Raw genomic sequence first — 243,080 nt, 5'->3', positions numbered from 1 at the left:
TTTACTCGGCACTTTTAGTATTTTTTGTATTCCGCAGTTTCACCTGAAAGCACCCTACGAACTCTTTTTGGAAGATTCCAAGAATTTACACGGCAGTATTGGTATTTTTTGTATTTCGCAGTTTCACCTGAAAATACCCAAAATACTCTTATCGGATATTATTATATTATTCGTTCAAAATGAATGCTAACATTTTTCTTAAGAATTTTATAGCTGTTATATGCTCTTTACCAATTTAAAAGGTTCCGCCAATCTTCTGCTTAAAGTTCCGGTCCGTCTCATGAGCGGCAGGTTCCAAATGCGGGATCCCTCCGGGAGAAATTTTTTTTACACGGGCAAGCTGTAAAACAAAAAGTTAATTATTTACAAAAATTTAACTATTTTAATTTTTTACATTGATGAAAAAATTTTTGTCATTGTTTTAAATACAAAATATTATTTCTGATAGCTACGAACTATCTGAATATGCATTTAATTAAAAAAGTATAGCCTAAACTTTTTGAATAGATGCATTAATTGAGCTGAAAACGGTTTTTATTTTTTTTAACGATGGAGTACCTTTTTTAAAAATCTGAAAAAATTATGTGTTATAGGGGAGTACATAAGGCTTTAAAAAAAAATAGTTTCATAATTGTTCCAAAATTGTATTATAGTTAGAAAAAACAATTTAGAAAAAAACAATTTTTTTTTCAAGGATCTTATGAAGCTATAAAACTGTTAATTATTTTTTTTGAAAGCTATTATGAACTCCCAAAACATACTAAATTTTTAGACCAATCGGTCAAGCTAATCCTGAGAAAAAAAAAATTTTTTATTTTTTACATAATATTTATTTTCTTGGAAACGGATTTAGGTAGACATCTGAAACTTTAAGGATCTTAGTATTTTATTAGTGCCTATATATCCTCTAAGTATCGTTCAAATATCTTTCCGGGGCCGATTTACCATACTTATACCCCTATGGCCTTATTTATTATTAATTTTGGTGTAATTTTTAGTTGATAAATTCCACCACACCTAAACCAGATTCCTTTTGTGCATTTGCTCACTTTACAGATTGTCTAGTCGTATAAGCTTGTGGTTTGAATTTTGAAAAATCATAGTTATGATACTTGGCAACACCGCAGTATTAAATACATTGTAGCAGAACACCACGGCACGACGAACAAAAGGTGTTGAGACCGCGCAACGAACGGAGCGTTAAGTATAACTTTCCTTAGATTGTTATAGCAAATGAAGGTAAAATCCTGTCTCGCGCTCGACACATGGGTTATATACCTAGTAGTCTTCAGCTGACAAGTGATTACAAGTTCAATGACTAATGAGTGTGAACTCTGATCAACAATTTAATCCCAATTTACTATAGATCTAGCTAAGCTGAACTTTATTTTGTACAACAATGATGTTACATAAGCACAGGGAATGATTATCGGTAGAAATAAAATATTCATAACTCGATTTCGCTAACAAACACTAAATAAATCTTAATTAATGAATTCGTTTGAGTAGATTCGTTTATTTTCGAGTTAACAAACTACTACATAATATGATGTACTGAAAGTATATACAAAAGTTACAAGATTATTTAAAAATAAGCGAATGAGTAAGAAGGTTAAATAAGGTTCCTATTAATCATAGTAGATTATTATCGAGATTTAACTACCAAGTTTTTTTAAAGCAGACCATGATATGGAGTAAGTAGAATTATTCCTATTTAAAATGGAATTTAACTACAGCTATTTTATTGAAAATCTCAAAGATGGACACGTCGAAATAAATTACAACAATTCATTGTTTTAGACAAAATAAATAAACATGGACTGCAGCTCCTATTTTATGCAATCGTCTTCACAGGGCTGATATGATGTGATCGCTTTAATCCCAAGTAGTAGCCCAAAATTTATGTAGTTGTTCTGTCTTTTTAAAATGGTGGTTGTTCAACGATTAACCATTAACATGCAACAAATTCCTTGGATTTTGTAAATGAGGTGGAGGTGGTGGTGGCCGTCCTTGACAATTCGTATTACAACTATCTTGGCTTTCTCCATCTGTCAATCATAACAAAATAATTGTCATTAAAAACTTCTGTCTTCTTTCGTCACGAAGTGGTTTATAATGAATCTTATTTCATTGCATTCTATATTTCAGTTCGAATTTAACCATCTGTTAAAATCAAATATAACACGCATGCGCTATATTGCTTATATTATTATTTATTATATATTTGTATACAGTACTGTGAAATTTTTTTGATTTTTTAATTTTATCCATTAGTGTATTGTTGCACGTTCATAGAGATACACGAATTGGTGCCCAACCGGTTTCTAACCCAGCCTGAGACGGGCTGAAGATACTATTTGTATTTTTCGTAGATTGTTAGAGTAAGGTACCCGCGGGTAATAATTATTGTCGGATAATAAGGCCTAAGTGACAGGAATGATATTTAAAATAATCGCCTCCGCTATAGGCTACTCTAGTCGAAGGGTCTTGTATAGAGATGTTACGACAAGTCTATAGAGTCCCGATACCACGTTCCCTGTCTTCTATATTTCATCATCTGTCATATGCTATCGTGCGGCAGAAGAAATAAAAAAAAAACAATCTAGTCTTCTGACTCTTAAAAAAGATGCTGATAGTTTTAAGTGCTGTTGAGCAAAGCAATCTAGTCTTTTGTCTTTAAAAACGTATTGTTGCTAAATTTGAGTGATGATTTATCTCTAACACCAATTTTATTAAGTATAGTTTAACTATTACGGTTTGTTTAATCCGTAGGCCTTATTACCCTATCGTAGTAAAATAAAGCCTATTCATATGTTTTTTGTAATAGTTTAATTTTTTGTTTGTTTATGGTAAAAATTACCACTACTTCATTATATTTTATGGCTACTGTATTGAAATAAAGATTAATATGATACATTTTGATAATTAAATGCAATATTTTCGATTCTATTCAAAATCTCCCTTAGCCTTATTACCCACCGGTACCTTATTATTTTATCCGTTTGTTCAGGGCCAATACGATATACTACATACTATCGCACTCTGCCGCAGTAAACTTGTGCTATAAAAATTCGTAAGAATCTATCATATAAACATATAAAAGGTTCAAAATTACATGATTGATTTGTTGTGTTAAGATAAAAAGGGTTTAGCTTGATCGATTAAAAGATTTTCAAATTCGTGGAGTATTTGAGAAATAGCGGCAATTTGAAATTTATGTCTTTCCCAAAAATTCCGCTTCCGTCAAAAGAACGTCAAAGCTGATTAAATAAGCTACATTTCCCGTTTTCTACTTTGTGTTCGAAAATTTATCGAATTTGGGATAAAAAATTTGAAGTTGCATGATTGTTTTCCGTGTAATAACTAAAATTCCATTATTCTATCTGTAACATTTTCTAACGTTAATAGACATAAGAAATGTAAAAAGAAAATTGATTTCTATTTCAATGTTATCGCGAAATTTTAAAATAAATTAATAATTATAAATTGACTTTTATTTTGAATTCTGAATGGCCTTCTTGAAGATATAACGCTATCCGGTATCAGTCTATGTAATAATTTAAACTTTAGCACTACTCATATTATTTGTTGTATTCTGACGAATTTAACAACTACCTTCGATATTAGTACCGTGTCCGTTGATTCTGACTGGTGAATCCGTAGCTAATTGGGATGCTGTCACATTCCTCGCTTGTAAAATTCCATTTTGGGACGCAGATGGCTGAAATATAATTATAGGAATTTAGAACTTGAAGATCTCAGTAAATCCAGTTTCAATTCAGGAGGTTCAGTTTTCTAAAAAAGTACGAATTCTTCCGTTTAGTTACTGTACTAAGTATATTTTTGTAAATAAATATGGCTGATGAAAACTATGAAACTGTGTCTGTGAAAAAGTCTCATTTGTGCTCGTAGATTCAAGTTTTAAAGTCTTGAGGGGCCAGTCGACGTTACGTGCTAAATGGAAAGATCCGGAGTTATCCGTAACAGGACAAAAGATACGGGCCACTCTTCATAGAAAGACATGGATAGTGCCATACTCATTCATCTTCACTTATCCTCATTTATCCTCATATGAGTCTGGACTTGAAAAATAAATATTATTCAGAACTTATTTTTGGGGTTGTTTCTACTAGAGGACTTTGTAACAAACAAAAAACGTTTGTATTGAATGCCCATGGCCTGGGGCCACACCGGCTGATGCTGCTCTGTTTTTAACTTCCCGCTAAGAAAATTGAAAATTTTCCTAAATTAGGGAAGTTATTGGTTTCGGTCTGATTTGCAAAAACCGAATTTCTATCCGATTTTGACGTTTTGAGGTTCTAGGAAGCTATCCTGACTAATTTCACGATGATGTCCGAGTGCATGGATGTGTGTAGGTACGTATGTACGTATGTATGTATGTAAATATTCATAACTCTTGAACGGATGAACCGATTTTGATCTTTGAGGTGTCATTTGACGCGGCTTGTTAAGATCTTGAAGCTATAAAAATTTGAGCTCAATCGGAAGGGTGCGTTCGGAGGATAGGCCGATTTTTTAGTTTGAATTCACGTGGCAACTTTAAATTAAATACAATCACCGATTACTGATTACCCCAACGGTGAGACCGTTGGTACTAGGGGACAACTCTACATTCTATCACTGACTCGATTATTACAGATTTGACATACTCAATTTTAGGTTGTTATTAAACAAATTTACTAGACTTGGTTAATGTACAACGAGTGGAGTAGACAAACGGAACTTGGATCCCATGATCAATAATATAATTATTTAGTGAATTGTGAGACGTAGAGTAAGGATTTCGCAAGAAGCCCTCAGCATTTTTCCACACCTTTTAACTGATTGCTGGTGAGGGGCCTAAGTCGTCAAGTCTGTCTAGGTAACTTTGTCTGGGTGCTTGTTCAACTTTATGTAACCTATTTTCGTGAAAGGAGTCGTTTACGTGACCTCGTCAAAACTGACGCTTATAATGTCTCGAACACTGACCCATAGGCCTTCTCGTAGTCTCGGTATACCAGGAGGGCGAATACATGCGTTCATAAGAAAAGTGTGAAAACTAAGAGGCTCCCTAAAATAGCAGGACTCATTTGAGCAGTCTAACCCGGGTAAAAAAAGTAACATAGACTGATCACAAAAATTAAGGGATAGAAAAAAAAGTCTAAATTTTTGGGCGATTTTCAACATGCTGTAACTCAGTGAAAAATGATCGTAGAAAAAAAAATAAGAAACGCAAATTGTAGCTTCAAGTTTTTAGTTTTCAGATCTGGACTTCAAATTTTTTTATCATGCACGGTTCCGGAGTAATCCTAAGTAAGCCGACGAAAAAAAGTTTTCAAAATTTTTGCTCGTCTTCCAACAAATCTATGGGCTTCAATAAATTTTTTTGGATAATCTGACCTTATGACTCTTTTAGGAAATTTTATGCCCTCTGAATTGCTGACCTCAATAAGTCTCTACAACGATTTGGCGCCGAGTTATCATTCATCAAAGCAAAAAAGTCCAATTTGGCTTTGATAATCAGTAACTCGAATCGTATTGGTCGTACAGAGAACAAAAATAAGGTTTTGAAAACTGCAGAACATTCTCTATAAGACAAAATTAGTGACTTTTGATGGAAACATTTTTTTGGAAGCGATAATGTTTATTAAAAAACAGGCGAAGATTCGCATATTGATTTTCAAAATTATTTTTTTTGTTCATATTTTTAAAAAAAATTTTTTTTTTTTTTCATATTTTTATTCCAAAATTGTTTTTTGGAAGACGAGCAAAAGTTTTGAAAATTTTTTTTTGTCGGTTTACTTAGGATTACTCCGGAACCGTGCATGATGAAGAAATTTGAAGTCCACACCTGAAAACTAGAAACTTGAGGCTACAATTAGCTTTTTCTATTTTTTTTCTACGACCATTTTTTACCGAGTTACAGCATGTTGAAAATCACCCAAAAATTTAGAATTTTTTTTCTATCCCTTAATTTTTGTGACCAGTGATTACATGTAATCATATGTGAAAAATGGACCAATGTAATTATATATAATTATATGCAATTACATATAATTATATATAATTACATGTAATCGGATGTAATTATATGTGAAAATTTGCCGGAATTTATCCAGTACAGGGTAATAAAAAAATTACATATAACATACATAATTATTCATGAAAAATGACTCCATATAATTAAATAAAACTATATATATAAATATATATTGCTTGACAATGTATTGTGTCACTTGTATACTTTCAAACATATAGTGGAGTTCTGAGCACTTTGCTCGTAAGATGTTATAGTTAAATAATAAGTTTGTATACCTCGATTAAAAGTTGTTTTAGTCGCTGTAATTGCGCTTCCAATTGACGATTATGGTCTTCAAGTATTCGCATACGTGTTTCTAATCTGCCTTTATGCTGTCTGAGTAATTTTGCTTCTGCAATCATGTCAGAGTCTGATTTTCGGATACTTTCAGATTTTTCAAGACTCAGCTCAAAATTTTCTTTCGATCGTAAATTTTCATATTCTGCTTGAAGTACGGAATTTTCATCTTCAAGTTCACGAATCATAGCTTCGAGTTCAATCTTTTGTTCAATATCGATAGCAGCTATAACTTGAATGGGACTTCTTGGAATATTTATAGCACTATCATTGAGACTTTGACAATAATGAGCGATAAGTTGGTGTTCATCGTCACTTTCGGGAGTAGAATTTTTCGTATTCCGAGCTAATTCAACTTCAGCAAGTCTTGAAGCAAACATTTCTAAACGCGAATGCATATCATGGCTTAATGTACCATGTTGAGGAGACGGAAAAGGGCTTTCTAAAGCATCACCTTCAAGAACGGTCTGGACTGGTAAATATCCAACTCTGGGATGTTTCTGGAAATATCTCTTTGATTTAAATTTATTACGTAAAGCTCTTGTGAAATCCCGAACATCTTCTCCTGATGTGGTCTGCAAAAATAAATTTAAAAAATTGTATTTTACGAAATTCTACTAAGTAGTTCTAACTTTGGCAGATTATTAATATTTACGGTAGTGCAATATTCTTGCATTGGGTGTGACAGTTTATGATTTTTGGCTTTAAATCCAGAAAAAAAACATTTTTGACACATGTCGAAGTTGAAACATTTCAAACAACGGTATCTGAAAACATTGACATTGTAACGAATGTGAGACTGATTTTTAAACATTTGAATCCCAGCCGCGCCGAGAGCTTCACTCAAGCCAAGACAAGACAAGATTGTATCAGTCTTTCCCGAGTTTGTTCTGAATTTTTCTTAAATTAATTTTAAATAGTACAAACAATTATATTTCATTGGTTTGTATTTGATAATAATTGGGATAATTTTTAAAAATGCCTTGAATTTGTTATTAAAGTCTTTATTCTTTTTTCAAACAAACGAGCTTCCATAGTATTTTCAAAATACTATTTTAATTTCATACAATAAAAAAGTAAACTATTTCGAAATAGTTAATAGACCCAAATTAACTGTCGAATTATAGTCATAGGTAGACACAAAATCTTGATAAAACTATATCACATATATTTATTGTATTGTATTAGTTCTTGTAAAGACATTGCAAGATTTTTTTTATGATCATGGTCTAGCTTTCAATATTGCAATCTATAGTATTGTCTTGGCCTCGTCTTGATAAGTCAAAACGAGATCAAGTCAAGATCAATAGAATCTCGATCTTGAGTAAAGCCCTAGCCGCACTCATTCAAACTCTAGAAAGAGGCCGAATGAACTGCAAAGTTCTAGGATATACAAGCTGTCGTGTTTGAAGAAAGATTCATCTAAAGGCAAGTGGTAAACATTTTTGATATCTTCCCTCTCAATTTAATCGAATAATACACACAACAAGGGCACTAGTTTTTTCGAAGACATTTGGGTTCTTAATTTTCGAAAAAGATCCACATTATACAATAAGTATGGAAAGAGTGAACGTGAATACTTTAGTAAGGGTGGAATATTAAAACTTACGGAAAGTTAAAAAAAACTAATATTGCAATTCAGGCTGAATTTCAGTCAAGCCTATGAGTTATAGAACAATCTAAACTTAATCGATGGACATATGTTTTTACCTGAATCCTATTATCGGATACTCTCTGCAGATATTGCACTTTGCTTGGTGTTTCGCATTTTCTGCTGCTGCTAATCGATGTAGCACTGGTAACCAAACCATACTTTGTGGCTCTTGCTGAAGCCAACATAAAAAGTGTGCTACTTGAATTTCACTTCTTTGCATTCCAGATTTTTCAAAACAACTTCGAACGCTTGGTTCAATATTGGACCCACCGAAAGCTGCAACTTCTCCAAGTTGACGTGGTACTTGAATACAGTCATGTAATAAAAGGCCTAACTTCCGCTGATTTACTAGTTTGTTCGGATCCGCAATCAAACGAAATAGATCTGTGGGTAAAGAATAATTATTTTGCAATCATGTATATCGTTTAATGATATGGCAAAGTTGATTCGGCAAAGTTCGAAGCTAAATCGATTATTATCAGATTTTTGTCGGAGTTTCTTATTTTATCCCATTCATACAAGATTAAAAGAATTAAGCGTTAGCTACCGAGACGGAAGACGCGTTCTTGTACTTCTTTAATTCTATCTATTTCTTGTTGTTTACTTTGTTACGTTGTTTTTGTTGAATACAATATTTTTTAATGTAATTATTCGGTTTAGCGGCTGAGGCAGCCGTTCGGCACGCGCGTGGCTCGGGCGATCACCAAAGTCAAGTAGCATCGAGCACGATTACTACTTGGCTGGGTGGCCGGTTAGCCACGCGCCGGGTTCGAACGGAGGTCTCTGACCGTTAGGCGCGGGATGAAGATCCAGTGATCGGTAAAATAGAAAATTGATCGATCACTGGAGCTTCACTAAAACCGAAACTGTACCGGCTAGGTTTTCTCTGTGGTTTTCCTACGCCTCTGCAACTCCATCACACACGGGAGGTAGTAGGGCATCACCGTAATGATGCAGTCCAAGATGAGCACAAGTCGGGCCACAGCCGCAAATTAAAGAGAGTAAGAGCTTAGAATGTATATAAAGGAAAAAATGAGCTTAGGGCGTTAGAAGGTAAACATTGTAAAAAACTGCAGAAGATGTACAATTAAAGCACTCTAATAATGTAATTAGTCAGTTTTATTAGGTCAATTGTATTTAATAGACTCTCAACCGCTAAATTAGTGACGCCAACGTAATCTATTTCTAAGAGAAGCGACGAACACGTTTCTTTCACAGTTAATAAAAAATTCCATGAAATCTCGCATCGTTTTGCTGTAAATATTTTGTCTTGTTGCCAATTACTCGCCAAAATCACGATTTTAATTCACATTTATCGCAGTGAAATTGTTTTGAGCTAATTAGTGTGGTGAGTTCGTTATCATTATGCAGTTTTCGTTTTTTATCACCACTGGTACATTGCTAAGCATCTTATGGACATTATGCTGCATCACTGTTAATTCGAGAGAGCATTGATGCAAATCTAGTTGTGATAAAAGTGTTGGCGAGATGTAATCAAATATTTTAATTGTTTTTTTTTTTGCAGTGTCGCGTTAAATTTTCCGGTATCTACGTCATCGGAAATAGTTTTGAGGATTAAACCAAAGAGCCAGCCGAATGCTCCTGAGTAGTGAGTCATCGCTGGATTCGTAGAAAAATTAAAATGGGATAATTGTGTGTGCAGGTGATATTCATATTTGAAAAATTATTTCTAAATTTTATATTTCATCATGTATGCCTCCACCGCAGAGAAAATCGCTGATTTTAGCAAACAGATTGCACTACTGATTGTCGAGTGTATCGAAATGCTTACTCAGGAGCAACGTTCGAATAAACGGTCCAGAGCATATCGACATTCACGACCTCAAAAAGTAAAAAAAATCGATACTTTGCTGGTACTATTTCAGATTTGGTAAAGGTGCGCGTTCATGCGCACTCGGTTGTAAATAGCAGGGAAATTCCAATGAGAATCATACGTGGTGGAGAGGAAACACTTAGTGGTGCATCACATTGATACGACACTTGGTCCATCCGTTTCCAAAAATAGCTCAAGGCTAATTCCGTAAAATGATCGAGCAAGGTATTTGTCAGCCATCACAGAGTGCCTGGTCTTCGCTATTACACCTAGTTGAAAAGAAAGGCGATGTATGGAGACCATGCGGTATATACCGACCGTTAAATGACCGCACTCCTATTGATGAATACGTACTGCGATATATTGACGATTTTGCCGCGTATCTACATGGAAAACGAGTTTTTCCCATCGTCGATTTTTCTAAAGCTTTCCTTCAACTTCTAGTCGCTTCAGAAAATGTCGATAAAACGGCCATTATCACTCTATTTGGCTTATTTGAGTTTTTATACATAACTTTTGGAACCTAAAACATTTTGGAAATGCATATCAAACATGGTGTTACAAAAGCTGATAAAAAATGCTTTGTTTAGTTGATATAGAATTGTCTGCCTAAGGTAGTTTTTTAAATGGGATAAAATAGAATTAATGAGATATTTTGATAGTTTCGTTCTTAGATTTCTATTTCTAACTATTCCTAGAATTGAATTGATAAATTTGTCTTAACGATGGGCTTTAAAGAACGCTATTAACGATTTTTCAATTTGTCCGGAAGCTTTCTGACAGCAGTAAATAGGGTAAGAGCACCAGTACCCAGCCCCAAACCAGTAGCCAGCCACTTGATGTTAAATTATATCTATATATATTTTGAACCAATGTTAAAGTATATGACCGACTGGCTACTGGTTAGGGGCTGGGTACTGGTACTCTTACCCTACCTATGTATGAATATTTATTTTTTCATGATATTTTTCTGAAATAGAAATTTTCACAATAAACTTACATCGGTATTTTTCTTCTAAATTTCCATGACATAACAGGACTAAACCAACTTTGAATGATAACACTCGGATGTGACCTGTTCTTTGACTATCATACACATTTAATAGCCAATTCACAGCTAAATCTATACAAAGAGATATAGAAATTTGGACTGTGCTAGTAGTGGCAATGAATGAGTATAGTGATGTTAGAATGGTAACCATTTCTGGTATATCAATTAATTTATCATTTTGAGCGCGTAGTCCATGAGAGTCAAAATTATCCAAGGCAGAGGTCATACTTAAGACATCAACTGTAACAAAAAATACTAGAATTTAATGAAGTATTTGACAACAGTTTTCAATTATAGTTGGGCTGTGAAAGAGTGTGAAATTTTTTTTCGATTAATATTCAAATCAAAACGATCTGTCATTGATATGGCATCATGTCAATGGTGCTTTTCATGCACCTTCAATTATTTACGAAACATGACCTTGGTCTTAGTTCTAAAAAAATAAGAGACTTCAATACTTATTTATTACTCCTTAAACTTTTTCAGATTGTTTGGAGCTTCGAATATATGAATTAATAGCAAAAAATAACACACTGGCCACAATGTTTGAAGATTATGGAAATTATCTTCACTTCTCATTGGGTATTCAAATCAAAATCACTAGACAAAAAATAACCGTGAGTTTACTTTAATAAATCAACGTGAAAGTTGAAGTTTGTACTTCTCTCACGAAAACTATCCCAGGTAGTCGCTCCCGATTTTGCAAGGAAATATGTAATTCTACGTAGAATCTTAAGAAACAAGCATTGTTGTTGTTTCTGCGGAACAATATGTAGGGAATGAAACAGGCCCTCAAAGTTGATTATCTTAAAAAGAGTAGTTTTAATGTTCCTGTATGTAAAAACATGTTTTTCGCAAATGATGCATATTAATTTACAGAACAAATGATCAAATCGGCATATGAGTACACATTCATAAGTTAGAATTGATTAATATTGTAACAAAAGTGGAACTGAGTTTAAAAACATTTGAACAGCTAGAAAACAAATGCCCACTTCTTATTTGATTGAGACGTGACCAAAGTCAGTCAGTCAGATATTGACAACTAAATAGCGCTTATCTTGTGTCTCAATAAACTATCTTTCCTTGCTTTTTTTTACCGCTGTAAATTGTGGTGATGTTATTTCTTATTCAAGTGTGACGTTATTGTAATATAAGTGATTAATAATTATAAGATATTAAGATAACAATTTGATGTCAGAAATGTGTTTAACCTACATGTGTGTGATGTAAATATACATACAGAAAAAAAAAACAAATAATGATGCGATGGACAAGGTAAACGATCGTCAATGATAATTCAGATATCATCGAAGATACAAGGAATAATAAATTGAAGACAGAGTTTAACAATAAATTGGATGATTTCCGAAAAAATATTACATGTCATTTGCAAAAGAAGTACAATGAAGACGACAAAAAATTCGACTGTCTGGAATTCAAATTTTCAAGAGTGGTGAGATCCCTCGGACGAATAGCGGATAAATTCGAGAACACATCTCAGAACAAATCCGGTAATGTAGCCCTTAATGATAACTTTCGTAATAACAACGAAGTAATTTCTGCTTCTACTAATGAAATTCCATCTTGGACTATTATTGTGGAAGCTCAGCTTCATGTTGATGCAACAATCAATAAAAATTAAAAAATTTAATCAAACCGGATAATAAATAAAAGTCAGCCGAGAATTATTGCAACATCCGACTTATTTTTTGGTTCGGGACCGATCGACTCGGTTAAGCCACACATATTTGACGCTCCAGACTCTGCTGATAGATACATTAAACGTTTTAAAATAATTTTAAATCACAACGGTTCGACCAATCAATATAAAGCATCATATCTAGGAGCTTCTTGCGATAATTAACGCTTTATATTGTGTCCTACAGCTTATATAATTTTAAAACTGATTGATCAATTCGTTTTTGATAAGCTTGGAAAAAACTAAAAAAGACTGCAGGATAGCCCTTCAACCTCATCCTATTTTCGAGCTCGAAGAGCTAGAAAGCGTGATTGTGAATATACTTCTGAGCTCTTTGGGGTCCAAAACATTCTTTAATGCATCAGGTTTTTTGAGCACTATGAGCTCGGAAAAAATCATTTTCCTTATGCACAAAATCCAATTTTCAAAGGACTCTTTCGAATGCCGCAAGAATCATCGATATTGGTTGATTTATCAAAAAGATATGAGAGGTTGATATCACACAGACGCACAGGCGCAAGCCCACACGTACACTCAGGCATCCCTATTGAAATAGTAAAAATAGCTCCCGAGGGCATCATAACGTCTACATCTGATGAAAACTCGATTTCCACAAAACAGGGTAAAAATGACAACATCCCAAATGTTCCAAGAAAATTTTTACTTGACCCAAAAAATTTTTTGTATTATAAAATGAAAACGAAAGTTTTCTTGGGGTGAACAAAAATTTTCTTAGAACAAGAAAAAAATTTCTGAGGCGAGAAAAAAATTCTTGAGCCAAGAAAAATTTTTGTCATCAATTCATAATGCAAAATATTTCTTGCACCAAGTAATTTTTTTTCTGTGTAGCATCTTATATATTGTTTAGATGGTTCGGAATATCTTTTTTTTTCATGAACCTGAAGGTCCCAACGTTGGATGCCAACGGATTTTCAAATTCCTTAAAAGCGGAAAAAATATTCCTGACAACAAAAAAAGGTGCTAGATGTTGTAAAAATTGAAAAAAACTCTCTCTGTATACTGGAAGCCAAATCCCACCCGCACAAATCAAGGCTTCAAATTTCGAAATCGGAATAAAATACTCGTACGTTTTTGTTCACTGCGAATAAATTATGAAGTGTTTGTGACACATGTAGAAGCTCAAAAGAAATCCCCGTCACCCTCCGTGCTCCGGAACCCAGTCAATCCACCCTTATAAGACAATGTTGAAATTTTAAAATTCGAGAACACTATCCTGACTAGAAAGTACTGTGGGATCGCCCAGAGTATACATGTGGACCTCATTGAGTTCCAATAAGGCATGCCCAATAGGGAAATCCATATGAGGACCCAATAAAAACCCAATTGGGCAATCCAAATCAAAAAGAAATTAAATTATTGTAAGTTTTATTCTATTGGGGCTTGTAGGGGATCTTAGTGGGAAAACCCACCATGAAAATGAAAAATAATAGCCATTTTTCCCCATGGGGTTCTGTGTGGGACCTAAGTGGGAAAACCCAATGTGAAAATAAAAAAATTATTACCGCTTTTCCTCATTGGGTTCTGTTTGGGATCAAAGTGGTAAAGCCCAGCGTGAAAATATAAAAATAATTATCATTTTTCTTCATTGGGTTCTGTGTGGGATCAAATCAGGAAAGGCCAACGTGAAAATAAAAAATAATAGTCTTCTTTCCCATTGGGTTCTGTGTGGGATCTAAGTGGGAAAATCCAACGTGAAAATAAAAAAACTATTGTCATTTTTCCCCATTGGGTTTTGTGTGGGATCAAAGTGGGAAAGCCCGACTTAAAAAAAATTTAACAGTCAGTTTTTCCTCATTGGGTTTCATGTGGGACTAGAAAGGGAAAACCCAATATGAAAAAAAAATCATTGTGTTCACCTTATTTACGATTTTACAAGAAAATTGATTGCAAAAAATATCTGGATAGAATGATTCATAATTTCAGTGAAATTAGAAGTAGTATAATCAATTTCGTATGTAAGTATACGTTTACTTGATTTCAAGTGTAGCTGCTTCAATTTTTTTCTGGACTCTTCAAATATCATAAAAAAAAAGATTCACCGTATTTGAGTCCCCGAAAACTTAATATTTCTATTAAGTACCCCGTTTTGCCCCCTGCCCCTGTGTTTATACAAAGAGTACGTCGATTATTGCATCACGGTTTTTTCAATATCGTCATCAGTTATTTTATGGTGTCGTAATAAGCATACTATTTACACTAACGCGATCACATACGTGGGTCATCACAGTGGATAGCATCGAAGACTTTGAATCAAAAAGATGCAGGTTCGAACCTAGCAGTCACTGGGATTTTTTCATTAACTAAATTCATGTAAACTTCCTCTAAGTAAAGTTCCTAATACATTAAATCATGTTTCGGATCAAATTAAAATACTCTTTCCCAATTTAATATTTTTTTTTAAATAGGGATGCGCTAGTAGAATCTCTTGGGGATTTCCCTATTTGGGCATAGCTGGGACTGCCCAATAAGGGCCCAATAGGTCTTTGCGTTACATCCCTATGTGCGGTCCCTATAGGGCAACCCCATAAGGACCCAATAGGTCTCGCATAAAAATTTCTAGTCGGGTACTCGTAAGATTTTGTTCACCGCCAAAAAATTATGAAGGGTCTATTACACTCATATGAATTCAGAAAAAAATCCCCGTCACCCTCCGTGCTTCGGAACCCAGTCAATCCACCCTCACAAGTCAATGTTAAAATTTAAAATTCTTAGAACACTACTCGTAAGATTTTGTTCACCGTCAAAAAAGCACGGAGGGTGACGGGGATTTTTTTCTAAGTTAATATGAGTATCATAGACACTTCATAATTTGTTGTTGGTGAACAAAATCTTACTAGTAGTGTTCTCGGATTTTTAAATTTCAAGATCGACTTGAGTAGGTGGATTGACCGGGTTCCGGAGCAAGGAGGGTAACGGGGAATTTTTTTTGAGCTTCTACATGTCTCACAAACACTTCATAATTTACTCGCAGTGAACAAAAGCGTAGGAGTATTTTTTTCCGATTTTGAAATTTGAAACCTTGATTTGTGCGGGTGGGATTTGGCTTCCGGTATACAGAGAGAGTTTTTTTCAATTTTTACAACATTTGGCACCTTTTTTTATTGTCAGGAATATTTTTTTCCGCTTTTAAGGAATTTGAAAATTCGTTGTCAAACAACGTTGAGACCTTCAGGTTGATTTTTTTTTCTCCTGATTACTCAGTTAGCATTCGTCAAAAATATATAGAAGCTCTCGAAATAAATTAACACATTTAGAAGGTGTTTCAAAATAAAAAATTATTGATGCTACAACCCAATTATTGAAAATGCAAGACAGTGTATTTCTACTCACGACATAATTTCTTTTGGACCGTTCGAAGCTTCATAGCAGTTCTGTAAGCTGAAAAGCGTATAACATTCAAATCAGCTAATGATGACATTAATTCGATCATTGCAGGATGATCCCAATGAGTAGTTTCTGAGTGATGGCTAAAACATTGAGAAGGAAAAGAACATAAGAACATAAAATATTGCAAATAAATATAATTGTTTTAAACGCATTATACTATACTTTATATAATAAGGCACTTTAGATGGCGTAAGAGCTCGTTCCCAAGGTTGTTCTACGCTAGTGGTAAGAAACTCCTGGTTATTCGGAGAATCTTTCTCCATATCAAGTACATTAGGTATCTTATATTGACCGTCAACTGCTAACTTGAGTAATTTCCATCTGAAATATAAGAAATTATAATGACTTAATAACGTTTTGGAAAAAAAATTTCATTTAATATTTTTGTAAACCCTGGTCATTCAGAATTTTGAATACTGAGATAGAAGATTTTTAACTACACGGTAAGAAATATTTTGCGGATATCATTATGCCAGTATGGGCATGAACGCCATACTGTACGGTATCAAAGATTTTTATAGGTTATCGAATTGTATGCATAGATGATTCAACCACTGCGAAAATAGTAACATTGGCAATAGTTGTCGCGGACGCCACAATGTCAGTATGGCCGTCAGGCCTATACTGCATTGCCGTAACCACATTTTTTCTGGCCGATAAACCTAGTCTAACGACATCTATATAGTTTTGGTGGTAATGCGATAGTATGCATTGAATGACGCGCAAGAAATTATGGCGGAAAAACCTATTAGCATTGTGCCCTCAGCATTGCAGTGTGGGATTCAGGGCCATGATGTTTCGCCATGCTTGCTATGCATACGTGTAAGCAATACAATAGCTTTAGTACTATAAAGTATAGTGAAAAACGCTATACTTCTGGGACTCGTTACAATACTGTCTTGGATTATTTCACATACTATTTCAGTATCTGTGAAACCATACCAGCATGGTGGTGAACGCCATGCATTTCTCACCGTGTACATATCAAATCTAGAAAATCAAGTTCACTTGTGGGATTGTGTAACGGACGTGCAAGCAATAGTTCTAATCAAAGAAGTTAAGATGTGCCATTAGCCTCTCTAAATTTATATACTAATTCGCACTGATTATAATAAAAATGTTTAATTTTTTCTATTGAGTGACGAGGGATTGATACATACTAATCTTTACTCAATTTATGAACCGTGGAAAGTGCAGATAGAGTTCTTACGTGTAAAATATTTTTATTTAATTTCATAATTAGAAAATCATTCACACCACACGGTGGAGTCAAAATTTTTTACAGTGTCATGTCAACTTGAAAACGGATACAAACAACTTCAGCGATCAGTTATAAATTTTATATTTATTCTTTCATTGGTGATATCTTGAGAACGAATCATCCGATTGAGACGTTTTTGATAGCAATCGAAATATTTTATCATGTGAACTTCTGCAACGAATCTTGATTGTTTAAATATTAACAGAATAATTCGCATTATTTTATAATCGTATTTCTTTACCTTCCCGACTAGAATTTTTCATAAGGACCTGACGAGGTCCTTATCAGGTTAACCTTATTTCAAATAAGGTCCCGATCAGGGTATCCTGATATGGATGTAACGCTTAAGATCCATGAGGTCCTTATCGGAATTGCCTTATCAGGATATCCTCGTCAAATCCTTATAAGAATAACCTTATTAGTAATTATTTTTTTACAAATGTTAGATTGCAAAAAAAAATAAGAGAATTTTAATTCGAGCGAGAATATTATCTATTGTATTGAGAGCATTAATTAAAGGAAGTAAACATGTTTTTTATTGATGAAAAAATCCCGATGACTGCTGGGCTTGAACCAGCGTCCTTCCGATCTAAAGTCCTCGATGCTATCCACTGATTTTGAAAGTGTAAATATAATATTCATTACGATGTCAAAGAGTAACTGATGAAGAAGTAAAAAATCTGTGTTGCGATGATTGACGTGATTTTTATATAATATTCTTTTGTACTTTGTTTAATTTTTAGCCTCTAAAAAAAATATTGAAAGGGATGGGATAACTTTTTGTTTGAATAAGGATATCCTGATGAAGTCCTGACAAGGAACTCGTCAGGTTGACCCGATGGCAAATAACTTTTCTTTCAATAAGGATATCCTGATGAGGTCCTGATAAGGAACTTGTCGGGTTTGCCCTAATATGGCAAACCTTATATTAACCTGACAAGGTCCTTACGGTACTTCAGGCAAATCAGGAAGAAATTCTAGTTGGGTTATGGATAATCGGCGAGTAAACGTATTAATACATATGCTTGTTATCATACTTTGTTCCCAATCTTGTACGTACGATACGCCTGGAACCCGATCAATTCGTATCGTGAGTTGTTCGATCATAGTTTGTTTTGTAAGGCTCATTTTTGCACAAGTTGATGTTAAAGGCGGTCATCAAAATTATGAACGATAGAGGATTTTCATGTCTGATTAGAATTTAATGACAATTATGTTTCATGTATTAAATAGTATTCAATCGACAGCAAAATGAAGTTAGGGGAGTACATATTTTGAGATCTTTCAATAATGGACCACCCTGGTTAAAAAAGAGAATTAAAGAGGATTAAAAATTAATTGAAGCGGAACTATCTTCCGCTCACTTACTCTCTCCCGCCAGATTGTCGGTCGGCGATCGTCTCACGTTCACTCTTACATTTTTTTCCCGTTGCCTATTTTTCTTTTAATTACTTTTTTTTTCCAAAAATTTCTCCATAAAAAAAAATAAAATTTCACGTATAAAATTATTATTTCTTTTCTTTCCCAAAAGAAAATTTTAAGAAATAAATAATTACTAATCATTATTATTTCGTTTTTTTAAAGTTTAAAAGAAAAATAATTTTTATTGTTATGGTTACAATTCTCTCGAATTCTCAGTGAGAACAGGAATTGAATATTATTTTAGAATTGAAAAGAACTAGTTAGAAATAAATTTTTCCGAATCTTCTTTTATTCTCTTGAATCCTCCGCGAGAACAGAAATTTAATCTTATTTTAGAGTTAAAAAGAATTAGATAGAATTAAACTTCTTCGAATCCTCTTTTATTCTCTTGAATCCTCCGTAAGAACAGAGATTACAATATTATTTTAGAATAAAAAAGAATTAGTTAGAATTAAACTTTTTCAAATCCTCTTTTATTCTCTTGAATCCTCCGCGAGAACAGAAATTTAATATTATTTTAGAATCCCAAGCGAATTTATTTATACCGAAAATTCAAGTGCCATTTGGGTTCATTTCCGGTGTAGTAGAAAATGATAAATATTTCGGTATGTTTTAAGAATTATACCCAATTCATACCCAGATTATACTCAAATCGTCTCATGATTTGGGTATGTTTTTGAATTTTTTATACTTAAATGATACTAAAAAAATATCTATTTCAAGCACGATTTATAATCAAATTATACCGAAATCAGAGAGGTTGAGGACAATATCTTTCTATATAAAGCTTTACCTGGTAAAAAAGAAAAATTTTTCTTTGAAGTAAATAAATTTATTGAGTACATAGAAAATTATAAAAATACTATTTCAATTGAGTGTTTAGTATTATAATGCTTTTTAGTAGTAAATACTTATTTACTTTTTTTTTTTTTTACCAAAATAAAAAAAAAATTTCACTGTTATAGGAAATGTTTCTGTTTGTGTTTGATAGTGTTCAGTCACGAGCTTAGGCAATTTGAAAAGCTTCGTGCATTTCCGCTACGATCGGGAGTAGCCGAACTCGCTACTGACTTGAGTGTCAGTATAGTGCCGGGTCACTCGCTATTTGGGCCCGACACATACAATTTCTTGCTCATGACCGTGCCACGGCGGCATGAGAACCCGCTACCAGCCAGCCAATCAGAGAAATTGGCGGCTAACTATTTCCTGTTGGCGCGCTTTTAAGCCAATGGGAAAATTCGTTACTGCAGCCATGCTGCCACGTCACCACCGAGCAGCCACGAAGGAAGAAGACGCCGTCTCAATATCCAATCTACATCGTGCAGTCTTACTAACCACCACGCGTTTTTAACCGCTTTACTTGTCGCATTCGCTATCGCTTATCTATCTTGTCGCATTCGCTATAAAGTATTTTCTTACAGTTTAAGTGTAAATAAGTGTAAATAAATCTATAATTTATATTTGATAAATCTTGAGTAATTTTTAATTGTTTTAAACCTTCACGCCATAACCAGATCCATTTTAGTTATCCTCTCATTTTACATTTTGGTCCTTCGAGCCGGATTTGGTGTGGTTTTTAACAATTAAAAATTATTAAAATTAAAACATCTAAAAAAAATTGTGAGAAAAAAGTGCGTGATAAAGTTTGTTTTGTGCAGTGAAAATCGCTAAGTGTCGTGGGCATTGCTGAGCACTGCTAGAGTGCTGCCCGTGGCGATCAAAATTACACGACGGTGTAATAAAGACTCTTAGATTTTTCGATCGAAAACTTAGCGTCGGTTTTACTGTGTCGCGTCCATTTTGTGCCCAACGCTGAAACAAGATGGCCGCCGAAGCCCAAGTCGCTCTTCAAATGAACCGCATCGACACGATGCGCAATATGTCCAACCGCTTGACCGACGCCGTACTCACTACCCAAGGTGTACCCGCTATTGACGCTGAACTCGCTTTTCTCAATGATCTCTAGACTCGCTTCAACAATACCAACGAAAGGATGTACGAGGACATCCCAGAGATACTAGAGAATGAATACCATACAGGTAACGCGTTTGGTACCGCTAGTTTAGTGTACACCGAACTCCTGGTGAGACTCAACGCAGCTAAACCCACTCCAGTTCCTGCTCCAGAACCTCAAGCCATCAACCACAACCAAACTGCGTATTTTGGAGGCGCACACAAGGCGAACTTGCCTCAAATAAAATTGCCGACGTTCCAGGGCTCATATGACGAGTGGGACTCGTTCAAGGACTTGTTCACCTCTCTGGTCATCCACGAAGATTCGCTTACCGGCTCACAGAAGATGCATTACCTGAAAACCCAGGTCAAAGGTGAGGCCACGTCGTTAATCGCTAACATACAAGTCACGGATGACGCGTTCCAATCTGCTTGGGAACTATTGAACACTCGCTACACCAACCCACGCAGATTACTCGACATGCATGTCGATGAATTACTGTACAGACAACCGCTAACTGGCCACTCCGCTGCCGAACTTGACGCTTTGTTACTCGCTAATAAGAAGTCACTGGGCGCTATCGCTGCCTTGGGAGTACCAATCAGCGACTCAGACCCATTCTTGATTCGCTTAACGGTACACTGTCTACCTGAAGACCTACGAGTGGAGTGGATGGCCTCGCTGGGACTCTCGAATGAATTCCCTACCTACCAGCAGCTGCACGACATGCTGAAGGCCAAGGTACGTGCTTGGGAAAATTCTGGCGTTGGTGCAAGAGCACCCTCAGCTCAATCAAAGGCAGTTACTGACCGACCACAACCACCGAAGACATTTTCGAGATCAGCCGCTACCAACAAGGCTGGTAGTGCCACTAGTAAATCCGCTTCCCCCTCCAATGCATCTACTTCGAGAGGAGGCGCCAGCTATACCGCTTTCACTCCGAAAGAGAAGACGAGTGAACCAGGACTGTGTCCTATTTGCAAGCAAAAACACTTTGTGTTGTTTTGCCCAAGCTACCAACAGGCGACGCCACAAAACCGGAAGATGATGGTCTATCACTACCGGCTATGCTACAATTGCTTGGGACGCCACCGCTTCGCTGACTGCAAGACTAAGGACAGATGTCAACACTGTCAGAAGCCACATCACACGTCCACGCACATTGATGAGGAGACTTCCGCTAAATCGGTACAGGAACCTACCGTACCGACTCAAGGTAACAAATAGTTCCAATTTTGGTAACTTTTGTTTTGAATTCGCTAACCTAGTCTGCTTTCAGCTCATTCGCTCAATGTATTACTCGCTACCGCGCTTATTAAGTTGAATTCGCTAACAGGATGTACATGCACTGCTCGTGTACTGATTGATCAAGGATCGGAGTTATCCTTTGTGACGCATTCGCTAATTAAGAAATTGGATATACCGCTAAACAAGGCAGCTGTACCATTACGAGGGATTGGTAATGTGTCAGCTGGACATTCACTTGGATCATGCCAGGTGTCGCTGCATTCGCTACATAGTTCCGCTTCTATCACTATCCAAGCCCATGTGCTTGCTCTATTGACGGTGAACTTGCCGCCATTCACGCTAACTAACAAGAAATGGCCGCACATAAACGGTCTACAACTCGCTGATCCAGACTTCTTAACATCTCGACCTATTGACATCATTCTGGGTGCAGCACCAGCTGCACACATAATCAACGCTAAAATAAGGAAGGGTAATAACAATGACTCAATCGCTCAGTCAACGACGCTTGGCTGGATCATCTATGGATCTGTGGACACCGCTACATCAAAATTGACAGTTTATGGTCATCATGTTACCGTTGATGATCAATTACAAGACTTACTGAGCAAGTTTTGTTATCAAGAAGAACCACAGACAGAATTCGCTATACACTACAATGAAGATGAAGAAAAGTGTGAACAACACTTTGTCAATACACACTACAGACAGACTGATGGTCGATATGTCGTTCGCTTGCCGCTTAAATCTTCTCCAAGTCAACTGGGTGACTCGCTTCGAGCTGCACAATACGCTTTACTACGTCTTCGCAAACGTCTGGATAATGATCCAATCTACAAGAAGTTATACTACGACTTCTTGAAAGAATATGAAGACTTGGGACACATGAGACGCGTAAAATTAAAGGATTTACCACCAAACAGCTACATGTTGCCTCATCATGGGGTTCTTAAAGAACAGAGCACCACCACCAAGCTCAGGGTGGTATTCAATGGGTCATGGAAAACAACATCAGGTGTATCAATCAACGAGATACTTCATGTGGGTCCCAAGATCCAAGTTGACATCAGTGATGTAAGATCATCATCTACAGTGCATACTCTGGTTTGACGAGGATGATATCCCAACAGTATTTGCACTCGCTACGGTTACTTATGGAACCACATCAGCTCCATATCTCGCTGGAAGAGCACTTTTACAACTCGCTGAAGATGAAGGAAATAAATTTCCAAAGGCTGTTGAACCGCTGACAAACACCCGCTACGTTGATGACATCTATGGAGGCGCAGATGAACTCGCTGAGGCAATTCAAGTTGCTCTCGATACAAAAAATATGTGTGCCGCAGGATGCTTCCCGCTTGCAAAATGGGCAAGTAATTCAACAGGATTATTGTCTCAAGTCGCTCCAGTGGAAACTCAAGAAGATACACCACGAGAACTTGGGGATACTACAGTAAAAGTGCTCGGGTTAACCTGGAATTCTATTCAAGATAAATTCCAATTCGGTTATTCGCTACCAGAAGCATCTCCAACTACTAAACGCACAATTTTATCTGAAATTGCTCGCTCGTTCGACCCGCTTGGGTTTTTGGCACCTATCATCGTAAGAGCCAAGATGTTCATGCAGAAGCTATGGCTGCAGAACTTCGATTGGGATGCTACGCTATCACCGTTGCTTCTTCAAGAGTGGAATTTGTTTCGAGATGAACTACATCAGATCTCGAAGATTCAGATACCTCGCTGGAATCATGTAAGAACTGGTGTATCGATTGAATTACATGGATTCTCTGACGCTTCTCAACTCGCTATGGCTGCTGTCGTCTACTTAAAGGTTACTGACGCTACAGGAAGCTCCAATATTTCGCTAGTGTGTGCCAAAACACAAGTTGCACCACTGAAACCAATTTCAATACCAAGAATGGAGCTCAACGCCGCTGTCTTACTCGCTCAACTGGTACTCTACATTAAGAATGTCTTGAAACTTGAAAATGTACCAATTTTCTTGTGGACAGACTCCGCTGTATCCTTAACGTGGATACGAAACAACCCTGCTAGATGGAAAGTCTACATTCGCAACAGAGTTACCAAGATTCAAGAATCGCTACCAAGTGTCAACTGGGATTTTGTTCCAGGGAAACTCAACCCAGCTGACTGCGCTTCGAGAGGTTTAACAGCAGCTAAACTGGAACAGCATTTGCTATGGTGGACGGGACCTAAGTGGCTCAGTCAATCAAAAGAAAACTGGCCATCTTTTGACATCCCTACTCAGACGGTATCACATCTTGAAGAACGTCCAGGTCTGGTTTTTACCATCTTCAAGGCAGATTCACACCCGCTACACACGCTATTGGACAAATTCTCTAAGTTGTCACCACTACTTCGCACGCTTGGAATCTGCCTACGTGCCATCGCTCAATTTAAAAAAGTGCCACAGTCCACACTGGCCACACTCTCTACACCACTCTCTACAGTTGACCTGGAACTCGCTAAGACTTTGCTGATCAAGTATACGCAAAGTCAGTACTATTCGCAAGAGCTGAAACTACTGAAAGATGGTAATTCTCTATAACGAAATCATCATCTCGCTAAATTGATTCCCTACGATGACTACAATGGAGTACTCAGAGTCGGCGGTCGCTTGAAGAATTCGCTACTGGATGATGATCAGAAAAATCCAGCTATTTTACCAAGATCATCACGCTTAAGTACGCTACTCATAGAACATTCGCATCAAAAAACATTCCATGGGGGAGCTCAATTGACTCTCGCTAATCTACGGAGATCTGTCTGGATAGAAGGTGGGCGTGTTCCAGTCAGGTCTCACATTCTTCGCTGCGTCGTGTGCACGAGACATAGAGGTGTTCGTGCACAACAACTAATGGGACAATTGCCATCCGCTCGTGTAAGACCATCGAAAGCATTCTTACACACGGGAATAGACTACGCTGGGCCAGTGACACTAAAGACTTTTCAAGGTCGAGGTGCGAAAACCTATAAGGGTTGGATCGCTGTCTTCGTATGTCTCGCTACCTCCGCTATACACATTGAAATTGTCACCGATTATTCTACTGACGCTTTCGTCGCAGCATTCAGAAGATTTACTAGTAGGAGAGGCGCCTGCAGTACCCTATACTCGGACTGTGGTACAAATTTTGTAGGAGCAGACGCCACGCTAAAGAGAGAATTCGCAGCAGGATCAAGACAGCTACGGGAACTTCAGTATCTACTCGCTACAGATGGAACAGACTGGAAGTTCAACCCGCCAAGTGCTCCCCATTTTGGTGGCAAGTCGGAAGCAGCCGTCAAGTCAATCAAGTTCCATCTTATTCGAACTATTGGTGAATCGCTATTGACTTACGACTAACTCGCTACAGTTTTAACGCAGATTGAGGCTGTATTAAACTCAAGACCGATCGCTCCGCTATCCGAAGATCCTGCAGACTTAACCGCTTTGACTCCTGGACACTTTCTCATCGGTGAACCTCTAATCGCTGTACCAGGACCGTCGCTACTGGAAAACAATACCGCTACGTTGTCACACTGGCAACAATTACAACAAATGTTCCAGATATTTTGGACTAGATGGTCGTCTGAGTATTTACAACGACACCAATCAATCTCTAAGTGGCATCATCCATCTAATATCATCAAAGTGGGCTCATTAGTCCTGCTGACTGATGAGAGGTTCCCACCATCAAAATGGCCACTCGCTAGAGTACTCGCATTACATCCAGGACGAGATGGGTTGACTCGAGTAGTCACCCTGAAGACCGCAACAACTGAACTTGTTCGACCAATCGCAAAATTGTGTGTGCAATCAGTTCACTCTCCAGACGACAATCCTGTCGACACCGTCGCCAGCGCTGGGGAGAATGTTCAGTCACGAGCTTAGGCAATTTGAAAAGCTTCGTGCATTTCCGCTACGATCGGGAGTAGCTGAACTCGCTACTGACTTGAGTGTCAGTATAGTGCCAGGTCACTCGCTATTTGAACTTACGCGCGAGATCTTGGCCAATGAGAAAATTCCATCATTTAAATAAATTAGTTCTAACTATGAATAAAAGAGTTGCGACATGAAACACACTCATTGGCTCAAGATCTCTACAAGCTACGTGGATTTTCGCTATTGGCTGAAATTTCGTCAGCGTCGTCTATTAATTTTCTTATTGGTCTACCGCTCTGACGTCACAAAGAAACCGTTGTGGGCTTTCATTTTACGACGTTTTCTCATTATATTCACAACGTGCTCTTCTACAGTTCACCTCGTGCTTAAAACCGCTTATTGATTCAAGTTTTCTTTTGTGCTAATTAAATAGTAAAGCGCTCAGCTAATTACTCTCAATATTTAGTCAGTGAATTAAGGCTGCTATTTATTGGGAATAAATAAATCGTTTATTCACGCGTTATTAAAATTAAAGTAATTACGTGAATTTAACCGCTATCAACCACGTGTTGCTTTTATACGTGCGTATTACGTTGCATTCGCTCTCGCGTGTTAATTAAGTTGAATTCGCTCATAATAATTATTTCTCACAATAATTTGCTGTATAAAGTGTAAATAAATAGTTAATTTATTTTTCCTAAAAAGTGTTTAATTTTTAATTGTTAAAACTACCATCACCTACACCAGATCCATTAAGTTTATCCTCTCATTTTACAGATAGACATACAATTATCATCAATTTATTATTTATGTGATTCTATTGCGATAATAGTTTAGATAGTTAACATAAATATAATGCATAAAAAAATCAAACCATAAATAGACCTGTGACAGCGCTATGAGTACTTCACGAGACTCTCAAGTAAGAAGTCACAAGTTCGGAACCTCAGTCAATTATCGCTTTTTTTTCTTTTTTTTTTTTTTGAATTATTTATTAAAAAAACAAATAAATAAATTATTCAACTAATATACTTAAACACATTAAACATATCGATATCTAAGAAATTTTTTTTTTATCTCAGTATAGCTTCGGTATAAATTGTTTAAAAAATTAAAGGATTAAAAAAAAATTCCAAATTTTTGGGCGATTTTCAACAGGCCCTAACTTTGAGAGAAATGGTCGTACAAGAAATAAAAAAAAAGGAAATTGTAGCTCCAAGTATCTACTTTTTGGATTAGAACTTCAAAATTTTTTAGCTTCAGCGGTTTTAGAGTAATCTTAGAAAAACCAGCGACAAAAAAATTTTCAAATTTTTTTAATTTTTGTTTTTTGGTCTTCGGGCGTGGAAAAAATTTTTTTTGCTTAACCACTATGAGGATCGGATACCTTCATTATTCAGCTTTAATTTCGTTTTTTATGGACCTTGATACGTTCACTTATCGCCGAGATATTAGTCTCCAAATGGAAAAGGATCCTTTTGTCTTTGATTATCGATATCTCAGAAACCACTGATCGCACAGAAAGTTCATGGTGGGTTTTAAAAACTTGAATAAAATCTCTTCAACGATTGGCCATTGCTCTTTCGAAAAAAAAATTTTTTCCTTACGTCACATGAATTTAAAAATGCAAAAAAAAAAGGGCATTTTGTGGTTTTTCGGAAAATCAAGCGCTGAAACGAAAATATTGTGGAAATCGATAATGTTAACTGTGCATTTTACAGTTCAATATGTCCACAAAAACCCTACAAAGAGCCAGATCAATCCAACCAGCCGTTTTTTTGTTTCACTCGATCAAATTTAAAAAAAAATTAAAGGATCACGTTTTTTGCTCTGAAAAGCTCATAATCTTTGACAAGTTGAAAAAAACAAACTTTTCGGAGCTTTGTCCACAATTTTATTGCAAACAGTGCTTTAATTTCCAAAAAAAGCAGCGGCGGAAACGTGTTAAGAAGAAAAAAGTTTTTTTCAAAAAAAAATTTTCAAAAAAAAAAATTTTTTTTTTAAATAACTAGAAAATTTAAAAACCCAATCATTTTTAACACGTTTCCGCCGTTGGGTCCCGTGATTTTACTGATCTCTCGGTCATTAAATTCGAAAAAAAATTTTTTTTTTGAAAATTTTGTTTTGAAACAAAACTTTTTTCTTTTTTGGGAATTAAAGCACTGTTTGCAATAAAATTGTGGACTAAGCTTCGAAAAATTTGTTTTTTTCATCTTGTCAATGATTATGAGCTTTTCAGAGCAAAAAACGTGATCCTTTAATTTTTTTTTAAATTTGATTCGATTTTTTTTTTAATTTGTTTCGAGTGAAACAAAAAAACGGCTGGTTGGATTGATCTGGCTCTTTGTAGGGTTTTTGTGGACATATTGAACTGTAAAATGCACAGTTAACATTATCGATTTCCACAATATTTTCGTTTCAGCGCTTGATTTTCCGAAAAACCACAAAAAGCCCTTTTTTTTTGTTGCATTTTTAAATTCATGTGACGATAGGAAAAAATTTTTTTTTCGAAAAAGCAATGACTAATCGTTGAAGGGAATTTATTCAAGTTTTTTAAACCCACCATTAATTTTCTGTGCGATCATTGGTTTCTGAGATATCGATAATCAAAGACAAAAGGATCCTTTTCCATTTGGAGACTGATATCTCGGCGAAAAAGGAACGTATCAAGGTCCATAAAAAACTAAATTAAAGCTGAATAATGAAGGTATCCGATCCTCATAGTGGTTAAGCAAAAAAAATTTTTTCAACGCCCGAAGACTAAAAAACAAAAATTAAAAAAATTTGAAAATTTTTTTGTCGCTGGTTTTTCTAAGATTACTCTAAAACCGCTGAAGCTAAAAAATATTGAAGTTCTAATCAAAAAAGTAGATACTTGGAGCTACAATTTCCTTTTTTTTTTTTTGTACGAACATTTCTCTCGAAGTTAGGGCCTGTTGAAAATCGCCCAAAAATGTGGAATTTTTTTTTGATCCTTTAATTTTTTCCATTAGCGTATTAATTTTGATTATGGTCTCAATACAATAAGTGTCCTACACATGTGCAAAACTTAAGGTGTTTTGCAAACCTGTCTAGCTGAACTCAGTGCCTCAGGACGAGGATAAGCCCCGTTTTGGACCACACAGTATTAAAATTAGGAGAGAATAAGTCTTATACCTAAACTTGTCAGGAAGGTTGCGATAAATTAGTTTAATATATCAAATTTAAATATAGAAACAGTGACATTTATTGAAACGAAGCCGCTTTACAGATAATTTGATGAAAGATGAACAATAACCAAAATGAATGATGAAATTGACTCGACTACTTTTATTAACAACAATTTGACTCGACTAATTTAACAAACTGACTCGACTACTTTTATAAATAACGACTCCTCAATTAGTAAAATATTATCTAACAAATAAATAGTTAACCCGACAATAAAACAAACGAGTTCACTTACTCCGACAATCTCCAACCTTAACCAGTCCTTCGTTACACCGATCCTTTTCCTCCAAGACCAAAACCATACCCAATCCTCCCTTCCAAGTCCACCAAACCATTCCAATCCTATCCCATCCACCAGGTCCAATCCACAATAAATATTATATAATTAACCAATTTAGATAAACGTAATTAAACTTAATAAAAGGAATAAGCTTCCACGAGCCGTGGGCTTATATGGTCTTGGCCCATTTTGATGATGACTAGCAGCACGTGTAGTAGTAGTAGTAGTAGATAGAAATTTGTGGAAACCAAGATGTTAGTGGTAATCGCAGTAAGGCACGTCCGTCCACGGCGGTTGCTGCGAGCTAAGAGACCGATAGCTCGTCGTCTCTGGCCCCCGTACCTCTCCACTCAGGTTGGCCAACCCCTAAAACCAAATGTCGGGACTCGACCATAGCGACCCCGGCGCATCAGTGACTGTATTTTCGACAGTTGTTGAAGAAGGAGGGCAGATCTTTTAGCGCGAGTCAAAATTTAATTTAAAATGTAATGTGGAAGGATTCCACCCCGTTACAAATTAGTTATAATTAAACTTTTTCGAATCCTCTTTTATTCTTTTGAATTCTCAACGAGAACAGAAATTGCGATATTATTTTAGAATTAAAAAGGATAAGTTGGGATTAAAAATATTTAATCCTTTTTTATTCGTTTTAATCCTAAAATGATAATAATTTTTTCGCTAGATGAAGGAGAATTAAAAAGGATTCGTTTTATGTTCGATCTCAATTATCCGGAGAATTAAGAGTATTGAAGAGTATTAAGTAGTATTAAATATGTTTGCTTTTTTAATCCTTCTTAATTCACTTTTTTAACCAGGGCATCCTTCTAATCATCAATGTCGTTCGAAAAACTATGTCTTGTACAAAATTTAGATTTTAGAAATGGAAAGTAATAAAATACTAGAAACTTACAAACCTTTTATTCAAATCTTCAAGTTTCAACAAAAAATTTCGAGACGAAATTATATTCGTTGAAGAAAACAAACTTGCATAGTTGTTAACATCTCCTATTTTCTTTTCAATAAAACTTATTTTATTTTTAACTTTTTGCAGGTCTTCAGATATTTCACTCGAACCTTCTGCAGTAGTGGGATATTGTAAGTATTGTCGTATAACTTCTGCAGCAGCCAGTTCAGCTGCAAGATCTTCTAGCGTTTTTTGAAAGTCGTCCATTTTCTGAAACAGTTTTATTACATTCAGCAGATATTTTTTGAAACAGGACACCGATTAAGATGTTAGCTTCAGCATTTACCATAGATAGTATTTTAATGCCTGTAGCCGTTACAACTATTATAACCAAGCCCTTTCCATGTATTTAATCTTACATTCGAAAGACTTGATTAAGATTCACCACCCTATCGGGAGGTATTGTTTTTTTCATTGTCACTAAAATTATTTACCCGATTTCCAGAACCGAATGTCTGACTAACAATCGTGAGATATGGGCTTACAAAGCTTGTCATAGACCCCGCGTAATAAAAACTTTTTAAGGAAACGGCTGTTAATTTTTACATATAATTGTACTACTGTTTGTCTTTATTCATAATTTAATTTTTGTATACTATTTCTTCATTAATTAGGGCTTGAACCACACTAATTAATACTAGTCATAAATTTTTAATATCATTATTCACACGTTTACTTCCTACTGAAAAATTTTTTCACTCACACGACCAACCCCTAGACTTACCCTAAAATGATATCTGCCAGTCTTTAAGGTAATCTCACACACAATCAACTCATACAACTCAGGTGCAAGGCGTTCCGCAATCAATGTTCGAAATAGGAACTATAATGTACAAATTACATATTATTTTCAACTCTCCGAAACAGCTACCTCCAACCTCCATCTCTTTAGCAACCCTGATTGACCCACACAACGTTAATGAATCCGCTGTGCAGGATTGTCCGAAGGTAGCTTTAGGTTCATTCTCCAGGATTGCTACTGCTGAGTTTGCAGCATTTGCGATTTTAGCATCTGAGTGATTTGCTGGAGTCGGAGATTTGAACCGAACTCAAGTGGAATAAAACTCAATAAATTCCGTAAAGAGAACTCAGTGTTAAGAACTAATTTCCATTTTGTGAGCTGAGTGCTGTGAGCCTATACAGTTAATCACAAATAAACATTTATGATTGAGGAAAACCTGTATGTTAGATTATGTCTCATATTAAGTACCGTCTCCTTCTTTCTGGACTAAACCTTCATTCTTGTCAGGGGTCACAGGAAGCCGTTCACGAAAGATCCAGTCGACACATCACGAAGGTCAACTTCTAAAGTAAGCAGTTAAACATTAAAGGTAGATAACGTTACCAATTCCTTTAACATATAAAATTAAAATTCTGCATCGAATATATGGAGAGGCCCCTAAGAGGAAAATCGTTCGAGTTCTCATTATAAAAATAAAACCTAGAGCGGACCCTCTTGGAAAATCACCCTGTTTGTATAGTGTCTCTCACTTAGGGGCTACGCGACCGTGAATAATAATTCTTTATTTATTAATTGATTAAATCCAGACATAACACTCTGCATTAAGTTTTAAAAAATAAGAATCAATGCTCAATAAAACAAAATAATACTATTTTTCTCTTTGTTTAGGCTGTTGATGAAGATACGATCTTAAATAACGCTGCAGATTTTCGAAATGTTGATAATTCGGATACTGAAAGTGTGGCCTCTTCTACTGCATCTGTATCAATCTTTAAACATAGACTTCTTGCGTAACAAATATAAAAGCATTTAAAGGTAAGATATGAAATTGAAATCTTTGAATTCTTTAATCTGATGTTAAGATGCATACTTGACAGACAATTATGATTTTCTTTTATTTTTAGATAATGACGTAAGTGTGGTGAAATAAATAAAGTAATAGTCTTCATGATAGCAAAAGACAGCTCGCCTCTAAATACTCTGAAAAAATCAGGATAAAATTATTTAATGGAAGTGGTGATACCACTATATAAAGTTCTAGCTAGAAAAATATTTACGCATTTAACTGACGATAAATATGACATCATTTCAACACAATTCGAACAAAAAAGTAGAGTGCGCATAACCTTTACGCGCAGTTAAAGTAAAACTTCTTCGACATTGTGACTGATGACGAAGAAGTTAAAAATAAATAAGTCATGTTAGGATTTCAAAAAGTATATATTGACAATATAACAACAGTTATATATGAATTCATTAATAATAAGCATTATGCATAATAAATACTTTAATTTAATTATCATTATACTTTAAATATGAAATGATAGGGCTACACGGAAAAAAATTAATCGTGAATGCAACATGATGCAGTCTTGGTAAATAAACATGATGAAATCATGTCGCATTCACATGATTTATCATGTTTCGGCTACATGATAGTCATGTTGTGGTCCCTCGCGGTCCTGCAACCACCGTGGATTCACGGTAAAACCACCACATCGTGGACCCACCGTGGAACCACTGTGGATCCACCGTGGTTTCGTGACATTTTACCACAGTTGATCCACAGTGGATCCACAGTGGATCCACGGTGAATCCACAGCGAATCAACGACAAAACCACGGTGGATCAACGGTGAATCCACGACAAAACCACGGTGGATCCACAGTGGATCCACAGTAGACCCATTGTGGATCCACCGTGGTTTTACCGTGGTTTGACGCGAGATCTTGATATGAATTTTTCAGTTGAAATAGTGATAAATGAAGACGTTTCTAAAAATCTAACTCAAGTAAAAAAAATTTTCCGTAGTTTTACCGGATGAAAACGTAAAATGAATTTTTGTACGCGTGTAATTCAAATGGAAAAATAGAAATTCATTGAATCTCATAAAGAACTGAGATATAAAGCTGTGCTTTGAAGGGAATTTTTTTTTGTCTAAAAGCAGTTTTTTCTTTGGACCACTCTAGTATGTATAAATAATAGTGATACTTTACATAATTTTCTTATCGACTTAATTAACCTAAAATATGATGCAGCAATCATAAGACTTTTTTTTGTCCAACTTTCTGTAAATAATAATTAACGTTACCTCGTTGATTTTCAACAACCTCACGAATAAAATTATCTATAACATTGTTTTGGAGTGATAACTTTTACGTAATTTTATTGATCAATTCCTGAAAACTAACTAGTAATTTTATTCAAACACGATATCAAATGTTGCAAAGCATGTAATAATTAGCTGATTTGCTCAAAAAATTCTGCGGACGAAGTCTTTCGAAATTCAAAAAATTTTTATCCCAATTTTCTTTTTAATTATGTATTTGTTAATTAACAGAATTTGTAAAAATGAAAGTAAACAATAAAACCTCGAAAATTCTTAAACCGGAAGTCACAAATTTTTTTCTTCTTTTGGACTTGTTCGTTGAAGGCTTTAGAACAGATCCTCGTTGGAAAAATTGAAGATTTTCTATTTTTCATTTTTTTACAATGAAAAATGCAGAAAAATAAAAAACATAAATAAAGCAGAAAAAAAATTTTTTTCTCATGATCCCGAGTGATTCGGTTTTTTATTACAAAAAGCCATACGAAAATAAATTTAAAAATTTTTTTACCATAATTGTTTAAAATATTTTTAAAAGCAAATGCGTTATTTATAAGATAGTTGAAAATTTTTTTTTGGAAGTATAATTAATAATCAAAATAATGATTTTTAAGATAAAAATCATTTCTTAAAAAAATTTTTTTGTTGCTTAAAATTGCATTTGTTAGTTAACAATTTTTTTTTGCAAATCAATATGAATATTAAGGAACCGTTTTTTTTTTTAAATCATAATTTTCATTGCCCTTTATAAATGTAAAGAGTAATTTTTTTATTTCAATTTTTTATTTGTTTTTTAAATAAACAATTTGTTAAAAACAAATGAAATTTCGCCCTATATTTTTTTTTAAATACTATAAAAATATATAAAAACGGTCATGTGACGTTTTTTAAGAAAAAAAAATTTTTTATATTTTTTGTATAATTTATAAAATTCTCATGCTTCGAACTTGCAGTTTTCTTCCGTGTTTCTCATTCTAATAATTATTATAACTTATAAACTTTCGAAGATACGACCATGACCGTTCGAGTCTTTATTGTTTATCATAAAACAAAAAATAAATTAAGCTATAATTTTAAACTCTTGATCAATTATTTATTTCGTTTTAAGTAAATGTTTATAAAAAAATTTTGAGAAATTTTTTTTTTTGCTTTTAAATTGGAACTTCGTTGAAACTATGAAAGATAAGATTAAAGTACTCAAAGTCAATTTTGTTCTCCATTAAGCAATAAACAATTTCAGTTTTGTTTCAATGCTTCAGCTCAATTTTTTTCTGAACAATGAGAGAAATTATTCGGAAAAAAGAGATATTCTTGTGTTTGAAGAGTTAGTATCTTAATAACTAAAAGTTACTAAAAGTTAATAATCATATAAAAGTCAATAAATAATTGAGCTGAAACATTAAAAAAATTTTTCTCAAAATCTTTTTATAAACATTCACTTAAAACTAAATAAATAAATGATCAAGAGTTTAAAATTATAGCTTAATTTATTTATTGTTTCATGATAAACAATGAAGACTTGAAGGGTCATGGTCGTATCTTCGATAGTTTATAAGTTATAATAATTATTAGAATGAGAAACACGGAATGCGTTACTCGCTGAATGTTAGCAGAGAGATAATAATCCATTTTTGATAGTAATACAGGGGTATCTTGTATTACACTATGACATTAATGTTTTCTTGAACTATTTTTGTCAAAGTACAAAAAATAAATTTTGAAGTGAGACCAAAATATACATACGCGCTATCGCGCTAAGGCATGTGAAAATCGGTCTTCGGTCACTTACTATCAACCCAGCAAAGATGAATCTAGCTTATAGTAAATTTAATTTTTTAAGACTTATAGCTTTACATCGTAATTCAATTGTAGTTTCACTCTCGAATTTTTCATTTTTTTTATTTGATAGTTGGTAAAATCTATTTTTAGTTGGTGCTTATGTATTAAACGGTATAACTATACCATAAAAGTACGTTGAAAACGTACTGCAAACACGACAAAAAAAACCATAAAACCACTATGAATCCACGATGGATCCACGGTGAAACCATCGTGGTTTTACCGTGGATCCACCGTGGATTTATAGTGGTTTCACCGTGGAACCACGGTGGATAAATGTCACAAAACCACGGTGGATCCACGATGGATCCACGGTGAAACCACGGTGGATCCACGGTGGATTTATTGTGGTTTCAAGACCGCGAGGGGTAACATGAGAAAATCATGTTGCATTCACATGATTTGTCATGTTTCGGCTACATGAAAATCATGTTGCTGCCACATGATTTTCTCATGTAGCCTTAATAGTATAAAATTATGATTTTCTCATGTTACCACAACATGACTATCATGTAGCCGAAACATGACAAATCATGTGAATGCAACATGATTTTCTCATGTTACCGCAACATGACTATCATGTAACCGAAACATGTCAAATCATGTGAATGCAACATGATTTCATCATGTTTATTTACCAAGACTGCATCATGTTGCATTCACGATTAATTTTTTTCCGTGTATGGTAACTGAAATGAGTAACATAAACTCTACTTTGCAAATTTTCTAAATTTCTTGAGAATACCTGATTAAAAGAAATGATTTAAAACTATTAGAAACGATTAAAAACCTTTTGAAACGATTCAATTTTAGTACTTAATAGATTGTAATATGAGGAAAATTCGACATCAACCCGTGGTTCAGTATTATTTAAAACTTATTTGAAAAAAATGACACCTATGATAAAAGATGATCGAGCAATCGACCCGAAGCATAGATTGAGGAGAGATCCGGCAGAGACGTGGTATAGAATGGCCGTGTTTTATAGTTTGAACTATCCGACAGTTAAATTAACTGACATTAAATTAATTCCGACTGAACAATAAATCGCCTGCTGTGAACAAGTGAACATTCCGATAAAACGTACATCGTATTTGTGCCGGAAAAATAAAATAAGAGTTTTATTTTATTTCATGAACAGACATTTGTGTTGAGTATGAACTAACTCTGTCCTTCGATCAAGTGTTATTATTTTTTTTTGACAAATCTTGTTTATATCGAGTCAAGCCAACAGCGGCGATTCATATGTTGTTTATAACCGATAATTATTTGTGATACCGATCAATTGATTTTCTGTGTTCAATATACGACAGTTTATTTTCTTTTAAATCTGATCAATTATTTAATCGTAATCTTAAGTGCTTGACCTTTACCCGATCCGCCACCCTGAGCCGACATTCTCGACATTTGTTTATTGGTGGTTATTAAATCGCCTGGTGTCCAACAGAAGAATTCGACAAGGTTGCTAAATTGTACGTATGTAAGGTTATCACTCCATTCAAAAGGAGTGAATTTAGCAAAAATTGTTAAGAGAAAATTTTTGTGGAGCATTCTATTTCCTACGAGAAATGTCCCGGGAAAAAATGATTTTGCCTAATCATATATGATTATATATGTTCATATATATGATCATATATGATTATATATAATCATATATGAAGTTATATATAATCATGCATGATTATATATGGGGTCATATATAATTATATATGACCCCATACATAATTAGATCTGATCATACGTGACTGATATAAACCTATATGTAGTTATATATGTCTATGATTAAATCTGATCAGATTTCATTGATATGAAACCTATAAATATTTAAATATATATATATATATATATATATTTAAATATATATATATATATATATATATTTATATATATATATATATATATATATATTTATATATATATATATATATATATATATATATATATATATATATATATATATATATATATATATATATATATATATATATATATATTAAATAATATGACAATTTTTTAATATCAATGTTATTAAATTTTTATTATGTCAACTATCAATCAAACTTAAATCCCCAATACTTAAAAAATGTTCAAAGGTTTCGGCAGTAATTTAATAGTATAAAGTATCAATTTGATTATTTGAGTTAAGTAATGCTATAAACGTTTCTTAATTGTAAGTGTATAACAGACTAGAGGATCAGACTACAAACCATCGATAACCAAAGTTAAGCAGCATCGGCGTGGGACATTAATTGGATGGGTGACCTCGTAGTAAAATAATTGTCGATGGTTAATAATTTTTTTTTTTTTTTTTTATTTAATTTTAACCGACATTGATATTGATGAAGACAATAAATCCTAATTAAACTACTTAATTAATAATTTACAGATATTCTAAATGAGATTCTAAAAATGACTATATTCGTTCATGCATGATTATATATAATCATATATGATCATGTATAAACAGATCAAGTTATGTATGATCAGACCTGGCCAATTTTTGGATCTGATCATATATAGACAATTATGCATGATCATATATGATTAGGCAAAATCATTTTTTCCCGGGGTATTCGAGTCAATTTCATTTATCTCGATTTCTTGAGAGTTATGAGACAAAAACCCGCTCATTAAAAGGAAATCAGAAATTCCGATGATACACCTCTTAATATTAATATTACGGGCTCAAACTCGCCGATAATTATTTTTCGTCATCATGATTAATATTTGCACAGTATCGTTAAAAAAAAAAAAGTTTTTGTTTTTTTTTTGGCCCAGTCTATTGTATATATTGTAACCTAAATATTCAAGAACGGTTATCGGATAATTTTGTCCGATCATTTCTCTGAAATAAAAGCCTTAAACGCCAAATAAAGACACAGACCCGATGCTTTACTCTATGAACTAGCAAAGTGTACTTCAATTTTTTGATAACTTCCATTTGTTTACGAGAAAAACTTGGACAAAGTTCCCATTTACTGTACAAGTGCAACAATAATAGTACTGTTCATCAACTTGAGTGCGAATAGAGAAACAAATGAAAACGCGTCTTAAACTCGAGCCTGAATAAGATATCCGAACTAAATAAATTCAGGGACATAAAACAAAATCTGACTGCGAAAATTGGCAATTTTCTTAGCGGGAAGGTGCGATTTCACTATTGTCGAGTTTAAAAATGTATTGACAATAGTATTTTTGAGCTCAAGAGTTTGAAAATAAAGGAAAATTTCAGGGCTGGCCTACAGAGTCAGGCGGTTTTCTGATTTTTTTTTTTATAATCTCTGATTCTTACGTACTTTGATGTTTTCTATGTTGGTTGAAGAGAAACATGCTGAAATTTGAAGTCAAAATATCAATATTTGAAGGTCACTCAATATCTTTGCAATTTCACGAAAGATGTTTTAGTTGATCTTGTAACAGGGAAAATTTGAATTTCCCGCGTTCAGATTACCACGATTAGCTATTATGCGCGCCGTCGATAAAAACTATAACTACTCCACGGTTATCCGGGGTAGAGCGCGACTTGTCGTCAGGAGTGGTAATTGTAGGGGCTTGTCCGTCAATCCCCCCCCCCCCCCTAGTTGCAAGTAGGAGTTTCCAGATTTCCGGAAGTTGCCGAATTTTATCCAGTGGGTACACAGTGATAAGTGTTGATGAGAAAAATCGAGAGCAAAAGACAACCGGACAGACCTCCGAAGGATTGAGACGCTGCACTAACTCAGGTAATTTATTAATTTAGACTTGGATTCTAATTGTGGAACCAAGCGATTATAATATTTATTTATTATCGATACCAGGCCATTAGCCGGTATCCTTTATAACATCTAATTAATTATACTGGAAAAGCAGGTGAAGGAGAGTACGAGTAAATTTGGTATTTTGAGAGACGAGAATAAAGGAGAGTCAAGACCGAGACAAAGGAACCTGACAAGACGAGACAAAGGAACCCAACAACACGAAACGGAGACAAGCTACAGAAAACTACGCATCTGAAATTAATAGGGTTACCAACTCAAAATTTTTTTAAATCCGGAGACTGTTCCGCCCAGAGAACTCTGTGACAAATATGTAGATGTAAAAAAAAAAAAAAAAGGTTATTTATTTTGGATGGCTAAAATAACAAATCAGAGTAATTAGGATTATTAAATAAATTATTTTAAATTTATAAATAAATAATTTAAACGTGTAACAAATTAATAATTTTGAAGTTAAAAGTTTTTTCTTCAATTGTTTGATATCATATATCAATAGTTAAAGAATGTTATTATTATTAGTCAATATTGTTGTCAATTTGTGATAACATTAAAATTTAGTTAGTTTTTTTTAATAAAATCATACTTAGAGCTTTTTTGAGTTGCTTCTAGCAACGATTGCTGTTCAGGTTTACATATAAAGTCAAAAAATTCATCACAGTTCATACTAATATTAATTTTTACACATAGCTCAGCTTTAACCATGTCAACACTCAAGTTATTACGTTCGTCAGTCCATAAATTGTTCATCAACGAAAATATTCTTTCTACAAATGCATTACTAATAGGTATTGATAAAACTTTACTAACAATTTTAAATAATTCAGTAATTTCGGTGCACTGAAATAATTCTACCCATTTTTTATCTATAGATTTATCACTATTATTAACTTTTTCACGGACTAGATTCACAGCGCTGACTTCGTCATATAAACTATCTTCATTTTCATTAATTAATAGTTTTTGAGACAATTCTAGGACTTTGTCATAGATTAAATCTTGTTTTAAATCTAAAATACTAAAATATCGATACGGACTACCTTCATAATCATAATATTTATCTAGATAATCTATAGTTCTTTGGTAAACTTTATCAGCTTCCGCAACGAATTTTTTTCGTTGAGAATCAGTTAAATATTTTAAAGCTTGTTTTACTTTTGCACCATAGAAACCATCATTTAATCGAGTCTGTAATTTATTCTTCAAGTTTTTCATTGTATTTTGAAAATCTATACTAGTCAAACTTTTAGTTTCGAGTATTAGAATTGACTGGTTTAAAATATTCATATAGTGATGTACGAAATATATATAATAAATTGTTAGAAGCATCACTTGCGATTGAAAAGTACAAAGGATCTTGTTCAAGAGGCTTAATATCATTTATCACCATCTCAATTGACTTTGGAGATAACACGTTTTTAACGATAGCTTCAGCCTTAGTTCTACCACAACGAATCTCTTTGCTAACCATTGAATCATTAAACATTTTTGAACTCAGTTTAATTCCACAATCAGTACTTAAATAGCTGTGGTGATGTTGGAGACCATGATAAACAGAAGCAACTTCAATTTGAGCCTTCTTGTTATCAATTGCTGTTGATTTTACTGGAGCAAATTGAGTTATTAAACAATTTTTTTGTCGTTCAGATGTATTTTTTTTGTGCATTGTAGAATTCATATGCTTAGTAAAAGCAGTTTCACCATCCCATTTGATAGTAAATTGAGATGAACAGTAAACGCACTTGACTGTTTTTTCATCAATTTTTCTCATCCAATCCGCATACAAATTATTTTTTTTCCATCTTTCGTTGAAAGATGATTCGTACTTAACTTTTTTTGGTCTTGGCTGTTCTGCCATTTTTTAAAATTGCACTTTTGTATTCAATAAATAATTTTAATGATAATTTGTATTTTTTGTTAAAATTATAAAATCTCTGATAAGACAAAACTATTATTTAGCAGCTACCTGAAAAAATACATGATATATGAGAATACATATTAAGGTTATAAAATGTCATTAATTTAAAAACCCGAAGTAAATCAGGTGATAATAGGTAATGAAAATCTATGATATCAATACTTACATTTAAATAATACTGATCATAAGTGATGCCTTAAAACTAATAATCACATAATAATTAATTAAATATTCTACATTTTAAAAGTGCGAATTTACGTACGTCAACATCAACATTATTTACTTGTCACAAGTACGTACGCGCAAGCGTGAGAATTCAAAATGCGAAACTTGATTAGCGCGACTAACGCGCTCTATATTCTCGGTAAATTATTAATATAGTTCCGTACATTTTGTTGCGACAGAAAAACAAAACTGTATTTTTTTCATAAAAGTAAAAAAATCCGGAGATTATTTTTGTAAACTGGAGTCCGGAGAATACATTATTTTTCTGGAGTTTCCGGACTAAAACTGGAGAGTTGGTAACCCTAGAAATTAACATCAAGTATTAATTAAATTAATTGTTCTAGGCCCAAGCCAGAATATTAATTTAATTCTATAAAAATACTTAGTCGTTCGTCGGGTAATCCGCGTCTAGGCCCGTAATAAATTAATTAGTTATAATTGTGTTAAAATTAATTTAAGCCAGACGTTGTCTAACCGGATCCAGGCCCTTTAGCCGGATCCAGGGCGTCGTTCATGATTCCAGGCCATTGCCGAAATTATTACGTCGTAGGAAATTCTAGGCCTATTGTGTGACAACACAAGCCAGAAATTTCGTGGTCGAGTCCGCGTTAAAAATAATTGTTTAATTTAAATAAATAAATAATATTAAATAAATTAATTAAACAAAATTAATAGAAATAAATAATTTAAATAAATAAGATAAACTAAACAGACGCGAGAAGTCGGAGAGAAAATTTAATTAATTAATAAACAAAATTATCAAATAAAATTTATTAATAAATAAAATTGTTAAATAAAATTAATTAATAATTTATCACAATAAAATTAATAACAATACAAGAGAAATAAGAGTCGGAAATCCAAAGTAGTCAGTAACGCATACTTTGGAGGATCGGGTAAACGCGGTATTGAGATCTCTGATGAAAATTTATTGTTGATACGGGTAATTACTAAATGAAGGAAATTGATAAAAGTAAAAGTGATTAAGTCAATTAAAAATAAATTAGTTAATTAATTTTCTTAATCTAAAATTAATTAATTTATTGAAAAAGGCGTGGCGGGAAAGTCGATGGTCGGACGCCATTTTAAAATCATTTAAAATCAGTGTGTGTGGAAATAAGTCCAGGGGGCTAGTGTGAGTGTGCGCGTGTATAGATCCAGGGGATCGATTTTTAATAATTATTATTGTTAATTAAGGTTGGTCAGGTACGACGATTTTATATTGTTTTAAACAAATGCCAAAGGTAGTTGGCCAGTAGTAGTAATAAAGTCGTGTGCGTGTGTGTGTGACGCCAAAGGTTGTTGGCTTAGTTAAGGTCGCGGAAATCGTCAAAGGTAGTTGACGAGAATAAGGTTTTAAAGACGTCAAAGGTAGTTGACGGTAGTAATAAGGTTTATAAATGTTATAAGGTCATAAGGTTATAAGGTATATGGTTATAAGGTTTATAAGGTTATAAGTTGTAAGGGTTATATGGTTATAAGGTCATAAAGGTTATAAGGTTAAAAGGTTTAAAATAAAAGGTTTGTCAAAGGTAATTGACGTAAATAAATAAAGGTTAAAAGGTTAAATAAAAAGTGTATAGAAATTATTATAAATTATCCTTCCTCTCCTCTCTCTTACAATTAATTAATTTACAACGACCCTGATGATCTAAGATCCGGCTCTGGGAGGCTGTTATCACTTCCAGTGGCGCCCTCGATAAAAGACGACCAGAGTAGCAGCATAGCCCTGTTATAATCTACTCCTTAGTAAAATTTGGCAATTAATAATAATAACAATTTTTGAACAAGTTAGGGTAGACGACACAACATTTTAAAGTTTCAAACAATTTGAAAATTTAAATAGCTTGATTCGATTGGATCTAAATAATTCGTAAGTTCAAACTATTCGCATACTCCTAATGCATAGTTATGTGCAATCATATTTGATAGTGCACTATCTGTTTCTATACTACTATCTTACAAATCATATATGCCCGTTAGGGTGGCCCTTAGCAGAAATGTTTTCGAATTTCTTTGTTCCCAGGGGCTCAAATGCTTCCAAATTGATAAAAAAAAATCCGGGCATTGGTCAGCCCTGTGGGCCAGCCAAAACTTCCCGCTGTTTTCGAGCTCAAAAAGCTCGAAAACATTAGTATGAAAACATTCTCGAGCTCTTCGAGCTCGAAAATGCTTTTACATGCAATTGTTTTTTTATAAGCCTTTTAAGCTCTAACAAGTTACGTTTTATGTTGAAGTTTGAAAATTTACGAATCGAAAATCATTAATTAACATGCGTTTTTAAAATTTTTAGTTCTGATTATGTTCAATAAAATAAATAAATCGAGGTAGAAATCAATATCAGTAATAAAAATAAAGATTTAAGTGAGTTTTGACTCAGATCATAGCAATAATATATAAAATATCCATGAAAAACTGTGTTTTTAAAATTTTTAACTTCCCGCTGAGAAAATCGACGATTTTCGAAAAATTGGGAAGTTATTGTTTTCACCCCAATTTTCGAAAGTTGAGTTTTCATCAGATGTCGACGTTGTGAGGTCCTAGGAAGATATTCTGACTATTTTCAGAATGATGTCCGAGTGTATGTATGTATGTATGTATGTGTGTGTGTGTGTGTGTAAACTCTTTGTAACATTTTAACTAATGAATCGATTTGGATGGTTGAGGTGGCAATCGAAAGAGCTTGTTGGCCCGCAACTTTCCTGAAAATTTCAGATCATTTGATTAAGTAGACTCGAAGATATTGACGAATTAATAAAAAAAAAAAATTTTTTTTTTTGATTTTTTAGTGATTTCTAAGAAACGACTTGAACGATTGATTTCAAAATCTATTCAGCTCTAGAACTTTGTAAGCCGCGTCGAATGCCACCTTAACCATCTCAATCGGTCAATTTGTTCGAGAGATATCGATGGCGAAAGAAATGGTAAAAAACGGTTTTTTTCGATTATCTTTGAAGTGATTCATCCGATCAATTTCAAAATTTAATCAGCTCTAGAATTCAAGAAAACGCGCCGATTGCCACCTCAAACGTCAAAATCGGTTGATTAGTTCAAAAGATATAGGCGCTGAAAAGTTAAAAAAATAAAATAAAATGTTATTTTTTCCGAATAAATCAAAATATAATGTGCTAAAATGTGTCTGAAATCATATCAACTCTTTCTCTTTATAGTCTCTTTCGATTATCAGATAATGTCATATAACTTGTTCCTTAGTTTTAAAGATATCGTCAGCAAAAAATTGAAAAAACCCAGTCGTTAATGTTTTTCTCGGATATTCTATCTATTATTGCTCTGACCTAAGTCAAAACTTATTCAAATCACGATTTTGATCACTGACAGTGATTTCTGCCTCAATACATTTATTTCAGAGAACATAATCGATAATAAAAATTTAAAAGCCGCTTCTTCATTAATGATTTTCGATTCTTAACATTTCAAACTCTAGCATAAAACGTAACTTGTTAGAGCTTAAAAGGCTCATAATAAAATGATTGCATGTAACAGCATTTTCGAGCTCAAAGCGCTCGAAAATATATTCACAGTGATGTTTTCAAGCTCATTGAGCTCGAGAACAGCGGGAAGTTTTGGGGCTGGCCCGCAGGGCCAACCGACGCCCAGATTGTTTTGTTGATAATATGATTCAAACTAAAGAACGAGTTAGATGAAATTATATGGGGATCGAAACAGACCATAAAGATGATGAGTTGGTATGATTTTGGACATATTTTAGTACATTATATTATGACATCCGGAAAAAATAACATAAAATGTTATTTTTTTAACATTTTGACGCCGATGTCTTTCGAACTAATTAACCAATTCTAACGTTTGATGTTGCAATCGACGCGTTTTGTTGAAGTCTAGAGCTGAATGAAATTTGAAATCGATTGGTTCAGTCGTTTCAAAGATATTCGCAAAAAGCTGTTTTTCATCATTTCTTTCTCCCGTGATAACTCTCGAACAAATTATCCGATTGAGATGGCTAAGGCGGCAATCGACGCGTTTTATCAAGTTCTAGAGCTGATTAGATTTTGGAGTTGATCATATAAGTCGTTTCTGAGAAATCAATAAAAAACTAAAAAAAAAAAATTTTTTTTTCGTAATTCGCCAATATTTTCGAGTCTACTTGATCAAATAATCGAAAATTATCAGAAAAGTTAATGGCCAATAAGCTATTTCGATTGCCGCCTTAACTATCCAAATCACACACACACACATACACACATACACACACACACACACACACACACACACACACACACACACACACACACACACACACACAGAGGAGAAATCGTCGATTTCCTTAGCGGGAAGTTAAAAATTCCTTGACAATATGAGCTCTTAATATTAACTCTAAGATAGTCCGCATTCCAACCAAAGTTTCTTATGGAAATAACATGAGAAAGTTTCGTTTGTTCTTTAGAATTTTATAACTCGGGAGCTCGAATAACTTTTGAACCAATAGACTTAGCGAAAAATCATAAGAGCCCTTTTTTGTAGAGCGTTAAATTCTCAAAAAAAATTTTTATTAGTTATTATTGTAGAATTAGCTGTTCCCGAGTTATAAAATTCTAGAGAACGAAAGAAATTACTCTCATGTTAATTCCATAAGAAACTTTAGTTGGAATGCGGACTATCTTAGAGTTAATATTAAGAGCTCATATTTTCAGGGAATTTTTTTATCAATTTGGAAGCATTTGAGTCCCTAGGAGCAAAGAAATTCGAAACTATCCCGTCTAAGGGCCCCCTAATGCCCATCTACGGCTATATCAGTGCATATATATTCATATATAGGCATCCAAGTTGTTTAAATAAATTTGAGCTGACAATCACGATTACTTATATACAGGATCTTATCGTGCAAAACATAGAAATTTTTCTGTCATTGCTAATAGCAGATTTTCAATTATATATTGCTTTTTTCGAAAGTAGACACATTCTTTCAATCTTACGTAGCACAACTTCGTAGTCACTGTCGGTTGCGGTTGCAACAGTCACTTAATGGTTGAGGCAGCATTAAGCTCTGCTTATAGAGATTTATAACTGCTTAGATTTTTGAATCAATCCATCATGTATACTAAAAACTATCCATAAAGGAAAATTTTTCAGAGTTTTATTTTGAATAGTTTGAAATGTACTATACCAACAATCATCAATCTTCCACAGCACCTAGGAATTAATAGGCCGTGCCGAATGCCACCTCTAAAATCGCTATCCTTTTATTCGTTTGAAAGCAATAGAATATTTACATACGTACATATACACATGCATACACTTGGACATCCTTTCGAAAATAGTCTGGATCGCTTCTACATGATTAATAATAATAATGAAAATAATGATAATAATTATAATTATAGAGGAAGGGGGGCAAAGTAGTGTACAAATTATTATTATTATTATTATTATTATTATTATTATTATTATTATTATTATTATTATTATTATTATTATTATTATTATTATTATTATTATTATTATTATTATTATTATTATTATTATTATTATTATTATTATTATTATTATTATTATTATTATTATTATTATTATTATTATAATGATAATAATTACAATAATGATGTCACCTTGATGAAAATATTATATTTAGCGCGAATAAGAATTTATCTGTTAGTCATATTATCAAAAAGTCACCCTTACTTCTGATACTTACATATACAGACATAATTCTAGAAGATTTAACCATAAGTTCTTGCTACCGGTTTTCAAAATTCCTTTTTAGTACAGCTTGTGTTTTTGATGTCAGCCATAATTTTCATATATTCCAAACTTATAATCATACTTGAAAGTTATTCTAATCAACTTCAATTTTAAACGAAAAAAAATTTATTTGTATTCGGACGATTAGTAATATTTTTTCTACGTTGACGGCCGGTACGATACTGTACTACTGGAAAGGAAAGCAGTTTCCATATCGATTTCAAGAAGGATTTTAGACTGTACTCAGAGTGGCAAATAAGCTAAGCTTACGCCAATGTCCCAATGGTCCAAACACATTTTCGAAACTATAAACAATTAACAAAATATGGGGTGTATGACTAACAATAATGCTTAAATCTAAACTCAAACTTAACGCAAATGTGTCATATAGAAATGTGGTAACACATTTAACCATTAAATTATATTGTAGATACTCATATAATTGAGCATCAGTTCATAGTGGCGCGATATTAGTTAAGAGAAAAGTTTTACGACGACTGAATATTAAAGAATACCGACTGCCGTAAGCATATTACTCGTCGATATGATAGATTTGAGTGAATAATAGAAAACTCGTGGAACTCTAAACACTACAACAGTTCAACCAAGGGATAGAATTTTATCAGAATGTGTAAACTGATATGAATAAACTGAATAATCAGAAACTATTCTCAAATATTTTTGTTGTAATGAACGGAAATAATCATGAAAGTTTTTTTCATATCTCGCACGAAAAAATATATATCAGCAAAATATTATACTTCCGGCTTATATCTTTAGTATTGTCGTATGCTATTTTGCCGGCATATATTACCAGATATATATTTTTCCGTGTGGATTGAAGACATGTCATATAGAATACGAAGTAAATTTATTCAATTAATACTTCTAACACGTATGTTTAAATATGGACCTTTAAATTATATATGAGAAATTTTTCCTGACAGAGATAAATGGACAAGTTTAAATAAATAATGAAACCCTCGATATGAATGTACTCATTAGTTTTCAGTGTTAAAATACAACGAATGTGTATAAAAATTTCTTTTTATGAAAATAGAATTTTGTTAAAGAATTGATATTGAAAGAAGTCATAACTACCATTGTATAGGGTCATTTCATATCATATCGACCGATAGTTGGTCAAACGTCTTCTTTCTAAAAGGAAAGTTTTACCAACGGAATAAAATTTTAAAAATTTTTATCAAAAATTATGTAAAACTCAAAATTTTATCATTTTTCAAATTTTCCAAGTTTATTTTTCAAATATCTCGAAAACTATTAGAGTTACAAGAATCGGCCTGGTTCATTTTTAAGAGAATACTTAAGGCTACAAGAAAAAAACATATTAGAAAAAACAGTTTTGAAAAATCGAAAGAATTACACAATTTTGAAATGTTCAAAACTGAATAATTCAAAAACTAATTTTTTTTTGGCTTCAATTTTTTTATGTAGACTACCTCTATCTATTTTTCAATGACCCTGAAATTTTCAGAGAGTTGTTTTATTTTCTGAAGATATGACTTTTGAAATTAGAATTTTTATTTTTTTTTTTTATTCGCAACCTCTTAATGAAATAATTAGTCCAAGTTCAATTTGTGGAATTCTTCGAAATGATATGAACAATTAAAAAATTAAACGTTACTGCAAGAAAATAAAGCTGTTTATCAGTCTATGAGTTGTATGACACTGTTGTAAAAATCCTTTTCTAACGTTTAATCAAACACGCATGCACATACACATACATAGTCAGATGGACAGCTTCTCGAAAACGGTCGAGAAAGATGCTCTTGACTTTAAAACGTGGACATCTGTTACACATCCGGATTTTAAAAATCAGACTGAAACCCATCATTTCATATAGTTTCCAAGTGTCAATATTACTATTCGGAAGTTCAAAATTGATTGACTATAATAACGAGCAGTTCTTACTGATTAGTATTCAATATGTGAAAGGTCAGATAGATAGCTCATTATCTTATTATATTAATAAATTAGAATGAATAACATCATAATTGACCCTATATCGATTTGTGTATTAGAGTTGTAAGAAAATAAATGTAAGAATTCACTTTATAACGTTCAGCTTAGTTACGAGATTAAATGTGCATTGAATGAGGTTTATTAATCGATCCGAAATAAGTGCTTTCTTCTTTATGTGTAGAAGACTCTACATAAAATTATAAATTATGATATTCATAAATTCATTAAGTGTGGAAGTTCTTATTTGAAGTTTTAAATAAAGTGAATACACTGATACTATGAATACATCTAGAGTTTTCTCAATTTACTTACTCTGGTGGAATATTTATTACTCCTCAATATGTGAAGGTCAAGAAATAACGTAAGATTATATTTGTTATTCGTTAATCAAGTAAATTACATACTTGAATATTCTCCTGATATGAATCACATAATTTTTTACATTGTTAGCCATCAAGATATAAAAGAAGCCATGTTGAAACTTTCCCTCCTAATGCGGGAAAATACAGACAAATTAGAGCGACACGAGGTTCGAGAACGTCACTTAGGCGACCAAATGAAAAAAGCTATTGGAGTGTTATCTAAAAAAATGAATGCTGTCGAAGAGATACAAATCCAGATCATCGATTCAGATAAAAGGATTACAGAGCTCGAACAATTATATTCTCAGGTTAGCTCTTTAAGTACTACCCTCGCAGATTTGAATCACGGTGGAAACACCGTGGAAGTGTAAACACTGTTGATCCACCGTGGTTACACGGTGGGTTTGTTCCATTTTACCACCGTGTATACACAGCGTATCCACTGTGATTACGCGGTGTATCCACCGTGATTCCACGGTGGCTTTGTGCCATTTCACCACCGTGGTCCAACGGTGTATCCACGGTGTAATCATAGTGTAAACCGTGTATACACGGTGATAAAGCCACCGTGAAATCACGGTGGATACACTGCGTAATCACAGTGGTATTATGGAACAAACCCACCGTGTTTCCACCGTGATTCTAAACCACCCGGGTGTCAGGTATTCAGGTTTAAAGGGAAGTTTGTACAATTACTTCTACCCTCGCAGATTTGAATCACGGTGGAAACATCGTGGAAGTGTAAACACCGTGGATCCACAGTGGTTACACGGTGGGTTTGTTCTATTTCACCACCGGATATACACAGTGTATCCACTGTGATTACGAGGTGTATCCACCGTGATTCCACGGTGGCTTGACCACTGTGTATACACGGTGTTTCCACTGTGATTCCACGGTGTATCCACCGTGATTCCACGGTTGCTTCGTGCTATTTCACCACCGTGGTTCTACGCTGTATTCACCGTGGAATCACGGTGGTAAATCCACCGTGGAATCACGGTGGATATACCGCGTAATCACAGTGGAAAAATAGAACAAACCCACCGTGTTTCCACCGTGAAAAAAATCTGCGAGGGTAAGTGAGTAACAATATTTTTCTCATTGTACTATAATGAGAAAGTATCATTACTTACGCAGGATTAAACAGCGTTGGAATACATTTTTTTATTTTTTTTTATTTTATTGAATTTCAAATAAATGACTTACATCACGACCAAGTAAACCGAACTAATTTAAGAGATAACGGACACCCTCATGGGCATATATGAACTATATATAGGTATATATGATCCCCGAATGACTTTATCAAATAAATTTTATTGTCTACACATACCCATAAATGGTCATATATCACCATATACGAGCATATATAGTCCATTTACGGTTTTGAATAAAAAGAATTCATGTTTATATAAGACTATAATATATTATGGCCATATATTAGCTATATATGGAATAACTTAATAAATATATATGTTCATTTATGGTCACTTATAGAATCGCTGGAAAACTATATCTGCCCATAAAGGCTATATATGTTTTGGTCAAGTCATATATGGCCATATATAATTTCTGAGACGAGAAAAAGTAAATGGTGTACTCTGATATATGACTATATATGGGTATACATGGCCGTATATAATCATATAATACCATATATAGTAGGGTGGCGCAAAAAAAACGACTATTTTTTTTTTCGATCTCGCATGAAAATTTGTTATTTTACGATGTTTTGAGAAGCCTCTCCAAAAATCAGCTCGATAAAAAATTTTCAAGAGGTCGCTCACAAATTTTGAAAATATCAAAAATAATCGAAATTCGGATTTTTATTTCTAAATTTTTTTCTTTCTCGTGGCAGCAATAGTTTATGTTTGTGAAATCATGACTACGCTGAGAATTTCAGCTCAAAATTTAAATATTTAAACCTCGCTCAAGAATTTTGAATGTTTCCGAGTGCTGTCTTTCGGACGTTGTTGAGCGACCCGCAAATATTAATAATAAAGCTTTTCGATTTATTCACCATCAATTTGCATGACAATGAATAAAAATATAACCCGAGAAATAGAAATAATAAGTTTTTTACATACTTTTTTATTTTTTAATTTAATTTGTAGGTTTTTTCACTTATTCAAAACTTACCAAATTTTATTGTTTAAAACTGTCCTGTACATTTTTGGTTATGCAAAAGTTATATTTAAGTGAAATGACAATAATTGAGTTATAACAAAATAAAAAAACTAATTCAAACTATTAGCTACACATTATCAGTTAATATTCAAAATTCTTGAGCGCCGTTTAAATATTTAAATTTTGGGCTGAAATTTTCAGCATAGTCACGATTTTACAAGTACAAACTATTGCTACCACGAGAAAGAAAAAAATTTAGAAATAACAATCCGAATTTCATTAATAAATATCAGGTTGATCAGACCAAAAACGCAATGTTGACAATTATTTCACACTTTATTGCAACGTTTCGTCGAAAATCCCGACTTCCTCAGGCAATCTACAAAACATACATCAAATAAATACATTAATACATTTTGTAGATTGCCTAAGGAAGTCGGGATTTCCGACGAAACGTTGCAATAAAGTGTGAAATAATTGTCAACATTGCGTTTTTGGTCTGATCAACCTGATATTTATTAATTAATTAACAAGCATGGACCCGAATTCAATAATAATAGATCATCCGAATTTCCATCATTTTTGATATTTTCAAAATTCGTGAGCGACCTCTTGAAAATTTTTTATCGAGCTGATTTTTGGAGAGGCTTCTTAAAACATCGTAAATTAACAAATTTTCATGCGAGATCGAAAAAAAAAAATAGTCGGTTTTTTTGCGACACCCTAATATATAGCCATTTGGAAACTTTACATGGCCGTATATGATCATCTATGATACAAATATATTAAGGTGATCCAAAAAATAACAGATTTTTTTTCTCTCGAAGACAGGTTCAAAAGTTTTGGTTAGATAAAAAAAGACGCCTGTGAAAATTAGAGCTCTTAATATTAACATTAAGAGGTTCCTCATCGCCCTTTTCTATTTTCCATAAGAATAACACGGAATCAATTTTTTTTACGTCTTCTGATTTTTATAAGTAGCTAACGATACGTCATAAGAATAATTGGCAGGCATATTTTTGTAGGTAATTGAATGTTCTACAAAACAAGTTTCTTATCATTTTTCGATAAATCTATTTGTTCAAAAGTTATTTAAGGTTGAAATCAAATTCATATTGAATTTTGAGATCTTTTTACTTTTACGGCGAAACTATCCGACCTATGACAAAATATTATGGGACCTTTTTTGTAGACAATCTTATTCCCTGGAAGTTATTTTCAATAAAATTTTGTCGAATTCCGCATTGTTTTCTAGTTATTTTTATTTTAATGTCACGCTCTTAAAATCGATCAGAAGCCTATTTTTTTATGAGCATGACATTAAAATGAAAATAACTAGAAAACAATGCCGAATTCAAAAAAACTTTGTTAAAAATAACTTCTAGGGAATAAAATTGTCTACAGAAAAGGTCCCTAGATATTTTGTAATAAGGTCTGATATTTTCGCAGGAAAAAGTAAAAAGATCTCAAAATTTAATATGAATTTGACTTCAACCTTAAATAACTTTCGAACAAATAGATTTATCGAAAAATGATAAGAAACTTGTTTTGTAGAGTATTCAATTACCTACAAAAATATGCCTGCCAATTATTCCTATGATGCATCGATAGCTACTTATAAAAATCAGAAAACGTAAAAAAAATTTTTTCCATGTTATTCTTATGGAAAATAGAAAAGTGCGATGAGGAACCTCTTAATGTTAATATTAAGAGCTCTAATTTTCACAGGCATCTTTTTTTATCTAAACATCCACAAAATTTAAAAGATTTAACTGACGATAATTTCAACTGCCAGTATATTTTGTAACCACAAAATAAATAAAAAATCACTACAAATATCGTATGTCTCATTTTTTTTTTTAAATTATTTTGCAGATTTCAAATGTTCCAAAACAGGTTTCTACTATCGATAGTTCATCGGGATTTCTAACAGTTCATTTTAAAAAATGGCAAGATGATGTGGAGAAAAAACTTTTCGACCACAATATGCTAGTCGAGAAACAAACTCAAATGATAGATAAATTGATGAATATGGTTGACGATATACCGACTACTATACAAAATATTCTTAAGTAAAAAAATTTTTTATCTATAATACATTAATTTAATTTTCATGATACCAGCATCGAAACTTAACGTTGCAGTGACGCTACAGGCAGTCAAAACAAGCTAATTTTAAGCCGATGCTGCAAACAACTGCTAGCGAATTCGTAATTCACAAATACTTTCATACAGTGAGGAGAAACATGCGCGTTTCTTCCCTTAGGAAAAAAACCCAATTGTTTCTTCCCGGTGTCAGTTATATTTAATGTTCATTTGCAGCCCTATTACTCTCATTTGTTTACATGTCACTTCTGTTTACTCATTGCATTTTTTAAGTTCCCGCTGAGAAAATCGACCATTTTCAAAAAATTCAGTTATTGGTTTCACCCCGATTTTCAAAAACCGGGTTTTCATCATATGTCAACATTTGAAGGTGCTAGGATGCTATTCTGACATTTTCAGAGTGATGTCTGTATGTATGTATGTATATATATATATGTGTGTGTGTGTGTGTGTGTGTGTGTGTGTGTGTGTGTGTGTGTGTGTGTGTAAACCTGTCATATCTTTTTGATGAATGAACCGATTTAGATGGTTCTTGCGGCATTCGAAAGATATCTTCTGAACTTAGATTTTCAAAAAAATTTTAGACCATTTAGTCAAATAAACTCTGAGATATTTAAGAAATACGGAAAAAAAAACTTTTTTTTTCGTTTTTTTTGATATTATGAAAACTATTAGATCGATCAATTCTAAAATCTAATCAGCTCTAGAACTCGATAAAAGCTTTTGATTGCCACCAAGAACGTCTCAATCAGATAATCCGTTCAAAAGAAATCGTCTACGAAAGAAACAGTAAAAAACGGTTTTTTGCAATTATCGTCGAAACGACTAAACCAATCATTCCCAAAATTTTATCAGCTCTAGATCTCAATAAAACGCGCCGATTACCACCTCAACCGTCTTAATCGGATAATCCGTTCGAGAGATATCGTCGACGAAAGAATGAAAAAAAATCGTTTTTTTCGTTTTTCGTGAATATTTCGGACACTATCGAATCGATCAATTAAAAAATCTCATCAGCTCTAGAACTCGATGAAAGCTTTCGATTGCCACCTCAACTGTCTCAATCGGTTAATTCGTTCCCGGGATATCGTGGGATAACGAATTGGTAAAAAACGGTTTATTCGAAAACAATGGAATACAAACGTATTTTCGAGCTCGAAGAACTCGAAAATGTATTCACAACAACGTTTACGAGCTCAAGGAGCTTGAAAACAGCTGGAAGTTTGGGGGCTGGCCTGCAGGGCCAACCGATGCCTAGATTTTTTTATAACAGTTTCAATTAACCAAATAAAAATACTAAAGAATGAGTGAAAATAATATTTTTGTCCTATTTACTATTTAATAAGTGACAGTAAATCACAGATTTCTCATTCTCTAACAGTTTTTCGCATCATCGGCTTGAAATTAACTTGTTTCTTACTGGCTGCTGACACTGAATCTTAAAGTTCCGATGCAGGTAATCATGAAAAATCTAGAGTGACTCAGGATAAAACACGATTTTAGACCGCGGGTTATGTCAGCCCTCACCTGTGGCTTCGGCAGCCAACCTCACTGAAATCGTTTTGTTTCATCTCTTGTCACACAATATACTATTATAATAAATTCCATAATGCCAAAAAATATTTACTTATTGTGAGATACTGAAATTTGTCAGTAATAATTTACAAATTTTTAATTATTTTTTTGTTATCGAAGTCCAAGTTGGTCCTCATTGAGGTGTCGATAAGCCCTCATCGCTGCCCTGTTATGACAAAACGACGTATCTCGAGATACGCTGTTTTGTCGTAACAAAGCTAAAAAGGTTTATTTAGTACCCGGTGAATACATGACCTTATTTTGACGTCATACGTAGGTCATAGCAATGTCACGGCATCTGATGTAAATTTGATGTCGATTTTAATATGATGTAAAGCTTGTGACATTATATTGATGTAAGCATGACTCTTGTATGACGTCATAGTTATGACTTATGTATTACGTACGTTTGACATAAAATCTACATCACATGGTTACGTAGTAATAAAGTCATTATCGTATATCATAATGACGTAATTTTAAAATCATAAATTCATGTCAGTAGCAAAGTCACGGTTATACGTAATATGGATGTCACTCTTAAATCATATCTTTACATCAGTGACAGGTCAGTATTTTACGCTATGCTGATGTAATTTCCGAGTCATAGTTTTTTATCATCTATTTATTGAAATAAAACTATCGTAGAATGAATTTTCAAATATGTGTAAATGTGTGAAAATAACAACTAAACGTCGAACATTTTTGGGGTCAAAGTAATCGATAAACTCGATAATAGATTATTCAGACGTTTTAGATTAAAAAATTAGCGTGAGCATAAAAAAATTAACTTTATTTTCAACTTCCCGCTAAGAAAATCGACGATTTTCGAACAATTGGGAAGTTATTGTTTTCATCCCGATTCGCGAAAATCGAAATTTCATCAGATGTCGAAGTTTTGAGGTCCTAGGAAGCTATTCTGACTATTTTCAGAATGATGTCCAAGTGTCTGTATGTATGTATGTATGTGTGTGTGTGTATGTGTGTATGTATGTGTGTGACCGGTCGATAACTTTTTAATTAATGAACCGATTTGGATGGTTGAGGCGGCAATCGAAAGAGCTTGTTGGCCATCAACTTTTATAAAAATTTCAGATCATTTGATCAAGTAGACTCGATAATATTGGCGAATTACAAAAAAAAAAATTTTTTTTTTTTAGTTTTTTATTGATTTCTCAGAAACGACTTATACGATCAACTCCAAAATCTGATCAGCTCTAGAACTTGATAAAACGCGTCGATTGCCGCCTTAGCTATCTCAATCGGATAATTCGTTCGAGAGTTATCGCGGGCAAAAGAAATAGTAAAAAACGGTTTTTTGCGAATATCTTCGAAACGACTGAACCAAACAATTTCAAAATTCTATCAGCTCTAGAACTCAATAAAATACGCCGATTGCCGCCTCAACTATCAAAATCGGTCAATTCGTTCCTGAGATATCGTGGGAGAAAGAAATGCTAATTTCGGTTTTTTTTTAAAACAATAGGATACAAAAATATTTTCGAGCTCGAAGAGCTCGAAAATGTATCCACAACAATGTTTTCAAGCTCGAGAAGCTTGAAAACAGCGGGAAGTTTTGGAGCTGGCCCGCAGGGTCAACCGATAGACAGATTTTTTTAAATGATATATATCGAAAATATCATTTAGGATGACAAAGAAAATGTAACGACAGTCTGAATTCTTTTGTTATTATGATTCAAAAGTTTAAGTATCACAATTTTTCAATTGATTAAATTTCATACGATTTTGTGGAATTATTTAATGTTTCGCAAAATTTTATATAAGATTTTTAAAATTTCACATCACAACAAAAAACTAAAAAAATTTAATGAAACTGAGACAAATCGCCTTTTTGCCAAGCAAAAAGGCGATTTGTCTCAACTCGCGCGAACAGTGACTTTGCAGTAGTTCAAACGGGCAACGAAAAATCTTTATTGATTTTTCTCACTGCTTTACGGTAGAATTTCATAAATTTTCCAGTAATAACTTTTATAAAATTCTTACCAGTATCAAAAAAAAAAAAATCTGTCTATCGGTTGACCCTGCGGGCCAGCCCCAAAACTTGCCGCAGTTTTCGAGCTCCTTGAACTCGAAAACATTGTTCCCGGGTCGAAAAATTTGATCTGATTTTAGTCTAACTGGACTGTATTTGGACTACTTGGTCTGTTATTGAACTTCGATGAAAATTTTAATCTGTTTTTGATCTACCCGGACTGAAAAATTTGACCTGATTTTAGTCTGATTGGACTATTTGATCTGATTTTGATCTTTTATGAAAATTTCAAGCTTCTTTCGACCTGCTACTTTAAAAAACAAACGCGTTACGAGCAGACTAAATTAGATTAATTCGTGAACTATAAAAAATTTTAGTTCTGAAAATTTACAAGGACAAAACTAGATTAAATCATGGACTTATAAAATTTTTATTTATGGGCAATATTTATGAAAAAATATTACGTTGCAGGATTGATTATGTTTTATTTACTATCTATTCACTATCTTTTGTTTAAAAATGTCGGCAGTTAATGAAAATTTGACAGCTTAATTTTTTAGTTGTCTTCATTGAATATTTATATCATTGAATAAAAGTGATAAAACAACTCTTAAAATGTCAAAAATTTTCTCTTATCCACTAGATAAAATTGAAAATATTTTGGCATAAGAAAACATCAAAATTTTTGTGCTACGGAGAAAAATGTTGGCTCGAAATCTACCAATTTTTATTATGCTGTCGACCAAACTTGAAACAGAAAGTGAAGTATCCAAAAAATTACTATACTCTTATAAAAAATTATTATGCTGCATCAAAATTATTATAATGTATGGAAGTAATTGATATTGAAGCTCATCGATACGTTTCTCGCGCGTAATAAGTAATGTGATACAGTATAATCATTTTTTGTAAGAGCACGATAATTTTTTGGATGCTTTACTCCCTGTTTCAAGTTTAGTCGCCAGCATTGTAAAAATTGGTAGGTTTCGAGCTAACATTTTCTCTGTTTGACATCTTATTATGGAAGCGCATTAGCATGTTTTAAATACCAAGAAAATTAAAATAAATTAATAAATCTAGATTATTATTATTATTATTATTATTATTATTATTTTATTTTATTGAATTTAATTTACGACCAGACTTTTTAATTCTTTTGTTTGAAAGGAATACGGCTTTACTGATCTGCTTAATTGACATATATTTATTGAAAACCTTACTGTCGTAAAAGTAGTTACATGTGGATTAATATTATTTAATGTTTTATAAATACGGTTTCGCCCCGAATATACTTGCTGTTATAATATTAACATCTTTGACTAAAAGAGTCCTTACAATACAAGTATAGTATTACAGTGCGCATTAAATAATATTAATCCACATGTAACTACTTTTACGACAGTAAGGTTTTCAATAAATATATGTCAATTAAGCAGATCAGTAAAGCCGTATTCCTTTCAAACAAAAGAATTATTGTTATTATTATTATTATTATTATTTATATTTATAAAAAGTCCTGTATTTGTCCTTAAAAACAATTGAACACAGACTAAATATTATAGAAAATAACGTCTGTTTTTGTCCTTAGAAACAATTGAACACAGACCAATAATTATAATAAAAAAGTCTGTTTTTAGTCTAAATGCGATTTAAAACAGACTAAATATCATACGAAAATAAGTCTGATATTAGCCTGGATAAGGAATAGTACGGGCAAAAACAGATTAAATTCTTATATAAAATAAATACGATTTATAAACTTGAATTAAAGGAAAAATATTTGAATTTATCATTTATTTTAAAACAGATCTAATTTTTTGACCGGGATCGCGAATACATTTTCGAGCTCGAAAATACTTTTGTATCCCATTGTTTTAAAAAAAAACCGTTATTAGCATTTCTTTCTTCCACGATATCTCACGGGCGAATTGACCGATTTTGATGTTTGAGGCGGAAATCGACGTGTTTTATTGAGTTCTAGAGCTGATTAGATTTTGAAGTCGATCGTTCAAGTCGTATCTGAAAAATCAATAAAAAACTAAAAAAAAACAATTTGTTTTTCGTAATTCGCCAATATTTTCGAGTATACTTGATCAAATGATCTGAAATTTTCAGAAAAGTTGATGGCCAACAAGCTCTTTCGATTACCGCCTTAACCATCCAAATCGGTTCATTAGTTAAAAAGTTATAGACCGGTCACACACACACACACACTCACACACATACACACACACACACACACACACACACACACACACACACACACACACACACACACACACGAATACATACATACATACAGACACTCGGACATCATTCTGAAAATAGTCAGAATAGCTTCCTAGGACCTCAAAACGTCGACACCTGATGAAATTTCGATTTTCGCATATCGGGGTGAAAACAATAACTTCCCAATTTTTCGAAAATCGTCGATTTTCTTAGCGGGAAGTTAAAAAATAGATTCCCATTCCCCTACAATTATCATATCATAATATGTCATAATCATCATCTAATTTCACCATATAATTAATCTCCAAATTTTTTCCTATTATAAATTATTTATTCTATTTCTAAAATAATATAAACTAAAATTTGTCATTGTAATCTTGTGTGCCAGTTTCGTTCCCATAAACATTTTGTGCATTTCGACCTTGAGCGTATATTAGCCATACGCGTCGTGATCCAAGACACTAGAGTTTATTTTTTTTCCGGCTACGATCTTGTGCTTCGCACAAAACAACCTAAAGTAAATATTAAAATAAATACCTAAAATTTAAAAATAAAATCTTTGTTCGTACAGTAAATAATTTCTTTGTGACACAAAAGATTATCTACGTTTTCGATTTAAAATAAAATATCTTTTGCTCGACAAAATAAAATAAATATTTAAACAAACTACAAATAAAATCTTTGCGGTAATAAATTAAAATTTATTACTCATCAAGAATTCTGATTACCAAAATAAATTATTAATTTGCTACATTTAATAAATAAATAATCTTTACAGGTTTGAATAAAACTCTCGGATTAAAGAAAAGTATCAATTATACAATGTTGATAAATTATTGCTGCAAAGAGTTTATTTTTGATTAATAAAGAAAAATTTTCGGTCAAATTATGCTGTTACCAAGGACGCCGACTGTACAACCACCCCCCTCGGTCAGTTCAGCTAACAACCCCACTGATCTCTTACACTTCCCCACTATATCGGGCGCGGCAATCGCAAGTACGAGTGCAATAGACGATCTCGTTGGGCTTATGCAGGAAGACGACGTACATATCAGCACTACATTTACTCAAAACCGAGCTGTAAATAACCATAATAATGTCACTACCACCAGCGCGGGCGGTAATGTTCATGTTAACCCTCACAACGTTAGTGGGGTTGTACCCATCTCGGAATCTCAAAATACGACTTCCGTTGCCGTATTGCAAAACGTAGTTTCGGGACTACGGACAGAAATTGAAGCTCTGCAAGCCGAACGTCAACATTTGCTTCGGATATCGAGTACGGTCTTGCGACCCTCAGGTACACAATTACCACCCTCAAATATTCAGCCAAATGTATCAAGCATGTAGATGCCGAGGGAATTATTTCCCGCTGCCACTGTGACGTCACAAGCACCAAACACTCTCCCCACCAGCTACGTCAATTCATACCCACATGCATTTATCCCGGCAACGTAAGCGAGCGGGCAGCATCCCGCCATGTCTAGCTTACCTGCGCGTGAACCGTACGCGCACTCGATGGTCACACCACCAATTCATACGTTACCGCCACATATGAATTTTTAGCCGTCGCTCCCATACACATACACACAAGCACACAGCAGTAATAATGTACCAGCATATGCGAACATCAACGCACAAGCCCTATTGCCGTCCACATACCCATAAACACAGCCATCAGCGTGGTATAACACGTACACAATGTCAGCGGGAAATTCAAACACGAGCGGTTCAAATTCTATGCGACTATACGATCTCAGTCGTCTTGTCAAATCTTGGGGTGTCTCGTTTCCTTCTCGTGATCGATCTTCCCCTATCGATGCAAGGAAATATTTAAAATTAATTGAGCAGCGGATGGTTAGTAATGAAATTTCGTTCGAAAACTTCCACGCAGTCGTAACCAACACTTTCAACGGCGACGTCCTGGAATGGTACTATTACAACGAGCATTTATTTCACAGCTGGGCAGCGTTCCGAGAATAATTTAAAATTTGGCAAGTTCAACAAACAGATGAACCGGTACTGCAGGGGATTTACTCGGCCAAACAAAGCAACGACGAGACAAGAGTTGCATTTATTAATCGGATGCAAAGTGAATTTGCAAAATTAGAAGACCCGTTACCGCAAACAAAGCAAATTCGAATTATAACTTCGAGATTTAACCCCCATTTTTTACAAAAATTTTCGGATACGACCATAATGACGTACGCGAAATTGTACACATGGATCAGTGCTTGGCACTCAACGGCTGATACATTGAACTCTCACTTTAAAATTCATAAAGAAAATAACAGTAGAATTAAAACGCGTACTCAAGTAAATTCTATCAAAGATTCAGAAATAGACCAACTAAACAGTATGGAAACTGCACAGTCATCTATTTCACCCCCCGGTAATAATAATTTTTCAAATAATGATTCCAATAGAAATAATTTTAATAGAAACAATAATTTTAATAGAAATAATAATTTTAATAAAAATAGAAATTTCAATAAAAATAGAAATTTCAATAAAAATAGAAATTTCAATAATTTTAAAAACATGCGAAACCCGGTACAATCTGATCCACATTTCAAAAATCCAAATTCCGAGTCTTCTATTTTACTAAGCAACTTTGAGTCTATGATGAAAACTATTCTAGAAAAATTAGATCAAACTACTGTTAATACGTCACCGGGAAAAGTCAGTCCACCCCCAATATCACCAAATATTACACCAAAAGCTCCTGTCTGCGGTCGTTGTGGGAGAATTGGTCATGTTTCTGAAGTTTGTTGTGGGCCCGTAACCGATGAGTTATGTATTAAAGCGGGATTGCCTCTCCGTCTCCAAAAAACGCGTAAGCGCCCTGGTAGACATTAATCACGTTACCAGGGCTTCTGAGTCAACAGATAAACTGAATAAGCCAACTGAAATTAATAACGACACACTTGAGCCGTCTAAATTAAATCCCGACGCGCCTGAATTTATGATCAGCAACGGAAAATTCTTTTTAAATTATCCTATATCCCGGGAAAAAATCAGCATGCATGATCATGCCTGAGCAGGCTCAAATCTCATGCATGATCAGGCCTGAATTTTGGCCAGACATGAACAGGTATGATTTTGCCTGAGCAGTCATGATCATGCATGATTCTGCCTGAGAAGTCATGATCGTGCCCAGTCATGCATGATCAGACCTGGATTTAGGCCAGGCATGATCATGCATGACCATACATTATCATGCATGACCATACATTATCATGCATGACCATTAGGGTGGGCCGAAAATACGCTTTTTTTAAATTTTCATTATTAATACCAAAAATATTTTTCTTTGTACAAAAAAAAAATTTTTCGGAAAACAAAAAAAATTTTAGGTCGATATCTAAGGCTCGCCAAATCCCGCTAAAGTTAGAAGTTGTTTAAAAATTTTTTTCCAACTTATTTTGATCGGAAATTTAATTCTCTACATAAAAGTTCCTATAATAAAATATCGTAAAGTTGATAGTTACTGAGATAATTGCAATTTTGTTCTAAAAAATATAATTTTTCAAGATATTATCACTTTTTCAGGGTAAAATATGAATTTTATCACATAAATTTCATTGAAAATCAAATTTCTTACAAAATTGGCGTTCTGGTAAAAACTTGAAATTTATAGTTATTCAGAAACTGGCAATTTTATGTTTAGATAGTCACATTTTTCGTTATTTGGTGGTTTTCACCAAGAATTGCTATTTTCTTTGTATCTATCAAATTTGAATAAATTTTCATTAGGTCTGTTTTGTAAAAAATTAAATTTCCTACGAAATTTTTATGATAAAATTAATTTTTTACCCTGAAAAAGTAATAATATCTTGAAAAATTTCATTTTTTAGAGCAAAATTGCAATTATCTGAGTAACTATCAACTTTACGTGATTTTATTATAGGACCTTTTTTGTAGAGAATTAAATTTCCGATCAAAATGGGTTGGAAAAAAAATTTTAAACAACTTCTAACTTTAGCGGGATTTGGCGAGCCTAAGATATCGACCTAAAATTTTTTTTGGTTTCCGAAAAATTTTTTTTTTGTACGAGGAATAATATTTTTGGTATTAATAACGAAAATTTAAAAAAAGCGGATTTTCGGCCCACCCTAATGACCATACATTATCATGCATGATCATACATTATCATGCATGATCTTCCCTGAGCAGGCATATGATTTTATAATCTGTGATTCCTCTCGAGCACGTTTGGTCGTATTTAAATATTGGCTGCTTATGAAAAATACGATCAGGCATTCCCATACATGAGCACGCGTTATTATGCATGCACATGCATTCCCATAGCTTATTTATTTGAAAGATGTTGCTGTAAGTATTAGAAACTAAGGTATATAATTAATCGTACTATACAAATGATAGAGAGTAATTTATCAATTTTCATTGGTTCTTTTATTTTGAACTATCATTAAAAACTGTTTTTAACATATTATTCACTTAATGCATTAAACAATTAATATTTATGAATACAAATTGTTTTTTTATTTATTTAACTATTAATATGTTTAGTTTTCCACTATAATTAAATGATGTATTACCGTACGATAGACGGTGTGGCTCAATAAGTTATAGATCAAATTGAATGGAATATAGTATAGTGCCGGATAGCTCAACTGGTAGAGCACTCGGCGTGATACCGAATTGGTCTGGGTTCGATTCCCAGTTCGGGCTATCTATATTTTTCTCAATTTATCTATAAATTGTCTTATTGAGAGGTTTGCATGTTTAGGTTTCCACTACATTTAAATGGGTTTCCACTATATATAAAAAACTCGAGATACAATGATTTCTAACGTAAGTCATGAGCAAGCCTGATCTAGAATGAATCATGCATGATCATGCTTGATCACAAATGAGTTATACATGATCAAGTATGAACCATGTATGGTCATGCATGACAGAGCATGCTCAATCATGACCTTTCCTGATAAATAATACCTCTGTAGACAATTATTCATAACGTAAGTTATGAGCAAGTCTAATCTAGAATGAGCCATGCATGATCATGCTTGATCACCAATGAGTCATGTCTGGCCATGAATGAGTTATGCATGATCAAGTATGAACCATGCATGGTCATGCATAATAGAGCATGCTCAAGCATGACCTTTCCTGATGGATAATATCTCTGGATACAATTATTTCAAACTTAATGCATGCGCAAGCTTGATCTAGAATGAGTCATGCATGATCATGCTTGATCATGAATGAGTCATGCCTGGCCATGAATGAGTCATGCAGGATCAAGCCTGAATTATGCATGAATCATGCACGATCAGGCACAAATCATGCATGAATCCTGCATGATCATACATGATCATGCATGGTGATTTTTTCCCGGGATCGCTTCGGATGCTCCAAAATTGGTCGGTAACGTTTCGGAAAATCCCAACATTGATTTAATTGATTTCACAACTCCTCTCGACCAAATTACTGACAAACTGGCAGATGCAGAGTCCAATTGGGAGACGAGTTCTGAAGCGTCACAGCAAATTCGAAATGTCAAAACACCAAAAATTAAAAATCCGATAAAAACTCTAAAATCTAAAATTAAAAAATCCATAAATCCGTCGCGTAATTCTAAAAATGAAACTAATAAAAATCAACTTAAATCATTACTTAAAATTGCATTACTAGACTGTGAAATCGACGAATGGCAACGACAAACTGTCACAAAGTTTGAGACTGACTCAGAGACAGACGATACCCCTCTCTGTGATCTAAGGGAAGATATTAGTCCTTTATATGACTCAGAGATTGATGAGTATCGCTCTGATTCCAGTGAAGAAATTGCCCATGCCCCAAAAATTATGATACAAATGGATGCAGACAATACCCAAAGTACATTACTACCGATGCTCAGTAATGATAATAAAGCCGGTCATATGACGTCCTCAGCAAGCCTCAAAGCACCGTCAACAGTCAGCCGCATGATCGCTAAAATTTCCATTGGCAAATACGAACTTGAAGCGTTACTGGACAGTGGGAGTGAGCGCAGCTATATTTCTGAGATTGCTTATGAACAAATCAAAGAAAATCAGCTGCAAGATCTCACGCCTGATCCCACTAGCACTCATGGGGTAACGATGGCTAACTCCAAGTTCACGCAAACACGCGGTGGAGCGCCATTTAAACTAAAACTTGACGGTCACGATATCATTACTTGGTTGAGTGTCTTATCTGAATTATCTACTCCAGTTATTCTTGGTCTTGATTTCCGGCAGCTAGCAGATATTCAAGTAAATTCCAAGGAGAATACTTTGAAATTAAATACCAGTAATGTTTTTCATTCATTTTTCTCTCGGTCTGGATTTACTAATCTCGCAACATTGAACGCATTATCTTCAGCTGAACGTGATGATCTTGAGAAATTTTCAACAACTGAATTTGGGAAAGACAAACAAGTTCAGTTGGGTCTAACACACGTGGTTCAACATCGTATCGAACTAATAGATGACACGCCAGTGCGTACCAAACCTTATCGTAGAAGTCCTCCAGTAATGAAAGCGATGCATGACAGAGTAGACGAGCTACTCGCGAAGGGTTATATTCAGCCTTCGAATTGTGCTTGGGCAAGTTCACCGGTAATGGTACCGAAAAAAAACAATACTTGGCGCATGTGCATCGATTACCGGCCACTTAATAAAGTCACGAAAAAATCCGTTTATCCGTTACCGATTATGCACCGCATCTTATCAAGTCTTCAAGGTGCTAAAGTAATTTCGGTACTTGACGTCAGTGACGCTTTCCATCATGTCTTGGTAGAGCCAAATAGCCGTCAATATACAGCATTTTGCGTAGATGGACGAGGTTTATTTGAATGGATGCCATTTGGTCTTACAAATGCCCCCAGCACTTATCAAGAAGTCTCGGATACGGTACCACGAGATATTGTTGAGTCGTTAAAAACACAATTTTCTCACATTGAAGCTGAAAATAAAATTTTTGCTTATTTCGACGACTGGATAATTACACCGGCACACAAAAAAAATTAAGTAGAATGTGCATTTGACCGGACCTACCTACGGGTACGTATTTTGGTCTGCTGAATCCGAATTCGAGGTCAGTTTGACCCCTACACCCTCGAAATTTCGAAAAAACTTCAAAAAACCGTAAAAATGATGAAAATTGGCAGTTTTAATGATAAAAAAATGTTTTGAAACTAAACTAAGCGTGATTTTTATGTAATTCGATCCGCTGAATATGAATCAAAACTTTATTGAGACCACGAGCCATTTTAAATGTTAAAAAATCACACAAAACTCTCAAAAATTCCGAAAAAATATAGTTTTCATGATAAAAAAACTTCTTCTGGTCCAATTCAGATAAAATTTTATATCTTTTGATGTCTTTAATTCGCATTTTAATTTTTTTAGTCTATTCACCCTCTAAAGCTGGAAAAATTCGAAAAAATTGTAAAAATTACCATCCATAACAGAAAAAAAATTGATTGAACATGATTTAATGCCTAAAATAAATACTCTATAACGTAGATATATCAAATAACTTGAAATCTGTGAAAAACACAAGACATAAAAAGATAGAAAGAAATGATTTTTACGAATCCTAAACTTTCCTTCGTTTGTATCGCACTCTTATATCCTTAAATGATCTTCGTAGTGGATTCCTCTTTCGTTTACGATTTTCTTCGGGTACTTCTCTTTTTAACATCCAACAAAAATCTGCCATCATGTTAACACTCCAATTTTCTTGGTATCTACTCTCTATTTCACTGATGTCTTGGTGAAAACGTTCTCCCTGTTCTTCAGTATAGTCTCTACAATTAGTAATTCTTCATAAATTTGTTTGATCTTATCAGATAACGATCTTCGATTCCTTTCCAAATTGAATTCTCCACAAATGTAACAAAATGAATCAGGACTTTTATTACACAGATGAGAATTACTCCTTGTAATAGTATACTCTCCAGTAGCCAAGTTTCCCACTTCTGAAGAGCTGCAGTCGCTTGATGACGACGCCTGCAAGCCTGCTTTCTCACCCTGACCAGACGCCGATACTGGGGCTTCGACTCCGTGCACGGTAAAGTACTTATCACTTGTACCTGCCATGACGGCACACACCCCGTTAACCCAGGGACTCTGCCAGATGGTTCTGTTGCCCACAGTCACCACGTGGAGGTGCCCTGGTAACAGGCACAAGCAATTAAGTCTTCAAAAGTCAAAAACGACAGTAAAAAAACCAAAAAAATTACTTTTTTCGGAATTTTGGAAGGTTTGTGTGATTTTTTTACATTAAAAACGGCTCGTGGTCTCAATAAAGTTTCGATTCATATTCAGCGGATCGAAATACATGAAAATCACGCTTAGTTTAGTTCCAAAAAATTTTTTTTATCATTAAAACTGCCGATTTTCATCATTTTTACAGTTTCTCGAAGTTTTCTCGAAATTTCGAGGGTGTAGGGGTCAAACTGACCTCGAATTCGGATTCAGCGGACCAAAATACGTACCCGTAGGTAGGTCCGGTCAAATGCACATTCTACTTAATTTTTTTTGTGTGCCAGTGTTATCAGTGATGACTTAAAAGAACACAAAATTCTTCTTTAAGCTGTCTTTGAAAGCTTCCGCAAGGCTGGAATAAAGATGAATGAAGAAAAAAGTCATTTTGGATGCTCTGAAGTTCATTTTCTAGGCTTCATGATCAATGAAAAGGGTTTGAAACCCGATCCAGCTCGATTGGAACCGATTGCAGACTATAAGCGACCTACCAACCGTGAGGAACAGAGAAGATTTAATGGATTAGTTAACTGGTACCATAAACATCTTAAAAATGTTGCACAAGATTAAGGTCCTTTGAACAAGTTGACGAGTATTCGAGTTCCGTGGGCATGGACAGATGTCGAAGAAAAAGCTTTTGTGAAACCGAAAGAAGCTCTGTTAAAAGCTGCAACACTGTCACTACCACGTCCAAACTTGCCTTATCGTTTATATACTGATGCCAGCAACACCGGGTTAGGATCTGTTTTAACTCAGTACGATCCAAAACTCGATCGGGAAAATTTGATTATCTGTTTAAGTCGACCGTTGAACACAGCAGAAATGAATTACACGACAACAGAGAAAGAATATCTTGCTGTCGTGTGGTCCTTACGGAAATTACGCAGTTACATCGAGAGTTTACCAGTCACGGTTTATACCGATCATTCCGCATTGAAATGGCTTCACTCGCTAAAAGATCCGGCAGGTAGATTAGCCAGATGGGCTATTAACATTTCTGTTTACGATATTGAAGTTGTCCACTATCGGGGTACACAAAATTAAGCTCCAGATGCACTTTCACGTCGATATGAAGAACCAAAGACCACTGATTTACTTGTTTCAGATTCCAATCCTTCATTGCTGTGCGTAATTGCGCAAAATTCCGTTTGGTATGATAAAAAAGTCCACGTTGTTCAATAATACCCTGATAATTGTCGCGAGTGGAAATACGAGAATGATAAATTGTATTTCTATCGCCCATTAGCTATCAAGGAAATATTGGGTGAATTAAATCCTTGGAAAATCGTTTTAACTGAGCCAGAAATCCGTCCAGCTATCGAGAAAGCCCACTGCAAAGCCCAATCAGGCCATCTCGGGATCGATAAAACTTACCAACGGAGACGGCATAATTTTTACTGGCCAGGAATATTTAAAGATGTTGCATCTGTAGTATTGGAAAATAGGAGTAAGAGACAAGTTTGATGTTTACAGTATATTTAAGTTTATTGAAATTCCAAAAACACAAAACGTTATAATGGTTCACAAAAATGAAAAGGTTCTAGGCACGTCTTAGCCAATTGCTGGTTAAAAACCTTCTGCCTGACCCAGGTTAACTCTCATTCATCCTTTCATCCTGCACTCTTGCACTCTGTACCTACGCCCCCACTCTCTGTCTTGACAATCCCAAGACGCATATCTTAGGTCTAACACACTTTCTCTCTCACACGCACATTTTATTTCTCTAAACGTAACGTAAAGTTCTTACATCCTAAATATCAAAACTCATAACATATTATCTTAAAAGGAAACTTAGACTTAAACAGGAACCTTCAGAAAAACGAGCATACTCTTTTTTTTTTATACTACACATCTTACGTCTCAGCTTGTGAGACTTGTATAACGACTAAAAGTGACCAGACAAAACCGCAAGGATATATCGGAACGAGACCACCAACCCAACCTTGGTCCATTATCTCGATTGACACCATCGGCCCATATACTCTTTCAACTATGGGGAATCAATATGCTCTCGTTATTGAAGATTTGTACACTCGCTATCTCGAAATTTTTCCCTTGAAACAACAATCGGGTAAAATTATAAAACATCACCTGACGGCTGTCTTTAATCATTGGGGTCCTCCTTGTCAAATTGTTTTAGATAATGGCAAAGAATTTCTAAACAAAGACATAATTAATTTAATCAGTCAATTTAATATAAAATTCACACCAACCCCTATCGGTCGCCCTTGCGCAAATCCCGTTGAACGCTGCAATCGTACGATTAAACCCATGATTGTCGCGTTCACTAGTAAAAATCAATAAGACTGGGATGAACATCTCGATGATTTAAAATTCGCGTATAATACCTCGGTACACACTGCTTTAGGTGTGTCACCATTCTATTTGAATCACGGACGTGACGCACGACTGATTAACGATACCGATCCCCTTGAAAATCTAGACGTATCTGACGTTACCGTTTGGCAAGCCCGAATGGACCGTGCGATTGAATTAAGACATTTTGTTGAGCAAAATATGTTGAAAGCTCGGGACCGCACGCGTAAACAATATAAACAAAAATTTTCTGATACCCCAATAGACTTAAAAATCGGTGATGAAGTTTACTACTTAAATAAAAAATTGAGTAAAAAAGTGGATGGTTACGGTGCTAAATTAGCACCAAAATATTCGGGACCCGCCATTGTCTCTAAAATTTTAAGTCCTCTAGTAGTTCATGTACAAGATGATGCCGGTAACGAGATTGGCACATATTATTACAATGACTTAAAAATTCCTAGACGGTCTCGAAGACGTCACTGATTACTTTCGATATATTTCAGATCACTCATCATGAAAGTCAAGTCATTTGGAGATTCAGGATCAAATACTGAAGTCTCAGTTTATGAGTCTGAGAGTGAAGTGTCTGGCCTTGAAGTACCATCAACTCATTCAGCCACACCATCATCTGATTCATTACCACACTCACTAAACATTACATCAGAATTACCATCTACTGCTGAAACAACCTCATCGATTTCGTCACCGGCTGCACCGGTCATTACAACAACAGTCGCACCATCACTAGCGTGGTCAACTGGATCAGCATCATTCGCTGGGTCTCGAACTTCGTTGCCGCCATGGCAAACTACGACTGGTCTGGAGTTCAATCGGCCATCGTCAGTATTATACGCACCAAGGCCTGTTACAACACCTACGTCAGTGATAGTCGAAACACTGACCAAATTCATGAAAGATGAATTTAGCAAACTCCATACCCGCATTGATCGTGCTACAAGCCAGCGTTTTACGGCCACGTCAACATCATTTGGGGTATCAAGGCTCAATACTCAGTGGATGGAGCGCATTGATGAGAAACTTGAAGACCTCCAGATAATCATACAAACCAACACCGAGCAGGTTGCAGACCTACAGACACAGCTGGAATCATTAAAACCACCTCCAACTGTTCCCGAATCAAGTTCGATTGCTCACCTCATGGCCCAACTTCAACAGTTATCGGAGCAAGTCCAGCAAAGTCAGCAGATAATCTCTGAACTTAAGCTGCCAAGTCCGGAAGTATTCATGCAGAAGCTTCAAACCGTCACCGTACAAACACCACCAATCATCAAAGAAATCAGCTGTCAGACAACACAGACACAGGCTACAACTTCTACTACAGCCCAAGTGGAGTATGATATTGATACTACTTCAAATAATAAATCAGTTTTACCTCTACTGGCTCAACAATCGTCAGCGTATGGTCAAAATCCTGGACTTAAAATCCTTGAGGGCGCTTATCAACGTCCATCACCAGAAAATGCCCGATTTCCACCATCATCGCTGCTTGCCCGGAGAATGGCGCGTCAGGAGTTGACCGAGAAGGAAGTGACGACATTGCGAGCTTCAAGTGCTATTCCTAAGGACATCAGGACCAAAATCCAAATGGTAACGTTCGCCAATTCGTTACCGTATTCCCAGACGACTGCAGCTCCAAAGTTCAGGTCCCACTGCAACCAAAAGAGGACTACCAACAATTTTTGTCTAGCATAAAAACTGTACCATCGCCAAATCCTACCGCAGCGGCTCAAGATACATCACAACAAGTCGTAATCCACAACGGTCTTCACTTTATAGATTTTAACACCTTCTGCGAAGCCATTGAAAAAATCTGCGTCACCGTCAAGCCTCGTGTATGCCACACCAAGCTCAGAGAGTCATGGACACAAACGGTAACGACGCAAGCTCAATCGCTATATATCACGAACGCGTGTCAAAATTGTTGGCAACGGGATCATAAAATTGCTGAATGCCAGTTACCATGGCGGCCTGACATGTGTCATGTCTGCTATCAAGACCAAGTAACAACGGCAACGTGTTTCCGTCCCCATGATAAACAGTACAAAGACTATATTCGGGGACACTGTCAAGGTTGCGGCATCCCAAGCCAATTGTTCGATCCATACTACAACGCTTGTAATCGAAGATATCCGGGGTATAAGGACTGGATCTCAGCGAAATACAGCCAAGAGGAAGTAGAACAGTTTCACCGGAGTCACCTGCGAGCAACTGAAAAATTTGAATAAAATTACTTACTTTACGTTACCGATTTAGATGTAAATCTAAATGAAATTACACACATTAAATCACATCCATCTCATTAATTCATTTAATTATTGCCAATTGTAATAACTTTCATTTACAGCTTCGAGTCCTGTGGCAGTTGGCAGATAAATTACAAAAAAAAAAATTTTTTTTACAGCCTAGAGGCTGCTGGAAATTAAATATTTCAAATGATATTTTTTGTATTTAGCATTAAGTCAAAATATTTTACAAATTATTTTTTTTTTTGTTCATAAGTTAGGAATAATTATTGATCCAGGTCGAGGTCCGAGGATTGAGGTGGGCCTGAAATTGAGTGGCTGGACTCAGAAATTTGATCACAGTACTCCCAGCGGCTTGCGATCGATCTGAAAATTTCATATTGGCAATCTACTTGCACAACTGGCGATTGACCTGCACTTTTAAAATAACTGGCATATAACTTGCATTACTGGTGCTAGACCAGTAATTTTCTTTACTTTCTATCTGGCAGTATTCCTGCAATTAAAGAATTTTTTTTCAATGCTGGCCAGTCACTTGCAATCCCCGGGCGATTTATTCGCACTGTTGTAAATAATTTGATGTAAATATTTTTTCTATTATTATTTTGTATTATTATTACAGTCGGACAACCCAGACGGAAGTCCAAAAGGGTAACCTTGGCTTGGTAGGAGGGATTGAGACAATGTGAATTGTCTTCATCGTCCTCAGCCTTGCGGTTCCCGTTTTTATCCGTCTCATTGCCGTCTGATATTGTATGTTATAGTGCTGTGGTCACATGACGAATTATCACGTCGACGCATGTCTGTCAGGAGGAAGTGGGGACAGTCCCGAAGCTGGTCCTACGCCCAAAATTATTGGCACTCACTTCGATCCTGGATCAATTAGCGTTCAGACGTCTTTATTATAGTTATTTAGTATCGATTATTAATCAGGCAATTGTACTTGCAATATTTACATATTTTATATTCTGTAAACCTTATTTTCCTTCCTGGCAATTAACTTGCTAAGTAATACTTTTATTGTTTATTAGTTAGTAATTATAATTAAATTTAAGTATATTGAAAACTTTATACGTTACCGGCGACATACTCGCGGTAATAATATTAGAATTAAGAAATAAAGTCAGTGTATTAATTGGCGTTATTACACGTGGCCACTGATTGAATACCCAGCGATCAAACTAGGACCATAATTGTACTTTGCGAAAACTTCACTGTAAGTAAATGAACTTTCGTTACGATTGGCAATAAACTTGCGTAATTCTAGAAAATTAATCCTTTACATTATACATTGCCTTCTGTTCAATCCTTATTCTAAAAAACTGGTAAGACTACCGAATAGTTTGATTTAATGATTATAATTTGAGTTACAAATAGTAACTCGACCATTGATAAGTTCAATCTATAATTTTATAATAAGCCGTGAGGTAAGTCGATAAGCTTTTTATACGTTGCCGAGTTTGAATAAGTGCGGGTTCTTACTTTGCAAGGACCCAAGCTCATTGCTCTGACTTCTAACTAAAAATTTCGTAGAGGCCAGCCTAAGCCAGGGTTCAACCCGCGAATCCTGGTGGCTGCTGGTTAGAATCGCCAAGCAAAAAGGCGATTTGTCTCAACTTGGCTCAGTTGACAGCTCAAACTGTAAGGTAAATAAACACTAACGTCTCATATTATGACGCGTGTAGCTAGTAGACACTTATTATCTGATACAATTAATAATAAATAAAAGAAATTTGGAAATTAATTATTTTGTGAAATTAGATGCTGGTGATGAATCATAAAATGAAATGAAATTATGAGTGTAGAAAAGTATATTTTTTCTAATACTGGTAAGAAATTTTTTAAAATTATTACTGGAAATTTTTATAAAATTTTTACTGTAAAGCCGTGAGAAAAGTTAATAAAATTTTTCGTTGCCCGTTTGGATTACTGCAGTCCCTGTTCGAGCGCCAGTTAGAGACAAATCGCCTTTTTGCTTGGCGATTCTAACCAGCAGCCACTAGGATTCGCGGATTGAACCCTGGCTTAGGCTGGCCTCTACGAAATTTTTAGTTATAAGACAGAGCAATGGGCTTGGGTCCTTGCAAAGTAAGAACCCGCACTTATTCAAACTCGGCAACGTATAAAAAGCTTATCAACTTACCTCACGGCTTATTATAAAATTATAGATTAAACTTATCAATGGTCAAGTTACTATTTGTAACTCAATTTATAATTATTAAATTAAACTATATTCGGTAGTCTTACCAGTTTTTTTAAATTTTGTAAAAATCCATCACAAAAACTTATGAACTCTGTCTTTTCCGGCATTTCACTTGAAATACATCAATTGAGCACGAGATTTGAATTCTCGTGATGTGGACCAGTGAGCAACGTTCAGGACTACCAGCCAAGAGGAGCCGTGTTTGAACCCAGCAGATGCCCAGGATTTTTTTATCATTCAACGTTATTTAATCTTGTTTCAGAATTCACAACGCGTTCGCGCGGTAATAATCAAATCAAAAATTCAGTAATTCATTTTTTTTTTTTTTTTTTTTTTCAAAAATATTTTTTCCGAACCGGTAATTTTTACATCACCCATATGTCATATTGGCGTCATAGAATGTCAAACTGACATCACATTTACGTCATGTATACGTCATTAGTTTTACATCATAATCTTACGTAAAAAAACGTGAAATAATGAGTCACACCTGACTCATTCGTGACTTATATCTTACGTAAATGATGACTTAGCGTAACGTTACTCTGACGTCAAATTTACGTCAATGTGTTTACTGGGTATCACTTAATAATAGGGTATCATCCAAATTTTAATAATTTAATTAATTATGCCAATAATATTGATCAAATGTGCGTATAAAAGAAATGAAAAAAAAACGTATCTTTTTTGCATTGGAAATTTCATTCTTTTGTGATGGTCGAGATTATTTTTAACATATATTGTGTGTCGATTTGACAGTTACATATAAAAACTGTTACTTTTGTATAAAATACTATTTTTGTGTCTTAAAAAATCAAACGATTGCGACAGTTAAAGCAAGATAAATACTATGTGTTAAATTGACACACAAAAGTGTTAAAAATTCAACACTCAGAATTTTAACACACGCTTTTTTACACTTTGACAATTCGTTTTTTACTGTGCATAAACAGGTGACCCGTGTTTTGTTAAAGGGGCCCAGAAATTAAAGTAACGAGAAATTTCTGTCCGTGTAGCATAATCAGTTGAACTCACAACAGTTGAATATTTAAAGCATTCAGATTTTTAATAAAAAAATTCAAATGTTCTGAAATAATATTTGCATCCAAATTAATAAACTGAATTCGTATGCTATTACAGGATAAATGTGGAAGAACAATCTCGCTTCGTGGACCAAGAACTATTGAAGCTCAATAAAACTCAAGCTCTTATTTTGGCAATGGCTGATGATATATTGAATACAAAAAAGATGGTTGAATATAGTGTTCATCAAATTTTACTTGGAGTTGAAAATTCGATGAAAAGTGAAAGCCTCATATTTAACAATGCTCTTGATACAAATTTTAATTTTCTCGCAACGAATTTAAGCAATAGTCAAAACAATATGGAAAATAATTTGACAGATACAATTGAACGAGAAATGTCTCAGGTAAAACAAGCTTTTCTGTAATCTTTTATTATTACTATTTCTGAATTCTAACAATATTCGAAATAATTTCTAATTTTTTTACGAAGATGTGCGAAATTTCTCATAATAATTATACTTTATACAACTACAAAAAGTAAAGCAAAACTAGGGCTGCACTTGAGCCGAGACAAGACAAGATTGGAACGATCTTGTCTCGCTCTTGACACTTTCCTTCTCGTCTTGATCTCGAACTCAAAATGTAAGTCTCTTATTGATCTCGGAAATGAGTCAATTCGTTATATCGTCTTGTCATGTCTAGTCAAAACCTTGTCTTGGTCTTGAATTACTCTAAATTTTTCTTAAATTAATTTGAAATAGTTTACACAATTATATTCCATCGATTTGTATTTTATCCCTCGCGGTTTTGGAAATACCGAAATAATACCGGAATTATACGGTATAAATACTGCAAAAATATGGTATTACTCAAGTTATTTTGGCCAGTTTTTTTGCCGCATTACTACCAAAAATTTACGAAATAAATTCAGAATATTTACGGTAATAAAACAGAAAAAATACGGTATTTTAACCGCATGAAAACCATAATTATTTAGCATATTTATCGTATATTTTCGGCATTTTTGCAGCATCAAACCGTTCTACCCGAAAATAAAATTATATAAAATTTAATTTAGTTATATACAATTTTATATAATTATATATAACATTATGAAGTTATATATACAATAACTGTCATGAAAAAAAAAAAAAAAAAAAACTCGTCAACTCGTGGGCTCGATCCGGAGTCCTAACGATTCAAAGTCTGATCTGTTAACCATTTTGCCAAATCGCTTACTTAAAGGCTGATACTAATTGTATTTATATAGATACAAACTTAAGAAAATTGAAAACCTCAATTTTCCCGGATTTTTATTTTCACTCACATTCTTTTGTTTGAATAAGGAATGTGTGAACTAATAGAATAAAATAAAAAATTTTACAGTTTGCACATTTTCGATGATTTTAAATGCAGAAGCAAACAAAAAATAAAACCAAATTTTTTACAATTTTCCATTATATCAGGATAAATCTGGCAAAATCGCAGGATATCTACGGTATTGTTACCAAAAAATATACGATTTTATTATTATAAAATTATCGTATTATTACGGTTTTTATATAGCATTTTTTCGGTAAAAGTTCAGCATTTTTATAGTTTTTTTACAGCATTTTTTTGATAAAATTTCAGCATTTTTATAGTTTTTTTACAGCATATTTTTGGTAAAAGTTCGGCATTTTTATAGTTATACTACTGTAGTAATCTGGTAACTCTACAGTATAAGTACAGTAAATATATGGCATAACTACAGAAAAAAAAACTGGCCAATATAACCATATTACTACCAAATTATTACGGTAAATTTACGGCATGTGCATAAATTCCGAAAATTTACGGTATTTTTACAGCATTTGCAAAACCGCGAGGGATAATTGGGATAATTTTTAAAAATGTCTTGTATTTGTTATTAAATTTTTTCTAAATACAGATTATTTTTTTTATTATATTTTCTAACTATATTTTTTATAACTTTTACTCGCCCCAAGAAAATTTTGACTTTCCCTAAAAAATTTTTTGCATAATGAATTGAAAACGAAAATTTTCTTGGGGCGAGAAAAAATTTTCTTAAGCCAAGAAAATTTTTTTTTGGTAGAAAACGATTTTCTACACTTATTCTAAGGGCAATTATCTTGATCGAGTTCAAAGATGAGCTGAATCGGTCGATTAGTTTAAAAATTATGACTGTCAGGAATTCTTATGATTTATCGAAAAAATCAGTTTTTTACCATAAAAGTTCATATAGCTTTAAACTATCTTTTTTTTCTTAATACATTTTTTTTTTAGGTATGGCGACAGCTGAACTTGATGTATCAACAAATGAATTCAAATGGAAATATTCTGCACCAACTTCATAATCAGACTGATTTTTTTGCGAATGGAACTACGGTCACGATAAACGGAATGAATTACAAAGTAAGTTTTTTGAAAATGACAAAAAACACGTTCATTTTGAATATATTTCTTGCAGATCTCAGAAATTTCGAAAAAAATCACTGAAATTGATGGAAATTTAAACTATCTCCTCGGGCGCCTCTCAATAACTACGCAGGAGTTCAAGAAAATTAAAACTGAGTTAGGATTTGCATTAGATGACATTAACCAATACTTCAAAAAAATTTCGAAAAATGATACAGATCCCATTTAACAAAGACAAAAAAATTCTTAGATTTCCATAACTAAGGTTATATCTACAACATAAATGAATCAAGATAATAATTGAAATTCGGTTGTATATTGTTTAATAAAGCTTTAAATACAAAGCCGACTATTCAAAATATAGAAGGAATTATGTTTTAAGTTGCATAAAATAAGAACTGAATTGCGAATGAATAAAACTATGAATCACCCCATTGTTAAATATTCAATCTCTCAAGTTGATAGTGCTGTAGGATCTCAATATACATTACATACACGGATGAACATTCGATGCAAGTAGGCATTAAACTGGCTATGTCCAGAAACTGGGTGAGATAATAATCAACCTCTTCAAGTTTCCTAAAAATCCAGGTATTGACCGGTCCAATGAGCCTAAAAGTCCACCACCCCGTAAGAGCAGAGGCCCAGCGCTCTTGCCACCGTACTAGAGTCTCTTCGCATTCTGGAGTCCTTGTGTCTGTCAAAGTTCTTCGTCAGCCCACCGAGCATCCTAGATGCGTCTCAAACCCTAGGTCGATTGAAATCACACCTACGATGCCAACATGGCTGCCTCGGATACCGTTCGATAAGCACTAGCTTTCCTCAGCAGACTTCTCCGTTGTACTGATGCAAGTAGCTTACGATTTTTCTCTACTCTGAGTGTCTCTCCCGAGATCTCTACTCCGTAGAGCATGATCAAGTTCGCAACACTCATCATCTAAGCTGCAAATATACAATAACAATATGATCACTTAAAATGCAACATAAACTAAAAAATATGGGCAACGGTTGACCCTGCGGGCCAGCCCCATAACTTTCCGCTGTTTTCGAGCTCCTTGAGATCGAAAATACTCTTGCATGCAATTGTTTTGTGTTATAAGCTTTCCAAGTTCAAAAAAATTACGTTTTATGTTAAAGATTGAAAATTTAAGAATCAAAAATAATGAATGAACAAGCTTTTTTTAATTTTTATTCCCAATGATGTTCAATAAAAATAATATCCATGATGTATATGTCCTTGTCTTGTTAATACTATAATACTAAGAATTATACACGGAGAGAAATTAATTATTGTATCTACTATACAAAAATTGTAATTTTAACTATCTAAAATGGTAAAAACATTTTTCAGTGGTTATAATGATCGGTATTATAATTGAAAATAATAACAGTTACAATTGATGATGGTAACGGTTACCATTCAAAGTTGTAAAAATTCTTAACTAAGAATGTGTGCATGTGTACGTGCGTGGGTATATGTCTGCGCGTGTGTGTACATGTGGTCACGCCGGTGTGTGCGCACCCGTGTGCTTGTGTGTGTGTGCATGTTCGCGGGCGAGTGTGCGCATTTGTGCGCGCGTGTGTGTAAGTGTGCGCATGTGTGCTTGTGTGCGGGAAAGTGTGCGCATGGATGTGCGTGTGTGGGGGTAAGTGTGCGCATGTGTGCGGGTGAGTGTGTGAACCCGTATTCATGTACATGTGTGCGTGCATGTGCACGTGCGTAGATATATGTATACATGTGTGTGTGTGTGTGTGTGTGTGTGTGTGTGTGTGTGTGTGTGTGTGTGTGAAATTAATCACTTCCCCAGTTAAACAAATTACACATAGACAAGCGTCAGACTATAACGTTTATATTCTGATTTTTTATTGGCTTAGATGGTCATCATTATTTTGGCTGATAGTAACCATTGCCATCAGGTTATTAAGAATTACGATTTTTCATAATAGTAGTAATTATTTAAGATAATAACAGTTATAATTTCGGGTTATCATAAATAATTGTAAACTTTACCATATAGATGGTAGACACTACCATTCAGATTGTTTATTTAATAATTTAAATGATATTATCAATCATATAATTCAGTTTAAAAATTGTACTGTAACTTGATCCCTGTGGAAAAGCTCTCATAAATTCTGATAAGATATTGAATATTTTTTATGAGAATCTATGAGCTTCGAAAATATCTATGAGATTTAAAAAAATTCTCATATGAATTTTTATGAGAATCTATGAGTCAAAGCTTTTGATGTGTTCCTATCATGATTTCCGTACTAGATTTTTAAAAGAATGAGTAAGATTTTTTAATTTATGAGATTTTGTGACTCGAATTCCGCCAACGATTATGAGATTGAATAAGTACTTTCACTTCTATAAGATTGTTACAGTTTATTCTAATCTATTTTCAATAAGAATTGATCAGGCGAATTCCGATGTTATAATACTTACAAAATCTCAATAAGATTATTTTTTTATATGAAATTTCCAGAATTTATAAGTTTTAGTAAGAGTTATCCTAGGAGATAATATCTTATTGAATATCATAAAATATTTGTCATATTTTATGAGAAAATATTTAACATGTATTTCTTCGAAAATTTATGAGACTGAATCAGGAATCACATGGACAAATGCAGACCTTTTTCTCATAAAAATTTTATGAGAATTAGTAAGAAAATCTATAATCGAATTAACTTGTAAAAACTTAAAAGATTTAATTTTAATTTAAAAGCTATGTGATTTATGAGTTTTTGTAAGTTTTAGTTAGAAGGCTATTACTTATAAAATATTATGGAGTACTTATGAGATTTTATAAATAATTTCCATTCACATAAAATATTAATTTTATCAGATTCATTCAAAAATAATTGCTTAACTTCATTTTTTTTTTATAAGAATTTACACCAAAAATACTAATATTATCACTATTTCTTGTACTTTAAATATTTTAACTGTTCGGAGATGAGTGAAAATATAAGTTTCTATGTGATTTTTTACAAACCCAGTAATTTATCTTGCCCCATTTTTTTTTTTTTTTGGTGCATTATTTTTTTGTAGCGATATTGCATTTTTTTGGTTAAACAGAATAAAATTTCTCGGAACAAGTACTATTCTTTTCACGCAAGTTTTTTTGTATTCTCCGAACAAAATAACAAAAGTTGCTTAAGCCAAGAGAAAAAATTTCTCGGGAGAAAAGATCGATATGGAGAAGGGGAAAGTCACCGGTGCTAGGTAGCAGCAGCGGGAGTAGTTCGGTGCTCGCCACGAGATCGCGCCTACGATTTGTAGTGTCCCTGGTAAGACATTTATTTCAGAAGTGTTATATTCCAAATTTCAATACGATTTTATTCGAGTACTCCTGCGTCATTTAACAGACCAACAAGTACCTGTTTGGGTTGTACTATAGTATATCCCATAATACATCATGACTTTAATATTTAATATTAATGTTTACTTGAGTAATTTTTGATGAATAAATAAACGGATTCAATTTCATAGATTTTTCGTGAATAGATTGCTAAATATTTTCCGCGTAAATACTTATACAAATATTCTTGAGTATACATAATAGAAACTTTTTGAATTCATGCTAAAAAATTCAATCATTTAGCATATAAACTATATGGAAAATAACTGTACTCACATTAATTAATCAGTATCAAATCTTGTATGATTACTTCAGAAATCGTCTCATACAATCTTATTCATTTCCAAAATCTACTCAATTGTAAACTTTACATTTTTCGAAAACTTATAAATACTTATACTCACAATATTACAGCTTCTGTTTCTTATAGATTCTGATAATTTATATGAGAATTTTAAGAAAAAAATTTTTTGGATGCACCATCTATGAGAAAATAATTGTATCAGAATTTTTGAGATTTTTCGTGGACAAATACTGATCGTTTTCTCATAGTCAATTTTTTTTATGAGATTTTATAAGACCTTTTCCACAGGGATGGTAACTTTTACCATACAATTTTCTCCGTGTAGTAATAAAAATAATGTATTCAGACAGAAATCAATGTAAGTGATTAAAATTATTTGAATGAGTTTTGACTCAGGTGAGAGTTAAGTGAGAGGTTAATAGATAAAATATCCAAGAAAAATATTACAAACGGCGTTTTTTCAATTTTTTTGTTGATAATATTATTTCAACTAAAGAATATTACATTATGTGGTGATTGAAAATGACCATGAAGACGAAAAGTTGGTATGATTTTAAAGTTATTTTAGTACATTATATTATGATGTATCCGGAAAAAATAACATAAAATGTTATTTGTTAAGCTTTTCGATGCCGATATCTTTTCCCTGATTCAACAAAACGATTTGTGACGGTTAAAACTGTTTTAATCGTTTTGAATCATCATGAATCGTCAATTGATGATTAAAGAGGATTAAAAACGATTAAACTTTTAATAGTTTTTAATCGTCACAAATCGTTTTTTTGAATCAGGGTTGAACTAACCAACCGATTTCGACGTTCAATATAGCAATCGACGCGTTTTATTGAATTCTACAGCTGACTAGAATTCGGAATTGATCGGATTACACTGTAAAAAATCCGGAGTGAATTCGGAGTGAAATTAAATCCGAATTCACTCCGCATTCACTCCGCCACTCGGAGTTCCGGAGTTTTGAAAAAATCACTCCGCATGCGGAGTGAATTGGGAGTTTTTTTTTAGCGGAGTGATCTCGGAGTGACGCGGATTCTATTTCACTCCCAATTCACTCCGGTCCGGAGTTTTAATACTTAAATAAATTGATACTAATTTATATTAAACTGCTAAACAATGTGTGCGTGTGTGCAAATTTGTGCGTATGTGTGTTCGATTGTGTGCTTGTATGCAAATGTGTGCGTGCGTGTGTGTGCGAGTGCGCGTGTGTGCCTAAATATATATGTGCGTATGTGTGTGCATATCAGCTGATCAATTATGTAATACGCGAATTTTTACTTCGATTTTATTGAGTGGAGTTATATTTTATTAATAATATTTTCAAAAGTTCGCTCCGGAGTGAATTTCACTCCGGAGGGATTAAATTAATAAAAAATTATCTACTCCGCGAAAACTCCCCTGCGGAGTGAATTTCATTCCGAGGGGAGTGAATAATTAAAAATTCATTCACTCCGCATTCACTCCGCATTCACTCCGCATTCACTCCACATTCACTCCGGATTTAATCCGCGAATTTTTTACAGTGTAGTAAATTCAAAGATAATAAAAAACAAAAACATTTTTCACTATTTCTTTCTCCAACGTTATCTCTCGAACGTATGAACCGATTGAGATGATTGAGGTGGCAATTGACAGGTCTTATCAAACTTTAGAGTTGATTGAAATTTGTAATTGATCGACAGTCTTTTCTAAGATATTTGACAATAACTGTTTTTTACCATTTGTTTTTTCAATGATATTTCTTAAAGTAATGAATTGATTCTGGTGTTCGAGGTGACAATCAGCGTGTTTCATTGAGTTCTGGAGCTGATTGAATTTTGGAAGTATTTGATTTAGTAGATTCAAAGATATTCGTAAGAAACTGTATTTCAGTATTTTTTTCTTCAACGATATCTCTCGAACAAATAAGCCGATTGAGATGGTTCACGCTCATAATAAAAATAGTCTTCTGATCGATTTTAAGAGCTTGACATTAGAATAAAAATAACTAGAAAACAATGCGATCTTCGAAAAAACTTTATTAGAAATAACTTCTAGGGAATAAAATCGTCTACAAAAAAGGTCCAATAATATTTTGTAATAGGTCTGATAGTTTCGCCGAAAAAGTAAGAAAATCTCAAAATTTAATATGAATTCGACTTCAACCTTAAATAACTTTTGAACAAATAGATTCCTCAAAAAATGATAAGAATCTTTTTTTGTAGAACATTTAATTCCCTACAATAATTAGCCTGTCAATTATTTCTATGACGCATCGTTAGCTACTTATAAAAATCAGAAGACGTAAAAAAAATTGATTCCGTGTTATTCTTATGGAAAATAGAAAAGTGCGATGAGAAACCTTTTAATATTAATATTAAGAGCTCTAATTTTCACAGGCGTCTTTTTTTATCTAAATGAAACTTTTGAACCTGTTTACGAGAAAAAAAAAAAATTTGTCATTTTTTGGATCACCCTAATAAACACACATATATACATACATACATACAGACACTCGGACATAATTTTGAAAATAGAATAGTTTCTTAGTATTTTAAAACGTCGAAATCTGATGGTAACTTGATTTTCGAAAATCGGGATGAAAATACTAACATCCTTAATTTTTCGAAAATCTATTACGACTTTCTTAGCGGGAAGTTAAAACAATATTATTATTATTATTATAATTATAATTATAATTATAATTATTATTATTATTATTATTATTATTATTATTATTATTATTATTATTATATACACCGATTACGATATACACCAATTATAGATATGTTAAATGCACTTGGATGGATGTCCATTAAGCAACGTATGGTGTATAATACCTGTATACTCATTTATAAAATGATAAATAACTTGTCACCTTCCTACTTATGTGATCGCATAAAATTAAACAATGAGAGGACTCAATATTATACCCGAAATAGTACGCTGATTGATATTAAGAACACCAAAACGCACACTGCGGAAAAATCAATTACATATATCGGCTATAATTGGTATAATAAACTAACAGCTGAAGTAAAGAATCAGAGTTCTTTGGCCAGTTTTAAAAGAGAACTGAGTAAATATATTAAACGAGAGATCGATATCTGACTGTAAAAACTTTTGTCATTTTGTTGTTATTGTTATTGTTATGTTTTTTTAGATAACTAAACTTTGAATTTGTAAATGAATAGCAAATTGCTAAATAAACTATATATTATTATTATTATTATTATTATTATTATTATTATTATTATTATTATTATTATTATTATTATTATTATTATTATTATTATTATTATTATTATTATTATTATTATTATTATTATTATTATTATTATTATTATTATTATTATTATTATTATTATTATTATCATTATTATTATTATTATTATTATTATTATTATTATTATTATTATTATTATTATTATCATTATTATTATTATTATTATTATTATTATTATTATTATTATTATTATTATTATTATTATTATTATTATTATTATTATTATTATTATTATTATTATTATTATTATTATTATTATTATTATTATTATTATTATTATTATTATTGTTAATAATAATAATAATATTATTATTATTATAGTAACTTTTAATTATCAAGTGGGAGTGTGATAGGGAAAATCCGGAACAATCCCACTATGCGGAATCAGTCGTAGCCTTTCTCTTTGATTTATAAAACATGTGAAAACTGTTCTCTCATGACATTCTCTGTATGTTCCTGTTTCATTCGATCGTCATGCGGGTTTATATTTTCTTCGGTAAGTAACTAATACTACTTATGGCTCTATTAATCTACAGTTTGCATTTTTTATGAGATTTATTATAAAGTTACTTAACCATCGCGGGATTTTTTAACGGGTGTTTTTTAATTTTGTTTGCACTTTCCAATAGTTGACATGAATTTTTTTGTCACCGTTTTATTTCTGATAAAACTTCTTATACTCATTTTTGTGCCGTTCACTGCATGGCATATCGTACTGTACATCAGGCTTTGTCTCTGAAATAGTAGAATCTTTCATTCGCGTTCGAACAGATGATCCATTTTTTTGTCTGTTTTTATAATCGATTTTACAATTCTCGATAAATTAAACACGATAAAATTTATTCCTGGAAGTATTCGAAGAACTTTCATTTTCAAGTGTACAATCCACCATTCTCTTAATTTTTGATCCTTCATTCACATTAAGACTTAAACGATTTATTCACATTTTCACTAATTACATAAAAGTTCTGAGATATTATTTTTTTTTACTGTTTGCCCATACGAAATGTTTAAAACGAAATTCAATTTTTATCTTATATTGTAGAAGAGATTAACTCAGTTTCAATTTTTTTAATACAATATGGCAGCTTAATATCTATCGCAATTTCTCTGTTGTTTGCTGTTTCAATTTTACATTTTTGATTGCATTTGAAATGTACATTCGTTATGAACAAAAAAAGTACTTTATGGCGATTGCATACATTTTTTTTTCGGATTCAGTTATTTACTTTTGCGTTGCAAAAAAAAATTATTATTCTACAAAAATCACTTGTGTAGTTATATTGACTTCGTGGATTCTTATTAATCATGACCGTCCCAGACGAATGAAAAATATTATGATTTCAGATTAATAACCCAAAATCTAATATCGTTTTCAGTTGAAACTGAGTTATTGAAAAAATTAGAACAGACAAACTGTTTTTCCCAATAGCATAATATGACATCAGTATCGTGATTTGAGTAAAAATCGTTATTTATGCTTAGATCTGAATAATTGGAACTAGATCGTAAATTTCAATTTGTGATAAATTCTATATTTAGTGTTTTGAAAATCTGATGATGTTATTTTATGCAAAATTAAAGAGCTTTATTGAATAAATTTTTTTTTCATGTAAGCTACTTTTTCAATTAAATGAAAAAAGACCAATTTTTTTTCTGTACATAAAATTTTTTTTACGGCCTTGATAACGTCTTTTGGATTTTGATGACATGAGAAATTCTGGAAGGTGATAGGTCATATACAAAACCTAGTTGTGGCGAAAAAATAAGATGTTTATAATATTTATGTCTATTAATATCAAAAGTCGCATCATCTATCAGTAATGATAATTATATATTCATCCAATAATTAAAAACTTCTTTAATTATTGTATTTTATCTGATCGTATCGAGAAGAAATATTACTTTCATAAACTGGTGTACTCGCAAATGATAATAACCCTGATGTTCTCCAAATTTTTGGTACATCCTGTAAGTAAATTTTCAGCAGTTAATCCCTTCAAAATAATTATTAATGTCACAGTAAGAGAGTTACAATTGTCAAATTTTCTAGAAATTCATTTATATCAGTGAATATCTTTTAACTTTAATAATTAATTATGCATTAACCTAAAATTTCGTTAAAGTCACTCTGTGTGCAATAAAAATATGTCTCACATTCGTCTATCTCATGGTGCTTTTTTTCCAAACATTTTTTATTTTCTTAGTCTATATGAAATTTTTATTGTAGATGACGAAAAAAAAAAATTCCCTGAAAATTTGAGCCTTTAATTTTAATTTTAAGTGCTCATGATTTATTTTTGAAGTTTTATTATTTAAAAAGCATGGAAACGATATCACATTCTTTCGAAAAAATTTCTACTCAGGCAGTTGTTAAGCAATCAACTCATTTTCGGGCTCTTTTTGAAGTCCTCTTTAGAATTATTCTAAGTAACAGTAGAGATGCATTTTCATGAGAGTGAATAAATTTTTGTCATAAAGACTAAAGAAAGAGCTACATAAAAATTGATTAAGCTTGATTAATATAATACCAACAAAAAAAAAGGAAGTAAGTACGAAAGTTTGACTTGTGACGAAAATTAAATTAAAAGTGAATAATTCTATAATCCTTCAAAAAAGAAAAATTAAAAAAATAAACAATGACGTTGAAAAAATTGAATTGATTTAGATATTTCTTGTAGGGTATTTAACACACTACAAAATTTTTATGAATATTTTTTCTGGAAAGTTAATATTTTGCATAATAATAGTCAACAATTATGATTTTTTAGTAAAAATAAACATTTTTGAAGTTAGAAATTTCATAACTTTTGAATAGATATCAAATAAATAAGAATATAAGTATCACTTATAGTCTTTTTTCACATTATTATATGAAATATAATAATTATATTTAGTAGATAACAAATAAATTAGAATATTACCGTCAATAATGGTCTTTTTCCACATTATTATCTCAGTAAGTGAAATTTTTACTGGTAACATTTACAAAATTGATTGATTTTTTGACTTGACTTAACTGAAAATAAAAAAAAAAACTCATTTGGTAGAGTTCAAGAATTCACATTTTTTTAAAAACAAAAAACACAGTTGATAGATTTCAAAGATTCTTGACGAATTTAAAGAATTCAAAATTTGTCATTTTTCAAAATTTTTTTTTTCATAGCTCCAAGCATACCCTTCAAAACAAGCTATGGATCATTATTGTAAATATCATAGTTTTCAAGATATTTGAAGATTAAAGTTGAAAAACTGGAAAAATCGCGAAATTTTGAATTTTGCCTAACTTTTGGAGAAAAATTTTCAAATTTTTTTTCCTTCAGCAGAATTGCGTTATATGGTCATAGAAAACTTCTGACCAAAATTCGATCAAATCGAAAGGGTTCGATTTCAACTATTGGTCGATTTGACATAGAATGACCTACATGTAGACATTTATGCCGACATTTATCAAGAAATATATGCAGACATATGTGCACATATATGCAGACATATGTGCACATATGTATATGCAGACATACATGAAAACATATGGGTCAACGTATATACGAATCTATATATTAATATATTAACAAATTCAATGTCGATATATATGTAAATATATATTTTAAAAATTTTTAATAATATTCTACTATACGTATATTCATATAAGAATTGAAGAATGTGTAGAAATGCTTAACGAATATATACTTGTCTGATGAGAAGCATATATAAAAATTTCACAAATTCCGCTGGGTACTGGATGGCGTGACTTAATTGATAGAAATAACTTGAACGGTACTCGGTACAAAGTCTGGTCCCTCAACTGCAAAGTACTCGCGTGAGAACAAATTGGTCTGGGTTCGATTCCAAGATTGGGCGAACCAAAATATTCTTCTTTAATTATCAATAAACCCTACACTAAGTAATCCTTTCCTGCTTATTCCCAAACCCTTTTCTATACCAATTTCCATAAGCAAAAACAAAAAAAATTCCGATTCCTACCAACTAAAAAATTATTTTTGAAAATAATTATTGTCTGTATATGTTCATGCGTGCATATATGCATTCCTATAAGTATGTATACATGCAATCACATATGTGCGCATATATGTGCACGTATATGTTGGCATATATGTCTTCATATATGAAGACATATATGTACACACCTATGTGAGCATATATATGTAGGATAGAGCGGAGCTAGTTGATCATTGGGGCAAGTTGTGCAATCGAAATATCTCGAAAACAATGCAACTTACAACAAGAGTTTAAATGGTGAAAAGCAAGGGTTACGGGAGGAGAAGACATTGCATGATTATCAATTGCCATCCGGTGCTCAGACTAATTAATAGAAAGCTTTGTTTCTTTTTTTTTTGCGTCAAAAAAAAAGGCAGGTCTTCAGAATTTTTCTCCTATACTCGTATGAAAATACTTTTTCGTGATCACGTAAGTATTTAAAAATAATTTAATTATTGCTCTTTCGATTATATATAGTGATTTATTTTTAACTCTTATCATCTTTTGATAATTGAACTTTTACTTTGTTGCCTCATTTGGGGCTAGTTGAGCAAGGCGCGCTCAATGCAATTGTAATAGGGACAAAAATGGTTTAATAATTTGGGATTGTTAATCATCTAGCAATATTTTTGATCTCATAATAAGTCACTACTTTAATTTGATATTTATTTACTTAATAATTATTAATAAGTATATAATTTTAAATACAAAAAGTGTTATAATAATCCAAAGATTGGGAAGTTTTAATTTTGTTTGATTTTATTTTAAATATGAGAGTTATAATAATAATATAAGTATGTAATAATGATAATAAATGAATATTTGCTTGTTAATCACAATTTTATGTTGTATACATATGATTTTATACAGTCATTTCGTTCATTTTAGCCGTTGCACAACTAGCCCCATACTATGCTCAACTAGCCCCATTAGTGAGCGCTCGCGAATTTCTGGTAATAACTTGTAAATTTACACTCGAGTCGTTTTTGTGTCGCTAGAACTTTTAAAGAAGACTAAATTACGAACCTAACAGCACATGAATTGATTAAATCCGATGCATCGTCTTAAAGTTATGGGTCAAACGAAAAACTGATCAACTAGCCCCGCCCTACCCTATTTATATGTATGCATTAGGGTGTCCGTTATTACCCAAATTAGATCGTTTTACTTGGCCATGATATAAATCATTTCTTTGTGATCGAAAAATAACAATAAAAAATAAGAAAGCTCATTCGAATGCCGTTTAACCCTGCCTAAGTAATGATACTTTCCCATTTTAGTACAATGAGAAAAATTTTATTACTCTCTTAAAAACAAGTGTACAACAGTAACTAATACATAATTTTGTATCAAATTTACCGCTCTTAAAAAAAGGTCTCTTATGTTTTTTTCATGAATCCAACCATTTAAGAAATATTTAAGATCAAACTGATTTGTTTAAAAAAATTGGCGTTTTTGTTTGAGATTTTATTATTCTCTAACACATTGATAATGAATTAAGTGATAGCACTTAATTCTATGATTTTTCTTGTAGGAAATTTATCGCTCTTCAAAAAAGATTTCTTAAACTTTTTCGTAAATCCAACCATTTAAGTGATATCAAAGCTCAAAGTTGATACATGCTGAAAAAAAAATGGTAATACTTGCCATCTTAACGAAGTAACTATTCCCGTCCTTACATTTTTATGATTCTCATGTAGATAGTAACCATTCTTATCCGTGATGATTATCATTACTATCTTAGAAGGCAAAATCAAAAATTTTTCAGACAAGAAATATTACTATCTAGATGGTAACTATTACTATCGGCATTAGTAAATATTACTATACGAGAAACGAATAGTTAACATAAAAGCATGATAATGATTATCACATACAGATGGTAATCATTCCCTATTGTAAGATGGTAATAATTAGCATTATCTTTTCAGCCTGTATATTTGAAAAATAATGTTTTTTGATTAAAATTTTTTAACTCGTCAGATAACAGATACAGACTTAGATTCCTAACAATTATCGGGCAGAAATTTATCGCTCTACAAAAAAGGTCTCTCAGATTTTTTTGATAAACTCAACTGTTTGAGAGATATTTGCTCTCAAAATATAAGGAATTTTCTATATTTTATGATATCACAGCAAAATTTTGAGTTGGTTTGTGAATGTTTTCTTTCAATTTAGAGCTTAAATATCTCTTGAACGGTTGAGTTGATCAAAAAAATCTAAGGAACCTTTTTTGTAGAGCGGTAAATTTTCGACAACAAACTGTTGGAAGCCTAAGTATATGTCTGTTTTCTGAAGAGTTACAGAATTTTAATCGAAAAACATTATTTTTCAAATATATCAACTTTGAGCTTCGATATCCCTTAAATGGTTAGATTTACGAAAAATGTGTAAGAAACCTGTTTTGAAAAGCGATAAATTTCCTACATATAAAATCATAGCACTCAATTCTATGTCAATGTGTTAGACAATAATAACATCTCAAACAAAAACGCAAATTTTTTTAAACAAATCAAACTTTCGCTGAGAAAATCAAATAATAGGAATTACTATCTACACGAAGAGAAATTTATGGTAACGATTACAATAAATTATGGGAATGGTTCCCATAATGTATGGTAACCGGTTTTATTGAAATGAAATTACCATGATATTATGGTAACTATTACCATAATATATGGGAACCATTACCATACTATTATAGTAGCGATTACAATAATATTATGGGGACGATGACCATAATATTATGGTAATCATTACCATAGTTATTTCACATGCGATATGGGAACTGTTACCATAATTATGGGCCTATATCCCATAATTCCAAGTAATCATTACCATAACGGTATGGGATGATATTTCATAAACATACTAGGAACGGTTACCATAAATACTATAGTTTTATACATTTATAGTTTAACACCCACAAAACCTGTGAAAAAAGGGCGCAGTTGTATTTAAAGCGTTTATAGCGTCAATTATTTAATTTTATATAATTTAAAAAAAAATACCACACATTGATAAACGATTATTTTTGGAAGAAACGTAACTTTGTTAAAACCCTGGTGGGAATTTTTCGGACTTTTGTCTGAAAAACTTAGTTTTAGAGTTCTAAAGACTTTTTTTGGACAAAAGTCCGAAAAATTTTCATCAGGGAAATCTTTATTTTTAAAACATAGTAGTTAAATTATAAAAGTTGATAACAAAATTTCATGAATTTTTAAGAAACAATTTTTGAAATATGAGATATGTAATTCTTATTTTTATAATAATTGATTTATTATCATGAAAATTATTATCTTTATAACAAAAAATCCACGGAAAAATTATTTATATTTGAAATGCTATGGTATCATAGTAATGCTGGACCAGGTTGGGTATCTCTCGGAGATTAAAATTAACATTTGCAAAAATTACTATGGCTATAGTAAAATCGACAATGATACTGTAACCGTTGAAAATTTTGCTATGGTCATAGTAATTTCTGCATATGTTTATTTCTATTTCCGTCAAGTGGCTAACATGGGACGGCTTTACTATGACATTAGAGCATTTCAAACAAGAATAATTTTTCCGTGAATAAACTAATAATAAATATTAATTATTAAGCTAATGTTGGTCTATTTTCATTTTTACAGTTAATGTATAATTGATTGAGTATATTAAAAAATTCATGAATTCTCATACAATGGTCCGGAAATCCAACGCGAAACATGAATTCGGCAATATATCCAAACATATGATAGTCATTTCTACCGAATCTTGGAATGATTGATCGTGCTGTCCGCCATGTTCGCTCAATATTTTGAGTATGAGCGCCAGTATCAGGGTCGACAAAATTGTAGGAGTGGTTCACAGTTAAATGACGATATCCTAATAATAAGTTAATTGTAAATTAATTATTACGAGACAAAATTTTGAACAGTTGAAAATATACAAACGAATGTATATGAAAATATTCAACAATTATACCTTCATCTTTTAAGCAATCGTATGATTTCCAGCAATCAGATATTATTGTTGTTCCTTTTCTTATTTTTCTTTTGATGATTGCTAAAAGAGTTTCAGATGATCGATTAGGTACCGGCTCAGTAAAAAACTCTTTTGTTTCTCGGTCAATTCCGCCAAAAAGCCAGGTTCCATCGATTATTCGACCACGATTATATTTTCTTCGACCAAATTTGGCTTCATCGATTTCAACAATTTTGTTTCGACCACCAATTTTGGCCGAAGAATTTATTGTCGCCCAGAGCCTCGAGACCTTCCCGAATATACGAGCACGAATCAACTACTGTAGTTGAGGACATTTCAAATTCTCGCATTAAAAATTCTTGATGCGGAGGATTATTTAGTAAGAACATAGCTATAAACAAACAGCTACGTTCTAACGATAAATTTGAATATTTGAACCATGAATTTTTCCTAATAGATTGGTTAAAGTTGCATTTCACATGACTTACATGTCGGTTTTTTACAATTTTCCTGCGTTTTTGACATCTCCACAATAACCTTGTAGAGTCCGAAGTACAATTTTCATTGCAGGTTGAACAATGCACGTCAGAATTAATGCAATTGTGGGCAGTTAAAAATTCAACCGTAGATTCAAAATTATTGAACATTATTACAGCATCCATGAGGTTATAAGAACACCCTGATTAAACAAAATGATTAAAAATGATTTCACACGTTAAATGTCCATAAGAGACAGGATTAGAAATGATTTGAAGGATTAAAAAGTATTTAAAATGATTAAAAAACAAATCATTTTAAATACTTTTTAATCATTTGTTTTAATCAGGGCAATTACGACAACTCATTTTAAAAAGATAATTCTTTAATTCAACATATAAAATATTTAAAAATTAATTCCAGTGAATTTTTGTCACAAATATATTGATGAAAGTTTTATGATATAAATAAATCAAATATATGAAAATATATAATTTATCATATTTTGAAAATACAACTAGCGCCACTCAGTATTCATTAATTATTAAGTTCGATTAATAATGAAAATAACTTTATTTGTTGAAGGTAAAGTAGAATACTTCAGTAATTTTCGAAATAAATTTAATAACTATTTTGTGGGTCTTGAACTATAAAATGTATAAAACTATATACTTGAAATTGAACTGTGCCCTTTTTTCACAAATTTTGTGGGTGTTAAACTATAAATGTATAACACCGTACGCTTGAAATAGAACTGCGACTTTTTTTTTTAATTGTTAACAAATATGTACTTTTGCAATTTGTAAAATTAATTTACCAACAGAAAACCAAATTCTCACAAATGAATAAATGTATCTTCAAATGCGCCAAAAAGTAGAATGATTTAAAAAAAAAAAAAAAAAAAAAAAAAAGTTGAAAAATATGCATTTTTCGATTTTTATGGCCGAAAATAGTAAATTATGAAATATTTAAAATTTGTGAAATATTCAAAAAATCATAGAAAATAGAAAAATTAACATTTTAATAATTTTTTTTTTCAAATTGTTTGTTTTTGAATGGATTTTACAAAAAAAAATACAGGACAGCTAAAAAAAATTTTTTTTACAAAATTTTCAACAAAAACATCAAAAATGTGTATTTTGGCACGTTATAAATTGAATTTGCTAATAGCCCTGGTTAAAAAAGAGAATTAAAGAGGATTAAAAATGAATCGAATCCTTTTTAATTCTCTTCAGAGAATTAAATAGAATTAAGGAGAATTCATATTTAGAAATTTTTAATACTTTTAAATTCTCTTTAGAGAATTAAATAGAATTAAGGAGAATTCATATTTTGAAATTTTTAGTACTTTTAAATTCTCTTTAGAGAATTAAGGAGAATTCATATTTTGAAATTTTCAATACTTTTAAATTCTCTTCAGAGAATTAAATAGAATTAAGGAGAATTCATATTTTGAAATTTTTAGTACTTTTAAATTCTCTTTAGAGAATTAAATAGAATTAAGGAGAATTCATATTTTGAAATTTTCAATACTTTTAAATTCTCTTTAGAGAATTAAATAGAATTAAGGAGAATTCATATTTTGAAATTTTCAATACTTTTAAATTCTCTTCAGAGAATCAAATAGAATTAAGGAGAATTCATATTTTGAAATTTTTAGTACTTTTAAATTCTCTTTAGAGAATTAAATAGAATTAAGGAGAATTCATATTTTGAAATTTTCAATACTTTTAAATTCTTTTCAGAGAATTAAATAGAATTAAGAAGAATTCATATTTTGAAATTTTTAGTACTTTTAAATTCTCTTTAGAGAATTAAATAGAATTAAGGAGAATTCATATTTTGAAATTTTCAATACTTTTAAATTCTCTTCAGAGAATTAAATAGAATTAAGGAGAATTCATATTTTGAAATTTTTAGTACTTTTAAATTCTCTTTAGAGAATTAAATAGAATTAAGGAGAATTCATATTTTGAAATTTTTAGTACTTTTAAATTCTCTTTAGAGAATTAAATAGGATTAAGGAGAATTCATATTCTGAAATTTTTAATACTTTTTAATTCTCTTCAGAGAATTAAATAGAATTAAGGAGAATTCATATTCTGAAATTTTTAATACTTTTTAATTCTCTTCAGAGAATCAAATAGAATTGAGGAGAATTCATATTTTGTAATTTTTAATACTTTTTAATTCTCTTCATATTAATCGAAAAGAATAAAGAACTATTCTCAAGAAAAATATAGAGAGCCCGAACTGGGATGGATATCCCGAATTGTCCATGGGGAAGACCACTGGTTATACCAAAAATAATATATTATCTATACCAGATATATATATATATATATATATATATATATATATATATATATATATATAGGACGTGGTGCAGGGTGTACTGCGCCACTACCAGTAGGTACTTCCCACTCTGCTACGCAAAGTTCACTTGGTAGCAGTAGAGTGAAGACTGACGATTAACGTCCGCTGCATTTGCTTTTAACACTTCTACTATAAGTGTCCATATCCAAGAAGCTCGCACGCTCTAGCGGTGAGCGCGGAACTAACTTTCGCTCACTTACTCTCTCCCGCCAGATTGTCGGTCGGCGAGCGTCTCACGATCACTCTTACATTTTTTTCCCGTTGCCTTTTTCTCTTTTAATTACTTTTTTTTTCCACAAATTTCTCCATAAAAAAAAATAAAATTTCACGTATAAAATTATTATTTCTTTTCTTTCCCAGAATAAAATTTTAATATATAAATAATTACTAATCATTATTATTTTGTTTTTTCAAAGTTTACGGCCATTCTCAGACAGTGCCCCCCACTTCTTAAAAATTTTAAATGACTTTCAACTGTTATAAGCGTATCAAATTTTTAGCAATTAATTAAAAAAAAATTGAAGCATTAATTGAAAAAAGGACAACGTAGTTGTAATTTCGCCGATATATAGATATAAAAAAAAAATTATTTACACTTGATCAATTCGAAGTTAAACAAAATTCGTTGAATAAATTTTCGTGAAATCGTCCTGTCAATTTTATAATTAGAATTTTTTAATTTTGTTGGGTAAGTAATTTTTTGTAAATTCTATATCGCAACGAAATTACGACTACGTTGTCCTTTTTTCAATTAAAATTTTGATTTTTTTTTAATTGATTAATAAAATTTTAATACGGTTATGATAGTTGAAAGTCATTGCATATTTTTAAAAAGTGGGGGGCACTGTCTGAGAATGCCCTTAAAAGAAAAATAATTTTTTTTGTTATGGTTACAATTCTCTCGAATTCTCAGCGAGAACAGGAATTGCAACATGACTTTGAAATTATAAAAAAAATAAGATGGAATATAACTTTTTCGAATCCTGGTTTATTCTCTCGAATTCTCGGGAAAAACAGAAATTGCCACATGACTTTAAAATTAAAAAAAATTAGATGGAATATAACTTTTTCGGATCCTGTTTTACTCTCTCGAATTCATAGGAAGAACAGAAATTGCAACATTATTTTAGAATTAAAAAGAATTAGTTAGAATTAAATTTTTCCGAATCCTCTTTTATTCTCTTGAATCCTCTGCGAGAACAGAAATTCAAAGTTATTTTAGAATTAAGAAGGATTAGTTAGAATTAAACTTTTTCCAATCCTCTTTTATTCTCTTGAATCCTCCACGGGAACAGAAATTAAAAATTATTGAAGAATTAAAAAGAATAAGTTAGGATTAAACTATTTTGAATCCTCTTTTATTCTCTTGAATCCTCCGCGAGAACAGAAATTCAAAGTTATTTTAGAATTAAGAAGAATTAGTTAGGATTAAACTTTTTTGAATACTCTTTTATTCTCTTGATTCCTCCTCAGGAACAAAAATTTAATATTAATTTAGAATTAAAAAGGATTAGTTAGAATTAAACTTTTTCCAATTCTCTTTTATTCTCTTGAATCCTCCGCGAGAACAGAAATTGAAAGTTATTTTAGAATTAAAAAGAATTAGTTAGGATTAAACTATTTTGAATCCTCTTTTATTCTCTTGAATCTTCCTCGGAAACAGAAATTTAGTATTAATTTAGAATTAAAAAGGATTAGTTAGAATTAAACTTTTTCCAATCCTCTTTTATTCTCTTGAATCCTCCACGGAAGCAGAAATCAGGAGACACGGTAGTGTCTCGCGCCAAGTACACGTTTAAACACACATGTATATGTGTGAAGTGTCATGGCGCGAGCCTGCCGTGTCTCTATACCGTAGACCGAACGGTATTTAGCTCCAATTTTTAAAAACTTTTTTAAAAAACAATATTTTTAGAAAATTCCTTTTTCAGTCGAAAGATGATTGATTGTTCGTCATAAAATTATGAAACTTTACCCATTTTAGTAATGAGAACTAATTTAAATAATGAAATTAGGCCAGCATATACTATAGCACCCCCATTTTTAATAATTTTACAATTTTTTTCATGCGAAAAGGGCACTGCCAGAGAATAAAAACTTATAAGAAATGCCATGATTCAGTAAATGATATATATTTTTCTATAGCAATAATTAATTTTTTCGCCACCAGTGGAGCTCCAGTCTATATTTTTTACTATAGTTTGATATGAAATTTACCCGCATAGTCACCTCCACTGCAAATTAACTCCTCTAATAGCCACTTTAGCTTGAAATTGACTGTAACTTGACATCATTGAAATTACCTGCCCGAATTTGCCAATAATTTAACAGTAAAAGTTGAAAAGAAAAATTTGCGGTTAATTTTTGCTCGATTTAGAGGTAATTTTTTATAGAAAATAATTGTTGGTAACGTTCGTTCTTTGCATTTCAGATGATAAGCAAATTATACATAAAATGTCTATACAACTTGCTGTACAATATGACGTAAATTTACTACCCGAATTAGAATGCAAATTCACTTCCAAAGCTGACTAGAAAAAATTTTTCGTCAATTTTGAGGCAAAGTTTTACATCAATTTATTGTTAATTTGACTCAAAAATTGTTAAGATTTTTTTTTCCCTCAAATTGTAGACATATTCATGTATAAATTTGCTTTCCTTCTGAAATGATAAGAACGAACATTAGCGACTTTTTTTTTCTAGTAAAAAATTACCTCTAAATTTAGCAAAAATTAACCGCAAATTTTTCTTTCCAACTTTTTACTGTTAAATTGTCGATGAATTCAGGCAGCAAATTTCAGGCAATTTCAAGCTAAAGTGGCTCGGTGAAAATGTGCCACGGCTTGTCTAGGGAAACGTACATATTTCCCCTAGACAAGCCGTGGCACATTTTTGCCGAACTGCTAAAGTGGCTATTAGGGTTAAGCTTATTGAAAGTTTAACTTGAAATTAACGGTAAGTTTACATCAAGTTTGCATCAACCCTACCCTGATAGCCACACATTACTCAGTAAGGTCTACAGAGCAACACTTTCGGCTAACTCAACGAGAAAGTTTCTGGCAAACCTTAGCTGGATATAATACTTTCCATTGAGTTGGCTTCAAAATACGGCAGTGGCTTCGATGTAATTTGACAGAAAAACTTGTCGTCAACTTGAAATGAAACTTTCAATTAACTTAGCGTCAATGTCTGACAGTAATACTTGTAGTCAAAGTGAATTCAACTTAACAGACTATTTACTGTCAATTTGAAGATAACCTACTTGCTCTCCAACACTTTCCTTTAAGTTACCTATAGAATACGGCAATAGCTTGTAGTTAACTTACGGTTAGGGTGGCTATCAGGGTAATAGCACAATTTGCCTTAGCAAAAGTTTACTTACAAAAGTTTCCTTAAATTTTTCTCCAAATCCTAATCGCTACTTTAGCTTGAAATTGACTGTAACTTGACATCATTAAAATTACCTGCCCGAATTTGCCAATAATTTGACAGTAAAAGTTGAAAAGAAAAATTTGCGGTTAATTTTTGCTCGATTTAGAGGTAATTTTTTATAGAAAATAATTGTTGGTAACGTTCGTTCTTTGCATTTCAGATGATAAGCAAATTATACATAAAATGTCTATACAACTTGCAGTACAATTTGACGTAAATTTACTACCCGAATTAGAATGCAAATTCACTTCAAAAGCTGACTAAACAAAATTTTTCAGGCAGTTTTACATCAATTTATTGTTAATTTGACTTATAAAGTATTTTTTCACCCCCAAATTGTAGACATTTTTATGTATAAATTTGCTTACCTTCTGAAATAGTAAGAATGAACATTACCGACTTTTTTTTTCTAGTAAAAATTTACCTCTAAATTGAGCAAAAATTAACCGCAAATTTGTTTTTCCAACTTTTGCTGTCAAATTGTCTGCAAATTTGGGCAGCAAATTTCAGGCAATTTCAATGTCGAGGTACTTCAATTTCAAGCTAAAGTGGCTATTAGGGTGTGCTATTAGGGTCAGTAAGATTTAGTATAGAAATATACCCTATAAAAAGTGTGCTATTGCACAGTTTGCTTTAGCAACAGTTTACTTTACAAAAGTTTTCTTGAATTTTTCGTCAAATTTTCGTCAACTTTAGACTTTTCCATTTTTTACGTCAATTTGTGAGCAACTTGCTATTGAATTTGATGTAAATTTACTACCCGAACTAAAATGCAAATTCACTTCAAAAGTTAACTAGAAAAAAGTTGTCAATTTTCAGGCAAATTTTGTCAATTTATTGGTAATTTGACTGGAAAAATTGATAAGGATTTTTTTACCATGAAATTGTAGACAATTTCATGAATAAATTTGCTCACCTTCTCAAATGGTAAGAATGAACATTAACGACTTTTTTTTTCGTAAAAAGTTATCCCTGATAGCCAGAGTTTCTAATCAGAAAGTTGGTGTACCTGAGTTGCAACCAACTTGACGACAAGTTGTTGACAACTTTCAGCTCGTGTAACTGTTGACTACATGTTGGCTACAAGTTACTCAAAAACTTGGCGACAATCTACTGCCGCAACCTGTCACCAAGTTTCTGAGCAACTTGTAGACAAGTTGTCGGCAACAGTTACACAAGCTGAGAGTTGTCGACAAGTTCCTCGGAAAGTTGCCGACAACTTATGGAAATGCTAACTTTTGCGGCCAATCTGGCGACAGGTTGCGGCAGTAGGTCGTCGACAAGTTGCGGCCAACTTGGCTATCAGGGTACCTTTAAATTGAAGAAAAATTAACCGCAAATTTATATTTTCAACTTTTGCTGTCAAATTGTCGACAAATTTGGGCAGCGAATTTCAGGAAATTTGACAATTAAAATTACTAAAGTTTGCTGTCCGAATTTGCCGACAATAAAACAGCAAAACTAGAATAAAAGTTTTCTTGAATTTTTCGTCAAATATCTGTCAATTTCAGGCATTTTCGTTACTGACGACAGCTTGTATACAAGCTATTTATGTTTTTCAAGTTAACTAATTGATTGACAGATGGAGGCACTTGAGGCCACTGAGGACGTAACCACTTCCTTGAATTTTTTGTGAAATATCCGTCAACTTGAGGCTTTTCCATTTTTGACAACAATTACCCTGATAGCCACACCTTACTCAGTAAGTTCTGCAGTGAAACATTTTCGGCTACCTTAACGAAAAAGTTTCTGGCAAGCTTGGCTGGATAATGCTTTCTTTTTTAAGTTGGCTTCAGAATACGGCAGTAGCTTGAAATTAACTTGCGGTTCAGGTGGCTTTCAGGGTTAAAATGAAACTTTTAATCAACTTAACGTCATTGCCTGACAGTAACCCTAATAGCCACTTTAGCTTGAAATTGACTGTAATTTGACATTGAAATTGCCTGAAATTTTTTGTCCGAATTTGCCGACGATTTGACAGCAAAAGTTGGAAAGAAAAATTTGCGGTTAATTTTTCCTCAATTTAGAGGTAAATTTTGACTACACAAAAAAGTCGGTAATGTTCATTCATACCACTTCAGACGGTAAGCAAATTTATACATAAAATTGTCTACAATTTTACGGTAAAAAATTACTTTACAATTTTTTAAGTCAAATTAACAATAAATTGATGCAAAAATTTGCCTGAAAATTGACGAAAAATTTTTTTCTAGTCACCTTTTGAAGTGAATTTGCATTCTAATTCGGGTAGTAAATTTACCTCAAATTGTATAGCAAGTTGTGTATAAATTGTCGTCAAAAACGGAAAAGTCCGAAAGTGACGGAAATTTGACGAAAAATTCAACGAAACTTTTGTACAGTAAGCTTTTGCTCAAGCAAACTGTGCTATTAGGGAAAAAGTCCGACGTTGACGTATATATTTGACGTTAACTTTAAAGGGAACTGTCGTTAAACAACTGCAGCTCCTTGTTTTATAAAAATTGATTAATCAAATTATGATATTTAGCAGTACAAAATTACTATAGTTGTTAACAAACAATTTTATTGTTTCTACAAAATAATACTATAAACAATATAGGCTCACGTGTCTTAAATTATAACTCGATTTCTAATAGTGTAGATTAAAATCATTCTCAATCAATACGACAAAAAAAAGACAAATCCTACCAAAAACAGATTCTCTGTATAAAATCGCGCCAAGTACACGTTTAAAATTTTTTACAATTAAGACAAGATTCTTTTTACAAAAAAATGAATCAAATCGAAAAAATACCAAGTACCTAATATAATTCGAAATCATGGAAAACATTTTCATAGAATTGAACAAAAAATTGAAAAAAAAAAATTTCAATGTACTTGGTGTGCCTATAAACTGGAAAAAAAGAATATCATTCAATTTTATTGGAAAATAATTTATATGCGAAATCAATTCTAAAAATTTTGCTTGAATAAATTTAGTAACGCACACCAAGTACATTGAAATTTTTTTTTTTCAATTTTTTGTTCAATTCTATGAAAATGTTTTCCATGATTTCGAATTATATTAGGTACTTGGTATTTTTTCGATTTGATTCATTTTTTTGTAAAAAGAATCTTGTCTTAATTGTAAAAAATTTTAAACGTGTACTTGGCGCGATTTTATACAGAGAATCTGTTTTTGGTAGGATACTATATTACAATCAAAAATGATACTTGTCATTCTGTCGAATAACAGAGAAATGCTCATGCATAAAAATAAATTTTCTCGGAATAACTACTATTTTTTTAACGCGAGAATTTTTGTATGCTTCAACAAAAAAAAAAAAAAAAAAAAATTGTTTAAGCTAAAAGAAAAATTTATTGGGAGAAAAGATATATATTATCTTGATTGATTTTCACTTTAATAAATAATTCTGAATTGATTGGCAACAAAAAATTTTTACACGCCCTTTTGGTATAAAAAAATATTTTTTTTTCACTTTTTTAATCAATCTTCACATTTTTAACGATTCGGAATTGATAATGAAAAAAATGTTTGATATGCTTCTTTGGCTCAGCAGAACCAATAAGGCGTATATTTTGCAATACGCACTTTTGGCATTAAGATCGCAATATATAGCCAGGGAAACTAAATATTAATGGCATTCATAACTATATTCTCCTTTGAATTTTTTTTTACATTTGTTTATTAGTCAGCAGAAATATTCTATAATTATTAAATTAACTGGGAATCGATTGTTTAGAGAACTAAGATGAAATAGTACGGTTGATACTTTTGTCAGTAGTAAAAGGAACTAAATAAATGCAGTTCTATGAGACGACAACTATACTCTTATAGTTGAGTCAACTATTAAAATTATTTCTACCAACTATCACACAGTCACTAAGCTAACATAGTTACTGTATCTATTTTATGTTAATCGAGCCAATGATAAAGGTAATATTGTGTTCACTACTAAGCCTTGATTTAAAAAGATTGAAGTTTTGTAGCGACCATAATACGGCAAAAATAGTTTCTTAAGTTTAGTTAATGTAACTATTTTTTCGTGCTGATTCACACTAGTATATAGTTCCAGTAACGATAAAAATTGGTTAGGGAGACTATATTTTTATATCTGTCGCTGAATAGTTCAGGTTACTAAGCACTTTTCTCTCAGTGTACCGGAAGAACGTTCTGTTAAAGATATAAGGGTTGGAACCTTTTGCTTTAAAAAATTTTTAGAGTAGCCCAGCTAATTAGAAAGTATTCGACATCATTCTAGAACATTCCAGAAAATTCCAAAAAATTTAGAATGGAAAATAGAAAATTACCACACTATATAACTCCAATGATTGTTCTGGATTGTTCCACAACGATCTGGGTTGGTCCGGGATATTCCCGAACGTTCTGGGCTATTCCCGAAGATTCCATCCATGAAAAAGGTATCATTTTTTACCTAAAGGCTTTGCTACTGAAGGTGTAAGGGTTTAAAGTTCCACCCACTAGAAATTTCTAGAATAGTCCTGAATATTTGTAAGTATTCAAGAGCATTTTACAATGTACCAGAACATCTCAAACCGTTATTGAATGCTTGCGAATAGTCTGGAACGTTTTGAAATATTCTGGAACATTCCAAATCATTGTGGAACATTCCAGAATGATGAAGGGAGTTAGATAGTGTGGTAGCCCTCTATGTCCCATCCATGAAGAAGGTTCTCTTTGTTGCCTGAGGATTGTGCTTTTTAAGATCCAAGGACTGGAAGTTTCACCTCTAGAAATTTCCAGAACAGTTCAGATCTTTTAAGAGTATTCGAAAGCTTTCCACATTCCGGAACATCCTAAACATTTTGGAATGTTGCAGAATGCTGAGAAATAGTCATTGTGAATATTCCAGGACACTCTCGAATGTTGAGGAATGTTCTGGAACATTGCGAACTATTCGAAATCGTTTTTGTCTGGGTGAGACTACCCATTGGTAAGCATGTATAAAGTACGATCCGTCATGGGTTTAAATGTCAGTTCCTTGAAATAAGTGAAAGAAAACAACACTTGGAAACCCGACCCCCTTCGATTTGACTGGAATTTTTTTCTCATTCTACCTTTTTTCATGAGTGTATTATATTTGCCACCCCATATGATTCCATTCTTCGTTTAACTGCAACGACAGAATTATTAAATGAACTGACATAATCTCTAAATAGATCAAAATACTCTTATGGAATAACAAATTAAAACTGTATAAAATGGTTCATTCGATCTGCTGCATATGCATCTAATACATCAGAATAATAACAATTGATAGGAACAACTAGTCTTTATTCAATCCATCATGTGTGAATTTCGTTTTGAATAAGTCAAGATTAACTGTTATAATTGCAATGCAAGTCTCAATAGCATACATTTTCTAGTTCAAGCGGGTTAAAACTCCAAGAATGCTTCAGAAAACTTATAAATATCAATATTTCAGAAATCAATTTTCCAGAAATACACTGAAATACCTTCTTTTTCAAAGTTAACATTAAATTAAATTAAAAATAAATAATTCTTAAATGAAAAGTTCAAAATAGATGTGATATGATGTATGATGTAATCGTTGTTTTCTTGATTTAATCTTGATATTATTCATCAGGTTTGATATGTGCAATTATTGGAGAAGAGCTAAAGGAATCTCCACTTAAAGGAAAAATAGACGATATTCAAGATGTCCTGCTACTTGAGCTTGGACTTGACGGACCAAGTCATAACATTCGTAAAATTCGACAGTCAGAGGTAAAAGAAAACTACGACTAATTTTGCATGTCTTCAATGAACAATAAACCAATGAATTATCGAAAATCATTATTTTCTAAATGAATTTTACTTTTTCGCAATAGTATAATTAAATCACTTGAATTTTTGCGTATAATCATAAATTTAGTAGTCTTTAATAATGCTAGTATCCAAGAGACGCTATGTCCGAATCCGATAAATTGTAGGAAACGATCATTAATAAAAGAGTTGGGCCTGGTTAGTTAGGCACCAAGAAACCTATGCGAAACAAAGATTTTGGTTAATTATTATAGAACCAGATTGATAATTCCGTTTAAAACCAATAAATTTCAATTGAAATTAATTTAGTCTATTGGAAAACATTTGAATCGAAAACATATATTGCGTAAATTCTGATTAGGGGTATGCGAATCTTGTTCGAATCGAATCGAGTCGAATATCGAATAGTTCGAGAGATTCGAATAGTTTGAAGGATTCGAATAGTTCGAAAGATTCGAATAGTTTCGAAACTTTACCGAGTCTTCAGTAAATAGGAGAGACTGGGGCACGAAGGCTCCCCTCAGAAACTAGGTAAAAATTTTATTTTTATTTTCCGTCAAGTTATGACCTCTATAACGTTTTTATCATATTTGAGACCAATATGTGATATGTGGGGTAAAATGGACCACTCAAAAAAAATTGTAACGAAAAAATTGTTGTGTTTTATTTTCCGTCAAGTTAATTTTTTTTAAGTGGTCCATTTTACCCCACATATCACATATTGGCCTCAAATATGATAAAAACATTATAGAGGTTATAATGATAACTTGACGGAAAATAAAAAAAAATTTTTACCTAATTTTTGAGGGGGCCCTTCGTGCCCCAGGCTCTCATATTTACCGAAGATTCGGTAAAGCTTCGAAACTATTCGAATCTTTCGAACTATTCGAATTATTCGAACCTCTCGAACTATTCGAACCTCTCGAACTATTCGAACATTTCGAATCTTCGAGGTGAATCGAATCGAACAATTCGATTCACCTCGAATAATCCGAAGTTTCGAGTATTCGTACACCCCTAATTCTGATTGAAACCGATTAACTTCAATTAAAATCTTGAAATTGGAATCAATCAGGATTAATCGGAATGTTCGCAATATTACTTTTCGATTGAAACTTTTCAATCGAGAAATTTAATTTCGACTTTTTTATTCATGCTAAAGAAATTATTAGTTTAATAGTTTATTGTTAATTGTTACGTTCTAGCTTTAGTTACATTTAAATGAAATTTTTATAAAGTTTTTTTTTTTGAAGTCTTGAATCATTTATCCGTCTCAGTAGGCGAATAAACGGTTCAACACTTCTTGAAATAATTAATACATCAATAAATCGTTACTTTGTTGGTGAGATTATTTTTTTACCGCCAACAATGTGACGGAAATCTTTTGCGATAAGAAAATTGCCGTGACTCAGGGATAGTCTAAACAGATGACGATGCATGAATCCCGAGCCACGACAATTCTTTCATAGGGAACTTGAGATGCAACGCTAACATTTGATGAATGTATATAATCAAAGAGCGACAGAATCAAGGCAGTCAACAACAAGATATAGTAGACCCAAGAACTCTATACAAACCTTCTGGCTTGATCCAGTCACTTGGACTTTAAGGCAAAGTATAAATCCGTAGTTTATTAAAAATACGCACACTCCATTAAAAGTTTGGTCACTGCTACCGGCAGCCTAATACTCTTACCTCTTCTGGGCGCTAATACCGGCAGCCCAAACATTTCCTCTCCGAATCTTAAATTCATGTCGAGGAGCCGAAGGTCAGGCAAGAAGGTTCAGCTATGCCGCGTATTACGGATGATAGCCAAAGACCTCGGATGATGTCATCACGAACCTTCCGATATGAGGGTTGTTACCGAGGAAGTCCTCCTCGATCCGGTGACGTTGGTCGTTCAAAATCTGGTTAACGAATTACCAAATTCGAGTATCGCGTTAAGACAAGTTTGTGAGCCGTCGAAATCGTGTGTTGTTGAGCCGTCAGGCTCTGGTGGTGTGAACCAACAATTGGAATCGCTTGCCCTTGCGGAAAAACCGGGCCTTCAAAGCTCATCCTGGTCAGAGGAGGCATCAAGGGGAAAACCCGACCTTTTGAACTGGCATCAGTGAAGGTTGGCAGCTGGTTTCTGTGCACGTTCCACCCGTCCATCTACCAAGTGAGAGCATCCCGTTCCACGACCCTCGCTACGGGTACTACTCTGAGGCCTATTTCAAAGCCACCGGCAGGGACGCGTACGCACCAGCGGAGGCAAAGAAGTTACTCAAGAAAGAGATTATTTGGGCCGAATTATGGTTCATTATCTCCATCACGGTAGCTCATTAAAATTTACTCATCAAAACAATAGAAAGTCAACAGCTGACGCACCTGGTATTTATCGACACCCTAACGACGTTAGCCTGGCAATTTAAAAATATTCTGTCTTATAAATGGAGAGGCCCGAATGTAGCAAAATATTTTTTGTTTTACAAAATTTTAGGAAATCCGATAAAGTTTCAGGAAATCGTACAAAGTTTTGTGATATTTGATAAAATTTTACGTCATATAATTTAGAGAATCATATCAATCTTTGTAAAATATCATGAAAATTAATTTCATTTCATAGAATTTGGTAAAATTCTACTTTTCGGATGAAAATTGGTTCAATCAAAAGATCTAATATAAATTCGAATTTTCGAAAATCGGACCGAAACCAATAACTTCCCGAATTTTTAAAAATTACTAATTTTTTCAGCGGGAAGTTAAAAATTAATTTAAACGAGAGTTTAAATTATAAAAAAAAAATAGTTTTATGTGTCATCGGCCACGAAATAGACAAGTTTAGTCTGTCAATTGAAATTGCAGTATTTGTGCGTTTGTAATCTACAATGAAATATTTATTGTGTCACGACTCCAATTTGTCCGACTCGCACCAGTACGTGGAAACAAGTCTTGAGGTCTCTGGAACAGAAAAGAAAACGCTTTTCATGATGCAAGGTTTTAGCTGGTACCAAGTCATTAAGGGGTTATATCCACTTGCGAGGCAGAAAAAACGCGTTTTTTTGTGAATTTTTTTCCAAGAGGCATTTTATTTTATACATTAATGGAAAAAATGTACTTAAACAGAATTTAATGTACTTTAACAATCAGCGGTTTATTTAAAAAAATATTGGATCCCCTAGCTCCTGTATATGATCTGCGGAGAGACCTCCAAAAAAAGGTGCTTGGCGGTAAGCAAGATATCTCTGGTCCAAATTATCTGAAAACCAAAAACCAAAAATATTTAGTTTTGTAATAAATAAATACAGGTAATAATCGAAGGTCTAGTCAAAATTTTGATTTTTGACAAAATGGCGGCTGTTCAAAAAAAAAAATTCAATTTTTCATGAAAATTTTTCACTTCGAAGTGGCTTAAAAAATCGAAATTATTGTCCAAAATCTTATTCCTTCGATCATTACCTGAAAAATATATCTGAGTAAGTCGTGTAAAAATTTCAAACCGATCGGTTTAGCGGTTTCGGAGAAATTTTGCTCACCGACTCTGAAAACACGGTTTTGAGATAAACGCGTTTAAAGTTTCGGGAACGATTTACACTAAATTAAAATTTTTTTTTTTCAACTTACATCGTGTCATCTATTCCAGCATCATAAGAGGAACCCTCTGCTTCGTCGTTTGCCTCCAAAATGTTTAATTGTTGTTGTCTACGAGCCATTCTCCCCTCGCGCGTCGACCCTTGCGCTATTGCGTCCGAAATTGAGATGCGCTCTGCGTCGTCTTTACTCGCGTAGGAATGAGCATTGGGTCCAAGTGATAATCCCATAGCACTCATATAACATTTACTTGAATTAACTAAACTTTACACACTGAGAAATACACAAACTGAGCACAAACACAACTCGTCTACGTGGAAATCACTTTTAACTGATGAATTCACATATTTTTAATTTAAAATTCCTCAACATAGGTTTCAGGTATAAACTAGACCTTTTGTATTATTATTTTAGGGTCCCAAACACAATATAAGTTGAGAACAAAAGTATAGCGGCTACGAGAAATAGCTGCTACTCCGGCTCGCGCTCTGCCTACTTTCGAACGCTCGGAGACGTCCTTACTAATACGCTCATATCTCCGAAACTAATTGTCGGATCGATTTGAAATTTTCAGAGAATATTCTTGAATATATGTACATTCAAAAAATGACAAAAAAAAATTCGATTTTTTGAAAATCACAAGTGGATATAACCCCTTAAAATATGCTTTGAAATCACGCAAAATACTATCAGCATTTGCGTGTTTATTTGACAGAACAAGTAGTTCACCTGGGAGATGAATCGGCTCACCGCATACAAGCTCGGCTGAGCTAGCCTGGATGTCCTCTTTCCATGCTGCTCGTAAACCAAGTAAGACAACGGGTAGCGTCTCATACCGTGTCATTGTGTCGCAACAGTGCGGCTTTGAGTTGCCTCCGTAGGCGTTCCACCAGTCCATAGAACTGAAGATGATACGGTGTCGTTAATCGATGTGTTAATAGATGTGTAATGCCGAATAATTTGTTCAGAGATTAGAACAACGTTGATCTGAATAGGCTTTCTTGATCGAACGTTATTCTGCTTGGTACACCGTATCTTGAGATCCATTCTCTAAACATTGCGAGTGCGACAGTACCTGAGTCTCCGTTTTTAAGTGCCACGGCTTTTGAAAACCAAGTAAATCTGGTGACGATCGTCAGGCACTTGTCGTAGCCGCAAGATTCCGGTAAGGAGACTAGATATCGATATGGATATGCTCAAAACGTTGCGTTGGTAATTCAAAACGAGCCAGAGGTGATGAAACTTGACGATGAATTTAGTTTCACTGACAATTTATGCAAGCTCTGGCCCATTCTCGACAATCTTTCTAGATTGATGGCCAAACGTAGCATTTGCTTACCAGTTTCTAAGATGCTCTGGTACCAAATGTGCCGGAGAGTGCAGCGCGTCGAAAACTTTCTTTCGGAGTTGACCAGGAACGTATGAACGTGGTTCACCTGATGAAATAACACAATAAGCTGCAGCCGGATGGTCGTTGAAGACAATTCGTTGCCGCTGTAGTGACGTTGTTGCGTTGTTAAGAATATCTTGAAGCTCAGGATCGTTCTTTTAAGCATTTACCAGCTCGTAGCAGTAATCTGCGTCGAAATGGATTTAACGCGCGACAGCGTGTCTGCAACGATATTCTCGTGTCAAGTAATGTGTCTAAAATCACTCGTGAATCGGCCAATAAAATCCAGGCGACGAAAATGCCTCGATGATGCAGCAATGGCTATTGGATGCGTCCGAAAAAAAGGGCACAAGTTGCATCGTCGTTTGGATGCGCAAGCATTGCAGTATTGGATAATGCCTGCTTTGCGTTGTCATAAGCCTATTGAAGTTCTGGTGTCTCAACAATCAGCGTTGATCCTTTGACTTTTGGCCTTTCGAACAACTTATTTAGCGGTACAAGGATTTCCGCAGCATTTTAGATAAATTTTCTGTCGAAAATTATGGTACCTAGAAAACAACATAGTACAGAGATCGTACTAGGAAATTTTAAATTAATAATTGCGTCTACCCTGTCGGGCAACGGCTTGATACCTTTTCCACTGATGTGGTCTTGTAAGCGCTGAAGTAAAATTTTTGGGTGCTCGAGATGTTGCTCCTCGTTCTCTGAAGCTACTAGCACGTCGACGATGTATGGAAAGATGAACGGTAGGTCTCGAGTGGCCTTATCGATGAAACTTTGGAAAGTTTGCGCGGCGTTTCGAAGTCCAAACGTCATGTATGGGAAGTCGAACAAGCCAAAAGGTATGATGATGGCTGTCTTCTCGATGTCTTTTTCGACGACGGAAATTTGGTTTAAGGCTCTAACCAAATCTAAGACTGAAAATACCTTGTAACGATGCAGCGTTGCGGTAAAATCGTCAAGCCGTCTAACCGGGTAGTTATTGTGTATCGTGCGCGCATAGAGTGGTCGATAGTCGCCAATCTCCAGATATCTTGGGTACAAGATGGAGTGGAGATGCCCAAGGACTGGTCGATGGACGTGCGATACCCAGTTGAACCATCTTGCGAAATTCTTCTTGTGCGATTTTTAATTTATTTGGCGCAAGACGTCGCATTATATTTTTATCTATATTTTTCTCAATTTATCTATAAATTGTCTTATTGAGAGGTTTGCATGTTTAGGTTTCCACTATATTTAAATGGTGATTTAGACGTCGCGCTTTGCACGATACTGGAGGTCCAGATGTCGTCTTCATATGATGCACTGTTGAATGCTTCTTGACTGAAGTGATTCTTTTAGGTCGAATCATTGCCAGGTAGTTTGATAACAGTTTTTGGTAAAGTGTACCACCTTCGATAAATTTGATGCATTTTGCATCCGAGCGTACTGAATCCACTCATGTTTGGAGACCAGTGAAGCCGTCACCTAGTTCTTTCAGCTCGATTAACAAGTTAAAATGTCTTAGGAAATCGGCACCAATGATTAGCTCCGTAACGTCAGCGATGATAAATCTCCAAGTGAACTCTCGAGATAAACCGAGACTTAACGACAGTGTGGTACACCCATATGTTTCAATCAGCGAGACGTTTGCTGCATGAAGTTAGTATCCTACTAGTGTAGGCTTGTATTTCATCTACCTGTATGGATAAACAGAGAAATCTGATCCGGTTAGATCGACGATGAGTAGGCGGTTCGAAGATGCAAGAGAGTCGCTTTTCGCCGTAGTAACTCACATTCACGTTTCCTGCAAACTTGCAGCCTGGCGTACATTCATACGTAGTTTTACTAAACTTGGTGCGGTCATAACAGACACCTATTTTATCAAGTTAACGTACCTTTGATTTTCTTCGAGAGCGCTCATTTTGTCCTCGTGCTGGAGATCCTCCACGGCTCTGGTTGAAAGATTTCGCCAGTACTGCTACGTGTCAAAATAATTTGTTGACTTGTTTCTGTAGTGCCATCATCTCCTGTGACGGTGATGATGAGATAGTAGCGGCAGCGTGAGTCACTGCAAACATCTCCTGTAGCTTACCGACAGTTTTGGCTAACTCGTTAATCGTAGCTATTGATGGAGAGATAGCTAGAAGTTCTTGGGTCTTCTTGGGAAAGTTTGCAAGCCAACTTGCCTTTAGGACCGTGTCATCAATGGTCGGCGCAAGTGATTTAAGATGGCGGAGGAACTGTGATAGTTTTGAATGGTCATTGATCGTCCATTGATTATTAAAGATGATTAAAAAAGATCAAATTTTTAATCGGTTTTAGTATTCATGTAGCACCGAAACTGTAATATCATTTTACGATTAAAGACGATTCATGACGATTAAAAATTGTAAATTGTCATGAATCGTTTTTAATCCTCATTCGAGACCAGAAATGGCACTATTATTTTACGATTAAAGACGATTTATGACGATATGGAATTTTAATCGTCATTAATCGTTTTTAATTGTAAAATAATAAATCGTCTCTTGACGATTAAAGACAATTAAATGTAAAAAACCATGACGATTATGACTGTTAAAGACGATTAAATTTTTAACCGTTTTTAATCGTCACAAATCGTATTTTCTAATCAGAGATATTTCATCAATATTAACATTTGCTTCGAACTAAGATGGTTGACATGATTTTTTATGTATTGAATTATCACAACCAGATTGAGAAATATCTGAAGAAATCAATATTTTTCATGTTAATTCATCAAATTATAGTATTTATGAAAAATTAGCAATATTAATTTATTTAAACAAATTTTTAAGTTAATAATAAATGTAAACAGCTATTCGATTTTTATTGTGTAGAAACTATCATGTAGTTATTTCGTAGAAGAGCAGATGTTACAGCTATTGTATCGAGTTATTCAGGTAAAATATGTAATAACAATGGTATAAAATAATGCAGTCTTCGTTGTATCATGAGTAAATCAATGTAATGAACATTTTTCGTTAATTGAAAACTATATATGTATTAGAATATTATTATTTAGTTGATTAAATTCATTAAATAGCTTTTTTGCAACTTATGGTAAGAAAGTACGTCTCTGATTGGTTAAAAATGACACTACAAAGAATAATTATCGCGAAGAATGTCCACATTGTTCGTGAAAAATATGACAAACGTACGCTTTTACATATATATATATATATAGATATACTATTTATTAGTCATTAAACGATCCATCAAAAATTACAATCAACAGCCGTTTCGAGTTAGGACAACAGAAAGTCCCAAACTATAGATAATTATTTTACTGTATTTAATTATAATGTACAATTCACTATATAAACTTTAACTCGAAACTCTAGCTATTTTTTTCTGAATATCAATATTTTGAAAACAATTAAAATAATGTTAAATTATTATAAAAATCAATTAAATCATGTTTGATTGTTACTACACTTATCCAAAAAATTAAAGGAACAAGAAAATTTTATAAATTTTTTAGTGATTTTTGGAAGGCTGTATTTTCGTGAAAAATGATCGTATCGAAAAAATAAAAAAAGCAAATTGAAGCTTGAAATCTCTAGTTTGAAGATCTTTCAGCAAAATATTTTTTTGAGCCACGGTTTTTGCGGAATCAGAAGAAATAGGTCGAGACAAAATTTTTCTAAATTGTTTGGTTTCGTTTTTTAGGTCTACGGGGCCGGGAAAAATTTTTTCAAAAAAACGAATTCATAGCTTGTTTAGGAAATTTATTCAGCTACAATTTTCTTTTTTTTCGTTTCTCTGTACGACAATTTGCTGCTGAGATATCAGCCTTCAAATGAAAAAGGATCCTTTTGTCTTTGATTATTGATATCTCAGCAAGAAATGGTCACACAGTAATTTAAAGGGCAGTTTAATAAACTTGAATAAATCCCCTACAAGCTCTATTTTTGATTTAAAAAAAAAAAAAATTTTTTTTCATCCTTGATATCCATTTGAAAAACCTTTAAAAAATGGCCATTTTCTGGTTTTTTAGTCAACTCATCGCTACTCTGCAAATATTGATAAAAAAAATAATGTTGCCAGGTAATTTTACAGCTTAATGTACCCCCAAAAACCCTGGAAATTTTCAGATTGATCCATTGAACCGTTTGTCCGGTCCGATTGCTCAAAGTTTTACAAAACAATTAAAGGAACAAGTTTTGTTCCTTAATCTGTGTAATCGTTATCAAAATGAAAAAATCATTTTTTTTTTATTTTCTTTCATTTTTGCGTTAGTTATTCAGTAAATGTAAGGTAAAGAGGAAAAAGAAAAAATTTTCCAAAAAACGAGACCAAACAAGAATTTTTTCCAATTTTTTTTTTTTTATGTTTTATTCGAGGGGTTATTTTTTTTTCGTTTTTCGGAAAAAAATTTTTTTTTTTTCTTTACCTTACATTTACTAAATAACTAACGCAAAAATAAAAGAAAATAAAAAAAAAATGATTTTTTCATTTTGATAACGATTACACAGATTAAGGAACAAAACTTGTTCCTTTAATTGTTTTGTAAAACTTTGAGCAATCGGACCGGACAAACGGTTCAATGGATCAATCTGAAAATTTCCAGGGTTTTTGGGGGTACATTAAGCTGTAAAATTACCTGGCAACATTATTTTTTTTATCAATATTTGCAGAGTAGCGATGAGTTGACTAAAAAACCAGAAAATGGCCATTTTTTAAAGGTTTTTCAAATGGATATCAAGGATGAAAAAAAATTTTTTTTTTTTTTAAATCAAAAATAGAGCTTGTAGGGGATTTATTCAAGTTTATTAAACTGCCCTTTAAATTACTGTGTGACCATTTCTTGCTGAGATATCAATAATCAAAGACAAAAGGATCCTTTTTCATTTGAAGGCTGATATCTCAGCAGCAAATTGTCGCACAGAGAAACGAAAAAAAAGAAAATTGTAGCTGAATAAATTTCCTAAACAAGCTATGAATTCGTTTTTTTGAAAAAATTTTTCCCGGCCCCGTAGACCTAAAAAAAGAAACCAAAAAATTTAGAAAAATTTTGTCTCGACCTATTTCTTCTGATTCCGCAAAAACCGTGGCTCAAAAAAATATTTTGCTGAAAGATCTTTAAACTAGAGATTTCAAGCTTCAATTTGCTTTTTTTATTTTTTCGATACGATAATTTTTCACGAAAATACAGCCTTCCAAAAAATCACTAAAAAATTTATAAAATTTTCTTGTTCCTTTAATTTTTTGGATAAGTGTATTATTATTTAACAATCTTTTGCATCAGAAATAATACAGAAATTAATTTTATATTAATAAGATTTAATATTACTTCAGGTTAATTAATAGATTAAATTTAATGTAGTGTCCTTTTTTCCCAATCAGAGACATTCTTATAACAGGGCTATGCTGTTACTCTGGTCGTCCTTACCAAGGGTGCCACTGGAAGTAATAACGGTCTCTCAAAGCCGGATCTTAGATCATCAGGGTCGGTGTAGTTTTTGTTTAATTGTAAGAGAAGGAAGAGGAAGGATAAATAAATTATTATAACTTTAATTTAACACTTTAAACCTTTTATTCTAACCTATAACTTTATACCTTATAAACCTTTTATTTTATAAACCTTATAAGGCTTTTATATTTTATAGACTTTATAACCTTTATTTATAAACCTGGTAACTTTTATTTATAAACCTTGTAACCTTTATTTATAAATCTTGTAACCTTTATTTATAAACCTTATAACCTTTTAAACCTTATATTTCATAAACTTTATTATTTTAAAACCTGCATTATTTTATATAAACCTTTATTTTATAACCTGCATTATTTTATATAAACCTTTATTTTATAACCTGCATTATTTTTTATAAACCTTTATTTTATTAACCTGCATTTTAAAATATTGTCAATTACCTTTGCCTAAATTATTTAACAACTAAACCTATTACCTTTAGTAACTTCACACACACACAAACACAGACGTCTTAATAAAACTACTTTTATTTGGCCAACTATCTTTGGCATTTTTTTTAATACTACTTTAAAATCGCCTTGCCTTCGCAAGACCTTATTTACTAAATTTCAAAATCATTGATCATCCTGATCTATTACATACACTCTCTCACTCGAGTCCCCTGGACTATTTTACACACACACTGAATTTAAAATGGCGTCCTGCTGCCAACAACTATTTTCCCGCCACAATTTTATTAATAATTAAATTATTTAATTAAAGTTTATTTAGAGAGATCATTATGAATTAATTAATTATTTAATATTATTGACTTTCCTCATCTATTATTATTCCTTTATATACACTTTTAATTTTTACTCTGTTCCATTAATTCAACGCCTCCGTCATCAACTTCCCCAATTCTACTCACTCAATAAAATCAGTAAATTTCTCTTTTCAGATACTTCTTTTCAAAATAATTAATTAAATTCTATTTTATTTTAATATTCAATTCTTAAATTTAATTTATTTTAATTAATTATCAACCGGTGACCTTGATCGCGGAACTTTTATCAATTACTAACGAGACAATTTTATTTAGAGTTATTTTATTAATTAATTAATATTATGTCGACTCGATTTATGACTAGATTAACGACAAATTCCGGTGCGTGGGTTACACGATCCACCTGGAATTTTCTAGAATATTTCCGGCAACCTGCCTGGAAATATTTTCTACGCAATGGCTCCGGTGACCTGCCTGGAGTTAATTAATTAATTTAATTAATTACGGACGATTGATTTAACGCGACGATACCGAACGTACGACTAGGACTTACTAAATTTTTCCGGCTTTCTGCCTGGAATAAAATTTAAATAAATAGTATTTATTAAATACAACAATTACTTTTTCCTCCGATCTGTCCTCGTTGGTGTGTTCGTCCTGGTTTTGTCCTGGTTTTGTATCCGTAATCGTCCTAGTCTCGTTCTGTATTATTCTGTCTCGTTCGAGCCCTTGTCTTTTTACCAACCCCCGTACTCTCCTTCAACCTGCTATTCAGACGCAAACAGTAACGTTTTCAAAAGGTACCAGCTACCTGCCTGGTATCTTGTAACAATTGAATTTTAATTATCGCTTGGTTCCACAATTATTAAAACCAAGTCACAATTTAATAAATTTACCTGATATAATTTTCGGCGTCTGAGTGTCGGCGTCTCTTTAGGTGTTGACTTTACTTTCCTTATGAACGTCTGTTCAGTCCGGGCGTTCCGGTCACAAGTATCGTTTTTCGTTCCATCTTCCGTTTATAATTATTTAATCCCGATCGACTTCGGACTTCGGGCACTCCTACTCAATTCTAATTGGGACTGACAAACGAGCCTCCAATTTTCACTTCCTGGTCGACTAGTCGCATCCTACCCCGGATAACCCTGGGTGGTTTTGCAACATTGTCGGCAGTGTGCATTAGGGTGATCTAAAAAATAACAAGTTTTTTATTTTTTCTTGGAAACAGGTTCAAAAGTTTCATTCATATAAAAGAAGACGCCTGTGAAAATTAGAGTTCTTAATATTAACATTAAGAGGTTCCTCATTGTACTTTTCTATTTTGCATAAGAATAACACGGAAAAAATTTTTTTCCGTCTTCTGATTATTATAAGTAGCTAACGATGCATCATAGAAATAATTGGCAGACATATTTTTGTAGGTAATTGAGTGCTCTACGAAAAAAGTTTCTTATCATTTTTTGATAAATCTATTTGTTCAATAGTTATTTGAGGTTGAAGTCGAATTCATATTAAATTTTGAGATCTTTTTACTTTTCCGGCGAAACTATCAGACGTATTACAAAATATCATGGGACCTTTTTCGTAGATAATTTTATTTCCTAGAAGTAATTTCTAATAAAGTTTCTCGAATCTCGCATTGTTTTCTAGTTATTTTCATTTTAATGTCAAGCTCTTAAACTCGATCACAAGACTTTTTTTTTATAGGCATGACATAAAAATGAAAATAACTAGAAAACAATGCGGCATTCAAAAAAACTTTATTGGAAACAACTTCTAGGGAATAAAATTGTCTACAAAAAAGTTTCTATGATATTTTGTAATAGGTCTGATAGTTTCGCCGGAAAATTAAAAAGATCTCAAAATTTAATATGAATTCGACTTCAATCTCAAATGACTTTTGAACAAATAGATTTATCAAATAATGATAGGAAACTTTTTTTGTAGAGCATTCAATTACCTACAAAAATATGCCTGTTAATCATTCCTATGAAGGATTGTTAGCTACTTATAAAAATCAGAAGACGTAAAAAAAATTTTTTCTATGTTATTCTTATGGAAAATAGAAAAGTGCGATGAGGAACCTTTTAATGTTATTATTAAGAGTTCTAATTTTCACAGGCATCTTTTTTTATCAAAATGAAACTTTTGAACCAGTTTCCGAGAGAAAAAAAATCGGTCTATCGGTTAACCCTGCGGGCTAGCCCCAAAACTTCCCGCTGTTTTTGAGCTCGTTGAGCTTGAAACTATTATGGTGAATACGTTTTCGAGCTCTTCGAGCTCGAAAATACTTTGATATGCCATTGTTTTCTAAAAAAACATTTTTTACCATTTCTTTCTCCCACGATATCTCGCGAACGAATAAACCGATTTTGATGGTTGAGGCGGCAATCGAAGCGTTTTATTAAGTTCTAGAGCTGATTAGATTTTGAAATCGAATGATTCAATTTTTTTGTAGATATCCGAAAAAAAACGTTTTTCACTATTTTTTTAATCAACGGTATCTCGTAAACGAATGGGCCGATTAAAACGATTGAGGCAGCAATCGATGTGTTTTATCAAGTCCTAAAGCTGATCAAATTTTAAAATTGATTTATCCTGCCGTTTTTGAGAAATTTCAATAAAACTAAAAAAAAAAAATTTTTTCATTTCTATCGTCAACGGTTTCTCTTGAACGAATGAACCGATTTTGATGGTTGAGGTGGCATTCGATGCAGCTTATAATGTTTTAGACCTGATTAGATTTTGGAATCGATCCATCGAGCAAACTAAAAGTTATCCAAATAAAACATTTTTGAAAAAATTTTATTTTTGAAATATCTCTGAACGCACCCTACCGATTAAGTTCAAATTTTTACGGCTTCAAGATATTAACAAGCCGCGTCGAATGACACCTCAAAGATCAACATCGGTTTATCCGTTCAAGAGTTATGAACATTTACATACATACATACGTACGTACGTACCTACACACATACATACACTCGGACATCATCGTGAAATTAGTCAGGATAGCTTCCTAGAACCTCAAAACGTCAAAATCTGATAGAAATTCGGTTTTTGCAAATCGGACCGAAACCAATATTTTCCCAAATTCTCGAAAATTTTCAATTTTCTTAGCGGGAAGTTAAAAATTTGTTATTTTTTGGATCACCCTAGTGTGCATAATAGATTTTATTTAAGTTTAAATTGAACGCGGTAAATCAAATTTACCCCGTTACATTATTTCTTACCATTCGATGCGAAAACTATTGTAACGGATTAAGTAGGAAGGGCCTTCGACACTCGTGTGTTGGCAACACTCGCCTAACGACTCGTGAACCAATCACACTCGTTGACGAATACACCTTCCACTCAATGCGTTAATATACTAATTTAATCTATTAAATAATTTATTTCATTAAAAATACATTTATAGTTATAATATAATCAACATACGTATATTGAAATTATTAAATGTAATTAATACCATGCCTGATGAAGAAGATGGCACAGCAGATATTCTAGAAGTGGGCTCATAATATTCTTTCATTATAATTCATAATATTTTTTAATACTCGATAAAACTTAATAATTACGCAACACTTGTACTCAATGAAATACTTTATACGCAAATTTAAAACATCGGGTTACGTTACACTTCGCCCACCAGTCACCCCTTTCATCTCCTTCAGATCCTCTCGTGCGCCAGCCGACTTTTCTGGTGCGGCATTTCCTGGTGCGCTCAGTATGCTAGGTTGTGGAGAGAGGGTCACGATTCTAACAATGTGAAAAGAAACCGATCAATTACATTAAAACTAAAATGAAATAAAGAAAAGAAACTAATCAAAATATCGTGAAAGTGACGCGGGATCAACGCTAAGGGCTCGAAAGGCCCGCGGTTTAGTACTCTCAGTCCGTCAGACGAATAAATACCTGAGTATGACATCGGGAACCTCTCGATGACGCCCGACTAGAAATTATAGTGTGGAATGCCGAAGAATTAGTGAGGGGCAAGTTTGGCTTGCCTAACTTAGGCAAGCCTAATATGCGCCTTATTACATCCGTGTTAGGCAGAGCGAAGATCGGTTTGCCAAATATGAATGGAATTCGGGATATCTACGGCAAGCCGAACTTCGGTAAACCTTCGGCTACCGTTACTTCCTGCAAGTTAGGCGTTCCAAAGATTTCTAGAAGTTGGCTTGCCAAGCTTAAGGGGAACTAGGGTCATATATGGCAAACCGAACTTCAGTAAATCTTCGGTTACCGTCACTTCCTGCGAGTTAGACGTTCCGAAGGTTTCTAGAAGTTGGCTTGCCAAGCTTAAGGGGAACTAGGGTCATATATGACAAACCGAACTTCGGTAAACCTTCGGCTACCGTTACTTCCTGCAAGTTAGGCGTTCCAAAGATTTCTAGAAGTTGGCTTGCCAAGCTTAAGGGGAACTAGGGTCATATATGGCAAACCGAACTTCAGTAAATCTTCGGTTACCGTTACTTCCTGCGAGTTAGACGTTCCGAAAGTTTCTAGAAGTTGGCTTGCCAAGCTTAAGGGGAACTAGGGACATCTATGGCAGGCCGAACTTCGGTAAACCTTCAGTAAACCTTCGGTTACCGTTACTTCCTGCGACCCAGGTGAAAATATTTGGCCGAAAAAAAGGCCGAAACAGCTTAACTTGGCCGTTAAACTTACTACAAGAATATTTATTGAGCATAAAAATCCGTTGATTTGTTTGTGAGTTGAAAAATTCTAAAAAAACAAAATTTTTTTTCCTGTGTTATTTAAATGAAAAATAGAAAAATGGAGCTTGAAGTGGTACTATAATTTTTATTTTTAGTCATACTTTCAATTTTTGGACAACGTAACAAAAAAAAAATTTTTTTTTTTTTAAATACTCTAAGGATTATACGTGGCCATATATAGAGCCTATATACTTTTTAAACGATTTTATACATAACTATATAACCAAAATTACACATATCACAATTATTTACATACAGGATTTCATAGTGCACGAAAAAAAAAGAAATTTTTTTGTTATTACTAATAATAGATTTTCAATTATATTTTGCTCTTTCAAAGTGATGTATCCTTTCAATCTCATATAGCACAAGTAAACGTAGTAGTCGCTGTCGGTAGCGTAGCCTAGTTGTTAAAGCGTTGGTCTTTCGTGCGTATGGTCCCGGGTTCGAATCCCACTAAATCGTGTGCGGTCGGTTAATATTTACAGCGTTTTTTCCCTAAATTAAAAATTTCTACTCGGTTAGAAATTAAATTGATCACAAATCTGATTGATTCCCGCATCATTAAAAAAAAAAAAAAATACAGAAATTGAAGTCTTTTTTTTTAATTTTGCCAAGCTTTGGCTTCCAAACTGCCACCGAATTCGGAAGCTAAGCTTGGGACACTTTAGGCTTAGGACCCTTGCAGCAAGTGTGGCTTCCAAACTGCCTTCGAATTTGGAGGCCAAGTAACGCTGAGTCTCGCAACTGCGTTACATCCCAAACATCGGCCTCGTTTGGATGCCTCACTTGTCCCAAGTTTGACATTCGGCATGCCTTATTTGGAGCAAACTACCGCCTCACTACAATTTCTAGTCGGGCAACGAGTCACGAAAACTTAACACACGTTAAGATAAATAATAAAATAAAATAAATAATGCGGTAATTCGGGACGACAAAAATCACGAGAATCGGCTCTCAGAGCACAATAGTTATAGCCACAGGTTTCAAAACGACATCAGGCAAGGAGCCGGTCGAGGCCCACCTTGGTGGCTCTCCGACTTGCAACCCCTCGCTTCAAAACTCCAAATTCTACTCTTTAGTCTACTCGTACCTATGACAGAGTGATTAGCTTGCCAAGTCTGGTCGCTCCTAAGTATTATAGACGAATATTAGGGCGCCACTAGAAGATGGACTCGGCCTTCCAGAACCGGATGTTAATTGGATTTTATTTAGAGACTCAGGGTCGTTGTAAATTTTATATTTGTGAGAGAGGAGAAGAATAGTGAACAGGCTGAAATAAATTTATTTAAAACTTTACTTTTAATTTTAATAATTTTAAGCACCTTGCTTATTATTTATTTAACCCTTTTATAACAATTAATTACCTTATAACAAACTATATCCTTATTACAAACTAATATTTCCTTATGACAAACTAATTCCGTCTCCCGGACGTTTTCTTATGACAAACTAATATTTTTCTTATGACAAACTAAATTATACCTCGTCCTCTAGACGGAATCTTATGACAAACTAATACGTCCCCTGGACGTTTTTCACACTCCCACACACACTCTTGTTAAAAAACCGTCCCCTGGACGTTAAACCTTAATACCAATTAATAAATTGTTCCCTGGACGTTAACTAAAATTATTATATATCATCCCCTGGATGTATAACTAAAATTTACTTTAAAATCATCCCCTGGATGTATAATTATTACTTAACTGTCCACCGGACTAAATCACAGATTTCCCTTAACATTAAATTTACTTTACTCGACTTTACTTTACTCAGCAATTTTCTCAGTCAATTTTTCCAACTCGAATTTTATCCCAATACTCAATATAGAGTTTCTCATCCTATAATTTACTGTCTTTTTAATCAATTAATTTATTTTTGTTTTTAATGTAATTTATAAATTAATTAATTTTTGCCACTTTATAATTTTCACTAATTATTTTCTCTGATTAAATTTTCATAATTAATTTGCCACAATTTTTATTCATTTATAATTTTCAATTTCTAAATTTTCCACTGACACTTTTCACAATTAAATTTATTTCACTTTCAAAATAATCCGTTTTTAACTTTACTCACAATTTAATTTACCCAAACTCTAGTATCTTTTATTTAGTTTTTAGATATTTTATTTAACTTAAAATTAATTTAGTAATCACGTAATGACTAGAATTTGATTTCGGGTTGACTAGAATTTTCGGCCGGTGAATTAGCGTCACGCGGTTTCTGATTTTTATTGACGTTTTCGAGTAAATTGATTGAATTTATGAATTATAGTATTAATGCGGCTGACGGAATAAATTCCAGCCTGTATTAACCTTAAGATAAATTAATTCATAACGGCTGAAGAGCCTGGAATAAATTTATAAATTAGTAATTTTAATTACCGGATTATTTATACGACAACTTTGTTTTATTCCGGCTGTAGAGCCTTGAATAATTACTATAGAGTTCGAACACTTAATGGTGACAAAACAAGACGTGATGGAACTTTCGAGAACACGAGATTGAACGGCTGGAGAGCCTGAACTATCCGTTTCTTTACGCGAGATCAACGGAAATATATTAAGTAATATATTATAATTAATTAGCCAGATTAATAAAATTAAGCAGAGGTCTTAATTAATTATAATTTACCTCCAATTATAATTTCAGCAATCCTTGGAACTTTTAGTGATGATCTGCTCCAGGCTGCGACTAATCTCTCGATGCTAGTGGTGTTTTTTTCCAGGTTTCCGTTGTCCGGCTTTCGTCCTCGTATTTCTACTTTCGCCACAATTTTATTAATTTCTTAGCAATGTGATAGATAACCTGTCAATGATCAGTACGTATAAGTAATTCTGTATATATAATTGATTAAGAGAATGGCCTCTAAGTGCCAGGTAACAATTAATAATTAACAAGTTAATCGCCTCGTTCCACGTAAAGCGGACGCAGACTTTTATATTTACCTTTAATTTATTCGGTCTGATCCCTTTGGGTGTCCGACGAACTCTCTTGATTTTTGGCACGGCACTTCCTTATAACTCTTCGATTCACCCCCGGAAAACTCATCCCTACTAAATTAATTAGCCAAAGAGAGGGGCGGATGTTCGGGTCTCACTGATTAGTGACACCCGGTGACATGTCGAATCACTCAATTTAATAAACCGGGTTATAATTAGGACCCGTTATCGACCGTGGACAAATCCAAGTTTAGATCTTAATAAATAGTCATTGGAATCTATTTCACCCTGTTACATACCCGAGCAACTTTAAACTCGACTAACTTACTCGACGTTATTCGCACAACTGATTCGCTTCAATCTCCCACTCTATTCACTCGCACGCTCTACTCCTCTTCAGTCACTCTCATATTCTCGCTTCTCCACCCATTCTTCTCCCACCCATTCTTCTCTCACCACATACAAGCCGTGGACTCCCAGACCTTCGCGGAATGTCACTCTCCGTAGTATCCGAAGTTAGCAAATTCTTGACTTCCTCGAGCATCGCAACGAGGCCTGCCATCCCCAGATAAACATAAGCGTACCCCAGCTAACTCCGAGTACCAATCCGAAGGGGCGGTGACATCTCAGTCACTCCTCCGCGATCATCACGTCAATTCCGAGGGCTAAGCCTGGGCTTAGTCGTCATAACTGGTTGGAAGGCACGTTATCTTGGCCACTATCCGTGACTCAGCTAGACCTTCCTCGTTAAATCCACGCTCCACCACAGACTCTCCAAAAACATACCACGTACCGTACACGCACTCCTCCGCACTCTTAACTTACCACACTCTCAACTCTCCCTCCTCGACACACGTACTTATTCTATCTCTCTCTAACACGAAGGCTTACTCTTCCTCTACTCTCAACTCCACCTCTTCGGCAATGTAACGTCACACGGTATAATAACACTATCATATTTAAACTTATTTTTATCCTGAATAATCAATACTTCTTCACATTTCGTTAGAGTTTTTTTTTTTAAATTAATCACTTTTTACAGAGTCTTTTAAACAAATCACACAATCTAATTTATCGGCACTCCTTGAGAATAATAAAATCAAGCAAATAATCTCACGTGGCTCACAAATACGCTTTATTCTTACGACTGAGATTCTAATTCTACTTTGAAATTACTACGGAGATCCCGCATGGACACTGTAGGTCACGTGGCGTCACGAGAGCCAATCGCGCTGTAGTTGCCTTGAGTGAGAGGAACAGCCGACATACGCTCTCTCGCGTGCCTTAAGCATAGTGCTATTCACACGCACTTACGTGATACTTTTACGACGATCTGGCAGCTCAAAAATTCTATCAAAGTGATCTGGCTTTTTTAGGATTATTTATCTTTAATTACCTATATTACTCTCACAAAATTTCAGAGTACCTCAAAATCATTTTTTGAATTCATTTAAAAAACCATTTTTCAATAGTCTGGTTAACATTTAGACCCGACTAATTAAACTGACTTTTTGATACTTCAATTGTTGAAATATCTCACTTGAAGATATAAAAAAATAAAAATGCTTCAAAAACATTTTTTGAGTAAGGAAATTTCCCTTTCGAAAAATTTCAAGGGTTGTTAGTGGGCCACTACCCTCCAGCCAGACCTCGACTTTCTTTTTTAGGGGTCTTTCAGGGGCACTCACAAAATATTGCTAAGTGCCTCAAGAACCTACCCAAAATTGTTCACCCGTTCTCCTACTATCAGAGCATCTCCCCGGACTCAGTAGCAATTAATTAATTAATGTAACGAGAGTGAAGTCCACCTCCGTTTGATGGGGGACATTTTCCTCCCCCTTTGGGCATACACGCGCTGCGAGGCATCCCTATCTTCTGACCCAGACGACACTCTTAGTCGAAAAATATAATCAAGTGACGACTAAGGTGGACATTAACCGGAGGTATAATCAAAAATCCTCATTGCGCGTAGTATCTAACCACAGCCATCACGAGTCGTATCTCTCTTAGGCTAAACACTACTTACATCTCAGAAAATAAAGAGACTCTGGTTGCAGTAGGCTTGGAATGGTCCCCCGTGGTACCAGACTCCCAGCTCTGGTCAACATGGTTGCATAGGATTAGTGGTGGGGTGCAACTTCTTCCCATACCTTATGTAAAGGGCTCCCCACAAGCAATTATCCGCTTGTTCATCTCCTGATAGATTTACTAATTTCCTGAGCTGAGACATACTCCCCTCTTCAGAGCAACTCGGGGAGACTCGCTAGCAGTAGCCATTGGAACGTATTCTCAACGTTTAGTATCGCTTGAGACCACTGACGTAGGCTCATCCGTATTCTGTTAGGTTGGTAGTCACCGGTCATTACGGCTCTGTGGGGGTGGGAATAACGACGTGTACAGTGTGGCAAAGGAGGATTTTGGTAGTCATACGCACGGCGTGAAGATGCATATGTGTCGTGCTGAAGTATATGGCCCGAAGCGTCACGCGGAACATCCGAACGACCGCCTGGGCGCTGATTCTACCCATGGTTTATATTCCCACTCTCGTCGTCGAAGAGTGAGTTAAAACTATCTATGCTAGAAAAAAACCGGGTTGTTATTATTATTGTTGTTGTAACTATAGCTCTTGTTATTAAAAATGTGTCCACCATTGCGACCGCCACAACTGCGTTTCACTCGCATCCTTTTATGTTGACTTTTGAGAAGACAGGAAACTTCGGATTTTGTTCAATATTTCATTAAATATAGATTGTTGCGGTTTTCTAGTTCTTGTTGTTTCTGGTAAGAACAATCGTTTGGCTTGAGAAGTTCTAAAATATTGGTTCCTTCCATTACTCTGTAACCAATGTTTGATTAATTAGAAATAGTGAATTTAATGAACCCCTTATTTTAACTTTTAGTTTTTTTATTAAATAGAAATAATTATCCTAATTTTGTAAAAACCCTCTTCATAAAATAGGATCAATGAGGATTAAAAAAGATTAAATCATTAAAATCTATTAACGATCTTTAATTCTCATAGTACTTTTTATTTTCAACATTCAATAACCTTCAATCTTAAAATGAGTACATACCATTTTCTGATTATAACTGATTCATGAGTATTAAATATACTTGATTCTGTTTAGTACCCAAGTAACACATGCTCGAGCAAGATTCTAGCCCCAGTGCCTGAAGCAAAACCCCTAGTCACTAGTGTCTTTTTCTACGTATGGGTCTTGCGCAAGATCATGTAGCAAGAAATCGTCATGAAGACTTGTGCATGACTTGTTCAAGGCATTGTACACTAGAACTATAAAGATTAGACCGGTTCAAAAAAATCGACTATTTTTTTTTTTCAAAACCCGCAGTAAAATATCTTCCTAGTCATGAAAAAAGAAGCCTGTGAAAACGAGAGCTCTTAATATCAATTTTGAAAGGTCGCTTATCGTAAATCTTCTATTTTACGTTTAAATAACATGGGAAAAAAAAATTTTTTATTTCTTTATTTTTCTAGCTCGGCATTCGCACGTCATATAAATAAGTCCATAGCATATTCTTGTAGAGAATTTAACGCTCTACAAAAAAGGTCTCTTATCATTTTTTGATAAATCCATCCATTCGGAAGTTATCGGAGCTGGAAGTCAAATCTATAATAAATTTCCAGATCTTTTTACTTTTCCAGCGAAACTATCAGACTTATCAAAAAATGTCATAAGATCTTTTTTATAGACAATTTTATTACCTACAAATTATTCCCAATAAAGATCATTTAAATTCCGCATTGTTTTCTAGTTATTTTCATTTTAATCTTAAGTTCTCAGAATAGAGTAGAAGACTATTATTTTTACGAGCTTGGCATTAAAATGAAAATAACTAGAAAACATTGCGGTATTTCAAAGAACTTCATTAGGAATTATTTGTAGGTAATAAAATTGTCTATAAAAAAGATCCAATGACACTTTTTGATAAGCCTGATAGTTTTGCTGGAAAAGTAAAAAGATCTGGAAATTTATTATAGATTTGACTACCAGCTCCGATAACTTTCGAATGGATGGATTTATCAAAAAATGATAAGAGAACTTTTTTGTAGAGCGTTCAATTCTCTACAAGACTATGCTATGGACTTATTTATATGACGTGCAAATGCCGAGCTAGAAAAATAAAAAAATAAAAAATTTTTTTTCCCATGTTATTTAAATGTAAAATAGAAATTTACGATGAGCGACCTTTCAAAATTGATATTCAGAGCTCCCGTTTCGACAGGCTGCTTTTTTCATGACTAGGAAGATATTTCACTGCGGGTTTTGAAAAAAAAAAAATAGTCGATTTTTTTGAACCGGTCTAATGAAGATATCTTAGATACGGTGCAATTGAAAAGTTTTTGGCGCATTTCTTGCACCAGTAACTTACGATAGGTACTTACGCATGGCTTGCTCAAGATCTGCTCGAGGCTCAAGGTCAATTTTTAGCCTTGAACAGATCTTGAGCAAGCCACGAGCAATTATTTTCAACTATAGTCTTCCTCCAGAATTAAGTTATAATCTGGCTCGAATTTCTTGTATAAGGTTTGTACTATACTTGCTATTGAAATCTAGCCACAAATATCTGCAGCAAGACACATAGGTAGGAAAAGGCACTGACGTCTATCGAACTTGAGACCAGGCTTGCTCAAGCCTTAAACAAGATTGTTATATGGGTACTTATTAATCTCAAATCATAAGGTAATATGATAATTTATTATCAGGCATAAGATTTCGAAATAATCGAAATTTCGAATCGTTTCAAATACTCAGTAATCAACAATTTCTGATTCATGAATAGTCAAAACGATAAAAATATTTTTAATCCTCATTAATCGTATTTTGAATTCAGGGAATGTTAACGTACGCTATATTTCAAAGTGCATTATAAACATATGGTAAAAATTAAAAATCATTGTATTTTTTTTTTGCTTATAGCAATCTCATGACTATGATACATATACGGGACTTTATGCAAATATACAAGCTCCACAGCGAAGTGCATCCATAAACAACAAGCCAGAATATAGTGAATATTATACAAGCGGCAATGAAGAACTGGAACGCCCCATCAATCAATATCGACAACAGAAATTTTCATACGATGAACCAAACTCTCAAACCGAATATTCAAATCTACCTAAAATAAATATTCAAAATCAATTACCTGCCCACATCTCCGCAAGTATGTTGCCTATTTCGAGAAATCAAGCATACGCACTAGTCTATAATGATCCAAATTTAGAAAAAACTTTAAAATCATATTTTCCTATATCTCCAAATGATAAACAAAATACAGGTAATATTTTATCATCCAAAAAATTGGACCGAACCGATTATTCAAGCGCAAGATATTCCGGAATCCAAAATTCACCAACTGAATCATATCAAGACACTTCAGAGTACGGCCAATACCACGTTGAATTAACAGCACCAAAAAATGTGCACCATTCTCCTCAACATCTGTTACAGAATCTACCAAATCATCAACCAGTGCCATTTGTGAAGACTCCTCCTACTCCATACATACCACAATCACAATATGTGAAATCTAATTCTAGGCCTAGCAAAATTCAATCAGAACAAAATTTGGTATCTGTTGCTCAAGCTCAAGCTCAAGCAGAAGCTCAAGCTTTAGCATTCCAAAAATTTTCTCATTCCGCTCACTTGGAGCATCAACGAGCTGCACTTAATCAGATTCGTCTCGGAATAGAGCGACATGAACAGCAAACTGCTCTCGATCAAATCAATCATGGTGATGTTAGTGATGCTGGTAGAGAACACATTGAAAAAAACTCCAAATTTTTAGATCCTCAGTCTGTTCAGAAAGCACAACTAATAAATCACTTATCGGAAAAAGTCGCAGAGAATCGAAAGAACCAAGAAGCTACGGAATATAAAGCACATTCTGATGCAATTATTGCTCTTCAAAAACAACAGGCGGCACATCTTAAGGCTCAAGAAGATGCTCACATTTTCGCTCTTAACTTTGAAAGAAATCAAGTAAATGCACAAGCGAGAGCACAAGAACTCGCTAATGCTCAAGCAGTAATCTTATACAAGGCTCATCGTGCAGCTCACGTCAAAGCCCAGAATGAAGCAACGCATGTGGCTCGTGCGCAAGCTGAAGCAAGATACCGAGACCCAGAGCATACTCCTGTTATTCAATATCTATTACCCGAAAGAAAGTCTTATCCTGAATTGCGCAGTAGTTTGACTCAACCAATATCCCATAAAAATTGAACTTCTACGATATAACCAGATGAAATCTAGAGTTCATCGAATAAACATAGAGTCGATTTTAAAACCGAGTTGATTTCTATATGCGAATTAATTGCAATAATTTTCTCATTAATACTGTTTTTTGTGTTTAATGAAAAAAATTTGCATCTACTAAATTATGAATGGTTATGAATTTTAAAAGTTTATTATTTTTTGAATTTGCAAAAAAGTTTACGGATTTAGGACATTGATATGAACAAAAAAATACATCAAATTTCCTTGATGACATGTTTATAAAAAAGAAAAAAACGCATTACTTCTTTGGTAATTTTGGGATTAACATAATAATTTGATCATGATGAATGAGAACAAAATTACCAATAAATATTGAGTTTCGAACGTTATGATTATTCATTTGCTTAATTTCAAAGTATAGAATCTTAAAGGTTACAAATTATCAAAATCTTAGCAATTTATTTACGATAGTTATGAACATGTCAATTTAGCTCAATAGAATCTTTAAAACTTCTAATTATTTGCATAAATTTTAGGGTTGCAATAATATTTCAATAAAATTTAGAAAAACAACTTAAATTTAAAAAGGTTAACGAAAAAGAAATTTATCAATCTCGGAAATGATTAACAGATTGGTAAGGAGGCAAAAGAAAACAGAATAATTCGTAACATCGAAAAATATACTTTTCTTAAAACTAGATGAATCTATGTTTATTATAAAAGTTTTGAATCAGAGTAATAAATGAGAATTTACAATAGATTATCATACGACGAGAAAATTCAGCAGATTTATTCACGATAGCTTCTCAAATTTGACTAAATTTCAGATGCAATATTACGTTACTTCGTGTTATAAACTGTTGGAAATAAAAAGCAAGAATCAGTGAAGCACTTGAACGAACAATATCCATCGTTGTATACGGAATTTATAATCCAGCGAAAAAGTAGATGTCAGAAAATAAAAATAGGAGGAAAACTTCAAATAGAACTGGTTAAAGAGTACGTTTCTACTTTTGGAGTAACTTTATGTCTTGTATTCATCTGTATATAAATATATACACACAGTTCTGTATATATTATATACATATGAAAAACTGGTTCAACTATAATTCTCAAATTAAAATCTTGTAGTATAAGTAGAACGAAGATTTAAATAAAACTACGAACTCATAGTTTTAATTTCAAGCATATGTTAACCCGAGTCGAAATTATAAATGTAGCTGAGTCTCGAAAGCCTCAAATCTGTTGATGTTGTACTTGCCGCTGGATATCATATATTATTTAAGTCCTCAATATTCTGATAATCGAGTATGGGAGAGTAGATCACAATTTTAAAATAATATTAAAGTCCTCAATGCTCTAAAAAAAGCTTATGAAGAAGTAAATCATCATTTTGAAATGATGTTTCAACACTTCAAAGCCTACTATACATTTAATTTGTAACGTCAAATTAGCTCAATTCTTTATCATACGATTATCATTACAATAATAGCTGTGTTTAAAGTAGATAAAGATATTTCAAGCTGAACGTGAGCGTTCTATTAGTAGTACGGCAGCGGTCATGCTTCATGTTCGTTAGACCTTGGTTTCGAATATTAGTGTGAGCAGAATATTTTCAGTAGTATTTTTTAAATTCTTCAGTAGTTTCTGCTCTCCAGTCCATCACTCGTATTTATTGTTTACATAAAACAATAAGTTAATGGTAAGATACTAATAAGTCAAAGATGCTGATTATTTGTTTTCATAAAAAAACATATTTTACTAAAAAACTATTTGTGAAATTTAAAAATATCAATTTCTTTTCGATCATGGCAACTATTTTTAGTTAGTAGCCTCCTTTTCCTTTCTTTCTCTTCACCTATCGTACACGACCTACTGAGAATCTTTTTTACTTTGAAAATGCAGGCTCTTGAAGCTGATTTGATAATTTTAAAATCATCATCACAATCTAAAATGATAATTTCACCCCTTACTCTCATGTCAGATTTGAAGGCATAAATTTAATTTTTAATTTTGACGAGGGAAAACACTTGTTGATCACTTCGTTCCTATTATAGAAAAAAATGTTTCTAGCATTCTTTATATACGACAATTTGAATAAATGTATGAATTTACAAAACTTATATTGTTATTATTTATTATGATTTGAATAAATTGCTGACTTTGCGAAAAAAAAAACCGTGAATCTCCTCATATAGCAGTTTTTTTCAAAGCTTGCACAAGCTTGCTCTCAAGTTCAATAGTTGCTAGCCTCATCATTCACCTATGGGTCTTGTTCCTGATATTTGGAGGAGATTTGAATTGCAAGTCTTATGCTAGCCTTACACAAGAATTTTGGTGAAGTGATTATTCAATTCCAGGGGAAAATCGGTGCCAGAAGCGTTTTGAATCTACCTTGCGCATGGCTTACTCAAGATCTGCTCAAATTAAATCTGGTGGGGGAAGGAATAGTATGGAAAGCATCACGCGTCTTGAGCAGATCTTGAACAAGCCATCCGCAAGTAACTGCTGCAAGCTTCTTGGGTAAGAAATGCGTCAGAAACTTTTGCCTACACCATGTTAGAAATATCTTCTATATTCTTGTCTACAATATCATGAGCAAATCATGCACAATTTTTAAGTCAGCTCTTTGCTACATAATCTTGCGCAAGGCACATACGTAGAAGGAGACGTTAGTAATTATGGGCCTTGCAGAAGGCTCTTATACAAAACCACTTACTTGAGTACCTGTTACTTAGGTCAAAGCATAAGTGAATTTTTTAAAATCAGTACGATGTATTTGAATACGATAAAATTAACAAAAATTCAATAAATTATATTCTATGAAGTAACATAGTATAACTGTGAATTAATGAATATCCACAAAAGTTGGGAGAAGTTTTATCACATATCTATCAATAACTGCCTTCAAAGGAATCGATTGTAGTCCTGATCATAAACGCAATTTCTTTCTTATTGCTGAATCAAAATTAAAAATCTATTACCGCTATTAGTTGCAGCAACGATGTTTTTTCACAGTCTAGTAAAAAGTAATGAAGCGTGAAAAATCACCTAGATAAAGTTAAAATAATCTATCGAAGGAATTTTTGGATAATCATTGAAAAAAAGATTTGGAAAACGGTTGACCCGGGCCTGTGGACTAATCTCGACTTTCTGCTGTTTTCGAGCTCCTTGCTCAATAAAATTATTGTGAATATATTTGCTCCTTGAACTCCTTGAGCTTACAAAACCCAAATACTTAAAAAAAGTGTTACTTTGAATTTTAGTACCCTACTATTTCTAAGAAAACGTACAGACATGGACAGAACTTAATGTAAGTAATCCCAATAAAGAATGAAAGGAGTTTTAAGGGATCATTCTGGTTTAGGCGGTCAAAAACAGCTATTTTCATTAATTTTTTTAGAAAGGAATTGTTGTAAATAATTATAACTAGTGTATTAAGGTTGACTTTTTTTTTTAGGAAGAAGATTGAGGGAAAAATGCGTCACCGCACCGTAGAAAACAATATTCATATGAAAAACATAAGCTGCTCTCCATATGCCTATTGTTCTCCGTGTGCCAGGCTCCTCCCCCAAGGATGTATTTACTTAAATGATGTTTTAAGCAAATAACTGTATCCTTGGGGGCCCTACCGGCTAAAAACCTCAATCCCTCCCTTCTTCAGACCTAGCACTGCGGGACCGCGTTAGAATTACTTCGCAGTGCTCGTCTTCCTCTTCTTGTCGCCGTCGCTGTTTATCTTCTTCAATTCTACACAATCTCTTCTTTTATCTTCTCCGTTATCAGCTTTCGGGCGTATGTTGTCATTGTGTTGAAATTGTCTGCCGTCGCCAACATCCAAGGTATCACCAGGTCAGCGGCATTTGGCACTTCCTTCTCCTCCTGAAAGCGCAGCCGTATTTCAGACCAACGCTGACAGAAAAAGAAAGTGTGCTCGGCAGAGTCGACAACTTGCGGACAGTATTGGCAGTAAGGATCGGTTCGTATCCCCATGCAATACAAGTACTCATTAAACTGGCCGTGACCGGACAGAAATTGGGAAAGGTAGTAATCCACCTCTCCTTCTTTCCGTGAAATCCAGTCACGGACTCGTTTAATGAGCCTGAATGTCCAACGTCCCGTTTCCGCAGATTCCTATCGCTCTTGCCAGAGTCTCAGGGTTTCCTCGCGTTCTCGAGCCTTAACTCTTTCCAACGGTTCTTCCCCAGCCCGACGGGCATCCCAGATGCGTCTCCTCTCGAACCCTAAAAGGTCGATTGGAATCACACCCGCGATGACCATCACGGCTGCTTCCGAAACCGTTCGGTAAGCGCAAGCTATCCTCAGTGCGCCTCTCCGTTAAACAGATGCCAGTCGTCGACAATAGCATTCTACTTTAAGTGACTCACACCAGATTTCTGCTCCGTAAAGCATTATCGAGTTTGAGACACTTATGAGAGCCCGTCTACGGCTGCTCCTCGGTCCTCCGACGTTCGGCATCAACCGAGAAAGGTTTGCTACCAACGTTGCCGCTTTATTAGCCGCACCGACAGTATTAAGGTTGACTAATCCACTCTTAAAGTACATAGAAAAATTCATTTTTTTATTTTTTCACTCTTCCAATACCTTGAAAGGGCGGGTGAAGTTAACTCTGTTAAAAAAATGTAGTTCGCTGGCGGCGGTGATATTTTGATAATGGCTCATCTAAATAGACTGTAATCATTCAGTGGTCGTGTAGCTTTCGTCTAAGCTACAGATATTGATATTTACCAATAAATAAAAAAATGACGAACATTTGAAAAAAAATTCAAAAAACGCGGTTTTTTTCGCTGTTTTGGGGCCACAAAATTGTTCAAATCAAAATTTAAATTTGACCGTAGTTCATAGGAAAGCTACACGTCTACTGAATGTAAATAATTTTTATTTTTCCATTTTAGATGAGCCATTATTAAAATATCACCGCCGCCAGCGAACTACTTTTTTTCACGGAATTACCTTCACCCGCCATTTTAAGGTATTAGAAGAGTGAAAAAATGAAAAAAAAAATTTTTTTCTGTGTACTTTAAGAGTGTATTAGTCAACCCAAATAAACTTTTTATCAATATTGATGACAATTCCTTTCTAAAAAAATTAATGAAAATAGCCTTTTTTTGACCGCTTAAACCGGGAGGATTTCTGAAGTTAGATCAGAACCCTATAATGTAAAAATCCGAAAAAAATCAGAGAACCGTTTACGATAAATCATGAAGTAATAAAAATAGTTTAAGAAGGTGAGTATTTAATATAATTTTAAAAGCATCAAGTTTATTGCAAGGTATCTAGAAAAAAAAGGTATGTTGTGATGTTACATTCAGATGTGTAACCCCAAATTCATTAAAAATATGACTATACTTTCGAAAACGAAGCCCTTTATTTTAACTTGTAACTTTCACACAATCTTTATTTTTGTGGATATGAAAGTTACCCGAGCGAATTTATTAGCGACGGAGCCGGAAAAGCCACCATTTGATGTTTACACCCCGCACACACACAACACGTGCTCGAATAGATCACCAGCGAGACCACCAGCAAGACCTTCAGCAAGACCACCAGCAAGACCTTCAGCAAGACCATCAGCAAGACCCCCAGCAAGATCACCAGCAAGACCTTCAGCAAGACCACCAGCAAGACCATCAGCCAGATGTTCAGCAAGATCACCAGCAAAATTCTAAGAAAGATCACCAGCAAGACCATTAGCGAGATAGTCAGATAGCTAATCGCCGAGAAAGATCACTTGGAAGATGTTTAACAAGACAATCCGCGAGATCTTTACAAATATGTTTTGTATGACGTACAATGAGCGCTTAGCAAAGTCTTGAGCGAGACAGAGCAAGTGAAATAAAAGATTTTAAAATAATGTGTATATCTATATATTTGTCTATTTGAAATTGCTTTTATTCTGGTAAAACATAATTCAATTAGTTTTCAAATTTCTTTTTTTAATCTGGGTTGCTCATCATATAATTAAAAATCTGTAATTTTTGTTTTGTCGAATTTCCAAAAGCTTTATTTTTAATAAAATGTTGAGGGGCAAGGTTTATAGTGCTAGTATGTTCCAGAAATTACCAGAATGTATTAGCTATACTAATGACCATTGCCAATCTATGTATAGTGGTTAGTTCTTACCAGTACACCATCCTAAACGGATGTGTATCTTGTATCTATATACTTTGTAATATACCTGTAATACACTTAACGTAATAACCACGAATACTAATATCTTATTTGTTAATAACCTGCCCGTCCTTATCATCAGGTTATGGGCCCAGATAACGCGGGTATCCCATTGTAAAGATCAAAGCGGTTATTAATTAAATAAAGTGATTAATTAGAAGCACGTGAAAAACGCGCGGGAAGCATCAAGAAGTTTCGATAGCGTGCAGTGGCGTGGAGTTCGTCATTGTAAGACACTAGGCGTAAGAGCTCGAACAATTTCGGCGGGAAAACCGTTGTGTGCTGTGACTAGCGTAAAAGTTGATAGTGTCGATTGGTGGTTGTTAAGTAGTCAGTAAAAAATGGCTTTTTCAATTAAAATAGATCCCCTTACCAGAGAGAATTACCGGTCGTGGAAAACACAGATGAAGGGTATTCTAATAAGTCATGAAACGTGGGAATATGTTGTTGGTGAAAAAACCAAACCCAGATCAGGAACAGAAGACATCGCAGCGTGGGTCAAAAAGGACAGAAAGGCGATGGCGGATCTTTTGATAGCACTGGGGACAGACGAGGCAGCAGCGTACGATGACTTGGAGACGTCAAAGGAAATCTAGGATAAGATTAAGGCGACGTACGAATCTGAGGGACCGGCGCGAAAAGCGTACCTTCTGAAAAAGTTGACTTTGTCGAAGATGACAGAGGGAGATGATGTGAGGAAACACATCACCGAATTTACAGAGACAGTGAAAAGACTGCGAGAGGTCAAGCTGGAGATAGCCAATGAGATGTTGGTGATCTTGTTGTTAAACAGCTTACCAGAGAGTTACACAGTGTTCAAGACATCGATAGAAACACAGAAGGAGTTACCATCACTGGATGAACTCAGGGTAAAAATTCTGGAATACCAGGAGGGACATGCAGAACAACATGTCGAGCCAGCACAAGGAGCAATGTATTCGAGGCAAAACCAGAGGAGACAACGTGGTCAAAATGGCGGAAAGCCAAAGGCGTCGAGTTCTCGGGACGAGAATTTTCGGCGGGAAGTCGAATGTTTCAAGTGTCATAAGAGAGGGCACATCGCAAAGAACTGCCCAGAAAGAAACAGAAGAGAATACAGTAGTGCGAGAAATGTAAATGAGTCATCGTTAAGTACCAGTGAACAAGCTATGTACAGTAGTAGTGGTAACGCGTGTTGGTGTATAGACAGTGGTGCGACCAGTCATTTGTGTAATAGTAGAAATAAGTTTAGTGAGTTTAAACCTAAACATGCAGAGTTGAGCCTGGCAACGGATAAAAACACTAAAATATTGGGAACGGGAAACGTTTCGGTGAAAGTGTCGACGGGTAAAAGACAAGTGGATATCGGGTTTAAGAACGTATCATACGTACCAGATTTGAGAACAAATCTATTCTCGGTGGCACGGGCCACAGATTTCGGACATACAGTGACCTTCAGGAAAACTGAAGCGGTAGTGATAACTAAAAATAATGATGTGATCATGCGCGCGCAGAGACGCGGGAACCTGTACTTTATCAAAGACATCAAAGAGAGTGTTAACAGTGCTGTAACTAGTGAAAAACTAGGGATAGATAAGTGGCATGAAAAGTTGGGGCATGTAAATGAGCGAGACCTGAAGCTCATGGCCAAAAATAAATTGGTGTATGGCTTGGAAATAAGCGAAAGTGAAAAGTTATCAGAGTGCGAGGTGTGTATACAAGAAAAACAGACCAGATTACCTTTTCCCAAGACCAGCGAACAAAGAACTCAGAAGTTATTGGAAATAGTGCATTCAGATGTATGCGGACCAATGCGACATACATCTAACTCAGGGAAGAGATATTTCTTCACCTTCATTGATGACAAGTCAAGATGGTGTCAGATATACTTAATGAAAAATAAATCTGAAGTCCTGGAGAAGTTCAAAGAATACAAGAACGAGGTGGAAAACCAGACCGGGGAGAGGATAAAGGCGTTACGATCAGACAACGGAACGGAATATTGTAACGGGGAATTCAACGAATATCTACGGAAAAATGGAATTCGGAGAAGATTGACTGCACCTCACACGCCCCAACAGAACGGCATTGCGGAGAGAAAAAACAGAACACTGATAGAGATGGTACGATGTATGATGCGGCAGGCAGGGGCACCCCCTTACTTGTGGGCCGAGGCGTTAAGCAACGCAAACTATACCAGAAATAGATGTCCGACCAGTGCGTTAAACGGAGGAATACCGTATTGTGTGTGGTGGGGAAAACCCCTCACAGTGAAACACATGCAAGTGTTTGGAACAAAGGCTTTCGTCTTGGATAAGACGCAAAAGCGCGGGAAACTAGACTCCAGATCAGTACCAGGGGTATTTATAGGATATGCATTTGCCTCGAAGGCATATCGTGTCTATTTTCCGAAAGATAGATCAGTGAAAACTACACGGGATGTGAAGTTTGTCGATCAGATTGGTTTTAAGGGCGAATATAAGGAAATATTTGAAAACGAGAGAAACATTGAGGTAATAGAGGAGCAATGCGAAGAGCAGTGTGATGAGCAGTGTGAAGAACTCGAGATGCCGAGCGAAGAGCCGAAGAAGCCCGAACCAGAAACGAAACAAGAGAGACCCCAGAGAAAGAGAGGGGCAACAAAGTCTTGGGAAGGCGTAGAGTTACCCAACAAGAGAGGTCGGGGACGACCGATGTACATTCGGACAGGATCGGTAGGAAGACCGAAGAAAGTATACGTCACAGTACCAGACGAACAGAGTGGGGATGACCACGAAGCTGCTACCGAAGGAGAGAATGAAGGAATTGAAGATAATGCGATGGAAGAAGATGTTTTCGCATATCTGACAGTGACAGAAAATCCGACTACATGGAAACAAGCGAGCAAGACAGAAAATGCGGACTCGTGGAAGATAGCATTAGAAGAAGAGATGCTAGCTCAAATAAAGAACAAGACATGGGAAATCGAAAAGAGACCCAGAAACAGAAAAGTAATCGGAAGTCGCTACGTATTTTGCACTAAATCTGATGGCAAAAGAAAAGTCAGATTAGTAGCAAAAGGGTGTTCTCAGAGGCCAGGAGAAGATTTCACCGAGACATTTTCACCAGTAGTGAGGTCAACGTCAGTGAGGATCATGGCAGCGATAGCAGCGGAATACAATTTAAAAATTCACCAGATGGACATAGTTACCGCGTATTTAAACGGTGAATTGCGCGAAAGTGTATACATGAGATTATCGAAAAGATAAGTGCGGGTGAGCCCATCGGTTTAGGTGGAAAGATAATACGCGACGGGAAAATAATAGAAACCGTAAAGCGCTGGAGAGAGGGCTTGAAAGCGGGGAGTGACAGTGTATGTGCTCTGAAAAAGTCGTTGTATGGGTTGCGCCAAGCCGGGGTTGAGTGGCATCGAAAATTAGTAGATAGAATTAATGTATTAGGTTTTAATGCAGTGCCACAAGACAAATGTCTGTTTGTGAACCGGAAAGGTGACAGTATGATATATATAGCAATATACGTATATGATATCTTATTAGCTAGTGACGACGAGGCCTGGATAGGTGAAATAAAGAAAGCGTTGTCAAAATCATTCGAGACTAAAGATCTCGGACTAGTTAAAAGTTGTATAGGTATCGAGTTTGAGCGGGACGAAAAGTCACGTGTGTTCTTGAGACAGAGACAGTATACCAGGGCCGTACTTAAACGTTTTAGGATGGATGAGTGTAAACCGACAGACACACCCATTGAGGCTAAAAGTAATTTAGTAAAACCAGAACGTGCGAGTGAATCAGAAATGAATAAATATCCGTACCAGAGTTTAATCGGAGCGTTGTTGTATCTCGCGATAACTACTAGGCCAGACATAATGTACGCGGTGAATTATTTAAGTCAATTCAATACCAATTACAATGTCGAGCATTGGAAAGCCGCGAAAAGGATTTTGAGGTATTTGAAGGGTACGATAGATTACGGGTTGAGATTTGAGCAAACCGGGCTAGCTCTATTTGCCGTTGTAGATGCTAACTGGGGAGGGGACTCAACGGATCGTAAGTCGTATACGGGGTATGGATTCATTCTGGCGGGATCTGTAATTAGTTGGGAAGCGCGTAAACAAAAGACGGTGGCGCTCTCAAGTACAGAGGCAGAGTATATGGCGGTAGCGGAGGCTACTAAAGAGGCCCTATACTTGAAAGGCCTGTTAGTAAGTTTAGGTATACAGGAAGAATCAGAGACTGTCACGATACTGAATGATAATCAGAGCGCAATCAGTATGATCAAGAACGATGTATATCACCAGCGTACCAAACATATAGATGTAAGGCATCATTTTGTAAGGAATGAGTATGCGTGCGGTGTGATAGACGTAAAATATCTGTGTACAGAAAGAATGCCAGCAGATATGTTTACAAAAGGTTTGAGCGGCATTAAACACAGAAAATGTGTGAGCAATATAGGTATTGTAAATTAGTGTGTGTGAGCTTGGATTAGTATGCATGCACTATATACCTTGAGAGAGGGTGTTGAGGGGCAAGGTTCATAGTGCTAGTATGTTCCAGAAATTACCAGAATGTATTAGCTATACTAATGACCATTGCCAATCTATGTATAATGGTTAGTTCTTACCAGTACACCACCCTAAACGGATGTGTATCTAGTATCTATATACTTTGTAATATACCTGTGATATACTTAACGTAATAACCACGCATACTAATATCTTATTTGTTAATAACCTGCCCGTCCTTATCATCATAAAAGCATTATTTTCCATTAATAATTCTTTCTATAAAAAGAGAAAAGATAAAACAAAATATACGAATATATTCTATGTATGTTGTAATTGTATGTTTTGTTTCTCTTCTGTGACAAATCGAACATTTTAAATTAAATAAATAGTGTATAACTTGAAGTTTACTGTTGCGACGTTGCCAAACTTATTTATTATTCTTTTTAATTTGTTTTAAATCTCAAAGCATGTCTTTGATTGGTCAATTTAGATTTTAAATAACTCAAAAACTATTGAGAATTTTGAAAAATGGCTAAGGAACTTTATGCTTAGAATCGTCTCCTCTATTCACATTTTCCCGCTGTGAAGGTAATTCTGAATCACCCTATGTACTGGGCATTTATTCCGTCGAAGTTCTGCAACTATGGTAGATGATGCAGGAACGAATATTACAACTTTAAAACGCTTAGGGGACTGGAAATGAACAACAGTTGCCGAGGGTTACATTGAGGAATCTGTGAAAAACAAAGCTAAAATTGGAAGCATTATCGATAGTGATGCTCAATCGAGACCGAGACCGAGAATTGAGAAGTCTTGGTATTGGTATTGAATTAATTCAATTACATTTTTAGTAACTTTTGTTTTATTCGAAAAATGACAATCAAAGTATTTTTTTGATATTGATTTGTTACAAGAAGTATTGGTATTGGTCTTGGTATCGGTCTTGGTATTGACTGAAATTCTTGAGATAATTAAAGTATAACATTTTCATATTATTTCTTGATAGACACGAAAAAATAGAACTGCACGATGAATAAAAATTATAGACATACAAAACATTCCCCATGTATCAACATGTATTATAAATCTAGGAAGAATATATAGGAAAAAGAATTTAACATGTGAAAAAATATATGAGCTATTATATAAATTATATATTAATGTATAGGTGATATACTTAGAATATATAGAAAAAAATGTCAATGAAAAAAGACGATGTTTTGCATACAAATCATAGATAACACTATAATAAGTCTGGACTTATATACTAAGTGCTCCAACTGTCAATAGAGTAACAGATGGACAGAACTCCGCTTTCCCTTGTGGAAAATAATCTAAGGCTTGTAAAAAATAGAATTCTAGGTATTCTGATGGTGTAGCTGGGAGTACCAAGTGCTCCAACTGTCAAAAGAGTAAAAGATGGACAGAACTCTGCTTACCCTCGTAGAAAATAATCTAAGGCTTGTAAAAAATAGAATTCTAGGTATTCTGGTGGTCTAGCTTGGAGTACCAAGTGCTCCAACTGTCAAAAGAGTAAAAGATGGACAGAACTCTGCTTCCTTTAGTAGAAAATAATCTTAGGGTAGTAAAAAATAGAATTCAAGGTATTCTGATTGTCCATGTTGGTAATTAAAACTTTTACTGCTGTAATTCAAATATTGTACGCATCATTCATCAATTGTTGATATAAATCGAATTTATTTAACGAAAATTATTAAACTACTACACAGATATAATGCAGCATATTACAATTAAGCTGCCCATGAGTAAAATTAAAAAAAGTAATCGTTATCCGTTAGAAAAAGACCCTACGTCTTATGCCGACTTTCTCTCTCTAGCAATTCCCAAAGATATCCGAAGTCCAATTTTTTCTAAGTCCCGTAGCAAGAAATTTTTTTAAGTCCTTATGTTGAAAATTATAAAGGAAAAATTTCAAAAAATCGACAAAAATTCGTATATACCATTCGATTCAGAATTTCGCGAGATGAATTTCTGTCGTATCAAAAAAAAATATATATCTTTTTTTTAATTGTTGATAAACTTCAAAAATTTTCAAAACGGGTTTTTTTTATGAAAAAAAAATTTTTTTCAATTGTCATTACCCGTAATTGTTTGGGTAATGGTTCAAACAAAATTATCCATTAGGTCATTTTATTTATTTTTCATTTTTTCTATTTTTTATTATGACAGAGTGATTAGCTTGCAAAGTCTGGTCGCACCTAAGTATTATGGTCGAATATTAGGGCGCCACTGGAAGATGGACTCGGCCTTCCAGAACCGGATTATAATGTAATTTTATTGTATGCTCAGGGTCGTTCGTAAATTTTATAATTTTGTGAGAGAGGAGAGGAATGATGAACAGGCTGAAATAAATTTATTTAAAACTTTACTTTCAATTTCTTATTAATTAAGCACCTTGCTTATTATTTATTTCCTTTTTGATCACAACTATAACCTTATGACAAACTAAATGCGTCCCCTGGACGTTTCCACACTCTCACACACACGTATTTTAAGCGTCTTCCGGACGTAACACACACACACTCTCTCTTCAAAAAACCGTCCACCGGACGTTAAACCTTTAACCTTAATACACCTTGATAAAAAACCGTCCACCGGACGTTAAACCTTATTTTCCTTAAATTCTACTAATTTTAAAAAACCGTCCACAGGACGTTAACCCGCATTTCCTTAATTCTAGTGTCCACCGGACATATCTTAAACCTAACTTATATTTTGTCCACAGGACCTGAATCACAGACACATTTTCTTTCAATTAACATTACTTTATTCTACTTAAAACTCTGTTTTCCTTTTGTACCTTCAATATCATTACAATCTTTTTCACCCAAAATTTCATGACTCTAATTCAACTAAAATTCCAATATAAAATTTCCCACATTAACTCATTCTGATTACAATTTATCACTTCCTTAATCTACAATTAACTCACTGATTTTACACCTATTAATTGATTAATTTATTGTTCAAATTAAGTATTAATTAATTAATTTTTTCTTATAATTTTCCACTAATAATTTTACCAGTATTTTTATACATTAATTTACTTCACAATAAAATAATCCGTTTCTTTCCATTTTACTCAATAACAATATATCACAACTCTAGCGTCCTTTTTACGACTTCATTTTATTTAGATATTTTAATTAATTAACTTAAAATTAATTTGTAATTAAATCACGACTAGAATTACGTTATGAATTGACTAGAATTTCGGCCATTGAGTTGGCGTTACTCGGTCTTGAATTTTACTGACGGATTCGAGTAAATTGAAGTTTATTTATGAATTAATTCAGCCACTGGAATAAATTCCGGCCTCGATTAATTTATTGACGTTATCGAATAATTTATTTAATTGATTATTTACGCGGGAAAATTATTTTATTCCAGCCAAAGGCCTCGGATAAAATAAATTCAGAGTTATAGACACAATATAGCGAATGAGAGCGGCGCGACACTTTTGAAAAGACGAGGCGCGTGGTTGTAATGTCCAACGGCCTACAACTTCCAATTTATATACGCGAGAACCACGGAACGATATTAATTACATTAATTATAATTAATTCTGCCATTGGAATATAAATTCCGGCCTTAATTAATTATAATTTTACCTTGATGAATTTTACAGCAGCAACCAGATGAAACTTGTAGCTGATGTCCGGCTATTCCTCCAACTGTCGTCCAAATTTCCTTACAGGTAAATCGGCTCTTCTGGTTCTCGATTGTCCGGTTGTTCTTGCTCCAGATTATTAAGGTCCTCGTCTTGCCTCGTATAAAATGGTGTAGATGATGTGTCCAATCACTCTAGTTGTTCACTAAGTCTCACTTAGACTCTCTTTGGATGACCAACGAACTCTCTCGATTTTTGGCACGGCACTCCCTTATAACTCTTCGATTCACCCCCGGAAAACTCATCCCTACTAAATTAATTAGCAAAAGTGAGGGGCGGATGTTCGGGTCTCACTGATTAGCGACACCCGGTGACATGTCGAATCACTCAATTTAATAAACCGAATTATAATTAGGGCCCGTTATCGACCGTGGACAAATCCAATTTTAGAAATAATTAAATAGTTATTGGGATCTATTTTACCCTGTTACATTATTTAACAAAAAGTGATTTTTACTTTTTTTAAATTTAAAATTCGAAAAAATTTTTTTGGAAGTTACCAAATTTTTTTATGGTTGATATATGATTTACTAAGAGAATAAAAAAAAATTGTAAAAATTGACGCGCTTTTTCGTTTTTCGCGCTTTAATAATTTTTATCTCAGCAACTATTTGTCGTAGAGGCTTCGTCCAAAATTTAGTTTGTTCGTTATTAAATCCCAAAAACAATGATACTAGTTTGTCTCGATAACTTCTCAATACTTTCAGAGATATTTCATTTTACATCTAATTTTTTTATAAAAAAAAAAAAATCCACCAGCAAATTTATGGTAACTTTTTTCCTAATATTTTTTCTAGTATTTTAAAAAAAAAAATTTTCAAAATCGATCTTTACCCGCCGAAAAAAAAGATCTTTGACCATTTTTTCGTGCGCATCGACTGGACTATAAGCCAAACGCATACAAGTGAAATTTTCCTTTTTAATATTTTATTTATATTAAGTAATTTATGTCTTTAAGGTTGGGCCGTGGTCAATTGATAAACATAATTTTATTTTTCTAATAACGTCAGAGACAAAAGTTAAAATTAAATAAGTTTATCAAAAAGAACATATTATAAACTATTGAAGAAGCTAAAAATAATTTGATTTTAAAATTTCTCTAAAAACTTCTCAAAAAATTTATAAGAAAATAAAATTCTGAAAGTGAATAAAAAAAGAAATCAACTCATTATTAATAAATTTTTAGAAGTTTTAGAAGTTGGTAACAAAATTTTCTGTAGTTATCCAATACTAACGTGTCGGGTCTGATCGTATTAAAACGGATTGAAAAACGGAGATTTCAAAAACTTCATTGAATCGTGTTAAAGCGGATAGGATGTTGAATCCGACTCAATCCGATCTCGTTTGCTGGGATATGCCTGGGATCTAAAATCAAAGCAGAGCAATAGATCCAGTTGGTTCTGGTATAGAGCTTCAACATTTTGTTTTTTGCGGCTTCGAATCCTAAATACCAGTTGCTAATTTGCATTATTCTGATCAATTTTGTCATCAAGCTGTTTAGAGATCATTTCGATTTTATCCAGTAGGAGATTAAATGAAACAATAACTAACGGAAACGTTGTATATTTGTCACCTCCCAGTTTTTCTGATAAATTTTTAAAATTTATTAAAAATTCATACAATTTTTCTAGAATGAACCATTCTCGAGTGCGAATTTTGTATTGACTTAATTCTGGTGTTATACTGCACAACATTATGATTCCACCTTTCAGTTTCAAAGCGGTTCCGATCATGTCGTGGGTGGAATTCCATCTAGTTGGACAGTCTACCCAGTGAACACACCAACATAACAGTGATATCACGTCTAGAGAATATGTAACGTAACAAATTCAACATAAACTTTACATTCTGATGATATAAATTGGAATGTAAATGGTACGTCAAATTTGTGACATTAAGTAAATGTGACATTAAGATTACATGCATGTCACTGACCGAGTGATATTACATTAGTGACCTAAATGTGACGTTATATTTATATCACATACTAACGTTAGCTTTACATTCTAGATATTACCTCAAAATCACGTAGCAAAATCGACTTATAAGTGACATAATCTTGGTGATTATATTTTATCGTCACGTTTACATCACAATGTAATGTTTCGGATATGTTCATACTGTTACAGCACTCTAACATAAAAAATAGTTATATTTATTTTACATCGAAACATCTCATCCTATTTATGCAAAAAATTTTAATTTAAAATAATGTACGAATTTGACGACATTGCAATAGGAAGGCTTATGCGTAAAAATTATGTATTTGCTATAGTTAATAATTTTACATTTAATTTATGTAAAAAATAATATTTGTTATTGAAACGTGCTGAGGTTCATGTCGAATCGGTGAAGTATATTTTGAACCATAGTCTGAAGTTCAAATCGTTGCATTATTTGACAACGAAGAGTAGAACGTTTTGGAAATGTAATATTTGGATTGATCAGTTTAAAATAATCTTGCGTATCTTGATCATCAAAGAATGAAAACGGAAGGTACTTTTTACAGATCCAATCAACTGTAGCAGAGACAAAATTTTTACGTCCATCAGTTCCCTATAATAATGAAAAAAATATATATGGTTATGTTTACGTATATGTATACCTATACATTCGAGTGCATCAAAAAAACCAAATAACTCCTTTTTCTCATGATTGAAGCATAAATTTCAGCGAATAGTACGAAAACCTACATCTAAAAAAAAACTTAGGCACTCTATGTTGACTATGAAATTTAAATAGTTGGTTAGTTAAATTTAAAACAAATCACATGACCCAAACGGTCTACTCAATTTTTTGTGTTAAATTCAAAAATTATACTAGTGTCAAACAATAATACAGGTTTAAAACTTGTTGAGATCAGATAACACATTATGTTTTAGTTAAATTTACACTTGATGGTGTTAAATAATTGACACAAAATATTAAACCATTGAATTATTATACACAAGAACACAAAATTTTCAACTGTGTACAAATGCCAACATTTGGTCAATTGATAGACGAATTATATGAATTGAAGATAGTTACCATATTTAACGCTGATGATTCTTCGGAAAAAAAATCTTTGCATTTACTAGAATGTACAGATAAAAGATGTTTACGGAGTTCGGACGTGTTACAATGCTTCATTTTTAAATGTTTTTTTTTGTTATTCAATTTTTGACACAATTTAGATATACCAATAGCATCATTACTGACATAAATTATTTCAAAAAATTCAGTAAATTTACTTTTCGATTCTTTCTTCTTTTTTGGTTTATTTTTTTCAGTATTAATATCATCTCCACTATCAAACTCCATTTCATCTTCATCAGTAAGCATTTCCGGTCTAATCCCTTTTTATCGGTCGTATAATGCCAAGAGTACGTTGTTTATCGATATTAAATGAATGCAGTAATTACAAATGATAAATATGTCAGTTTTAGGTAAACACGAATATTTTTAACAAACGATAATCGACTTTTATAAATGAATAACAAAAAAATAAATGAAGATAGATACATTTATCCAAAAAATTAAAGGAACAAGAAAATTTTATAAATTTTTTAGTGATTTTTGGAAGTCTGTATTTTCGTAAAAATTGATCGTATCGAAAAAATAAAAAAAGCAAATTGAAGCTTGAAATCTCTAGTTCAAAGATCTTCCAGAAAAATAATTTTTCGAGCCACGGTTTTTGCGAAATCATAAGAAATAGGTCAAGACAAAATTTTTCTAAATTTTTTGGTTTTGTTTTTGAGGTCTACAGAGTTGTGGCAAGTACAAAGATAGAATTGCTCGCGTTTTTGAACTTCAAGACATAGAGACTTGGTCATGGGGGGATATATTAACCCCCCTTGGTGTCTGTTATTCAATAATGTCTATGCAATGACAGATTCTCGGATAATTCGAGAATGTTTCCCCCCAAGATCAAGTATCTATGTCTTAAAGTTGAGAAACAAGACCAATTCTATCTTTGTACTTGGCGCGACCCGCCTCGGAGTCTGTTATTCAATAAAGTCTATGCAATGGCGGATTCTCGGATTAGTCGAGAATATTTCGTCCCAAGATCAAGTTTCTATGTCTTAAAGTTGAGAAACGAGACCAATTCTATATTTGTACTTGGCGCGACCCCCCTCGGAGTCTGTTTTAAAAAAAAGTCTATGCAATGGCGGATGCTCAGATTAGTCGAGAATTTTTTCCGCTAGGAGCAAGTTTCTATGTCTTAAAGTTGAAAAACGCGAGCATTTCTATCTTTGTACTTACCACACCCACCCCCCCCCCCCCTTGGAGTCTGTTATTCAATGAAGTCTATGCAATAGCGGATTCTCGGATTAGTCGAAAATATTTTCCCCCAAGATCAAGTCTTAGTGTCTTAAAGTTGAGAAACGCCAGCATTTCTATGTTTATTCTTGGCGCAACGCCCCTCGGAGTCTGTTGTTTAATAAAGTCTATGCAATGGCCGATTCTCGGATTAGTCGTGAATATTTTCCCCCAAGATCAAGTCTCTATGTCTTAAAGTTGAAAAACGCGAGCATTCCTATTTCATGCCTTGAGTGCGAAGCGCTGAGGCTATGCTCTATACTCGCCGGAAAATGAAAACTTGATTTCGTCATATTAAATTGTTTCTAAATTTATAAATACACTTAACTGATACAAAATGTATTGTTACAAAGAAAAAATGATTAAACAACAGATTTTATACATTTTTAAGTCGACTAATTACGATTTTTCTATAAAATATCTGTTTTTAGTGACTTATCGCGTTAAATTCCTCAGGAGTCATGGGCTAGTAAACACTATAACTTCCGAAAAATACAATTTTCCAGCTTAACTTTTTTTTTAATATCTTCGTATAGTTAATGCGAAGACCCCTTTTGAAAATGGCAGCTAAATATCTTATGGCTTAATTATAATTAATATTTTTAGATAGGCATAACACGACAATTTCTACCCTTTGAGCAGCCATATTACTTATTTTTTTAAATATACATTTATTTCAAGAGTGAACATAGTCAAGATTAATTGTTTTTTTTTTTTTTTTACTTATCGTATTCTATGTATCGATTATTTTTCGATAGTATCGATAGATGGCACGGAATATACCTATACTAAAGTATACATACTAGCAGCTGGCGTTTCTTAGGTAAAATGGCGGGTATTTTATTTTAAAAACTTGTAATCTAATTGTTTTTAATTAACAGTCGATACAAAAAAATATGTTAAAATTCGAAATAATATAAAGGTTTTCAATGAAAAATTGTGGTGTATGTAATAAACTTTTACTTCACTTGAGTATCATTCACATGAATGCTCAAGGCATGTACTTTTGGATTTTCCAAACTTTTTTTGTACTTGCCCCCCTTGGTGTCTGTTACCCGATGAAAAAAGATTTTGTCTAATCATATATGATTATATATGTTCATATATATGATCATATATGATTATATATAATCATATATGAAGTTATATATAATCATGCATGATTATATATGGGGTCAAATATAACTATATATAAGTATATATGACCCCATACATAATTAGATCTGATCATACCTGGCTGTTATAAGCCCATATATAAGTCTATATATGATCAGATCTGATTATATATGAGTCTATGTATAATTAGATATGATCATACCTGGCTGTTATGACCCCATATATAATCATGTACAAGTCTATATATGATCAGGTCTGATCATATATGAGTCTATATATAATTAGATATAATCATACCTGGCTGTTATAACTCCATATATAATTAGATATAGGCCTATATATAATTAGATCTGATCAGACGTGATATAAACCTATATGTAGTTATATATGTCTATGTATGATTAAATCTGATCAGATTTCATTGATATGAAACCTATAAATATTTAAATATATATATATATATATATATATATATATATATATATATATATATATATATATATATATATTATTCTAAGTTAAAGTTAGATTGACGATAAATTTCTACATTTTTTTAATTTTTTGACGCAACCATCAACTTTATCGGAAAATTTTACAGGACATTTCTTGTAGAGCATTTTATTTCCTACAACTTATCTCAGAGAAAATTATCGATATTTCTCATAAGTCGTATGTTATTTGCAATTGTTTTTTACAAGTCTATATATACCCGATGAAAAAAGGTTTTATACAATTGTATAAAATTGTATACAAAAAATGGCCCAATCCAATTGTATACAACTGTATAGAAATAGTATACAATTCTATACAAGTCTACATAATTATATACAATTTTATACAAATTACATACAATTCTATATAATTGCAATATATAGAATTGTATATAATTATATAGAATTGTATACAATTGTATAGAATTGTATATAATTTCTATCCAAATTGTATACAATTGGATCGGGCCATTTTTTCTATCCAATTATATATAGTCTATATATAATTATATATAGTCCATATATAATTGATATATAATTCTGCACAATTTTATAAAATCTTTTTTCATCGGGTGATCAGATCTATTTATATATAAGTCTATATATAGGTAGATCTGATCATAACCTGGCTGTTATGACCCCGCACACAAAAAAAAAGTTCTCGACTGAAGGTAAATATTCTTGATTCAAGAAAATTTTTTTGGAGACCTAAATTTTCTCAGATAAAGTAGAAATCTTCTCCAACCAAGACGAATTCTCTTGGCTCAAGAAAATCTTGACTTGGTTCCCGAAATCGTTTGTCTTCAAAAATATTTTCTTGACTCAAGATATCTGTTTTTTCTGTGCGTATATAATCATATACAAGTCTATATATGATCAGATCTGAGTATATATAAGCCTATACATGATTAGATATGATCATACTTGGCTGTTATTACTCCATTTATAACCATATATTAGTCTATATATGATCAGAACTGATTATATACGAGTCTATATATAATTAGATATAATCATACCTGGCTGTGATAACCCCATATATAATCGTATATGAATCTATACATGATTAGATCTGATTAGACATGACTGATACAAACCCATATATAATTAGATATAGGCCTATACACAATTAGATCTGATCAGACATGGCTAATATAAATTCATGTATAGTCGTGCATAAGTTTATATACACGGAGAAAAAAATATTGTTCTCAGAAGTATACTGTATAGTTACAGTAACAATACGCTATAGTTATCTACTAGATTGTTACTGCAACGATCTACTGTATTAGTCTACTTGCCCTACTACGAAACTTTGTGGCGAAAAATTGCCGTAGTCAAATAAAAAATTGAATAGAATAGAGAATAATCTCGGGAATCTCCCGGTACAAAAACCCGGCATTTTTAAGAACTCTTAATTAAGAGTTCTTGAAGACTTCATAAATAAGACGTCAGTTTTGTGACGTCTTAATGTGTTCTTTTTTTAACTTTTTTGAAGTCAAAATGAAGTCAAAATTAGGAACTCCTTAAGACGTCATAGTAAGTTCACTCTGAAGTCTTATTTGCGGAGTCAGAAAAAAGAACTCTTTGAGAACTCTTCTTAAAGACGTCTTACTGAGTTCGTTAGGTGGCGCATTCGACATCTTGAGAACTTCTTAAAGACTTCTTTAACATGTTTTTAAGACGTCCAAATCATAAATAGGACCTCATTTAGAACTCATCAAGACGTCATTTTGCTATCTGGGTTAATTTTAAATTCAATAATAATTCAGATCTCATTTGTTTATTAATTATTTTCCTTCTATTTACGTATCACATTTAAATTATAAAACATCGACTATATATAATATTTAGATTTTTGGTTATGAATGTATATTTGATTACAAAAAGCATAAAAAAACACTTATCAATAAATAAATCAACATAGTAAAGGAGATTCTACTCTGTTAATTTATTGATTATCCGTGGGTCCATATTTTAACATTACAATCATTTTTTATACTATTCTTTTTATTAAACATCTGCTAGCAACAATTATACAATATTCAACAGTTGGCGCGAAAATGGATGTTTAGTTAGGTTAGACGGTGTCGTGTAAGGTGACGACTACGGAAAGTTGTATAGGGCTCACAGCTATCTAATAGATAGTTACTGGAACGATACGGTATTGTTACCATAAGCATACGTATTGTTGTGGTAACGATCTACGAGTTACTATACTTTAGATCGTTCGAGGAGCAATATTGTTTTTTCCGTGTATGATTGGATCTGATCATACATGACTGATATTAACTTATATGTAGTTTTGCATGCCTTGAGCGCGAAGCGCTCAGGCTATGCTCTATACTCGCCTGAAAATGAAAAACTCGATTTATATGTCTATGTATGATCAAATCTGATCAGACTTTATTGATCTGAAACCTATAAATATTTAATTATGTACACTGTAAAAAAATTCGCGGAGTGAATGCGGATTAAATCCAGAGTGAATGCGGAGTGAATGAATTTTTAATTATTCACTCCCCTCGGAGTGAAATTCACTCCGCAGAAGGGTTTTCGCAGAGTGAATAATTTTTTATTAATTTAATTCCTCCGGAGTGAAATTCACTTCAATTTTTTTCGACAATCAATCTTTTTGATCAAGGAAATGAAGGTTATCGGTAAAAAAAACATTTTCAAATCGAAAAAATGAACAAAAACCGAGAAACTACTAATTATGGTGATTTTTGACAAAATCGATAAATTTGAAGCTTCGGGGCACTAAGAAAGAAAAATCGCAGCGATTTGAAATTTTCAGGGTTTTTTCAGGACACTTTGAGGTTGAAAAAAAGACGTAGATATCCTTTGTTCATCCGCAGGGAAGGGCAAGTAAAATACTTGACGTATTATATATAGTTTCATACATGTATCATACTAGGTATAATACCTACTGAGTTTTCTACATGACGTATTTTACGTTTAGTGTTGTAGCGCCACCTGTTGACGTAAGACGAACTCGATAAACATAAATCCAGAGAGAAGACGCATTTTTGCAAAATTTAGCGTAAAAAATTTTTTCTTGTATAAATATAATCATCGTTTTCGAAATTTATTCAGCTACAATTTGCTTTTTTTGTTTCTCTGTACGACAATTTGCTGCTGAGATATCAGCCTTCAAATGAAAAAGGATGCTTTTGTCTTTGATTATTGATATCTCAGCAAGTAATGGTCACACAGTAATTTAAAGGGCAGTTTAATAAACTTGAATAAATTCCCTACGAGCTCCATTTTCGATTTTTTCAAAAAAAAATTTTTTTTCATCCTTGATATCCATTTGAAAAACCCATAAAAAATGGTCATTTTCTGGATTTTTAGTCGACTCATCGCTACTCTGCAAATATTGATAAAAAAATAATGTTGCCAGGTGATTTGACAGCTTAATGTACCCCAAAAAACCCTGAAAATTTTCAGATTGATCCATTGAACTGTTTGTTCGGACCGATTGCTTAAAGTTTTACAAAACAATTAAAGGAACAAGTTTTGTTCCTTAATTTGTGTCATCATTACTAAAATGAAAAAATTATTTTTTTTTGGATTTTCTTTCATTTTTGTGTTAGTCATTGAGTGAATGTAAGGTAAAGAGGAAAAGCAAAAACAGTCGCTCAAAAAAACATTTTGCGGGAAGATCTTTAAACTAGAGATTTCAAGCTTCAATTTGCTTTTTTAATTTTTTCGATACGATCATTTTTCACGAAAATACAGCCTTCCAAAAATCACTAAAAAATCTATAAAATTTTTTGTTCCTTTAATTTTTTGGATAAGTGTATTAATTATTGTAAAATGAATACTTTCTTTAATTAAATAAAAGTATAAATAATTATTAATAAAATATTTACCGCTGACTCTGTAATCGGAGTTGTGCAGTATTTTTTAGCATATGATTACACTTTAAACATCGAGCAATATTTTTCTTATCCAATTTTTCAATTACAAAATCATTTTCCTCCAAGAATGATTGATACATTTTTTTTTTTAAATAAACTCATTTCGGGTAAAATTATATACTTCGACCCGTCACTTGTGAAGCAATTGAAAAACGGTTAGAAATTAAAAATCGTGCAATTTCAAGTAATATCCGCTAGTTGGCACAAAAATCGACGTATAATACCGTAATTAAGGTATTATACGTAGTTTACGTAAAATACGTAAGAAACTGTCCGTTACGCATAACTACCCACCCCTGTTCATCCGTTATATCCAAAGTTATACCCTTGTAGGAAAAAAAATATTGACAACAGGGCCAGTCTTGGCACAATACTGGGCTACCGAGGCTCGGCCTTCCAAGGTTGGTCCGAGATCCGACCAACGTTCAAGTGACGAGTCTTGGTTTGCCAGTCTTGGGACAAGGTTCAGCCAATGCTCAAGTGACAAGCCTTGGTTTGCCAGTCTTGGGACAAGGTTCAGCCAATGCTCAAGTGACAAGCCTTGGTTTGCCAGTCTTGGGACAAGGTTCAGCCAATGCTCAAGTGACAAGCCTTGGTTTGCCAGTCTTGGGACAAGATTCAGCCAATACTCAAGTGACAAGCCTTGGTTTGCCAGTCTTGGGACAAGGTTCAGCCAATGCTCACGTGACAAGCCTTGGTTTGCCAGTCTTGGGACAAGATTCAGCCAATGCTCAAGTGACAAGCCTTGGTTTGCCAGTCTTGGGACAAGGTTCAGCCAATGCTCAAGTGACAAGCCTTGGTTTGCCAGTCTTGGGACAAGGTTCAGCCAATGCTCAAGTGACAAGCCTTGGTTTGCCAGTCTTGGGACAAGGTTCAGCCAATGCTCAAGTGACAAGCCTTGGTTTGCCAGTCTTGGGACAAGATTCAGCCAATTCTCAAGTGACAAGCATTGGTTTGCCAGTCTTGGGACAAGGTTCAGCCAATGCTCACGTGACAAGCCTTGGTTTACCAGTCTAAATAACAAATGGTACCTAAAAACCCCTGACTTCTGTGAATAGCGTAACAGCCTAGTGGATAAGACGCTTGCCTAGCAGTCATGAAGGACCAGGTTCGAGACCCAGCAAATGCAAAAAAAAAATTAGTTTCATCGATCCACCTGATTTCTCTGTGTACAAATTGATTTCCATATGTTACCATCACGCACATGTCTACTAATATTTTTTTTTTTTTAATTTATTTTTAATAAGCATTGGTGCTTATTTAGCAACAGTCTTGGCACAATACTGGCTCTCGATATTGGGCCAATACTTAGATGCAATCTTGGCACAATACTGGCATTGGTTATTGGGCCAATACTAAGATGCAGTCTTGGCACAACACTGCCACTCAAGCTTGGCTGGGTGTTATCATTTCGATGCTTAGACAGACTTGGGCCAAGCTTGGATTTCAAGCTTTCCCCAGAGTTAATAAGTCTTGCGCCAAGCCTCGGCCAAGCTTGGGCCTATTGTTTTTTCCTATAAGGGTAGCAAGATTTCCGAATATCCTTAAATTTGTGAATTTTGACCTGTTTTTTACTAAACAATATCGCTTTAAAAAAATTTTTTCTATCAAATGCCACTAATTTTGCTTTATAGAGAATGTTTTCCAGTCTTAAAAACCCTGCTTTTATTCTCTGTACGACCAATACATCCGGAGTTATTGATTATCAAAGCCAAAATGGACTTTTTTGCTTTGATCAATGTTAACTCGGCGCCAAATCGTCGTAGAGACTTTTTCAGGCCGCCAAATTAAAGGGCATAAAATTTTCTAGAAAAGTCATATGATCGAATTATTCAAAAAAATTTATTGACGCCCATAGAGGTATTGAAAGACCAGCAAAAATTTTGAAAATTTTTTTTTCGTTGGTTGTTTTATGATTACTCCAGAACAGTACATGATAAAAAATTTTAAGGTCCAGATCTGAAAACTAGAAACTTGAGGGTACAATTTGCTTTTTTTAATTTTCTTATACGACCATTTTTCACCGAGTTACAGCTTGTTGAAAATCACCTAAAAATTTCGGATTTTTTTTCTATCCCTTAATTGTTGTGACCAGTGTATATATATTAAATAATATGACAATTTTTTAATATCTAAGTTATTAAATTTTTATTTTGTCAACTATCAATCAAACCTAAATCCCCAATACTTAAAAAATATTCAAAGGTTTCGGCAGCAATTTAAAAGTATAAAGTATCAATTTGATTATTTGAGTTAAGTAATGCCAGAAACTTTTCTCTATTTTAAGTGTAGAACAGACTAGAGGATCAGACTACAATCCATCGATAACCAAAGCAGCATCGGCGTGGGACATTAATTGGACGGATGACCTCGTAGTAAAATAGTAAACGGATAAAATTTTAATTTTTTTTTATTATTTAATTTTAACCGACATTTATATTGATGAAGACAATAAATCCTAATTAATTTAATTAATTAATAATTTACAGATATTCTAAATAAGATTCTAAAAATGACTATATTCGTTCATGCATGATTATATATAATCATTTATGATCATGTATAAACATATCTGACTATATATAATTAGACATGGCCAATTTTTGGATTTGATCATATATAGACAAGTATGCATGATCATATATGATTAGACAAAATCTTTTTTCATCGGGTATCTTTGTACTTGGCGCGACCCCCCTCGGAGTCTATTTTAAAAAAACTTCTATGCAATGGCGGATTATTGGATTAGTCGAGAATATTTTTTTCCGAAGATCATGTATGTTAGTGTTTCGAAAAATTTTGAGTAATTGTGTGTGCTAGTAGTGAATGAGCGTAAATAAACAATAATCTCTTTTTCATTTACTTTGTCATTATTTCGCGCTCAGTCAAAATTCATAACAATATCAATCTATTATTTTTAAAAACATTGATACCACTGCGTAAGACTTTATTTTTTGTTTCCTCATTCCTTTTATTTTTGACTTCCCGCTGAGAAAATCGACGATTTTCAAAAAATTCGGGAAGTTATTGGTTTCACCCCGATTTTCGAAAATCGGGTTTTCATCATATGTCGACATTTGAAGGTGCTAAGATGGTATTCTGACATTTTCAGAGCGATGTCTGTATGTGTGTGTGTGTGTGTGTAGATGTCAACCTCTCATATTTTTTTAATGAATGAACCGATTTAGATGGTTCTTGAGGCATTCGAAAGATATCTTCTGAACTTAGATTTTTAGAAAATTTTAGATCATTCAGTCAAATAGACTCTGAGATATTTAAAAGATACGAAAAAAAAAAAAAATTTTTTTTCGTTTTTTTTAGATATTTGAAAAACTGTTGGATCGATCAATTTCAAAATCTACTCAGCTCTAGAACTCGATAAAAGCTTTCAATTTCCGCCACAAACGCCTCAATCAGATAATCCGTTCGGAAAATATCGTCGACGAAAGAAATAGTAGAAAACGGTTTTTTGCAAATATCGTCGAAACGACTGAACCAATCATTCACAAAACTTGACGAGCTCTAGACCTCAATAAAACGCGCCGATTGCCACCTCAACCATCTCAATCGGATAATCCGTTCAAGAGATATCGTCGACGAAAAAATAGAAAAAAATCTTTTTTTTTTCGTTTTTCGTGAATATTTCGGAAACTATCGAATCGATCAATTCCAAGATCTAATCAGCTCTAGAACTTGATAAAAACATTCTATTCCCGATGAAAAATAATTTTTTACAATTGTATAGAATTATATATCAATTATATATGGACTATATATAATCATATATATAATTGGATAGAAAAATGGCCCGATCCAATTGTATACAATTTGTATAGAAATTGGATACAATTCTATACAATACTTTATAATTATTTACAATTCTATATATTGCAATTATATAGAATTGTATAAAATTATATAGAATTGTATGTAATTTGTATAAAATTGTATATAATTATATAGACTTGTATACAATTTGTATAGAATTGTATACAATTTCTATACAGTTGTATACAATTGGATCGGGCCATTTTTTGTATATAATTTTATACAATTGTATAAAATCTTTTTTTATCGGGTTGCTGCCAAGAACGTCCCAATCAGATAATCCGTTCGAGAGATATCGTTGACGGAAAAGAAATGTTAAATCAATAACTGCTTTTTTCACTGAATAACATCATAATTACTGAACAAAATTACTCATAAGTAATATGTTCTTCTTTATGTAAGTCATTGGAAGTGATTGCCTAAAAATCGTCATGTTCGCTGGTATCACGATATACTTACACAATATAGATACAACGTATCACGTAAATACTTATTTTTGAGCTAATTATTGAACATAATTGTGAACAAATAATAAAAAACGCTCATTCATGAATTATTTTAGATTCTAAATTTCTAAACTTTAACATAAAACGTAACTCTTTTAAGCTTGGAAAGCTCATAAAGAAGGAAAACAAAGGTATATTCGAGCTCGAAGAGCTCGAAAATGTATGTATACGAATGTTTTCGAGCTCCTAGAGCTCGAAAACAGCGGGAAGTTTGGGGGCGGGCCTGCAGGGCCAACCAATGCCCAGATTTTTTTTTTTAAATGTTTGTTTCAATCTTATTACTTGATTTTAGGTCTTGGACTTGGCCTCGGTATTATTATACTTTATCAAATATCGATCTCGATATTGATTTAAAAATATTCGTCTTGGTCTTGTTATACCAACTCTAGTATTGGGTTTGATCTCGGTCTTGCAAAACTTTAAGTCTTGATCTTGGTCTTGAAAATTTCCAATACCAAGACTACTATTAAAAACCTCCCTGATTAAACAAAATGATTAAAAATGATTTCACACGTTAAATGTCCATAAGAGACAGGATTAGAAATGATTTGAAGGATTAAAAAGTATTTAAAATGATTAAAAAACAAATCATTTTAAATCATTTTTAATCATTTTGTTTAATCAGGGCTATCAAACTCATTTAAAGACCGCGTGAATTCCGATGAATTATTCGCAGGAAACTAAACCAAAAATTTTAATTTTCTACTTTATTACACTGAGAGAAAAAAACGGTTTTCTGAACTAAGGAATCGTAGTTCACAGACAACTCAGTTATTGAAGTCAGTTTCAGTAACTAATACGCCACAGTAAAGTGCTCTACGACTACATAGTCGTTCTTACTATTTTTAGTTACATATACTAAGATAGCAATAATGAACATAACTAGTTTAGGGAAAGTTTTTATTACTATCAGTTTAAAGTTAACATAACTATAATTTATATTGTAGTAAGCAATTTATTCTTAGTCTAATAAATATTAAGATTATTGTGATGTTAATAATGTACACTTAGTTCTTCAGATCATTTATAATAGTAGCAATAAGTATTTGTGTCTAGATGTACACACTAGAAAATCGAACTTTCTGCGAATGTACTAATTTGACTTATTGTAACTAAACATTCATAGTTACCATTGCCATAATTTAGTATTGCAAGAAACAAAATTATTTAGCGATCTGTAGTGCAAATTTTGTTTTATTGTTACTGAATTCTTTTTTCTTTAATAGCCAACATTTATGTGATAAATACAGAAAATTTTTTTTCTATTACATTAAATGTACTTGATGTTTTTCTATTATTACAAAAATTATTTTAGGAAACATTAATGTTAAACATTAATGTCATGATGTAATTTAGTACATACTATATTACAATCAAAACTGATACTAGTCACTCTGTCAAATAACAGAGAAGTACTAATGCCAGAATTGTTCTCAAGCTTGGAATATAATACTTCTGAAATAAGTTTCTTACCAGGGACACCACAAAAAGTGGGCGCGATCTAGTGGCGAGCACCGAACTACTCCCAATGCTGTTGCCTTGCTCTGATGACTTCCCTCTCCTCCATATATATCTTTTCTCCCAAGAAATTTATCCCTTAGTTTAAGCAACTATTCTGTTTTGGTTGGAGCATGAAAAGTTCTTCCGCTAAATAATAGTACTCATTGAGAGAAATTTTATTTTCTTTAAACAAAAAAGTGCAGATTGCTACAAAAAACTAATACATCTTACTTCAAAAAAATATCTAATATTAAGAAATAAAAACTTCTGTAACAAGTAAAAATTTATCTTGAATTTTTATCTCGAATCGAAATATTTTTTTTCAAGTCAACATATTCCCACGCTTAAATCGAAAAATTTTTACTTATTTAAAGAGTTTTAATTTCTCAATATATGAGATATTTTTTGTAGCAAGATATGTTAGTTTTTAGTAACAATTGCATTTTTTAGTTTGAAGAAAATAAATTTTGTCAGAATAATTACTATTTTTTTAACGCGAGAATTTTTGTATGCTTCAGCCAAAAAAAAAAAAAAAAAAGTTGTTTAAGCTAAAAGGAAAATTTATTGGGAGAAAAGATATATATCATCTTGATTGATTTTCATTTTAATAAATAATTCCGAATTGATTGACAACAAAAAATTTTTACACGCCCTTTTGGTATAAAAAAAAATTTTTTTTCACTTTTTTAATCGATCTTCACATTTTTAACAATTCGGAATTGATAAGCAAAAAAAATGTTTGCTACGCTTCTTCGGCTCAGCAGACCCAATAAGGCGTATATTTTGCAGTACGCACTTTTGGCATTAGGATTGGAATTTATAGCCAGGGAAACTAAATATTAAGGGTATCCATAACTATATTCCCCTTGAATTTTTTTTTACAGTTGATTATTAGTCAGCAGAAATATTCTATAATTATTAAATTAACTGGAAATTGATTGTTTAGACAACTAAGATGAAATAGTACGGTTGATACTTTTGTCAGTAGTAAAAGAAACTAAATAAATGCAGTTCTATGAGACGACGACTAAACTCTTAGTTGAGTCAACTATTAAAATTATTTCTACCAACTATCATACAGTCACTAAGCTAACATAGTTACTGTATCTATATTATGTTAATCGACCCAATGATAAAGGTAATATTGTGTTCACTACCAAGCCTTGATTTATAAAGATTGAAGTTTTGTAGTGACCATAATGAGGCAAAAATAGTTTCTTAAATTTAGTTAATGTAACTATTTTTTCGTGCTGATTCACACTAGTATATAGTTCCAGTAACAATAAAAATTGGTTAGGGAGACTATATTTTTATATCTGTCGCTGAATAGTTCAGGTTACTAAGCACTTTTCTTTCAGTATAATAATTTATTGAATATTCATGCACTGATCCGCTAGAACTCAGCTAAATTCAGCCAGAGCTTTTTCAGAATTTATCCGATGTTCAAGACGAAGTTTTAGGACATCGGTATAAATTAAAAACTTGTCAAACTCATTTAAAGACCGCTTGTATTCCGATGAATTGTTACCACCCAGATAGCAAAATGACGTCTTGATGAGTTCTGAATGAGTTCCTATTTATGATTTGGACGTCTTAAAAACACGTTAAAGAAGTCTTTAAGAAGTTCTCAAGATGTCGAATGCGCCACCTAGCGAACTCAGTAAGACATCTTTAAAAGTTCTCAAAGAGTTCTCAAAGAGTTCTTTTTTCTGACTCCGCAAATAAGACTTCAGAATGAACTTACCATGACGTCTTAAGGAGTTCCTAATTTTGACTTCATTTTGACTTCAAAAAAGTTAAAAAAAGAATACATTTAGACGTCACAAAACTGACGTCTTATTTATGAAGTCTTCAAGAACTCTTAATTTAGAGTTCTTAAAAATGACACCTTTAAGAAGTCATTATAAGACTTCTTGAAGACTCCTTCAAAAATACGTCGTAAAGCAGTCATTCTGACTTTAATGCTGTCTGGGCACCCTCATAGAAGTAAATAACGGTTTTTCAACGGTTTAAATACTCTCACTATTTACTAACAGTTTTTTAACCGCACGGAACAATTAAAACCCGACTGGTTCGTGTGCAAGAAAAAATGAGGGCAAGCACACGACTGGTTCAGGTGCGCACCCGAACCAGTCGTGTCTAGCACCGTACTCAGTCTGGTGCAGCACCCGAATTGCAGCACCGTAATCAGTCGTGTGCAGAACAATACTGATTCGTGTGTGCACATGAACCAGTCGTGTCTAGCACCGTACTCAGTCTGGTGCTGCCATTGTTGCCATTCGGGTGGCGCAGCAGACTGAGTACGGTGCTAGACACGACTGGTTCTGGTGCAACACCGTAACCACTCGTGAGCTACACTCGAACAGTTACTGTTCGAAATTATAGTAATCTACACAGTTACATGATTGACAGTATGATTTTTGCAATTTTCACCAGCAAAATTTAACACTGCCTTTTAGTAGCGTTCACGATTATTATATAAAAGAGGTTTTTATGATAGGAATTAGATGAAAAAAGTTATTCATATATGAATAAATTTCAATGACAAACAATCTAAATTACAATTAGTTAGTTTAAGTCAATTTTTTTCATCTAATTCCTATCATAAAAACCTCTGTTATATAATAATCGTGAACGCTACTAAAAGGCAGTGTTAAATTTTGCTGGTGAAAATTGCAAAAATCATACTGTCAATCATGTAACTGTGTAGATTACTATAATTTCGAACAGTAACTGTTCGAGTGTAGCTCACGAGTGGTTACGGTGTTGCACCAGAACCAGTCGTGTCTAGCACCGTACTCAGTCTGCTGCGCCACCCGAATGGCAACAATGGCAGCACCAGACTGAGTACGGTGCTAGACACGACTGGTTCATGTGCGCACCTGAACCAGTCGTGTGCTTGCCCTCATTTTTTCTTGCACACGACTGAGTCGTGTGCTGCACACGAACCAGTCAGGTTTCAATTTTTCCGTGTATGTACGTACGTACGTATGTACGTATGTAAATACCTGTATCTTTTGAACGGATAAACCGATTTCAAACTTTAAGGTGTCATTCGACGCGGCTTGTCAATATCTTGAAGCTGTGAGAAATTGAGTTTGATCAGTAGGGCTGGTTCAGAGATATTCAAAAAATAAAATTTTTTTAAAAATGTTTTCTTTGGATAACTTTTAATGTGCTCAATGGATTGATTCCAAAATGGACTGGGCTCTAGAGCTTTATAAGCCGCGTCGAATGCCACCTCAACCATCAAAATCGGTTCATTCGTTCAAGAGAAACCGTTGTCGAAAGAATTAAAAAAAAAAATTTTTTTTGAAATATCTCAAAAACGACTCGATAAATCGAATCCGAAATTTGATCAGCTATTAATGTTAAGAAGTGCCTATTTGCAATTTTCCATTTCCCATTTAAATAACATGGGAAAAATTTTTTTTTTTTTTTTATTTTTCTAGCTCGACATTCGCACGTCATATGAATAAGTCCATAGCATATTATTGTAGAGAATTTAACGCTCTACAAAAAAGGTTTCTCATCATTTTTTGATAAATCCATCCATTCGAAAATTATCGGAGCTGGAAGTCAAATCTATAATAAATTTTCAGATCTTTTTACTTTTCAAGCAAAACTATCAGACTTATCAAAAAATGTTATAGGATTTTTTTTTATAGACAATTTTATTTCCTACAAATTAGTTGGAATAAAGTTCATTCGAATTCCGCATTGTTTTCTAGTTATTTTCATTTTAATCTTAGGCCATACATTACTAAATGTACTATCATATATGTTAATGTATGATCCGCATCTTTACGATGCGCGCGCACAGGGTTTACACGAAAACTAAATGTTAAAGTTGTTACATACACAACACGTGTTTTAAAAGTGTGGATTGTATATGTGCTTAATAATTATATTCAGTATACTGAATCACTATAGTGATTTGAATTGAACATTGTGATAAGTATTATTTACTACTTATTTGTAAATATTAGTGAAGAAAATTGTGCTTATATACTTTTTCAAGTGTTCCAATATAATTAAGGTTAACTATCCGTATGTATTATTTATTGATATAAATTATTATATTATTATTTAATCTAATTTCTACTAATTATTAAATTATTAATTTAAAATATTTATTATTGATTATTTAATATTTAAAAAATAAATATAAAAATTATAAAAATATATTCAAATATACCCTGGTGGAAATTTTTCGGATTTTTCTCTAAATAACTCTGAAAAAGTCTTTAGAACTTTGAAAAAGTCGTTAGAACTTTAGAACTGAGTTTTTCAGAGAAAATTCCGAAAAATTTCCACCAGGGTACGTAAGATATAACCTGTAAAAAACGTAACGTTGTACAATTAAGGAAAAATAAATATTTAAAAAGTAAATCAATAAATTTAACACAAAATTTGTGATAAAAATTACAATCGAACATTAAATTAAAATAATACATATGAAAATTAATAATCTAATAATAATTTGCATAAAGTACATATATAATATATATTGATTATTCTCTAAATTTAACATTTTTTATAAATAATTAAATATTAAATAATAATGAAAATTAAATATTTAATTAAATTATTAACTTTTAATATTAATTTCTTTACAAGAAAATTTGCTCATTAACCTAAGATTCCGTTATTGTAGATTTTATGACTATTAATAGTACTATTCAATTTCTATTCCAGTTCTTAAGATGGATAAAACAAATGCGGAAATTTGTAAGGACTGTCACAATGCTATAACAGTGGACATAATTTAAAAATAACATTCGAACAATATAATAAAATTCATGTTATACTTAATGGAAGAAAATAAACATTCATTTATTTAATTTTTCGAATTTTAACTAATTTTTATTAAATGTGTTGACGATCTTTTTCTAGTTCTTTAATTATTTTATTGTCATTAATTATTTGTATTATACTGTATATTTTCAGATTCTGAATGATTTTTATAACTCAATAAATAACCAGTTATTTTAAAGTTACTTCTATGGTTTCTAATTTTTTTCAAGTGTAAACATTTTTTAGAGCTTTTTTTTTTGGACCCAAATACAAATATGTTTTTAATTTATACTAAATTCCATTTCTACTTTTATGCTGAATGTGTGATGCAATAGATATCTGAATCGTCTGATAATAAGAATATTATTCCAGGATATGACAACAATCAATAACCCCTGGTTAAAAAAGAGAATTAAAAATGAATTGATTCCTTTTTAATTCTCTTTAGAGGATTAAAAATGAATTGAATCCTTTTGAATTCTCTTCAGAGAATTAAATGGAATTAAGGAGAATTCATATTTAAAAATTTTTAATACTTTTTAATTCTCTTCAGAGAAATCGAATAGAATAAAGAACTATTCCCTAGAAAAATATAGAGAGCCCGAACTGGGATGGATATCCTGAATTGTCCATGGGAAAGACCACTGGTTATATACCAAATATAATATATTATCTATACCAGATATATATATATATATATATATATATATATATATATATATATATATAGAGGACGTGTTGCAGGGTATACTGCGCCACTACCAGTAGGTACTTCCCACTCTGCTACGCAAAGTTCACTTGGTAGCAGTGGAGTGATGACTGACGATAACGTCCGCTGCATTTGCTTCTAACACTTCTACTATAAGTGTCCATATCCAAGAAGCCCGCACGCTCTAGCGGTGAGCGCGAAACTAACTTTCGCTCACTCACTCTTTCCCGCCAGATTGTCGGTCGGCGAGCATCTCACGATCACTCTTACATTTTTTTCCCGTTGCCTTTTTCTCTTTTAATTACTTTTTTTTTCCAAAAATTTCTCCATAAAAAAAAATAAAATTTCACGTATAAAATTATTATTTCTTTTCTTTCCCAGAATAAAATTTTAATATATAAATAGTTACTAATCATTGTTATTTTGTTTTTTCAAAGTTTAAAAGAAAAATAATTTTTTTTGTTATGGTTACAATTCTCTCGAATTCTCAGCGAGAACAGGAAATGCAACATGACTTTGAAATTAAAAAAAATAAGATGGAATTAAACTTTTTCGAATCCTGTTTTATTCTCTCGGATTCTCGGGAAAAACATAAATTGCAACATTATTTTAGAATTGAAAAGAATTAGTTAGAAATAAATTTTTTCCAATCCTCTTTTATCCTTTGAATCCTCCACGAGAACAGAAATTGAGTATTGTTTTAGAATTAAAAAGAATTAGTTAGAATTAAACATTTCCGAATACTCTTATATTCTCTTAAATCCTCCACGAGAACAGAAATTCAAAGTTATTTTAGAATTAAAACGAATTAGTTAGAATTAAACTTTTTCCGATCCCCTAGCGGATCCGTATACACCGTGTAAACTTAGTGTAAACTCGATATATACCTAGTGTCAGTGTAAATTAGGGGTTTATTTGGTGTATACTCGGTGCATATTGAGTATACACCAAATACTTTCAAAGTTTACACTGAATTCACACGGTGTATATGCGCACGACATACACAGAGTTTACACCGAGTATACACTAAAAAAATTTTTGAAGTCGACTTCTGGATCCTCAGAACAAATGTTGTGAAAAAAATTTTTTTTTGAAAAAAATTGAAATAAAAAAAAAATCAAATTTTGAAAAAAAATTAACATTTTTAAAAAAATTAAAATTTTCAGAAAAATTAAAAAAAAATATAGACATAAGGTAAAAGACCCTGTTGTCGACCATGACACAGTTTCTGACCTTTTCAACTTTTTTCTAACTTACTTAAAAAAATATAACTTTAATAAGAAAATCGACTTTTTCTCAATTTATAGTAATCTATTCTCAGCCTAATTAATGGCAATTTGAAAAACATATAAATTATTAACTGAATAAAAAAAAATGATTTAGTCGTAGGTGGCTGAGGAAGCCATTTTTTAAGTGTAGTGTAGTCTAAGCAGTTGACGTTAGAAGGTGCGGCAATTGAATCTGTGCACTAATTATCATGTCAGTTAAAAAATTTAGTTAAAAATAATTTAATTAAAATTTATTTTAATATACTTATAAAACATATTAAACTAGTTTTGTTGCTAAAATTTGAGGGTTAATAACTAGGCTCAATTTTAAAGGCTTGATGAAGTTGTTGACCCTCAAATTCTAACCTACTACGAACGAGGTTATCTTTTTTATTACATGTCTATAAAATGTAAAAATAACAATATTTATAGTTTTATTAAATTATTTCTTATAATACAGGTATAAATTGACATTAAATATTTATTTTTTTAAATAAAAGATCATATTTAGATCTTGAAAGTATATTTTTGGAGTGATAAAATGGAGAAAAAAAAAAAAAAACCAGAGTAGTTTTAAGAAATAATTTTAATTTTTTCATTTATTGGTTTATAGCATGACTAATTATTTATATTTTAAATATTAAAAAAAACTATGTATTTGTTATAAAAAATTTTTTTCTAGTCACACTTAAAAAATTTTTGACTTTACTTACAGCACTTAAAAATTTTTATGAAAATGGGACTTAGAAAAAAATTTTTGGTGTAAACTTGGTGTATACTCAGTGTATATATACGCCGCGTATACACCGTGAATATTTGGGGTATACTTACCCTGTGGAAAAGCTCTCGTAAATTCTGATAAGATATTGAATATTTTTTATGAGAATCTATGAGCTTCGAAAATATCTATGAGATTTAACAAATTCTCATATGAATTTTTATGAGAATCTATGAGTCAATTCACTGCAAATCCAAGTGTTTTGTTTTAAAACACTTTAAGCGTTTAAATACTTGTAGTCACTTACTAAACACTTTTTAGTGTTTAAAGTGTAGTAAACGCTTTAAACGTTTAATTTTAACACACATAAAGTGTTTTAGATAATAAGGCACTTAAAGTGTTTAGGCATCAATACACACTTTAAGTGTTTAGTGTCATTAATTAATAATATAAATATTTTTAAAATAAAAATAATAATTTTTCCATTGAAGTACAATCAATGAAACTTTTATAATAATATTTCTAATATTAAAAATAATAGTTGCCTTTGAACAAAAGTCGTTATTGATTGTTGTCATATCCTGGAATCATATTTTTATTATCAGAAGATTCAGATAATTATTGCATCACATACATTCAGCACAAAAGTAGAAATGGAATTTAGTATAAATTAAAAACATATTTGTATTTTTGTCCAAAAAAAAGCTCTAAAAAATGTTTACACTTGGAAAAAATTAGAAACCATAGAAGTAACTTTAAAATAACTGGTTATTTATTGAGTTATTTTTTAACATCAGTTTATTTGAGATCCGTCTAAAAAACGATAATTTTTTTTTTTTTTTTTTTTTCAATTAAAGCCAGATTATTTTTAATATTATAATTATTATCATGATTCATATTTACAATAATTGGTAGTACACTGCAAATCCAAGTGTTTATCTTAGTGTGTTAAAATAAAACATGTTAGTGTTTTCTGCAACTTAAGCGCTTAGAAGTAAAACGGTATAAACGTTTGAACAATCGCATAAATCATTACAAGTGTTTTAAAGGTTCGCGTAACACACTTAAGTGTTTAATCCGAAAACGTTTTATCCGTTTAAAGCAAAAAACACTTCTATGTGTTTTATTATAAAGCGCTTACTGTTACATTAAACGTTTAAAAAAGCATCGAGTGTTTTAAATTAAAACAGATATTCCGGAACTAAACACTTTTTCAGAAAAAACGTTTAATCGAAAAAACATGTATATTATAAAACGCTTAAATTTCTGAAACAGTTTAAAAAAATTCTATCAATTTTGTCAATCGACAAATGATACAAATACTAATTTCAAAATATAAAAGTGTAATAATTTTCAAATATATTTATGCATTACGATATAGATGTATCAAAACGTATTTTTTTGTATTAAAAATAAAATTTTACAAATGATTGAACTCGGTTTATATCATCCAATGAATTCTAAACGATCATAATTTATTATTGAAATAAATGTTAGATTTTTAATTTTAAACGACGATAGAGATATTCTTGAATTAATACATTTTTTTTATCTTCAAAGTTAAGTTTCTGTGTATCAGCGTATTTTCTCTGATGACATTCTTTCTGTAATTAATAAGGAATAGTATTTTTAAATAAACATATGATGAATCGAAAAAAATAGCCCGGGAAAAAATGCTTAGATATGATCATTAGGGTGAGCCAAAAAAAACAACCTATCGAATTTATGTCTTAAAAAGGACCAATGTATCGAGAAAAAAATTCTCCCATTGGGCAAAATTTTTAGCTCAATTTTAAAAGGTGTCGGTAGCCATTTGAAATTTCCCATTCAAATAACATGCAAAAAAATTTTTTTTTATTAAAAATATCATAACTTTGGAACCGTGTGAGATAAAAATTCGGCCGTAGAATATTCTTGTATGGCATTAAATTTCTTTAAAAAAAGTCCTGAGAGTCGAATTTGTGAACTTGATATTTTGTATACTAACAGCCTATCAAAGTCTAGAGTAAACAGAATCATACAAATTTAAGGCTTTATTATTAAAATTATCAATACTACGAGAAAATTTGTTCTACATGTAGTGCAATGAAATTACCATCAATATCCACGTTGTGACAAATAATATTTTGTTATCGATCACAATAAAAGAAAAGTATTTGGAAAATCCAAATAAAACCTTAAATTTGTATGATTCTGTTTACTCTAGACTTTGATAGCCTGTTAGTATACGAAATATCAAGTTTACAAATTCGACTCCTAGGACTTTTTTTTGAGAAATTTAATGCCCTACAAGAGTATTCTAGAGCCGAATTTTTGTCTCACATGGTTCAAAAGTTACAATATTTTTAATCAAAAAAAAATTTTTTACATATTATTTAAATGGGAAATTTCAAATGGCTACCGACACCTTTTAAAATTGAGCTAAAAATTTTGCCCAATGGGAGATTTTTTTTCTCGATATATAGGTCCTTTTTAAGACGTAAATTCGATAGGTTGGTTTTTTTTCTTTAGTTACAGTAAAAATATTGTTTGAGATGATGGAAAAAAATTCTATTAAAATTTGAGCTCTTAATATTAATATTAAGAGGTGCCTATTTGCAATTCTCCATTTCCGATTTAAATAACATGGGAAAAAATTTTTTTATTTTTTTATTTTTCTAGCTCGGCATTCGCACGCCATATGAATAAGTCCATAGCATATTGTTGTAGAAAATTTAACGCTCTACAAAAAAGGTCTCTTATCATTTTTTGATAAATCCATCCATTCAAAAATTATCGGAGCTGGAAGTCAAATCTATAATAAATTTTCAGATCTTTTTACTTTTCCAGCAAAACTATCAGACTCATCAAAAAATGTTATAGGATTTTTTTTATAGACAATTTTATTTCCTACAAATTAGTTGGAATAAAGTTCATTCGAATTCCGCATTGTTTTCTAGTTATATTCATATTAATCTTAGGCCATACATTGCTAAATGTACTATCATATATGTTGATGTATGATCCGCATCTTTACGATGCGCGTGCACAGGGTTTACACGAAAACTAAATGTTGAAGTTGCTACATACACAACACGTGTTTTAAAACTGCGAATTGTATATGTGCTAAATAATTATATTCAGCATACTGAATCGCTATACTGATTTAAATTGAACATTTTGATAAATATTATTTACTACTTATTTGTAAATATTAGTGAAGAAAATTGATTTTATGACTATTAATGGTACTATTCAATTTCTATTCCAGTTCTTAAGATGGATAAAACAAATGCGGAAATTTGTAAGGACTGTCACAATTGGAAGATGCTATGGCAGTAATATGGACATAATTTAAAAATAACATTCGAACAATATTTTAAAATTTATGTTACATTTAATGGAAGAAAATAAATATTTATTTATTTAATTTTTCAAATTTTAAATAATTTTTATTAAATGTGTTGACGATCTTTTGCTAGTTCTTTTATTATTTTATTGTAATTAATTATTTGTATTATACTGTATATTTTTAGATTCTGAATGATTTTTATAACTCAATAAATAACCAGTTATTTTAAAGTTACTTCTATGGTTTCTAATTTTTTTCAAGTGTAAACATTTTTTAGAGCTTTTTTTTGGACAAAAATACAAATATATTTTTAATTTATACTAAATTCCATTTCTACTTTTATGCTGAATGTGTGATGCAATAATTATCTGAATCTTCTGAGAATAAGAATATTATTCCAAGATATGACAACAATCAATAACGACTTTTATTCAAAGGCAACTATTATTTTTAATATTAGAAATATTATTACAAAAATTTCATTGATTTTACTTCAATGGAAAAATTATTGTTTTTATTTTAAAAATATTTATATTATTAATTAATGACACTAAACACTTGAAGTGTGTAATGATGCCTAAACTCTTTAAGTGCCTTATTATCTAAAACACTTTATGTGTGTTAAAATTAAACGTTTAAAGTGTTTACTACACTTTAAACACTAAAAAGTGTTTAGTAAGTGACTACAAGTATTTAAACGCTTAAAGTGTTTTAAAACAAAACACTTGGATTTGCAGTGCATAAATTAATCTATTTGATTAAGCTTATAATTATAAAAATTTATAATTATATAAATTAATAAAAAAAATTTTGTATAATTAAAAATATAGATAAAAAAAAAATAAATAATTCATTTTCTAAGTAAAAAAAATTCCGAATAAATATAAATAAGAATAAATATAATATAGATAAATAAAAAAAAGAATAAGTATAGAATCGGAAAAAAAACACCAACTTTTAAACATTTGGATAAATATAATTATCTATATTTAAATATATAGATAAATAAAAAATTGCACAAAATTTTTTTCCTAAATAAATATTTATGGAATTAATCTGCTGGGTTTGTAACCGGAAGGACACAGTGTAACAGGGTAAAATAGATTCCAATGGCTATTTATTAAGATCTAAATTTTGATTTGTCCACGGTCGATAACGGGCCCAAATTATAACCCGGTTTAGTAAATTAAGTGATTCGACATGTCACCGGGTGTCGCTAATCAGTGAGACCCGAACATCCGTCCCTCTCTTTGACTAATTAATTTAGTAGGGATGAGTTTTCCGGGGGTAAATCAAAGAGACCCGAATCGAAGAGTTATAAGGGAGTGAAATGCCAAAAATCGAGAGAGTCAGTCGGACGACCGAAGGCGATGGACGCCTAAGTGAAGACAAGAGTTAGTGAACGACAAAAGTGATCAAACACATTGTAATACAAGGTTATCTATCATATTACGAACGAAATAATAAAATTGTGACAGAAGGAATTACGAGGACAAATAAAGCCGGACAACGGAAAACCTGAAAACTCAACTAACACCAGAGAGATTGGTAGCAGCCCGAAGCAAATCATCACCTAAAAATTCCAAGGACTGCTGAAATAAAATTTGGAGGTAAATCATAATTAATTCAGGCCTCTGATTAATTTTGTTAATCTGGCAAATTAATTATAATATATTATTTAATATCTTTCCGTTGATCTCGCGTAAAGAAACGGATAGTTCAGGCTCTCCAGCCGTTCAATCTCGTGTTCTCGAAAGTTCCGTCGCGTCATTTGTCGTTAATATCTGGTCTAAACTCTGTAGTATTTATTCAAGGCTCCACAGCCAGAATAAAATAAAATTATCGCATAAATAATCCGGTCATTAAAACTATTAATTTATTAATTTATTCCAGGCTCTCCAGCCGTTATAAATTAATTTATTAATTGATCTTAAGATTAATACAGGCTGGAATTTATTCCGTCGGCCGCATTAATTCTAAGATTCATTAATTTACTCGAATTACTCGAATCAACGTCAATAAAATCGGGAACCGTGTGACGCCAATTAACCGGCCTAAAATTCTAGTCAACCCGAAATCAAATTCTAGTCATTACGTGATTATTAAATTAATTTTAAGTTAAATAAAATATCTAAAATTTAAATAAAAGATACTAGAGTTTGGGTAAATTAAATTGTGAGTAAAATTGAGAAAACGGATTATTTTGAAAGTGAAATAAATTTAATTGTGAAAATTGTCAGTGAAACATTTAGGAATTGAAAGTAATAAACGAATAATAATTGTGGCAAATTAATTATAAAATTTAATCAGAGAAAATTAATTAGGAAATTTATAAGTGGTAAAATTAATTAATTTATAAATTACATTAAACAAAATTAAATTAATTGATTGGAAAGACAGTGAATTATGAATTGTAAAAATTTATGTGGGAAAAGTTACGAAATATTGTTAAAACTAGAGTCAATTAATTTGTAGAGTCAAGTTAAAGTAAAGAAACTGTGTCTGTGATGTAAGTCCGGTGGACAAAGATTAAGTTAGGTTTAGGATATGTCCGGTGGACACTAGGAAATAAGAATATGCGGGTTAACGTCCTGTGGACGGTTTTTTTAAGTAGAATTTAAGGAAAATAAGGCTTAACGTCCGGTGGACGGTTTTTTAATCAAGGTTTATTAAGGTTGAAGGTTTAACGTCCGGTGGACGGTTTTTTAATGAGAGTGTGTGTGTGTGGGAGTGTGGAAAACGTCCGGGAGACGTAGAAAAAATTAGTTTGTCATAAGAATATTAGTTTGTCGTAAGAATATTAGTTTGTCATAAGGATATTTAGTTTGTCATAAGTACACGTCCAGGGGACGCATTTAGTTTGTCATAAGTATATAAATTGTTAAACAAAAGGTTAAATAAATAATAAGCAAGGTGCTTAAAATAATTGAAATTAAAAGCAAAGTTTTAATAAAATTTATTTCAGCCTGTTCACTATTCCTCTCCTCTCTCACAAAATATAAATTTACGAACGACCCTGAGAATCAAAAATTACAATTAACATCCGGTTCTGGAAGGCCGAGTCCATCTTCCAGTGGCGCCCTAATATTCGACTATAATACTTAGGTGCGACCAGACTTGGCAAGCTAATCACTCTGTCATAACAGATTCCAAACCCAGCACACGGAGAGAAAAATATCGTGAGAGTGAGTATACGTATTAGTCTAGTCAACATGTGCCTTTTAGCTCAAAGTTTTTTATTGGCCTCAGAATATTATGATCGAGGTGTCATTCGATTCGTCATCGCATCTAGAAACTTTTTGAAAAATTTGGAGTGGCGCTTGCAAAAATTACAAAAGTTATAAACAATTTAGTAAAAAAAAAAAGGGGGTTTTGTTTTTTGCGAATATCTCAAAAAGTATTCAAAATTTTTTAAATAAAAAAAAAGATCCAAAAAGAGGAAGAAATTTCCGAAAAAAGGTCTACCTCCCCGAACTCTAGGACAAATATTTATAATTTTTCTAGAGGGTTGAAAATACACCCGGAAACGGGAACTTTCGCTTGCGTAAGCTCCGCCCACTTCGGACCTTTAATAAAAAAATATTATTTAAACTTATTAAATATGAAAATAAAGAAATGAAAAAATCCAGGCACCTACAGGATAGATCAATGAACAATAATCCAGCGATTAAAATTTTTTATCGCGGTTTTTCAATTAGTTATCCATTAATTAATTAACAATTTTTTGTAGCACAAACATCAGCATTGAAAGTGCGATAATTGTTAAACTATTAATCTGGGATTTTTTCCCTTTCATGGAGCTGTTTTATATCGAGTCAGCTATAAACTTATCTTCAATTTCTGCAGAAATAGAAAATATCCAATCAGCAAGTCAGCTTATAAAACGTAAAAAAGTTTACAGTCATTAATGTTGGAGCAACCTCGTCAACTGCTGTGAAATTTTCACTAAATGCAACCACAGTTAAATTGGAAAATTAGACTGTCACGATAATAAATAAATTATGACAGAGTGATTAGCTTGCCAAGTCTGGTCGCACCTAAGTATTATGGTCGAATATTAGGGCGCCACTGGAAGATGGACTCGGCCTTCCAGAACCGGATGTTAATTGTAATTTTTGATTCTCAGGGTCGTTTGTAAATTTTATATTTTGTGAGAGAGGAGAGGAATAGTGAACAGGCTGAAATAAATTTTATTAAAACTTTGCTTTTAATTTCAATTAATTTAAGCACCTTGCTTATTATTTATTTAACCTTTTGTTTAACAATTTATATACCTTATGACAAACTAATTTCCTTATGGCAAACTATATTCTTATGACAAACTAATAATCTCGTCCCCTGGACGGTTTTCCTTATGACAAACTAATTTCCTTATGACAAACTAATAACCTCGTCCCCTGGACGGTTTTCCTTATGACAAACTAAATTTTTCCTCGTCCCCTGGACGGAATCTTATGACAAACTAATACGTCTCCCGGACGTTTCCACACACACACTCCCACGTTAAAATACCGTCCCCTGGACGTTAAACCTTATTAATTTGTCCCCTGGACATTAACCTTAATAATTATTATTAAAATACCGTCCCCTGGACGTTGAACCTTAATACCAGTTAATAATTTTGTCCCCTGGACATTAACTAAAATTTTCCTTAAACAATTAAAACATCCCCTGGATGTATAACCAATCTAATCTTAACATGTCCACCGGACCTAAATCACAGACACAGTTTTCTTTATTCTAATTTGACTCTATAACTAAGTGACTCTACTCATTAACTTTCTCACTCAATTTTTCAACACTTCATAATTTCCAATACTCAATATAAATTCTTTCTTTCTACAACTTACTGTCCTTTCCAATCAATTAATTTATTTTTTTTTTTTTGTTTAATATAATTTATAAATTAACTAATCTTTTCCACTTTATAAATTTTCCTAATTAACTTTCCCTGATTAAATTTTTATAATCAATTTGCCACAAATTTTATACAATTATTATTTTTCAATTCCTAAATTTTACACTGACAATTTTCACAATAAATTTATTTCACTCTTAAAATAATCCGTTTCACTTTTTACTCACAATTTAATTTACCCAAACTCTAGTATCCTTTAAATAAATTTTAGATATTATAATTAACTTAAAATTAATTTAATAATCACGTTCTGACTAGAATTTGTTTTCGGGTTGACTAGAATTTTCGACCGGTGAATTGGCGTCACGCGGTTCCCGATTTTATTGACGTTAACTTGAGTAATTCGAGTAAATTAATAAATCTTAGAATTAATGCGGCCGACGGAATAAATTCCAGCCTGTATTAATCTTAAGATTAATTAATAAATTAATTTATAACGGCTGGAGAGCCTGGAATAAATTAATAAATTAATTGTTTTATTTACCGGATTATTTATGCAATGACTTTATTTTTATTCCGGCTAGGGAGCCTTGAATAATTATTACAGAGTTTAGACCGGATATTGACGACAATTGACGCGACGGAACTTTCGAGAACACGAGATTGAACGGCTGGAGAGCCTGAACTATCCGTTTCTTTACGCGAGATCAACGGAAAGATATTAAGTAATATATTATAATTAATTTGCCAGATTAATAAAATTAATCAGCGGCCTTAATTAATTATAATTTACCTCCAATTTTATTTACAGCAGTCCTTGGTAATTGCAGGTGATAATTTGCTTCGGGCTGCTCTCAATTTTACTGGTGTTCGTTGGTTTTCACGTTTTCCGTTGTCCGGCTTTCTCGTCCTCTTAATTCCTCCTTCGCCAATAATTTTAAAAATCCTTTTTTTGTAATTGATACCTGTCAATGAACAGTGCGTATAAGTAAATGGTAATTTATTAATTGTTTAACAAATGGCTTTAGAGAGCCTAAATACAAATTTAATTAATTAATGTAATCGCCTCGTTCCACGTGAAGCGTGTACAGACGTAATTATTTACCTTGTAATTGTTTTGCGTCCGATCCTTTTGGTCGTCTGATCAACTCTGTCTATTTCAGTTCAGTTTCAGTTTCAAATTATGTTTATTAATTTTCTTTAACTTCTACATTATATTTTACAATGTATTACAAATTTTAAGTATTTACTAGTTCCCGTTCTAAGAACTTTTACCTAGTAGAAATTTATTATATATTTTACACAATAGAGCTTTTAAAAGAAATAATCGATCTGCGTTAAATATGGGAAAATAAAAAATACAAAAACCCATATAAAAAATACAAAAACCCATTCTGTCTATTTCACGTTCCGTTGGTATTCTTATAGTCTCGTTCCACCATTTCGGTTCACTCCCGAAAAACTTAGTCTAGGGGAGTGGCGAATATTCGGGTCTAGGTGATCGTGCGACACCCGGTGACAAGTCGCATCACTAACTCGCAACTTACGAGGTCGTTGGCCGGTTAACGGCGGGAAACGAAATTCAAATTCAAATATTTAATTTATTTTAATACCAAATGTACCCTGTTACAAAATATCACCAAAAAAATCAACGATAAAATATACCTACAAAAAATATATGAATTAAAAATATAATATTTTATTATTTATTTCATACCAATTAATAAATTTATATTATAAACATATTACAAATGTTTAATGATAACAATAATAATAATTAGTTCATTGAAAATTAACATACCGATAAAAACAACAAAAATATACATCAAAATTCGAATACTGGTGCTTATTGGCACGAAACTACTGATGAATCTGTTACAGTCTCTGAGGACGGTGATTCAAATGAAGTTTGCGAATTATGAAAAATCTTTCCCATTTTCTTTTTAAATACTCTATTACAAGTTACGATCTTGCTGAATACACTCAAGTTTTGTAACTGCAAATAAAAACACACTTTCTCCATTATTTCCGTAATATTTATTCGTTTGTCGTTTTTTATAAATTATTGAACATTTACTTACATTCCTTAGCTTAAAATAAACATTTCATACATAGATCTTACATTTTTTATTACTATGAACGAAATCAGTGGGTGACCCCTTAGATCCACTTTGATTTGTTTGCTGTTAATCAAATTTTTTCACTCTTATTGATTGCTTTATTTATTAAATAAATACTCCCTTGAATGATCAAAAACTTATTATTCATTCAATAAGTTACATTTTTCCGTTTCGATTCCTTTCTAATACGAATTCTTTCTAATACCAACTTTAAAGTTTGTAAAGAGAATTGATTTTCAATTTGAACATTTTTATCACATTCAATTGGCTCGGCAGTGATAGATCATTATTTATTTTCCAATTTTGTGAATTATCGTCCTCTAAAACCTGAATATAGAATCACATATATTTCAGCTACAGCTATAACTCTACTATATATTATTTCTATAGCTATATTTCTGCTCAGCTATAATTTATAATTTGAATAATTTAATTTTCGAGTGTTTCTTTGTTCTTTTGAGATTGGAATTGTAGAAAGAGACTCTTCTAATGGAAATTTGATGAGATCCAATTGGAGTAGAAATTGTTGTTGAATTAGACGATCTTAAGCTTGTTGAGACATGACGGTGTAACTAGAACCTCTTTCTGGAGGTACTGGGGCATCGCTTCCACCGTTAATATGCAAATTGTCTAATTTCAACACTTCTGAAGACAATGGATGTTGATGATTTTTTAGATTTGATTGATTTTGTTGATATACTTGTTGACTTTGGTTTGTTTCATCTTCATTTTTTCGATAACTCTCCTCAAATTCTGTTAGTCCACATTTGTATTCGTCCATTCGTTGATTCTTTTCTTCTTGAAGTTAAGCAGTAATTTTTAAATTATTTGCCAGTTGTCCAAATACTAAAGGTAAATTATATGCTGAAGAATATTCTATAGAAACTTGTCTATAATCATTTATATTTAAAATATGCAGTGAATTTATATTCGAGCTGTTATGTAGATTTATATTTCCAAATTTTGTTTGGTCTTGCTGAGTTGTTACTGTAGGAAAAGAAATAGTAGATGACTTTAGTTGATTACTAATTGATTGAAATGGAAGAGTTCCTCGAATCGATTGATTAGCTACACTTGCTCGAGACAAAACGTTTTTCTCTATTGATTGGTAATTTTTCTCTGGAGTTGCTGACATTTTAAGCAATCCTTGAATACACAACGTATTGTGATTTTCAAGATCATTACTTTCTTCATCATCATCTTGTTGAGCTGCAGCTTCTTCAGCTCTTTTTTGAAAATCTCTTTGTAACTGGAGAGCTCGAAGTTGTTCCTCTTGCTGTTGTGTTCTATAAGAGAGTGAATTTAACTCAACGATTTGTTGATCCGACCATTATTTAGCTGCTTTTCGCCGCCGTGCTTGTTCTTTTTCTCTTTCTTCTTGTTGCCATGGATTGGTTGCATTGTATTGATGTTGTAGACTTTGTTGACTTTAACTAATGGTTGAATAGTAACTACTCATTGGAGTATCTTGCATACTTGCGGTATACTTAGAAAAAGAAAAAACAATATAAAAATCAATAATTATATCACGTTCAACATACAAAATTTCTATTATATAATCGACTTGACCTTGAATCGATTTGCTTTGTATATAATGGGTGAGTTGAAGTATTAATATAAGGGGCGGAGGTGGGTGACTTTCTTTATATTCATTTTCAAGAACTGAACGGAATGGTAAAGTTTCTTCATTAATATCATTTTCATTGTGTATTCGATTAACAGTATTCTCATTCATATTGCATTTATGGCTTATATCACTTGAATCATTTAAAAATTGAGATTTATTGTAAGGAGCTAATTGCTGATTATATTCCGTTCTTGATTGATTAAAATCTGATTCGTATTCTCTGTCTATCTCAACCGTTTTTTGGTTAGCATAAGATGCATCATTCTTCTTAGAAATAACGGCATCTTGATTTGAAATAAGTTGTTTATTATGTACGCCATGTGGATTATTTTGAGGATCAGAGGATCCATGATTCGAAGCAAACTGTCGTAAATTATAACTTAAAGAATTCGAATAGACTTGGCATTGAACGCGTTTGTTTGATGTTCATAGTTACATTGGCTTGAGCAGTAGTAGGGTGAACATTATAAGAATTTGGGCGATATTGATTAATCGAAATTGTACCAGCCCTTAACTCACGACGTCATACTTCCTCCTTCATTTCCTGTAACTTCGCCTCTTGTCTTATTATATCTCTTGATGGTTGTGATTTTAATCCTTGTTGTTAAATTTGATTAGCATTGTAATTAATTTGTTGATCTTGAGAAATATATGCTGAGACGGGGCGATCTTTCCCTTGATTAGCATCCAAAATCGTACGATTTAATGAATGTTGTGAGCTTTTTGGGTACCCGATGAAAAAAGATTTTGTCTAATCATATATGATCATGCATAATTGTCTATATATGATCAGATCCAAAAATTGGCCAGGTCTGATCATACATAACTTGATCTGTTTATACATGATCATATATGATTATATATAATCATGCATGAACGAATATAGTCATTTTTAGAATCTCATTTAGAATATCTGTAAATTATTAATTAAGTAGTTTAATTAGGATTTATTGTCTTCATCAATATAAATGTCAGTTAAAATTAAATAAAGAAAAAAAATTTATTAACTATTGACTATTATTTTACTACGAGATATTATTTTACCAATTAAAGACCCACGTCGATGCTGTTTAACTTTGGTTATCGATGGTTTGTAGTCTGATCCTTTAGTCTGTTATATACTTACATTTAAGAAACATTTATGGCATTACTTAACTCAAATAATCAAATTGATATATCCTACGTAAATAATGCACCTAATGATGAATTTGGTTTTGTACATAAAATACAGTAGAATTCATTAGATACATATAATCAAATCTATTTATCTATAAACTTATAAATATTCGTATATCAATCGATATCGATTTATACTTTTTAATTGCTGCCGAAACCTTTGAATATTTTTTAAGTATTGGGGATTTAAGTTTGATTGATAGTTGACAGAATAAAAATTTAATAACATTGATATTAAAAAATTGTCATGTTATTTAATATATATATATATATATATATATATATATATATATATATATATATATATATATATATATATATATATATATATATATATATATATTTATATATTTATTTATAGGTTTCATATCAATGAAGTCTGATCAGATTTAAACATACATAGACATATATAACTACATATAGGTTTATATCAGTCATGTCTGATCAGATCTAATTATATATAGACTCATATATAATCAGATCTGAGCAGATCTAATTATATATAGACTTATATATAATCAGATCTGATCATATATAGACTTATATATGGGCTCATAACAGCCAGGTATGATCAGATCTAATTATGTATGGGGTCATATATAATTATATATAATTATATATGACCCCATATATAATCATGCATGATTATATATAACTTCATATATGATTATATATAATCATATATGATCATATTTGATTAGACAAAATCTTTTTTCATCGGGTATATATTGCATTTCTAAACATAAAATTTTAATGAGTATAATACTGAATAACTTCCGGTTCATGAAAAATTCTATAACATTCTTTATAGTTTTTGACATAAACTATGAAGACTGAAGAAAATTAAAAAATAAATTACCGATCAATGGATGTTTAATAAGGGATAGTCGTTGTCTTTTTTAACCCTCACTCTAAGAAAACGAGCTTAATTTCATGTCATGACTATACACAAACATGTATCACAAGATATGTATGTATGTAACTTTTTATATAGATTAATTGGAAAATCTATCTTCCATTTCAGCTGCCGACCCTGGTGAAAATTTTTTGGACTTTTGTCCGAAAAAGTCTTTAGACCTCTGAAAAAGTCTTTAGAACTCTAGAACTGAGTTTTTCAGACAGAAGTCCGAAAAATTTTCACCAGGGATGACCTTTTTAAATTTTATAAATATTGTAATAAATATATTTTTAATAGGGGTGTGTGAATATTCGAATTAACGAATTATTCATCTCGAATCGAATCAAATTATTCGATTCGAATTTCGAATCGAACTATTCGAATAATTCGAATAGTTCGAATAATCTGAATTTAAACCAAATAATAAACTAATTAATAAATTGAAGAAGAATTGGTATTCGTCGTATTTATTAACATTTTTTTTTTTTTTTATTTTTTAATACATTTTTATGTAGAAAAATTAAATAAGATACTGATTCTGGTGTTAAAGAAGTTCTTTTCTGGGTTATCATATCTCCTGCTGAAGAAAATAATCTTTCCCTTTCGACAGATTCAAAGTAAATAAGAAAAATTTCAGTTGCCGTTAAAATAAAAAAATTTTTACTTTTGCTGGCAAAATGGGGTACCTTCAAATAAGAAAAAAAAATTTCTGCATATTAAATAATTTTGATTAAATTCATTTTTTTTGTAAGTAATTTTCATAAAGAAAAATTACGTTTTACACAATTATTGGATGCAAAGGAAGGAAAAAATATTTTTACTGGCTTTTATCACAAAACAAAAGCCATTAACATTTTTTGACTGCCACTCTATTTTTGAAAAAGTTTAACGAAAATATTCAAAACAATATTAAATTATATTTACAAAAGTCATTTTGGAATGTTTGAGAAACATTTAAAAAATAAAATTTTTTTTCCATAACATTTTGAGGGTACCCCGTTTTGCCCCCCCCCCTCCCTTCCCCTAAATAAGCTTCAATTTCGACTGCTATGACATAGTTCAATGATGTGTCTTAAATATACTACAATGTTTGAACTATGTTTGTATAATTCGGATAATACATGGAGAAAAATTCGCAGATGAAAAACTTATCGCAGACTGTCTGACATGGAAAATTTTAAAAAATTTTGCAGTGTAGCATGTTTTATTTAACTTATGAAGAAAGTAATTTTCCAATCAAATACGAAATTTACCTTTTCATTCCGGATATGACCAGATGAAACTTTTTTTAGCAATAAAATTTTTATTATTTTAGTCATGAGTTCTATGAAAAAAATATACAAATTGAGTCAAATACACCTGAACAAGACAAATTTTCCATCAAAATCAATTTATTTAAGAGTACAAGACAATTATTTGAACTGTTCGAATTATTCGAACTATTCGAATTAGTCAAATATTCGATTCGAATTTCGAATCGAATGTTACTATTCGATTCGATTCGGATGATATTCGCAGACCCCTAATTTTTATAAATAATTAAGTAATTTTCTAAATAATTAGGTATAATATTTTAAATAATAATCAAAGCATAATTAATTTATTCTACTGAACATTGATCACAATTATTTTGGTAATGGTCTAGAAGTGGGGCTCCACCTGTTTTTCCAAGTTCCAAGTGCTTACACCTTAAATATCTATAATTAAACTTTTTCCACGTGTTCAGCTACATGGCGGATTAAATTTTCTGTATGTTTTTTTTGCTCAAATAACACCTAAAGATGCAATTATATCTTCAATCCGCCGACAAATGCTAGAAAATGAAATTGGTTTCAAAGCGATTTGTCTATATTTGGATTTTTGCTTGATATAAACAGGTGGAGCCCCGATTATAGACCATTACCATTATTTTCAATATGTAACTTAAGTTTTATTTTATATTTCGTATTAGGTAGAAGTACTATTTGTGGCCACTTTAGCGCCAGTTTTGGTTACTTAAAAAATTTTAATGAAACGATACGTAAGGTACGTAATGATATAATTAATTTTTTTAATTCATTCAAAGGCAATTTTTTTACTGTATTGGAATGAAATTTTTTTTTATACTTTCTCATTATTAATGAGTCATTAATTAAAATAAAATATTAAAGGTCCGAAAATAAAGCACTGGCCACAAATAGTATTTCTACCCTAATTAAGTACACTTAATTTAATCGTTTAATACACATTGAACTCTTTAAATTCATATATTAAATAAAGATTTATACAAATTTTTCAAAGATGATCATTCCGCCAAAAACTCACATAATAATGGTAAGCTCACATGAGAAGTCTGTAATACCGACTGTCAGCAAAACTGAAAATTTTATGAAAAATGTTCTTTCGCATTAAAATGCCATTCATAAGAATTTCCGTTCGTAGTTTAAATATTGTTAATTCTTCATTACGAAAAAATAAATATTGTAAATTCTGAGTATATGTTGTGTTGTATAGCCGCCAAGTTGACTATAGCGTGAATAGTTCTTTTAATTCGCCCTTCGGAACTTGGAGGCGTTCAGCTCGCGGAGAAATGTGTGGGACTTAAAAAGCGCGCGATATTACCGTTTGAATTTGAATTTAGTTTTAATATACTAGTCGGAATTAATATTGACTATGAATTAAATTAAATCGTTCAATTTAAATAAACTGTATTATTTTATTCATATGTTTTACACAAAAAAATACAAAGACGAACTTATTAAAATATCGTTTCTAAATTACCAACGTTCAAGTTGGTTACCACGCTTGGAATGAATCTCCTATCCGAATATAGAATCAGCTTGTCCTCCGTCTTCTCCAGCGATCCTTTTTTTAAGAGAGGGGGTAAAAATGAGTAGTGAGAGTGTTCTTCGTGTGCTGCTGTCGAGTCCCACCGTCACTCGTTTTCATCCCCTCTCAAAATGAGCGAGTCCGTGCGGACTTTGACGTCACAGCAGCTTCGATTTCCCCGGACTGTCGCTGCCATGGAGTCTCGCCATATTGTCCGCAGCTTAGTCCCAGCAAAATAATCCCTTTGTTAGTTTTTTGAATATTTTGGGAAAGTTTTGCCAACAAGAGGATTATAGTCATAAAAATATGGATTTAAACGTCTGGCAAAAATCCTCATGGGTTTTCCCAAAATATTCATTTTATATTCTAAGTGACCATTACAATAATTACATTCTTATTTAAATATTTTATTTTATAACTACTATATTAATATATCTATTTTATATCTAGTTATTTATTTGTATTTACACATATAGGATATTCAAAAACTCCCGCCTATAAATATAATCGTTTTATTTTGGTTTTCTATAAGGTGATCATAGAGAGCGCAGTGTAACCCGTTGGCTACACAACAGTTGATATGAAAATTAGAAATTCGATGTTTTTGGCGAGGTAATAATTCGCCACTGTGAATTATGAACCATCTTTATTTTTTACGTTCGAAACTGTTGAAATTTTCTAAAGTTGGTATATTTCTCAAATTTATACTTTTGCCGGTTTGTCTACAAGCCTTTTTTTGAGCATTAAATTCAACTTTCTTTCTGTAAGATGGCAGTAGTTTGTTCCGGTCTCGTCATAACTTCATCGGTCACAAAACTGTTGTGACGGTCAAAAGTGAGTCATATTACTCGTCACCTGACGAGTATACATCTTTATACGCGAACGAGAGCATAATTTTTTGATGAAAATTTTGGCAACTTCAGCGCACTCTATATCTACTGTTAAAAAACCACAGGCTGACAAGCAGAGAGAAGACTTTTCACAAGTTCTATTAAGAAGTGTTCTAGGTTTTATGCAAGCAACTACGAAAATTTATTATTTTTTGTTCTTTATTTTTATTTTTTGAAGTATAAGGATAAACTGTGTGTCGACTAAGCGAATAAATATATATTCTTTTTAACGTAAGAAAAAAGTTTTTGATTAATATAACCAGTTAAAATTTGGATCTTTATCGATGGTGTAATTTAATTTTTTTATAGTTTATCAATTTATGTCCAATTTTTGTAATCATTGCATATGCCCGAATCGAAATCTCAGGTCTGTTTTAATCGTATTTTTTTCCGTGTATTTCAAACACAAATTTAACGAATAAAATCGATCTATATAGTAATATATACACAGAAAAAAAAATTAACTTGATTCAAGTGAAATATTCTTGAACCAAGGATAACTAGTTTGAAAAATTCCATTTTTTTGCTTCAAGAATTTATTTCTTGGCTCAAGAATTTTCAGGATTCTTAAATCAAGATTTGTATATGCTTGGTTCAAAAGTATATTTTTTTTCACACAATAAATCTAATTCTCAAACCAAGTAACAGATTTACTTAGGTGAAGTGAACATTTTGACGCCAGGTGGCGCCTCGATGGGAACAGCGTATTTGCTTGTTTTTCTCGGTCAGTTGTAGTTAGTTTTGAATTGTAAGTTCACAATATGAACATCAAAACATTAATCTCGCCGTTGATAATTATTTTTGTTTAATGTATATGCATATGAACAAATTTCGGTATCATAATACTTAAAGTAGTAAATAATTACTGTGTTCAAACTTTGAAGATTTTCACAGTAAATGTATTTAATTGTTTAATGTATTAAACAAAAATATTATTTAAATTTTTAGTGCAAATAAATTTTTTTTAAATAAAAAAATGCATTAAACTTCCAAATCAAAAATTAGTATAAGTAACCATTGTAGTAATAAACTGATTAATCATTTTTAAAAATATATTTGTATATTTCTAAATCGAATAAAATAACATCCTGATTCAAAAAATGCGCCATACTCAAACTAAGTCGGTATCATCCTGAATCAATATTATCGGCCTCAAACCAAGAGAAAAAAATTCTTGGCAGAAATAAATATGCATCTTGTTTGAAAGCAAAAAAAAGCTTCTTTTAAGATTAAAATTTTTAAAGGAAAAATTTTTACTCTCCATTGAAGAGTAATAATTTATTTATTCAAGACTGAAATTTTTTTGAATTGAGAAGTTTAGATGTTTCGAAACAAGAATAATATTTTGAAGAAAATAATTTACTTGAACCAAGTTAATTTTTTTTTCTGTGTAGTACCGATAGGATAGTAAGTCTGTTTTCATCGTATCTGTTAGTTTTGTCCACTTTAGACTGCTTTACGGCCCTGTTTAGAAAATCTCATAGAATCCAATAGATTCTCATACATTCCCATAGAGATTCTATAAGAATGAATAAGTTCTATGAGAAGTATTATAGTTAAGTATAGTGCCTTATACATACAGGTACAAGAATCTATCGGATTTTTTAAGCAGGCGGTGAACAAGGCCCAAAATAATGATAATGTTAATAGCTATTAACATTACTAGTAACAACAATGATCATGTTTGAGAATACCTAGACAGCATGGGTTCAAATCCCACGTAGATTTTATTTTTCTTTCTCTACTAAATCGAGGGGAAATCGATTCACAAAATTTTATAAAGTTTCATAAAATTTTATAGACAATAATTATTTTGGAAAAACTTTTCAAGTTGTGAAAAGACAAAAAAAAATTTTGACTAGATCCTGTAGTATAGATCTAATTGAAAGAAGATATTGACTGAAATGGCTTAAGGCTGGGCCGTACTAAACGAATTTTTGAATTTTACTTTTTTTTTAATTTATTAATCAATTGTTATAACAGAAATTTTTATAGCTTCCGAAAAAATATGAAAGACAAACTTTTTCGGAAGGTTTTTATCATTCGAGTGACGTAATTATTCAAAACGTAATTAGGAAAGTAAAATTCGAAAATTCGTTTAGTACTGCCGACCCTTAAGTATATATTTTAATGATGAAAAATTACACGGAACAAAATGAACCATAGAAATTGAGAACGACTAGTAATATAATGATAAACTGATCAGTAAAAATTATCATTCTAAATAGTAATTTTTTCGTTTATGATTAAAACGTGAATAATTACAGGATAAGTATGAAAATTTATTTCCTATGTAAGAAAATTTACTATTTGAACTTTAAAAATCGTAACTGATACATTGAAAATTGACGACACGTATTATAAAATTTATTATTTGGAATGTTAAAATTCCTCATAATTACGCCCGGGATTCGGGTTACAATTTCAAATACTAATTTTTAAAGTTTATCTTTTTCTGTGTAGGTAAAATGAAAAAACATAGCCGTCCAATTATCATGTGGCACTGCACGAATACATCTAAACTATGAAAGCCACCCTGACTGCAAGTTGACGTCAAACGGAAGTTCCAACTCGCCATAAATAGCACAACAGACATATCAGAAAAAATCATGTGACGTCAGTGACCGTCACAAGACGGTATTTGTGACGATCACGTCACATAATCTAAAAATACCGGTAATTGAACATCTTTATTCACGTAATGAATTAACAAAGTAATGAAGCCAACTTTACCAGACTGTTACGAAGTAATATTGTTATTATTTAACAATATCTGTATAGCTTTTTGTCAGTATAATTTACTGGGGGATTTCATATAATTAGTGACTACAAGCATAAAAACCATGTTATTGTGATTCATTCAATCATTTTGCCGCACTTGGGATCTAGATGTAGAATTGACATTGTTAAATGAAACATTAATAAAAGCAACCAAAAATTTTATGTCGAACAGTTAACTAATGTACAATTATGATATCAACATCATAAAATTTTTTTAGCTAATCGTGGTAGTATCGGGTTATCAGTACTTATTACCAACATGTGATTGTTTATCAATGTATCGAGTAAGGTTATATTTTAGCTAAGCACGTAAACAGTATTTTGCAATATTTTTAAATTACTATCATAAAAGTCTTAAATGAACAAAAATGATCCCTGGTGGAAATTTTTTGGATTTTTCTGTGAAAAACTCAGTTCTAAAGTTCTAAAGACTTTTTCAGAGGAAATTCCGAAAAATTTCCACTAGGGATCATCTCCTAAAAATTTTTTAAGAATAAAACATAAGCAATTATTCAACAATTGTACATATTTTTTTTATTTAATTAAATTCCAAGGTTGACAAAATAAGTAAATTACTAATACTTGTCAACAGTAAAGCAAACTGTTAAAAAATTTTCTGAGCTTGTAAATATTTTAATTAATAAAAATTAAAATATTTTGAAGTAACTTTAACAATACTTAGTATTGTTAGAAAAAAATTTTTAAATTACAAATCAATGAATTTTAAAAGTCTTTATGACGCGTTTTCATTTGTTTCTCTATCGTACTCAAGTGGATAAACGGTACTATCTTTGTTGCACTTGTACAGTAAATGGAAACTGTCCAAGCTTTTCTCGTAAACAAATGGGAGTTGTTAAAAAATTGAAGTGCACCTCGCTAGTTCATAGAGTAAAGCATCGGGTCTGTGTCTTTATTTAGCGTTTAGGGTTTTTATCTCAGAGAAAAGCTTGGACAAAATTATCTGAAAACGGTTCTTATGTGTATATCTTATTATATGATTCACTTTCATTAGAGTCATGTGGGGCAAGTGTGCGCAGTGGGTAAGTGCGCAAACCCATGCGTTTCAGTCCAAAATGAATGGATTTGCGCAAATTCGCCCTTCATGACTTTATGAGCCATGAGCCAGAAAAATATAAAAAAGTGCGGAATATGATAACCTAAAAATCACCACCTGAATTTTTTTTGTTTTATTTCAGTGTTCTTTAGAAATATAAAATAAAATTAAAAACTTCAAATTCAAGGTTCACTTATTTATGAAGAAGTAAACAAAATTTAAATCGAAAAATTTCTCGTTGAAAATAAGTCTATAGCAATTATCAAAAAGAAGAGTTAGTGATGACTTATAAATACTTAGTTGTACTTTTTTTATGATTAAGAATCAGATAATATTGAAAATTAATGTTAATAAGTCGTAGTATTTTACATAATAAATATAACATATTTTTTTAGTGTTGTTTGAATTTCGTTCGTTTATACGCGTGCGTGTTTGATTTTTTAAAGTGATTGGTTGATTACAGTGTATAGGGGTAGGGATAAAAAAATATATAAAAAGAAGTGGGAGTTTTACCTTTAAGAGGAAGTATGAAAGAAGGAGATAAAATGTGGTGGAAATTCACTAATACTACAACAATCTAACGACACTTGTTTGACTTTTTCCCTGTATTTCATGGAATAAGTTAGTGTATATAGTGTACGAAAAGGACCGAGTGTTTAAACAATAATTGAGTCAATATTCAACAAATATAATTAATATAAATCATTATCAGCCAGAATGGCATCAAATAAAGATATTAATACAGAAAACGTACAATTTTTTGAAGGGGTTGAAAAATTACTTGAAGTTTGGTTTACTAGTTCTCATGGTGAAGATCATAAAGGTGATCTTCGAGACATTCCGAGGTAAGTTTTTATAAAAAATTAGCTTTTTTAAAAATTATTCGTATTTCTGAATTCTTGTTTTGTTATTATTATTTTATACTTTACCCTGAAACCAGTGGTTGTTTTAATTCCACCCCTTTAATTCACTGTGACGCATTTACTAAATCATGTGTAAATTCTTTTGTCATGGTCAAATTTTATTAATTTATATGCATAAAAAAATCAGTATTAGAACATGATCCAGAAGTTGACAGACAACTGAAAATTTCAGATTTTTTTTACCAGAGAATTACAAAAAAAAAAAAAAAAAAACTAAAAATTTGCACTTGTTGAAAATTAAAAAAACTATAGGTGCGATTTTTTCAAATGTTTTTTTTTTAATGATTTGTTGTTTAAAAAAAATCGAAAAATTATCTGATGTCGGCCAACTTCCATTTCATATTAGAACAAAACAATTGATATGAATAAAATATAACCCAATAAATAAAATTATTACTTGCATGTGGAAAGAAATTTTTTTTGGAGTTATGTATATATAGATGTTAATATATGATCTTTTTTTTTTAAATTTCATTAGTATCATATTAGGTAATTATTCCGACGTGTTGCCGGCTTTTAGTTGTTGATGCCTTGACTAAACAATCCTATTCGATTTAAAACAGAATCTTATTTTTTGTATATTTGGAATATGATTTTTCATTACTATGGTGATCTTAAACTTTTTTAAAAATGTACTGATTAACATACATATAAAGTATCATAGCTTCTTCCGTCTTGTATTACAACTAAATTTATTTGGAATAATAACTACCTGATAAGTTTAATTCTTAGTGTTATTAAAATTATTTATTTTTGTACGTCTCTTATTAATTTCAAATTTTACACGGAAAAAAATAAACTTTAAAAATTAGTGTTTGAAATTATAACCCGAATCCCGGATGTTAATATGGTGAATTTTAACATTCCAAATAATGAGTTTTATAATACGTGTCGTCAATTTTCTCAGTATCAGTTACGCTTTTTAAACTTGAAATAGTAATTTTTCTTGCATAGACAATAAATTTACATACTTATCCTGTAATTATTCACGTTTTAATCATAAATGAAAAAATTACTATTTAGAATGATAGTATTTACTGATCACTTTATCATCATATTACTTGTTGTTCTCAATTTCTGTAGTTCATTTTTTTCAGTGTAATTTATCTTACAAAAACTCTGATCGTATTACATCGGAAAATTAAAAAAAAATTGTTTTTTTTTTTTTTTCTAAGACATCGCTGGGAATCACTTTTGAAAATTGTCCGATGTGAGATAATTAGTTTCTGCCGAAACGACGACATTGAAGCCTACGTTCTCAGGTAAAAAAAATTCTTTTTTTATTATCGACGACAAAAAAATATTTTTGTTTTATTTTTATTCAAATGCTTGAAATAATAAATTATATATGAATGAGTGCTTTTCATTTTGCCATAAGCTCTATAATTCAACAATCATAACAATGATGTCGGGTAATCAATTTTTGCTAGTATATTTCTTAACACTTCTATCAATCAGAACTGTAACATAATTCGTACATGCTATTATCTTATTATATAAATAGCCCTCATCAGTATTACGATCAACGGTGTATTAGCTAGTGAGTTTCTAAATGATATGATTAGGATATGAAGAATAGTATTGCATTGTTATATCGTCAAATATAAATTTTAAGAATCTTGATTTCATATGTTCATTTGTTGATAGTGGATCTGCGCAGCAAGTAGCTTCATAGTGGAAAGCAACATTCGAATCGATCAATGTTTTTACTCTAAAAACATCGCGCACGTCAGTCTTTAAATTCTAATTAGTTTCGATTTTATGAACTTTTGTCCTCATTTTCTAAATAATATTTTGATTTATTATAAAGATTTGTACTCATCGAAAAAATTGAATAATCTAATTTATTCTATGTTAATGTTCTGAAAATTACATATTACATTAACATGAAAATGCGGAAAATATATGAGAAATTTTTTTTGCGTATAAATTTTTGTTATATTTTAATTATATCCTAGTAGCAATCTTGGTCAAGACAAGAAAAAAATAGCACCATACTATATATCTATGTACACTGTGTTATTATAGATCTTGATTAAAATTGCCTCTAGGGTAAAGGAGGACGGATGGGCCAGCAAAGACAAAAATTTCAGTAGTGTAAGTTCTTTTCTAAAGCTCTACTTTTTTTTAGTCTCCAAATAAATATTTAATTTCAATATTACTCAGCCATAGAAAGATGAAAATTTTTAATCTTGGACAAGATGAGGCTTACTTGAAAAAATTAATGAAAGGTACGAAAATTATCTTAAGCGGGGCTTACACTTTTTTTTCTATTGTAGTCGAGTCGAAACTCCGAAATGGGAGACATTTCTCAAAAATTGGTGCAAATTTAGTTGAAGGTCTATGATGTCACCCACAATCATACCCCTAAATAAAAAAGTCATCACCCCAGGGGTTAATGAGAGAAAAAAATAAAAACACCTCCAACAACAGATTTTTCGCAAATATTTCATAAACAACAAAAAATTCGTGAAAAACTTTTAAACCAAAGTTGTAGAGAAAAAAAATCACATCAAAAAGTATTATAAATTTTTTTTGTATCTATAACAAATAACACGCAATAAATTTTTGAAATTTCGAAGCGTAAATATACTGAATTTTTAGAAGGCTACGCCGCTGAAGTAGAATATTATGTGTACGTATAGCTGCACTGCTTACCCTAAGTCCTTTGACGTCGCTAGGGTTGCATGCTCTTACATGTTAAAACCCATTGCTACAATGAGTGAGAATGAGACGATAGAGTCATTTTTTTGAAGAAAATGAACACGCCATTAATCTTAGGTTGTTTAAAAATAACCATTTTTCCGGGCACTACTATGTTGGCTGGAAAAGCAACTGATTTGTAATTATATGTATCATTTTGGAAGTAGAAGGTTTCGAAAAATTTTATCGTCATTTTAGCCACTTTTCTTTTTCGAATCACTCAAGTCCACGAATGGTACTATCTTTATTGTACTTGCGCAGTAAATGGTAACTTTGGCCGAATTTTTCTCTTAAACAAACGAATATTATCAAAAAATTAAAGCGCACTTCGCTAGATTAGACAGTAGTGCATCAATGTGCAGTCTCTAATTTGTACTTAGAAATTTTGTTTCCCATACAGAATCAGCCAAAAATATCTGGTAACCCTTGTTAAAATATTTATGACTTTTAATGATATTCAAGAAAGTTAAGTACAGTCGACTTTCAATGTGATTTTTTTTAAGTTTGGGTCGATCGAAAAGGGTCTAGGGTAATAAAATTTTAAGGCTCAGTTAGGCCTCACATCAGGAAAGGGTGAATCAGTTATAATAGATATTTACGTCATAAGGCCGTAAAGTGGTGACTTAACGATAATCTCGATGTTGTGATATGAGCCTGAAGTTTGTGGCGCGAATTTGCGAAAACGAGTATAAATATAACGTCCGAAGCGAAGCCGAGTCTGAATCGCCACTGAGCAGCCATATGACATCCCTAGTGAAAATTTTTCGGACTTCTGTCCGAAAAACTCAGTTCTAGAGTTCTAAAGACTTTTTCAGAGTTCTAAAGACCTTTTCGGACAAAAGTCCGAAAAATTTTCACCAGGGATACAATATTTTTTGTCATTATTGTTCAGAAAATTCAATTTGAGAGACGCGTAGCCTCAAAAATTTTATATTTACTTGTAATTTTTACATGCACTGTAAAAAAAGATTCCTGACGTCAAACCAGATTCGTTTGGCTCAAGTACTCCGTGCGTTTGGATACAGCCAAGCGCGTCAAGCGATTGAGTCTACCGCCCTCTAAGTTTGACAGTATATTTTGCTCCAACTGAGAGTTTCTTGAGGGAAGGTACCGAGTCGTTTGAACTAACTCTATAGTATTTGATATAACTCAATAACTTTTTTCATTTAAAAAAAATAGAAATTAGTTCAAGTCATTGATGCTGTTGATACAATAATGATTTTTGTTTTATATAAAATAATTAAAAATTTCACTCAAAGTAAATTGTAAAGTGATTGAAGGTTTGAATTTTCAGTTAAGTCAAAATTTTATTAAAGCAAATGAATTTTAGTTTTGAAAGTAATATTTTTGTAGGTCCGTTGAAACTGTCCTTGAAATTGATTCAATAAAAAATCGAATTATTTCAAATTGCTGTATTGCATTGATCCAAAAAAACAGTAATCTGCATTAAGTGAATATTGCCTTTAATTATTTCATCAATAATTAATTTAAAAAAAATTTTTTTTTTTTTTATGTACTTTTTTATTTTTGATTTTATTTTTATTATTATTATTCTTATTACTATTATGATTATTATATAATATACATTACACTTTACAAATAATTCTGACATACTCAGTTTTTAGTGAAAAATTAAATAATCGTAGAATTGGTATCCGGAGGATTCGAACACAGTACCTTACGCGCGAGAGTCAGACGCTTTACCGCTACGCTACGGGACCAGTAGGAAAGTTTGAGTTCAGTTGTGCTTCTAATACTTTGTTCTCATATTGAATAGATATATACAGTCAATTGCTTATACATTGATCTAAACGTGATAAATATGTGACTCTTTTTATAAATAAATTTTTTTATTTAACCGATAATATAAAGACTTTCATTCAAATATAGTTTGATATTTTGTAACGAATACATTTATATTCTCATCGAATATTTTTCAGTTTTAATGTGAGTGCGTCAAATTATTTCTACAACCTCGTCGGATTCTCTACCCAAGAAACTCGTAGGTTGACACGACACGTTCGGTATTATAGGAAACTACTTTTGTTTCATTGAAACATGTGAAGTTGTCAAACTTAACGTTTCAAGAGTTTCAGTTAAATTTCTTAAAATTGAAAAGTTTGCTTCAACAAATTTTTATTTTTAAATCAAGTACATCCAAACTTTAATTAAAATATATTTTACTATTCGTTCAAATGTTAATTTAATTACGGTCAAACTTAAAAACTTTAACATAGACGCTTAATCAATTTCTCTCAATCGAGTAGAGATTTTCATTCAATAAAAGTGATTTTCTTGAGACAAACTAGTTTTCGTTGGTTCAAACGAATTTGGTTTCACTGAAGAGGAAATTTGTCAAACTCTTAGGGAGTTTGATGTCAGTACCTTATTTTTTACAGTGTGCGTAAGCGATTACTTAAGGGTTCATTCTATCACTTACAGAAAAATATGCATTAATTATTTAATAAATATTTTAAATACTGTAATAAAAGACACACTAATCATTGGACTGCAACGTGTGTTAGTTATAAGTGAAATGGCGTTGTTATTAATAGTAATTAAATTGAAAAACTATTCAAAATCTCCGGTCGGTAAGCTAGAATGTGATTCTTTTCTTTCATTTTCGTCCGGTTGTCGAAAAAAAGTACAGTGAAGGGGCATTTTGCGGCCTAGGCCGTAAAATAGAGATAGTACATTAGGGTCTCCGGTAATCAGCACCTTTGCGGACGCCACCCAGTGCTCGAAAATTGAACTTTCTGAGCAAGTATGACAAAAAATAAATTAATATTAGGGTATAGACGCAAGAAATCGATTAAATTTCAGTCATTTTCACGCTGAAAGAAAAGTACATGGTATTGACAACTATAAAGGCATAAGTATAACAGTACAGTATAATCTCAACCAACGTTTATAGTTACTTGTACTACATCTAAAGTTCATAAGCTAATTAAAAATAGAAGAAGCAAATATACATTACTACCAGTTTTGGTTTCATTATGCTAACTAATGAACATTAGTTTCCAGAACTTAATCTTTAAAGATAATAATAACAACACTTGCATAATTCATCTGAACCGAAAAAGAAAAAATTATATAAAAACTTTTTTAGTTTAATTATCATTAAATAGTTCATTATCATAGTTCAAGATTATGAAATCAATCGATTGAGTCATTTCTGAGAAATTGTAAAATAACTGAAGAAAATTTTTTTCTTCTGTATTTCTTCCATATCTTAGAGTCTAATTGATCGATCGATCTGTAATTTTAAAAAAGTTGACGGCCAACAAGCTCTTTTGCAGCAAGAACCGTTTCGATTGGTTAATTATTTAAAAAATTCATAGCAAGTTTAAACACATAACATACACACACAGACACAGACACTCAGGCGTCATTTTGAAGATGGTCTGAATAGCTTCTTAGGACGTCAAATAGTCGAGATCTGATCAGAATTCGGTTTTCGAAAATAGGAATGAAAACAATAACTTCCCGAATAAAAACGACTCGATCGATCGACTTAAAAATCTAATGAGTTCTGGAACTCGATAAAACGCGTCGATTGTCACCTCAAACATGTCAATCGGCTTATTCGTTCGAGAGATACCGTCGGAGAAAGAAACGGTAAAAAACGGTTTTTCGCAAATATCTTTTAACCGACTAAAAAAACATTCCAAAAATTTAATTAGCTCTAGAACTTGATAAAACACGCCGATTACCACCTCGAACATCGAAATCGATTAATTAGTTTAAAAGATATCAACGGATCAAAAGACAACAGCGGAAAGTGAAAAAAATAACATTTAACGTCATTTTTCCTGTATAAATCACAATATAATGATGTACTTAAATGTATTCAAAGCCATACCAGCTCCTTGAGCTCGAAAACAGTGGGAAATTTTGAGGTTGCCCTGCAGGGCCAACCGTTGTTCAGATTTTTTTGCGTGTACCAAGATTATTAATATTCGGATACCTAGCATGTATATTTCCTGAATAAATCGGTCACCGTTGTTATGTCCGAGCAATAGATCATGCAAAGGACGTGTTACGGGGCAGCTAGAAATTCGACTTCTCAAATCGGTTGCGCCATTGTAAAAAACCTCTAAGTTCACTCACCACCCTTATCAACTCATGTAATCTTTCTCCTGGTACACCGAAAAAATAGGACCATGGGCCAGTGCTCCAGACATTTAGACAGCAGCTCAGACGAGGTCACGTGTATGACCCCTCCTAAAAATTTCGACTATATAAGGGCGAGCAAATGTCAGTACAGACACTTACAACTTGGCACTTACCACTTAGACTTAGAAATTAGAGTTACTTGGTTTGACCTAGAGTTGGAGACTTAGGCTCCTAAACGGCAACTAGTTGGGAGGTTTAGAGAAGGACTGAGAGTTCCTAGCGCAGTCCTTACTCTAAACTCCTTAAATTACTAAATACGTAAAACCTATTTTGAACTCTAAGTACAAAATAGTCTTCTCTGTTCGTTGTACATTAATCAAGTCCAGTCAATTTATTTATTGTAACTACACATAACATGCTCGCTTCGCTCGCCTTCATTCTTTCAAAAATCCCGCCACTATCTCAGTCGACCAATCGACAAGCGAATAAAATAGTCACAGAAGTGACGTGAAACGATACGACATCCGGTCATCAACTTTTTAGAAGAGGATGTCTGAGTTGTTTATTTATTGAAATATTTAGTCAGTTTATCTAACAGCAACTTGTAGTCTAGTACATCAAATCTGTATTAATCCAGTCAGTGTTATACTGTGGAGTCGTCTTGTACTAAGCTTTGTGTCTATGAGGGCTACTCATCTCTAGGGTTTTCCAATTTCGGTGTCCACGTCTAGGATACCCTGTGTTATATTTGAGAGAACATCAATTCTTTATATTCAAATTATTCTTTCATTAGTATTATTAACGCTACTTTAGATTATTGTTCATCATCGCTACCAGTTTATCGTAAATTATCGCTAAAACTCGCTATCAGCGAATTGCAAAAATAAGTAATCGTTTGTGAATGAGTTCATAGTACTGTTATAAGCCAGATATTGTAGGAATACAATATCATTCACCTAAATGTCGTTATACACATCGAAACATAAATTCCCTCAAAGTTTGAGCCTTTAATATTAATTATCAGTACTTCCTTTTTCATTTTAAATTTTTCCCATTTAAGAAGCATGTAAATCGAACAACTTTTTTTTATATACTATAAAATAGCTGAATTCGAAGCTATCTTTTCAAAATCAGATTTAATTTGTAGAGTATTTGTTGCTTTTTGAAAGTGTATAAAATGAGTTTCCTCTAATTTAGTTTATGTCGATTGTATTAGCTCCGCCGGTCAATTTTTTCCCCTTTTCCAATTTATTTTTATTAATAGTGAAAAAACGGCTTATCTTATGAAAAATATGCATAATGCCAACCTTGTAGGAAGTTTCGTCTTCTACAAAACTGTTTGTTACACTTACATTGCTTAAGCGCACTGTTGATAAGAGACAAACAGTTAAAAATTTAACATGAAAAAAAAATTTGTACTATGTTAAGCCTAAGAATTTTATTTTACTGAAAAATTAAAAAAAAAAAAAAAAATTCGAATAAATTTACAAACGAAAAAAGTTAAATTTTTTTTTTTACATTTTTTGGAGTTTCTACTTTTTTTTCTCTTTACATTTTAAGGAACTATCGCAAAAATAAATAAAGAAAACCGGAAAATAACAAGTTTTTCATTTTGATGGTGATTACACAATTTAGGGAACAAAACTTGTTCTTTTAATTGTTTTGTAAAACTTTGATCAATCACCCCGGGAAAACCGTCCGATTGATCATTTTGAAAATTCACAGGATCATTAGGGATACATTGAGCTTGACCCTCTTTCGGTTGACCTTGAGTCCCTACTCTTAAATTGAATCGTACGTCTTTGTCTTATAGTGAGAGAGTGCTAGCCTGTTTAGTAGAAAAGTGGCAGAAAAAATAGTAAAAGGGGGCGCATGCATGCACTACCACGATTGAACCGTTATTCACACAGCCTTACTAAGAACTATTATTGGTTTTATCCCCAAACAACTCACACCGATACTCCTTGAGATGGATTATTGGGAAAGAGTTAAAAAAACCTGGCAACATCAGTCTTTTCATCGATATTTTCAAAGTATCGGTTAATTTACTGAAAAACAAATAAAAGTCATATTTTGTACTTATTTCTAATGAATGTTAAAAATAGAAAAAAATTATTTTCATAAAAAATTATAAAAGGCTCTTGTAGGGAACTTATTAAGCCGCCCTTTGATTTACTGTTTAATAATTGGTTGCTAAAATATAGATGATTAAAACTCAAAAGATTCTTTATTGTTTGATGGCTGATATCTCAGCGACAAATCATCCTATAAGGCTGAAGAAAAGCAAATTGATGCTAAATAAATTTGATAACTAACCTATGAATTGGTTTAGCTAAAAAAAATTTTCCTCGGTCCGTGGACCCTTTGAAAGAAATAGAAAAATTTGGAAAATTTTTGTCTCGTGGTATTTCTCATTATTGCGCAACAGCCGTAGCTCTGAAAAAATTATATTATATATTTTAAAGATTTAATTCAATTATTTGTGCATACTTTTACAAAACTGTTCTATCTCTTATTCAATTTTATTATTCTTGAATGGATTCAATTGTGCAATTAAAAAATACAGTTCATTTTCACTTTAAAAAAAAACTTTTTTCAAACAAACATCTCTTATATTCAAATAAAACCTTTTGAAGCAAGTTAAAATTTTTCTATTTTAAGTATAAAAATATGCTGACTTGAGGAAAAATAACATTTTCACCATACCTGCGTTGAAAGTTTACATTCATTCCCTGTTTAGAGGGAAGAAAGTCGTTCTTTTCTTTTATAAAAAAACAAATGATAGAAGTTAGCGCATGCGCCATTCTTCTTTCAAACAGAGGCAAAAATTTAAACTTTCAGGTGCAGATCTGGTGAAAAATTGTATACACATCACGTGGGAAGGTAAGACGTCCTAATTCGCGTGTTTGTCACCATCGCCATCGGCTTAGGTAGGCAATTATACACGCGGATTGGAATGCCCCACTATTCTCTTTTGGTATGTAATATAATATTAAATATTTCCGAAATGATATTTCAAAGAAGGGCCATCAATTCAGGAATGAAACTTTTTTTTTGTCATTTATATTGAAAGATAATCAATAATTATTAGTGTGGAATCACAAGGTGAAGGTTGAGAAAAATTTTAAAAATTATTATAAAAATGATTACGGATTGTGTCATAATTATAGATTATTAGTTTTATCAATTCTGCGTTTGATAGAATAGAGGTTAAGTAAAAAAAACATCGAATGAACGAACAAATTATAAAGAAGTATTATATTTAAATATTTTCTTGACTTTAAAAATTCTAAATAGTGGCATTTTGCTTCTTTTTCAACAAAAAACTATTTTAAAAATTGTTACTTCTTCTTCGTTTGTATTTTTATGGATTTATCCATTTCTTGATTTGACATGATCTTTAGACGGATACTAAGAATACGCCTATGGTTATCCGCTTGATAACCTACGATAATCTGAATTTATTTTTATACGAAACATTGTGATAAACTTACGTCGCGTGTAATATTAAAAATAGTAGATGAGTAGTTATATCGCGGCTAAGAAATTTTTATAAACTATTGAAATAAATTAATGTTTTTCACAATGTATAAACTCAGATTATCTAGAATAATATGTGAATAGGTCACAGTAAATTTTTCAAGTAAATATTATTTCCTTAAACAAGAATTCTGATCCTAAAAATCACATCGCGACCTTATATGTGTGTTTATATAAGAAATATTTCTCTTTACACTCGGTGTTTTATGGTTGGAAAACATTTTTTTTCAATTCCCGTCATTTGTCCAAAAGTGGACCAAAAGATAACTTCTTTTTTTTCATTTTCTTCGTTTCTGAATGCAGTTTTCGAAAAAAAAACGGTCTATCGGTTTACCCTGCGGGCCAGCCCCAAAACTTCCCGCTGTTTTCGAGCTCCTCGAGCTCGAAAACATTATTGTGAATGTGAACACATTTTCGAGCTCGAAAATACAAAAGTATACCATTGTTTTCGAAAAAAATCTTGCGAATGAATAAACCGATTTTTATGGTTGAGGCAGCAATCAACGCATTTTATTGAGTTCTAGAGCTGATTAGATTTTTAACTCGATCGTTCAAGTCGTTTCTGAAAAATCAATACAAAACTAAAAAAACAAAATTTTTTTTTCTCGTATTTCACCAATATTTTCGAGTCTACTCGATCAAATGATCTGAAATTCTCAGGAAAGTTGATGGCCAACAAGCTCTTTCGATTGCCGCCTAAACTATCCACATCGGTTTATTAGTTAAAAAATAACAAAGAGTTTACACACACACACACACACACGGACATTTATACACAGGTTACGTAACAAATGATCCGACGACAATTAATCCGCGACAATTGATCCTTGCGATGATTGATCCGTCGATAAAATGCGTGTATCATGAAAAATTACGCCCTTTTTTCATTAATTTTGTGAGCGTGTAACATAAAAAATATACTCACACACAAATTAGTGAAAAAAGGGCGTAATTTTTCATGTTACACGCATTTTATCGACGGATCAATCGTCGCAAGGATCAATGGTCGCGGATTAATTGTCGCGGATCAATTGTCGCGGATGAATTGTCTTCGGATCATCGGTCGTGTCACCTCATACACACATACTGACACCTCGACATCATTCTGAAAACAGTCGGGATAGCTTCCGAGTACCTCAAAACGTCGACAACTGAACCTAAGTTCTATTGACTCAGGATAAAACACGATTTCAGACTGCGGGTGATGTCAGCCCTCGCCTGCGACTCGGGCAGCCGTTCTCATCCTAGTTTGAAATTGTCTTGTTTCATCCCTTGTCACACAATTATTATTAAATGCAAGCATAGGTCTTTAAAGCTAATTCCTCAAGCTTTCCAAAACCCTATAATGAGTCATAATCATCATAATTAAAACATCAATTGAAGCTATCTGGAAAGTACCGATCTATTCTATTCCGAATATAGTCGGATGGCACTTTTTTTTAGTTACATTTTAAAACCTTTCTGTATAATGCAAGCTATTTAGATCGTTAGAAATTTTATATCGCATTCGTAAGTTTCATTTAATTTTTTTATTTATAGTGAAAGCAGTATGTTTGTGGCAAAGCGTCGGTTGATTTTGAAGACCTGCGGTACAACAACTCCATTGCAGTGTATAGTATCATTACTGGATCTTGTTGAGGAATATACTGGATTTGATGAAGTAGAAGTAATTATCATTATTTTGTCTCATGTTATTTATTTATGTTTTATAAAATTCGACATTACTATTCTGCAACTTAAATATTTAATAAATTGAAAGTTTATGTTTATATTATATCATCGAACTGCGTGGCTTTCAATTCATTTCTAATATGATTCAGCCTCGTGAATGTTTGAATACAATAGTATTATTGGTGTGTGCAGTTAGTCTATTCTTTTTAAACAGAACATTCAATGACTTTTTCTCAGTTTATTAACTCATGAGCTAATCCAAAATATATAAATCAGATACTCCTGCTATTGAATTCAAAATTCTTATCTTATCAAAAGTTAGGAGAAAGTTATTTCCAATACATTTTTTTTAAATAAGCTAGAATGCTCTTTATTATCAGTGTTTCTGACTGACAAACTGATCGTTTGTCAAAAAGTGAAATATATTTTTGGAATTTTCAGAGTAGCATTTGTAAAAACATCAATACTATTACAACAACTTAAAATTACATACCAAGTCTAAGGTGTAGCATGATTACTAAGTATAAACTTGTTTAACACTGATTTTAGGATTTGTTTTACTCCCGGAAAAACTACAAAAGACCAGAGTTGCAAATGTCTCCTCATTGTGCTTTTGAAGAAGAAGTTGCATTATTGGACACGATTTTTTCTGGTAATATTTCAAGATAATATATTTTCGAAAGTAAGAAATTCTATGAATTATGAATATTTAATTTTTATAGATGGAGAGGCATATTGTTTAGGCAATGCTGATAAAAATTGTTGGTATTTATATACTTTGAACCGTGGAAAATCTTTTCACTCACCAAAAGAACCCGATCAGACTTTGGAAATATTAATGACTAATCTCAACACTGACATAATGTCTATTTTTACTCGTGAAAGATGTTCATCTGCTGCTGAAGCGACCCAAAAATCTGGAATAGATAAAATCATTCCAAATATGAACATCGATGATTTTCTTTTTGAACCCTGTGGTTACTCTATGAACGGAGTCGCAAAAAATGTAAGTTTATATATATATATATATATATATATATATATATATATATATATATATATATATATCATATTCTCATAAATTAAAAAAAAAACTTATTTCTATTTTTTTTAATGTGACGGAACCTAAGTCCGCCTCCGCTGACCGGAAGCCAGTACCTCGCCCTTTTGGGCATACTTGCACTGCGTAGCATTCCCATCTTCTGACCCAGACGACACTCTTAGTCGAAAAATATAATCAAGTGATGACTAAGGTGTTCATTAACCGGAGGTATAATCAAAAATTCTCATTGCGCATGGTATCTAAGCACAGCCACCACGAGTCCTACCTCTCTCGGGCCAAACACTATTCCCATCCCAGGAAATGAAAACTCTGGTCGCAGTGGGCTTGGAAAGGCCCCCCGTGGTACCAGACTTCCAGCTCTGGTCAGCATGGTTGCGTAGGATTAGTTGTGGGGTGCAACTTCTTCCCATACCCTTCGTAAAGGGCTTCCTCCACTTGTTTCTTTCGGGTTTCCAACAAGCCATTATCCGCTGGTTCATCCCCTGATAGATTTTCTACTTTCCCGAGCTGAGATATACTCTAATTATTCAAGGCAAATCAAAGTTTAGAGCAACTCGAGGGTTATCATTTCTATGCGAAGATAATTCATGTCGAATCAGTAAGCTTTCCTGTATATTGAGTAGGATATAAGAAGACGCCAGTTAAAATTTGAGTCCTTAATATTAATATCAAGTACTCCCTGATTGCAATTTTCTATTTCCCATTTAAATAACATGGAAAAAAAATTTAAGTTTTAATCTTAATATAATTTAATTTTTTATCTCCGCAATGACGTATTGCATAAATAAGCCCAGGATACATTTTTGTAGGAAATTTAACGCTCTACAAAATAGGTATCTTCCAATTTTTTAATAAATCCATCTATTTGACAGTTATTTGAGCTTGAAGTTAAATTTATAGTAAATTTCGAGATCTTTTTATCTTTCCGGCAAAACTATCAGACATATCACCAAATGTCGTCGAACCTTTTTTGTAGACAATTTTATTTCCTACGAATTATCGTGAATAAAATTTTTTAAGATTCCACATCGTTCTCTAGTTATTTTAATTTCCATGTCAAGATCTTGAAATCGATCACAACACTAATTTTTTTATGAGCTTAAGATTAAAATGAAAATAACTAGAAAACATTGAAGAATTCGAAAATAGCATATTGTACAACTAGTGCGGTAAGTTGTCGATTGCCCACGAGGGCGAAGTTGAGCGCACGAACGAAGTGAGCGCACGCAGATAATCGTTTAACGCACACAAATTTCGTGGAAACAGTTGAATGGGCAAACAGCTATTTGGCGAACAAAAGAGCGTGCGCTAAGATAATACCTATATTGCATTAATGATAAAAAATATTTTGTAGAGAATAACATTTTCTACAAAAAGGGTTCCATAATATTTTGTGATAAGTCCGATAGTTTCGCCGGAAAAGTGAAAAAATCTAAAAATTTAATAGAAATTCGACTTCAAGCTCGAGTAACTTTTGAACGAATGGATTTAACAAAAAATGGTGAAAGACTTTTATTGTAGAGAATTCGATTCTCTACGACATATGCCAACAGATTTTTCCTACGGCGCCTCGTTAGCTAGTTATGAAAATCGACGCAAAAATAGTATATTACACACCTAGTGAAGTAAAGTAAGAAATGTCTCAGATCACATGTTAGATTACATGTGATCTAAGACATTTCTTACATTACTTCCCTAGGTGTGTAATAAACTATTCCATGTTATCCCTGGCGGATTTGAATTACGGTGGAAACACCGTGGATCCATGGTGGTTACTCGGTGGCTTTGTGTTATTTTACTACCGTATATACACGGTGTTCCCACCGTGGTTCCACGATGAACCCCCCGTTGTTCCACGGTGTACCTCCCGTTGTTTCACGGTGCATCCACTGTAATTGCGAGGTGTACCCGATGAAAAAATATTTTGTCTAATCATATATGATCATGCATAATTGTCTTTATATAATCAGATCCAAAAATTGGCCAGGTCTGATCATACATAACTTGATCTGTTTATATATGTACACATATGATTATATATAACCATGCATGAACGAATATAGTCATTTTTAGAATCTCATTTAGAATATCTGTAAATTATTAATTAAGTAATTTAAATAGGATTTATTGTCTTTATAAATATAAATGTCGGTTAAAATTAAATAATAAAAAAAAAAAATTACTATCCGTTGACTACTATTTTACTACGAGGTCACCCGTCCAATTAATGTCCCACGCCGATGCTGCTTTGGTTATCGATGGATTGTAGTCTGATCCTCTACTCTGTTCTACACTTAAAATAGAGAAAAGTTTATGGCATTACTTAACTCAAATAATCAAATTGATACTTTATACTTTTAAATTGCTGCCGAAACCTTTGAACATTTTTTAAGTATTGGGGATTTAAGTTTGATTGATAGTTGACAGAATAAAAATTTAATAACGTTGATATTAAAAAATTGTCATATTATTTAATACATATATATATATATATATATATATATATATATATATATATATATATATATATATATATATATATATATATATATATATATATATATATATATATATATATATATATATATATTGGAACTATATACATAATTAAATATTTATAGGTTTCATATCAATAAAGTCTGATCAGATTTAATCATATATTAGTCTGGTAGATAAGTTGAAAATGGTCGAAAATAGAGATACTGCTCTTAAAATTAGGTGAGATAGCTCATTGGATCCGGAATGACGTCTAGAAAAATGTGCCAAAAGATTGTATTAGCACGTAAAAAATTTAAAAAGTTATAAACAAATTAAGATGAAAAAAAACAGGCTTTTCGTTTTTTGCCAATATTCCATAAACTATTAATATTTAAGAAATCTAACAAAAAGATTCTTAAAGAGGAGGAAATTTCCAGAAAAAAACTCCCACCTCCTGGATTTCTATTTCAATTATTTATAATTTTAATTTAACGCTGAAAATGGGTCTCCGCGCAACATTATTAAGTTGCGCGCGCAGCGTCAAAAGCGAGTACGACACATTAATTAATTTATTTAAGGTATTAAATATTTTTTTTTAATTTTAAAAAATTATGGTGTATTCTGAACACTTTAAATAATTTATTCCCGTTGGAAATTTTACTTAAAGTTAATTTTTTAACAAGTTGAACGATTGTTAACTAACAAAATTTTCTCGAACTTACGTCTTCATTGTAAATGAGAAAAAATGTTTAAATAATTGTCGTATAAATTTTTCGCTTCGTGGAGCCTTTCTTACATACATACTCAACAAGATCACGCGATAAAAAATGAAAAAATATTCATACTTTGTTTATAATAATTTTTGTACTTGAACAAAAACCGAAAAATCCAAGTAATGTTGCTAAAAAAAATTTTTTTTTTCTTAATCATCATATTATCGTTGTTTCATTAATACAAGATATCAATTCAGTTGAAAAAAAAAATTTTTACGTCATTTGTTGATAAATTTTTTTTTAAACAAATTGATTATTTCAATAATTTTAAAAAATTTTTTTTCACAAATTCATTCTATTACAAATATTATGATTTAAAAAAAAAAATTTTTCCTTAATAACAATTTTTAATTATTTATAATCGTTTTTTTTATATTTCGATGGTTTGAATAATTAGTTAAGAAATTATTTTTTATCTAAAAATCATAATTGACAGACCTCTATAAAGTAACAAAAAAAAAATTTTTTTTATCAACAATTTCATCGTTTATTAACTTACCAATTTGTTATAAACAAATTTTCTACTTTGTTTTATTTATTTCTAAATCTTCTCAAATTTACAAATACGACCACATATAACAAAGTATAGAAAAAATTTTTTTTCAATTTTTATTGTACTTTTAAAAAATACGTGCTACAAAAGTTGCAGCGGCTGCTTCATTTGTCTATTAAAAAACTAACATAACTTTGAAACTATTAGAGATATGAAAATAAACATTTTAGTGGATTTTATAAAGGATTAAACGATCTTTCTATATAATTATATATGACCCCATATACACTGGTCACAGAAATTAAGGGATAGAAAAAAAATCCGAAATTTTTAGGTGATTTTCAACATGCTGTAACTCGGTAAAAAATGGTCGTATAAAAAATCTAAAAAAAGCAAATTGTAGCCTCAAGTTTCTAGTTTTCAGATCTGGACCTCAAAATTTTTTATCATGTACGGTTCCGGAGTAATCATAAGAAAACCAACGAAAAAAAAATTTTCAAAATTTTTGCTGGTCTTTCAATACCTCTATGGGCGACAATAAATTTTTTTGAATAATCCGACTGTCTGACTTTTCTCGGAAATTTTATGCCCTTTAATTTGGTGGCCTTAAAAAGTCTCTACGACGATTTGGCGCCGAGTTATCATTGATCAAAGCAAAAAAGTCCATTTTGGCTTTGATAATCAATAACTCCGGATGTATTGGTCGTACAGAGAATGGAAGCAGGGTTTTGAAAACTGGAAAACATTCTCTATAAGGCAAAATTAGTGGCATTTGATAGAAAAATTTTTTTTAAAGCGATATTGTTTGGTAAAAAACAGGTCAAAATTCACAAATTTAAGGATATTCGGAAATCTTGCTATAACTTTGGATATAAGGGATGAACAAAGGATATCTTCGACTTTTTTTCAACCTCAAAGTGTCCTCAAGTTTCTCGGTTTTTGTTCATTTTTTCGATTTGAAAATGGTTTTTTTTACCGATAATCTTCATTTCTTCGATCAAAAAGATCGATTATCGGAAAAAATTGAAAAAAAAAAAATTTTGAAAAAAATTTTTTTTTTTCAAAATTTTTTTTTTCAAAAATTTTTTTTTTTCAAAATTTTTTTTTTTGTTGTATCTGAAATGATTTATCATTGTCAAAAAAAAATTCCGAAAATTTTTTTTACCGCCGGCATTAGAGTTACCCAAAGGGTATGTTTGTTAAGTTGACATTTGAAGCAGATGCAGTTACAGCGGTAAAAAAAATTTTAGGAATTTTTTTTTGACAATGATAAATCATTTCAGATACAACAAAAAAAAAAATTTTGAAAAAAAAAAATTTTTGAAAAAAAAAATTTTGAAAAAAAAAAATTTTTTTCAAAATTTTTTTTTTTTCAATTTTTTCCGATAATCGATCTTTTTGATCGAAGAAATGAAGATTATCGGTAAAAAAACCATTTTCAAATCGAAAAAATGAACAAAAACCGAGAAACTTGAGGACACTTTGAGGTTGAAAAAAAGTCGAAGATATCCTTTGTTCATCCCTTATATCCAAAGTTATAGCAAGATTTCCGAATATCCTTAAATTTGTGAATTTTGACCTGTTTTTTACCAAACAATATCGCTTTAAAAAAAATTTTTCTATCAAATGCCACTAATTTTGCCTTATAGAGAATGTTTTCCAGTTTTCAAAACCCTGCTTCCATTCTCTGTACGACCAATACATCCGGAGTTATTGATTATCAAAGCCAAAATGGACTTTTTTGCTTTGATCAATGATAACTCGGCGCCAAATCGTCGTAGAGACTTTTTAAGGCCACCAAATTAAAGGGCATAAAATTTCCGAGAAAAGTCAGACAGTCGGATTATTCAAAAAAATTTATTGTCGCCCATAGAGGTATTGAAAGACCAGCAAAAATTTTGAAAATTTTTTTTTCGTTGGTTTTCTTATGATTACTCCGGAACCGTACATGATAAAAAATTTTGAGGTCCAGATCTGAAAACTAGAAACTTGAGGCTACAATTTGCTTTTTTTAGATTTTTTATACGACCATTTTTTACCGAGTTACAGCATGTTGAAAATCACCTAAAAATTTCGGATTTTTTTTCTATCCCTTAATTTCTGTGACCAGTGTATAATCATGCATGATTATATATAACTTCATATATGATTATATATAATCATATATGATCATGTATATGAACATATATTATCATATATGATTAGACAAAATCTTTTTTTCATCGGGTATCCACTGTAATTACGCGGTGTATCCACCGTGATTTCACGGTGTATTCGCCGTGATTAAACGGTGTAACCGCCGTCGTCCCACCATATAACCACCGTGGTCCCACCGTGTAACCACCGTGATTACACGATATACCCACTGAATTTATATATAATAACATAAATCATTATAGTTCAATTTCATAGAAATATATAAACTACATGATTTTGTGTGTAATCTTTCATATTTATCTATCCAGTCAAAAAACGTTATTATATTTTTTAAATTTTTTATATAATTTTATAAATTTATATAAAATTTTAGATGATCATATAGAATTTTTAATAATTGTTATTCGAAAAAACTGATTTTATAATGATTCATAAATCTTGTAAAGTCGATAAAATTTTTTAATTTACCGCATTCATAAATGTTATAAAGTATACATCCTTTTTTAAAATTTGTGGAAATAGACAAACAAAACCCTTAGCGGGAGAGTTGAGGGAATTTCGAAATTTCAATAATGAATGTAGTTATAAAAAATGCCACTTGGCACCTGAATGGAAAGTAGATTTTTCGAAAATTTTTAGCACTGCCCTGATTTTTCGCTAGCTCGCTCTTAGTTTCAAATGAAGGCGACCCTTGTTCATTTTTATTATGCTTGATAGAATATTTTGTATATAGTAAAACTGTTAGGTTATAATCATCATCTAAAAATTAATTAAACATTGTAGACTATGGATATAGCAATACTTTATTTGCGTAAAGGTTATACTGGTATATTATCTATATTATGTTTTGTCAAATTAACTATCTGAAGTTCTCCGAGAAAGTAAGTCGTTGCTCTTCTTTACCCTCACTCTTAGAAAACGGGCCTAGTTTCATACGATGACTACACACTAACATGTATCACAAGATATTCATGTACGAAATTAACTTATTCGATCGATTGAGTAAGAAGTCTACCTTCCATTTCGGCTGCCGAAGGTCCTTTTTTTTTGAAATTTTAATAAACGATAAATGAAGCAATGAAGTATTCACAAATGATATAAATAAATAAATAACTAAGTGAATATAATAAAATGATGAATTGTTACTTTGTAAAAAAAATACTTTTATATAAAATAAAATTAAATCGCGTAAATTTTTCAAATATTAAACCGGACTCGGCGTTTTTGGGTCTCGGTTGCTGTGATATTATTCTGCTGGGAGTTGTTGTCGTCGTCGTCGTGTTGACAGAATTTGCCTCGTAAACCGGCTTTAATCTGTCCACTGCAATGGCGATTTGTCGTCTACGAAAATCGACGATAAAGTATTTATCGTGTCGAGTTATTACACGATATGGACCTTTGTACGGTGGTGACAAAGATGGTCCAACCTGGTCATTTTGTACCAGTACGTGACTGCAAGTACTAACGTTCCTGAAACAGAAAACATAATGCTTGCCGGGACGCGACATTTCGGCCGGTGCCAATAAGTTGAAATGACGTTTTAGGGTATTGAAAATGTCATGAGCCGTAGTTTTGTTAGTGAGAGTAAGTAACTCACCAGGTAATCGGATAGGCTCACCGTATACTAATTCAGCCGGTGTCGTCTGTGTGTCGTCTTTCCAAGCAGCGCGTAAGCCGAGCAAAACGACTGGTAATGCATCATACCATGACTCTTGATGACACAAAGGTGCTGATTTTAGCTGGCGATGTAAAGGTTCGACGAGACCATTGGCTTGCGGATGATACGGCGTAGTATTCAGGTGTTTTATTCCATACATATTCATTATCGATTGGAATAACGACGATTTCGAATTGCAGACCTTGATCCGAGGTAATGCGTTTAGGTACTCCGTGGCGAGAAATCCAGTGCAGCGATAGTGCATTTGCTATTGTCTCTGCAGTTCCATTGGATAATGGGACAGCCTCAGGAAACCTAGTGAGTCGGTCGATGAACGTTAATCACTGATTAAAGCCTCTTGACGTTTTTAAAGACACTAAGTCGATGTGAATGTGCTCGAATCGTTCAGTTGGAGGTTCAAAACTGGCGATTGGCGATGACACGTGTCTCTGAATCTTATTCTCCTGGCAATCAATGCAAGGTTTCGCCCATTAACGGCAGTCTTTATTGGCAGATGGCCGGACGTATCGTTTCGAGACCAATTTAAGTGATCTTTTTATTCCAGGATGAGCGAGCGTGTGTAACAAGTTGAATACTTTTTTCCTCAGCGGTCCTGGAATGTAAGGTCGCACCGCACCTGATGCAATGTCACAGTTGCAGCAGTTGTTGAAGCTCGAGATCTTGCTTCTGTGCATTGGCAAGTTCTTCTGATGTAATGACAGTAGACACTGATTCGACTCGTGACAATGTGTAAGCGACAATATTGCCGTTACCCGACACATGTCTGATATTAGTCATAAATTGACCGGTGAGATCCAAACGGTGGAATTGCCATGGTGAAGCTCTCTCCATACGCTGTTCAAATGCGTGTTGAAGCGGTTTGTGATCTGTGTAAATCGTTACGTGTCGACCTTCGAAAATATGCCGGAAATGTCTCTCGGCTTCGTAGATCGCGTGTAGTTCTCGATCATAACTCGGCAATTTTTGGATCGACGGCTGTAATTTCCGGCTAAAGAAAGCCAGCGGCTGCCAGTCATTGCTTACGAGTTGCTGGAGGACGGCACCGATCCCGATTTCTGATACATCGGTAAAAACTGCCCAATCCACATCGGTTCTTGGGTGCACGAGGAGTGTTGCATCAGCGAGAGATCGTTTAGCGCCATCAAAGGCGTTTTGCAAATCAGCTGTCCAGTTGACAGGATAGGATCCTTTGATTTTCGGTCCTTCCAGAATTTTACTTAACGGCGCTAAAATTTCTGCAGCGTTCTTAATGAACTTCCTGTAGAAATTAATTGTGTCGGGGAATCCACAAAGCGCTTTAACGGTTTTAGGAGACTGGAGATTAACGATAGCTTCAACTATTTCCGGCAACGGTTTAATGCCGTGCTCGTTGATTAAATAACCGAGGAATTTAACTTCGGTTTTGCCTAGCTGGTACTCCGGAACGTTTATTACTAATCCGTAATCACGAAGACGTTGAAATAATATCTTGAGGTGTTTTAAATGCTCCTCTTCGTCTTTGGATGCGACTAGTATATCGTTGACGTATGGAAATACAAAATTCAATATATACATACATCGACCCGTGGTTTAAAATTATTTGAATATAATAAATAGTTACTCGGTGAGAAAATTATGGTGACATCTATAATTAAAATTTCGATTTCGACCGAGCACTCGACCCAACGGATGGATTGAAACGAGAGATCCGGTATAGACTTCGAACGGAACGGACACGTTTCTGATTAATTCGATTCGCGACTGAAACGAGCACTTTCGATTCATGAAAAGAACAACTGAATCGCGAGAAATAATTATTGTGAATAACCCGATTATTTTTGTAAACAAATAACCGCCTTTTTGTGATCAAGTGAACAAGCCGTAGTATTGGCGTGAAAACTAAACAAAGTGTACGATCGAATTTGTTAATGAATAAGTGAAGTACGTTCGCGGAATGATTAAAATTAATTAATTAATTACGTGTAATAATTGTATGATAGTGCAATTTGAACGCATTACCGAAATAGAATCTTATTTTATGTTTTATTTTATTTCTTTCGACATTTTCCAAGAATTATGGATTATGTGTGTCTCATTCGCACGGCAGTTTTGCAGCCTAAACGTGAAAGAATACTCTGACGTCACTAGTCAGATATTCCAGTGAAAAATCAAATAAGATTATTTTATTTCGTGAACTAACTGTTTCTTTTTTAATACGAACTGACTTTGTTTTTTCAATCAACTACGACTTTTGTAAGAAATTTCGTTTATATCGAGCCAAGCAGACACCGGCAATTTATATTTTGTTTGTTACCGATAATTTTTGTGATACCGATCAATTTATTTTGTTTTGTTCAATATACGACTAATTATTTTGTGTTAATTCTGATCAAATATTTTATCGTAATCTTAAGTGCCTGATCTTTCCCCGATCCGCCACCCTGAGCCGATTTGTTTTTGGTAATTGTTATTTGTTGATTATTAAATTACTTGGCACCCAACTTAATAATAATTGAACAACGTTACCAATTGTAAGGGTATTGGGACTTCACTCCGGTAGATCCCCGGTGGTGAAAAACCCGCTACATATTTTGGCGCCGAACGTCGGGCACAAAAGGTCAGGAGACATGGATCTACACGAGATTACGACCGTCATTTTCGAACAAGCCGTTTACGGATCGACTAATTTGATCGACTTCGTCAAGATGTTTTGTACACCGCCAGCGACTTGCCAGACCAATCTGAACACGACATCGAACAACACTCGTCTGCGGAACAAATACTGATACCGACTGACCAGATCAATCCAGCTAGGAGCAACGACCGATACCGATCACACCACAGGTGATCATCTGAACCGGCACGACGCCATTTGCTTCACCGACACTGTCCAATCGAAAAAGTCCGACCTGTACTTGCGTTGAAGCCATGATAGCACGACATGCTAGCCTATCTGCCGAGCGAACACGTCTTGGAGCCATCGAACGAGAGATGGGACAACAAATCGAAGCCCTCCGTCTCCAGGAGGAAGCTGCCGCTGCAGCATTGCGCGAGCTGGAAGTTCATGCACCGAGCTCGGTAGGATCCGAATCCGGTTACAAGTGGATCAACGACTTGACATCGACGCAGGTACGCGAACTTCTGCTCACCTTAAATGCTTGTACCCTAGGTACCGAAGAACTACACCGGGACTGGCTATATCGTGCGCTTCGACTGAAGCGACTCCCCGACACACCCTGGACAACCGCCTGACCATACGGTTTTACTTGCATACGAACACAGTATGGATTTTTTGAATCGCTTAGCTGTGGTGAGCACCGTTCAGGCGACCACAGCGTCGACTACAACCGTGACCAGTACGTGATCTGGCTTACTGAGGATGTATACGAACCCCAAATGGATCAGGGGATCCTGAAATTTTTAGAACTATGTTTCTTGTTTTTTAAAAAATATGAATTTTTGAATTTTATCGGAAAAAATTTTTTAACTTCCCGCTAAGAAAATTGGAAATTTTCCAAAATTCGGGAAGTTATTGGTTTCGGTCCGATTTTCGAAAACCGAATTTCTATCAGATCTTGACGTTTGGAGGTTCTAGGAAGCTATTCTGACTAATTTCACGATGATGTCTGAGTGTATGTACGTACATACGTATGTAAGTATCTGAAACTTTTGAACGGATGAACCGATTTTGATCGTGAAAGTGTCATTCGACGCGGCTTGTTAATATCTAAAAGATGTGAAAAATTAAGCCTGATCGGTCGAGTGCGTACGAAGATATTCCAAAAATAAAAGTTTTTCAAAAATGTTTTTTTTTAGATAACTTTCAATGTGCTCGGTGGATCGATTCCAAAATCTAATCAGCTCAAAACTTTATAAGCCGCCTCGATGGTCACCTCAATCGGTCAATTTGCTTGAGAGATATCGTTGGAGGAGAAATGGTAAAAAACGTTTTTCTAACTTCCCGCTGAGAAAATCGACGATTTCCAAAAAATTCGGGAAGTTATTGGTTTTACCCTGATTTTCGAAAATCGGGTTTTCATCATATGTCGACATTTGAAGGTGCTAGGATGGTATTCTGACATTTTCAGAGCGATGTCTGTATGTGTGTGTGTGTGTGTGTGCGTATGTGTGCTTGTGTGTGTGTGTGTGTGTGGATGTCAACCTCTCATATCTTTTTAATTAATGAACCGATTTAGATGGTTCTTGCAGCATTCGAAAGATATCTTCTGAACTCAGATTTTCAGAAAATTTTAGATCATTTAGTCAAATAGACTCTGAGATATTTAAAAGATACGAAAAAAAAAATTTTTTTTTTTCGTATTTTTTAGATATTTGAAAAACTGTTGGATCGATCAATTTCAAATTCTAACCAGCTCTAGAACTCGATAAAAGCTTTCGATTGCCACCAAGAACGTCTCAATCAGATAATACGTTCGAAAGATATCGTCGACGAAAGAAACAGTAGAAAACGGTTTTTTGCAAATATCGTCGAAACGACTAAACCAATCATTCCCAAAATTTCATCAGCTCTAGACCTCAATAAAACGCGCCGATTGCCACCTCAACCGTCTTAATCGGATAATCCGTTCAAGAGATATCGTCGACGAAAGAATGGAAAAAATCGTTTTTTTCCGTTTTTCGTGGATATTTCGGAATCTATCAAATCGATCAATTCCAAAATCTAATCAGCTCTAGAACTTGATGTAAGCATCCTATTGCCACCTCAACCGTCCTAATCGGATAATCCGTTCGAGAGATATCGTCGACGGAAGCACAGTAAAAAATCGTTTTTTTTTTTTTTCATTTTTCGTGAATATTTCGGAAACTATCGAATCGATCAATTACAAAATCTAATCAGCTCTAGAACTCGATAAAAGCATTCGATTGCTGCCAAGAACGTCCCAATCAGATAATCCGTTCGAGAGATATTGTTGACGGAATAATAAATGTAAAATCTATATCTGCTTTTTCCATTGAAAAACATCATAATTACTGAACATAATTACTCAAAACTAATATGTTCTTCTTTATATAAGTCATTGAAAGTGATTGCTCAAAAATCGTCATGTTCGCTGGTATCACGATATACTTACACGATTTAGATACAACGTATCACGTAAATACTTATTTTTAAGCTAATTATTGAACATAATTGTCAATAAATATATAATAAACGCTCATTCATTCATTATTGTGGATTCTAAATTTTTAAACTTTAACATAAACCGTAACCCTTTTGAGCTTGAAAAGCTCATAAGAAAAGAGAAACAAAGGTTTTTTTGAGCTCGAAGGGCTCGAAAATGTATTTATACTAATCTTTTTGAGCTCTTAGAGCTCGAAAACAGCGGGAAGTTTAGGGGCTGGCCTGCAGGGCCAACCGATGCTCAGATTTTTTTTTCAAAAGAACGGCATACTAAAGTATTATCGAGCTCAAAGAGCTCGAAAATGTATTCACAACAATTTTTTCGAGCTCAAGGAGCTCGAAAACAGCGGGAAGTTTTGGGGCTGGCCCGCAGGGTCAACCGATAGACAGATCTTTTTCTTTATTTTTTTGTTAAGTAAAGTTGAGCAATCACGTAATTTTGTAAGTTTCAGCAGTAAAAATTTCACTTGTTGACGTAATAACGTGAAAACGACCATTATTGACGTTTATGACGAAGTTCACTGACACGAACCCGACATCACTGCTCAAGCAAAAAGCAGAGTCGAAGCATCGCTTCATAAATAGTTTTACTTCAAACAAAATTCTCACCAAGCTTCCAAATAAAACGTCAAGTGGGGTTGACAGCATCCCAACAATCGTATTGAAACACCTGCCTGGCAACGCTATTCGTGCCCTGACAATCATATTCAATAACACACTCAAACTGTACTATTTCCCCAAGAACTGGACAAGAGCCAAAGTACTACCGATCATGAAGAAAGACAAGGATCCATCAAAAGCAACAAATTATAGGTTGATCAGCCTCACTCCCACCCTCAGCAAAGTAGTTGAAATAATCATGAATATCCACATCAGCAAATTCTGCACCTATAATAAGATAATACTTGAACAACAATTAGGTTTCAAACACAATCACTCAATAGTCCACGCAACTAATATACTCATCTCAGATATACAACAACTTCACTAAAACCAATTAGTCGGAGCGATGCTAATCGACCTAGAAAAAGCTTGATTCCGTGGTTAAACGGATTTTTAATCTAATAAGACTGGGTTTCCCAGAGTAGACCCGTACATTACCTCTCCAGTAACAGTAAACCAGGATTGAACATCTTCTCGCTTAAGGCGAAGATTCCTGGCACAGATAAAGTGATTGAAGTCCCGCATAAGACAATAGTAAAATATTTTGGCGTGCATCTTGATGAGTTGTTACAACCCAACAAGCATATCGATGTACAAATTGATAAAGCCAAGGCAGCATTCATAGCGAATTGACTATTGTTCTACTGTAAGCATTTACATAGAAGACTTAAAATTATTCATTACTAACTATTGATAAGGCCAATACTCACATACCTAGCACCAATATGGTAGAACACCAGGGCAGCTGTAATGAAAAAACTAAGAGTATTTGAGCGCAGAATTTTAAAGTTAGGGGTATGCGAATAGTTCAAACTATTTTTATAATTCGAACTATTCGAATAATTCGAAATATTTCATTCGAAACTGGAATATTCGTACACCCCTAGTTTAAAAGCATGTCTGAGCATACACAGATCCAGCTCCCTGTACGATTAACATATCCCGAGTTATTGATTGTCAAAGTCAAAATGGACTTTTTTGCTTTGATCGGCGATAACTCTGCGCCAAAGCGTCGTGAAAACTTTTCAAAGATAGCCGATAAAAAGTCATTGAAGTACCTTAGAGAGCTTTAAAATAAGATTATCAAAATAAATTTATTAAAGCCCATAGACTGTTTTTAAAACAAGCAAAAATTTGGAAATTTTTAACTTCCCGTTAAGAAAATCGACGATTTTCGAAAAATTGGGAAGTTATTGTTTTTACCCCGATTTTCGAAAGTCGAGTTTTCATCAGATGTCGACGTTTCGAGGTCCTAGGAAGCTATTCTGACTATTTTCAGAATGATGTCCGAGTGTATGTATGTGTGTGTGTGTATGTATGTGTGTGTGTGTGTGTGTGTGTGTGTGTGTGTGTGTGTGTGTGTGTGTGTGTGTGTGTGTGTGTGTAAACTCTTTGTAACTTTTTAACTAATGAATCGATTTGGATGGTTAAGGTGGCAATCGAAAGAGCTTGTTGGCCCTCAACTTTCCTGAAAATTTCAGATCATTTAATCAAGACTCGAAAATTTTGGCGAATACCGAAAAAAAAAATTTTTTTTTTTTAGTTTTTTAGTGATTTCTCAGAAACGACTTGAACGATCGACTTCAAAATCTAATCAGCTCTAGAACTTCATAAGCCGCGTCGAATGCCACCACAACCATCTCAATCGGTTAATTTGTTCGAGAGATATCGTTGGCGAAAGAAATGATAAAAAAACTGTTTTTTTCAATTATCTTTGAAGTGACTTATCTGATCGATTTCAAAATCTAATCAGCTCTAGAACTTAATAAAACGCGCCGATTGCCACCTCAAACGTCAAAATCGGTTGATTAGTTCAAAAGATATCGGCGCTGAAAAGTTAAAAAAATAACATTTTATGTTATTTTTTCCGGATAAATTAAAATATAATGTGCTAAAACGTGTCTGAAATCATACCAACTCTTTCTCAATATAGTCTCTTTCGATCATCAGATAATGTCATGTAACTTGTTCCTTAGTTTTAAACATGTTGGCAGCAAAAAATTAAAAAAACCCAGTCTTTAATGTTTTTCTCGGAGATTCCATATATTATTGCTCTGACCTAAGTCAAAACTCATTCAAATCTTGATTTTGATCACTGACATTGATTTCTGCCTCAATACATGTACTTCAGAGAACATAATCGAAAATATAAATTTAAAAGCCGCTTCTTCATCAATGATTTTTGATTCTTAACTTTTAAACTCTAGCATGAAACGTTACTTGTTAGATCTTGAAAAGCTCATAAAAAAAAAAATGATTGCATGTAATAGCATTTTCGAGTTCGAAGAGCTCGAAAATATATTCACAGTGATGTTTTCAAGCTCCTTGAGCTCGAAAACAGCGGGAAGTTTTGGGGCTGGCCCGCAGGGCCAACCGACGCCCAGATTTTTTTTACAGTAATTTTCTCAGGATTACTCCGAAACCATGCATGATTAAAATTTTTTCAAGTCTAGATCTTAAAACTAGACACTCGAAGCTACAATTCGCTTTCTTGTTTTTACTGTACGACCGTTTCCCTCCGAGTGACAGTATGTTGAAAATCACTTAAAAATTTGGAATATATCTAGGTACCTTGATCTCTGCCTTAATGCTTAGTCAAGAGTCTGTGAACTTTGCAATCAAAAAAGCTAAAATGGCAACCGGAGCAACCGTAGCAATTGAAAGTCTAGCAGAAAATGTATCTTGGTATTCAAATGCCAAATTACTTAATTCAATGGTAACATTAATTTTCTTCTATGCCTTTCCGGTGTGGGGGCTTGCTAACGTTGAGAAAATAGAGACATCCTAAGCAGATCACTACAGAAAAGCTCTATATCTACCAAATAGTACACCTAAGTACGCACTGAAAGTCGAACCTGGCCTTTATAAACTATGTTTTATGGCATATAAACTTTATGAAGTTTTTGATACATATACTGGAGTCTATCCACAACAGACTGACTAAAACTGCTTCTTTCATCAAGTAGAATTGTATGATGACCGATGAGGGATGATAGGTGATGTTAAGTTCAACTGGGCAGCACAAATAAAAATTATTCTAGAAAAACAAACATTTGCTTTTGGAGAAACGAGAAACACTGCAGTATGGAAAGCAAACTTGACCTCGGAGTAAAAAACCTCAAATTTTCTCTAAGACAAGAAGATATCAATGTACATGAAAACTCATGGAAGTGTCTCTTCAGCTTTCCTGCGCTGATGCACGTCAGTCCTGCTTTCCACCGCGCTTGACACTCTTCAATGCTACAAAAGCACATGGTTACCCTAGAGCTGCACTCTAGCCGAGACAAGGTAAGATAGGAACTATCTTGTCTCGATCATGACACTTTCCTTCTCGTCTTGATGTCGAACTCAAAATATAAGTCTCGTATTGATCTCGAAAATCAGTCAACTCATTATATCGTCTTGTCTTGTCCTGTCAACATCTTGTCTTGGTCTTGAATTACTCTGAATTTTTCTTTAATTAATTTTAAATATTTTACCCAATTATACTTCATCGGTTTGTATTTTGTAATTAAGGTGATCATTAAAAATGTCTTGAACTTGTTATTAAATTTTTTCTGAATACAGATTATTTTTTTATATTTTCTAACTATATTTTTTATAATTTATAACATATGAAATATAGTTTATAAGTAATTAATTCAATAACTAATATTTATAATAAATCGTTTTCTCCACCCATATAACAATCTTTTTCCATTCTTGAGCAAGTCTGCTTTCAAGATCGATAGGTTTTAGTGCCTTTTTCTACGTGTGTGTTTTGCTGCAGATAGTTGTGACCATGACCAGATTTGAATTGCACTAGCAAGCCTTACACAAGAAATTCGCGTCAGTTTATTCGATACTGGAGGAAGACTAAAGTAGAAAATAGTTGCACATGGCTTGCCCAAGATCTGCTTAAGGCTCAAAATTGACCAAATCTTGAGCAAGCCATGCGTAAGTACCTACTATAAGTTACTGGTGCAAGACATGCGTCAGACACTAATTCATTGCACGTGTTCGATATATCTTTAATGTTCTTGGGCACAATACCATGAGCAAGACATACACAAATCTTGACACAGGTTTTCTGATACATGATCTTGCGAAAGACACATACGTAGAAAGAGACACTAGCAGCTAGGGGTCTTACTCAAGAGACTTATTCCAGAATCTTGCTCAAACACGTGTTACTAAAGTGCACCTCTAGTATATCGTAAGATCAAAATTCTGATTTATTTAATGCGAAAAATCCAGAAATCAAAACTAAAATATCCATTTAATGTTTCCCAATAGAATATGTAAATTTAAATAAATATTAGATAGATAGCGAAATGTACAAGCACTATCACTATCATCGTCACTATTTGATTCGTTCCCTTATTATTTTATTCCAATCATATTTTTCACAAATTATTTTGTAAAAATAATCACCCAGTATGTTGACTTACAATCAATTCCAATTAAAGTAAAATAAATGACAACACAATGACTCTTTCAAATGCTAAAAACTAACTGTATAATAATGTTCCAAATATATTTGAATTTACTAGTATACATTCAAATATTTTCATACTAATATACTCAGACACTTTATATCGATAAAAATATAAATAATCCTATTAAGTTTAAGTTTTATCTCTACTTTAAATTAAAGTATTTCAGAAAAGTCAATAGACCAAAATGAATTGTCGAATTATAGTCATGTGTAAACACAAAATCTTGATAAAACGATTTCACATATATTTATTACATTGCATTGGTTCTTGTCAAGACATTGCAATATTTTCAATGATCTTGGTCTCGATATTGCAATCTATAGTATCGCCTTGGTCTCGTCTAGATAAGTCAAGACGAGATCAAGACAAGACAATATGATCTCGATCTTGAGTGCAGTCCTAGCTCGCCCAGGTGAGATTCACCAATCAATACATGTCCTTTATTTCCACCAACCAAGGAACCCGCAAAATAGAGCCAAAGAGTATCTGTCAGCTGTGTACCCAAAATAACATCAAGACAGTGGACCACATTCTGTTCACCTATGATTTTTATAAAAAAGAACGTTCCAGCCTCTATATACGTATAAATGTGTTGTAACGTAATATTCTCTTATTACTCAATTAAACCCAATAATTACTCAAAAAAAAAACGTTACTCAATAAAATTACTCGATAACTCAAAACTCAAATTACATAAAATCGGGCTACGTTACACTTCGCCCACCAATCACCCCTCTCATCTCCTCCAGATGCTGACGGGCGCTATCCGACTTTTATTTCCCTGGTATCGGCAACCGGTCTAAACGTACACGTAAATTAAAACCTAAAACTATATCCTCTGGAGATGAGTAACATGACCGGTGGTAGTGGCATGTCCTGGTGCGCTCAGTATGCTAGGTTGTGGAGAGAGGATCGCGGTTCTTTTAATGCGAAAGAAGCCGATTAATTAAATTAATATTCCAATAAAATAACAAAACAAAACCAAATAAAATACCGTAAAGATGACGCGAGAGTGACGCGGAGGGCCCAAAAGACCCGCGGTCTAGTACTCTCGGTCCATCACGTAAATAAATACCTGAATACAACATCGGGAACCTCTCGACGACGACGAATCACAAAACTTAATACACTACTAGATAAAATATAAAATAAAATGAATTATGTGGTAATTTGCGACAATCAACACGACAGAACGGCTCCAAGAGCACCATACACAGGGCTACAGGCTCCATTACGACGAGTCTAGGGTGGCGGTCGAGGTCCACCTTGGGGACTCTTCGACTCACTACTGCTTACTTCACGACTCTAAACTCGACTACTGGGTCGACTCGTTTATGAGCAACGCCAAGTCTCAACTTACTTACTCGCCGGTACTTGCACAACCACTACTCCATAATCTCCCACTCTAACTCGCTCGCTTCATTCCATCTCTTTCAATCTCACATTCTCGCTTCTCCATCCATTCTTACCTTCACAAGCATACAAGCCGTGGACTCACGGGCCTTTCCGCACGGTCACTCCCCGTGATATCCGAAGTTAGCGAATTGTTGGCCTCCTCGAGCATCGCAAACGAGGCCTGCCATCCCAATAAACGTACACGTACCCCAGCTAACTTCGGGTACCAACACGAAGGGGCGGCGACATCTCAGTTGCACCTCCGTGATCACCACGTCAACCCCCAGGGCTAAGCCTAGGCCTAGTCGTCATCACTGGTCGAAAGGCACGTTATCTTGGCCACTATCCGCGACACAGCTAGACCTCCCCCGTTAAATCCACGCTCTACCACACAGACACTCCAAAACATACCACATACTGTACACGTACTCTATCGCACACTTAACTTACCATAAACACTTATACTACATATGCTCAGCTCACTATCTACTACACTCAACTCAATACACATACTCACGTTATCTCTCTCTATCACACAGACTCACACGTACTCCAACCTTCAACTCCATTTCCTCGGCAATGTAACGTCACAGTGTATATACAATGTTACATATAATTATATATTATTGATGAACTTTTTTAAAATATTTAAAGATGCATTATTGCAATTTTCGATTTTTATATTTAAAAAAATTTTAATTTTTAATAACTTGTAATCCTTTCAATTTAAGGATGAAAGACTAAGATTTTCTCAATTTCATGCTCTATAAAAGAAGTGTTATTCGAAATAACCGTCAAATGACTGGTTTCAATGACATAAAGACTAAGACAAGTTTACTTGTCGCACTCAAATTTATTTGTAGCATGCAGATTATCGTATAACCCACAAAAAATGTCGCGGCAACAGTTGAATCAGCAAAAAGCTACTTGGCGAACAAAACAGCGAGCACTAAAATAGTACTCATATCGCATTAATAATAAAAAAAAAGTACACAGTAAAAAATATTGTGTATTTGTGTCGAAAACGGTTTGTGTTAAAAATTGTAGTGTGTTAAATTAACACAACGTTTGTGTCACTTTATTTTGTAACATAAAAAATGTGTTATACACTCTTTATTAACACATTTTGAGTGTACTGTGGAATTCTTTGCGCCCTCTTGTGGCGATATTTCAACATAATCTTTGTGTTAAAAAGGGGTTACACAAAGTTTGCGTCGAAATTTTAACACAAATTTCGTGTCAACCGTTTTTAACACACAAACTGTGTTGATTTTACACAGTATTTTTTACTGTGTATGTTCAATTCGTGCGGTGGTGCCGATTACCCACACGAGCAAATGAGCGCACTCACTTCTTTCGTGCGCTCAACTTTGCTCTCGTGGGCAATCGACAACTTACCGCACTAGTTGTACAATGTACTATTGTTTAAGAGAAAAACTTGGCCAAGGTTTCCATTTACTGCACAAGTGCAACAAAAATACTACCGTTTAAGGACTTAAGTGTAATAAAGAGAAAAGTGCAAACCCCCTGATTAAAAAAAGTGATTTAAAACGATTTGCAATGTTAAATGCCCATAAGAAAAGGGATTCAAAAGTATTCAAGGTATTAAAAAGCATTAAAAAGTATTTAAAATTTTTTATTTCGAATTGTTTTAAATCGCTTTTTTTAATCAGGGCCCCTCGAAAACTTATATTTGTGCTGTTTTTTTAGAGTTTAAAGAAAATATATATATATGGGCCATTCCATGCCAAATCACCTGGTTTTAAAAATCATATTTTTTGATCCGGTTGAATTTTTTATATGTTTTTGTACATTTGAAAAGACACCTAATCCTAAATTTTGAACCCTTAATTTTCAAAAACCTTGGAGGTATGAATTTTTGAAAATCGCGAAAAAATAACGATGAGGTAATTTTCAGAAATTCATAACTCCTGATTAAATTATCGTAATTTCATTTCGGCAGTGGCTATTTTCTTCACGTTTAAATGTAGTTTTCGAAAAAAAAAAAATTCTTTTTCACCGTTTTTTCTTACATTGTAACTCAAGCTTTGACTTTTTTTGAAGACGGAACTTTTTTTTTTTAATACAAAATTCGAGTTTTTTGAAGATTTTTCGTAGTTTTTTTGTAGTTTTTGTAGTTTTTTGAAGAAAACCATTTTAAATATGAAGACCATTTTGAGTACAAATGATTGGTACATTATAGTTTTCATTTCGTCGTTATTAAATTTTATCTTGAATGCAGTAATTTTTATAATGAAAATATATTATTATTCTAAATAATATGTTGTAATTTTTACTTTGAGTTATGTAAAAGCTTTGATTTTTTTTAACATTTTGAGTTTACTTTCTCAGATTGTAATTTTTTTTTTCAAATTTAGTAAAAATTCTTTAATTTTTTTCTCCGCATTTGATTTCAGGGAAGCTATATGACTATCCACATCACACCAGAGCCAGAATTTTCATATGTTTCATTTGAAACTAACATTCCTGAAGAAAACTATGCAGATGTAATTGAGCGTGTTCTCAAAGCATTTAAACCTGAAAATTTCGTCGTGATATTGTTCGCCAATAAAGCATCTATTGCAGCCAACACTCCACGTGAATTCAAACAAGCGAGTTATCTCAACTTCGATGGCGAGTGGTTACGTGATGATATTCAATATTGTCGTTTCAAAGATTATGATCTCATATGTGCATTTTATTCTAAATTTCCAAGCTGATGGTTTAGAGATAGCCTATCTCTAGTTCATAATATACAGAACATAGATAGGACACATACTAATCCTAATTCTTTTTTAGCTTCAAAGCCAACTAACAAAATTTCTGTTTATCAAAAAAAAATTCCGAAACAATTTTCAGTATCTCTACTCCAACAGAGAGAGACTTTGAAGACTGAATCGAAATTATCTGATACAGATAAAAATCAAAGAACTCGTCAATTTAATAAAAATAACAAACATACCATAAAAAGATTTTCTTATGAGTCAATTACAAATTTTGCTATTTCAGAAGTCAAAGAAAACATTGCTTTAGAATCAACACGAAACTCTATTATATTACATCCAAAGCAGTTGGCCCCAGTAATTCAACTATTTATAAAAATTATGACTATAAATAAAATACATCGAAAAACATCTTTAAAGTCTCTAGTAAATGAGCACACTGGTAATTCTTCCTCACGAAAATCATTAGTATCTAGTGACATTTGTGTTTATCATAGGAAAGTATTACAACTTTTAATTGTAAATAATTTAACAAATAATGTTTCAAAATCAAAAATTAATTCTTATGAATTTAAAAATCAATTGAATATAAAGCATGTAGGTAAAATTTGTGATTCCTTATCTAAATCGTTTCCTCACTATACTCCTTATTATAAACTATCAGTTTGCAATTTATCAAAAAATTCAAAAAAAGAACCAAAATGTAACTCGGGAACTTGTAGTTATTTTTCTATCCCAGTGTATACAACTCTTACGGTTATTAGTTTCCACTGTCCCAACCCAAAGATACGATTTTCATGGTGGCGAAATAAAATTTCGTGAAGGCATGAGTTATTAGAAAAAAATGATTATGAATATCAATAATTATTTGAAACTAATGGTGCTACTTAAGTTTGTTTACAAGTAGTGATTTCTAATTCATTATTATTGATTCGCTGCACTAAGTTAATTTTCATTCATCATTAGCTTCGTGTTCCTGAATTGAGTCGAGAGATTACTATCTACTCATGATTGAGGATGGTTAATAAAATTTTCTTCCGTTACCAATAAACCTATCATAGTGTCAAACGGCAACGGAAGTATTTTTGAGTCATTTACGAGCTTCACGATCGTCTTAGAATATTTTTTACTACGCCTCAAACAGACAAAATAAATTTTGAAGACAAAGGAATTATGTTCGGAAAATTTTTGCTTTATTTTAAGTTTATTGTTGTTATATTATGATTTATTTACTTATTTAGAGCTTTTAATGAAACAACAAAATGATTCAATAACTTGTCTGATTATAACTAGTTATAAAAAGTTTCAGATTTAAAACAGTGATCATTTCATATCGAAAAAACAAATGGAAGTGATAACTATAATATAAACTCAGGAAAAATTTTTTATATGATATTCTTCATCTGTCCGAAAAAGTCCCTGGCAGATCTGAATTACGGTAAAATTACCGTAATTTACCACATTTAGCCGTAAATTACCGCATATACGTCATTTATGCGGCGAATTTTACTGTAACTTACGGCAATGCACAGTAATATACGGTATTTTACGGCGAATCACAGTAAAAAATATATACACCACAGGCTTGCCGCAATTTAACGGTAAATTACCCTTTTTTTACAGCAAATTTACGATAACAGTACTTTTGCCGTAAAATGCCGTGCGTTTACCAAAGAGTACCGTCTCTGACGATAAATTACCGAATTTTACAGTAAATTAGAGTATGTTACCGTAATATACCGTAGATCGTGTTCGCCAGGGGTTGCTATAAGATACTTCCAAGATTTCTACATATAGTAAAAGTTGCATTTATGATTGTAGTTTTAGATTTCGTTTAGTTTTAAAAGAACCTTAATTTTAAAAACCGAACATTGAAAAAAAAATATCTTATATTGATCTGATAATTATATTGTCTGCAGTCATCATATTCTCATAGAAGTAAGCTAATTCTTCTAAAGAAATTAACAAAAAATGATTTTACGTGTAAATAGATTATATCAGATTTGAAAAATTTCTATTTTTCAAACAATTTACTCTTATTGTACATTCATGAACGTGCGATTATCGAAGAGTTTTTAAGGGAAGCTCTAGAGAATGAAATAATATAATTCGGAAGTACCAAAAAACTTACTTAATAATTAAAAATTTAATAAAATAGTTGCAAAAGAATATAAAATGCTAATTTTTTAAATTTTGCTTGTCAAGATGTGCTCATTTAAAATTTATGGAAATCATTCTTTACGAATAAATTTAAAAGTATGTTCATTCAATTATTTTTTATTTCGATATACGTTAATAAATGATTCCTCTATTAATTTTGAAAAAGTCTCATTCCTAAAATAAAGCTAACAAACAAAACAAAAATGAAAAACAAAAGAACCATGCAAAAATGTCTTAATACCCTAGTTAAGAAAGCTGATTTAAAGTGGTTTATTCAACTCATGCGCGCTATTCACGTTTTACTATGCCTAAAATTCGAACCCTAAATTGCCGTTTACTGACTGGTGAAAAATTATTTGTCAAAACGCAATAATGATGTCTACTATCCCGGCCATTGTGACGTAATAAAAATAAACGTCACTATCTTTCGGGCTCTAACTCAATATTGAGTAATCACAATTCTCTGTTGTTACCCATTGAACAGCCAAGATTGTGATGCCGAATGTTTTTAACGTGAAATTAAAACTTTGACTTATTGAATTTAAATTTCCGTGGAATTAAATCTACATCTCTATAATTTTGTCACATGAGTTGAATAAAATTATGGGCGCAACATGTAGGTTAAGTCATAGTCCGTCATCCGCGAGCTGCTTAGCATTTAGCACTCATCTTGTGCCTGCGCACCTGCAACTTGTACAATCCAAATCAGGCTGACAGACTATGAATAACACTTTACTAGTTACGCCAATAACTATTACACCGTTAAATGTCCATATGAAAGATGATAAAAAATTATTTGAATACTTGAAATGATGTAAAATGATTTTAACTCTAAATACTTTAAACAATTTTAAAACATCTTTCTTAATCAGAGTAGTATACTAGGCTCATAATTAAAAATAAATTTTGGGTAACGAGAATGAATTGATTCAAAATCCACAGGTGAGTGTTAACAAAACACGAGTGTTAAATTCAATCGCTACTCAGTTAAACAACAAATTTTTACATCAAATGTCAAGACATATATCTTCTATTGGTAGAAAAGATTGCACAAGCTGATTTACAAAAACATACCATAGAGTTAGAATTAATGTCAACTTGATTCATGGTCATGGAAGCACTTATCCAGACGACTCTTTCCAAGCTTAATATATGTATTGTATTTACATGTAGTCTGCGATTTTTCGCTATCATAACTTGAAACCGATAATCAATATATTTTCTCTGTTGGATCCGAATTACGGTGATTACCGTAATTTACGGAATTTGGAAGAAATCCGGTATTTTACGGTAAAATACCGCAATTTACGGTAAAAGCACAGTATTTTTCAGAAAAAGTTATTCAGCAGAATTGCTATAATTTACGGTCCAATGCGGTAATTTATCTTAATCCACGGCGAATTACGTTATTTACCGTAATATAGGTAAATTACGGTATTTTACCGCTCATAACCGTAATTTACCGTAGATTGCGGTAAATTGCCACATTTCTACCTAAATTGCGGTAATTCTGCTGGATACCGTAAATTACGGCAATTTACCGTAATTTAGATCCGCTAGGGCTGTAAAATCCCTGGTGGATCTCGATTATGATATCCGGCAAAACTACCGTAATTTAGGTAAAATGCGGTCATGTACCGTAAATTGCGGTAGTTTTACCGTAAATTACGTCGAAAGGTCGCAATTTACCGTAAATTACGGTAAGTTGCCGCATTTTATCGTAGATTACGACAAATTACCGTATTTTACGGTAAATTGCGGTACTCCTGCTGGATACTGTAAATTACGGTAATAACCGTAATTTACCGTAATTCGGCTTCGCTAGGGATACCATAAATGACTTTATATTACAGTAAAATGTCGTAAATTGCGGAAAATTCGCCGTAGAAATACCGTAGTTTGCGGTAAATTACGGCAAAATCTGGTTAATTACCGTAATTCGGATCTGTCAGGAAATCTTAAAATGGTAAGTTCATAATGACCCTCGCAGATTTGAATCACGGTGGGAACACCGTGAAAGTGTAAACATCGTGGATCCACTGTGGTTACACGGTGGGTTTGTTCTATTTCACCACCGGGTATACACAGTGTATCCACTGTGATTACGCGGTGTATCCACCGTGATTACGCGGTGGCTTGACCACTGTCTATACACGGTGTTCCCACTGTGATTACGCGGTGTATCCACCGTGATTACGCGGTGGCTTGACCACTGTCTATACACGGTGTTCCCACTGTGATTACGCGGTGTATTCACCGTGATTCCACGGTGGCTTTGTGCTATTTCACCACCGTGTTTCCACGGTGTATCCACCGCGTAATCACAGTGGAAACACCGTGTATACACGGTGGTCAAGCCACCGTGTAATCACGGTGGATACACCGCGTAATCACAGTGGTAAAATGGAACAAACCCACCGTGTTTCCACCGTGATTCAAATCTGCGAGGGGAAAACAATAAAAAAAATCTGGGCGTCGGTTGACCCTGCGGGCCAGCCCCAAAACTTCCCGCTGTTTTCGAGCTCAAGGAGCTTGAAAACATTACTCTGAATATATTTTCGAGCTCTTCTAGATCGAAAATACTTTTGTGTGCCATTGTTTTCGAAAAAAACCGATATTAGCATTTCTTTCTCCCACGATATCTCAGGAACGAATTGACCGATTTTGATGGTTGAGGTGGCAATCGGCGTATTTTATTGAGTTCTAGAGCTGATCAGATTTTGGAATCGTTTACTTCAGTTGTTTCGAAGATATTCGCAAAAAACCGTTTTTTACCATTTCTTTTGCCCGCGATAACTCTCGAACGAATTATCCGATTGAGATGGCTAAGGCGGCAATCGACGCGTTTTATCAAGTTCTAGAGCTGATTAGATTTTGGAGTTGATCGTATAAGTCGTTTCTGAGAAATCAATAAAAAACCAAAAAAAAAAAAAATTTTTTTAATTCTTATTCTTTGTATAACTTGTAAACTACATGATCGATTTACCCCAAAATCTAATCAAGACTAAGTTTTGGTGAGCTCTTTCGATCGCCACCAAGTACGTTCAAATCGGTTCATCCGTTCCAAAGATATCGTCGGACAAAAAAAAGTTCACACACACACACACACACACACACACACACACACACACACACACACACACACACACACACACACACACATACACACGGACGTCCATCCGGGAATAGTCAGAATAGTTTCCTAGGACCTCAAAACGTCGACATCTGATGAAAACTCGATTTTCGAAAATCGGACCGAAACCAATAACTTCCCTTTTTTGAAAATTTGCAATTTTCTTAGCGGGAAGTTAAAAATACGTGAAGAGTGCGAGTAGCGTCTAAAAGAGTGGAGTACATAGAAAAACAATAATAATACACATAAAATAAAGGCAGGAAAATCTAAGAAACGTTAATTTGAAGACTAATCTCAGAAAATTCATCGACTTTCAGTAATCTCTTTGAAATAATCAAGAGTCGGTCAATGATTTCAAATAGGATTTTTCTTAAGGATGAGTTGAAATGACTATAATAAGAAGTCAGTTGTTTTTCCGTTTATAACGGCTTGTATCTTGACGACTTATGAGCTCACATTCCCTTTTCTTTGAAAGGATGCAAAGTGTATGGTAGGGACAACTGAATTATCTGCAAACTACTCTGTAAAGAAAATAAGCGTTGAATTATTTTCACGTTTTGATTAAATAAATAAAATGTTATTAAACAAGTGGTAAACCAAATTATTGAAAGACATTTTTATAATTATAAATTTTAAACCTTACATTTATAAAATCATCGAGAGTTTAAAAATAACAAATATTATAAAACGCTACTATTTCTTAGTAAATTCAAATGAAACGTTATAAAAATTTAAAAAATTATTATTATTCTAGCTCAACTGCAGTGGCTATTATTGTTACTCTTGTCAGCTAACCTTATTCTATTTGAAATAAAGTAAATTTTATATTTATTAAATTTTTTTAAAACTACTTTTTTTCTACACAATACGTAACATTTATAAGCCACTCCCAAATATGGGACTGCACTTACATTTTTTAGCAATCATAAATGTTTGTTTTTTTATTTACAGAATTTTATTATACCGCTATCGTTTATAGAGCATAACTGAGTGCGGTCGACTGCTGTCATCTTTATCACATAACCTGCTGATATGAACAACTTTTTGCTTATATTCGTCCCAAATCCTAAAAATTTACTAGCAAGAACTGAAGTAGATTTCTCATTTAACACTCACTGATTAAGATACAAAAGTTAATACAATAAGGATGAAATTGTCCCATTGATTCAAGGTCTTACTCAAAGTATGCTTTTATGCTTGGAGAAGCCGCTGTTGGAGATCATAGATGAGAAACAGTAGCTTCGTTGATGATGAAGGCAAAGTATAAGGCCTTAACTGAAGTAACCAAAGAATTCATATACCTGCAAGGTCTTGTTAACGAATGAGGCATTCTTTAGTTATTCAAGGGTCTGATATATTGTGATAACCAGGAAGCCAAGCGACTAGTGTTACGTCTAGACTGACAACAACATACGACAGTTCCTTAATTTTAAGTCAAGACATGGAAAACCTTTATTCGGGTAACGAGGACCACGTTATTTAGAGCCGAGCATGGATAGAGATCGGGACAACGTGGATAAATTACATAAATAAAATAATAACTGTCAGGACTTACAAATGAAATCATTTCATTATTTATTTATGCTCAGAATTACTGCAACAGATGATGGCTGCTCTGATTTGCTGCTGTCTGGTCAAGTCGTAGTGGGCACTCGAGATTTTGGAGCGTATACGTGAGCAAAGTTGTACGAAGGTAGTTGCGCTATTGTTTTAACTCGCGATTCTACTTGCAACTTTATATTTCATACATTATTGATAAAGTAAAGAATAAATAATAAATTCAGTGCTTTAACTGCGTTGTTTCACGTAAAGAAATATTGAATATCCAGCTTAGACCAGGTCGATTTCGATATTGTATCTTGCGGAAACGTTTATTGTAAGTAACCGCATTTTATTATAATTGGCAATAAACTTGCATATTTTTCTAATTAATTCCTTTATGCTATCTATCACTATTTATCCTGTTTATATCCTAATATACTGGCAAAATTATTAAATAAATTAAAATAAATTTTAATTAAATTATAAAAGATAATTTAGTCAACAATAAGAAAATAGTATATAATTATAAGCCGTGCACGCATAAAAATTTTTTATTAGTATAACAAAAGATCGGATAACAGAAAAATACGTTTCAATAACAAATGAATTTATTAAAGATAACAAATCGATTAGTTCATTTAACAATATGAACTAAGTTGCAATAAAAAATCAGTTTGAATAACCTACAAGTTAATCTGTTGTCTCAACAAAATCGCTTTGTGGTCGTAATAAATGAATTTGTTGCAATAACAAAATTGTTTCGTAATCATAACTTATTCGTTTTTGTTGTCGTAACAGAATCAATTTGTTGATTTAACAAACGAAATTTGTTATGATAGCTAATCACTTTAATTATATTTGTTATTATATTTTCTGCATATATATAAGAGATTTCGACGTATATAGTCACTCATCACAATATCTCTGGAACCATAAGACATATAGACTTGAAATTTGGTAGGAATATTCTTTCCACCAAGTAGAGGTCAGCTAAGAACGGATTTTATGAAATTCCACCCGCAAGAGGCGTTGCGGGGACGTTACTTAAGAAAAATTCATATTTTTAAACTACATCTCTTATAGGTATAAAACAGCCAGGATATTTTGTTGTGCGCAGAATTGGAAAAAGTTTAATTCTAACTGATTCTCTTTAATTCTAAAATAATATTTAATTTCTGTTCCCGTGGAGGATTCAAGAGAATAAAAGAGGATTCAAAAAAGTTTAATTCTTACCAATTCTTTTTAATTCTAAAATAATATTTAATTTCTGTTCCCGTGGAGGATTCAAGAGAATAAAAGAGGATTCAAAAAAATTTAATTCTAACAAATTCTTTTTAATTCTAAAATAATGTTGCAATTTCTGTTCTTCCCGAGAATCCGAGAGAATAAAACAGGATTCGAAAAAGTTTAATTCCATCCTATTTTTTTTATAATTTCAAAGTCATGCTGCAATTCCTGTTCTCGCTGAGAATTCGAGAGAATTGTAACCATAACAAAAAAAATTATTTTTCTTTTAAACTTTGAAAAAACAAAATAATAGTGATTAGTAATTATTTGTATATTTAAATTTTATTCTGAGAAAGAAACGAAATAATAATTTTATACGTGAAATTTTATTTTTTTTTATGGAGAAATTTTTGAAAAATAAAAGTAATTAAAAGAGAAAAAGGCAACGGGAAAAAAATATAAGAGTAATCATGAGACGCTCGCCGACCGACAATCTGGCGGGAGAGAGTAAGTAAGCGAAAGTTAGTTCCGCGCTCACCGCTAGAGCGTGTGGGCTTCTTGGATATGGACACTTATAGTAGAAGTGTTAAAAGCAAATGCAGCGGACGTTATCGTGTCATCACTCCACTGCTACCAAGTGAACTTTGCGTAGCAGAGTGGGAAGTACCTACTGGTAGTGGCGCAGTATACCCTGCACCACGTCATATATATATATATATATATATATATATATATATATATATATATATATATATATATATATAAGGGTGGTCCGTTTGGAACGACTTTTTTTTTTTCGCTCCCACTGAAAAATATTGTTGTAGACATTGAAAAAAAAATTCTCTGAAAGTTTTAGCTCTTAATTTTAATTCTAAGTACTTTACATTTGATTTTGAAATTTTCCCATTTAAAATACATGGGAAAGTTGGGATTTTTTTTTTAATTCTCTATAACTCAGCCGCATTTTAAGTTATCGGGTCGCCGTTTGCGGCATTTTTTAGGTAATTTGATACTCTTCAAAAGTTTCCTTAATAGTTTTACTCTGACTTTAATTGTTTTTTCTGTATCGGTTCTGAAAATAATTTTTTCAATAATAATTTGGGTTTTTAGTTGATATTAACTAAATAACGAAATTTACAGAAAAAGTGCAGATAACGATTTTTTAGGAAATTTTATTCGCTACAAAAAAGGTCCTCTTAGTTAAGTAGCTTAAGTTCTCCGTTCACGTGATATAAGGATTTTAGTAATTTTGTAAATAAAATATTTGTCAAAAATTTTTCCGAAGTTCATCAATTTGACCCCTTTTGATTTTAATGACTGAATTAAATTAATGAAAGGAAAATTATTTACCGATTTAAAATTGAAATGAAATAGTATTTGGTGGAATTTTTGGACAAATATTTTATTTACAAAATTACTGAAATCCCTATATCACGTGAACGAAGAACTTGAGCCACTTAACTAAAAGGACCTTTTTTGTAGCGAATAAAATTTCCTAAAAAATCGTTATCTGCACTTTTTCTGTAAATTTCGTTATTTAGTTAATATCAACTAAAAACCCAAATTATTATTAAAAAATTATTTTCAGAACCAATACAGAAAAAACAATTAGAGTCCGAGTAAAACTATTAAGGAGACTTTTGAAGAGTATCAAATTACCTAAAAAATGCCGCAAACGGCGACCCCATAACTTAAAATGCGGCTGAGTTATAGAGAATTAAAAAAAAAATCCCAACTTTCCCATGTATTTTAAATGGGAAAATTTCAAAATCAAATGTAAAGTACTTAGAATTAAAATTAAGAGCTAAAACTTTCAGAGAATTTTTTTTTCAATGTCTACAACAATATTTTTCAGTGGGAGCGAAAAAAAAAAATAGTCGTTCCAAACGGACCACCCTAATATACACTTATCCAAAAAATTAAAGGAACAAGAAAATTTTATAAATTTTTTAGTGATTTTTGGAAGGCTGTATTTTCGTGAAAAATGATCGTATCGAAAAAATAAAAAAAGCAAATTGAAGCTTGAAATCTCGAGTATGAAGATCTCAGTATTCAGTAAATGTAAGATAAAGAAAAAAAAAAATTTTTTTCCGAAAAATGAAAAAAAAAATAACCCCCCGAATAAAACATAAAAAAAAAAATTGGAAAAAATTCTTGTTTGGTCTCGTTTTTTGGAAAATTTTTTTTTTTTCCTCCTTACCTTACATTTACTGAATAACTAACGCAAAAATGAAAGAAAATCCGAAAAAAATTGATTTTTTCATTTTGATAACGATTACACAGATTAAGGAACAAAACTTGTTCCTATAACAGGGCTAAGCTACTACTCTGGTCGTCCTTACAAAGGGCGCCACTGGAAGTAATAACGGCCTCCCAGAGCCGGATCTTGGATCATCAGGGTCGGTGTAAAATAGATTTGTAAGAGAAGGAAGAGGAAGGATAATTTATAATTAATTAATTTATTTTACAATCAACAATTTTAACCTTTATTTATTCAACCTTGACAATATTTATTTAAACCTTTATTCTATAAATCTTATAACCTTTTATTACCTTATTAAACCTTATTACCTATAAACTTTATTACCTAATGTCAACTACCTTTGACTATATCACACACACACTCACACTAAGTCCCCTGGACTATAATACACATACACGACTTAATACTTTCCACGCGGTCGACAAGACCCTCTACGTGGCTACTATTTTCCCGCGCGGTCCCCTGGACCCTCTACGCGATATAAAACCTTAACTAATTAATTCACGCGGTCCCCTGGACCCTCTACGTGATTACAAAACCTTAATAACTATTTCACGCGGTCACCTTGACCCTCTACGTGAATAAAACCTTATTTAATTAATTCACAAATTCCATAATTACACTATCCACTCCCACACACTTTACAATATAAAATTCCACTATTAAAATTTAACCATATTCAAATTCCTTATCAATTAATTTACCGTTTACAATTACCACATTATTATTTACCAAATTAAAATCACTAATCAATTACTAACAACTAATTTCTTATCAACGTTAAACTTTCTTTTAACAACCATTTTGTTAAGCCGGTTTTAGGATTTATTTTAGTTTACCGGTTAACATTTTATTCACTGACTCTATATCCAATACTCAAACTCGAACACGTTTTACTTAACGACACTTTTTAACGTTTATATATTATTTGATTTTTATTTAATTACTTAACTTAATTATAATTAATTTATCCTATTATTAGTGACTAGATAATTTTGACTAGATCGCAATTGCTTTTCCGGCGAATGCCTTACGCAACCTGCCTGGAAAATTCCAGAAGAATTTTCCGGCGATGCTTTATACAACCTGCCTGGAAATAACAAAGCTAATTATATTGAGACCGGTTTTCGATTGAATATTACACGAAAATAGACACGACAATACTTCGCGGACACGACGTATAAGTGCGTATTTAATTAATAAATATTCTGGGAATATTCTATAAAATACTTATTACGATTTATGTTGAATTCTTACACCGTCGATTGTCCAGTATTAGTTGTCCTGGTCTGGTTATTGTCCTGGTCCATGTAATTGTCCTATTCCGTGTAGTTGTCCTGGTGGTTACTTGGTCATCCCGGCTCGGTGCTTCCTGGTTGAAACTTTGGGCGTCTGGATGTTTGCCCGATCCTATGGACTCTGTCCTGAACGTCTAGTCAGTCTGGTCGTTCCGGTCACTACTGTGCTTTTTCACTGCTGTCTTCTAGTTTTATTAATTCCACTCGATTATTTTCGGCAATGATCGGAAAACTCCTCCCTTAATTAATTATGATTGGGCCTATCGTGAGAGTATTTTCTATTAGCGCGCCCGGCGACAAGTCGAAAAACTTAATCGAATGCTCATTTGGGGTAGCAGGTAAGGTAGGTGGCCATCAGTGATAAATCACGATTTTGGTCAATAAAATGACCCAATTTACCCCGTTACATTCCTTTAATTGTTTTGTACAACTTTGAGCAATCGGACCGGACAAACGGTTCAATGGATCAATCTGAAAATTTCCAGGGTTTTTGGGGGTACATTAAGCTGTAAAATTACCTGGCAACATTATTTTTTTTATCAATATTTGCAGAGTAGCGATGAGTCGACTAAAAAACCAGAAAATGGCCATTTTTTAAAGGTTTTTCAAATGGATGTCAAGGATGAAAAAAAATTTTTTTTTTTTAAAATCAAAAATGGAGCTTGTAGGGGATTTATTCAAGTTTATTAAACTGCCCTTTAAATTACTGTGTGACCATTTCTTGCTGAGATATCAATAATCAAAGACAAAAGGATCCTTTTTTATTTGAAGGCTGATATCTCAGCAGCAAATTGTCGTACAGAGAAACAAAAAAAAGCAAATTGTAGCTGAATAAATTTCCTAAACAAGTCATGAATTCGTTTTTTTGAAAAAATTTTTCCCGGCCCCGTAGACCTAAAAAACGAAACCAAAAAATTTAGAAAAATTTTGTCTCGACCTTTTTCTTCTGATTCCGCAAAAACCGTGGCTCAAAAAAATATTTTGCTGAAAGATCTTCAAACTAGAGATTTCAAGCTTCAATTTGCTTTTTTTATTTTTTCGATACGATCATTTTTCACGAAAATACAGCCTTCCAAAAATCACTAAAAAATTTATAAAATTTTCTTGTTCCTTTAATTTTTTGGATAAGTGTATATATATTGAGACAATGTGAATTGTCTTTCATCACTCTCAGCCTTGCGGTTCCCGCTTTGATCCGTCTCGTTGCCGTCTGACGTTGATGTCATAGTGCCGTGGTCACATGACAATCCGTTACGTTGACGCATGCCTGTTAGAAAGAGGTGGGGACAGTCAGGAGGCGAGCCCTATGCCCAAAAATAATCGGTCACCACTTCGATTCTGGATCCGTTAACGTTCAGGCATTATTAATTGTTATACTTGCGATATTTTAGATTTTGTAAACCGCATAATTTTCCGGGCAATTAACTTGCAAAATAATATTATTTGTATTGTTTATTAGTTCTTAATTATAATTAAATTTAAGCATATAAAATATTATTCGTTACCGGCGACATATTCGCGGTAATATTATTAAATTAAATAATCAAATCAGTGTGATAAGGATTCATTCCACGTGGTCACTACTGCGTATCCTGCGTGCCAGCCAGGACCACTATTCTTGTATTCTGCGTGAACCGTTATTGTAAGTAATTGAATCTATTATAATTGGCAATAAACTTGCACATTATCCTAATAAATTCCCTATTTTATTCATCACCTTATTCTATCCCTATCCTAAATTACTGGTAAGACTGCCTAATAGTTTGATTTAACCATTCTAAATTGAGTTACAAGTAGTAATTTGATTATTAATAAAATACTCTATAATAAAAATACCATCTATAATTTTATAATAAGCCGTGAGGTAAGTTGATAAGCTTTTGATACGTTGCCGATCTTGAATAAGTGCGGGTCTTTGCTTTGCAAGAACCCCAGCCCACTGCTCTGTCCAGCATAAATAAAAATTTCGTAGAGGCCAGCCTAAGCCAGGGTTCAACCCGCGAATTCTGATGGCTGCTGGTGAAAATCGCGAACACAAAAAGCGATTTGTCTCAATATATATATATTGTAACGAGGTTTATAAATCCTCCTTATCGTACTATGATAATAGGCAGTTACCAAGGGTATTTACCTCGTGTTACCTGGTTTACCCGCTTTAGTTTTACCTAATTATTATTATTATTTAATAATCCCTCTCCATTCGTATTTTTAATGGAAGGGATGCGCATCACGTCGACGCGTAAGCATCGACGTGAATCTATAAGAAGGCCTGCGCGCCTCTAATTATTCAGCTTTTTTCTCAACTTTACTACCACTATGAATTTATAATAAATACAGTTTATTCTTTTAACTCTTTTTCTTTTAACTTTTAACTTACCTGATTACGACTAAGTATTCATTATTATTTAAGTATTCTTTTAAATAATATAATAATCATTAACTACAATGATTATTCTCTCGTAGAACTACCTACATTTCCTAGCCTACATACCTTCCTGTAGAAGACGGTAACCCCGTAAAGATGTATACCTGCTACATCCTTTTCCCACGATACCTGCTCGTAGACGCGTGTACCTGCCACGATATTCTCCTACAATACCTGCTTGTAGAGGTGCATACCTGCTGCACTCCTTTCCTACGATACCTGCTCGTAGAAGCGTGTACCTGCCACGATGTTATCCCACAATACCTGCTTGTGGAAGCGCGTACCTGCCGCGACCTATCCTGTAATACCTGCTTACAGAAGCGCGTACCTGCCGCGATTATTATCTGCAATACCTGCTTGTAGCTATACCAGACAATTGTGATACAGAGCTCACAATTGTCTTAATTATTTTTTGCTCTCAATCATCGATACCAGTGAACCAACACCTCACAGGTAAGTATAGTAACACTATTATTATACCTTCTGTAATTTCTTGTGCTTCTCACTAGTTTGGCTTATTTGCAAACACCTGTAGTCTATCTTCTCTTTCTGGTATATTATTACCCTATATCATGCCCCACGACTCCCGATCCTTTATATGCCTTTTGCATATATAAATTTATAGCCAACCGGTCGTCTGGTCCTTACGAACCGGGTAACACCAGGATCAGTTACCAAATAATTAGCTTACTAGCTAAAAGGGACACGGGCCCATTTAATTTAAATGGGTAACGGACGGTTGATTCATCCCTACTAGGGGGGTGGACCTCAACTTCGTTTCAATATATATATATATATATATATATATATATATATATATATATATATATATATATATATATATCTGGTATAGATAATTTATTACATTTGGTATAACCAGTGGTCTTCCCCATGGACAATTCGGGATATCCATCCCAGTTCGGGCTCTCCATATTATTCTTGGGAAATAGTTCTTTATTCTATTCGATTTTTCTGAAGAGAATTAATAAGCATTCAAAATTTCTAAATATCAATTCTTCTTAATTCTATTTAATTCTCTGAAGAGAATTTAAAAGTATTGAAAATTTCAAAATATGAAGTCACCTTAATTCTATTTAATTGTCTGAAGAGAATTAAAAAGTATTAAAAATTTTTAAATATGAATTCTTCTTAATTCTATTTAATTCTCTAAAGAGATTTTAAAAGTATTGAAAATTTCAATATATGAATTCTCCTTAATTCTATTTAATTCTCTGAAGAGAAGTTAAAAGTATTAAAAATTTCAAAATATGAATTCTCCTTAATTCTATTTAATTCTCTGAAGAGAATTTAAAAGGATTCAATTCATTTTTAATCCTCTTTAATTCTCTTTTTTAACCAGGGATATATGATGACGAATCACTACAAATTTAAATCCTATTATTTGCTCTTTTGTTACTTTTTTGGCTAATGTAAAATCTAAAATTTCTCGCAAAAAGATGTATAAATTCCAGTAAGGATTACTTTCATTAACTAAATCTTTTATCAAAATTCCAAGATATTTTACGAACGTTGTTAATTCGGCGGCCGTCATTTTTAATTTAGTTTCACTCTTAATATCTTCCTCTCGAATGTGGGGAGGATTATTAGAGCAATCAATTGGTCCATAGTCAAACATTAGCAAGCGACTATTCAATTCAGACAAGGAAAAAGAATAAAATTGGCTATTTTCGAAAGTAAGTGCTCTGAGAATGGCAATTGTATTTCATCTACACTAAAATTTGGAGTATAATGAAATGACTTTACTTTGTGGAATACACATTCTTCTTTGATACCTGTCTTCGAAATATTATTCAATTTGATATCTTCTTCATAGTTTTTAGGAGTTCTTTTCAATTCAGGTAAAGTAACAAAGGTCTTTTTACATGCATCTTTACTTAATTTACAAAATCTACAATAATATGTTGCCACGAATGATTCGGTGAATCCTAATAACCCATGCAACCAAAGGTTATCACCTAATATAAGACCTAATACAAAATAAACTGTTTTGGTACCTGTACGCGTATTAATTTGTATCCCTTTTTCTTCTAAAAATTTAATTCCACTTACGAGTGAACGATAGATGTTATTCGCACTGATCAAGGAAAACACAAACCGTTTAATGCTAAATTTTTTTTAATTTTTTCCAAAATATAATTATTATTTTACATAATATACATTTAAAATTGTAGTAAGCTGCGTGTTTATGAATTATCTTATGAATTGATTTACTGTAATGTTTTTTAATACAAAATTTGTTTAATAGTCTAGTCAACGAGTGCCTTTTTGGTCAACTTTTTTCAGCAGTCTCCGAAAATTATGATTGAGGTGTCATTCGATTCGGAATAGCATCTAGATGATTTTTGAAAAAAATGAAGTTCCGCTTGCAAAAATTGCAAAAGTTATTAACAATCAACTAAAAAAAAAGGGTTTTGGAAATATCTGCAAAACTAATAAAGATTTTTCAAATTCAAAAAAAGATTCAACGAAAAGAGAAAATTTCCTAAAAAAAGTCCCGACTTCCGGATCTGTAGGACCAATATTAATAATTTTCCCAGAGGGATGAAAATACGGCCAAAAATAGGTGCTCTGGCTTGCGTAAGCCACAAATAAAATTAAAAAAAAAATCTTACTATGCCAAGTTTGTCAGTTACTTTAACAAAGATATTTGTTGTGTTTACTAATCAGTATTTGTTATACCAATTGCAAACTTTTTGGTAAGCCAACAGAAAAATTTATTACTCAGAAAAAGCAATTCTGTTGCTTAAACAAAGGGATTTGTTAATTTAACTAAACTATTTTCTTAAAACAATCGAAGGATTTAACACAATAATAAAACACTTTTGTTGAATCAACATATAAATTACTTATTGTAACCAATTTATTGTTATCATAACATATCATTTGTAATCCCTATGTTAACATAACGATTTGTTACCTAAACTTATTTTTTGTTGCTCTAACAAAAAATTTTTATGCGTGTGAGGTAAGTTGATAAGTTTAACATACGTTGCCGTGATTGAATAAGTGCGGGTCTTTGCTTTGCAAGAATTTTAGCCCATTGCTCTGTCCCAGTAAAATAAAATTTGTAGAGGCCAGCCTAAGCCAGGGTTCAACCCGCGAATTCTGGTGGCTGCTGGTTAAAATCGCGAAGACAAAAAGTGATTTGTCTCACTATATATGAGTCGATTTGAATTTTCCCATGCAGGAGCTGCCAGAGTTGAACGATGGGGCTCTACTTGGCCCAGCACTGGGAAACCTAGCTTTGACACACCTATATTGGCCCATGCTTGGCTCAAGATTGGGTACTCAGTTCTGGCCGTGATTTTGTCAAAAATCACCATAATTGGTAGTTTCTCGGTTTTTGTTCATTTTTTCGATTTAAAAATGTTTTTTTACCGATAATCTTCATTTCTTCGATCAAAAAGATCGATTATCGAAAAAAAAATGAAAAAAAAAATTTTTTTTCAAAATTTTTTTTTTTTTTTAATTTTTTTTTTCAAAATTTTTTTTTTGTTGTATCTGCAAAGATTTATCATTGTCAAAAAAAATTCCTAAAATTTTTTTTACCGCTGTAACTGCATCTGCTTTAAATGTCAACTTAACAAACATACGCTTTGGGTAACTCTAATGCCGGCGGTAAAAAAAATTTTAGGAATTTTTTTGACAATGATAAATCATTGTAGATACAACAAAAAAAAGACTCTTTGAGGTTGACAAAAAGACGAAGATATCCATTGTTCATCCGTTATATCCAAAGTTATAGCAAGATTTCCGAATATCCTTAAATTTGTGAATTTTGACCTGTTTTTTACTAAACAATATCGTTAAAAAAAAAATTTTTCTATCAAATGCCACTAATATTGCCTTATAGAGAATATTTTCCAGTTTTCAAAACCCTGCTTCCATTCTCTGTACGACCAATACATCCGGAGTTATTGATTATCAAAGCCAAAATGGACTTTTTTGCTTTGATCAATGATAACTCGGCGCCAAATCGTCGTAAAGACTTTTTCAAGCCACCAAATTAAAGGGCATAAAATTTCCTAGAAAAGTCAGGCAGTCGAATTATTGAAAAAAATTTATTGTCGCCCATAGAGGTATTGAAAGACCAGCAAAAATTTTGAAAATTTTTTTTTCGTTCGTTTTTTTATGATTACTCCGGAACCGTACATGATACAAAATTTTGAGGTCCAGATCTGAAAACTAGAAACTTGAGGCTACAATTTGCTTTTTTCAATTTTCTTATACGACCATTTTTCACCGAGTTACAGCATATCGAAAATCACCTAAAAATTT

At 32.7% G+C, this 243,080-nt stretch overlaps 5 protein-coding genes and 1 long non-coding RNA gene across 12 annotated transcripts; 5 read left to right on the top strand and 1 right to left on the bottom strand.

The window, feature by feature from the left end:
• Positions 1-1,496: 1,496 nt before the first annotated feature.
• On the bottom strand, positions 1,497-47,068 carry LOC130671218 (dystrophin). 2 transcript variants are annotated; one of them, XM_057474978.1, is made up of 10 exons: positions 46,724-47,068; positions 30,198-30,457; positions 16,188-16,346; positions 15,969-16,105; positions 10,865-11,155; positions 8,087-8,414; positions 7,032-7,143; positions 6,316-6,951; positions 3,613-3,721; positions 1,497-2,048 (listed from the first exon to the last, which is right to left on the bottom strand). In XM_057474978.1, the coding sequence occupies exons 1-10, from the start codon at positions 46,754-46,756 to the stop codon at positions 1,945-1,947; spliced, it is 2,169 nt and encodes a 722-aa protein (XP_057330961.1). In that variant the 5' UTR covers positions 46,757-47,068; the 3' UTR covers positions 1,497-1,944. The 2 variants fall into 2 exon arrangements, with proteins under 2 accessions (XP_057330961.1, XP_057330971.1); XM_057474988.1 differs by having other exon boundaries at positions 3,616-3,721; positions 46,724-47,065.
• A 1,699-nt stretch (positions 47,069-48,767) lies between these two features.
• On the top strand, positions 48,768-81,550 carry LOC130671742 (uncharacterized). Its single transcript, XM_057475814.1, has 6 exons — positions 48,768-49,114; positions 49,204-49,423; positions 53,121-53,317; positions 75,333-75,621; positions 77,504-77,632; positions 77,688-81,550. Exons 1-6 carry the CDS (start codon positions 49,032-49,034, stop codon positions 77,862-77,864), a joined length of 1,095 nt encoding a protein of 364 aa, XP_057331797.1. The 5' UTR covers positions 48,768-49,031; the 3' UTR covers positions 77,865-81,550.
• A 3,404-nt stretch (positions 81,551-84,954) lies between these two features.
• LOC130678299 (uncharacterized) lies at positions 84,955-131,205 on the top strand. Its single transcript, XM_057485448.1, has 3 exons — positions 84,955-85,080; positions 104,429-104,568; positions 128,389-131,205. Exons 1-3 carry the CDS (start codon positions 85,035-85,037, stop codon positions 129,691-129,693), a joined length of 1,491 nt encoding a protein of 496 aa, XP_057341431.1. The 5' UTR covers positions 84,955-85,034; the 3' UTR covers positions 129,694-131,205.
• Positions 131,206-187,415: 56,210 nt separating this feature from the next.
• LOC130678300 (S-adenosylmethionine decarboxylase proenzyme) lies at positions 187,416-224,731 on the top strand. 6 transcript variants are annotated; one of them, XM_057485450.1, is made up of 8 exons: positions 187,416-187,987; positions 189,221-189,602; positions 190,856-190,942; positions 199,341-199,382; positions 201,579-201,705; positions 202,260-202,362; positions 202,433-202,716; positions 224,428-224,731. In XM_057485450.1, exons 2-8 carry the CDS (start codon positions 189,475-189,477, stop codon positions 224,728-224,730), a joined length of 1,074 nt encoding a protein of 357 aa, XP_057341433.1. In that variant the 5' UTR covers positions 187,416-187,987; positions 189,221-189,474; the 3' UTR covers position 224,731. The 6 variants fall into 6 exon arrangements, 4 of the variants coding, with proteins under 4 accessions (XP_057341433.1, XP_057341432.1, XP_057341435.1 ...); XR_008991782.1 differs by lacking the exon at positions 187,416-187,987 and adding an exon at positions 214,148-214,269 and having other exon boundaries at positions 188,946-189,602; positions 224,428-224,568; XR_008991781.1 differs by lacking the exon at positions 187,416-187,987 and adding an exon at positions 202,841-202,980 and having other exon boundaries at positions 188,946-189,602; positions 224,428-224,567.
• Positions 191,079-192,369, top strand: LOC130678303 (uncharacterized). The gene is made up of 3 exons (XR_008991783.1): positions 191,079-191,777; positions 191,847-191,911; positions 192,014-192,369. It is a non-coding gene; the product is annotated as an uncharacterized LOC130678303 (long non-coding RNA).
• LOC130678302 (uncharacterized) lies at positions 224,731-230,091 on the top strand (the record flags this gene model as incomplete). Its single annotated transcript, XM_057485453.1, has 1 exon — positions 224,731-230,091. A coding segment is annotated over one exon (825 nt), but the record flags the coding sequence as incomplete, so codon positions are not given.
• Between the last annotated feature and the right edge of the window lie 12,989 nt (positions 230,092-243,080).

Source organism: Microplitis mediator, chromosome 1 (assembly GCF_029852145.1).
Source record: "Microplitis mediator isolate UGA2020A chromosome 1, iyMicMedi2.1, whole genome shotgun sequence".
NCBI classification, from domain to species: domain Eukaryota; kingdom Metazoa; phylum Arthropoda; class Insecta; order Hymenoptera; family Braconidae; genus Microplitis; species Microplitis mediator.
This window is presented reverse-complemented; position numbering and strand designations above follow the sequence as displayed.

Bases quoted from the DNA above. Each gene is read 5' to 3' on its own strand.
- LOC130671218 (XM_057474978.1), bottom strand. From the start codon at position 46,756: ATGGTTAAATCTTCTAGAATTATGTCTGTATAT. The intron at 30,458-46,723 runs GTAAGTATCAGA...AAACTGTTTCAG, and splicing joins CTAGAATTATGTCTGTATAT to AAAATGGACGACTTTCAAAA. The intron at 11,156-15,968 runs GTGAGTAGAAAT...TTTTTGTTACAG, and splicing joins GGTCCAAAAGAAATTATGTC to TTGATGTCTTAAGTATGACC.
- LOC130671742 (XM_057475814.1), top strand. From the start codon at position 49,032: ATGAATACATCTAGAGTTTTCTCAATTTACTTACTCTGGTGGAATATT. The intron at 53,318-75,332 runs GTAAAAAAATTT...ATGCTATTACAG, and splicing joins ACTATACAAAATATTCTTAA to GATAAATGTGGAAGAACAAT. The intron at 77,633-77,687 runs GTAAGTTTTTTG...TATTTCTTGCAG, and splicing joins TAAACGGAATGAATTACAAA to ATCTCAGAAATTTCGAAAAA.
- LOC130678299 (XM_057485448.1), top strand. From the start codon at position 85,035: ATGTTCCTGTTTCATTCGATCGTCATGCGGGTTTATATTTTCTTCG. The intron at 85,081-104,428 runs GTAAGTAACTAA...ATTATTCATCAG, and splicing joins GCGGGTTTATATTTTCTTCG to GTTTGATATGTGCAATTATT. The intron at 104,569-128,388 runs GTAAAAGAAAAC...TTTTGCTTATAG, and splicing joins GTAAAATTCGACAGTCAGAG to CAATCTCATGACTATGATAC.
- LOC130678300 (XM_057485450.1), top strand. From the start codon at position 189,475: ATGGCATCAAATAAAGATATTAATACAGAAAACGTACAATTTTTTGAA. The intron at 202,363-202,432 runs GTAATATTTCAA...TAATTTTTATAG, and splicing joins ATTGGACACGATTTTTTCTG to ATGGAGAGGCATATTGTTTA. The intron at 202,717-224,427 runs GTAAGTTTATAT...ATTTGATTTCAG, and splicing joins TGAACGGAGTCGCAAAAAAT to GGAAGCTATATGACTATCCA.